The following is a 250,947-nucleotide window of genomic DNA, read 5'->3' as shown; positions in this document are numbered from 1 at the left end:
GTGTGTGTGTGTGTGTGTGTGTGTGTCTGTGTGTGCGTGTGTGTGTGTCTGTCTGTCTGTCTGTCTGTCTGTCTCTGTCTGTCTCTGTGTCTGTCTGTGTGTCTGTCTCTGTCTGTCTCTGTCTCTCTGTGTCTGTGTGTGTGTGTGTGCACGCGCGCGCATGTGTGTGTGTGTGTGTGTGTGTGTGTGTGTGTGTGTGTGTTCCAGGAAGATGGGGACGTAGAAAAGAACAACGAAAGGACTGTCCTGTGAGAGAAGGTGGGGTTATGGTCTGCCTCACCCCCAGAGGCTTTCAGCAGCTGTACCAGGGCAGTCGTGGTTGCCAGGAGGAAGTTTTCTCCTTGAGTGTGCCAAGCCCTATTTGTGAAGAATAACTTCTTCATGACTAGAAGCAATTCAGAGCAACAGATCCAGCGTGAGCCCTCACCTATACGTGACACAAACAGCCCTTGAAAGGCAGTGAACTAAATGATCTTGAGGGTGGATTCTTTCCAATTTAAAAAAGAAAAAAAGTCCACTTGTGGGTATTAATTTACAGAATGGCACTGATGCTCAAAGGGCAAACCTCTCATAGGGGCCAAGTGTAAACTGATAGCACAAAAGAATTCTTACGTCACCCAGCTGATAAGTCTCTTCGAGTTTTTTATTGGAGTTTTAAGTCTATCACGTTGTCTGTTTCTCCTTTCTGCTTTAGTGACTAACAAGTGGCTTCTGCCTATGAGTGGATGCGTTAAAAGACTGGCCTCCATCCAGTAAGATGTTCTCTTGTTACCAGCATATCCACAACTAACTTTGTGGGTAAAATGAAGTTTTGAGGTGTTGGGCTAGGAGACAAGTACAATGGACGAGTTTTTCAATAATACAAAGGGTACATTGTGGGACCGGGGGGCCTGTGCTACCACTCCTGTTGTTGCTGTGTGCTAGGCAAACACTCTACCAACTGAGCTATAGGCCCAGCTGTGGAGGAATTTTAATTCAGCAGCATGGCAACTCTGGCTGGAGTACAGACTCACCTTTAAGCCCAGGAGAGAGACGCAGATATGTGAGCTCAAGGCCAGCCTAGTATAAAGCAAGTTTCAGATAAAGAAAAGTTTAGATCCAGGCATGGTGATATGCACCTTTAATCCCAGCACTCCAGATCCAGAGACATGCCAATCTCTGAGTTCTAGTCAGTGCTGTTCAAGAAGTTCAGTTGAGTTGGTGAGTTGAGAGGCAGTATAGTTCAGTTGAGCTTGTGGCAGTTTAGTTCCTGGAACTCAGAGGCAGTTTTTACCAGGAGAGCTTTACAGAGAGGTTGAAGAGAGAACCAGCTAGACACAGGTGAGGACAGAATGCGCCAGAGAATGAGAATGAGCCAGAAGATTAGAACAGATTGCTAGAGCTAGTTTGAGGTCAAGCAGAGCAATTCAGTCAGACACTGAGAGAAGGCAGTTTGAATCAGTCAACTTGAAGAGGAGTTTGAGGCAGACATCTGAGTTGAACCAGCCAGCCAGAGTTCAGAAAGAAGAAGAAAGCTTATTTAAGGACTTCCTCAAGACCCAGCTATTCCACTCCTTGGAATATACCCAGAAGATCCTCCAGCACACAACAAGGACATATGCTCAACCATGTTCATAAGGGCCTTATTCATAATAGCCAGAACATGGAAACAGCCTAAGTGTCCCTCAGTAGAAGGATGGATAAAGAAACTGTGGTACATTTACACATTGGAATACTACTCAGCTATTAAAAACAAGAAATTCCCGAAATTTGTGGACAAATGGATTGAACTAGAAATGATCATAATGAGTGAGTTAACCCAGAAGCAGAAAGACTCAAATGGTGTATACTCACTTATATCTGGACACTAGCCCAAGGGGCATGTCCCATGAAAGTCTTCACCTACCAGGAAAGTGGGATAGATGTGAGGACATCCTTTTGGGATTCTAAGTGAGAGAAGTATGGGAGAATGGAGAAATAGAAGGATCCAGAGGGTCCTAGAAATCTGCAAGTAGAACATTATGATGGGCAGATCTGGGCCCGGGTGTTCTGCACAAACTATGGAACCAACCAAGGACAATAAATACAGTAAACATTGAACCCCTACCCAGATCTAGGCAAGGGGACAGGTCATTCTCTACAGATGAGTGAAGAGTGGGGACTGACTTTCACATGAACTCATTCTCTACAGATGAGTGAAGAGTGGGGACTGACTTTCACATGAACTCTGGTGCCCCATATATGACCACGTCCCCTTGATGGGGAGACCCGGTGGCACTCAAGGGAAGGACAGTAGGCTACCAAGAAGAGACTTGATACCCTATGAGCATATACAGGGGGAGGAGGCCCCCTTCAGTCACAGTCATAGGGGAGGGGAGTAAGGGGAAAATGGGAGGGAAGGAGGAGTGGGAGGATAGAACGGATGGGATAATAATTGAGATGTAATATGAATAAATTAATAAATAAATAATTTTTTTTAAAAAAAGAAAGAAAGCTTGTTTAGCAGTAAGTCTCAGAGGCTGAAAGCATTCTAGTAATAGATCAGATTGTATGGAGGCTAGAAGCTTCCAGGTCTAGATCTAGGTTAGCCTCAGAGACAACAATTAAATCAGGAAAATGAAAGATACATTAACATCCAGCCCATTTTTTCTTCATACCTCCCATTTTTGAATTTCCATCTTTGAAGCGTGTACATCTCCCTGTGGGAACACGAAAAATTCTAGTAGAGTAGTTCTCAATCTTCCTAATGCTGCAACCCGTTAATACGGGGCCTCATGTTGGGGTGACCCCCAACCATAAATTTATTTCTGTTGCTACTTTATAAATAGTATTCTTGCTATGGTTGTGAATTACAATGCAAATATTATTGGAGATAGAGGTTTGCCAAAAGATCAAGACCCGAAGGTTGTTGAGAACCCACTGCTCTAAGGGACAGTATATCTGGGTTACTTGCCATCCCTTCTCTCCCACTGAGCGACGGGAGTATTAACCAATAACACCTGCATGGAGAAGACCCATGGTGACCAGGTGGAACTTGAAATTAGAATTAGGAAATCCCCTGTCTCAAAAAACAAAACAAAACAAAACAAACAAACAAAAAAAAGATAGACAAGGTCATGAGCGTGTCTAAATAGAGGAAGAGACAAAGTCAGACTATTTATCCCTAATGGGTTAACTGCATGCACAGAGGTAGGCCATTCAAGTTCAAAGATTATTCAGGAACTTTTCTTCTCGGTGTGCTTTGCCAGAGCCCACCATGCAAAGCCGTGGCCTAGCGTGGCCTGCAGAGCCAGCATATAATTCGGGGGTGGCGGCGGGGGGTGGGGGTGGGGTGGGAATCTATGGGTCTGGAAGAGAAAGAAAGATAGTAAGAATGAAGCCTTACATAAGGGAATCTGTGAGCCAACTAAGTATGAATATATTATATGAATATGCTGTTACATTCACTGTTCAAGAAGGAAATTGCAAATATGAAGGGGGGAAACCAGACTGAACTGGTTGTTTGGGGCTAAAGTTGAGATATCAGTGTAAACTGCTGGTTTCTAGCATTGAAACAGGCAGATAGAAATAACGTTGCTGCCTTATCGACTGAGAGATCCTGGAAACAACATTCAAATGGCCGTAAGCAGAGCTAGAGCACTAAGCTTGACTTAGGTACTTTCTATCCCCTGATGTGGAACTAGTGCTCCTGATGCAAATGGCTGGTCCCCAGGCTGTGGAGGCAACAAGAAGGATGAGCTTGGAATATCTTCTTGTGCTTGGAATCCTGACAATGAGCATGTTCAAATAATGGAAGAAGTCCATATTAAGTCATCCCAGGTCCTGAGGCAGGAGATTGACATTTTACATAGTTCCACAGAGGAAGAAAGGCCTCTGTTGTCCTTACATAATGTTATAAATGTGTTCAATGTTTTAAAAGTAAAACATTGAGTACTAATTAATAAGGAAGGGGAAAATTCCTGCAACAAATTACATTGAAAGTAAAACTAGAGTTTATTAAAATGTTAACTTAATAATCTTCAATGGAGCTAATGTGATTCATATTTATTTTCTGCCCTTATATCATGCTCTATGCTCAGAGTGCAAGAGTGACCAGAGGCCCTTTGGGATGTAGCTCGTGCTCATCATGCAGTGCCCAGCATGCTTTCAGGCCACAGGATCTAATCCCAGTACCGTCGACAAACAAAAAGCATAACAACAACAACAAAAGCTATTCCCAATTTTACCTTTAGGACACTTGGTTACAGGTTAGAAAGAAAAGAAAGGTGTGCTCTTATGGAGACTACACAGGTTTCAGAGGAGCATTGCATGAGCAAATCCCCAGCACTACAAGAAGAAAAGAGAGAAAGAAAGAAAGAAAGAAAGAAAGAAAGAAAGAAAGAAAGAAAGAAAGAAAGAGAAGGAGAGGAGGGAAAGACAAAGGAAGGAAAGGAGGGAGAGAGGGGAAAAGGATGGGAGGGAGGGAGGAGGAAGGAAGGAAGGAAAGGTGGATTGCAGTGAAGAGAGATGGGGCACCTATGTCTGTAGGTGATTGTAAGCAAATAATTAACAAGGCAAGTAACCCTTGAGATTAAAGAACAGGTAAAACGTTGACAGAAGGGCAAGCAGTGGGTAAACATTTCAAGAAGTGGAAACTAAAAAGCCCCCAGAGGCTTCTGAGACCAAGAACTGTTAGAGCTTTCTTGTCTGGAGAATAGAGGTAAGATCCGATCCGATATTCAGGGGGCCTCCAACTTCCACTGGGTGGAAGATGATGCTTTACACCAAAGCATTCCTTTTGTGGCCTTCAGCTATAAATAAATAAATAAAATAACAAATCTTCACATTAGGGTGTAGTGGCAAGCACCTGCAGTCCTAGCACATGAGAGTGGAGGCAAGAGCATCAGATTTCAAGGCCAGCATATCTACATATAAACATTATTTCATAATACCAAGAATCAGTTTCTATTTGGGAAGAGGAGCAGGGTGCTGCAGAGACTGATGCACCAACCAAGGGCCATGCATGGTGTGGACCTAGACCCTCTGTTCAGATGTAGTAGGTAAGCAGCACAGTCTCCTTGTGGGTCCCTACTATGGGGAGTAAGGACTACTTCTGACACGGACTTTGGCTCTCACACGTTGATCACTTCCCTCTGGTGGGGCAGCCTTGCCAGGCCACATAGGAAAAGGATACAGTCAATCCAGATGAGACTTTATAGGCTGAGGTCAGATGTTAGGGGAGGAGGGCTCCCCCCCCCCCATTCTGAAGACTAGGGGAGGGACAGAGGAAGCATGAGTGAGGGAAGGTGGGACTAGGAGGTGTCGAGGGAGGAGGCTACAATTAGGATGTAAAGTAAACAAAATTCAAAATAATCCCCACTTCTAAAGAAGAAGAAGAAGAAGGAGAAGGAGAAGGAGAAGGAGAAGGAGAAGGAGAAGAAGAAGAAGAAGAAGAAGAAGAAGAAGAAGAAGAAGAAGAAGAAGAAGAAGAATCAGTTTCCTATTGTTAAAAATACACTATGCCCAAAATTATCAAGTAAGATACAGTGATGACTGCAGGTCATCCAGGCATGTATAATAGCCCATCAATGCCAGAGACAACACAAGCAGGAATCGGATTTCTTCAAAGCCTCTCTGAACTTAATTCTTCATTTATGAAACAGAGATTAACATAGTTGCCCAATTTCTGTCACTGAATAACTGTGAAAAACAGATGTGAAAAACAGATGTGATAAAGTATGAAAAGGCCCTTACCAGCTGCACAACTAAGTGAAGGCAAACTCCTTCACTGAACTAATGGTCTAATGTGATCTGTGTAACTATGTAGCAAACTACGGTGGGAAGGATATCTCAGCTCAAAGACCACTTTGTACCTAACAACATTCTTGAGGGTTTTTCCAGGAAATCATTGCACTAATCAGAGATAGATAGAACCACAGATAATATCAACTCTAATCTGGACATTTTATCAGCAAGAAACTGGAAGTTCAAGAGAGTTAAATGACTTGGTGAACTGTTGTAGAAAATTTGTTATCAATAGTTACTATTAATGCATATAATTATTACAGCAGTTGCTTATTTAACCTGCTACCATATGAATAATGGACACAGACACCTGTTAGATTTTTAATATGCCTTAAAGTCTGGGGCTGGACAGAAACTATGCCCCTAACATATCTTTTACCTCCCAGCCCCACATCCCATGCCAATTGCTCTAATAATTCTTAGCTGGGCTACTTCCCAGCCAAAATCCCATAAACATTTGCACATGGCCAGGTGGTAGTGGCACATGCTTTGAATCCCAGCACTTGAGAGGCAGAAGCAAGTGGCTCTCTGTGGGTTCGAGGCCAGCCTGGTCTAGAAATCGAGTCCTGGACAGCCAAGGCTATCACACAGAGAAACCCTGTCTTGGAAAGAAAAATGCACATGTTTCTCATCTAGGAACATTCTCTCCATTACCGATCCTCAGTGTAAACTCTCCCCAGTCATGTTGTTCTTCTTTATGCTAACCTCTGCTGTCTCCACTTCTTCCTCTCCTCTTCTGTCTTCTCTCCTCCTCTCTTCCTCTCCCATGATCCTCTTCCTCCAAGCCTGAGAACCTTCCCTTAGCCTGCCTCATGTCTGCTCTGCCCAAGTGTATAGGCAACTTTATTTAGCTAATCAGGGATTATTTAGAGGCAAGGTTACACACCATCACTTTGGTATACTTGAGGGTCTGCTCACAGAACAGTAAGAATCTGGAGGGGGTGGGGTGGCATTTTGCCTGGAACACAAGCCCAAAACAATCTTCTCCATTTTACCATCAGCACCACCACCACAACAACAACAGCAACAACGACAAAATTCATGCTTCAAAGACAATATTGGTTGAACATTCCTTATCCAAAATGTTTAACACCAGACATGTTTGATATTTTGTATCTGTTAGATTTTGAAATATGTATGTAGACTAATTGAAATTTCCAAATTCAACCCAAAATTCTCTTATATTTTATTGAAATCTAAAACCCAGGTCATTTTTTTATACAAGATTCTGAATTTTGGACATGAAACAAATTGACATGGCATGAAATTTTCCACCAATGGTGTCCTGCTGATGTTCGAGATATTTTAGCTTTTGGGGTATTTTGCCTTTCAGTTTGTCTGACTAGGGATATCTATCCATATCCTTGTGGCATAATCATAAATCAACTTGATTAAATAAATGAAATGGGAAACTATACTGACCTCCAGCAGCCCTGGCTACTTTTTACCCTTTTTCTTTAATTCTTTCAATACACCAATATCCCTTGTTTAGTTTCCTCAGTATTATCCCATCATAATCTGTGAGCTTCATCTATAAACTGTCTAGATGGTCTTATAATGTGTGCAAAATATGTACAGACATGGAAAAAGATTAGATGGATCAATGGAAAAATCAGGTAGAATATGATGCCGATTATAGTAACAATTCTGTGAAGCTGTGAGTGTACTTGCACTTATGTTATTAAAGGTCTAGGGGACTGTGTGACAAGTTATATACAATATTGTACTTACGTTGTTAGAGGTCTAGGGCAGCAGGTGCCAAGTTGTAGACAATGTTGCACTTACACTGTTAAGGGTGTAGGAGAACATATGCCAAGTTGATTACAATGTTTAAAGGTTTAGGGACAAGGAGCAAGTTATATATAATATTACATTTATGTTATCAAAGGTCTAGGAGAACATGTACCAAGTTATATACCATGTTGCACTTATATTGTTAAAAGTCTCGGTGAACATATACCAAGCTGTACGCTGTAGGACTCTACCGATGAAGCTAGAAGTCTGGCCTTCTCCCGATAACAAGTTCCACAGGTAGCGGGTTCCACACGGGGCCTAGGAAGAACAGACTCCTTTTGTCAGTAGGGCCCTCACCCCACCTAGATTTTTGTAAGGGGCATCACATAGCCCTAAAAGAAAACACAGACCTGGCCTTTCCTGGTTTAAAAAAAAAAAAAAAACAAAAAAAAAACACAGGAGTTCCAGGAAGTACCCTACCCGGAGCTGAGATCTTAGCCTCCAAAAATGTATCTCTAATTGTACCCCAGCACCATCGCCTCACACATAGAATAATTAAGTACTGTCTTCCTTCCTGCAATAAACAGTTACCGAGGCACTGTGTCATTGTATGTAGGTGAGGTATTCTGGCTCCTTTAGCCTAGCAAATCAGACACATTCGCCCTCACTTCCCAGGGTTTTATAAATCCCTAATTCACAAGTAAAGTTGGCTTGACTTCTCACTCCACCATGACGGTCTGAGGCTCCATTTACTCCAGGGGGAATCTATGCTGAATGCTCCCTATGATGATCAGCCAGCAATGGCAGCACTGCCTTTGTAGTCACTGGGGCCTGCCCTGGGAGGCACTTGGAAGCCTGCTGTGACACTCATTCACTGCCTTCCCCAGAGGCTGGGAACCTGGCTCTGTCCCTAAGCCACAAGCTGCTGGGGAAGCACTTGCTGGGCCTGCGGCAGCTGTGTCTGCCAGCGGGTTTTGGGCCCCCTGGACACAGTCCTGCCAACCTGCAAAGACCCAGACTTGTGGGACCCAAAGCAGAACGACAGTATACACTATTGAAAAGTCCAAGGAAACATGAATCAGGTTGTATACAATGTTATCTTACTACAAGTTGGGGTTTCTTTTTGTTTGGATGGTTGGTGGGATTTTTTTATTTTTTGTTTTGTTTGTTTTTGGTTTTTTTTGGTTTTAGGTTTTTCCAGACAGCTGTCTGTCTTTGAACTCGCTTTGTAGACCAGGCTGGCCTCGAACTCACAGAAATCTGCCTGCTTCTGTCTCCCAAGTGCTGGGATTAAAAGCATGGACCAACACTGCCCAGTAAGGATAGATTTGAAGAGGAAGAATCGTACCTTTCTGTGAAAGGGCTTGTTTCTTTAAATGAGTCTGCAGTATTTCTCCTACTGTATGAAAAGACAGATGTTGCTCAGTGGTGGAATGCTTGCTTAGCATGCACAAACCTTGGGTTCAGTATCCAGTACAAAAGGGTCAGTATATATGTCTCACTCTTATTTTTTTTTTAAGGCTAGGCTCACAACCAAAATATAAGTGTCTCACTCTTATAATTAAAGGAATAAAATGTTAGCAAACTGATGAGAGAGTTAAGAGTCAGTTAATGTGTCTATGTCTGGCCACAGTTCTGTAAGTAGCAAACAGGAAGTCCTCAGGCTCTGTAGCTTCTGCACGCACGGTGCCTGTCCAACAGGAGGAAGCGAGGAGCTGAAGTTCTCGGCTGATGCCTTACCTGGGTTGAATGGAGCTGCTTCAGACCCATCCTTAAGTTCTGATAAAGATGAGGATGGGCAAAAGAAAAGGTCAGGGAAATAGCTATCATTAAGATCATTAAGGAAGCCTGGTGTGGTGGTGCACAACTTTAATCCCAGCACTCGGGAGACAGAGCTAGGGGGATCTCTGTCAGTTCAAGGCCAGCCTGGTCTACAAAGCAAGTCTAGGACAACCAAGGCTACACAAAGAAACCCTGCCTCAAAAAACAGAAACAAAAACAAGGAATTGTCCTGAATGGACAATAAACATCCTAGTTTTTGTTTTGTTTTGTGTGGTTTTTTCCCACTCCTTTCCAAGCTCATTAGCAATTCTCTCAAGCCTTCTATAACTTGTCATGACCCTTTCTTTCCCATTTTGGAACTATAATCATTTTTAGAACACACTCACACAAATGCCTTACCCTTGAGTGTGTGTGTGTCTGTGTGTGTGTGTGTGTGTGTGTGTGTGTGTGTTTGTGCATGTGCGCGCACAAGTGTGTCTGTGCACAGATTTTTATTATGCAACCCAGGCTGGCCTCAAATTCCCCACCGTACTGACTCTGTCATCTGTGTGCTGGCATGTGGGCTACCATACCATTGACAGTTTGCCATCAGTTTCCCTCTAGACATTTCCATATACTCTAACTTCTCTTTTATATATGCATATGCCATCTTACTCATGGGCCAAGCTGTCTACTTCCTGTTTTCAGTTTTCTTTCTTTCTTTCTTTCTTTCTTTTTTTTTTTTTTTTTTTTTTTTTTGGTTTTCCGAGACAGGGTTTCTTTACGTAGCCTTGGCTGTCCTGGACTCACTTTGTAGACCAGGTTGGACTCGAACTCACATCAATCTGCCTGCCTCTGATGTTTAGCAGATGCAGCGGCAGACTACACAAGCAGAAAAAAAAAAAATTAAAGGGACATGGAAAGAGGAAAGAAATCTAGTTGGAGCCAACTGATCACCAAAAGTCACAGGACAACTGACAGTTCTGCCTTGAGGCTGCTGAGAGAGAGACAATATTCCTCTTCTACAGAGACATTTTCAGGTAAAATTACAGTAATAATACTCATTTGGGTGTGGTTTTATTTCATTATTTATTTTAAAATTTATTTATGCTAGGCAGTGGTGGCGCACACCTTTAATCCTACCACTTGGAAGCCAGAGCTAGGTGGGTCTCTATGAGTTCAAGTCCAGCCTGGTCTACAAATAGAGTCCAGGACAGCCAGGGCTGCCCAGAGAAACCCTGTCTCAAAAAAAAAAATAAATTATATATATATATATACATATATATATATATATATATATATATATATATATATATATATATACACTCATTTTAAATCCCAATCATAGACCCGTCCCTCTCTTCCTCCATCCCCCCTCCCCTACTCCTCAGAAAAAGGGAGCCCCACTACCACCAACCCACACCAGCACATCAAGTCCCATCAGGACTGAGCACAAACTCTTTACCTGTGGCCTGGCCAGGCTGCCCCGCCAGGAAGAAGTGATCAAAAAGCAAGCAACAGAGTCTATGTCAGAGACAGTCCCTGCTCCCCTTACTAGGGGACCCACATGAAGCCTGAGCTGCTCTGTGCGTGGTCCTTGGTTGGTGCTTCGGTCTCTGCAAGCACATCTGGGCCTTGGTTAGTTAGCCCTGTGGTCTTTTTGTAGAGATCCTGTCCCTTTCAGGTCTTTCTATCCTCCCCCGACCCCTCTCACTTTTACAGAAGACTCCTTGCGCTTTGCCCAATGTCTGCCTGTGAATCTCAGTATCCCTTTTGATCTGCTGCTGGGCGGAGCCTCTCAGAGGACAAGCTATGCTAGGTTCCTATCTGTAAGCAGAGCAGAGCATCATTCACAGTGTCAGGGGTTGGCTCTTTTCCATGGGGCGAGTCTCAGGTTGAGCCAGGTATTGGTTGGACATTCCCTCAATCTCTGCTCTATCTTTATCCCTGCATATATTGTGGGAAGGGTACACTTGGGGTCAGAGTTTTTATGGGTGGGTTGGTGTTCCCCTCCCTCCACTAAGAGTCCTGTCTAGTTAGATGGCAACCTCTTCAGTCTCCATGACCCCTGCTACTAGGAGTCTCAGCTAGAGTCATCTCCACATCTCCCCAGAAGCCTACCCTGACTTAGGTCTCCAGCTTGTCACAGAGATGCCCCTGCCCAGGGTTTCTCTTTCTCTGCAGCCCTCTGTCCACCCACCCTCACTCTCCACAGGTGTGATCTCCACCATCATCTCTCTCTGTGTTCCCTCCTCTATCTTGTTCTCACTCTTCAACCACTTCTGCTGTCTATTCTATTTCCCCTTCTGAATGAGATTTAAGCACCTTCCCTTGGGTCCTCCTTACTACTTATCTTCTTTGGGTTTGTGAATTGTACTATGTGTATCCTGTACTCTATGGCTAAAGTCTGTTTATAAGTGAGTACATACCATTTGTGTCTTTCTGGGTCTAGATTACCTCATTCAGGATGGCCTTTTCTAGTTCCATCCATTTGCCTGCAAATTCTATGATCTCCTTGTTGTAGTTTTGGTTTGGTCTGGTTTTGGGGTTTTTATAAGAGAGGATTTTCTCTGTGTAGCCTTGGTTGTCCTGGACTTGCTTTGTAGATCAAGCTGGCCTCCAACTCATAGCAATCCACCTGGCTCTGCCTCCTGAGTGCTGGAATTAAATGTGTGCAGCACCACAACCTTGTTTTTAATAGCTGAGTAGTATTCCATTATGTAAATGTACCTTTAAAGAAGAAATGACTAGGGCTGGACATGGTGGCACAAGCCTTTAATGCCAGCACTCAGGAGGCAGAAGCAGGCACACCTCTCTGAGTTCGAGGCCAGCCTGGTCTACAAAGTAAGTTCAGGACAGCCAGGACTATAACAGAAACCCTGTCTCGAAAAAACAAAATAAAACAAGGACAACAAAAAAAATCTTCCCCTGCCCTGCTTGTGAGCTATGGTGTTATCTCACAGGCTGTAATCACACCTTATTCATTTCAGGAACCACTCTATGATCTCATTTACAAAAAAAAAAAAAAATCCTTAACAGCCTTTGAGATGTAACTTCTGAGATAGCACTTACAGCTACTGCACAGGTCCTAGTCCTGGCTCTCCTTTGAGAAACCCACAACAATGCTCCCTAGAGTTTCTTACTCTTTCAAGATGCCTCTCTTTCTCTCAACTCCTGTGATTGTGATTAAACCTTTTTTTTATAACAGAGTCAAAGACCTGGCTTTACCCATGATACCAGGAAACCACAGGAGCCTGGGCGAGACAACTGTCCAGGTGGTGGACTGGCTGGTCATCTCTGTCATTTTAATGGATATATAGGTTCATCTAGGTTACAAGTTTTCCTTCTCAGGTCTCTGATCACATTGGCGGCTAAGTTAACGGTAGCTTGACAACTAGAGAACAATTAGAGCCACTGTTAGTTCATTAGTCAACTCGTTAGCTAGTTAAAACTACCAGGTATTAGGTATCTTCTCTTATTTAAAAAGTCAGACAAGCTTGCCTGGCTCACAGGCTTAATGTTAAAAGGTAAACAGATTCTAGCGTAACTTTTTACTAATCCTTCATTTGGATGACTGCTCCCAGTAACCAACTGCAGGTGTCTCTTTGTGAATAACTGGAGAAGTAAAAAAATAATGTAAAGTTTATGTAAAGTCTGAGGATATGAAAGTTTAAGTTAGGAGGATCTAAAATATTAGAAGGACTGAGAAAGTGGTTTATAAATACTAGAAGGGTCTAAGAAAGTATTTAAAAGTTGGTAATAAAGAAAGTATTGGAGGGTCTAGAAAATGTTTAAATGGTAAGGGCAAGCGATAAAAGTTAGGGGATGTTAAGAAAAGTTTTAAGGTACATAAATACAAAATAAAAAATGAGATCAATAGAATTCTGATAAGCTGGTGAAGAACCGACTACTTATTAATCAGTCACAAGCTCAAGATTTTAATTTCCCTTTAGTGGTCTTCTGAAGGGTACTTATTGTTATCCTAAAAACAAGTCTGTCCAATATGCATATCAAGGCTACTGGAACTGAGAAAAAAAATGTTCATGTTTTACCTGGGTCTCAAACATATGAGTCTACTGCTGCTGTCTTTTATAATTGTAATATTAATATGCTTCTTTTTCTAAGCTAAAATTCATATAAGCTTCAAGAGAATCAAAAAGTCATAAGAACTGGATCCACCTACCACAGAGCAAATGAACTCCAGATAAGCACACCTACCTGTTTCTGAAAATGGAGATTTTCCCTGGTCTTGGGATTCTTCACCTTCCCCAATTACTAAAAAAAAATTTAATTCTGTTCCAAGTTTATATTTGTCTCAGAAGATTTGTACTTGGCTAACAGACTCCATGCAGAGATCACCTGTAGACCTGCTGGAAGCTGATGTTAACCAGCCCCACAGATATGACTACTCCCTGTCTCTTCAACTAGATTGGCTAAGCAGATGCTTCTGATAAGTGCCCCATTACCTAGCAGTTGACTGGCTTTTCAGCCTTCCTGGGTCAGCTGATGTCAGCTTGAAGAAGCTACAGAAGAGACTGTAGAGTCCATTATCCCACCTAATAGGCTGAAATGCTACATAAAAACAGAAAGACTCTGGCATACGGGACAAATAGGCCCTTAGTTCTGTCTCTCCCAGTCATGCTTTGTGCCCCTTGTATGATAGAGTCTATGTTATGTTTGTCCAAAGCCACATTACTGATGGTTTGCATCATGGGTCAGTTCCTCTCCATGGCTGACCACTTTGATATTCATGATTTTATGTCCTTTGCTCGTTTTGTTTCTTCTTCTCACCTTTGGGCCTTGTATCCTAAGTGAGATAATATAATTCATAAAAGAAAGACTAGGTATCATCCATCTGATGGTTACCAGCCCCTACAAAATGTGGACCTAGTGAGTTACGAAACACAGAGCACACAGAAGGCCAGGATTGAGCTCTTCTAGTTACTAGGAGATGGGGAAATGAAAGGACCAGACAAACTCCGTTTTGAAAAAGAAGTTCCATTTAGTGTTAAACCTAGGCAAGGGCTGAACCCAGATTCCAGGAAAATCACAAACTAGTCTAAACAGAAAAATATTCCCTAGCAACACAATCAGCTCACCTTGGGAAAGTCCAAATATACACTCTGCTGATCAAGCTGCCAGCAGGTGGTCTGGCACACAGCAACAACCAATTAGGAGAAGCCAGGCTAAAGTTCCTAATACTCCATGACTGCTTCAACCAATCTTTTCTATAGCCCAACTGCTCCTACACCTATTACCCAACCACAGAACTCCAAGGCTTATAACTCCCTGCTTGCAGCTTTTCTGCCCAAATGTCATCCGATCATATACTGTAAAACCTGTTTCTTTGTCTAAAACCTATTAAAAAAAAAAAAAAAACAACTCTCTCTGCAACTCAAGGCCACTTCCCTGCATCTGCTGTGCCAGCACATGGGAGGGGTGGACCGGGTTTGAGCCTGCAATAAAGACTTCTTTGCCATTGCATTTGGACCAGGCTTTTGGGTGGTCTATTTGGGAAGTCTCCCAAAATTTGCGCATAGCAGGGTACTTTATGTAGCCCTGGCTGTCTAGACTCTCTTTTGTAGACTAGGCTGGCCTTGAACTCATGAAGATTAGCCTGCCTCTGCCTCCAGAGTACTGGGATTAAAGGTGTGTGCCATTACGCCCAGCTACAACACATTTTTTTTTTAAACTGGACTCTCACTCTATTTTCCAGGCTGGTCTTCAACTCCTTGGCCCAGGGGGCTTCCTTTGCCAAGTAATTCCCAGCATACTCACCAAGCCTGGCTCATAAAAAACATTTCAGTGTGGAAATGACTCCAAATAAATTTAACATGCTCACTTTATATCATATGCAAGCAAAAATGCCAAAGACAAACATATGTTTACTAAGTATTTTAACTGACTCAGAAATAACCTGGAGGCTAGAGGGATGGCTCAGTCTTAAGATGCCACACAAACATGAGGGCTTGAATTTGAATCCCTAGCACCTATGCAAAAGGGTGAGATGGCGATGCAAGCCTGTAATCTCTGTACAGAAGAGGAGGAGGAGGAGGAGGAGGAGGAGGAGGAGGAGGCTGCGGCCCCTGGGGCTTGCTGGTCAGCCATCCTAGTTAAATTGCTGAGTTCTAGAGTCTGGGAGAGACCTTATCTTAAAACTAAAGCAGAAGCTGGGCCGTGGTGGCATTCAACTGTAATCCCAGGACTTGGGAGGCAGAGGCAAGCGGATCTCTGTGGGAAAAATAATAAAAATATAGGCTGGAACTCACTCTTTAGAGTTTGTTTCATCCATCAAATGTATATATGCATGGGTGTGTGTGTGTGTGTGTGTGTGTGTGTGTGTGTGTGTGTGTGTGTGTGTACAGATGGGTTGGAGCGCGCTCTTCGGAGTTTGTTCCATCCATCAAGTATATGTATCTATGTATATATGTGTATCTGTACAGTAGCTGGAGAGGTTGGAATCCCTTTCCATCCACCCAGTGGTGTGTGTGTATATGTGTGTGTGTGTGTGTGTGTGTGTGAGAGAGAGAGAGAGAGAGAGAGAGAGAGAGAGAGAGAGAGAGAGAGAGAGAGATCTTTTTCTCTCATACTTTCCTTTTCTTTTTAGATTGTTTTGCCACAATTAGTAGAAACCTCCCACATCAAGAGGCAACAGCCCTACCTGCACCCCCATCCACACTTACATGGGAGCTGTAAGCCCCCTACAAGGAAGCTATCAGCACTGGCTGGCCACCAGCAATTTAATTTCTACAAGGTCGCCAGCCAGCATCCGGATCTCCGTCCTGCCTCAGTTTCCCTAGTTGATGTCCAAGCTGGCCTTCTATATGTGGATGGTCACATAAGTGAGATCTCTACCAAGTTAAATACACAGGGACTTTATCAATGAGCAGCTTTTGACTACAGCAACCTTGTTAAACAAAGCTTATCTACTTAAGATTTTTTACAAGTCATGTAAATATTGAAAAGCATTTGCTTCCTTAATTTATGGTCTGTGCTGCCCTGTTGATGTCCTTGGGCCATGCTTGAGGTGCCAAAGGCTACTTTGACACTTGATGACTGAAGACACAGAGTTGAGAAAGAAGTGCATGGAAGGCTCCAGTGACAGCTTCCTCTACCCCAAAGAAGAACCATAACAGCCTGAAAAGGAAGACACCAAAGAGAACTCTTATAAATTATTGTCAGGATACTGAAGTGTGGCTGTCCGTGGTTGGTGGCTTCTGGTAGGGGTGCAGTTGGAGAAAGACTCAGTTTTCTTTGAGGGGCTTGACACTGGGAGATTGACCATGTTCCAGTGGGTACATAGTCAATACAAACTGAGTTTGTTGTTGTTTAGAGGGTCACAGGGGCTGGGGCAGATATGGAGAGACTGAGAGATGGGTATGATCAGGGTGTATGGTGTAGAGTTCCCAGAGAATCATTGGAAATGTTGTTTTAAGGGGGGGGGGAAGTAAGTGTTCTTTTAATTCTAAAGTCAACTTGGTACCATGTAGATAACATGTAAACGTAAACACACATAATGCAAAAGCTACACACATACACAAGGACGCCTAAAGATAGGAAAGATTTTGTAGGTTTGGGGTTTTTTGTTGTTTGGTTTGGTTTGGTTTCATGTGGTTAGTTTTTTTGTTTTTGTTTTAATTTTTTCGGTTTGGTTTGGTTTTTTGTTTGGGGTTTTTTTTTGAGACATAGTTTCTCAAAAGGCTATAGGGTGTAGCCTTGGCTGTCCTAGAACTCACTCTGTAGACCAGGCTGGCTTCAAACTCACAGAGATCTGCCTGCCTCTGCCTCCTGTGCACTGGGATTAAAAGCGTATGCCACCACCACCCAGCTCAGTCGGCTTTCTTACAGAACCCAGGACCACTGCTTAGGGATGGCATCATCCACCATGAGCTTGGCCTTCCCACATCAATCACTAAGAACATGTCCTACATGCCTGCCTATGGCCTGATCTTATTTTTAATTTTTCAATTAAGGCTCCCTTCTCTCCAGTGACTCCGGCTTGTGTCAAGTTAACATAAAACTATCCAGCACACATAGCAAGATACACCCAGGAGTGTGATAGTGGCGTGAATGTTACAGTGTAACCAACCAGTTTCTGGTTAGATATAGAGGCTGTGCTACAGGAGAGAACTTGTTTTGTTTTAGTTTTTTGAGACAGGGTTTCTCTGTGTAGCCTTGGCTGTCCTAGACTTGCTTTATAGACCAGGCTGGCCTCAAACTCACAGTGATTCGCCTGCCTCTACCTCCCAGGTGCTGGGATTACTGGAAACCTGGCCAAGAACCCATGGCTAAGAAGGTCACAGGCCTTAAGGAAGAACCTATTGCTCTTATTTTGCTAAGTGGACATGACATCAAACTCCCTTCCAAATACATTAGTACAGCTCTCAGCACCTATAAGAAAATCTTCTTTCTATAGTGGATAACAGTTAATACAGAAACTCACAGTTGGTCATAGTGCAGAGAATACATGGTGGACATCTGTATTGTGTCCTCTGTTCCAGGCTCAGATGACAGGAGAGGTTGTGAGAAGCAGAGGTCAGAGAGGCAGGAAGGTTCGCCTTTAATCCAGATCTTTAGTCTAGCTCTAATCTGGGCCATCCATGCCTTCCTCTGGAAGTCTATATAAGGACATGGAAGACCGCAGCTGTTGGTCTTTGCCTGCTTGCTCTCACTTTCTCTGGCAAGTCCATTCCTTCACTAGCATTAGAGCTCACTTCTTTGGATTCCAAAATATACTGAAGACCAGATGAAACATCCAGTGTTGTATACTGAGCAATTTCTGCATTCTTGAACTTTCTGTTCATAACTAGCCATTGTTGAATTATTTGGGCCACAGCCTGTAAGTCATTCTAATAAAGGGAGAAAGAGAGAAGACGAAAGATTCTTTCTCTAAATTCTGTTGCTCTAGAGAACCTGACTAGGACATGCAGTTTCCTTGGGTGACTGGATTCGATCCTGCCGATAACTGTCTCCAGCACCCATTTTCAGCCTATTAATTTCCTGATTCCAAAGAACTCTAGGACCAGGCAATATTACATGGAAAAAGAGCTTATTTTTTTTTCTTTTCATTAATTCATAGCTGAAGGTAATCTGATGTTAAAGAATGCCACCCAACAGGCACTGTGTGGATACTGAATTGACAGTCCTACTCTTTCAAAATTACCCAAAAGGTTAGTTAATCTGGGTGTAAGTCAGATGTTCACTCTCACATGAGAAATGCTATAATGTATTTTAAATGGAAGATAAACTTGTTTACAATATAAGACAAAATTGAGGGGGTAAAAAGTCTTAAGCTGTCTTTGTCTCACACGTACATTGTTGCAGTGTGTAGAAAAAGCAAGACCAAAGGAGGAAGAAGAAGAAGAAGGAGGAGGAGGAGGAGGAGGAGGAGGAGGAGGAGGAGAGGAAGAACAAGAACAAGAACAAGAACAAGAAGAACAAGAAGAACAAGAAAAAAAGAAAAGGCAAGACAAAAACTCTAGCCTATGCACATAGAGTTAGATGTGCTCCCTGGCTGTCTCAGCTGAGGCATAGTCTTTCTTTTAGAAGTCTGTCTTTCTCCAAGCATAAGGGCTCTGGGGGTAGGTAGATCATTTTCGCTCACAGCTGTTCTCCTTGCAGGTACCTCAATTCTTAGGGCCCCCTCACAAAAGCATGCTGCTGCAGCTTCAGTTGAGCTCAGAATCCTCACAGGTAAAGCCAACACAGATCATATTACTTTTTAAATTTTTAATTGTCCAAGTGTTCTAGTTTATGTAAGAAATCCCAAGTTAGGGGCTAGTGATGTAGCTCAGTGGTGCAAAGCCCGGGGGTGGATCCCCAGGGCAAAAATGGGCATGATGGCACACACCTATAATCCCAGCACTCAGGAGGTAAAGGCAGAAGTGTCAGAGGTTCAAGATCATCTTTAGTATGCATAAAGTCCCAGGCTAGCCCATGGTGCATGGGACCCTGGAGAGAGAGGAAGGGGAGGAGAGAGAGCACACTTAGGGGTACCAAGGATACCATTGAGGAAGATGTAAAGCTGAGTCATCCATCCTTGACTTGATTTCTCCACTTTGCTAATTACAAAATAGAAAGCTAACAAGGGTGTCAAGTATTGCTTTCTCCCAAGGCAGTTCCTTCTGCTTAAAATTTCTGTTCCCTATTTTATCAAAGGCTCCAAATCTCCAACAACTAGCCCTTTCCTTCTTCTTTAACTAGTGGGCTTTTCCTCCATATGAGCTTAGGTGTCTCTTACAATGTAATTACTTTGGTCACACCTAACGTCATCTCCTTCTTCTGCACCTGAACTTATCCTACACATTTTGTGGAATGTCATGAGAATTTAGACAATGGCTTCAGACCCCATAAGTCTGAGCCCCCAGATAAGCCCATAAAGTTCCTCTGGCCCAGGAGAGAGGAATTCTGTGCTGGGGCTTTCCCTGTAAACTTGCTGTACGTTCTGTGGCATTCTCTCTGGCACCTCTAGGAGAGGCATGGCTACTTAGTTGTTCCCTTTCAGGATGAAGAGACTGAAAACCTTTCACCTTTGGTGGGCATCTTTCTGATGAAGCGTGTCTAAAATTTCTATAGTAGAAAGATAAGGTTAGGGCCAGGCATGGTGGTACACACCTTTAATACCAGCACACAGGAGCCAGAGGCAAGTGGATATCTCTAAGTGTGAGGTCAGCCTTTTCTACATAGTGAGTTCCAGGATAGCCAGAGCCGGAGGCGGCGGGGTAGAGGGTGGGTTGGGGGGGGGGGGGGAAAGGTGGTCAGGTAATAACAAGTAGGAGAGGAAAGAGTAGTGGGAGAATAAAACAACAAGAAGAAAAAGGGTTGTCCAAGTATAGCAACCAACTCAGGAAAAGTTAAAGAGCCATGAGCCAAAGCAGAGGGAGGGGCAGGGCCCAGGAAAAATTCCTGATGTTTATCTGGGGAGGCTTCATGCTTAGGGCAGAGAGGAAACTAGTCAGTACCTGGCACTGATCAAGGCGCGTCCTCCAGGGAAAACGGGTTGTCTGTGGAGACATACTCTAGATGCCAAAATGCTCTGAAGTAAAGTGTTAAGTTTAATCTAAGGCAAGTTTATTCTGAGCCACATGTGTACGATGATTACTGTGGAATGTACCACAGAGAGGATACTGGATGTTTGCTCCCAGGTCACAGCACCCATGTGCTTGCAATAGACAACATCTTTATCCCTTTGACGTAGGCCTGTTGTGTTAGGCCCACAGAGACGATGGAAGTTCTTTTCTCCTCTGGATTCTCAAGCCCCGGTACCTGGCACCCACAAGCCCTTTGCCCTTCCCGTTACCTTACCCTCCCTCTCTCCTTCCCTCCACATCTCCTAATCATGTTTTCCTTATTCACATGAAGTTACAAATATGAAGAACTAAAATTAATAAATAACTGACAGGCATTATTTATTCTTTGCCGCCCCCCACCCCACCTTCCATCCACTGGGATATCACTGGCTTATTCACAGATAATTTTCATCTTAGTTTATGTGAAGACTTAGAGATCAAACCTTCAGACAGCAACTGTTCTTTTTTAAGCACTAGCATCAGCTTGGATCTGCAAGAGAATCTTTTTCTTTTGTTTGTTTTTTAACTCCCCAATTCTTTTTTTTTTTTTTTAAGATTTATTTATTCATTATGTATACAGCATACCCGCCAGAAGAGGGTACCAGATCTCATTATAGATGGCTGTGAGCCACTATGTGGTTGCTGGGAATTGAACTCAGGACCTTCGGGAGAGCAGGCAGTGCCCTTAACCTCTGAGCCATCTCGAATCTTTATGACCTGTTTCACACCTGCTTATTTCCCGGATGGGAAAACCTTGAATCCTCATTCTGGAGTGGTTTCGGCAATGGTGGTGTTTGCTCTCCCAGCTACTAAATGTTCACCTAGAACTGGGGGTTAGGGTGGGGGAGGAGGCAATGGACCCTCCCCCTCATTTGAAAGATGCATTCTCTAGGGAATGTATCACAGACAGGTCTTCTGCATAGTACAGAGGAAAAGGCAAAGAACTAAGACTTGTACAACCTGAATCCTCATAACTACGTGAGGAGTTTCACAGCCTTTCAGTGGGACTGCCTTAGCTGCTCTGAGCACCTCAGTGCTTTGCTACAGGAGTGAGTTGTAATACAAGCAAATTAAGGCATTTTAATAAGCTACAACTGAAACTTCAAACTGGCCAGACCAGATCAAGAAGTGTTTTTGATCATAATTGTTGGAATTGCGACCTTATTTACCCATGTGTACACACATAATGACTTCAAAAAAGAGAAACAGTGTGTCTTCTGTAACCTGGAAAGTTGTCTTTGGGTGGGATTAGAAAGCTACTTCAGAAAGCCACCAGGTGTGGTGGCGCACACCTTTAATCCCAGCACTCGGGAGGCAGAGGCAGACAGATCGCTGTGAGTTCAAGGATAGCCTGGTCTACAAAGCAGTCCAGGACAGCCAAGGCTACACAGAGAAACCCTGTCTTAAAAACAAAAATAAAACAAACAAATAAATAAAACAGAAAGTGCTGTGCTCTCTTTTCCTGTTATGTCTGAGCAAACTTAGTCATTGTGTCATAAGAAATGCAATTCTTCCTAGCTTTACTTCTTATTAAATTTTTTTAATAAATTTTTTAAATTTATTATTAATTAATTTAATTATAAAATATAATTATAAATTATATAATTTATATATTATAAATTTATAATTTATATATATATAAATTATAAAATATAAAATAATTATAAAATAAATAATTAATTAATTTAATTAATAAAAATTAAAATATTTTAATAAATAATTAAATCCTGTCCTTTCCCTGATTCCTTATCCCTCCTCCAATCAATCCCATATCACCCTCCTCCCTCTTAAATTCATGATTTTTTCTTTAATTGGTATTGCTACATAATATATATATTTAAAGGTATATACATAAATCTACAAATGCAATATGCTGCATCAATTTAGTGTGGCTGGGATGGACATGATCTCAGGGCTGACCACCTGATACTGAATAACCAATTTTTCAATAATTGGGGTCATCCCTGGGGAAGACTATTTCCTTTCATCTCAGCATTCCTCAGTTGCCTGTGCTCTTCAGGAGTGAGATCCCATAAAAATTTTCTCTTCTGTGTTAGCGTGTCTTTTTTTTTAAATTAATTTATTCTTGTTACATCTCAATGGTTATCCCATCCCTTGTATCCTCCTATTCTTCCCTCCCTCCCATTTCCCCCTTATTCCCCTCCCCTCTGTCTGTTCCTGAGGGGGATTTCCTCCCCCTGTAATAGCGTGTCTTTTGATTTGCCTATTCGGGTATAATTTAGAGAGCCACACTGTTGAGGTGTCATGTGTGTACCTTTCCTGTCATTTTTAGAAGACACAATCTTACCATAGCTTGCCTGGTCTTCTGATTCATAACATCTTCCCACCCACCCCCATTGTCATCCGAGAGGCTCACATAGCTACTGCTGGAAGCAGATGGAGAGAGTCATACCCAAACATTAGGCAGCGCTCCAGGCACACCATGGAAGAGGGCAAGAAGGATTGTTGGAGCCAGATGAGTCGAGGACACGTGAGAACATGGCCAACAGAATCAACCAAGCAGGGCTTATAGGTGCTCGTCGAAACTGAAGTGGCAATCACGGAACCTGTATGAGTCTACCACAGGTGCTCCGCACATGGTACAGTTGTGTAGCTTAGTGTTCTTGTGGTACTCCTAACAGTGGAAGTGTTCAAGTCTGATGCCCTTGACTGTCTTCTAGAAACCCATGGTACAATTCTTCATTCAAGCCATCCCAAACACGTTGAATCTCTTTCTCAAAGTAAAAAAAAGTTAGTTAACACCGAGGTCTGGGAACTAAATAAGATACTTTTTTTTTATGTTAAAAAGAGGTCCAAATACTTGTTCAGAAAAAAACTTATAATTCTTAATTTTAGCAAAAATGAAGAAAAAGTGGCTGCTGTGTTCCAAAGCACCATTGCCTATGACCTGGACTTCTCTCAACTAAAGGCCAAAAGAGCTGCTACAGTGATATTTATTCCAGAAAATTATGGCGTTCAGATGCCCTCTATTTCAACGTCTCATTGTCTATCATTTGTAAATCGGAGTAAGAGAAAACAAAAAGAAAGGAGGGTGGTAAGAGCCTGAGAGTGTGCTTGATTCACCGAATTACATCCTTCTTTCCTTCAACATAGTCCTGTAAGTTAAAAAGTGTGATTATGCGCCAAATTACAATTTCCGAATTTTTGTTTTCGGACTAACTTAAGGATGAGCTGTCTATCTGAGCTTGTCCCTCAGCACAAGAACAAGAGTCTGTACGCCCTACATCTGTTAGGGCACAAGATTCCCTCAAGGCGAGAACTTTTATGCTCCATTAGACTTTCCTACTCTGACTGCATCCTCCCACCAGTGAAAAGGAAATCTAGACTAAAACACTAACAATCTGAGTGAGTTCAAGATAATGAAGAACTCAGCGAGAGCTGGGCAGCCACTGTTTTACAGAACAATACTCAGAAAGTATTGCTAGCTTAAACAGGTTTAATCTACAACATCACTATTTAAATAAATAATAAATATGTTATCAAAATAGTAAGCATTCAATCAAAAATAAAGTCATCCAAGATCTTCAGTCTGAAAGATCTGAAGTTGAAAGATCAGGACTGCCTCCAAGCAGTTTCTTTCTATTTAATTCATAAAAAGTGAATTATAAGGCAAACTTTTGCCAACATTATACCAAAGGTTTCAGTCTTTAGAATGTAAAATTATTCCTATTTTGTTCTTTGTATGTCATTCTAGGATGTGAATTTCTTTTTTAAGACAAGGTTTCTCTGTGTAGCCTTGGCTGTCTTGGAGTCACTTTATAGACTAGGCTGGCCTTGAACCCACAGAGATCCACCTGCCTCTGCCTCTGCCTCCTGAGTGTTGGGATTAAAGGCATGTGCCTCCAAGCCCAGCCAGATTTTAATTTCTTTAAAAGATAAATAAATAAATGATCTTAAAACAAACTGGAAGACAAAATTAATTTGTCATATACAGAGTTCCAAACAAATTTCAGTGCTGATAAATGTTTGCATCTTTTTAGCTTTTTTATCATTATGTGGATTTTTGGTTTTGGTTTTGGTTTTTTGGAAACAGTGTTTCTCTGTATAGCCTTGGCTATACTGGACTCACTTTATAGGTGAGGTTGGCCTCAAACTCAGAGACTTGTCTGCCTCTGCCTCCCTGAGTGTTGGGATTACAGGTGTGTGCCATCATGTCCAGCTCATTATAAAGATTTTAAGTTACTGATAATATAATTAGTTATATAGACATTGAATATCTTAACATAATAGTCCAATAATATATATTTAAGGTACTGATAATATAGTTAATTATGTATGTATTGAATATATTAACATAATAGTCCAATAATATAGTCGATACCATTACCTTAACCAAGGTTGGAAAGAAACTCCAGAAAAATGACAATGATTGGGAAAGAAAGAGAAGTGTGGGTATTCCAGCCCTCATGCATTGCACCTGGTCCTGAGGTCATCCTAGAACCAAAGGACGGAGCAGGATGACAACCAACAGGATCTGGGTTTTACAATAATGAGAGCCCCTGGATACCAGCATGGCTTTTACTCATCTGTTTTCCGCTAGCTCTAAAAGTCCATGTCTATGAAGATAAAACCAATGCCATGAACAAAAATAGTATCTGTAATTATTATCCTAGATCCACAGTGAGTAGAGTGACATCATAACTCTGGGGTAATTTGCCCTGTAGGTGGATGTTCTTCTGGTCAGAACCTACAGTAAACAATAGTCTCGCCATATCATTCAAACTAATGCAATCTTGGCCAACTGCCGCCAACTTCTGATACGTGATTCTCCTCAAACAGTCTTTATGTGAATTATTATCTGAAACTCCAATTCTAGTATGCAAACGTTTGGAAAATTATCTTATTGCTTTAACCAAACAAGAAGAGTTTACACAGAGTCTATATTCTTAAATTTTAGTAGTAAAATTAAGTCAGAAAAAAATTTTTTCTCAGTTTTGATTCATTTGAAACACAGGCTAAAATTTAATATCACAAACAATAGTGGGTTTGAGTTTGTAGTTCTTCCCTTTTGATATAAATATTGACATAGATGGTAAATCCCACTACCAACTGACAAACCAATCTATGTTTGAGAAACCAACAAACTGGAAGAGAGCCCATGCTGGCTGGGCTTGTTGCCAAAAAGCCTGGGTTAAAGTACAAAGAGCTGCAGTATTTGATCAGCCTCCGAAGCTTCTGTGGCAACCTCAGTGTGCTTTTTCACAGTCTTATTACCTTCGGTATTGTAAACCTGTTTCAATAGTTGTGGTTTTGGTTATCTTAACTGATACTTCATATCATTTAAAAAAATCTGTGTGTGTCTCTCTCTGTCTCTGTCTCTCTGTCTCTCTGTCTGTCTCTCTGTCTCTGTCTCTCTCTCTCTCTCTCTCTGTCTCTCTCTCTCTCTCTGTCTCTCTGTCTCTCTGTCTCTCTCTCTGTCTCTCTGTCTCTCTCTCTGTGTCTCTCTCTGTGTCTCTCTCTCTCTCTCTCTCTCTCTCTCTCTCTCTCTCTCTCGTGTGTGTGTGTGTGTGTGTGTGTGTGTGTGTGTGTGTGTGTGTGTGTGTGTTGAGAATCTCTCCTTCAGGGCCTCTAGTATTCACACGCTGAACTACACGCCCCCTTCCAGCCTCCTTGGAATTTGTCTTTCAGTTCTGAGGATGGAGCCCAGGGCCTTGCATGTATCAGGAAAGCACTTTACCACTGACCTACACATCCAGCTCTTTCATATGTTTATTTTTACACATGATCTCACTAGGTGTTAGAAAATCCTCTGGCTTGGAACTCTCTTGCCTTGGCCTTCCAAGTTGAGTTAGTTAGTAGGCATGTGCCAGCAAGCCCCCTTAAAATGTTAAAATTCTATTCTTAGTTTTATATTAACTACATTGTTTAAAAAAATACTTCAAAGGACGTCTGGACTATGATGTGAATATATTCAGTACCTTCATAGGTGCATAGCAACAGAGATTCTTTGACCAGGAAATACCATTGTGCTGAGTGGTTTTGTCAACTTGACACGAACCTAGACATGTCTGGGAGGTGTGAATTTAAATTGAGAAAATGGCCTGTAGGCAAACCTCTGAGGTGTTGTCTGGATTAATGATTATTGTGGGAGGGCCCAGTAGGTCATGCTACCCTGGACAGATGGTTTTGGGTGGTTAAAAAAAAAAAAAAAAAAGGAAGAAAGAAAGAAAAGAAACCTCAGCCGTAAGAAGCAAGCCAGTGAGCAGAGCCCTCCATGCCTTCTGCCTCCTGGTTCTTACATGTTTGAGGTCATGCCTTGACTTCCCTCAGTAGAAGAACGTAATGTAGAAGCTACAATAAACCCTCTCCTTCTCTCCATGTTTTTTGTTGTTGTTGTTGTTGTTGTTTTTTGTTTTTTGTTGTTTTTTTTTTTTTTGGTCATATGGTTTGATCACAACAACAGAAACTCTCACAAAGAGTTTATCATTGATAAAAATGTACATATTTAATATTTAAGTAGATTGTATATAAAATACTCAGTATAAAAAATACACTACACTGCATATGCTTAGTCAATGTACATCGTGTGTGTGTGTGTGTGCGTGCGTGAGTGCGTGCGTGCGCGCGCGAGAGAGAGTGCATCTCAAGCACTATACTGTACTTTCAGCTATCTTTCTTTTTCCAGGACCACAATACCATGAAAACAGTATCAGTGATGATTATGACATCATCTCTTTATGGTCCAGGCATGGTGGTACATACCTGTAATCCCTTCACTCAGAGAGTAAAGCAGGAAGATTGTTGTGAGATGAAGGTTACTCTGGATTCCATCATGAGATCCTGTCTAGAGCAAAAACAAAGAAAGAAAAAAGTTTTCTTTTCATTGAGAAAATAGTCACGTGTCCCTTTACCAACAAAGGTACATTCTAAGACAGGACTCATCAAGTGTTTTCCTATCATGTGAGGATCACATGGTGTACAAACGGAAATGGACACCATGTCGCCAGTTGATGATTCAAAAGGAAAAAAAACAGAACCCGTCTCACCTTTCTTGACCTCTTGATCCTCTTGCTTTCCCCTCACTAGTTCAGAGGTTGCAGACATGCCTCACCTTGCCATTTTGTAGTACTGGCAACTGAACCCAGCACTTCAGCATGTCAGGCAAGCATTCTACCGAGTTATATCCCCAGCCCGTTAGCGGAGATACTCTGATGATCCCTGTGTTAGTCACTGTTCGGTTGCTGGGAAGTGACATCATGATCAAGGCAACCCATAGAAGAAAGCAGTTAGCCGGGGAGGTGGGGGGCTTGTTTACAGCTTCAGAGGGCTGCTCCATTATTACGGTGGGGAGTGAGGCGGCAGGCACAGTGCTCAGTGCTGGAGCGAGGTAACTGAGCACCACATCCTGAGCTGCAGGCAGCAAGCAGAGAGAGGGACTAAGACTGGTGTGGGCTTTTGAAAACTTCAGAGCCTACCCCCAGTGACACACATTCCCCAACAGGGCCACACCCCCTAATCCTTCCCAAACAGGCCCACTCATTGACGACCAAACATTTAAACATGTGAGCCTATGAGTCCATCCTCATTCATATGTCATATATGTTGTCCATCACTGGCCACAGCTAATTTACGGCCTCAATTGCATATAGAATGAGAAAAGAAATATTCTCTTCCTATTAATGAGTCTACAGGCCACTCTCACCTGAGTTGCCGTTTTCCTCCTATACTAGTAAGTGAATTATCTGAGCTCTGGACTCCCAGTGTTGATACAATGGACTCTTCCCTCTCTTTTCTATTCAAGATCTTCTTATCACATTGTTCTCTTTCTTCTTACTACGTCTTCCATTTTCATCTATGCAGCAGATCATTCTCCAGAATGGAAAACACTCCTCACCTCTTACCATCTTTTACCCTTTAACTACCTCAAGCTACTATTCTGTTTGGTATAGGTTGAACTGCACTTGACCTCACTTGGAAATCGAGTCAATGTACACGGATTTAGTTAAGAAGAGGTCATAAAAAGCCAGGTGTGGTGGCCCACACTTTTACTCCCAGCACGCTGAGGCAGAGGCAGGTGGATCTCAGTGAGTTTGAGGCCAGCCTGGTCTACAAAGCAAGTCCAGGACAGCCAAGACTGCAAGAGAAACCCTGAGTTGAAAAACCAAAAAAATAAAAACTAATTAATTAATTAATTTAAAAAGAAGAGATCATAGTGGAAAAGGGTAGATCCTGACACAATATGATTGGTGTCATAAAAAGATGAGGGAAGAGCAGGGAACACAGAAGTGAAGATACATAAAGATGAAGGTGGAAATGGAAGGAGACCATAAGGGTTAGGGGTACCCTGAAATAAGCTAAGAAATCACAACCCAGGGTCCTCAGAAGCTTTCAGAGGGAGTAGGATCTTGGCAACCACTGTATTCGAGGCATCGGATCATGTATATAATAGTAACGTGGCCACTGTGCCAAACTACTCAGTTTTTGTCCCAGCGACCCTAGGAACTAATATATCACCAGCTGCTACTGAACAGCAGGCTGTTTCCATGAGCAGACAGTGCATTCTTTTAGCTCATAGAAGTCCCCTTGGCCTGACATTTCTCTTAAATTATCACTCTGGTTCCTTTTGAAAACAAATTTAGTGAAAGAGTGGCCTCAGGACTGTCGCCACGGCTTACGCCCACACTGTTCTCTCATGCTGCAGCCCGCCACAGATGCCCACTGCTCTTCCTTTTCCAAAAGCTCTTTTGTCACAGTGGCTCACTGTAGGTCAATTTTTTTAAAAAGATTTTATGTGTATAGGGTTTTCTTCCCTGTGTGTATCTGTGTGTCTATTTGCCTGTCTCTCTGTGTACTTGTGTATGTCTGCCTCTGTGTGTGTGTCTGTGTGTATGTATGTATGTATGTATGTATGTATGTGTGTGTGCACATGCATGCACACACAGTGTCCTCAGAGGCTATAAGAGGGTGTTGTATTTCTGTAACTAGACTTACAGATGATTATCTGCTGCCCTGTGGATACTGAGAACTGAAGCTGGGTTCTCTGCAAGAGCAGCAAATGCTGTCTAACCACTCATGGATGTCTCTACCTATTATGTCAGTTTTGTTTATGACCAAAAAAAAAAACCTTTATGTTTCATTCTTGATGTAGGTACTGCCTTTTTCTCAGCAGATACCAGGCTCCACAAAAGGCACCAGGACAGTGTGTTTTCCCACCGTATTCTGACACTCTAACACTCTGACACTCATTATGTGCTCTGTGAAAATTCACACACACACACACACACACACACACACACACACACACACACACAATGCACTTGCTTTTAGATTTCTAGTTACAGGCAGCAAATTTTATTTCCATTTGGACTTGAGCACACTCTGCCAAAAGATGCTAAAAGTCTTCCAAGGATTTTGCTACAGCTTTTTAAGTATTCGAGGGATGTGAAAGAAAAGGTTGCGTGCTTTGCTAGCATATCATCAACCATGTTCTGTTGTGATGTAAGCTGGGATGTCTTTAAACTTTAGCTAGTGATCTTATTATACATGCTACTTATTAAGAAACGGGGGTGCTTAACTTTCATCTTACAGATTTAGAAATTAAGGGGAAGGGGGAAGCCTAGCAGTGTTTCTGTAATGTTTAAGTGGCTAAAGCCATAGCCAGCTCTCAGCTGGGTAATTTACTGTCCTCCACTGATCTCCATGCCTTGCAAATGGCCCCTGACCATGTTGTTCTACACAGGAAAAGTATCATGTACTTTCTAAACAGACTGTCTGATCCTACTTACTCACTCATAAAAAGTCTTCCATTATTCCCTATTATCATTCGCATGATGTAGTGAGCATGACTGTCAAAGTCTTTCCTAAGATCAATTTGTCCTACTCTGGTCTCATCTCTTCTCTCATATCTACTTCTTACAGGATGAACTAATTGTTGGAGTCACTTTCAGGTCTTTGGCCAGCCATGTGGCCTCTACCTCAAAACCTCTGCATGTAACTTCCTTCCCTTGAGACACCCTTTCCTATTACCCATCACCACATCTCTCACTGTACTGTCTAGTTTAGATGGTACATACTCTTAAAAACCTTCATTGATGTTAATTTTTGCCTAGGTCTCTCCTTCTGTGTTCTTAAGGTATATTAAACTGTTTTAATTTTTTATATATGTGTAACCAATTGGTTGTAATTTAAGGCTCTGTTTCACATTGTATCTAAAATATTTCATATATTTTAAATATCCAAGAAATTCTAGAAGAAAGAAGCATAATTTTAAAATATTAAGTGTTATTAACTACTTTTAATGACAGAAACTGAAGGTTAGTGACAAAAACTGACAGTCTTTAAACCACAAGAAATTAAAACACACTATAACAAAGCTAATGTAAAAATGTAGGACAGCAACAACAAAAATCCATCTTAAGAAATCTTCCTGATCTTTGTCTCTGTAACCATGGATACACAGCTATTCAGGGTTTTAAAAATATGTTATTTCTTAGAAAGCAGTCTTCAAAGTTATGGCACAAAACAATTGTTTCCAAATAAAAGTGATAATAATTCAAGCCACACCCTGATGGATATTTATGACCTTTAAATTAAACTGTTATCATTTCTGACCTCATGGGATAACTCCACTCTCCTGAAAGTCCCACCAGCTCTCATATCATAATAGAGTCATTGTCATCACTACATGAGAAGTCCAGCATAGCGGTCATTCTCTTGGCCATAGCTGTTTTAACCCTCCAGTCAGCCAGCAGGTGCTTTGACCATAAGGAAGTTCTGGTTTGATTCCAAAAGCAGCTAATGAACTTGTACAGTTCCATAAATGTTATTCTCTCATTTATTTAACAAATATTTTTGGAATGCCAGTCATGCTCTCTTGTATATACTTAGGGGCTGCCTGTGAACATAAACAGACTGAAATTTTGCCTTTTTAGAGTCATGTTTTAGCAAGAGGAGAATGGAATATCACTCGTATCCCATCCTCAAAGCACTTACACAATGTGCCACTGTGTACTTACTTAATACCACATTCTCCAAAAAGCAAAATTTGAGCAATTGGAAATACGTAGATGTAATATGAAATGTGGAAAAGCTGGAAGACCAAATTATATAAACAGCATGATGCTTGAGTTTGAAAAAAGTAAATGTAGTAGAAGCATACACAGCTATAATCACAGCTAACAGTGGCAGCTGGGTAGATGGATGGATAGACAGATAATGTGAAGAAGAAAGAGCATCCAGATGAGATGTACACTAATGATTACCACTATTATCTTTAAGGTGAGATTACTAATAATATTTATTTCCTTTTTTATCATTTCTGTACTTCTAAAATTTTCATAATGAAAACAGTAGTAGAAGATGGATACCACATTGTATTCTTTAAATGCAAAACAAAATGGCTGGGGTGCAGCTTTATTCATAGTTGATGGAACCTTGAGGCAACCAAGACGTTCTTCAATAGATAAATAGAAAATAGCTATTAAATGGGATGTTATTTGGTGATGAAAAATTGTCAAGCCACAGAAAGGTCCTTGAGGAAACTTAAGGAATGCTAGCTAACAACTGAAAAGGCTACATACTGGGCTAGCAAGATGGCTGAGCAGCACGTCAACCAGCCACCAAGCCTGAGCTCCATTCTCTGGTCCCACATGATGGAAAAAGAAAACCAACTCCCACAAGTTGTCTTCTGACCTCCACACGTGCAGTGTAGTGCGCGCGCGCGCGCGCGCGCACACACACACACACACACACACACACACACACACACAAATGAAAGAAAAGAAAGGCTACATAGTTCTAACTAATGGATATTCTAACTATGGTATCTTAACTATTGCAAAATTCCCATCCTGGGAAAGATAAAACTAGATCAAGAAATCTAGAGAAGAGGGAAAAAGCAGGGTACAGTGGTGCACACCTGTAATCCCAGGACTCAGAGAGGCAGAGGCAGGCAGATATCTGAGTTCGAGGCCAGCCTGGTCTACAAAGTGTGTTTAGGACAGACAGGGCTACACATAGAAATCCTGTCTCAGAAGAGAGAAAGTGAAAGAGGAAGGGCAATTTTCATGGTAAACAGAGCACAGAGGCTTTGTGAAATCATTCAAGATGATACTGTATTGCTGAAGACCTGCCATTACAGATCATCCAAACCCTAACACCTAACTTGACACATGACCTTCAATGTAAACTACAGACTTGAATTAATAGCAATACGTCTAGCTGGCTGTGGTGACACAGACCTGAAACCCTAGTTCTTAGGAGGCTTAGGCAGGAAGGTTGGTGTCAGTTCAAAGCCAGGCTAGGAAATATAGACACTCTGTACTCATCGTTGTCGTCATCATCATCATCCAAAACTTAATACACAATATCGGCTCATAAGTAGTAACAAATATGTCAGAGCAATGAAACGTGGAGTAAAGCAGGTTCCTTACATCTTTGTACTTTCTGCCCTTTTCAAACCAACTTAAAGCTGCTGTAAAATGTTAATTTTGGGGAACTTTAAATAGATGGTTATTATTAAGTAATTTCCTAAAAATGACAGATGTCACAGGGTACACTTACTGTTTATTACGTAAGTAATTATACCAGTACGCAACACATTTTCAGAGGAGTAATCCTGTGCCATTTCATGGGTTTTGCATATTACACATATGGGTGATTGTGAGTCACACTTCCACACAGCTGAGGGAGATGCTGGGGTTACTGACAGTCACCTGAAGGCTCACTGGGGTAGAGGAAATGCCAACATAGCTTCCTCTCACAGATGGTAAGTTATTGCTGGCTTCTAGCAGGAACGAGAAGTTCTTTTATCATTGTCATTATTATTATTATTATTTCTTTTTAAATTTATAACATAATTACATATATTCTCCTCTTCCTTTTCCTCCCTCCGAGCCCTCCCACGTTCCATTCCTTCTTCTCTTTCAAATCCATGGCCTCTTTTTTCATTAGTTGTTGTTGTGTGTGTGTGTGTGTGTGTGTGTGTGTGTGTGTGTGTGTGTATTCCTAAATGCATAAATACAACTTGCTGAGTTTGTATAATGTTACTTGTAAGTACACTTAAGGACTGATCATTTGATACTGGATAAACAATTGATGTGCTCTCCCCCTAGGCAAAACTATTTCTCCCACTCTTAGCATTCCTTGGTTCCCTATAATTTTTTGCACTTTCCCTCACTCATATTAGCATGACTATTGTTTTTGTTTGGTTCATGTTTAGGAGTCATGTTGGTGAGACTTCATGGAGGTAGTTACTGATACTCCAGGAAACATCATCTCACAGGAAACCCCCTGGTCCTCTGGCTTGTACAATCTTTCCACACCCTCTCCTGCGATGATTCCTGGGCCTTAGGGGTGGGAGTGTTTTATAGGTGAGTAAATTGAGGCTGAGCTCCACAGCCAGCATTTTGATCATTGTGGGATTTTATAACATTTTTACCCATTGCAAATGGAAGTTCCTTGCTGCAGGGTAAGGACTATACTCACTTGTGAGCATAAGGACAAATATTTAGAATGTTCTCCCCCAAGATCCATGACTTCACTTCACTGGGTAATTGTCAAGGTTGCTACAGGACTGGTTAGTTTTAGAGAGGAAATACTGACTTGTTCACTTATAAAGTTTGTGTTTTTGTGAAGATACCTGGGCACATGGACTTCTTTTGTTAGCTCTGTACTAATATAGACAGATCAGGTTGATGTAGAAAAGAGGATGTCTGGGTGGGTTGGGCCTAGAGACTGGAAATATCTTATGTGAAGGGTAGTCAGGTGGACACACGGTATTAGGCTGGTGTGCTGGATGTGTGTCTTGGACCATGCCAAGAGTGTGGAGGTAAATCTGGAAATTGGGGGTGGCAGTCATGTGACAGGAGGATCAGACAGACTCACCAGGCTAGACCCTGGAGATGGGTGTACGGGATATGGCCGAGTGGAAAAAGTTCAATGTCAACATTAATTTTTTAAAAAGGACTAAGATTAGTTTTATTGCTTTAACACATAGGAGTCTAAATAATAGCAGACAAAAGCAGTGACAAGAACACTTTCATCTGCAAGCTGCATTTTGTATTACAAAGAAGACACGCTTGTCCTCCATATCACAAAGGAACCAGCACCAACATGTGATTACCAGCTGAGCACGCACACAGTGCTAACAGTTCATTTGTTCTGTGCTAGCCCCACCCCCTGCCTCAGTGTTCCTGATGAGTACAAGGTTCACACCAGCAAAAAGCACAACCTGACTCGGTGTTTCATAAAGTGTCTGGGCCCAAACATCCCAGAATGAGGGAAGAGCGCGAAGGATGATGCCAAGAAACGGCAGACATCTCAAGACACCCCAGAATGAGGAAAGAGCATAAGGGATGATGCCAAGAAACAGTAGACATGTCAAGTACTAAAAAATGTGGCGGGCCACTTGACCAGTGGTCAAGAGTAGGACTAACCTCCAGAATGACGGACGGCCTCTCTTCCCTCATATAGATCTCTCAGATATTAATCTACTGTCTCCTCAGTTTGCTGTCAGCTTTAAGCTGTTCTTGTTGTCTCTGTTCTTTGCCTTCTATAAATGACAGGTAACGTGACCTTGAATTCCAGCTTCAGAAACACTGTCCAAACACTGTTTCCCAGATCTCGTGATTTCAGAGACAGAAATTTTTCTCAAAATCGTTCCAAGGATGCTGTCCACTTTTTTATCTGTCAAGTAAGCAGGGAGAACAAGGCTGGGGGCTGGGGGACTGGGGGAGGGGCGAGGTTCAGAGTTCAAACTCTGAAAACTCTCAGGGCCTCTGCTGATCAAAAGAACAAGTCAGGGGGACTTGAACCTTGGACCTTCAGACTAAAAGTCTAATACTCTATGAACTGAGCTATCCATGCTTTTTTGTTCCCCTTCAGCCAGAGCTTCTTTCTCTGGCAAATGCCTCCTGCTGATTAGCAACAGGCTGCTGAGAAAAGAAAATTACCTAAACCTGCAGAAAAATTGCCCCCTCTTTAGCTCAGAGAGGGGTAGCCTAAATCTGCCAGGCTGCTAGGGGCTCTGCCTCTTTGTGAGGCAGCGAGAAAGAAGAAAGAAAAAAGAAAAAATGCACACACAAACACACAAACAATTGATGAAACAGAGAGGCTCCAACCAGCAAATTTCACACAAGCTTGTCTGTGATGCTGGTGTAGAGCTCAGCCAGCGTCAGCAGGGACTGCAGCACATGCAGGCTTCCTAGGAGAAAACTCTGTTCCTGGCTGGCTGCTTCTACTGGGTCAGCCTGTACATACACACAGACTGTCAGAGGCTGTGCAGAAGGTACAGCAAAACAGCTCTGGAACTCATGGAATGTGGCCCACCGGTTAGCACAATCACAGTGGGTATCTCAGAGAGGCATAACCCCGCAAACTACATCTCCTGAGGACTTAATGCTGCTATGGAGCACACACATCCCTCATAATAGATGAGTTGTATGAGAACTCTAAAAGGGGCTTCCAGCACCTCACTGGGCAGAATCACCGGCACTCACCATAACAATGCTTGATCTCTCTCAGGCATTGCTGCTGGAGCAGATTAATGAGTCAACCATCACCCGCAGATGTAGATTGCTAGCAGTGACTGCTACCGATAGAACTTTTGCACTGGTTGTGGTGGTGCATGCTGGTGGGATTGGCTGAAAAGGGCAGAGGCAGAAGGATCATGAGTTTGAAGTCAGCCTAGGCTACACATTTTTAAATTCCCAGCACTCAGGAGGCAGAGGCAAGTGGATCTCTGTGAGTTCAAGGCCAGCCTGGTCTACAAAGTGAATCTAGGACAGCCAGGGCTGTTACACAGAGAAACCATGTGTCCAAAAAAATTTAAAAAGAAAAGAAAAAAGATGGTTTTGCTAGTGGCTCTGACATAGAAATTCTTAAGAAAAATAGGGGTTTTTTTTAGCAAGGTTAGGTAAGGATGTTTTTGCTAGTGGCTCTGATGCAGGAAGTCTTAGGGAACAAATTGAAGTTGAGAAAAAGTACACTCTTAATAGTAAAGCTAGGGACTTTCTGAGGTTGGTGAGCAAAGACAATAGCCCAGAATAGCACTGGCTGACATGACACTCTGGCTCATGACTGAAACTACAATTAATTTTCTTATACTTGTTTTTGCCCTCAGCTTCCTGGTATGATTTAATAAAACACTATTAATGAGTCCATGCAAACTTTAAAGATTTAAAGTAGAAATGCCTGGCTCTTTTTATATAAAAGTTTAGATTTGTGATTCTTTAAAGAGTTTTACAACTTACCTTTTAAGATAATTGTCTCTTTCTTTGTAACCTCAAATTGCAGCCTGCCAGTAAAGAAAAGCTGGCTGAGAAATTACCTTGCTTGCTCATACTTTGTTAATACCTAACAAGTTGCTCAGTTACAAATGTATATGGGTTCTTGGGAATAACTTGTTTTTCATATTTGTTTCTCATCCATAATACATAAAACACTTGATCATGTGAGGGTATTGAGAAACATGATTTCCTTGTGTATACTTATTATAATCTTTCACTTAAAGAAAAATAGAATGTAACCACGTTGTGATTTTTGTCTTGCATGAAAGATTTTTCTATAATATATAAGCCATGGAAAAAGAGAATAAAACTATGGGTTGGAGTGCACTCTTCGGAGTTCATTCCATCCATTAAGTATATATATGTATATGTGTGTATCTGTACAGTAGCTAGAGAGGTTGGAATCCCTTTCCATCCACCTAGTGGTGTGTGTGTGTGTGTGTGTGTGTGTGTGTGTGTGTGTGTGTGTGTGTAGTTAAAGAAGCTTGTAAGAAGAAGCTTGTTGGAACAAACCTACCTGCTGGAGTCTGTCTTACTTCATCATCAAGTCTGTGTGTGTGTGTGTGTGTGTGTGTGAGAGAGAGAGAGAGAGAGAGAGAGAGAGAGAGAGAGAGAGAGAGAGATCTTTTTCTCTCCTCCTTTCCTTTTCTCCATAGATGATTGCCACAATCTGGCCCTGCTAGGAGCCAACAACCCTAGCCCCCACTTACATGGCAGCTATAAGCCCCCCACCAGGAAGCTCTCAGCATGGCCCACTGCCAGCAGTTTAATTCTGGCCCCTCAGTTCACCACTATCAGTTAAGCCATTGCTGATAACAATCAGTTCCGGTCTGAAAAGTTGCCCTCAGAGAAGTCTGCCAAATAACCAGCCAGACACTGGATCTACACCCTGACTAAGTTTACCCTGTTAATGTCAATGCTGGTCTTTAATAACAGACAATCAGACATGTAGACATATACTCAGTCATACATTCTGTGGGTAGAGCAAGGCAAGCTTCAAACATGCATACATACATACATATATATAGATGTACAGATATATACACACTTACACATATCTACTCACATGCAAACATATATACATATACAGAAAATCAAACAGATGGACAAATATTTGGTGGATGGTAGGTAGAACAAGCTGTCTCCAGCCAACACACACATATTTACATGCATCTATACATATATACACATCTTATGGATAGAGTAAGCTCTGAGCAGCTCCAACAACTTCAGACATACATTCTTACACACACACACACAAATATATATACATATATATATACACATATACACACACAGTGGTTGGATAAAGCAAGGTAAGCTCTAGCGTTTTATTTTTTGTTCTCATCCCTTTTTATACCATCTGAGATAAAGTCTTTACATCAGAGGCAAAATTACTTCACATCCATAAAAACAATTATCATAAGAACTTATTACAGGCTGGAGAGATGGCTCAGAGGTTAAAAGCACTAGCTGTTCTCCCAAAGGTCCTGACTCCAATTCCCAGCAAACACATGGTGGCTCACAACCATCTATAATGAGACCTGGTGCCATCTTCTGGTATGAAGGCATACACCTTGGAAGAATACTGTATATATAATAAATACATTAATTTTAAAAAGAATACTGTGTGTATCTGTACAGTAGCTAGAGAGGTTGGAATCCCTTTCCATCCACCCAGTGGTGTGTGTGTGTGTGTGTGTGTGTGTGTGTGTGTGTGTGTAGTTAAAGAAGCTTGTAAGAATACTGTATATATAATAAATACATTAATTTTAAAAAGAATGCCGTTGTTACACAGAGGGAGTTTCAACAGGAGTATTGTTTATTTATGCCTAACTAAACATTTTTTATCTATGTCTTCATTCCAACAGGTTATTGTAAGTTCAGAACAACAGTTTTTCATGAACTAGGTTGACAAGGTTTAAGGATAACAGGGTCCAAGGGGTTACAACAAGATAATTGTTTATATGTCTTTCCATTAAGACTCATACCTAAAGCATGGGAGAATGGGAAAATAGAAGGATCCAGAGGGTCCTGGAAACCTACAAGAACATTATGATGGGCGGATCTAGGTCCTGATGTCCTTCCTGCTCAAACTATGGCACCAGACAAGGAAAATATAGGCAGTAAACTTTGAACCCCTACCCAGACCTAGCCGATGGACAGGACATTCTCCACCATTGAGTGGTGAGTGAGGTCTGACTTTCATACAAACTCTGGGGCGCCATTTCTGACCATGTCTCCTTGATGGGGAGGCCTGGTGGCACTCAGAGGAAGGATAACAGGTCACCAAGAAGAGACTCGATACCCTATGAGCATATACAGGGGGAGGAGGTCCCCCTCAGTCACAGACATAGGGGAGGGGAGTAGGGGGTAAGCAGGAGGGAGAGAGGAATGGGAGGATACAAGGGATGAGCTAACAAATTAGATGTAATATGAATACATTAATAAAAAAGATTCACATCTAACTAAATATTCCTTAACTTAGCTCCATGAATTTCTTATAAGTTCATAGTAATATTTCTATGTTATAGCTTAACAAGAATTTTTACCAAGAAATAGGCCATCTATCTTATATCTTACTTTTGAAGTCTTGTATGGCTAATTATCTATTTTCTGTTTTATACTCATAATAGAATCACTCATACCTAGTTCATGACTCTCCTTAGCATGGTGCATACCGAGACCTGACCTCATGTCTGAACCTAAGCTAGAGTGAATAATTGCTTGGATTGTAAATCTCCCTCACGCCTATCTTCTCCCTAGTGCAAGTTATGTGACAAAAATATGTGAAGGTTCACAGACTCTATGTGCAGCTTTTGTTATTCTACATGAGGTGATTAAAGTTACTTGAATCAAATCAGTAATTCTATAAAAATCATTATCAGGAATTATGAAATCACCAATATTGGTTCTGCCAGAAACCTGCACAGCAGAGTGGGTGACTACCCAGGAACAATAGGCAGTGAGGGTCTCTGCCATGCCAGATACACGAGAAATACAGTAATGATAAGCATGGAAAAGCATATCAGCAACAGCAAATAATCTAGAGACGAAATTCCTGAGGTCTACGTCTCTTCAGGGTACACCCAGTAGTCAGTCAGCTGTACAAAAAACGGCGGGCTGCCTCCAGGAAGCTCACTGGCTTGCCTCAGCCATTCCTGCACGGCTCCTGGCAGCATACACACACACACACACACACACACACACACACACACACACACACACGCAAATGAACACACTCTCCGGCCTTTTCTTCTTTGTTTTAAGCTGGTAAGACAAGCTCACACGCTTCTTCTCAACGCTCAACAGAGATTAAAGACACAGTCTTTGAACAGTGTCTTGAGCTTCACCTCAAGCTCACTCTCTACATCTCCTATAAATAAGAGAAAGGATACTTTATTCTTTTTTAAAAATGTAATTGTTGAAAAGAAAAAAATTCTTTAAAACACAAACTTGATCTGAATCAATTCGGTGATGTTTCTTATGCCACCACTGTACCCCGGGATCTGTTGCTGGTCACCTAGCGCTTTTCCACTCCAGCCCAGGTATGGGAGGAGGGATGCTGTGGAAGGCTTCCTCAGTCTTGTCTCTCATTTTGTACATTAGAGCAGTTGGCTCACAGATTATTATTCCTATTACTGGCACTCACTGTGGCCGCGAAGCCCTGTGAAACATGCGCGTGAACTCAGTATAGAGTTTAGATGGTGAATCTGTTTTTTCCAAGGTGGTCATGTGATTTCCCTCTCCTTCCCCCCCCTTCAATTTCACCTCCATGTCCCTGGGAGGCAGGACTGGGGGGCCTGTGTTTGCAGACCAAACTGTCTGTGAGCCCTTTAGAAACTGTTCCACTGTGGGATCAGTCAAGTGAGGATGGAGCGCTTCCAGCGAAGACAGGTGCCTACGCACTGACGGCTCCAAACGGGTACTCAGTGCTCTTCCACCGAGGAGGTTCAGAACTACCAGATCCAGGCCCGTGGTCTGCTGCTTTCTCTGCAGGTGCGCATCCCTGCCCCAGGCCAACAGCATCCTCAGAACTGGATTCAATAGAACGTACCTGTATCTCTGTGGAGGGAGGTGGGGGGAGAGGGGGGATGTAGAACATTTGTCTGGATCCCCAAGGCCCCGGGCCCATCTGTGGATTATTCTACATGAAGACTGGAAACATTAAGAGAGGATTTCTGGGTTCCGCTCTGCTAAATTCTCCTCCTACCCATGGATAGCAAGTGGCAACTCCTGGGGCAAGGTAGGTTCTGTGAGTCAAGTCACCCGAAGTGAGGAGGTGGGTCACACTCTCCCACTCCTTTCTTTTCTGTTTCAAGCTGGTAAGACAAGTTCACATACTTCTCTCATGGTCTCGCCAGAGATTAAAGACTCAGACTTTGAACCGTGCCTTAGGCTTTGCCTCAAGCACAAGAGCAGCTATTACTGTGGGAAAAAAAAAAACCTGGAGGAGGGGCAGGGGGCTTCTCCTTTCATCTGGCTTTCTACCTCTATAAATCCAGGAAGAAAAAATAAGAGAGCTTGTCTGGCTATTCGGGTTCCACAAAGTTTCCTCTAAATTAATGAAATGTTTTAAGGGAATGATTTGATGGTTGGGTTGTACATATTTGAGCTCAACACTGCCACGTGTTAAATAAGGGAAATGTCTCTTTCTTCTACACATAGAGGTCTTTCAAGAACAGGACATCCCAATAAAATTAACAAGAGCTCAGAGCTACTATCAAATTTGACACTTATTGTACTGAATTTCCTTGACTCACCAACTCCCCATGCATGGTCTTAATAATACTTAGATCTGAGGATGAAATTGCTTGTTGTGCATACTAAGATGCGTACAAAATAACCCTACTATGCTCTTAAGGATCTCCTCCCAGCCAGATAAAATCAGGGAGAAGCAAGCCACATAGTGCCTTGGAAAATCATAACTGTCCAGGTGGTGGCGATGCACACCTTTCCTTTAATGCCAGGACTAGGGAGGCAGAGGCAGACAGATCTCTGTGAGTTCGAGGCCAGCCTGGTCTACAAAGAGAGTGTGAGACAGCTAGGACAACGAGAGAAAAACCCTGTCTCCCAAAACCAAAAGGGAAATTGTGGTCAAACAAGATTTTTTTTTTTAAATCCGTCTCTGCACACTACCATACATATGTCACACATGTGGACCACCATACTGACATACTACCACAGTGTCCCCTCAGGACAAAGTAGGACTATGTCCACATCTCACAGTCTCCTAGGAGCGTACTCTTCTCCATCACAACAATACCACCGATGACCTTGGAATTTTTTTTTTCCTAATTCTCCACAAATTGGCCAGTTTGAAGAGGTTATTCTAGCAGAATTTAGCTCTAGTGACAAAAGACAGAAGAATAATCCCACACACCTTGACACACCTGAAGGCTGGAGTCATGCCCACTGTGGCCTGTGGCCCCTTCTTTGCTTTGCCAGTCCCGGCACTTCCGGCTGCTCCTGTTGATAACCACGTTGCTCAGATGTGCCTTCTCTAGCCTGGCTTCACCTTCCCTGGCTTTTTATTCCTCACTCAGGGAATGAGCCGCTTGCCTTAGCAGTAAATGTTCATTTTCTCCTGTCCTTACTGTAATAGGCCCCCAGGTGACCTGGTGAAGGGGACCTTACTCTCCTTATAGCTACCTCAGACTGTGACCTGTCAGGCATTCTATGTAACTTGCCAGATCACCTCTACTCACCTTCCATTACAGCTTGCTTTCCAAAACAGAGACAATAAATCTCTCACTTAATGTAAAAAGTTCCCAACCCTAGTGTCGCAGAGAACATCAACATTTCCATTTCCAGTGCTTGAAGTGTAACACTAACGAAAGTCCTCAGAGAAATATAGCTTCGTGGTGTCCTTTAAGCTATATATAAATCTGTGAATAATCTAAAACACTGTGTTCAAATTAGGGTGGTGATCTACTCATGGATCTTAGCAGGTTAATGCCAATTTGTCTTTCAATAAATAAAATGAAACAAACTGAGCATGTTTCCTTGGATTTTCACTTGCTTTCTTTTTATGTACAACCACATAGACACATACGTACAGATGCTTTTTTGTTTTATTGAGTCGGGCTCTTGCCATATAACTTAGCTAACATGGAATTTACTACATAGGCCAGTCCAGCCTCAAACTTTTATACATATTCTTTTGCCTCCTGAGTGCTAGGATATAGGAACCAGGCCCGACTGGGCTGCCTGCCTGTCTTGCTGTTTCATGTCCTGTTTCTAGCAGCTTCCATGTCTGTGTTTATCTTGGTTAGCTAGTCATGTTTACTCCTCTGAGAATGTGCCCCTCCCTTCCTCGAGACTTGTCCTCCTGTGTGCAATCACCTCTTGAGGGATTTCACCTGGGAGGAGGATTCCTGTTTTGCTGCCTGTAAGAAGGCTCTTTGGAACTCTGAGGAAGGAGAATAATAAACCGCTGCCCCGGAGGCTGCTGCTGCGGCTGCTGCTCTCTTCACACGAAGGACCCGCTGTGTTAGTGTGTGTGTGTGTGCATGTGTGTGTGTGTGTGTGTGTGTGTGTGTGTGTGTGTGTGTGCATGAGTTAAATCCGCAGTCCCTTGCCCTCGACTCGGTACCGAGCCACACTAGGATTACAGGTGTATGCCATCTTGCTATGATCAGCATCTAAAAGCTTAGGGGCCATCTGTTCCAGCACCATGACCTGTTGGAATACGGTCTGGTACTTTGTATTTGTTAATTGCTTGGTGCCCCCCGCCCCAAGATTCTTACTACAGACTGTCATGCAACCCAAGTATTGCTGTTTAACCTTGCCTCCCTGCTTGACTAACAGAAAGCCTATACCTGGACAGGGCCAGTGGAAGGGGCGGAGCAAAAGTTCTGTGGCTTGTGGGACCCAGAGGCTCTTGGGAAGAAGGAAGGACAGGTACAGAAGGAGAGAATGGGTCCACCATGACAGAGCACATGGTCTGATCGGTATGGATGGAAAAACATTATCAAGTATTTATGGATTATGGATTGGGGGGGGGGGTTGGTTCACATAGGAATTATTAGAAGCAGAAGGCATGGGATAGAAATTGAGAGATATTGGATGGTAGTTTAGGGGGTTAATTTCTGCCCGACGCCAGATAAAATAAGGACAGAGGGTTAGATGTTACCGCTGTAATAATTATAAACCTAATAATAAACACTTACTAGGCCATATCATTAAATGAACCACAACAATGGCCCTTGGTTTCTCCTGTGTCGGCTCATTAACATCTAGCCCAACTCTCACCATTGTTACCCTAGGCCAGGCTTTTCTATTCTCAAGTTCTCAGACGATCACGAGCCGACTTAACTTCAGCCTGTGCTGTTATTCAGGTCCCTTATGGTTTCCAAAGGACACCCTTCCCTGCTCAAGATCCTTCTTTTCCTCCCAAACCTTTGTGAACCAAGCTGGTTTCCACCATGTGGTAGTGCAGCATCCTTCAGGTCCCTGTTTGCCTCCAGTCTCTTTCTTCTGCCCTTTTGGCCTCTGGCGGGCTCTCGCTTTCTGTTCCTTATGCCACAGTGTGAGGCAGCAACCCCCAGCCTACCCGTCATCAGGCATCCTAGCCGCCTTCTAAGTCACACTCCCGTCAAGGCACAGCACACTTCTTCCACTGTCCACCCCAGAGAACGCATGCGCAAGTGTCTGCCCTCTTCCTTTTGGAAAACCTTGGTATGGCATCATTTTTGTCTGTTTGGTTTTGTCTTTGTTTTGTTTTTGTGTCGGTTTTTTCCTAGACAGGGTTTCTCTGTGTAGCCTTGGCTGTCCTGGACTTGCTTTGTAGACCAGGCTGGCCTCGAGCTCACGGAGATCGGCCTGCCTCTGCTTCCCAAGTGCTGGGACCATAGGCATGCGCCATCACACCCAGTATGGTTTCTTTTATCTTCCACAGACCGAAATTGCTGCTGCCCTCATAGTTCACAATTCATTTTCTATATTTTTGTCTTACCGTTTCAAGGAGATCATGAGTTCTTTTTAAAAGATGTTTCAGTTTTTCTTGCCACCCACAGCATTGACAGTTGAGGACCTTTATCAGCTACCTTAATGATAAATTTCTCATGTAATACATAGGATGCTAAGGTCACAATGACCTAATAGTTTAGCATTTCATCATTGGTTTGGAGAAATACTATGCAATTTTTTTCCAACCAGTTTCACTTTCTAAAACGGAGATAGCTATTATTTATTTATGCACTTTATTTTTAATTATTTGCAGCGACGCTGCTGACATTTACATAGACCTGTGAATATGTGATCACAGCAACTTGTGACTCATGACCTCAGATTTTTGCCCTTTTTATATTTGGAAGACACTCAATCCTTGCTACTCATTATTTTGACATAGTTTTTGTCATTCACAGTTATTATAGAATGCTTTAAAAGACTTGTTTATTTATTTATTATATATACACACCTGCAGGCCAGAAGAGGGGACCAGATCTCATTATAGATGGTTGTGAGCCTAGGAATTGAACTCAGGACTTCTGGAAGAGCAGGCAGTGCTCTTAACCTCTGCGCCATCTCTCCATCCCTACAGAACTACCTAACTGCATTTGAAAGTGTAGATTTTCTGACATTTAAATTTTATCTCAATTTTAAAACAATAAATAGAAAACCAAGTCTTTTTATGTTATTAAAATATGGGCTGGAGAGATGGCTCAGTGGTTGGAATCACTGACTGTTCTTCCAGAGGACCCAAGTTCAATTCCCAGCACCCACATGGTAGCTCACAACTGTCTGTAACTCCAAAATCTGACACCCACAGACATACAATGTACATAAAATAAAAATAAATAAATTATTTTTTTTTAAAGAAAATATTCAAATCAGAGATTAGCTTTGAGGACAAGAGATAAGTTAAATACTTAAGGTTCACAATTGTACCTTTCGGTTACCTATAGCTACTTATAAACTAATTTTGACTAGTTTAATGTCTTTATGCTTTCTATTGTCCATGGGATAGAGTCAATGTTTCTAATTTTCCATCAGTCTAAAACAAAACTTTTTTTAATCAGTAAGTTTTTCTTTCACAGTTTCACATGTACACTATGTATCTCGGCTCCACCCCCTTTACCCTTCCCTCCTTCCCTCCCATTCTTCCTTCCCCTTTAACTGTTTGAGTTTTGTTTGGTATTCCACAGAGTTTAATCAGGACTGTCTGTGTGATCTTAAGTTCATAAGCAACCTTTGGAGCTTGGTGGGTTTACCAGTGGGTATTCAATTAGATACCATGCTTCCCCTTATCCCAGAATCTGTCACTTGCCAACAGATCAGAAGTATGATGTAGGGTCCCATGAGTCCTCGCCCTCCATTTTGACTGTTTGGATGGTCTGACTGCTGTGGAACCAGTGCCAGCATGCACAGTTGCCCTGTGTTCATGGTTGCAATATCTGTGTCCTGAATGGGAGATAACATTTATCAGCATCTCTCCCTGTCTTCTGTAAAGCCCCTTGGAATTTTTTTTGGGGGGGAGCAGTGTTCAAGACAAGGTTTTGCTATGTAGTCTTGGCAGTCTGTAGACCAGGCTGGCCTCAAACTCAGAGATCCACCTGCCTCTGCCTCCCTAGTGCAGGATTAAAGGCATGCACCACCATTGCCCAGCAAGCGCCCTGAGCTTTAAAGGGAATGACTTGTCAAGATCTAAGCACTCATCGGTTATTTATTTTTGGCATCTTGTGCAACAATTTTTTTAAAAGATTTATTTATTATATAAACAGTATTCTGTCTGCATATATGCCTGCACGCCAGAAGAGGGCACCAGATATCATTATAGATAGTTATGAGTCCCCATGTTGTTGCTGGGAATTGAACTCTGGACTTTGGTAGAACAGTTGGTGCTCTTAACCTCTGAGCCATCTCTCCAACCCAACAACCATAGGTTTTAAAAAATATATAAAAATAAGCTATTAGCAGATGAAATAAAGTTTCTCTATCAGTTGCTATTACCCTTTCAGAAAGCTTATTTTCAGTTGCCATACTTATTTAATTACGACTTGAATAAGAGACAGTTTGTGGATTGACACTTATTCACAGTTCACACTTGGATGACACTGTTTTCAACTACATGTCCCTCCAGAATGAGGACATGATTTTTTTTCTCATCAGACTAGAGCCGGTGTAGTCAACAAATTGATTTCTGGTTAAGCTTTATCAATTGTTTTACTCACCAATGGCAACTGCAGCACTAAATCATTCAACATATTGAAAATTCAGACCTTAGAAACTGGCCTAGGTCAATTTGATCTCTAATCATTAGCTTACAGTGGCCACAAGATCATAAAACAACATTTAGCATTATTCTACATTAAATATCAATTAAACTCCTAATGTGTTTATTCTTCAATTCCATTAACTAGAAGACATCACTTAGGAAATAATTAACATATAATTATAACAACGTCTAAAGTAGGGACAGGAATAATTTAATTCTAAAATCATAAAAAATTTCAGTGTTGAACTTTGATGCATGATTTATAGATTTACAAAAAGTACTACTTAAAATCATTAACATGAAACAGCTCTTCGGAGTCCTCTTCGGAGCTTGTTTTGTTTTGTTTTTCAGGAGAAGGTAAGGAAGGGATTTCTCACACCTCCCTTATCTGAAAGGCTAGCAATTATGCATGTCGCTACTAGATGACTTTATGAACAAGTACATGAAAGAGATTTGACAAAGTCCATTGGGCTGAGCACCATTATAGACGCCCTAACTACTCCTTTATTACTTAGAGAATAAAACCAAGTTGAGCAATTATTTTAAATCTCTATAAATCCCATGAGCTAGCCTAAAGAGACATTCTCCGCTGAAAAATTCCTAGTAACCAGATTGGGTTGTTGTTTTGTTTCGTTGGCTGATCTACTTATGGCTTGAAAAAAAGATAGTTTTATTTACTTGAGTCCTTTCTACATGAAAAGATGACCTCAAGTTCCTTAATCCAAGTGCTGTGTTAAGAGGTAAAACAGTATTAGGCTGGGGCCAAGGAGTTAGCCCACCTCGGTGGAGCTCATCCAAGAGTAGAGCTTTGATTGCTTGCCTCAGAGTAGAGGCATTGAAGGACAATGTCCTCATGGAAACCAGTTGCTTCTCTTATCGTTGGAAGAAGAGTTATTCTTCTTGAAGTGAAAGAAATAAAATGAGATTTTATACTCAACTGCAGAGCCTCACGGATGACTCTATATTAGGTAACTTATTTCTAGCTTTGATTTATCCTGTGGAACCATATTGCTACAGAATTTGTGAAATAAGGAAAAAGCTGGTTGAAATTTCTTATTTACATAAAAAGGCAGAAACTTTCATAAAGATGAAATCAACCAGTGGTGATGTGACTCATTGGTAGAGGTCTTGCTTACTCATGCAAGATTCTGGTTTTGAGTCCCAGCATGGAGACAAATTAAAAGTAAAGAAAATAATGATTTAATACAGGCGGTTATGTCATTGTACAGTCAAACGGCAGTAATTTGTCCCATTTACAAGAATATTACTTCATGAGAAATGAAGTAGCCACATCAACTGAAAAATCATTATTTGTTAGTGTTTTTATTGCATCAGTATGTTTCCCCTTTGGCATAGATGCACACACGTTTACATACTACATGTAACTTGGCAATACTTTCTTTTCTTTTCTTTTCTTTTTAACAGATTTTATTTATTTATTATCTATACAGTGTTCTGCCCACATGTGTGCCTGCACACCAGAAGAGGGCACCAGATCTCATTGTAGATGGTTGTAAGCCACTATGTGATTGCTAGGAATTGAACTCAGGACCTTTGGAAAAACAGACAGCACACTTAACTTCTAAGCCATCTCTCCAGCCCCAAGCCACTTTCTTTTGAATGTTAGTGTAACAATCACATAGATTGCTTTTGCTTAAATAGCATTGACTCCTCACTTGAGCCCAGCAAGTGAGTAAAAGCAGGCAAAACAGGTGGTGTCCAGCCATTGTCTTCGCTCTACACTCATTGTGGATTCTAAGAACAACAAGATTGATCAGTACACACCTTTATGATGAGGGATTATGCACACAAAGCTACATGTATGCAAGCTCAGAGACGATCTGCCAAAATGAGGGCAAGTTTCTATAATGATGGGGTTGGACTCTGAAACAGGAGTTTTGAGTAACCCGGTTGCTCCTTGGAACAAGGAGGACTTCTGCCCACTACCTACAGAACCAGAACCAAGACAATGGCCATCAATACTACACTTTAACCAGATCTTCTCAATTATGTGCACCTCCTGCGCTGCTACCCAATTCTTCCTCTATTTAAACCCATGACTCCTGCCAATTCCTTAAAGATAGTTTTGCAGCAGGCACTGAACCCCTTTACAATCCCGTTACTTCTCTTTTTACCACAAATTCTTTCTTTAAATGGTATGTTGGGGTGGGTGGTTGAGTCCAGCCTATTGAGACCCCCGAAACCTGATGACTAAATACAGCCTGTAGAGATCCCTAGAGCCTGGGCTTTTACTCCAAACTTTGACGTCAGTTGTGCACTTGCCAGCATTCCAGGCAAATTAGAGTATATTTTAAACTCCTTGCCACTTTTTTAAAAACCATAAACCTATGTGTGTATATATTCTCACTTACCTAAATTGCTTTACCTTGTAACTAATTGACGACAAGAACAAAAGGCTACAGTCAAATATCTATCTTGCTTTTCATATATATATATATTGTACTCCTAGGTAACTAATAGGTAAAACAAATAACTGTCCCCAGTCCTCATCCCCTTTTTGTGACACTATAAATAAATCACAGATTCTAGGCAAGTGCTGGACCACTGAACTCAATCCCAGTCTGAAGAGCTTTCTTTTAAGCAACATTCAACTAACAATAAAAAAAAAAAAATCAAATGATTACATCACAGCATCAGCACTTTGAAAGTCTGAGTGACTTAATGAACTGGGACAATGAACATCAACGTTTCCCTACAGCATAAAGAGACAAATAGTCAGACATTAAGGAAGAATGGAAACTGGTCAAGCCCTAGTTTTCAGAAAATCAGGAGTGTATTGATGAACTCCATAATAAAACTCCCCAAAAACACCCAAGCCTGTGGGATACCTTGTGTTAAATGGGCAGATCTGTCAACAGATGAACTATAAAGAATAAAGTGGAGGATAAATCCATATGCTATGACATAAAACACATAACCCCCCCAAAAAATATTTTTTTCTTGCTTCTTTGAGATAAGGTCTTACTCTATATCCTAGGCTAACCTGGGATTCATTAGCTAGCCCAGGCTGCCCTTCAGCTTTCAGCAGTACTACACTCAAGCCTCCATGGTACTGAGATTGTGTACATGAACCATTATTCCTCTACAGGGTGAGGCATGCAGGCATAAGTCATATGGGTCACTAGAAGGGGCTTCTAAAAGGATGGTGAGTCTTTATGTGTTAGCCTAAGATGTAGACAGTGTATGACTTATAGTAGTTCAAAGATATATCATTTGTTTTATGTAGCTTTTCTACATACACTTATAATAAAAACAATACAGCTCTTTCTTGATTTGCTCATCACCCACTTGGGAAACACCACCAAGGTCTAAGGGGTGTTTTTCCTGTGAGCTTTACTGTGAATACTTTTCTCCAAGGTGAAAGTTGCTTTCCTGTCAAGAGGACTTGTTAAATTCTTTTCATACCTCCAAAATACACCACTGTGGCTTATCTCATCCCAAGTCAGAGGTTGGCTTCCCAGCAATTACATTTTTTTTTCCTTTACCTATGATTTATTTGTTTAAAACATACCTAAGTTTTTACTAGATTAATAGTCCATGTATGACTTCAATAGAACTTTAAGCAATGCCTACAATTTCAGTTCATGCAGAATTAGCTCCTCTTTTCTTCTGGTTCTTGCAACAGTTTGACATTTTCTTTTAATTCCTTCTGATCTCTGGAATATTATTCAAATATTGACTGATAAATATACATTCCTCCAGCAACTCCAAGGACAGCAGCAAAAAGCAGTTGTGGAAGAGTCAATCTCCCAAGCATTGCTGTGGCAGGTAGCACCGAGTCTTGGGGGCCTGTGCTCCACGGGCAGCAAATTTCTTCAGATCAGAGGACACGGCAGTGGGATGAGCAAAATGGTCACCCAGAAGCAGGTTCTCAGCGCTACACTGGCTCCCTCTGATCTGTTACCTCCGAGCGCCTCCTCAACAGATGCTGAGTTGAGATGCCGGGCGCAGTAAAGCACACAAGTCTTAAGTTTAGTCTTTTCCAACACTGAACTGCAGTCCGGTAGGTGTGCTCAGGCGCCACTGGGAGACTCAGCTGCTTCCCCCCAACAATTAAAATTATTCAAGTATTCTACAGGAATTCTGCCTACAGCCTACATAGAGGTCTAAGCACAGGCGGAGAGTGTCCTGGTCTCCTGGCCTTTGTTGTTGCCCTAACGTCTTCTCCAATTTAAACAAAAATCATCCTTCTTTAACCTAATGGGAAAGGTGTGTAAACTTTAGAAATATCTCCTACACTTTATGCAGTACAAGCCTACTCTGGGACCCACTATCTCTAGCCCCATATATTCCCCAAGAGAAGAGATGGTATATGCTTACAAAAGAATTCTACAAGAATGTTCTTTGCAATTTTTTTAAGTTACAAACTGTTTTTTTAATTATGTTTCTTTTTGACATATACATTTATGTTATTACACATGAATAAAATAAACTACATACAGCAGGAAGAACCACGAGACAATCGGGAATTATATAAATGTTACATTCATAGTGATTTGGCTATTTGTATTTGGCAAACTTGAAGCAAACATCTTCCCTATTCCTGTTGGGTCTAAATGTCTGAATGAAGATCTTTGCAGCTTTATTTAAGTGCCTGGCCCCAGACTAGAGACCATACAATTGCCCATCAGTAGAGAAGAGAACATGTAATATATTTATGTAATTGGATGCTAATCCACAATTAAAAATGGGGAGAAATGACTAACACATGGGACAACAACAAAGAATTTCAGTAGTATCATTAACTGAAAAGCACTGAACTCAAAGGAGTATATATATCTTATGACCGTGTTTGTGAGGTGTTTACAACACAGTTCAATAGTCAACTAGAAAAACCAACCAGGGAGCTGCCTTTTGAGCAGTGTGGTACAGAGACTCACAGGAGCAAGTACTTTGTGTACTATACGTAGTTGGTATGAGGCCAAGTGAGGTTTTGGCGCAAGAGGTTGCTATTTGTTTATTTTTTTTTCTGCAGATACTAGGCAGGAGCTTTACCAGCAGTCGGTGCCCCGCCCCATCCTCATCCCTACGAGCATGCTGGCAATGGGCTATATTTTTTAAAGAAGCTTGGGTTACCCCAGAACAAGTATGTGTCAAAATATAAACTTACTGCATTGTATTTTACATAAAAATCGCATCAAATTAAAAAGATCCCACAGCTCTAGGTCATGACATACATATTAAATTATTCCTGAGTAAATATTAAGGGGTCTATGGACTGTTTGGAAACAATCTGACTACAAATCTAAAGGACTATTGGATGACTAGAGGTCTGGACCAATCAATAGAGATATGGTTTAAAAAAAAAAACATCAGGTAAAATGCAAACACTAAGATGGACAGCACACAGATTAGCCATGAACTTTCAACTTGATTATATGTTTAAATTTATTGTGGGACGAGGCGATGGGACTTGTTGACAAGCCTGGTGACTTGATCCCACCTGAGTGGGATCTCTGGAATCAGCAATGTAGAAAGAACCAACTGACTGACAAATGTTTCCCTCTGTCCTCCAGATCCAAACCATGACAAGTGCACGCACACCTCTCTCTCTCTCTCTCTCTCTCTCTCTCTCTCTCTCTCTCTCTCTCTCTCTCTCTCTCACACACACACACACACACACACACACACACACACACACACACACACACACACACACAAGTAAATGTGTGAAATAATAAAGAATAGAAATTAAATTACCACAATAAGAAATATGAGCAAGGGTAGGAAATGAGATCATCTCATTCCTTATTTGGAAATCTGTAGGATTCAACCAAAAATCAAAACATAAATTCCTGGTGCCCAGGCCTTGCAGGCCCTCCTAGCTTTTTGTTTATTTGTTTGGTTTTGGTTTTTTGAAACAGGATTTCTCTTATAGTCCTGGTTGTCCTGGACTCTCTTCATAGACCAGGTTGGCCTTAAACTCACAGAGATCTGCCTGCCTCTGCCTCCTGAGATCTGGGATTAAAGGCATGCACTACCATGCCAGGCCTGGTCTCTGCTTCTACCTCACATGAGTTTAGTTCAAGGAGATGCTGCCTTCTGTCTGCTCTCCAAATCTAAGCAAGGCAGTTTGTTAGCAGAGTTCGACTGCTTCTGTCTGGACTACTCTTCACCTGGATCTTCTTAGTATTTTTCTTTCTTCTCTTGGTCATTGTAATTACTGAGAGAGATGGTGACTTATCACTTAATAGATATCACTGTGCCCAGTTACCTCTATCCATACTGCCTTGCTTGCATACTACTACTGATCTACACTGAAATTCATTTTTGTGTGACCCTCTTGACCTCCACAGTCCCTCTCAGTATCTGCCTTTGACAAAGGTGCCTGATGGATACACACGTATAACCTGAGCACTAGGGAACTAATGCAGGAGGCTCGTGGCATTCAGAGTTTGAGGCCAGCCTGAGCTATATAGTGAGTTCAAGGCCTGGCAGTGCTACATAGCAAGACCTAGTATACAAGGCAAAAAACAGACAAGACATAAGGGCATATACCTGAAACCCCAACACTTGGGAAGCAGAGAAAGAGGAATCAAGGGTTTAGTGTCATTCTCAATGAGATAGTAAGTGTATCATAACCAGTACGGGCTACATGAGACTGTCATTCAACTATATATAGAGAGATGATATCTCCAAAGAAACAGTAAATATATGCCTACATGACAGAGTAGCCTAAGAAATAAAATCATCATGAAAGAAAGACGTGGAACTGAAAAGTATATACTAGAGGAAGAACTTAGAGGAAGATGACCTCAGTTTGCCCCACCTAGGGGACAGAGAACAGTGCCACCGACAGATGCCTAGCAAAACCTACTATAGCAGACGTAGAAAGACCCAGCTGGTGCATATATAGTAACAAAGCCAGTGGTTTTAAATTAAGCCACAGAGCTTAAGAAACTGTTGGATTTTTGTTTGTTAGTTTGCTTGCTCGCTTGCTTTGTTTCTAGTTTTCAGCTGGGTGTGGTAGCAAACGCCTACCTATAAGTAATCCCTGAACTCAGGAGGCAGATGGAGGATAATAGACAGTGGGAAAATAACCTGGAATACATAGAGAGTTTGAGGACAGCCTGAGCTACATGGGGAGACTATATCTCAGAAAAGAACAACAACAACAAAAAAAAAACTTTTAAAACAATGAGATTCAAGTCTATGGGACCATAGCACTTTTATAATTAAATTTATAATAAGAATAAGTGGATATGTAACATGTTCAAAGCCTAGGACAAGTATATAGATAGAGGTCTGCAAGTGTCTATGAATTTTAAATTTCTATTTGGCTGATATGTTAAATACAGCACACAATCCTGTTAATAAACAAAAATGTCTTAAGTATAACATTTAATAACACAAAAGATATAAAAGATATATATGTATATAAAAGATACATTTAGGTAGATCTGACTAAAGGATGGCCAAGTGTCAGAGACTAGACTTAACCATCATTTGTGTACCTCTGCATGTTTTGTTCATAAGCCGATGATGCTTATGAGTGCTTTAATGGTATAGGCTACTTCTCTGCTCTTTAAGCACCTTTTAAAAACAGTGTGATGATTCACTAATCCCTTTTGAGTTATAGTTGGCACACTAAGATGTGTGTTCATCCATCATCCCCACCATGAGGACTCTCTGGTCCTTCACACTATACCTTTTAGTGAAGTTCCTCTCTGGCTTCCAAAGGACCGCCTCACCTTCCCTTCAGAGCCCTGCCCAGCCATCTCTATTACATCATCCTGTTTCCTCTCGAAAAGCTCTTTCACCTCAGGGCCTGATCCTGCATGAGGACCTTTTTCCTAATAAACCTCATTTGTGAAGGACAGTTGTGTGTTGGCTCCTTCAGAACCAGGGCCCTGGCATTTCCTTTTCTTTTCTTTTTTTTTTTTTTTTTTTAGTTTTTCGAGGCAGGGTCTCTCTGTGTAGGCTTGTCTGTCCTGGACCCGCTTTGTAGACCAGGCTGGCCTCGAACTCACAGTGATCTGCCTGCCTCTGCCTCCCGAGTGCTGGGATTAAAGGTGTGAGCCACCACGCTCGGCTTGCATTTCCTTTTCTTAACAAAACAGAGAGGAGAAATGAGCCTATTCAGAATTCAAAGAAATATTGATGACCGGAAAAGTACCTCATTTAAGCAGAGCCCATAACATTTACACAAAGATTTGGCAAGGGCATTGGTCTTTTCTCCTACCTAGGATTTTCCACCACTCAGTTCCTTACTGAACAGCAGATTTGTCTGATATGGGATTGCCAAGCGTACAGTACACAGAACGTGTGCATTTGGACATAGATGACTCAGACAGGAGTGACTATGGTGCACTTTCCTAAGAAGGGAGTGGTATCAGGAAGCATCTTGAGTTCTGCAGGGAGTACTCTGCCAAGCCAGCACCCCCGTATTACAAGAAAATCTGGGAGATAATATGCACCGACAGACAAATAGGTGAACCTAAGAGAGAGGCCTGAGAGAGCTACCACAAACCAACCTTCAACCTCCTCTACCTTGGTGAAGCAGAAAGAGAGGATGAAAGGGGGAGGGAAAATGAAGCAAACAGTGTCTGAATTTTGAGTGTTTAATTGGTGGCACTCCTCCAACACAATGCGATGCCTTCACGTTTGATTTGCGTAGGCTGAGGTATAGCCTGTCCTTTTGCTGCTGCTTAACCCAGTCATCTGCAGCCCCTTGTTGATGTTCGAATGTTATGGCAAAATACCAACGAATCACAAAGTGAAATTTGAAATCTCATAAGAAATAGCATTGAATGCAGTTGTCGAAGTTCCCAACTTAAAAAAAAAAAATGTACAGCTAGCATAGTTAAACCAGTTAACAATGGACGATGGTGATAACCTACCCAGACAAGGAGTAACCAGAACTTCTAAAAAGTTGATTTCACTACAAAGGATTAAGACAGACATTTGGGGAAACAACGAAACGAAGATTACTTCTGTGGGCGGAAATTCCTTTGTTACAGGTATTCCTCCAGAGATGACCACTCAGAGGCAGTGTATAGCCAATTGCAAGTCTTTATTTCAGCCAGCTGGGACTATACTCAGGTACTTCAGACCCTAATGCAATACCAAGTGTTTAGAGTAAGGGCCTTTTAAAGGTAAAAACCACACTCAGGTCTCCCTATCAGCAGCAGCCAAGGGAGGTTGTACAAGCAAGCAGTTTAATGGAAGCTAAGATAAGCAGTGGGCTGGAAGGGGAAGTTTGCACAAGGAGGCAGTTTAAGAGAAGCTAAAATAAGTGAGCTGGGGCATCTGGACTTTGAGCTCCTAGAATAGAGTTGGTTAATTTTCCATGGAGCTTCCCATCAAAGAGATCAAATTCTAGTTGAACCTAAAATGGCCTCCACAAGAATTCAAGATGGAGGAACCTCTGCATGTTTTTCCTTGTCACATCTTGGCAAATATTTTCATGCTCTGACTCAAGATCACCTCCAAGGAGATAAGAGATAGTTTATTCTGGACAAGATATGAAAGACCATGATCTGGGAACACAGATTTAGGTTACCCTTAATTCTATTTTTTAATGTCGAAACACTATCATAAATATAACAGAGCAAAGGGAGTCATAAATCAAGACACTGAAGCTCATTAGCAGAAAACATTAGGTGGGTTAGAGTGAATCAGGAGAAATATCTGTTATAAACCTCAGATGCTGTCTCATTATACTCTTGATCTTTCGTTGACGGGGCTAAGTGTCGGTCTGTACTTCCCAAAGGATTTAACTAAAGGTCGCACAGCTAGTAAAGTCACATACAGAGGAGAATATATGGCTGTTAAGAGGCTAACGATGGCCCAAGATAATTTGGCTTTGGATCTGTGACATTCCAAGCTCTTCACCATCAGTGGACTTCTGACCAGTTATTTAGCCCTGTAGAAGGTTCTGTGGAAGGTGTAGCTTCTCTCCAGAAGCTTCTATTTACCTGTGCTATAAGGAATGTGTCTTCCTATTGCAAATTTGTTACTTTCCATTAATGAAAACTTGGGTAGCAAATGAGAGCTCCCTACATGGTAATGTCTACTTTAGGAGATGTTATCTTAGAAAAGGGTATTCAGTGTCACACAATAGCGCAGAACCAATGTGAAAGTTACTGAAGAGGTGATCTCTTTTTATAAAAAGGGTGTACCATATTCCCAGACCAGTACACTGAGTAGTGGCGTGAGTAAGATGACCTCTGTCTTTATCCCTAACCAACAGAGAGCTTGACTGTTGCTCTTTGGCTAAGGTTCAGCCTCACAATTAGGAAGCATCAACAACAGGGAGAGAAACGTTGAGAAACAACGTTTAGATGTTGAAGCATTTCAGGAATCCTACACCTGATCAAACAAGCTTATCTAACAGAGGCTTAACAAAGGTATGCTCCCTCAGGTAAGTGGGGCCAGGAGGAGAGGCAGACCCGCCTCCATTAAGACTGTGCATAAGGAAAGAAATGACTGGTTTTCTCACAGCTAGTAAAACCAATCGGCCCAGTTGACAGAATATTGGGCTGTGATTGTCCTTGAGCTATAAAAGCATTGATCATTAACACATGCGTCCTTTACAATCAAATGTTGCAGCTCTTCTAATATTGCTAAATCTGGCAGAGTTTTGGTATTTTAAATAAGATTGACATAGGTCATGAATTTGAAAGAGAACAAGATTGGGGAAGTACTTAAGAGGAAGGAAAGGGAGGGGAAATGATGTAATTATATTATTCTCTCAAGAACTAAAAGATATAATTCTTCTGAAAGGATTTCCATAGAGGCACTACAGGAAGAACGTACAAGGAAACAGCCTAGGAAAGTAGTTAGGTGTGGGAATTAAGCTGGAGAAAGGGGCCATGCTGAAGTCACGTAACCAAATCAGAAACCCGGCATCCAGAGTCAGGATATACTAGTGAGTGTGTCCAAATGAAAACAGGATTTCCCACCACAACTACAAAAAAATTAAGTGACCAAACAAACACAATGAGTGGTGTTTTACTTTTTTAAAAAATTCTTCTAATCTACATAACTTTTACAAAAGGATGGCAAGCATAATGCTTTGCCCTCTCTTGGTCTTATTCAAATCCTACTTTCCCATTTCATTTCACTAAAATATTTAGACACCACTAGTCCTATGAAATACTCAGACACTACTGGGCCTCTGGCACTGTCTTCTGAATATGGCACAGCTGATGTAGCCATGGACACCTAGAAGTTATGGCTGCCTGCAGGAAAAGGAAGTAATGACAGCAGGAAGGAGAGTAGTCAAAAAGGGGGAAATGGAAGGGGATCAAAGGGGATAAGTGGGGGCTGATTAAGTTCACAATTCATTCCACATATATTAAAATGTCGATAATTAAATTTCTGTGTGTTAATTTTTAAATAGCTGACTATACAAGTAGCTGGATTTTTTTCTTTCTTTCTTTCTTTCTTTCTTTCTTTCTTTCTTTCTTTTTTGGTTTTTTGAGACATGGTTTCTCTGTGTAGCCTAGGCTGTCCTGGACTTGCTTTGTAGGCCAGACATAGCTGTATTTTTTTTTTTAACTTCTTTGTCATTTTCTCTTACAGAAAATGTATTAAGTAATTCTTTCCTGAAGTTCTGAGGCATAGGAAGGAGTAGAAATATTAGCCATTCAAATAGAGGAAGTAAAAGTTTTACAAGAAAATAATTACTAGTATTTTCCCAAGAAACAGAAGCAAGATGATATATACAGGAAGAGTTAATTTAGGCTTTGAACTCACATTAGAAAGGCCCGTGCTTTCAAATTTTACAGATGAAGTTAGCAGGGTAGAAACCTAAAAGTGTCAGGTCTACAAGCTGTCCGCTCCTAGAATTCTCTCCTCCTCCCTCTCCTCCTCCCCCTCCCCCTCCTCCTTCTCCCCCCTCCCCCTCCTCCCCCCTCCTCCCCCTCCTCCTTCTCCCCCCTCCTCCCCCTCCTCCTTCTCCCCCCTCCTCCCCCTCCTCCTTCTCCCCCCTCCTCCCCCTCCTCCTTCTCCCCCCTCCTCCCCCTCCTCCTTCTCCCCCTTCCTCCTCCTCCCCCTTCTCCTCCCCCTCCTCCTTCTCCCCCTTCCTCCTCCTCCCCCTTCTCCTCCCCCTCCTCCTCCCCCTCCTCCCCCTCCTCCTCCCCCTCCTCCTCCCCCATCTTCCTCCTCCCCCTCCTCCTCCCCCATCTTCCTCTTCCCACTCCTCCTCCTCCTCCCCCTCCTCCTTCTCCCTCCTCCTCCCCCTTCTCCTCCCCCTCCTCCTCCCCCTCCTATTATTATTGTTGTTGTTGTTGTTTGTTTTTGCTTTTGTTTTTGTTTTTCAAGACAGGGTTTCTCTGTGTAGCCCTGGCTGTCCTAGAACTTACTCTGTAGACCAGGCTGGCTTCGAACTCTGAGATCCACCTGTCCCTGCCTCCTGCGTGTTGGGATTAAAGGCGTGCGCCACCACTGCCCAGCTCTCTCCTCTTCTAAGGGTACAGAGTTAGTTATCTGTCTGTTTCATTTAGACCTTCAGCTGACTGGATGAGGCCCATATACATCATAAAAAGGAAACTTCTACCATGTTTGACCAAATACCTCAGTACTGTGGACTTAGTTACATTGATGTATAAAATTATTTATCATGTGCAGAAAATTTATCATTATAGCTGTCACATGAAGTTCAGCAAAATTTAATCCTGTTAAAGGAACAAAGGCAGTTACCTCAGGTTTCAGATAAACTTCAGCAGGAATACAACTGCCATAGCTACATGACCTTGGACATGATATTGCTAATAATAAAATTTTCTTTGCTTCCTGGAATTCTTGTTACCATTAAGTTAATTAATTAATAGTATTTAATACACTGTAGATAGTCTATAAATAATACCTGATCATTATTTTACCTGAAATATATTGAATTTTCCTTGACTTCTTTGTTTTCTATAATTTATTTAATTTTATTTTATAGGTGGGAGGTTGTCAGATCCCCTGGAACTATAGGTACAAGCAGTTGTGAGCTGCCATACAGGTGCTGGGAATTGAACCCTGGTCCTCTGAAAAAGCAGTTGGTTTCTTAGCCACTGAGTCTTCTCTCCAGCACCAGACTTCTATATTTTTACCATTAGGATGCTATGGAATGAATTTTAGAGTAAATATATATTTTTCTCAAATAGTCTTAGTGTATTAACATACATTCTAAAATATTTTATTAAAAGAAATATCATAATGTGTTGAATTATTTTATAAGTCAACAGCTTGGTTTCTTTCAGAGATAGAACTTTCTCATTGCAAAGCAGAAGTATTATTTTAAGGATTTGATGAATTATAAAGAAGAAAATAATAATCACTATATATGTCCTGCCTCCATTCATACACACACATGCATATGCATACCATAATGTTCAACGAGAAGCTGCAATTAAATATTAAATATTCAAAAGATGCCAAATATAAAAATTAGTTCACCACACCTGTGAGGACCCCCACCTGGCTGCAATTGGCCCAGATGAAGAGCGAGCCCTGGTCTGGGCTGCTGCCTGGGGTCACGTTGCTGTCCGGGGTCTGTGCAGAACTGGCCCCACCCTTTGCCTGGGTATCCTGAGAGAGCTGGCCCTGTGAGCAGGAGAGCTTGGCCTACCCTATGAGAGCAAGGATGAGTTGGCCCACCTCAATGTCTAGTGCAACGATGATGAAGCTGATGAAGGGTCGGGTCTGGCAGATCCAAACCTACAGGGTCTCCATGATACAGGGCAACAACAGGATATCTGAGAGGAGTCCCAGTGACGTTCTGTACTGATAGTGTAGTAGAAACCAGAGACCTCACACCAGACCAATGGCTCGTTACAATGAATATGAACATTTGCAACTGAAGACCTGTGGACAAAAGGGACTACGATGGGACACACTGTGACATGCTACAGCTTCCACGACAAGATTTCTTTCTTTTTTGTTTTTCCGGGGGTGGGAGTTGCAAAGGCAAAGGGCAGGTACGAAGGGACAGGGAAATGGGTGGGATTAGGGTGCATGGTGTGAAATTCACAAAAAAACAATACAAAGTTTTTAAAAAATGATTGTAAGAGAAAGGTGGCAGACTCCAACACTGCCTTCCAGACACATCAGGACTGATGCACACACTAGCTCAGAGAGACTGTGACAGCCATGTACAGGAATTGTCAGCCAAGACAAAACAGACTCTAGTTTTAGGGAGGGGGCACATGAGCTTTTTGTTAGGTGTGGTTTGGTTTTTTTGTTGGTTGGTTGGTTGGTTGGTTGGTTGGTATTTTGTTTTTTCATTTGTCTGGTTTGACTTTTGGTTTTTGCTTTGGGTAGGGAGCATTTTTCAGAGAAAAACGAACATTAAGTTGGGTAAGGAGGAAGAAAGGAAAGATCTTGGAGGGGATAAAGGAAGGGAAAGAATGTGGTCAAAATATATGGCATGTAAAATTAATAAACATTTATTTTTAAAAAAAAAGAAAATATGGCAGGGCATGGTGGTGCATGCCTTTAATTCCAACATTTGGGGAGGCAGAGGCAGGTGGATTTCTGTGAGCTTGAGGCCAGCCTGGCCTACAAAGCAAGTCCAGGACAGGCAAGGCTACACAGAGAAACCCTGCCTTGAAAAACTAATAAATAATAATAATAATAATAATAATAATAATAATAATAATAATAAATAGTAATAGTAATAATCATAATGAGTGAGTTAACTCAGAAGCAGAAAGACTCAAATGGTATATACTCACTTATATCTGGACACTAGGCCAAGGGGCATTCCCATGAAAGTCTTCACTTATCAAGAAAGTGGGACAGAGGGGAAGACATCCTATTGGGACTCTAGGTGAGAGAAGCATGGGAGAATGGGGAAATAGAAGGATCTGGAGGGTCCTAGAAACCTATAAGAAGAACATTATGATGGGCGGATCTGGTCCCAGGTGTCCTGCTCAAACTATGGCACCAGCCAAGGACAATATGTGCAGTAAATTTCGAACCCCAACTCAGATCTACTCAATGGACAGGACATTCTTCACAGTTGAGTGGAGAGTGGGGTTTGACTTTCACACAAACTCTGGTGCCCCATATTTGACCACATCCCCTGGACAGGGAGGTCTGGTGTCACTCAGAGGAAGGATAGCAGGCTACCAAGAAGAAACTTGATACCCTATGAGCATATACAGGGGGAGGAGGTCCCCCTCAGTCACAGTCATAGGGGAGGGGAGTAAGGGGAAAATGGGAGGGAGGGAGGAATGGGAGGATACAAGGGATGGGCTAACAATTCAGATATAATATGACTAAATTAATAAAATGTATTTTAAAAAAGAAAAACCAATAATAATAAATAATGATGATGATGACTATTATTATTGTTGTTGTTGTTGTTGTTGTTGTTGTTGTTGTAATGTATCTCACAAAGTGGTATCAGCTTTTCCTATAGATGATCTGTATTTGTATGAACTCTGTACAGAGTTTTGTTGAAGCAAATAACTTTCAAGTAGTAAAAGATATATGAACGCAAAAAAAAATAGTTAAGAGGCCAATGGAACGAAAACATATATTTAAAGTGCTATTCAAGAACATCATGTGCACTTCCTGAAATAGAAAAGACTGGATATGCAGGGGACGATTCCTGGAAAAGAGCTCCTCAGACAAGAGTCCACAATAAGCCTTGAAGCTGAAGTTAATGTCCAAGCCCCTGTCCTGCACAGCTCACTCTGGCTTCAGGAATGCCTGAGCCAACAGAAGTGACTACGCTCCACAGCTGATTCTCTCAAAATCCCTGGATTTAGTACTTTCTTAAATTGAAGGGTATGTCTGGGCCACACTACAGGCAGCAGCCCCACCATCTTAGCTACTCAGACCAGCATTAGTCCCAGCTCAGCCTCTGCACCCAGTAATCCCCCGGAGGAAAATTGCTGGCTGACTGTGAGGTCTTGTTTTTGTTTCTTGTATTTTACTTGTTATTGTTTTTGTAGTGGTGAATCAAGGCTGGGAAGAAAGGGTGCTGTGAAACAAATTTCTCTTTCCTTGGTTACTAGGGCTGTCAGACGGGCAGAAAAATGTGGTCGCGCCAGGAATTAGCAGGCCCGAGTGCAAGGTAATTTGCGTAGCAGGAAACTTAGCTGTCCTTCTGGCCATTTCTGCTTGTGATTCACTTTTTTTCAGTTTGGTATAGTAGAAATAGATGTGATCTACTGTGCAAAGCACAAAATGAGGCAAAGGTCTTTAACAAAGCCTTTTGCAGGCAGCTTGGCTGCTTTTCATCCACTTTCTGCTGGGAGGTCTTGGCATACCTTTACCATACACTGGCCTACCCTAAAACCTGCCTTTCTTCTCTTTAACTGTTATTCACTTTTTTCTTTCTTCTTTCTAATTCAAAACTGCAGCTCAAAATTCTTCTAAATGGGAGTATCCGTCAAAATTCAACCTCAGAATTTTCAAAGTAGGATCATTAGCCAGATATGGTGGCAAGCCCTTCGGAGAATAAATTACCCCAGTGGCCTCTGCAATCTTATTTTCCAGTTCTCCAAAAGATGTCATTTTCTCCAACTAAAAATCTCACTATAACAAAAGATCCTGACATAGAAGCTTACAGTCCTCAAGATGGAATGCTTATCCCCCACAGCCCAATGACCTGGGAAGTCCTGCCCTGCAACACATAGTTTATTCTGAGCTTCCACAAAGAGCATCCCATGGGAGAAGCCCCTAATTGCCTTATGAGGTGCTGAGCAAAAGTGCACAGTTTTCAAGTAACTATCTTCCTGGACATGTCAATTTTCACTGCTCCCCTGTATCTATGCCTAATGTACAACAACATCAACAAAATAGAATCCCATCTCCATTAAATAAATGAAGTTTAAATGAGCCACAGCTGAACATCTGCTTCATTATAAATTACCAAAAAAAAAAAAACAGTACTACCACCAAAATATTAATATCACGCACACACACACACCACACGGTATTGATAAGGGCAAGACTGTGCACTTGAAGTAAGAGGCAGGAGAGCTAACATCTTCCTTGCCTCCTATGCATTAGCTTTCCAGTCTGTGCTTAGTCATCACTCCTCACAGTGTCCCCACCAGGCAGGAAACAGTAGTGAGACCTTGCGGTGTGCTGGAACAGAATAGGCTGTGGAGTCCAGTGACCCTGGTTCAGTACCAGCTCGGCCACTCAGAGGTTTGATGTGTGTTTATTATGCAACCTCTGTGTACTTTATTCCTTCCATAGCTCAGCATTTAGATCCTTTGAGGAGACCCATGTTGGTCTGATATATTTTGATGCTAATTAATAAAAGGCCATCACACCTGGGCAGGGAAAATGAGATAGGTGTGGCTAAGGTTCCCTGGGCATAGGGAGACAGAGAGAATCTTAGGAAGAAGAGAGACCAGAAGAGAAGGGAGGAGAAGAAGGGCGCCATGGGTTAGACGGAAGAGAAGCACGTGGCCGGTGTGGATGGAGATTTGGCCCAGATGAAGGACATTAGTAAGTATTTGGGATTATGGATGGGAGGTAGAAAATATTAGAAGCAGATGGCATGGGGTTGGGACAGGGATCCCATATCTGCCCCACTATGGGAAGTAGTTTATGGGATTAATATCTGCCCTGCCCCAGGTTAACTAAGACTATTTTCAAATACAACAGGTGTCTGTGTCTTGATTGATCGCAATCGGGTTACACTGCCATAATAATAATTATAGGCATGATAATAAAAATTATTAGGACATACTGATAATTTAAATACAACAGACTCAAGACATTGAACATGAGATCCTTGGCACATGCTCAGTAAGACGTTGGCTAATGAGACTGGGAAAAAAAATTAAGGCCCCCACAAATTTGATTTAAAAGTGTTCACTGTTCTGTCACCTTTTCATTAAGACAGTGTCCTCGATTAAGTTTACTCAGACAAGGTTCCTCAAACAAGATGTTTAAAGGGACAGGGTAGGCCATAAGCTGAGGGGGGAGGGGGCAATTTTGAATGCTTCCCCGCTTCCTAGCACTTTTCCTCATTCTTTTCTCTCCTAATTCCTAAATAAACTCCCAGATGCAAGACTCAACAGCTCAGCCACCCGTACAGGACTAGCTACTTGTCAATTTCCTCTTAAACAACTTTGCATTTGCCTATCTTAAATCTATCCTTAGGTGTAGATAAAGCTGTCCACAGAGGGAGAGGGGTCTCTCAGTAACGGCTCTATATCTCACAGTCTCTAGTAAGCACATCAGGTCACCTTTGAGCAAAATAGAGTTTATTCAACTTGTTGCTAAGAAGGATTTCCTATCTTTTCATAAGTTGGCTATCCCCTGCTCCCCGCCTCCACCTTTACTTTTTGGTCATCCCAGACTCGAGAAATATAATGCATGCTTACTGAAAATAGCTGGACCATATTCAAAACTTGTGCAAACACTTGGTCCATTTTGGTTCTAGGAACTTCCACTGTTTCCTCATTTCCACACCCTTTTCAAATTCCTTCAAGACCTGTAAACCAGAAACTATTTAGGGGTGGTTATTACATTCCGTCCCAGTGGCTTTTTTTTTTTCTCCCTTTCTGAGAACATGTAATTTCTTCCCAGTTGCCAGTCACTCTCTTTTGCCACCTTCCGTATGTCACCATCTGAGTCATAAAACCATAGCCAAATCCACATCTCGATAGTGAGAGGCCACTAAATTCCCATCGGTCCTTCTGCTTTGGGTTGACCAAGAAATCAGGTACAGGAGTATGCCTGGTCACACCAGCCCCACTGCACCGAGGGCTTGAGAAGCCGAGGAACTGAAGGCAACTGGGTAACTGAATCCGACCTTTGCTCTTGAGGACATGAAGTTCTGTTACAGGAATCACGGTCAGGCATGAGAAAGTATCAGGGGTGAGGTAGGTGATCACTCTTCTGAGGGTGTAACGTAGAATGTTAAGCACATCTGGCCACGTGGAGCAGAGCTGGAGACAAGGAAAGGAGCTAGGAAAAGCTTGAAGACTGAATGATACCTGTCCATCAGCTGTTGCACCTGTTAATAAAAATCAAAATATGACACATCTATATAGCTATATACCTCCCATCAGTCAAAACTATAGAAAGCAACAGGGGTAAATTGCAAACACAATGTGCTAAGTAAAGGACGCCACACAATCATTCATGTGATCCTTTAGAAAATCATGTGATAAAATTATTCCATCTAAGTGAAATTCTAAAAAAAGGCAAAATCATAATGACAGAAAGCAGGCCAGCAGTTGTCAGGAGATGGGCAAGGGATGGAGAATGCCCCAGGGAAGGGACAGACAGAGGATTGAAATGGAGGTAACATTTCCCATCACAATTGTGGTGATGATTTCATGCCTGCATAGATCTCCCCAAAGTTACTATATTTTAAATTGATAGTTTATTGTTTATTGACATTATGAATCAACACAACTTTGCCACGTGGGCATGAGGCGTGGAAGAGCAGGAAAAGGTTATGGCAATTACAAGTACAAACAACTAAGGCCAGTGAAGTGTAAGTCAGCATTGCTGAGAGGAGAGGAATAGAAATGATTCATTGGTTTGGGGGGCTGAAACACAAGTGTGGCCGAGGCTGTAGAAACTTTCCATAGCCACACCCACCTGCCTAAACACTAGCACTGGAGGAGAAAGAAGCAAACATGGGGTAGGGGTGGAGTCGGGGCACGTGCTCTCTCTATCTAGGCATCGAGATCCTGTTTAATGGGTTTGAATGTTGATTTGGGATTCATAAAATCGAAGCCCAGGTAGCATTTTCCCCCCAGCAACAGTGGTGCTTCCAAGAGCAAGCCAGGAAGTAAAGTGTTTCAAGCTGGGGGTAAATTTATCCCATCGGTATTTAGAAATGTCCCAATCACATCACCAGTCCCTCAGAGAGGTTCTTTGTCTCCTATGCAAACTTCATTAAAAGTTGGTGTGCCACGTAGAACCACAGGGACTGAAAATGGAATTTCACCACGTTGAATAAACCAAAATAAAACTCTACCTGACCTATCACAAAAATAGGCCTGCAAGAAGAGGGCCAAAGCAGAATAAGAAATTTAGAAACCAAAAGACAAAGTAAAAACTGGAAGTCGGCCTACAGGAGAATGAAATTAAATCTGCATCTCTTGCCCTACACACACACACACACACACACACACACAATCAATGCAAAGTAGATCAAAGAACTCAACCTCAAACCTGGAACTTTTTTTTTCAAACCTGAAACTCTTAAAGAAAAGCACAGGGAACATCCTCCAAGCTCCAGGTATAGGCAATGACTTTCTGCATAGCAGCTCTCAACAGCACAGGAAAAAGCCCGCCTGATTGGCAAATGGGATTACTTAAACATTAAAAGGCTTCTGTATGACAAAATAAGTTCTCAACGTAAAGATTCCACTACATACAGAACGGGGAGAAAACTTTGCCACCTGTATTCCAGACAAGGAGTAAATATCCAGACTTTATAAAGAATAGTAAAAAATTAAATCTGGATACCTGCCACCCAACAGACAGCTCTCAAAAGAAGAGATGCAAGTGAGCATTAAATATTGGGAGAACTAGTCAACATGCCTCAGGGAAATGCAAATTAAAACTAGAGAGTCACCAGGTGGTTGGGGGGCGGGGCACACCTTTAATCCCATCATTTGGGAGGCAGAGGTAGGTGGATCTTTGTGAGTTCAAAGCCAGCCTGATCTACAAAGGACAGCCAAGGCTACAGAGAGACACCCTCAAAAACAGCAACAACTAGAGGGTCTATGTCATCCCAGCCAGAATGATGATCAGGCATGACATGAATGAACCTTTGCACGCTCTTGGTGACAGTGTAAAATGGTGTGGACTGGTGCATCCACTATGGAAGTCATCAGAAGGCTTCTTAAGAAAAAAAAAAAAAACCAACAACTAAAATTAGAATTTCCATATGACCCAGTTGCACCACTCCACAGCATTCACTCAAAGAACTCTACGTCCTCCCACCACAGACACACTTGCGCGGCATTCAGGTTTATTTCTGCTCTGCTCACAATGGCAAGGAAATCGAAACAGCCTAGATGCTCATCAGCAGAGGAATGGCTGATCAAAATGCGCTGCGTTTCCACAATGAGATTTTTCATTCAGCCGTGAAGAGAGCTGAAATTTATGAAATTTGAAGGGCAACGGATGGAATTGAACTTTATGATGCTAAGTGAAGTAACGGGCTTAGGAAGACAAAAACCTGTCTCCTCTCATAGGTGGGTTCTGGTTTTTAGTCGTGATGTGTGTCTATTTATATGGAAATAATTGTGGGTAGGGGTCAGGAAACTTTCAAGAGGCCCACAAGGTGGGGAAAAGGAAACTTCAGTGGAAAGGGGCAGGGAGTACAACGGTGAAAGTGGGAATACTGGGGGGTGGAAGGCTAGAGAGAGACCCAGAAATGAGGAGGGGAAGAAGACTGGGGCGGAACCAAGCGAAACTAAATATGAATGGGAAAGGTCATAAGGGAACACGTTACTCTGTAAGTTAATTTTTTAAAAAAAAATTAAATTGAATTAAATTTTTAAAGAAGCAAGGAGATTAATTTTATTTAAAAAAAAACAAACAGGCAAACAAAACACCTGCAGGCCCAATTTAACTGTTCAAAGGTTACTTACTGCATGTCACCCTGCCTCCAAGTGTCCCTGTCCAGATAACACCTGGCTTTGTTCTCTCCTATAAGAGCTGACCCACAGAAATCCAGGGTCAGGGCTCTCCCGTACTCTGGGTCAGGCCAACACAATAATCCATCTCCTAACTCCGCACACACTTGACAGGTATCACTTGCCTGCCCAACATTCACAGTCTAGACGTCCTGCTTCCTTGTTTGACTGTGGAAAACTGTGTGCAAGCACTGGCCCCAAAACAAAGGTCATGCACAAAAGGCATTATAGAATCTTGATTTTGCTGTTAGAATTTGATATAATAGTTTATGGATTTTATAGATAAAGGCCAATTTAGGGCAAATGTAATAAAAAAAAATATGAAGTAGCACAAGTGTCCTTGACTTCTCCTTCCTCCATTTGCTCTTTCTTCTTTTGCAGGCTCCGCCCCTTTGCTTTATTTTGAGCTAACAAGATTGCCCAAACCAACAAAATAACTCTCTGAAAGATCGCTGGCCCAAGCCTATGTGGCTAGAGATTGCCTGATCATTGCTGCTGCAGAAATGAAAATGACATTAGTAATAACAACTGTCACGGTAATAGGCCCACGCTAAGCACTAAGCACTAAGCACCCTACAACGCTGGTCTTTCTCACTATGTGTGGGAGAGTCTGTGATTCTCAATTTCGAAAGGTAAAAAGGCTTTTCAAGTTGAAGTTCCAATGGTAGATATCTACAGACTCAAGACTGAAACCTTGCTCATCTAACTCTGAACCACATGTTTTCCAGATGCACTAAAGAGAAGTGTGGCTAGCATGAAGGAAGAAGAATGGCGTTCGGACTGAGGGATGGGTAACCCCAAATTAGGAAAGTACATGGTAACTATTACCTGTAAGGCATGAGGAAATTATCTAACCTCTTTTAACAGTCCATCCATTTGATCCTTGGTGGCTGGATGTAGAAAAACTCCACATATCTGCTAGCCAACAATTACGATAAGGGAAAACAATGGGGCCACCCAGGTGATACCTAGTTTAATCCTGAAAAAATGATTCAATACCAGGCAGCTAAGAGAAAGGACATCTCAGACACAGCACCTCCAAGTATTTTGGAATTTTCGGCATGTTCCTGCATTTGACACTCAGTTCTTTTTAAAGTAAGAAAAATGGGACTCTCATCAGTGTTCCCATTTTAAAATATTAAAAATTGAGGGTTAGGCAGTCTGAGTCAACATCTCAAGATCCTCATGATACAACTGGGTAGTGGATGCCACGGACTATACTAGAGAGTACAATTTGTAGGCACCAAGTTTTAAATTTTATCGTATTCTTTATCCTTTATAATAGCCCCCATTTTTAAGTTTGCTGGGTTAATATTTCTCTCTCCAAGTGCATGCAAGCTTGAATGTGACACACCCCGTCAGCATACGGCAGGAGCTCTATCTATAAATCACAGCATGAAAGTAACCTGTCACCTGTGTCTCATTCCAATACTTTAAAAAAAAAAAACTTAAAGAGGGTTGCTTGTCAGATGGGCTGAGCAAAAATATTTGAGCTGAGTTCCTAGATGTGTGGGAACAAGGCTAAGGAAGCAAAAACATTTTTAAAGCATAGAACAGGTTGTTCTACAGTCACTGCTAATTAAAAGGAGGGTCTCTGAGAACCATCACATTCACATGAGGCTGTGTCAGGCATCTAAGAAAACAACCAGACCCATCACTTGACACGGATTCAGCTATTTGGAATATTTTTTCTGGAGAGTCCAGAAATATGTGTGAGAGAAAGTGGCAGCATGCAGGCCAGGTAGACCTGAAATACCAAGTAAAGCTCAGGCACTGTTGAGAGTGAAGGAACCTTACAAAGCAGACCATTGGTATAGTGGGGAGGGGGGGGTTGTTAGGGTATTGTTAGGGTACTAGAGTCAGGCAGTGGTGGCACACACTTTTAGTCTCAGCACCTAGAAGCCAGAAGCAGGTGGATGTCTGTGAGTTCAAGGCTATCCTGGTCTGTAGAGCAAGTTCCAAAAATAAAAATAAGAATACCCTTCAAAGTTCTCTTTGGACTTAAAAACAAGTTTTGTTTTTTGTTCTAAACTGGATGTTATAAAGGATTAAGTAAAGCAAAATACATGACTATAGTTTCTTCTCTGCACCATGACAATTCATTTTAGCTGTTGTGGCTTGATTATTTTAAGACCTGATATAGCCAGGTATGATGGCACATGCCTGTCCTTAATCCCTGAACTCTAGAAACTGGCATAAGAAGATTTGAGTTCATTTCTAGCCTGGGCTCTATGGCAAAGCTTTGTATCAAAACACAAACAAACGAAGACTCCGTGTAGCATGGTTCTAACAGCCTAATTCAACTAATAACTCTTAGTTTGTTTGCCAATAGAAAAACCTTGAAAACTCTGAAACCATACTGCAGTGCCTAAGCCAGACTCCATCATGAAGAAGACAAAATTCCTAATGGAACAGGCCCCCCAAGTGCTTTTTACACACAGAATAGGTGGGACCCCTTCCCCTTACTGGGCTGAGACCCTGAGGGAAAGACTATGCCTTCTATCCCAAACCCATCAAAATGCCTAAAACATGGAGAGAATCTAGCACTCAAGGGACGGATGGATGGATGGATGGATGGATGGATGGATTGGTGGATGGGTAGATGGTGGGTGGATGAGTGGGTGGATGGGTGAGTGGGTGGGTGGGTGGATGGATGGATGGGTGGATAGGTGGATAGATGGATGGATGTGTGGGTAGGTGGGTGGGTGGATGGATGAATGAAAAGCTAGCATTTCCTGGCCTCAAGGTACTTATTATCAATTTCTTAAAATACAACGTGTAGACAGATGCATGATTCACACTATATTTCACAGCAGAGATTACAATCTGAAGGAAAGTCTATTTAAATGTCTAATAGGCACTTTAATGTATAAGCCAAACAGGAAAGGCTCCAATTAACCTGTTGATTAGCACTTAATTTTAGTCATCACAGAGATCTTATCATTTTGAAGAAATGAAAATGCTATTAATGAAGCAGTACAGAGATTGAATCTCAAGAGTGAATTTCAAGGCTCCCTTGGGCCCTTTCCAGTACCTTTTGTAGAGCAGACTGTGGGTTTGGTCAGGTTGGGGTTTACGGTGACTTTCCTCCTATCTCTATGTTTCCAGATCTCCTTACCACGCTGCTCCCTTTTAATCCGCAATCAGTGCTTTTATCCAGCTAACTAAGCCAGTCTTTGGATACTGATCTACCTGCGGCACCCAGCCAGCATCACTGTTACTTAATTCCACCACACCCCAATGTCACTCATCACCCAAACGAAGCCAAGAGAGACACTTTATACCGAACACTTCTAACAGGGAACTGTGCAAGTTAGGTAACTCGTCACAAGCAGCAGGACTTTCATAATTAATATTACCTTCTCTCATCAGTTAAATGAATACTAAAATTGTGGAAACTAACAAAAATCTTCTTTATAAGAGCATCTGTGTGTGTGTGTGTGTGTGTGTGTGTGTGTGTGTGTGTGTGTGTGTGTGTGTCCAATGAGGAAGGAGAACATTCTGATAACCTTTTTGGAGAAGAAACTATTAGAAATTTTTTTAAATGCTTTCCACCATAGAACTATATAATGTGTCTGATCAAACACATTGCTAACAGGATAGGAGCATCTTGTCAGAATCAAAAGTGACTCTCAGCCAAGCCAACCTACTGGGCAAATAGAATTTAAGCACAGAACTGAAAGACAGGTTAAAGCTAAACCTAATATTTTATTATCCTTCCCAAGATGCAAGAGTATGTGCTTCCCTTCTTCTTCTCCAGAGGAGGCTGACCTCAGTGACATCCTGACTCCATTCTTGCTCTAGGCTGCCCAGAGTCAGGAGGGCAGGCCTGAGACTGCACAAGGTATAATAACCCTTAGTGCCATGATCTCTGGTGCGTTTCCAAGCAACGGGGCTGACAGCCTGCCATCCTTAGATCTCAGCCTAATGTGTGCTAACATATGGCCTGAGCCTTCACAGAAATTGCATCCACAAGTGAGTAATACCCTCAGATATTTGACCTTTTCTCCTTTCCGAGAAGGAGCACCTTCTCTTCGTAGGTTGCGATTTCCACAGCTACTGGGACTCACCCTTTTTCTCATCTTTTTTGGGTAGGATTCTCTTGAAGACTCCAACTGTACTCTGGTGATGTTTACTTATGTGTCCAAATCTCTAAAACAAAATTCAGTGTCACCTTGTTTCTCCAAATGTCCCCTTTGGTCTTGCCCATCTCAGCTTCCTGGCCTTTCTGTGTCACAAGTCTCTCACCCTAATAGCTTTCCAAGTGTTCTTGGTCACCCTCAAAACTTGTCTGCATCCCCTCTTGCAGACTCCACACTCACACCCTCTCAGCTAATTTGAGAGCCTCCTAACAATCTCGCCCACTTCTTTTTGCCCCAGTCTCTCACTCATCCTCAGAGTGAGAGTAACAGAAGCAGGTGGTTCTCCAAAAAACAAAAAACAAAAACCTAAAGCTCATGTAGGTTTTCTGGAAGCCAACCACATAATTCCCAGAACTGAAAAGGTATCCTACCTAGAAAGTAAGCCACGGACATGAACTCTACCTGCCTGACTCCCCATGAAAGAGATGCTAACCTCTGCTTGTGCCACAGGGTAACTAGATACAGGATAACAGGCCAATAGATTGGTACCTTCCCTTTGCACCAGTCTCCTTCACTTTGCTTGAAGGCACATAGATCACAGGCTTAAATCTGCACTCACCTTGGGTTTCCCAGACCAATGAAACCTCCAAAGTCTTGAAGACAGAAGACAGAGTTTCCCTTTCATGAAGGCACCTTAAAGCCATGGTAATTACCTTATGATTGATACCCACAACCAATGACAGGAACCCCTGGAAGAACTGGATCAATGAGCAACCAGAATACACATTAATGGGGACTGTTTAATTTGAACACCTCTTGCCCTACTGTCCAAATCCTCTGTTTAAACCTAAAGTTCACCAGATGGTGGTGGTGGTGGTGGCTGCATGCCTTCAATCCCAGCAGTGGGGAGGCAGAGGCAGGTGGTTCTCTCAAAAACAAACAAACAAACAAACAAACAAAAAGCATAAAGCTCATGTAGGTACCTTGAAGATAGACTTGAGGGTCATTATTCCCTTAGCTGTTTTTCTTTCCAGTGTAGCCATGTTTAAAAATCACCTTTCTCTGCTTTTCTCATCACTGTCTCTTTCATTGGTATGTTGAAACAAGTGGCCAAGGCTAGCTTGCTGCAACTGCTGCATCCTTGTCTTTCACTCTAAAAGCGCTCTGATCCCATCCCTTATTATCAGCATCTGACATTTGCCCTATTATAGCAACATATTTTTATAAGGGAATTACTCACTCTCAAATTTCTTTGCAACGAAGCAACCTCAAGATCAAGATCGGATATCAGAGAGGTATTAAAGCAGGAGGCAAGTAGGAATTCCAGTTAGACAAATAAAAGAATTATGAGTCAGAATAATTGAGTTTGAAGTGTCAAAGAGCAATGCTGAAAGGCCAGGTAGAAGATAAGATTCAAAGGCTCAAGGGTGGCCAGGCAGCTGTGGTGGCAGGCATCTTTAATCCCAGCCCTGTGGGGGATAGGGGGAGGGAGGGCAGAGGCAGGCAGCCTGGTGTCAACAAAGCGAGTCTAGGGCAGTCAAGGCTACACAGAGAAACCCTGTCTTGAAAAAAATAGAAACAAACAAAAGGCTCAACGGAGAAGAACGGAAGTGATTAAAGATGCTAATCCAAGCTGAACCCTGGCTAGTAGATAAGATCGCCCCCCCACCTCCCCCATCACACACATCCTTTTAAAGTAAAACCTCACCTTAGAATTCACCTGCTTTTTTAAAGAATACTATCTTACCTTAGTTTGAATGTCCATGCCCCCGCCCCCTCACTCTACCCTCGCCCCCCCCCACTCCACCCCCCCATCCCCCCACCCCACCCCACCCCATCCCCGAACACAGCATCATGTGTTAGCTTGGAGTGTATGTAATGCACACAGGTAAATGCCTGTGCAGAAGGTGAGCCTCCAGTGCTGCTGGCTCCAGGGTCAAAGTTCATAGCATTGATGTGCTCGATGACGTGCTGGAGTTCAAATCACCCACAACTCCTAGGAAGTTTCCAACTGCTTTTCTCAGTTCTGTTTTTAGAACAATGAGCCAGAATCTCCTGACCCAGTTTGAGACTTTGAGACTTTGAGCACGATAAAGTTTTACCTTTAGAGGCTGAATAACTGCCTAATGAAAAAAGGCGATTCTAGTTTGTTTGTTTATTCAAGGTCTTTTCTAATGTTGATGGATTGCTGACACATGATTTCTCAGAGTGTGGTCTAATCTGGTCAGACTCAGAATATAGTCAGCCTCATTTTTAAAAGAACAACACTTACTCAAAAGTATGGACTGATATAGCATTTTAGCTTTTTGGAATTTCACTTTGGTAACAATGCAAATGTGAGCTTTTGAGATAAATATTTCCTATAAGGGTTCTCTGAAGAAACCATAAATTCAGTCACCCTCATAACAAAAATTCTCTCTCTCTCTCTCTCTCTCTCTCTCTCTCTCTCTCTCTCTCTCTCTCTCTCTCTCTCCCACTACCTCCAGCCTTCTTACCCCCTCACCTGGATGGGACAGTACAGAAGGGACAATACTACATGTATTTTCAGGTCATTATTACTTCTACGCTTTCTAAAAAGTACTACTTTATCATTTTATTTTATTTTTAATTACATATTAATGTCTTTATCTTGCGTACATATATATCTGTGCACTCATGTTAGAGTACTTGTTGAGAGATGGGGGCTGTAACTCACAAGAATCAGATCTCTTGAGCTGTCATGTGGGTCCTGGGTGTCAATCTCAAGTTGCCAGCCTTGATAGCAAGTGCCTTTACCCATTGAACTATTATGCCAGTCCTCTATTTTTTTTTTAAGTGCTTTCTTTTTCCTTCCCCATTCCTCCCACACTCTTATGGTGATGTTTTGGTGTCTGTCCCTTGTATTTTCCATGATGTAGCTCATGAGGTAGAGGTGGAAATTTCAACGAAGATGGTATGTGGCCATTGGAAAAGGAAAAGCACCCCATTTTCTAAGCGGCTGAGGCATGATTAAGTACATGTGTTCCATCCCTGAGAACGCCCTTTTCACACAGCGGCTTGGTTTCTACCTAGGAAGTAGGAGACTAGAAGACACAGGAGTCTGCATTTTAATTAAATCCACCTTTCTTGGGTGGCTGTATAAAAATTCATGTTTGGGGCATATTACCCCCTAAGTTGGCTTTTGGGGGGAAGTGGCGGTAGGGAGATTCGAGAGACAGGGTTTCTCTGTGTAGCCTTAGCTGTCCTGGACTCACTTTGTAGATCAGCTTGGCCTGGAACTCACAGAGATCTACCTGCCTCTGCCTCCCAGAGTTCTGAGAGTAAAGACGTGTACCAGCACACCTGGTTTAGCCCCCAAGTTTTAATTGGCTTATATCTAATGACTCTCTAAGTAGCATGCCACCATTTTTTTAATAGTCATGGATATATTTCACAGATAATTTCCCCCAAAAAAGTCACTGAGAGCTTCTCAATTCCTGATGTTTCACAAATGGTTATCAGAGATTTTTCTATGGATAATCCTGCTTCACAGTGTTTCCAAATTAAAGTTGTCAAAGCACGGGGCTGCAGCTTTGAACTTTGGAATCTTGGTGAGTAGTCTGTCCTCATTGTGGAGCTAATCCAGAATTGGTTTCTGAGAAAAATCTATAAACTGTCTGCAGTGCTCCTCAGGCCTCAAGGCAGAGGTGGCTTGGTACCTACTCAAGACAGCCTGGATTAGAAACCTTTATTTCTATAAGGAGATATTTGCTTTTTCTCTCTCTCTCTTTGCTCAGTTGAATTTTAAGAACGTTCTTTTTAAAACCTATGGGGGCTGTTTTGTTTCCATTTTCACTACATAGACTATCAAACAAAAAGACTGCTCCAATGCATCTGATAGATAACAAAAGAGGCATCAGCCTTTCCCTGATTTTTATCAAAAGTCAAAATATAAGAAGTGATATTCACATGGAACTAATTAAAGGGTACAAAGTCCACCCAGCCCTGTAAACAGGACATGTGGTGTGGCTTAAGGTCCCCACCCCTCTTTCAAGAAGGGAGACACTACTTTGGTTGCAAAATGGTGGGTAGGGTTAGGATTCTGAAAGTCTTCTGGCCCATTTGCCACTGTAAAGTACTACCTCATCAAAGAACTTTAGGTAAACACGTTGTTACATAAAGCCAGCTGGTAGGTGCTTAGTCCTTGATGTGAAATAGTGATTAATTGGGTTTAAATGAGATAATATTGACAATTGGCTAACGATAGAAGAGAAAAGCAAGTCATGTAATGGCACTCATGGCACAGGCCCTAAGCAAAGAATAAAGGAGAAATGGCCGGGAAAGAAATGAATGAGCTTATGTCACAAACATTGAGCTCAACAGCTCATGGGTCACCCGTAGAAAAAGCTTAGAGTTATTCATGAGTCTGGTGCTTGGGAAATATTAGCTGGAGTTACAAACTTAAGAGTCAGCATCAAATGAATAGGAATGAAAACTGTGATAACTCTACCGCTCCTCACGGCAGCTCCTTAGTTAAGTCATTGACTCATTTTCTCCCTGCGTAGAGATTATCAAACGGACTTCAGAGTCACTTGAAAGCATTATCCCTTCTGCATAGTAAGCGTTTGCTCAAATGACTAAATTATCACTAAGATTACTTTGGGAAGACAACGGCTAATAGTGGTTATTAACCTTTTAGAGAGAATTAAGTGACTGAAAATAATTGTGAGCTGTGGGCTTACTCACTGGAAAACACACATAACAAGCACCCAAGTTCTGTACACAACTTCAGGAGGTCTGTGGATCCCTAAAAACACCAGACTTTAAGCTCCTTTAAATTCTTTTCAACGCATCGTTTCATTTTATGTGCATGAGTGTTTTGCCATCATGTATGTGTACCATGTGAATGAAATGAAGACATGACCACTCCAAGGTATGGCTGTGGGGATGGTTTTTATTATAGATATGAGGGAGGATAAAACAGAGGCAGCTGGAAGGTCCAGAGTAGGGAGAGAAAGACCTATAGGACCTGGGGAAAACGGTTATGGCAATCTTGTTGTTGTTGTTGTTGTTGATGATGATGATGATGATGATGATGATGATTGGTTGGTTGGTTGGTTAATTCAGTTTTTGTTTTGTTTCTTAATGAGACAGACAAAAAAGAGCAAAGGCCCAAGTACTGTATGTGAGACACACAGAACAACAAGAAGAGATGGCCGAGTAGCAACCTTCTGGGGGTGGAGGCAGAGTGTGAAGGAAGAGAACCAGAGCTCCAGGCAGGAGTTTGGCTTTGAGGGTGAGAAGGAACAAGCGGTTCTCTACCACAGACCCGAGAGAGAGGTGGGGAAGTGCCTGCCGCATCGCAGGAAGTGTGGGGCAGACCTGTTCCAGTTAAGAAAGAAACTAGGTGCCCTGCTAAGGACACTGAGGGTTAAGAAGCAAGAATGGTGAGTATTTGAAGTGGAAACCAAAGAGTTGATAAGGAAGCAAGCTTAAAGCGTGCCAAAGTCTACAGACAGGCTGTGAGAATGCACTTCTCCCGAGAGCCACCAACATCACAGCAAAGAGCAGGGTGCTTTGGCAATGAGTCTTACTGTTTGCTTTAGCACAGTTCACTATTGCTGTGAAGAGACACCCAGACCACAGCAGCTCTTATAAGGGAAAAACCTTTAACTGGGACAGGCTTACAGGTCAAAGGTTTAGTCCCTTTTCGTCATGGTGTAAAGCATGGTGGTGAGCAAACAAACACAGTGCTGGAGAAAAGGCCACACTCACACCAACAAGGCCACACCTCCTAATGGTGCCACTCCCTGTGAGGCCTATGGGGGCCATTTTTATTCAAATCTCCACACTGTTCCAGTATCAATAGTAGCTAGACAGACTCACTATAACTATATCCTTACCAAAAAAAACGTATTAGACAAACAAAGTTTAGACACTATAGTAGGCAGCACAGGTAGGATATGTTTCATCCTAGAGATTAGTATATGGATAATATATAGCATGCTGATACTGACTCCCAAATTTCATGTGATGTTTGGATGTGCTTAGATGTACAATTTTGCTAAATTATTATTGCATTCATCTATTTATTTATATGTTTCTGTATGGATGAGTGGATAAGGTGTGTACACACATGGCACAGCAGGCAGGCACGTGCCAAAGTGGCCCCTTTCCTTCCACAGTGTGTGTGTGTGTGTGTGTGTGTGTGTGTGTGTGTGTGAGTCTTAAACTCAGATCAGGCTTGGTGGCTGTGTTTTTGAATATTGATTTTTTCTAATTCTTTTTTGTGTGTCGGAAACAGAGTTGATTACATCCGTTTCCTGTTCTTAGAGTAGACGGGATAAACTTCACTATCTCTGGCACAAACTTTGATGGTACTAGAATCAAAAGGAACCTAAAAAAAATCTCAGAATAAATCATACATTTTTCTATAAGTCAAGTTCCTTTTTATTGTTCTATTTTTAATGGGTAGGGGGAGACCCACCATTAGTCCCGTTGCCTTGAGTCTTCATCTCAGTCAAATGTCCTTGTGAGGTGGTAAATTTCCACACAAGATCTGGCACACAAAATGGAAGTTATAGACCACGGCACTTTCTAAGGACAGTGAAGCCCTGTTATAAACAACTAAAAACCAGTTTGGTCTAGCTGTTTTCCTTTCTTCTTTTGGATTGTGTGGGCAATGTGCTGAGTCTTTGTATTGAGCATCTGTACAAACTTTATAATTTTTTTTCCCCTCATGTTGTGATAGTGTGAATTATATGGGGAAGGGTGGAGATTGTGAAAGAAGCATCTACTCTAAACTATTTAAAACCTTAAAATTTCAAAACTTAGACGTATCAACGTGACTCACACAGGCTAAAAAGAACATGCTCTTTTCTTTTCTTTTGTTTGTTTGTTTGTTTGTTTGTTTGTTTTTCCAAACAGGGTGTCTCTTGTAGTCCTGGCTGTCCTGGACTTGCTTTGTAGGCCAAGATGGCCTCGAACTCACAGAGACACGCCTGCTTCTGCCTCCAGAGTGCTGAGATTAAAGGAGTGCACCACCACATCCATCTTAAAAAGAAAATCTTAACCTAGAAAGAAAAATAATGCCTTTGGCACATTTAACAAACCCTTATAAATCAAGAAGTTAACTGTTAACATTCTGAGCTGTGCTTTTAATGGACACGCGCACAGTGCCACCTAGTGGTTGGGCCAATCTTACAAATATCTCCAAGTAAAGTTAGCCAGTTTATTCTCGAAGTTGGACATGAGGTGGCGATAGAGTTCTTCTTAAATGGGCTCTCTAAATGAAAACTTGAATCCCGAATTCAAAGGCGTCTATTTCTTTAAAAAGAAAGAAACCTGGAAAGTCATAACCTTGCCCTAAAGTAGTGGAAATTTACTATGTTTAAAAAAAAAAACTTCGATCATGGTTTTGTTCTCAAATAGAGGCAAAATATTAAAGCAACCTCACGTTTCCTTTATTGGTGTACTGAGCCTAGCAATGGCTCTCCCAGAGTTTCTCTGCACCTATGAAAGTCCTGTGAGAAGCAAAGTCCGTTTGCATCGAATATATAAGTAATTATTAATTAGTAACTTTGCTAAGACTTGAGGAAGAAATAAAATGAGAAATGTGTACAAGGTTCATTTATATACTGCCTTCGATGACAAAAAGGGAGGTAGGGTGTGTATAGTATTTTTCCATCTCCTTTTTGTCACACTTCTGGGGCTAAAGATTTTTACTAATTTATCCTGTTGGTGAGTTAAAAAGCAGTCTTCTCTACCCTGAAATACAAATCCATGATGTATCATTTGGGAGGTGTCTCCGGTTCCAAACTGTTAGTGCTAAACATAGGTGGGAACGCAACTGCCATGGTGGGTGTGTGTGTGTGTGTGTGTGTGTGTGTGTGTGTGTGTGTGTGTGTGTCACGTGCATTGGGGAGGAAAGATGTCAATGCTGGCAATATCTTTCAATCACTATCCATCCTGTTTTCTGTTTTGTTTTGGGTTTTAGAGTTTTTGTTGTCGTTGTTGTTTTGTTTTGTTTTGTTTTGTTTTGTTTTGAGACAGGATTTCTCTATGTGTAGTTTTACCTTTCCTGGAACTCACTCTGTAGACCAGGCTGGCCTTGAACTCAGAGATCTGCCTGCCTCTGTCTCCTGAGTGGTGGGATTCTAGCTGTGTGCCACCACGCCAAGCTTTTTTGTTTTTGTTTTGTTTGTTTGTTTGTTTGTTTTCATCCACCTTATCTTCAAAGGAAGGATCTCTCAGTTAACCTACACCTAATTGATTGAACTACATGTAGGGTTCTGTGGACCCCCTCATCTGCCTCCATAGAGCTAGGACTATAGCCCTGCATAACCACCCCCAGCTTTTTATGTTAGGGGTCAAAGGCAGGTTCTTATGCTGTGTGGCAAGCACTTCGTCCACTAAGCTTTCTCTATATCCCATGGGTTTACTTTTGTAATAGAAATTTATCACTTTCATATCGACAAAAATCCAGCTTTTCAGGCCAGGTGTGGTGGCGCACGCCTTTAATCCCAGCACTCGGGAGGCAGAGGCAGGCAGATCGCTGTGAGTTCGAGGCCAGCCTGGTCTACAAAGTGAGTCCAGGATGGCCAAGGCTACATAGAGAAACCCTGTCTCGAAAAACCAATAAAAAAATAAAAAAATCCAGCTTTTCCAAATTTGTCAAAGAAGTGTAACAAAGAGCAGTTAGCAGGGGCATGCAGACTCTCTCACCTGCAGCTGACAAACTCATTTCTCCTTAGGGGTCTCATGACAGACACCAGCTGCCTCGGGGCTGGTTTACCAGGAGGAGTAGGGGAGTACCACCCACTCACCTTTAGACACAGCGGCCCTTTTCTTTGATAACCAGCACAGCCACACAGAACTAGCATGCTCAGCTGAGACTGCACTGCAGAGAAAGAACTACAAGGAGCTCAGTGTCAGGGATTGGGCTAGGTTCCTCCAGAACTATGCAAAGACATTTACCTAGATGCTCCTTTGGATTTTAATTACTTACCAAGAGAAAGTTAAGTCTATGGCGCTTAGAAAACCAGCTATAAATATGGGGCTTGGGGTGGGGTGAGGGAGAACAGACTTTTATTCTCTTACTATATTTAAAACAAACAACAACTCTCTCAGCTAGGGTTACTATTGGTGTGGTGGCACACCATGACCAAAGCAAGTTGGGAAGGAAGGGGTTTATTTCTCTCACAGTCCCATATAATAATTCATCATCAAAAGCAATGAGGACAGGAACTCACACGTGGCAGGATCCCGGAGGCAGGAGCCCATGCAGAGGCCATGGAGGGGAGCTGCTTACTGGGTTCTCACCTGGCTTGCTCAGCCTGCATTCTTAGAGAACCCCAGGACCACCTGCTCAGGGATGGCTCCACCTACCATGGATTTGAGGCCTCCTCCGTCAATCACTAATTAAGAAAATGCCCTACAGGCCTGCCTACAACTCGATTTTATGGAGGGATGTTCTTAATCAAGGCTTCCTCCCCTCAGATGACTGTAGCTTGGGTCAATTTGTGTTAAAAAAAAAAAAACCAACAACAACAATAACAACAACAACAACAAAACCACCCAGCACAATTGACCCCTTGTCACCATGACACACACATCATGGTTAAGCCATAACCTTTCCTTTCTCATTCACCCCCAAGATCTCACATTAAAAGTGTAATAAATTTTTAAAAATCTTTACAGATTCAAATACAGTAAAAGTCTGGGCTCTTTAAAATGGCCAGTTTCTTTCAAAATCCGAAGTCTTTAAAAATTCTAAGTCTCTTAACTATGGGCTCCTGTAAAATAAAAAATAAAAATTAAAAAAAAGTAAAGCCTTTCTTACTTTTGAGAAAGAAACAGGGCACAGTAACTATCAAAGTAAAGCAAAATCAAATTCCAAAAGTGTAAGTAACTCAGTGTTCCATGTCTGGGATTCACTCACAGTCTGGACTCCTCCAAGGGGTTTGGGTCACTTCTCCAGGGCCACCCTCTGTGACATGTACCGCTTGTCTTCTGGGCTCAAGCTGGCTCCACTCCACTGCCACCACCGCTGTTCCTGGGGGTCATCCCACAGTGGTCATCCCACAGTGGTCATCCCACAGTGCCAGCCTCTCCAAACTGCTGGGGTCTTCCACTGCAACCGGGCTACGCTTTCACCAAGAGCCTCTCCTAGGCTCTCTTCACGTGCCCATCCTCAACTTTTTTGTATGACCCCTTTAATCATGGGCCTTCAACTGCCACTGAGGCTGCACCATCACCAGCAGCCTCTCCTGGCCTCTCCCAGTTCCAAGCCTCAGCTGTTCTGTGAGCTGCTCATGCCTTTAAAACCAGTACTACCTGGGGGACTTTTCCACTACCACGTTCAGCTGCCACCTCACAAAACAACTTGACCACGTCTGGAACACAGCTTCTGTGTGCTCTCAGGAGACACGTCCCAGAAGATTCATCTCAAGGATGATGGTCTCTTAATCACTACTCATGTCTCAACTCTAGCTGACCAGCATCAAATAAATATCCCAGCAAAGCAAAGATTTCACTTTTTAATAGCTCAGGTATCTTGTTAATCACAGTTGATCCTTCAGCCCTTGTTAACCAGACAGAACCACTGTCTGCATCGCCCTCGACATTTTTATTTTCCAAGCTCCTACAGAACAGCTCACCAAGTATTAAACATGCAATGGCTTTTTTTGCACAAAGTTCCAAAACACTTCCACAACCTTCTCCAAAGCATGGTCAGGTCTGTTGCAGCAATACCCCACAATCCTGGTACCAAGTCATCTTAGGGTTGATATTGTTGTGAAGAACGCCACGACTAAAAGCGAGTTATGGAGTGATGAGTTTATTTCATTCACAGTTCCATAACAATTTATCATCAAATCAGTGCAAGCAGGAACTCATGCAGGGCAGGAACCTGGAGGCAGGAGCTGATGCAGAGGCCACGGAGAAGTGCTGGTTACTGGCTTGTTCAGAGTGCTTTCTTACAGAACCCAGGACTACGTGCCCAGGGATGGCACAATCCACAGTGGTCTGGGCCCTCCAATCACAATTTTAAAAAATGCACCGGCTTGCTTACAACTCAATGCTTTGGATATATTTTCTTAATTGGTGTTCCTTCCTTTTCGGATAACCTTAGGTTGTGTCAAGTTGACATAAAACTATTTACAAGAAGCTCTAAATTGATAGAGATTTATTTATAAGCTTAAAACAGAAAAGCTTCTAGAAGACAACTTAAGAAAAACACCAAGACATTAGTATAGGCAGCAATGTATATAGACCTCAAAGGCACAGAAGCCATGAAAAACAGATGGACGGGTTTATCAAATTAAGCTTGTGCACAGTAGAGGGGCAGGGTAGAAATCAGCAGAGTGAAGAGATGGCCAACAGAAGGGGAAAGCAAGGTCTGTAGGCCAACTCCTGTAGGAGGTCAGTTTCCAAAATATATAAAGACTGCTAACAGTAGCCAAAGTAAACAAGCCACCGATTCCAACATGGGCAGAGGCAGTGGTGATAGAGACATGTCAGCAGCTCAGAGCTCCTGTGGTTCTTACAGACCAGTTCCCAGCACCCACCCTAAACTCCAGCTCCAGGGACTCTGACACCTTCTTCCATACTGACAAGACATTTGTGGGGGTTGGGGGGCTGGCGGGGTATGTGCATGCTACTATACAGACACACACACAATTTTTAAAATAAAGTACCATATTTTTCAGACTATAAGACACACCCCAGCAATCAGACCATAGGCACACCCTAATTTCCCCCCACTTTTGGGGGAGGGGGGAGAGAAGTGTGTCTTATGGTCCAAAAACTAAAGTAAACCTTTTTTTAAACAGTCAAAGGACTTGAATAGACATTTTCCAAAGATATCCAGAGGGCGACAATATAAAAAGCTGTTCCTCATCACCGTTATCAAAGAATACAAATGACAGGGAGTTGTGGCACACACTTTTAATCCCAGCACTAGAGAGGCCAAAGCAGGCAGATCTCTGAGGTTGAGGCTAGCCTGGTCTACAAAGTGAGTTCCAGGGCAGCCAGGTCTACACAGAAAATCCCTGTCTCAGAAAAAAAAAAAAAGAAAGAAAAGTTACAAAAGTACAAACTAACACCATAAGCTAATGGCTCGTAGAATGGCTCATGAAAACATCCAACAGTAAGTGTTGGCAGAGATGAGGAGAAAATAAATGTCTGGTAGGCTATACTTACTAGGAATGCAAATTGATACAGCCATTACAGAAAACAGTACGGTGGGTCCATAAACAGTTAAAAATAGACCAACTGGCCTGGGGTGAAGTCAGCACCTCACAGGGCATCTGGGTGTTCATGCTCACTGCGGCACTATGCTCAACATGCAGGGTACAAACACAGCTTCACTATTCAACTTTTATCACTGACTGTATATCAATAAAGGAGGGAGAACCCAGAGGGTCAGAGCAGGGCAGCCTGGACCCTTCCTCTGGGAAGCTTACCCAGAAGTCCTTGTCACTGGATGACAAAAACAAGTATAAGCAGAGCCTAGACTTAGAGTCAGTTACAGAGCGGGACAAGGCACAGAAGAGTGACAGCAGTAACAGTGCAGATTGAAAGCTGGGAGTGTCTGCTCGTAATACTTGATGAGTAGAGCCCAGGTTTCTAAGGAAAAGCAAAGGGGAGAGTGTGTCCTGGTCACTGAGTAATGTTGTGCTGTTTGTCCACATAAAGGGATGGAGAAGTGGGCCAAATGAAAAGGAAGACAACGTGGCCTTTTAAATTACTAACGTAAGCAAATGATGCTAGTCCTTCCAGCTCACAGATGGTCATGGGTAGTTTTCAGAATCGGGCTTGAATGTGGCTCCAGTGCCCAACGGATACCTTCTTGGAGTGTCCAAGCACCGGCTGGTGTTGGGATTTATTTAGACAAGAAAGAAGAAAGGAAGGAAAAAAGGGAGGGAGGAAGGGAGGGAGGAAGGAAGAATTTCTTCTCATCAAGGCCATTCTAACTCCCACCATCCCAGATTGGCCTCATTGACTACCAAACCCTAAGAAGCAATTCTGTCCCCACGTCCAGCCCCCCAAAGCCTCCTCACTAAAACTGACAAGCCATTTTCAGGCACATAGAAAACACAATGCAAGTGTTCATTTTGCTCTATTCCAGAATCCAAATGTTTCTGTGAGACATTGGCACAATAATCATGAGCCACTTCTTCCTCCATTGATGCTAGGGGGTAGCTGGGGAGAGGAAATGGGCTTCTGTTTCCCAGCCTAGCACTGTTAAAGAGCTCGGTTTAGACACTTGTGGGTTGCCAGATCTGTGTTCTCAATAGCTTCACGCTGTTGACTTTCAGATCTTGGAGTTCATGCTCCTTGAGTTTAGCACACGAATATCTGTACATATCCTGAAATACAAATACCCCAGATGAGAGGATGCCATGGAGCTTCCTGGCAGAGAGCACCCCAAACATCCAGAGCGAAGGGCTTGGTTAGCATTTCCTGTGAATGGCTGGAGCATTTTAAGCATCTTAGCTGCCTGTCCCAAAGCCTTCTGGGTAACAAGGAATGATTATAACTTCTTCGAGTTCTGGCTGAATAATCAATAACAATTATTTTGCTCACCTATACAAAAATATCAGATGTCACCTATCTGCTTCACCGGCACGTCAGGACGTAAAAAACCATTGCCACCGTCAGAAACCCTGACTTGATGAAATGCCCTGGAGGCGTGCCTCAGCACTAATTAAAATAATAGACACTGTCACATGAGGCAATTATTTTCCAGAAAACAGCTGACGTGTTCCGCACTATGCTTGGCAAAATTCCTGGCTGGTTTCGCAAGAATGTTTATTCCAGGCTGAGATCATCTTCAGAAAGAAAAAAAAAAAAAAGAAAGGATGGAAGGAAGAAAGAAAGAAAGAAAGGGACTAAAAAAGAGAGGGGAGAAATCAGAGAAAAGGGGGGAGGGGAAGGCAGTAAAAAAGGAGGGAGGGAAGAAAGGAGGATTCTTAGGTAAATCCAAAGAGAGCGCCACATTGTCTTTCATCATTATCACCAGATACCCTCCCAATCCTGTAATGGACTTTCATTAATTACAGAGATGATATACTTTTACAAGCGATTACTAATTTAAAATATTTTAACCCCATTGTTAGAGAACAGCGTTACATTGGCCCAGGGAGTGGTATCAAACAGACTAATAATCTTCCCGGTTCACAGACATGATTGCAAAGAAAACTGAATCACGATGAAACTTTGTGTTCACAAAAACCTTACAGAGAGGAAAACACAGAGCAAATGTTTGAAAATAAAGAATACAGAATACAGAAATCCGGGGCGTGGTTTACAGGCTCCGTTCCTGCGGCATGTGAGACTGACCTGCAGCCTCTTTGCTGAGGCCTGGCACTGGATGCCCAGGCAAGCACAGCTGCTCACACACCCAGGGAGAGCTGGGCTTTGCCAAGCCAGGGCTGGCATGTGGTCCCCCATCTGGTAAGAAGATACCAGTGAGTTCTTCCTGTCACACAATTTGCTTCTGACTTCTGGGTCGCAGAAAAGACAGAGGGTGAATTCTTTGTCATGTCTTTATTTAGAGTTGAGCATGTTCGCTACGGAGAAAGGGAAAACTGTTTTCTTGCCATTAGTGTGCAGAGGCCTAATTAGGGATCAAGATTTGTTATCAACTAATGTTTCAGTGAAAATTTCAGGATGTTGAGCTCTGGAAAGAAATAAAGCAGTTTGGAGTTTGGTTCAAACTTACTGTAAGTCCCAGAGTACTATTAATTAAACCTCATTGTTGTTTAATATTCTTCTTCTTCTCCTCCTCCCCCTCCTCTTCCTCCTCTTTTCCCTCCTCCCTTCCTCCTCCTCCTCCTCCTTCTTCTTCTTCAAGACAGGCTTTTCTCTGTGTAGCTTTGACTGTCCTGGACTCAGTTCCTAGACCAGGCCAGCCTCAAACTCACAGAGATCTGCCTCTGCTTCCCTAAATGCTAGAATTACAGGTGTGCGCCAGCTTATATTTCTCTTGGTTTGTTTTTATGAATGTTCTACAGAAGTATATCTATATATTTATGTCTACAAGCCTTTTTTGTTTTTGTTTTTGAGACAGGATTTCTCTGTGTAGCCTTGGGTGTCCTGAACTCACTTTGTAAACCAGGCTGACCTCCAACTCACAGAGATCAGCCTGCCTCTGCCTCTCTGAATGCTGGGATTATAGGCATGCACCTGCAAGCTCCTTGACAAAGGTGCCTATCCCAGGAAGTTTGGAAGGATGTATATAATTTCAAGATCTCATACATTTGCTTTAAATTCTCATCCAACAAGCCACATGCAGGAAACGCTAGGAGGATGGTGAAAGCTTAGGTTAGTTAAAAGGGTGACTGTCCTGAATCTCCCACTTTAATCATGCTCTTTCAGAAGTTTCTCGATGAATGGGGGGGCGGGTAGGAAAGTCTTAACATGAGAGGATGAAGCTAGTTGTGGGATAAGTGGATCATCTGATAATCTCTAATCAATAGAGTTAAAATTGACCACCACTGTTCAACAGAATAGGGCAAAATATCAGTATACTGGCCTTTGTTCTTTTCTGTAATTTCAGTTTGTGTAGAGACTCTACTCTTGTGAATGAAAACCAGCAGAACCTGGTGAGACAGCTACAGCTGGTAGAGGTGCTTGCTGCCAAGCCTGACAGTGTGAGTTCAAACACCAGGACCCTATGGAGAGGAAACTGACTCCCTGTGAGTGAGGCAAGCCCTTCAAGGCTGAGCTACACCTAAACCCCATTTACATTCAAGAAATCATCCCTGAGGCTAGAAGGGATCCGTATCAGGGTGTTTTTATTAGTGACCTTTCCTATGGTTGTGGTAAAATTTTTCTCACAAAATCAACTTACTGTAGGAAGGGTTAGCTTGGCCTCACAGTTCGAGGGCACATACAGTGTATCACAGAGGCGAAGGCCTGACTGCAGGAGGCAGCTGGTTGTCGGCAGCTGTAGCCAGGGAGCAGAGAGAGATGAATGCTGGTGCCCAGATAGCTTCATCCTTTTTATATGGTCCAGAATCGCAGCACCACAGGCATGGTGCCTCCCACTTTCATAGTGTGCCTTCCCATCTCAACAAACTTAATTATGGTCATCCCTCAAAATCGTGGCCAGAGAGAAGTCTAATCAAGGTGATCCCTGAAGGCTTAGGTCCAGGGGGATTCTCAACACAAACCATCACAGACACCAACTAAATACTAGAAATCCAGTGTGTATTGAATTTCTCGGATGTGCCAGGCACTCTCTCAAGATGTTGGGGACAATCACTAGTAAGCTGTATGGCTCCTTATCTCAAGAAGGAAAAAACTTGCTACAGGGGACTCTTGGGATCAGAGATGAGGCAGTAGCAGTGCGGCAGTTAAATAAAATTCTTTGGCTGAAACAACTAAATGTGATTTAAACCGGCTGAGACAGTAAGTAACAAACTGGTTCGTTCAGCCAGGGTTGCAGAAGCAGGAACAGTGAGTTGGCACATGCCAACCCAGGGCTTTAAGTGTTGTCACTAGATTGGCCTGCCCTCTCTTCCCTTCTTGTCACCTGCACTGCACTTGTTCCCAGGCTGTAGTGAAGGACGCTGGCCAAGTCGGCTTATTTCTTACTGTGTTATTTGAGATTAACAATCTGTGTTATTTGAGATTAACATTACTTTTCTTATTTCCCACTGTTGACAGAAAGATAAGAGATTTGTAGGACTTAATTAAATGTGCTTATTTTGTTTTTCACTCCTCTGCTGTTGGGCTTCTGCTCCTAATTCCAATCTGATGGACTTCCTGTGCATAGAGCAGCTGGCTCATCTGTTTGCTGACCGATCTCCAGGCTCAGGGTGTAACTACGCTCAGCCTGTCAGTATCATTGCCACATGCTTTGCATTGGGAAGATCCAAACCAAGACCGGAGTGCCAACCCAGAATCCACTAACCCCTAATCTTCCTCTCTGGATTGTTACAGCAGACCCCCGGCTTTTACCAAGTAGCATGGTCCTTGCTCATAGCTGGTGAAACTAGAGACAGGACTCTGACAGAGTGACTGGGCCATGGGAGTTAGAAAAACAGAGGACCTTGTTCCTTCATGTGGCACTTCTCACATGAGGAGACTGGCTGGCTCCCTTCCTCTTCATGGTATACGGGAGCTCATGGTTATATGAGGAGCACTTATGTCAGTGAGCTGTTGTTAAAACACTAAGAACTGAGCTGGGCACAGTGGCACATGCCTATAATCCCAGCACTCAGCAAGAAAGGCAGGCCCGATTGCTGTGAGTTCGAGACTACCCTGGTCTACAAAGAGAGTCTGGGACAGCCAGGGCTACACAGAGAAACCATGTCTATAAAAAAGAAAAACATTAAGAGCTGAAAATAAGCTGTTGGCTACTGGAGAGAAGAAGAAGAAGAAGAAGAAGAAGAAGAAGAAGAAGAAGAAGAAGAAGAAGAAGAAGAAGAAGAAGAAGAAGAAGAAGAAGAAACTGGTATGGATTGCTCCTCCCTGAAAGAAGCTTATTGGAGTGGGGCTGCCTCCTTCCCTTTGTATTTTAAAACCTGTGAAATACTCATAAGGATCCAGCTGCAAAGTATGGACCAAGCCATAGATAAGGCAAACCCACATAGTCAATAGTAACTTATTCTGAGCAATAGGATTTTGGCTATGGTCTCCCTGCAAAGGAAAACTGCTTGGAATGAATGTCCCAGCCTGAGCTCGCAGACCTATTCATGTCCCAGCCCCCGAGCCTGGGAACTAGCTGCACTTGGCCTGCAGTGGCAATCTTTGGTCTGGTCTTGTTGCTCCCTGGAGACAAGAACAAATGACAGCACCAGTCCACAAGTCAGCAGGGGACAAGGAGGCCATGGACAGCACTCCCGCATTCTGAAAGCATGACATCACCGCAGCTTAACAAAGCTCAAGTGTACCAGCCATTGTCAGTGTCACTTGCAAGATAAACTTTCTTCATTAACATGCCACATAGATGTGTATGTGTGTGTGTGTGTGTGTGTATGTGTGTATGTGTGTATATGTGAAACTTTCCCCATCCATGTTGACATGTCAACTGGTACTGTCATTACACAAGCCATGTTTAGGCAACGGTATGTTGAGATTTCATGGGTGCAGCTCCTCAGTCATGTCTAGGAGACACTATCTAGCTGCAGATATCTAGGTCCTCTGGCTTTTATAATCCTTCCCATCCGTGTTCATGATTTTCTCTGAGCCTTGTTGCCATAATGTTCTTGTGGACTATGTGTAGTTTACTCTTGTTCATTTAAATGCTGATTTCAATCCAGACATCACATTGTGATGTTTATTCTAAGTATCTCCAGTCTCAAGTTAGTGTAAACATGTCACCATTTGTTCTCTGTATTGCCAATAAAACCCACCTAGCCAATGCTTAGCAATAACAGAGAATAGGGTGGGACATCCTGTTCCAGTGAGGGGAGGAAAAAGAACAGAAAGGACAGGGGGGATGCACTTAGAGAGAGCCAGGAAGCACCAGGAAGAATGAGTCAGACCTAGAATATGAGTAAAAACCAAGTATAAAATGGGAAGTCAGAATGGGAGGGAGCTATGCTAGCTTGGAGGTTTAGAATGGAGTGATTATTGCACAGCATTGTGCATAGGATAATTAAATAGATCCTAGTCTCTTTGTATAGTGATTTGCTTCTATACCTGGTTAAGGAGTAACCTCTGATTTGTTAAAATTATAAGTCAATATTAAATATTAAGCACTATTCAACAGAGCCTTACATGTAGATATTGTGTTATAGATGTATTTTGACATGTTGAGCTCTCTAATGTCTCTATCTGCTGCAAAAAGAAGCTCCTTGGGTGAGAGACGAGAGCTACAATTATCTGTAAATATAAGTATTTCTTTATAGTCAAATTTATATTGGCCTAGAAAAAATGGAAAGTCCTCCTTTAGAATCCATGACCACTCCAACGAGGGGTATTGGCTATGTTTACCATGCTAGGCATGGATTCCCTTCTATCAAGGAGGCCTTACATTCAATTAGATGACTACTGGTTACCACCAAGATAAAAGTGCCACTATTGCACCAGTGGAGATATCTTCTGGGTGACTGTTAGAGTTTATAGGCTTTTAAAGCCCAGTGAGATTATTGATTACTTCTCTCCATTTGCAGCTTGCAAAGCACTTTTGGACATTATGAGAGCTAGTCCTCAAGGAGGCTTCAAGGTTGGTGTTCACTTGATTCCTCAGAGCCCTGTATCTTAAGTGCATATATTCAGCAATAGGGACTTAGTCACAATCTCTAGAAGGCAGCCAAGAGCAGTGCCAATGGCCTATATTGTTTTGGGAGTCTGACCAACAGCTCAAAGGGACATTTCAATCCATGCCCGGCTTAGGGCTTTTGTTAAATAATGTGCGGTTCTTGAGGGGAGTGTTATCACCCCATGTGGCATATAAAATATTGTTTAAATAATATTTTTAAATAATGATTTTCTGTGACTTTTCAAACATCCTTATTGTTTATCATTCCATCCTCTCCTTCTTTATTAATTTCTTTTCCCTTCCTCACTTAAAGCCCCCCTCACTGTCCTAGTTCCCCCTTAATAACACCCATATCCTATTACTCTCCTCTCTAGAATTCTGTCCTCACTTCTTCTGTGGTCCTTCCTTCCTTTCTGGCTTCTGAGGTTACTATATATGCAGAGCTAAGATCAACAAAAAAAGGAGAAACATGGGGCATTTGCTTTTCTGGGACTGGGTCTGTGTAGGTCTGGCTAGCCTGGAACTTGTTATGTAGACCAGCTGGTCTTCAACTCACAGAGATCCACCTGCCTCTACCCATCGGCCCCCACTCCCAGTGCTGAGATTAAAGGCTTATGCTGCCACACCCCGCCAATTTCCTTTTCTAAATAAAACAGTAAAATGGTTTATGAGGTGCACTGTTGCAGTGCAGGGCAAGAGAGGCGTGCCAGTGGAATAAGGGTCACATGCTTTACCCCGGAACATTAGTTGTGTTAGCATCCCTGTGTAAGACAGTCCTCAGAAGCAGGAGGATTGTGTCTACGTAAGCAAGCAGTCTCCAACAATGGTATTGATTTTGCCAGAGAGTGAGAAGCACAGATCAGATCTCAGGGTGAAGGGCCCCTTCCCCAACCATCCATCTTCTTCTTTCTCCTCTTCTCTTCTTCCCACACCAGTCTCTCCTAAAAGATGGAAAAATTATCCCAACACTTGTTAAAACAGTTATAAAAAAAAAAAGCTTTTACTCAAGATTTACTGTGAAGAGATAGAGTAAGAGAGTGAATTAGACTCAGCTCCAAATGCAGCAAGGACAATGTACAGCCAAGAAGCAGGTAAGGGAGTCAATGGGGAGAGGATCAGTAAGGTAAAGGGATTCCTCCTAAAGTGAAACCAGGAACTCATACATAGAGGGGACACAGGGGAACCTGAGAAGAGTGACCCACTAGCAATGGAGGGAGAGTGTCCTACTGAACTTTCTAGCTCCTGGGGTTACTTCCGGCAGGACAGCACAGGCCAAGAAGGAACCCTCACTCAGAACTCAGAAGAGCTTGGGAAGGTTTGGTTACATATGTTCTAAAAAGAGAGAAAGAGAAAATTGTGTGATTAGAGTAGATGATGTCCCATAATGCAATGCGGTCCAGTCAAATGTCTGAACATTGTTTTGTGGTTGTTGTTTGGTTTGGTTGGTTTGGTTGGGTTTTTTTTTTTCCTATTTGCCTGTGTTTTGTTTGTTTGTTTGCTTGTTTGTTTTGTTCTGTGATTCAGGCTGGCTAGCTGCTTCTTCGATAGATGTAAACTTATAATACAAATACATGCCAAAAAAAAAAAAATAGGTTCCCTGACTTTTATATTTTCTTTTGACCAATTCCTGACATGTGAATGCCTAAAATTCATCAGTCTTTATGGGGTGGGGAGGGGAACTTGAGTACAATCTTCTAACTTTGTGCTTTATGAACAAAACCTGGAAAGCTTTTGGAGTGCTTGGGGCTGTGACCAGCAGCATCTCTAGAACACTGGTCAGTCAGTCTCCTTGTCTCGAGGCACACTGGAGTTTATTTTAGGTGCACTGGCTCCTACTTTCAAGCGGCATTAAAATCTAAACAGTGCTACAAGCAGCAAGAATTAACCCCTCAGCAGTGAATACTTGGCTGGACGTCTTTCTAACTGACTCACCTAGGAGCAGGGAACCGTCTCTCAGGCACAGCCCCTTGTTCGTGGGAGTTTTCTAACCAGGCATCTAGCCATTCATCATATATTTGCTTAGTCATTTTCTTCACTGAGTCTCTTTCCCTTTGTCTTAAGATGCAATAAAAAGCCAAACATCGTGGAAGACAAGGGGTGAATAAGAGCGTTCTTGTTAGCTTAGTCATGCGCAGCATTTTCAAATTTTCTCTCTAAGAAAATACAGGTAGTCGGGCAAAGTTACGGCACTGCAGTTCACAGCACACAGATGAATCTCATGTGTCATTAGAAAGTTCCACAGTAGAGCTGCTGTAGGGTAGGAGAACAGGTCTCTCTTCCTTGCTCAAATACCATGTGTACTCTCTCTTCTACATATAAGTCCTGACTTGGACAAAAAAGTCAGGCAGGCAGCTTGTGCTGTTCTGCCCTCTCCCACTGCAGTCTCTGTTTAAGTCCTTTTCCTGTGCCTTAAAAAAAAAAAAAAAAAGATTTAGTTATTCGTGTATTTGTGTATATAAGCACTCTATTTGCATATATGACCACATGACAGAAGAGACCATCACACAGAAGAGGGCACCAGATCTCTTTATAGATGGTTGCGAACCACCAAATGGTTTGCTGGGAATTGAACTCAGGACCTCTGGATGAGCAGCTCATGCTCTTAAATACTGAGCCATATTCCCAGCCCCCTTTTCCTGGCCTTAATTAAAATAATTCCATTCAAAGTTAATGTAATTGGTTCTTTCTTATATTTTTGGTTGTGAGCCTAGTCTTTAATGATTGAGTCATCTCTCCAGCCAACTGATTCTTTCCAGTGATGTACAGATAAAGAAAAAAGGCTAGGCGCGGTGGTACATGCCTTTAAATCTCAGCACCTGGGAGGCAGAGGCAGGCAGATCTCTGTGAGTTCGAGGCCAGCCTGGCCTACAAAGCAAATCCAGGACAGCCAGGACTATTACACAGAGAAACTCTGTCTCTAGAAAGAAAGAAACAAAGAAATGAAACAAAGAAAGAAAAAAGAAAATAAGAAAAAAATTCTGCTCAGGGTCACATAAAGAAGTAAGGGACAGAGCCGAAGTTCAGGATACCAAGCTGTTATGTCTCCACTTCAAGGATAAGAGGTATAAACACTGGACACGATTTTCTTAATGGCACACTAGTGTTGTGCATCCAGTGACTTATTGGAGCTCTTAAAATCACGCTCATATATTCATCCAATTGTTGTAGGAATTCTACTAATTTACAGTTCAATGTCTCTAATTTTATTTATTCTTAGCTCTAAAGCTTAAGTATGTAAATTTCAATGATAATTTGAGGCTAGTCTTGCTTTGATTTGTGTTGCTGTTATTGTTGGTTTTGGGGTGGGTTGGTTTTGGGTTTTGATTTTTTTTTTTTAAGGCAGAGTCTCACTATATATATATAGTTTTGTCTGTGCTGCAACTCACTATGTAAACCAGGCTGGCCTAGAACTCACAAAGAACCGTTTGTCTATTCCTTCCTCTGCTGGGATTTGGTGCATGTGTCACCACACCCAGCAATTTGGGGGTGTTTTACAAGTCAGAGCTACACTTTATAGTTATTAAAGGTCAGAGAAATTCATATTCATTGTCTCCCTAGACTGAGTCACACTCATTTGATAACACACCCTTTCTCTGACATCCCTTTTCCTTGTAATTGCTGGACTTCCCCAACATTTACACACATTTTTTAAAGATGTACTGACCAGAGCCATAGATGATCTTATAGGTTTGTACCCAGAAGGACTTTGTTGAAGCGAAGGGAGTTTTGTTTTTTCCTATGCCTCCAATGATTAATCTTTTTGACCTTTGGGACACTTGACACACTATTGGCTTTTCATGGAACTCTGTCTCTGGGGTCATAATGCTATATCTCAGAGCTGCCATACAGTGGAAAGAGCCCTAGCATGTAGATGAATGTCTCTGGCCCAGTTACATCCTTGCCTAGCTAATAAGCTGTGATTCTGGGAACTCCACTTACACCTTAAGTCCCTCATCCACTAAGTGGGGAAAATGATGAGCAATTCTACCATGGTGCTGACGAATCTACATATCGGGTTCAAAACCTAGCTTGCCTCTCTGTGAGCGTGCCTTGAACAGCTTTACCTTTAGGACCTTGGGTTCCTCATCTGTAGTTGAACATTCACACAATAGTATCTGTTTTCAAGCATCAAATGGTTGCTGGTGAAGCTGTGGGGAAAGAGGAATCCTCGTTCACGGTTGGTGGCAGTGTAGTCACTATGGAAGTCAGCATGGCAGTTTCTCAAACAATAACAGGATTACCACATGACCCTGCTATACCACTCACAGGTATATGCCCCAAAGACTCTAAGTCAACATACCACATGGATGTAAACACATCCCTGTCTACTTCTGTGCTACTCGCAGCAGCGAGGAAAGGAAGCAGCCTACACTAGAGGCCCATCCACAGACAACAAGCAGACAACAAGAAACGTGGTTCTTGTACACCATGCTACACTTTCTAGCCGTAAAAATGGAATAAAATTTGTAGAGAAATGGGTAGACCTGTAAAACATTATGTTAATCCAGGTAACAGAGCCAGGAAAGACAAATACTGCACGTTCTCTTTCAGATGTGGGTCCTAGTTTTATCTTTGGTATGCTGTGTATATATGTGTGTACGGGTGAAACTAGAAAGGGGACCATGAAAGGGGAAGAAGAGGTTTTAAGGAAGGGAAGGAGGGCGTTAAAACACATATGACATAAATCTGCAAAGGGACAACTTAGGGAGGTAGAAGGGTAAGAGTGAATGATGGCCAAAGTATCAACCAAAGATATAACAATGAAAATGGAGTGTATTGCTTTGTACGGTTATTAAAAGAGAAACAGAATAAAGGACTTGGGGACATGCCTTAGTCAATAAAGTTCTTGCTGTATTAACATGAGCCTCTAAGCTTGGATTCCCCAGATCCCACATTATAAAAACTTTAAAAAGCCAGGCATAGAGGTGCACACCTAGAACACAGTCAGGGATAAACTCATTGGCAAGCCATCCAAGCCACACTGATGAGCTCTGGATTCAGTGAGAGAGCCTGTCTCAAAAATAAGAGAGAAAAATGATGGAGGAAAACACTTGGCATCAACCTGTGTTACACACCACACACACACACACACACACACACACACACACACACACACACACACATACCCTGTGCGCACACCCATACAATCATACATACACACAAAACTAAGTGTTAGAATAAAAACAAAAATATGGTGGCGAGAACCATCAGATGAGTTTACAGATAAAAGCTGTGGCACAGAAACCGTTAGTTACTATTACATTACAAGGGTATTCATAGGATGAAATGAGAAACTAGAGAGAACATGGCATACCTGAGCTAGCGGCCGGACACCAGGCGATCGATCACCTGCACAGAACACTTACTACCTGCAAGTCTACATGCCAGGCACAGGCGTATAGATCAGTGGAAATACTGAGTCATCACCACACTAGGTACATTCTCATGAGAAAAGAAACAATAAAACAGTAAATAAGTAATCCAAGAGATAATAGGAGACATCTGTTGGATAGCTACTGTGTGCGGGCGCTCTCCCATGCCAGCCAAATGCACGCCCTCAAGATAAGTCTGTCCCTAGGGAGTTCTCAGACTAAGAAGTAGAACTGACTCTTTACTGAACTGCTACTGAAAACTGCCACTATTAATTTAGAAAAAAAAATAATTGAATGATATGTAGACACGATATCCAGCTACATCTGTGTAAATCCAAAGTCCAAACCTTTGCCGGCATTCATAACCTTCTAGCATTTTTTTTTTCTTTTCTTGGTTTTTCAAGACAGCATTTCTCTGTGTAGCCCTGGCCATCCTGGACTCACTCTGTAGACTCACAGAGGTCCACCTGCCTTTGCCTCCTGCGTGCTGGGATTAAATATGTGTGCCACCACTGCCGGGACTGCTAGCAATTTCTATAAACAGTGGTAAGTACCAATTAAGACCTACCCTGTGGTGCCAGTTTGGTTTCTTTTTCTTACCATCAACCTCAAGTCTCTGTAAAAGGCAGAGCTGACCCATCACGCAGGGTGGGGGTGGGGGTGGTACAGACTGATGGGAAGAAGATGTATTGTCAAAAGTGACTGTATGCTGAAGGTAACCTTGAAGCTTTGGTCAGCTGAAAAGTAGAATAATTACCTATTGTAAGTGTTTTCTTATAGCAGAAACAAACAAAACACACACACACACACACACACACACACACATACACACACACACACACACACACACACACACACACAGACACACACACCAACTTAACTTTTAATAAGTTAAAAAAAATAGCCTGTGTGCCAAGTGGCACATGCCTTTAATCCTAGCAGAAGCAAGCAGGTCAATGTGAGCTCGAGGCAGCCAGAGAGAGTTCCAGGACAGCCAAGGCTACACAGAGAAACCTTGTCTCAAAAAACCAAAACCAAACCAAAACAACAATAGCAAAAACAAAACCCAGCCTGTGTGTTTTTTTTTTTTAATGATAAAATAAAATTTTAAAGAGGTAGGAATTGAAAAGCAAATAAAAGTCAAATGGGCCTGAGATTGTAGCTGTGTTGGTAGAGCATTTGCCTCGCATACATGTAGCCCTGGATTCAGTCCCAGCACCACACAAATCTCAGCCTGCTGGTCACACACCTGGATCCCAGCACTTGAACAAGGGAGGGAGGAAGATCAGAAATGAATTGCCATCCTTGTCTACCTAGGGTATGCAGCCATTCTGCTAGGGCTATATAAGACTCTCCCAAAGATAGACAATAGATGGATATAGATAGATAGATAGACAGACAGACAGACAGACAGACAAGGGAGCAGTCCCAGTCTTTTCCATAAATTTACACTCGACTGGTCTCAAACATTTTTTTTTTCTTGCGTTTGTTTTTTGTTTTGTTTTAAGACAAAACAGACTGACTTGAAATAACTACTTTCTCTTTCAGGAGTGACTACGAAGGGGGCAGGAAGTCTTCATTAAAGGTAGGATGAGTGTGCACACCAACTAGCATTCTTTTCAACAAGAAAGCAGAATGTGCAACATTCGACTAGGCAACGAATAGTTCAATCGTTTTTCTAAACCCCCAATCAAATGGTCTTCAAGGGGACTTTCCCTTACCAAAAGCCCCCTGATTCACATCTCAGGACTAGGAATTAGAACACAGGTTCTAAGCATGAGCAATGCTTAGAATAGAAAGAAGGAAACAGAGATGTGAAAAACTCTGTTTTTGCACAGGCTCAATCAGAAAATAGGACCAAGTGTGGTCGGCCATGGAATAACTTGACTTGGTGACATAAGTCTCAGGCAGCGGGCCCTATGGCTATGTGAAAATGACAATGGTAGCTAAGCCATCTCAAGACTGCCTCCCAGTCACTGACATACACACAAGAGAGCCAGCTAAAGTATGGGTCCTGACTGAGTGGAGCTGCGCGGAGCCTAAGATTCAGCATTTTTTTTCCCTTTCTTTCTTTAATTAGTGTATTTTGTTCTTTGATAACGTCATACATGTGTGTAATGAATTCTGGTTATTCTTCCCCCATACTCTTTTCCACCCCACCACTGCCAGATTCCTTTCTTCCTTACAAATCTCTTTTTCTTGTTTACTAGTTTTTGTTTTGTTTAACAGCCTAAAGAGGTTAACTATGGCCATCTGCATGACCCCGAGGTTGGAGTCTTGTGGCCTGTACAGCAGGAAGAGGTGTGGCCCACAAGCCCCTTCCCCATCCATAGCTGACTGTTGAGTGGTCCCAACTTGTATGGGCCCAGGGTGAGGAGACACAGCTTCTGAGTTCCTGAAGGCCACATCCACGTCAGGGTTAGTAGACGGCATTTTGTAAACATTCTCCCTGTCTTCCAGCTCTTAGATTCATCCCACTTCCTCTTCCATAATGCTTTCTGAACTCTAGGGGATGGTGTACTGAGCACGCCACTGTCCTTGATTCTCAGGATCATGTGCAGCCATGTGTCTGTGCATTCACCTCTGTTCAGTGCAAGGTAAAATTTTTCTGATTAAAACTGATAGTAGCCTTCATCAGTATACATATAAACGTAGGTATTTAGAAGGAAGTTTGAATGTATAGCAGCTCAGCTAAGCAGCAGATTCCTCTCTAGAGAATAATATAATTATATATGTCTATATTAATATATTTCACCATTGTTAAATTTCACCATTAATATATATTCACCATTGTTCATTGCAAAGAGAAGTGTCTCCGATTAAGGTTAACAATAGCCTTTGTCTATGGGATGAGCATAAATATTTAAGGAGTGTTCGGCGCCTTATCGATTTAGCTAAACAACAACGGGCACTTCAACTTTCTTCGCACACTCCTTGCTGATGCCACAAAAACTAGTCTCTGATCCACACGTTGTTCAGTTCCAAGTACAAAGTACACACGTACTTGCAGCAATGTGTGTATCCATGCGTAAGTCTGAACACCATTTACATGTTAAACTGGAGAATCATACATTAAGTAAGGCTAGAAACCAACCATCCTTACTATTGACATATGAAGTGTATTGTATGCTAGGCCTTATGGTGGGTACTAAACATTCAGTAATACCTAAAGCACAAAGTACCCAACTGTCCTCCCTCCCAAGAGAGCAGCAGATATAAGGATGAAAAGGAATTTCCCTCATTTACAATTCAAAACAAATCAACCTCGGTCCCCTCCCCCCCCACCCCCCAATGTACTTTCCTAGGAGTTCTGCAGTTCAGATCTTTACATTTTGAAAACAACTGGCAATGTCACCCAATTTGGTAACGTTGGTTTATTTTGTGTAAGCTAGTAAGAAAGTTTTAAAGGTGTTCATGTGCAATGGTAGAGTTGATGGGCGGCCACCCTACTACAAATGGATAGGATTGTTTTAATTAGAATTAAAACAAGTATGCATAGTAATGAATCGGTAAACTTGTCACCAAATTTTGTCAAAGCATGTCCAGGGGTTCCACGAATGCCAGGGCTCTTGACTCAAACTGGTATACACCGAAGAGTAGACCTTTTTCTCACAAGTATGCATCAACTTGTGTCATGCTGCCTAGTAAACGCCAAGACAAAATCACCAGTAAGTTTCAAATTTCATCGGATTGGACTTTCCGCTCCCCCTCACCTGGATGGCTACAAGCAGGAACAGAGAGTAGATTGCTGAAAAGCCGACTCACAAACAGCATCTGAACCATTTTCACTAACCACATCTCCCCTCCTCAAATGACACCAGGAGGTGGCAGCATCTATCGTGGCTTGCAGAATTGCATCAAAGCCCAGGTTCTTAGGGAAAAAAAAAAATTCAGACTCAGGCTGGTGACACAGGGAAGGCATCAGAAGTCTGGCCCAAAAGGCACAGAGACAATAATACAATTCTGTTCCTGAAAGTGAAATATCTCCGATGCTATTGATGTTCTTTTAAATTTTAGCATATTGGCTTACAGGGATAGACAGCTATCACTGCCATTTGCAGAGAGAAAGAGTCACAAAAGGAAACCTAGGCTTTGGTTGAGGTACAGATGACTAAAGTATAACCATGGAAATGTGTCCACAAACAATTTGCTTCACATGTTTCTGTCAGAGGTTTGGTGTGGTGCCATCTGTAGAGCGGGAGCACTTAGTAAATATTACTTCCTTTTCTTAACTCTTTATCCTAATTAGAAATCTATGTCCAGACACAACTGTCTCCTGGCCATCCCCAAAGAGTTTGTTTTTATTACCTTACTTTTCTCATAGTAAAATAAAAATTAAAGACACTTCCCATAAATCCCTGGGAAGTGATGGCAGACAAACCTGGCAGAGAAATGATCAAGACTGTAGTTCCTGCTCCAGAGACAACTCTTCAATTCAGCAGTTAAGAGCAGATGTTGCTCTTACAGAAGATCCTAGTTGGATTCCCAGTACCACATGGCAGCTCACAACCATCTGTAACTCCAGTTCAAGTGGATTTGATATCCTCTTCTGACCTACTCAGGCACCACACACGTACGTGGTGGGCATACATACATGTAGACAAAACACTCACACACATAAAATAATAAAACACAGAAATCTTTTTTTTTTTTAAGGGTGGGGGTGGTGTTGGTTGTAAAGTGGTTTCCCCTCCACCCTGCGGGCATGGTATCATAGGAACAGCATTGCCTTGGCTGGTTGTGTGTCAATTTGACACAGGCTAGAGTCATCAGAGATGAGGAAACTTCAATTGAAAAAAAAAACGCCTCCACAAAATAGGACTGTAGGCAAGTCTATAGAGCGTTTTGTAAATTAATGATTGACGGGAGAGGCCCAGCCCATGGTGGGTGGTTCCATCCCTGGGCTAGTGGTCCTGGGTTCTGTAAGAAAGCAAGCTGAGCAAGCCATGGGGAGCAAGTCAGTAAGCAGCACCCCTTCATGGCCTCCACATCAGCTCCTGCCTCCAGGTTCCTGCCCTGCTTGAGTTCCTGCCTTCACCGCTTTTGATAATGAACTGTTACATGAAAGTATGAGTGAAATAAACCTTTGTTTCCCCAGGTGGCTTTGGTCATGGCCTTTCATCACAACAACAGCAACCCTAACCATGACAAACACGGTACAGAATAAATATAGGGAATGTGATGACTGACTCGCACTAGCCCCAGGTCAATGCTCATCATGAAACCTTTTGTCTTATAACTAATTCGTCTTTTATACCTTCTATGCAGTAAAATAGTCACATTTCACTGTTTAAGATTATGAACAGTTAAGAACAATTTTTTTTAAGTTTAAAAAAGCTTAAATGCTCAAAGCTTGCAGATATGTAGAATAAAGGTCCACTGCTCTTCTTTTCCTACAAAAGTAATATTATTATTATTAATATTGGAAACATTCTCAGAACCTTAGAAACCAAAACCTATTCTAAGGTAATGCCTCCTTTTGTTGCACCTTGCCAATTCTTCCCCTAAAGTGAACTAAAAATGAGCAAATCATGAATCATGCATGGCTCAGAATGACTCAAGATTCTAAAGAACAGATGTCCTATTATATATTTTTCCCAGAAAATAACACAAGTTTTCGGCCCTAGTGGCTTAAAAAAAATCCACCAAATTCTATTTATACTAAGGTTTCAAGAGCAAAATGTAGACCTTAAATGGGGGGCACCAAGAGATAAATCAACATTTTTACTTGACAGATGGTAAGATATTAATAATCTAACCAGTTATTTAGACTCTAAAGTTTAAGAATGTTATATCCACACATCAATTATTATTATATATGAAAGTTTTAAATATTTGGTATCTTCCTCTGTTCTTTCAGAAAAAGATACTATATTGCTGAAACCAATGATCATTTATGACATGCACAAGGCCATGTGCTTCCTAGCTTGATATAGCTATGGCTGTTTCCTGAGACTGTATTCAGCTCTGGCACATTTAGGACAAAATTAAGCAATGATTCCAGTATCCAAACACATGAACTGCTTGAAAAGAGGAGAAAATGCTATGATGGTATAAATGCTTGGAAGAGCAAGATGAGAAAACATTGAAATGAAGGAATACATTTTCATGGAAACACAAAGCACACTTTTAAGGGGGTGAAGAGTGTTTGTAACAATAAGGAAATTACAGAGAGATCCCCCTGGGGTGAGGGAGCTTTAGGAAGCAGGTTAGACCCGCCTAATGTATTTCTCCACAATTCGTCATTGGCATGTTATGAATATAGATACATTATTAAACTGGCACTTGTTCAGTAAACTTCTAAGCTTTTTGCCAAATTTGAGGTCAAATTTTCACTAAACATATGTCAAGGAGATGGATGGGCTATTTACCAAATTCTCCCAGACTCTCTACCAGAACCAAATCGACAATACCAAAGGAGATCGGAAAACAGGTCAATTCACCTTCCACTTAGAGGTTGGCCACCTTCATCTGTGTTGAGAACACAGGAACATGTGCGCCTCTCTCAAACCCATAGAAATAGGGTATGACCCCCTACCCCACCACACCCCAGCCAAGAGTACAAGAGAAGTCTGAGATGCTTTATATGAAAGCACACATGTTTTAGAAATGTTCATATTCAGTAAGTACTTTCTGAGAAAGGACATTTAACTTTGTTTGAATCATCAAGGAATTTTCCTTTTTTTTTTTTTTCTCTTGAGATGGATGACTTTGACTTAGTAACTATTTGCCTAGTTTACCAAAGAAATAAAATGTTTTTAAAAAATGAAAATATCCAAAGGTTCATTGTTGGTTTCATCCACAAATAAAACTGTGGCACTGTAATAAAGAGTCTCATAAGCTGATTAGAGCACAGCATTATCCACAAGCATAGGAAAGTTCTTTCAGGCTTTCACAGGAAAACACGCAGAGCAAAAGGAGTGACAGTGTGGTAAAGACATCAATGTCCTGTCAGAGTGAGTTGAATGAAAAATCCCAAAACCTGGATATTGAAATATTTCTGAAAGTGCATAAATTAACATTCAACAAGTTCCATGAACTTCCATTACAGAGAAAAAGATTGAATTTAGGGCTAGGGAGGTGGAGTTGAAAAAGCAAAGTTGTAGGTCCTGAAGCTTTTTCAAGAATATCCCATAGTGACTGACTTTCACACGAACCCTGGTGCCCCATTTTTGACCACGTCCCCTGGATAGGGAGACCTGGTGTCACTCAGAGGAAGGATAGCAGGCTACCAAGAAGAGACTTGATACCCTATGAACATATAAAGGGGGAGGAGGTCCCCCTCAGTCACAGTCATACAGGAGAGGAGGAGTAAGGGGAAAATGGGAGGGAGGGAGGAATGGGAGGATACAAGGGATGGGCTAACAATTGAGATGTAATATGAATACATTAATAAAATATTTTTTAAAAGAAACTGAACAGGTTCAGTAAGGCAAAGGACATTGTCAACAGAATAAAAAAAAAGAATATCCCATAGTGTTAATAAAATGCAAAATAAATCTGAATTTCAGTCACAAATTCAAATATAGCATATATACAGCCTGCTTTGCTTTTCTATAAATCAACTAAATATCCATTTCAAGTCCCCACTAAATTTGAGGCGCCCCCCCCCATTTTAAACAATGCTATTCATGGAGTACCATGGTGAGAAGCTACATGTCTGTCAGCTACTCCTGTGGGCACCTGCTAAGACGTCTGTCCACGAATCTAGTCTTCAGGCCTTGAACATCCCACCACCCAGAGACACAGGCTCACGGGGCACTTTCTAGAATATTATTAGTCCAAGCTCCTTATTCTTTTCTTTTCTAGGCAGAGACCATTCTGCAGAACTGTGTTTATGGGTCAGGGCCCAAGGGCTGTTCCCAGAACACCAGGGGTAATATCTCCCCACCTTCCCATCCCACACCTCACTTCTAATATGAGAAGTATTTGTCTGTTCTAAGTGGACTAGGAGAACATCATCATCATCATCATCATTATTATATAAGGTCTCAGATATCATAGGATGGTCTTGAACTTGCTATAGAGTTTAGGATGACCTTGGACTTCTGATACTCCTGCTTGCACTTCCTAAGTGCTGGAATCTCACTCGTCAGGCTTGGCACCAAGTACCTTCACTTGTGCAGCCAGCTTTCTAGCCCATTGCCCTCCAAAGAGTTGCACAATTGGCACGTTATGAATTACAACTGTCCCTGGGTAACCTCACGAAGTTGTTTTGGGATCCCACAGATAGCAAGATACCCAGGTACTTAAGACTCTATAAAGTAAATCAGTAGCCATGCAAAACATCTATGAGTCTTCCTATATCCATCTTTCCTTCCTCCCTTTCATATTCTATCTATCTGTCTGTCTGTCTGTCTGTCTGTCTCTATCTATCTATCTATATTTCTTTCCTTTAGTCCTCACTTCCTTCTATTAGATTCTCATGTACCCCAGGTTGGCTTGGGAGTGATTACGTCATCAAGGATACTGCTGTACTTCTGGTCCTCCTGTCTTTGCTTCCCTAGTGCTGAGTCAGCCCTACTTTGCATATGTCAGGGCTTTGTGCATGCTAGGTAGGCAGTTCATCAACTGAGCCACCCCCCACCAGCCCATCACATGTATAATCTCCAAAGTACTTGCAAAACCTAACAGAATGTAGACTCTATATAAATATTTGTTATTCCATGTTGTTTAGGAAGTGATGACAAGGGAAAAATACCTATGTTCAGTATTGATGCCATTTTTACAAAATAATTTTATCTCTAGTTGGTTAATTCCATAGATGTAGAAACTGGGGACAAAGAGGAACAACTGTATGTCATTAAAATTCCCAAGGAGAATTTTTATTTTTACTTGATAAGTTACTAGATTATCAGAAAAATTTGAAAACATTTTTAAAAAATATTTTTATAGTTGGATATGGTGGTGCATGCTTTTAATGCCAGCACTCAGAGGCAGAGGCACATGGATCTCCATAAGTTCAAGGCTAACCTGGGCTACAAAGCAAATCCAGGACAGACACAATATTGTTTTTTTGAGACAGGGTTTGTGTCAGTTATTTGTGTTATATTGTAAACAACACAAACCAAATTCTAACTAATATAGTACATTAAATGAACTAGCTAACTAGAGCCAGTGCTAACTGAACTGTGATCCCAGCCAGGTTAGATATACGGATTCAAATGATGCCAACAATTGTTGTTGGCATATTTTTTAAATCTATTTTTATTTTAGGTTCTTTAAATCTCTTTCGTCCTTCTCCACCCAAATCCCTCCCAACACCAGGTAGGGAAGAAAGAAGGCTAGTGGGAAGAAGGGATGTAGTTTTTCTTAGCTACTTCCTGCTGTTTGGGGTCTTCAGGCTCCTTAGGACAGGTCCAATCCTCATTTCAGGATATCTCTGACTTTTTCTCATCAAACTGCATCAACAGCAACCAGGAGCCTTCCTCTTTCTGGGAGCCACCAGTCTCTCTCCTCCCTCCCTCTCTCCCTCTCTCCCTCTCCCTCTCTCTCCCTCTCTCCCTCTCTCTCTCTCTCTCTCTCTCTCTCTCTCTCTCTCTCTCTCTCTCTCTCTCTCTCTCTCTCTCTCTCTCTCTCCTCTCTCTCTCTCTCTCTCTCTCTCTCTCTCTCTCCCCTCCCCTCCTCCGTTCTCTCTCCTCTCATCACCTGTCCTCTCAGGAGGCTGTCAGCTGTGTACAAACTGGAGCAGCCCCCATAGCCCACACTGGGATTAAACAAAACCATGTTTACATATAAACCAAGCCTTCCACAGCAAATAATGATCCTGGCCTTGCTTGTTTCTGTCTTCTTCCTCAGGAGGCCTCCTATCCCTGGGACAAGAAAACTCTAGGAAGTCCAGACTTGAACTCCTTCTCATCATAGAAACTGAGAGACACTCTTTATTCTCCCAACACTCGAGACAGGGAGGAGTTGGAGTAACCTTGCTCTTTTGTTCACCTCTGGCCAATACCAGGGTCAGCAGGATAAGCCATTCTGACCAATCAGTCCAGGTCCTGTTGGGTTTTATGGGTTCAAATTGTTAAGTCAAGGCTTCCAGGAATATCATAAGGCATTTCAGGAAGGTAAGAGAGCCTGGCCAATTCCACAGCCTATGTGGGGCATAAATGACACTCTCAAGCATGTGGGTCCTCAGATGAAAGAGCCCAAGGTTTAGAGAGTCTAGAGGACCAGAAAGTTCTCAGGTACATTTAATTTAACTTTTAGACAAGGCAGACAGATGCAGGCCTCTTTAACTGCTCAAAGTCCTGGTGACAAGGAATCTAGGCTGTCTATTCCATGTCTGCTCTGCTTCCTGGGGCCGGCGGTAAGAAGGTGCAGGCTCTTGATCAGCAGCAACAAAACACTGGTGGATTAGAGGTGGGCTGGTCCAATCAAGAGGACGCAGAAACTAAACAGCAAGTGGATGCTTCTCTGCCAAGCCAGTTCTTAAAGCTGTGGTACTTCCTAAGCAATCACTTTGAAGACCAGGCTGGCCTCGAACTCATAGTGATCTGCCTGCCTCTGCCTGTCTCTGCCTCCCCAGTGCTGGAACTAAAGGCATGTGCTACCACACCTGGCCTCCCCACTCCCCACCAGAGATAGGGTTTCTCTGTGTAGCCTTGGCTGACCTGGACTCCCTTTGTAGACCAGGCTGGCCTCGAACTCACAGAGATCCGCCTACCTCAGCCTCGCCAAGTGCTGGGATACCAGGCGTGCGCCACCACACCCGGTTCTTCCTTTCTTTCCTAAGTCTCTATGCTACTTTCTCAGTTTTCTGTTTTCTCTCCTTGGGAGAGACGTATGACGCTTGCTTTTATTTTTATGGCCAAATTTACAAGAATTATTTAAGCCAAATGTGACAGTTAATTTCATGTGTCCATTGGACTGGACCAGAAAATGTCCAATATTTAGTATGTCTGGAAAAGTAGTCATTAAGTTAGGGTTTGGATCCATACACCAAAAGAAGCACATGGCCATTTGTAGGTGGGGCCTCGTCCAGCCCACTGAAGGCCAAAAATAACCAGTCCTGGGTAAAAGGGAGCTACTCCCTCGCCTACATGAGTCTGCCTAATCTTCCTGCATTAGGATTCAGCTGTACACTGGATGGTACCAAGGCTTCCTGCGCAGCTTGTCCAATTGCAGCTGCTGTGAAGACTCAGCCTTCATAGTAGCTTCACAACTAATACAAGACAAATCTTTGTAACAATATAATGAATGGCATGGCAGACTTACTGAAGGAGAGGAGGGCATTATAGAATTGGAAGCCTTCAGGAGAGAAAGCAGAAAAAAAAAAAAACAAGTCCAAAAGTAATGCCGATTAAAACAGGCAAAAAACTTGAGTAGAGAAAGGAAACTCTAAGAATATTAGTTTAAAAGACTTACTATGTTACTAACAAAACTAGGGCAGAGAGAATCATACTTTAGCCAAATTCTTCAATTTTAAAAATAAAGAAGAGGAAGATTATTATTGTCTTTTTAAAGTAATGCACACAGAGAGTGCATAAATACACACAGAATACCATCTGACACGTTTGCTTATCTAGAGAATCCTCGGCCACCTTGGTTCATGCTTGAAGAAGATCAATGACTACTACAAGTTCTGTAACAAGATAACGTCTATTTTAAGATTCAGATTGACTTCAGAGTCATCTGAAAGATGTCTTGAAGGGAAATTACTTTTCTTTACACAAAGCATGTGGATGTTTGTTCTGGATGCATTTGTGTGTGTGTGTGTGTGTGTGTGTGTGTGTGTGTGTATGTGTGTGTGTGTGTAGGTCAGAGGTCAAGCCTAAGTGTCAACCCCCCACCTTTCACCTTGTTTTCACACAGGATCTCTTCATTGTGGTCTGCCATTTGCAACAGGCTAGCTGGCCCTTGGGCTTTGCTTATGCTTTCCTTCCCACCTTAGTAGCACTGGGATGATGTACCCATTCAGCTGTCAGGGTCCTAACTTGTATGTCTAGTATCATAAACCCAATAACAAACTCATGGGTGGGAGAGTTAGAGGCCTTAAGTGAGAATTTGCCACTGTTGTTTAAATAAATTGAGGTACTGCCAAACTTCTTTCTAAGCATCTATGCATATACATCCATAACCAAATATTACCATTTGCCTTAATCAGAGAAGTACTTCTCTGCGGTGAAGAACTATGCATGCAGAGACTCACAGTTGCTTGAGGTGTTGACAATAAGTGACAGTTGAGCACACACTCAGCCCTAAACAGGACATTTATAGCAACTACAGTAAAGCTCTGAAATATTTCAGAGGAGGAAGTAGAAAGAATGTAAAAGCCAGAATTCTCTGTTTAGCTCTGAACCCCATTTCTTAGTTGGGTTGTTTGGTTTAGTGGTGTTCAATTTCTTGAGTTCTTTATATATTTTGATATTAGACCTTTGTCATATGTTGGTGAAGATCTTTTCCCAGTCTGTAGGCTGTCACTTTGTTCTGTTGACAGTGTCTTCTGCCTTCTTACAGAACCTTCTCAGTCTCATGAAGTCCCATTTATTAATTGTTGACCTTAAGGCCTGGGTTGTTGGAGTTCTGTTCAGGAAGTTGTCTCCTATGCCAATGAGTTCCAGGCTCTTCCCCAGTTTTTCTTCTAACAGATTTAGTGTCTCTGGTTTTATGTTGAGATCTTTAATCCACTTGGACTTGAGTTTTGTGAGTGGTGATAAATATGAGCCTACTTGCATTTTTCTACATGTAGACATCCAGTTAGACCAGCACCATTTGTTGAAGATGTTTTCTTTTTCGATTGAATAGATTTGGCTCCTTTGTCAAAAATCAAGTGTCCATATGTGTGCAGATTTATTTTTGGTTCTTCAATTCGATTCCATTGATCAACCATCCTATTGCTATGCCAGTACCGTGCTGTTTTAATTGCTGTTGCTCTATAGTACAGCTTGAGATCAGGTATGGAGATTCCTCCAGAGGATCTTTTATTGTACAGGATTGTTTTAGCTATTCTGGGAGCTCAGAATTAAACAGAAAATTCTCAACAGAGGAATATCGAATGGCTGAGAAACACTTAAAGAAATGCTCAACATTCTTAGTCATCAGAGAAATGCAAATCAAAACGACTCTGAGATTCCATCTTACACCCATCAGAATGCCTAAGATCAAAACCTCAAGTGACAGCACATGCTGGAGAGGATGTGGAGAAAGGGGAACACTCCTTCATTGCTGGTGAGAATGCAAACTGGTACAACCACTTTGGAAATCAATCTGGTACTTTCTCAGAAAACTGGTAATAGGACTATCTCAATACCCAGCTATTCCATTCCTTAGAATATATCCAAAAAATGCTCCACCACACAAGGACATTTGCTCAACTATGTTCATAGCAGCCTTATTCGTAATAGCCAGAATCTGGAAACAACCTAAATGGAATACTATTCAGCAACTAAAAAGAAGGAAATCCTGAAATTTGCAGGCAAATGGATGGAACTAGAAATTATCATCCTGAGTAAGTTAACCCAGGTCCAGAAAGACTCACATGATATACACTCACTTATAATTGGACACTAGTCCAAAGGTATGTCCCATGAAAGTCTTTGCTTACCAGGAGATTGGGATAGATGCTGGGACTTCCTACTGGGACTCTAGATGAGAGAAGTATGGGAGATGGGGAAATAGAAGGATTCAGAGGGTCCTAGAAACGTACAAGAAGGACATCATGACAGGTAGATCTGGATCTAGGAGGTTTTGCTCAAACTACCACACTAACCAAGGACAATACATGCAGTAAAGATTGAACCCCTTCTCAGATCTAGCCAATGGACAGGACATTCTCCACAGTTGTATGGAGAGTGGGGACTGACTCTGACATGAACTCTGATGCCCCATATTTGACCACTTCCCCTTGGTGGGGAGGCCTGGTGGCACGCAGAGTAAGAATAAGCAGGCTACCAAGACCTAGGGGATGGGAATAGGGTGAAAGTGGGAGGGAGGGAGGAATGGAAGGATACATGTGAGAGTTGTAATCTAAATAAATTATTTAAAATTTTAAAATGTAAAAGCCAGAAGGTAAGAAGGAGGACTTCAAAATTCTGGGCAGGATACAGCTGATTCAGTCATGGATTCAATGCAGCTGAGTTTGCCTGCATTGAGCCTGCACAAGCCTGGCCCTGTCAGTAATCAGTCCTGGAGGGGGGGGCCTTATGAAGCAGTACTGGTCCCCACCGAGTTATTGGCCTATCAACAGAGTCTAGGGGGGACGGGAGTCATTGTCTTCATTTGTGTACCCACTGGGAGCCACCAATCTCTAGTGGATAATTCCAAACCCATCTCCACACAGATGGCCCCAGCTAAACTCAATGCACCACAAAACACAATAAAACAAAAAGACATAAATACGGGAAATGGATTTGTTGTGTGGGTAGGGAACGTGACAAGATCCAGAGGGAGCTACTAGAAGGTGGAGGTGAGAGTAATTAGAATGCATTATATACATGTATGAAACTGTCAAAGGACAAATTTAATTAACATGAAAGTTACATTAGAAAAAAAGGTAAGCATGCAACTACCATACAAGCTAGCAATTACACTCCTGGCAATCATCCCAGAGAAATGAAATTTTATGTTCACAAATACCTGTACAAGAATGTTTATAGAAGAATGTTTGTAAATGCTAGAAAGCAATAACCAGATGTCTTTCAGATTGTGAATGGGAAAACAAACTGTAAAGCAGTCAGCACATGGAACATTACTCAGAGACAGCAACACACTTACAGTGGGCTGGGGAGGTGGCTCGGTTCATAAAGTGCCTACTGTGCAAGCCTGAGGATCAGGGTTCATTTCCCCAGAACATGTGAAGAGCTAGGTACAGTTCTGTGTGCCTGTCATCTCAGCACTGGCTGGAGGTGGGGAACAGAGACTAGCAGATCTTTGAAAGCAAAATAACCAGCCAGTCTGGCTGAATTGATAAGTTGTAGGTTCAGTGAAAAGTGCACCTGACTTCTGCCTCTGACCTCCACTGCATGTATATGTGCCCAATGTGTATGTACACCTGCACACACCTACACTAACAAGTACACACGCCACATACAACAACAGCACACATACATGAAATAAGTAAACAGACAAATTGTTGATGTGCACAACCACTTGGATGAATGTCAGAATGTATGTTCCATCCCAGGTGGATGGCGAGTGTGAGAAGTGGGCACAGCCGTGAAAGAGCAGCAGGAGGCATCTTGGTGGTGGTAGAAATGCTCTTCACCTTAACTGTATCAATGTAGAAACCCTGGTTGTAATTCCATACCATAGTTTTGTAACATATTATTACATTATGGGAAAACTAGGTAAAAGGCATGTAGAATCTCTCTGCACTCTTTTTTTCACAACTGCATGGGAAACTACGGTTACGTCCATACCCAAGGTCTGATTTTTAAAATAGATAATATGGAAATATTATGAAGAATTGTATGACTAGAAATTTAACAACTTAGACAAAAACAGCAAATTCTTTGAACGATATTAACTGCTAAAATACCTGACAGAAAGCAACTTAAGGAAAAAAATGGCTTCTTTTGGCTCACAGTTCAAAGGGACACAGTTGGCCATGGCTTTGAAGAGGCACCACAGCAGGAGCAGGGCGCAGCTGATCACATTGCATCTACAACCAGGAAGCAGGGAGAGGAAGGGGGGAGGGAGGGAGGGAGGGAAGAAGGGAGGGAGGGAGATAGAGAGAGATAAGAGAGACAGAGAGAGAGACAGAGAGGAATGCTGGCATGAAGTTTGCTCTCTCTCTTTTATGCAGTTTATGACCCCAGCCTATGGGATGGGCCCTTTCCCCTTTGGTAAAAACCTTTCTGGAACTACTCCCTGAAATGTGCTTCCATGGTGATCCTAAGTCTGTCAAACTGACAATGAAGAAGAACGTTCATCGAAACATTTCACTCCCTAGTCTAAGATGCTGACCTCACTGCCAACTGCAAACCAGGCACAGATGTCATGAGTGAGTATGCCTCACAAACACAGACACAAAATTTTGTAAGGTAGAGTCGCACAAAATTTTAGCAAGTTGAATACAACAGCATGTAAAAAGGCAAGACTCACCATAGAAAGGTGGGAATGATGCAAAATTGGAAAAAAAAAACCCAATATACTTTGATATGTAGATACATTAAATGTGAAAAGCTCTATAACCATTTCAACTGACAGGGAAAACACATTGACAAATTGTGAATTTTAAGAGCATTTTAAACATTCTCAGCAAAGTTAAAAATAGAAAGTATCCACCTTGAGCTGGCACAAACCATCTACGAAAGTATATAAAATATTTCACCGAATGGTATAATTTGATGACTTTCCATTAACACCAAGATCAAAATAAATATGTCTCCACACAGCACTCATATTCAGCACTGTGGCAGTGATTTTAACCAGAGCAACAAAGCAAGAAATGAAAAAAAGGCATATAGATTTAAAAATAAGTAAAATTCATAATTCACAGATGCTATGAACATATGTTGAAAATCTAATGTAACAGTTTTTAAACTATTAGAACTAATGAATGAACTTGTTGAAATAGTGCCATACAAGACCAATGAAATCTGTTTATTTCTCTGTAGTCACTGGCTTACAATTTATTTTATTATACCACTAGTCTGGTGCCTGCTTAGAGGAAACTGATTCCTGTTTACTGTGTTGTGTTGTGTCTGAGAAAAAGTCTTATTATATAGCCTGGGGTGCCCTGGAACTTGCCATGATCTTCCTGCCTCGCTCTCTCAAGTAGAAACCACTTTCTGATTTTTTAAGTTTCTGTTGTTCCGTCGTTGTAAGATGAAGCACGGGCAGCAGCAGGCTGCATCTCACGGTCATGAGACCTGGATGGCAGTGGCTCAGTGACACACTGGCTTGCTGAGCTGCAATGTTTGGTACTCTGAATGTATCAGTGCACTTTAACATGATACGCCCAACTCATGTCGATTGGTTAACATGAAATGCGCTTGACTATAAGTCACGGAATTTAGGTATTGCTGATGAAATATTGAAATAAAACTTCTAAAATTTTAAATATTTAAAAAAAATATGTAATATAAATACCTAGGGATAAACCTGACCAAAATGCAAAAATTTTAAACACCAAAACTAATAAACATTGCTAAGATTGAGAATGCATAAATAAGTAGAGACAGATAACTTGCTCATGAGGCAGTGCTTATATTTAAGATGTTAATTCCTTCAAAACTGACGTATAAATTTTAATACAACCCAAATGAAACCCCTAATACACTTATAAAAGTTAACGAGCTGGTTTTAAAACTTATAAGGAAGGGCAAAGGACTTGGAATGGTCAAACCAACTTTTATCTCGGCACATAATAAAGTTTTAGTAATTTTAAAAATTGGGTATTACTACATAAATAGGAATCCGATCAGTAGAGCAGAAGAGCCCAGACATGCAGAGACAACTGATGTGGGGATGGGTTGATAACTGATACCTGATGCTAAAACAATCACATGGCAAATCATTTTAAAAAGAGCTTCACCCAGTATTGCCAATTGCTACATGTGGAACTCCTGCCCTAATTCTTCAAGCTATAAACATTCTAAAAGAAAGTGTAGACAAAAGGTTCAGCAAGATGCCTCAGTGGGTAAGTGCTGAGGACCTGAGTTCTATTCCTAGAATCCATGTAAAAGTGGAGAGAATCCACCAAGCTGTCCTCCGGATTCTACATGCACACTGTAACACACATGTAGCACTCACTCAGCCAATAAAAATTAAGGTATGTTTTTTTTTTAAATAAAAGATGGAAAAATAATCTTTTGTGGGTGAATCTGAGTCAGGCAGAACTCTCAGACTCGCTGAAGAAGCCACAGTGCATTCTACTTCACCAAAATGGAAACTTGTCTTCGAAAAAAGGGGGGAAAAAAAAAGGACAAAGTGAAAGAAAATTCAACACATACCATATGACTGCACTTATATGAAACTAGAAAAATGCAAATGAGTCTAAAGTGAAAAGAAGCTGACCAGTGATGCTCGGAGGTGTAGGAGCAGGAATGAGTGGCCACAGGAAACCAGTAGGAAACTTGTCTTTATTGCAGTGATGGTTTCATGGGTGTATGTATGTCAAAACCAAGTGCACTCTTAAGATACCGCAGTGTGTCAATTATAATGCAGTAGAAGCACTTTAAAAAGAATGTGCGCATGATGCATCCCTGGCCAATAGGAACAAAAAGACTTGTGGGAAAGTCCTTTCATCTCACAAGCTGCCCGTGGTGTCTGTCTTTTTCTCCTCTCCTCCATGTTCCTCTCTGAGGAGAACGTTGCTCACAGCAGTACAGCTGCAAGTTATCTTCTGACCAAGGAGAAAGCCGGCGTGAAGAAACTGGTTAACAGAGACAGACAAGCAGACACAAAATCCACAAAGCCTTGCTCGCGCTGAATCAGGAATTCTCCTTATCTAAGGATGTAATAATATTCTATAGCTGCTATGTCATTTTGAATAGATTCTATACTTTACAAAAAATAAAAGTATCTGGGCCAGGACGGAACATTTCCCTCTGAGAATGGCATCAATGGTTTGCAATATATCATCAGAAAAAACATTTTAAAAACCTCTTTATGCAGTAAAAAAAAAAAAGGGGGGGGGGTATATTTATCTACTGGCAATGATACTACATCAATAGTGTTGACGTGTGTTTCTGTGACTGTCTACAATATGAGATGTGTATGTGCTAATGCTGGCACATGAGAGGTTTATAATCTTCACTCATCCGTTGCTTTTCCCACAGCCCTCCTAAAGTTTCCTCTGAGCAATCCTGCTAACCTGGGACTCTTAACTCATGCATTTCACATGAGGAAGACCTCTGCAACCAAGAATCCATGTGACTGAAAGGATGTTGTGCGAATATCCAGATCCAGCAACATTCCCAGAAAAACTCTCTCAACAACTTCCCCATGTAGGAAAAAAAGGTAAAGGAGGTAAGCAAGGGCACAGTCACAGAGTGGCACTTAGGTAGCAGGCCTCAGGGTCTTTATTTCAGATGGACTAGTGCATCCTACCATAGAGAGGTCTACCACAAAGGCCTCAGCGCCACAAGTCCCAGGAAAAGCTACTTGGAGGAAGCCGTGCACTTACTATAGGAAGAACTCTCCCAACTGCTGCGTGCTTAGGAAGGTTGGCCTAATGCAGCCAAGACAGATAATATGGAGGGAGCTACACTGGCCTATTCCTACCCCACCCCCAACCCCGAGGCTAGGCACCAGTCCCCACTTGCACCCAAGAAGAGCTAAGAGAAGAGACACTTCCAAAGCAAAGCCTCAGCTGAGTATTGACTGGCTGCCAGCTGGTTGAGCGCCAGCCCACAGGAGCAGAAACGTTCCCCAGGCCCGTTTGTTACCACCTAGTCGTCCCTAAGTACTTGGTCTGTAATTACAGGTCAGTGTATACAAGGCAGGAAATGGAAAATAACACCTTGCCCTGTAGCACCAGCAAGCCAGAGAGGAAAACCGAGACAAACTCTTCAAACAGGCGTTTCACTGAAATGCAACCATTGGACGGAGTAGATAAAAGCCTTTAAAAAAAATAATGAATTCGCTTAAGAAGAGATAATTAAAGATTAAGAGGTTAACAGCTAAATAGATGATGGGTTCTGGAACTGTAAAAAACAGTTGAAGAAGTACGCACAGAGATTCCAAGTCCCTGACAGTAAGCTTCCCCAGTGGGATGAACTGAGATGAACTAATATCTGGAAAACACAGACCCACTAGAAAACAAAACTGGCACACTGCTGAGTTGGTACATCAAGAGTTCATCTAGTTCCCAGAGTGGGAAGTTGAGGGAGCAGCCAATGAATGGCCCGCCAAGTCCTTGTCACTGGGTTGAAATGGAAGTCTCACTTGTGCCTTCCCACCATTTTCACGAGAAATGGGGAAATGGAGAGCAGAAAAAGTCCAAGGAAAGACCTGAAATTATTCCCAAGTCGATAGTGTGCCAAGAGAACATCCTGTATAGTATTCCATTTCAACACAGGCTTTAAAGAATTTCCAAGGTTCAATTTCGATTTTCAAACACAGTATCTTTTCAATAGCTCATTTATCAGTTAAGCAGCAGACAAAGCGTATCTGAAAAACAAGTAGATATACAAAGGAAATGGCCCAGAATGCAATGCAATGAGATAAGATGTAGGAGGGATATAAAAATCATCCTGGAAATCTAGCACATACTCATTTAAACTCCAAAAGGAATGAATATTTTAAAAGGCAGTAATTTCAGGGGGTGGGGGAGTGGACTAGCAGTTTTTTTTCAGAACTTGTTGAAAGATACCAACTCTTGAGTTCCAGGGAGCCATTTAAGGCCCAATAAAATCTAAATAGGGATATAAAAGTAGAACATGCCTGGATTCATCATGAGGAAGCTATAAATAAAAATCAGGAGGGCAGCAATTAAGCTGATCCAGACTGCATTGGAGGGAGGTGTCCAGGAACTGAACCTCGGGACTACCAGGTGCATGTGCCGCCAGTGAGTGACGGCCCCATCCTGCAAACGGGTTTTGGTTTGCTTTGGTGTTGTTTGTTTGTTTGTAGAAAAGGTCTCACTGTGAGGCCCTGGATGGTCTGAAATCTGCTATGTAGTCCAGGCTATCCTCAAACTCACAGTGATTCACTGGCCTCAGCCTCTGGAGTGCTGGGATTAAAGGGCTGCACCACCACAGCATATGGTTGCCCAAACTGGCAACCTAGAGTCTTGAGGTCCAAGACTACAGCTCAGCAGTGGAGCACTTGATTTTGTAGGTGAGACCATGGATTTAACCACATCCCCCTTGGGGGGGGGGGGACAACAACAACAAACGCCATTAACAACAAAAAAACTAAAGTCTAATTTGGGGGTACTAAGTAACAATCTAGAATTGCAGATGAATAAAAGTCATTGGAGAATATTACAGCACATGGGGCTGAAGACAAGGCTGGGTCATGTGCTTGCCAGGCAAGCATCAGAGCATCAAAGTGTCTGACCAGCAGTCAAGCCCCAGGCATCCAGAGGTGATTCTTCCCCAGAGTAAATGGTGAAGCTCAGACAGTCGCGGTGGAGGAATACAGAGCAAGCCAGCAAGACCTTTATTTGTGAATTAGGGATTTATAAACCAGTGGGGAGTGGTTTCCAGGGTGAATGTGTTTGATTTGCTGGGGCTAGGAGTGCTAGGGATACCTAATCAACATGTAACCAAACAGTCCTATCATAAGAGGAAAAGGCAATACTTAATTATTCTATGGCTAAGACATCTTATTAGTGTAGGGTTGGTATCTCCAGGAATCCCCAGGTGCTTGCTGAACAGGTTTCCTATCAGGAAAGGATCTGGCCTATAATCTTCCCTGAGGGCTAAGCGACACTCCTTCCAGGGTCTAGGGCTCCCCAGATCAGGCAAAGTTGGGGAACCCTGCTGAGAAAGGGAGTCCATTGGTTCTGTACCGAGCTCAGAGGCTACCCACAAACGTCTGCATCTTGTTCATTTTGTCTTTATCTCTTGTCCATAATGCCAACATCCACTAACTGTTAGCCTTGCTAACCCAGTTTTTCCTCTGAGAAACCACAATACAATGAATAACAGTGAATATAAAAGAAAGGCTTCAGAGACTCGGAGCCTTAGTCAGGACTTTGTGTACTTGGTCTATTTGACTGCATCAGGCAGACATTATCAGCAGCTCACCTCTCAGAGGAATAAAAGGAATCCCGGGATGGTAAGACAGCTGGATAGGGGCCACACGGACACCTAGTGCAGAACAGGAATGGAGTCTTTCCTTAAGGTATAATCAAGCACTCGGTTCCCATCTGAAGGTAACGCTGGACTTCACAGCCTAAGGGCTTAACTACAGGGCTCTCCTCCCGGTGCTGTGGTATCTCCTCCTAAGCACGTAATTAAAATTTCATGGAAGATTGGCTGTCCTCTGTTTTCGTGTGACACCACGCACTCCTTTGGCTTTTGTGACCTCTTAGAGGACAGTGACAGGAGTGTACACTTCGTTTAAACTGTCAAAGGAGATGCCAACATCTGTGAAATCAGTGATAGTTTCCTCTCGAGCTTACCGATGTCTTCCTCAGTTTGGTGTCTCTTCCTCGGCAAGGAAAGAATATTTGGACTTTTTCTGGATCAGAAAGGCACGGTTGCTCTCTTTTGTTGAGGTCACTCTTAGTGATGATATCTAATACAAATCACTTTTGTCTTGGCTCTTAGATAAGGGATCATTCTTCCAAGCATTATGTTAGGAGCAGAAATTGTACCTTCTTTCTATTTGGAGGTGCTAATTGAGAGCTTGCTCAATAAGGTCTGCTTAGTACCAAGTGCAATAGAGAATATGGCTAGCATTGTCACACGGGAGAAATAAAATACTTCACCAATATGTCATACAATGAGTACATGTTGCAGTGGTTAACAGTGCAAGCACTTACAGCCCCTAGGACTATGGGGACATTGATTTATTTTAATTTTGAATTCCCATAACAACTGTTTATACCTGTAAACATCCATTGGTTTTTTTTCTAGTTCCCTTTAGTATATAAAACTACGAGTAAGCTTATTGCATAGGTGAAAAAACTGGGGTTCAGCTGTTACTTGAAAGATGACACAGTTAATTCAAAACAAACCCAGGGCTCCAGTTCAAGACTGATTTCAAGTCAAGCGAAGTCCTTCTGTTTGTTTAATCTTGGCTTTTATATCTAAGACTTATGGCCCATTCTAAGCAAGTGGGGGCAAGCACCATGCTCAACAACACATTGGATCCTTTCTAGAAATACAAATAGAACACTCCTGTTCCATTTTCAGCACATGTTTTAGAGTTGTCAATGCCCTGAATATGAATCTATTTTGTGACTCCTCTTCAAAGCGTCTAATTTCTTCCCGTTTGTGTGCTACATGAATTTCAACCTCTGAGCTCACTCTATACAGTGTTACCCACACACAGCTTCATGATAAGGGAAACACATGTCATTCCGTGGACTTAGCAACAGATACTACCCGCCTTCACAGCACTGGTGCTGGAATTTCCACATATCAGCCTTTTTTATTTTTTCCTTTGTAGCCTAGTTATGATGAATACCCTTTGATACCTTAGAGTGGATGACATGGTTAGATACACCCCTGAGAGCAGGTCTCTAGAATACAGAAAAGCGCTGGGTATCAGAGCAGGAGAACCAAAAGGATGTAATTGGCTTTGCCTGCTTCATGACGATGGATTCAGCCCAGAAAAGAAAGTTACAGTTCTAACCAAAGATGCCCATTACAAACGGATCTTTCCAGACCTACCTGAGCATAATGGTTGCTTTCTTAGGAAGAGAAAGGGGTACAGACTAGGGACGGCTCGGAAGTTCCGAAAACCTACTACTCCTGCGGAGGACTCGTGTTGTGTTTCTAGCATCCATGCTGGGTGTCTCACAACCACGCGGAATCCTAGCTCCAGGCGATCTGATGCTTTGTCTGGACTCCGCAGACCCCTGCACTCCCATGTGCACATACCCACACACATACCCACAGATTTTAAAAATAAATCTTCTAAATAAAAGCGAGTCTCCTCTTTGGATCTGGATGGACTAGAGGACGCACAGGGAAGGAGCTGACATGATCATGAAGTTCAGACGGGTATGCTGCAGCCAAGGCTAAGAGCCCAGGCAGTGCCGCAGCCTCCAGAGGCTGGCGCCAGGCAAAGGATTTCTAGAGAGTGTGGCCTTGACAGCCACACATTATTGTCAGACCTCTAGCCTCAAGGGGTGCTAAGGAACAAATCCCTGACCGAGTGGGGTTCTGGTGCCACACTCGGAGCCTACTCGGCCTTCTTCCCACACTACCTTCTGTTTTAAGTATATCCCATGGCATCATGCGAGCTTCAAATTTAGCTTGAGAACATTATGCTGACGGACACAAGTCTTCAGCTTGTGTTCTCGTCGTATACCCTACTGCCTCTACCTTTGTAACAGTCAGGTCTATATGCCTTTGACAATGGGATGGCCACACCTTGCATGCAGACTTTAGAGTTTTCCCATCCCCACCTAGTCCACAAAGGAAAGAAAAACACCTTACGCTTGATTGCTTCATGAAAGTTTGCAGTCTTTGTATTCATGTCATCAGGGCAAAAACAGTTGTTTTATATACACTCTATCAATGTGCTAAATCATAATAGGGACACAGTTCTTGCTGTCTCTGTGTGTGTGTGTGTGTGTGTGTGTGAGAGAGAGAGAGAGAGAGAGAGAGAGAGAGAGAGAGAGAGAGAGAGAGAGAGAGAGAGAGAGAGATCTGTGTGTGTGTCACTTTATATCACTGAACCTGGAGCTCAGTGACTGGCTATGTTGGCTGGCAAATGAATTTCAGGGATCCAACTGTTGCTGTCACTGCTGGGGTTACAGATGCCTCCCCACCTACAGTGGCTTTTCCATGCAAGAATGCGAAGGACTCCAATGACCACCATACTGACTTCCCAAGTCCCTAGGGTCATTCTAACAATCTCCCACACATAATAACAACGCGTTCAAGAAAAAAAAAAGTGTTTGTCTTCCGTAGGTAAGAAGCTTCCAAACTCTAGATAATAAACAGTGTCTGGGATCTAAATGAAAAGGCTTTAATGGAGATTATTGTGCTCTTAAGGTTACTTAAAGACTCAATAGCCAATGGGAGGAAATCTGTGCTCCCTCAATAACATCTCTAAGAAGGTTTTTATAACCCCATGGGCTGTGGGATGGAAAGCTACGAGGAGGGCTAAGTATGAGGGCAATACTGCCTGCTGACCTCTTGATTGATCCGTGCTGTTTCAAAGTTCTATTTCCACTTGAGCTCAATAGTGAGACCCCGAACTCTAAAATGTTTCAGCTCAAAACTCACTTGAGAGCCACCTTGCCCCAGGCTGTCATCCCAAACCCATGAAGGCACTGTGCCCAAAGAATAAAGAAGCTCAAATATTCCCAAGGGGTCATCACTGGAAGGCCTCTCCAGAAAAATAACCAACCTCCCTTGAGCCACAGGAGGTCCCACTGTTAATTCCATCCACAGCGGTGATCGCAAAGGCCGGACAATGCTCTGTGGATGGAGTAACTGAACAGACCGAAAACTTCACCCAACCCCTGTATGAGTTCATAGTTGTCTGGAGGGGCACCAGCAACGATCTCAAAATTCCGTTTCAGTCTGTGAAGAGATCTGAGTGTACCCGAGACCCCCCCAGAGGAGGGGACATGCAGATGAGTTGGCTTCTGTGCCCCGCGCTTGGAGACCAAGCCGGTCTCCCGTGGCCTCCAGCTGTTCGGGCCTGCCCTTGGGCTGCGGACGCCTCCCGGGGGCGTCGCGGGGTTTGGGGTTCGGGGCGCCGGGTCGGGGCGCTCGGGCTTCCCCCACCCCCGGCGGCGACCCCACCTCCCGCCCCCGCTGCGCGCGCGCGCGTGGGTCCGTCCGTCTGTCTGCTCTCTCTCGACGTCAGTGGGAATTTCCAGCCAGGAAGTGAGAGAGTGAGCGAGTGAGGACGAGAGAGAAGTACCGAGGCGAGCCGGGCAGGAAGAGGAGGTTTCGCCACTAGAGCGGCCCGGCTGCGCGCTGACGGCTTCCCGTGCCCTGCGCGCCCCCGACCTCCCGCCGCTGCCGCCGCCGCCGCCCTCGGCCTGCTTGCCGCCGGCCGGCTCCAGCAGCCCAGGCCGGAGCTCAGGGCCCCGGCGCGTCCGGCCCACCCCGCGCTTCTCTGCTCGCGCCGCAGCCATGGCGCGCCACTGAGCCGCCGTCCCGCGCCGCCACCCGGCTCGGGCTCCCGCCGGCCCGCCCCGCCCCGCCCCGCAGCGGGAGCCCGCAGGCGCGGAGAGGCCGCGCCGCACCTCCAGGGTAAGCCCCCCGCCCCCGCCCCCCCGGGAGTCGGGAGGGATAGGGGATCCGAACCGCCACCTCTCCGCAGCACCCGTGCAGCGGGTCCCGCCCGCTCGCTGCTGCTCCAAGCTCCGGGCGGGTCCACCAGGGAGCCCCCGGGCAGGGGTTGCGGGACGCGCGGCCCCGGCTGCAGGGGACAGGGCATGTCCGCACTGGGCGGCCCCGGGCCTCACCCGCCGGTGGGACTCTCCGGGTCTCCGCCGGCGGGAACGGGAATCGGAGGGGAACTCTTGCAAAGTTTTAGAAATATCTACCCAAGCCCCTGCCGCGGGGGAGGTGACGGCCAGGCTGAGGTCCGCCGCGGCGGAGGCGAGATAGAAGGTGCTTGGTGCAGTGCACAGCCAGATTTCACCAAAGGGCGATCGGTGAAATGAAAGCAGAAGTGCCGTGCCTGTCAGTCCTTCTGGCTGGCAAAGCCCTTCCCAGCTCCTCAGAATCCAGCAGGAGAGCCTGGGGCCCACTTTCCGATCTGTGAAAGACACCCCCCCCACACACACACCCGGCCACACACACATAATGCATTCAGCTGCCAAATCTCAACATTGATTTTCAAAATATAAAAGGAGGGCCTCGCACCGATTCTCCAGGCCCGGTATTTGAGAGAAATTCCCTAATAGCACCTTTTAGACTCTTGATTACAGGACACTCTAGGATAATGGCACCACGTATTGTGCGTGACCTCTAAAACAGAAAATGATACAAACGGTGCCTCTCCTGCATGTGAGCTTTCTTCTGAGCTAGACACGGATCTTGGCTGTTTATTGGCCTATTCTAAAACTCAAATGGGACTAAAGATAAAACATCAGTGTCTATGTCTAACCCGGTGTTATGGACTTTTTAAGTAAAGGTTGGCATTGCAGCTTTCTGAGTAACCATATTTTAACTAAGGTGTGTTGTTGTAGAGCTCGTAACTGAGAAATGGTTGTGGTATTTATTAACATTTGATAGTTGATAGTCGTGGTATCAAATACTGGGGTTCAGACTGATGTTCCTTGGTAAATACTAAAAGATGGAGATCGAGATGGAGTCTGGTAGCTTTCTGGTGCAACCGTCAACTGAGTATTCTTGGGTAGCATAAAAATGTATTAATGCTTGTGAGACCTTAAAATGGGAAACTTGATTAAAGTAAGGCCCTAATTGAAGTGTGTTTCTCCCCCTGATTTTAATATTGTGCTTTCTAGAGATGAAGCCTCTTGCTGTTTAATGCACTAAAAATTATGTAAATTATTTACAGTAAAGTCCCTTGCTTAGCATATGAACTTGAGAAGACTGGCAGTAAGAAGCTCTGCTTCCTAGTCATCCAGTTGGATGACTAAAAAACACACATCATGATGGGAATGTTTAAGCTGGAGCGCTTGTCCACGTTGGTACATCTGGGAGTCTCTTGCTAGCCTAGGGAAAATGTCTTCTTGGCTTAGCATACTGAACAAACTTGGACAGAAAAGGCCTGTGCTTAGACTTAATGGCACTAAAATACGGTACTTGCTGTGAAACGCTAACCACTTCAAAACCAAAGGGCTTTTAAAGAAAGTTGTCTAATCTTCTGAAAGGTTGGTGGCAGCCTGACTATCTCGTATGTTTGTCCAGAAATTCAGCCGCAGATCTACACATGGCGGCGACTTGGTCCGTGGTGTGGGTAGTAAACGTCCCTGGGTCTCAAAGCCAGTTAGTAAATACTGGAGTATACATACAAAAATAGTCCTTCCCCCTTGTAAGCGCTGCTTTGATCTTTGTGCTTCCTTTTTTTTTTTTTCTTTTCCTTTTTTTTTTTTTTTTTTTACTTCTGCCTCTAAAACTAGCTCAGCCAGGCTGACTGAGTTGCAGTGGGTTAAAGCCCCGGATAGTTGGAAGCGGGAAGCGTCAGGGTTAACGATTGTGATTGTGTTCCTTGTCACGGTCCCTTCAAATGAAGCAAAGCGGAGGAGCTAGTTATGTCTGCGGGCTTTTTTTCACTACTGCTTGTAGACTTCCAGATAACTGATGAAGTAAGCCACTGCCTTGACGTTCAGGGATTGCTCATTGTGGTAGCTAGGTGTAGATAAAGACTTGGCAGCTGAATGGATTGCGGATTATCTTTCAATCAGCAAGCCCATAGTTTTACCTAATTTATTTATGAGGTATTCCCCTGCTCAGAGGAGGGGAAAGTTCTGGCTTTTAGAAGAGAGGTGGCCATTTATAACCTTCAATTAATTTGAGCTTGGGAAAAGAAAGAAAAGTAGCTGGCTTTTTTTTTTTTTTTAACAATAAGCTAAACTAATAGTTCCTGAGTTGCTATGTGGATTCATTGCTTGTCCAGACTAGAGATCAAACCCAGGGCCACATGGGCGCCCTACTTTGAAACTATACCTCCACATACCTGCAGCCAACTGTGCCATCAGGAATTTTGGATAATGTGGTGAAAATATCTTCCAGAAGTAACTGATAGACGTCATGTTTTGCTCCGAGGGATGCAGTGTTAGGAAGTGTACCTGGAACGAACTAGTGGGATCAAAGGAGTAAATCCTTGTGTTGTGTTCTTCTTGTGTGGCAGTTTGAGCAGGAATCCCATCCAGGAGATTGAATGTATGTGAAGCAGTATCTGTGCAAAAGTTCCCATGGATTTGTCCTCTGGTAGGAAGGTGTTTTGTTTGGATGGCTTACCAGCTTTCTGCTTAGAACATGAACTGTATAATGTATTGTGTTGTGTTAGGAGAACAGAGCCAGGAGAAGGTGGAATAGGATTTTTAGTGCTAAAAGACTCTTATCATGCCTTGCACCTGCATTTCTGTCTGATGAAGGCCGACTGGCGGCTGGAGCGCTTTATTGTGCTTCTGGCAATTGTGATGTGTGCTTTTGCGCCTCTCGTTGGTACTGAACCTGGTTTTTGAATTAGACGTGAGCAAGGAGAAGAGAAAGGGCGTGTGCATCTAACTGCAGGCACTCAGCCTCAGGGAAGAATGCTCGGGAGAAGGGCATAGTCCTGTGAGCAGAATCTGGGGGAGGTTTGAAAACCACATAGTTTGGTAGTTAATAGTTCTTATCTTTGTGTTGTTGCCTTAATGAGTATGTATTGTCTTGTTGGGAAGAAATAAGGGGAGGGAGGGAGGAAAGGAGGAGGGCATTTTTTCCTGCTGATGACATTGCTTTGCTCCTCTTGCTTCTGTACTGTCTTAGAGGATGCTTCCCGATGCTGTTTAATATTTTCAGATGAGATTGGAAGATCAGCAAATAGTTTAGAGAATAAGAAAGGCTACTTCAAAGCCTAATATAGGATTGGATTTGGTAAAGATTGTGAAGTCAAAGAGGAGAGAATATAGATAAGACATTTGTTGGAGTATTGATCCTAAGCACTATATATTAAATGTTTTAAAAGATCTGTTATTAGCTGGGTGTGGTGGCACACGCCGTTAATCCCAGCATTTGGGAGGCAGAGGCATGTGGATATTGTGAGTTCGAGGTCATCCTAGTCTACAAAGTACATCTAGGATAGCCAGGGCTGTTACAAAGAGAAACACTGTCTCGAGAAACAAAACCAAAATACAAAAAACATACAAAACAAAAGAAGATCTATTATTATGAAGTTATTATACTTTGCGTAGTAATGAACACAGATTTAATTATCACTAATGCAAGTTTGATAAGCTTTAATTTGTTGTTTGTTTTTTAAAACTTGAGTAATGATATATATGTTTTAATTATCTAGTACAAATTACTTTCCGACTTTTTACTTTTTACTGTTAGGCCCCAAACTACCTAGCCAACTTTTAGTCTGACCTCTACTTCTCACAGATTTAAAGTATCTACAATCCTTCTTTAGCTGTGAAAAAAAATCCAAAAAAAAAAAAAAAAACTGAGCTTTCAAGAAAGATGTAATTATTCCATAAGGCATAGTCTTTAGAAGAACCTAAAATTATTTTTAAAAGAATAAAAGGCTCTTTGAAAGGGTCAAATCCTGTAGTTCTAGGTAAAAAGCAAATAATATCTAATCAATACTGACAAGAAGTCTCTAACCCTTACATTGGCTTTGTTGGTACTTAGACAATACCTGATAAATGACTGAGTCACATTAAATTGTTTTCGTTAACTTGCTTTGACAGGCAGCCTTTTCCTGTAGTGATAAAAGGCATACTGTTGTTCTGGTAAGAAGGAAGCCCCCAACACAGTTTTTACTCCCTAGATACCATATTTTACGTAAAGTACATTTATGGCTTATTAGAGTGAATAAATTATTTAAAATTACCTACTCCAATCTCTTAAGAAAAAAGGAAGATTTTCATTCTAAAGGGGGATTTTATGAAATAGAAAAGTATCTTTTTAATTTTAAGGTTTTAGAGACACTAGCCAAGCAAGTTAATAAAGTTAAAAAAAATGATGAAATTGCACTTACACAGGTAAAGTGTGTCTGTAAAACTTTTTTGCAAAGTTAGAACTACTTTAAATTCATTGAAACTGTGATTTCAGTGCTAGCCTCCCCACAAAAAGGAAGCAGTGCTAACACAAAGATTACTAACACACATCTAAATCCATCAAGGAAAATGTCTAAATAAAACATGGCTTCCAGAAGTAAGTGCTTGTCACTCTTGAGTCTGTGCCAGTTCCAAGGAACTAGATGGAAAACCCAGGGTGGGGGTGGGGGCAAGGGGGCGGGGGGTTTACTGTGTTTCCACTTTCACCTTGTGATGACTTTGCAACACTGTAAAGCCCAGGGGCTCCTACAAGTAAGCTCTGTTCACCCTTAGTTGTAGCACTTTCAGGAAGCTGAGCTTGAAACTATGCATCTGACCACTTGCTTTTGACAGACTCAGTTTATTCAATGAACTAAGTGACTAGACTAGACCAGACCAGACTAGAAAGGAAAAAGATGCCAGTCTCCATCCTGATGTCAGTTGTGTCCAGGAAGCCTTAGGACAGCCTTCTTTCCTGCCTTTCATTCTTGTTCTGGTCCTTACCTCGTTTCACAATGCTCATAAGCATACATCCACATTGAGAAAAATTAGTGTGTATATATGTGTGTGTATGTGTGTATGTATGTATGTATATATGTATGTGTGTATATGCACTTAATTATATATTTATTATATATATATTTTTTTAATATTTAATATACACACATAGTATCACTATATGAACAACCCAAGCAAACTGCCTGTGTCTTCCCCATAACACTGCCACCTCAAAGCAGTATATTTAGCTGGGCCTCACTGCATGATGAACATGTCCTGCAGCTTCTGGATAGATCTGGAACAAGCAAAGCTGAAACTTGTCCTAGCCACTGTACTAGTTAGTCAAAGATGTGTAGACACGCATACATTTCATATTTGACTTAATACTTACTGGGTTTTCTCCTTCAATGTAAACCTTCTGATAAATGAGGCTCAGTAGAGCCTGTTATGCTATACATCAGTGTGAGCGCACATCCCCCCCTCACCATATCCCTGCCACTCACATCTCTCAGTGTGCAGAGAAGACAAGTGAAAAGTGATGGCAGTCTCTACATATGTACCAGCTCTCTGTCAAGCCCGCCATTCATTTTAAAAGAAAAATAAATTACTGAATTGTCTTAGAAAATATGCCTTCAAAGGCAAGAATTTTAAGAATGAGATAGTGACTATTTTGGGTGTTTTAGCACAAATTTCTACCACATGTTTTAATGACTCTTCAAGATGTTTCCTAGCTATTGATTCTTAAATATAGGTTTCTTTGTAGGGTTAACTATTTATTGGTGCTTGACTATGAAGGCTTACTTAAAGGCTTTAGTGTCATACAGAATATACAGAAGACAACAGCATCTAGTATAAAGCTCCATATATGGTACACTTTAAAAAAAATTACATTTATTTAGCTTGTGGAAGTCAAGGACAGCATGCAGGAGTCAGTTCTCTGCTTTCACCATGTGGGTCTTAGGGCTTGAACTCAGGTTGCAAGGCTTGCCAGCAAGTGCCTTTACCTGCTGAGCCATCTCACCGGCTCCTATAATGTACTTCTATGGCTTAGACATTTTAAAGGAAGACAATATGGGAGGATGGAAGAAATATGAATGACCATTCATATGGGGGGAAATGCAGAGAGGAAGAAACACACACAGATGAGAATGAGAATAAAAGTTAAGTTAGTCGTAAGCTTGCCCTGTTGGATGTTTATAAATGTACTTATGAGAATATGTAACACCGGTGGTTTGTATAAAATCAAAACCGAAGACAAATATGAAATATAGGAAGTTGGAGTGGTTTTTTTGTTTTTGTTTTTGTTTCGTTTTGTTTTGAACTCAAACTGCTTCTTCCAAACCAGGTAGGAAACCTGGGAGAGACTTCTAGAGGAGATGGATTAAAGGGAACCTAAAATACAGCCAGCCGAGTGCTTTATTTACTTAAACAATTCATTTCTAATGCTTTGGATCCACAGAGCATTGTAACCAGTCTGTGCAGGTATCATTAAACCTGAGAGCCTTGAGAGAGTTGGCCAAAACAATGACAATAAAAACATAAATAGAGGCACAGAGAGAGTTCTCTGTAACTGTCCAATCTTGAGTGTAGAAATAAGATAATCTAGAAAATAAATCAAACTTCCAGAAAAATTGGTAGGTTATAAACTTCATGGTTGAAAAGGGAAGAGGTCATGAAAGAAGAGTTGTTGCCTATGAATGGGTTTTAGGCATTTTATGTCAGTCATCCTGTTTAGAAGGTGAAAACAGTGGAGCTGGGGGCTGCAGCTTGCCCACTGGCCAGGTATTTGCCTGTTATGCACAAGACTGTTGTGTGCACTACGCTATACAAAAGTCACGTGCCTTGTTTTAAGAAACGTTCCGAGTAAGCATTGCAGCACTTGGGAAATGAAAATCAAAAGCATATCTAACAGTAGCTAAATAGATTCCTTTGTTCTCATGCTAATTATGGCACTCATTTGGTATAATATAGTTTCTCTCCATGTATTTACCCAATTTCCCATTGAAGACTTTTTTTGAAGACATTTTTTTTTTAAAGAAATTTAGCTCAATTTCAACAAGGACACAGAACCATTAAAATCCTGATTATTTAAGAGATATGGTCAGCCATTTACCCTGAAATTATGGTTGTTGTTGTTCTCTTCCTCCCCCCTCCCTCCTCCTCCCCCTCCCTCCTCCTCCCCCTCCCTCCCCCTCCCTCCCCCTCCCCCTCCCTCTCCTCCCCCTTCCCCTCCCCTCCCTCCCCTTCCCCTTCCCCTGCTTCCCCCCCCCCCCGCCTCACCCCACCCCTTCTCCCTCCCTCTCCTCCTCCGTCCTCTCCCGCTCCCTCCCCCTTCCCCCTCCCCCTCCCCCCTTCCCCCCTCCTCCTTCCTCCCCTTCTTTCTCCTCCTTCTCATGGGTGGGGGAAACACCCTGTTTCTCTTAGAAAGTCTACTGTGATAGCCAAATAGGAGCTAGTCCACGTTGTTGCTAAGGTCGTTTAATCCTGTGCTGCAATGGATGGACGGTGTTTTAGGCAGTGTCTCTGTGCTTGCATACCTGCTGAACAGAAGTGGGCTACCCAAGTGGGCTTCCACACATAAAGGGGATGCCACTGCTAGGTCTCTATGCCATTTTGTAGGCTTCTGGCAGCCTAACAGCCCTTCCTTCCGAACCCTCACTTTCACCTTCCGTTGTTCCTATAGTCTCTTGAGCTGCCTTCAGCTGGATTTCTGGCTCTTGCTTCTCCTGCCTCCCAAGCCAGTGGGCCCTGGCACCAGAGCTCCTTTCTTGTTCTTTCCTATTCTAAAGTGAATCACACCTGTCTTTACAGCACCTCCCTACAGCCTCACTCACCTCCTCTCAAGTCGCCCATTCATTTCTCTGTTGTGCTGGCCTCCCTGTAAGGACTGGTGTTGCCCATTCTGTGCTCTCTTGACTTCCTACATAGTTTGTAATGACACATCATCAGGCAGGGGTTATTTGATTTCGCTTTTATTTGCATAGCACTCTCTATGTTTGCTGAAGGAACAGGTAACTAAGGAAATGGACTAGGAAGTCATGTTCCTCATTAAGCTGTGTGGCTCTCAAAACTAAACTAACCTCTTTGGGTCCTGTTTTGCCTTTGAGCATCTACCTCCAAAATAATTAGGTTTTGTTTATATCATTGCCTTAATTAGAAGACCTCAGATTTTCTTGCCATCTTGGTGGATCAGTAAACAGAAAGGGCGTGAGTGTGTACATGAAGCCAGTTCTTGATTTTCAATGGTTATATGATGGATCCACTATATCTGGCCGGACAAAAGATGCTTTGGGGATTTTTATTATCATGCAGTTATTAGTCCTGTTGGAGGTTAGTCTGGTGCTATGTATTCTAATCTGGTTGCCGCCCAGATGAGAGTGCACCTTCACGTACATTGTTTTGTAAACCTTGCTCTACTGAATTTAAAGTTGATTGGTTAATAAAGTTGCTAAAGCCTGTAACTGGGCAGAAGAGAAGTGGATGGAGCTTAGGTTCCCAGGGCCTTGAGGGATTGGAGAAGAGGAGAGGAAGCAGAAGATGTAGCAGGAGGAGAAGGAGCCAGAGAGAAGGAAATTCTCCATGGGGCGGTATGGACCATGAGCACAGGGCCATGAGGGCTGGCCTGATGAACAGAAGCAGCCCAGGGCAGGAACAGTTAGGGCAGGTAACTTGGAGTGTATAGCTGGGAAATAGCAAAATAGCTTAGAGGGTTGATACCATTTAAAGCTTTTATAAAGCCAAAAGGTCTCTGTCTCCATAGAGGTATCCTTGAACAACCAAAATGAAGACTTTCCAGACACACAGACACACACACACAGACACACGCACAGACACACACACACACACACACACACACACACACACACACACACACACACAGTAGTACAATAATTTGCCAGCAGCAAATTCAGGCTTCACACAGCTCTTTCAGTCCTTGATTCTAATTTAGAGCCCTGTCAGTACTGGGCACTGGGTAGGGAAGCCCTGTAGTGTCTTGTATCATCCTTCTATGACGTAGTCTCTTACATTTAAATTATGCAAAGAAAACTATGGCAAAAAAAAAAATAAGTAGGCATTGAGTATATTCAATATTTGAATCTAAGTCAACTCCAGTTTGGAAGAAGAAAAAACCGAGAAAGTGGTGATGGAGTAAGCTGAACCCTCATCTGTCATGGAAGGAATACAGCTCTAAACGTGGTGTCACTGACAAAATATAAGGTCACCACCGGGCATATGAACAGAAGGTAAATAAGAGTCTCAGAGTTAGGATTAGAGAAGGGAGGAAAGAGGGAAGCCAGCCCTTGCTTATCTTAGCCATCATTTTAAAGTTATTTATCTCCCTCCCAGCTTTTGTATAGCAGAATTGACAACTGGTGTACCAAGTAATCCTGTGTGCACTTCAGGAAATGATTAAATGCGGCTGACATATGTAGAGTTTTAATTTTACAGTAGCAGTTCATTTGAGGAGCCATCAAGGCCTTCTTGTGTGTCCAGGTACTTAGAGAGGCAAGGCTGACCAAAACAGAAGTACAGACCTAAATAGAGTTTAGTTTATAGAGGGTTTTTAATTTTGTATTTCCCTTTGGATATTAGTCTTTCTAAAGCTTCAAGAACCAAGTAACTAAGAACGCATATGGATGATGGAGGGGCATCATTAGTGACTTCTCCTAGGATGAGCATACTTAGCCTTGGTAGAAGTAAAAAAAAAGTAGAGTTTTGCTGGCCCCTCAAATTCCTACTGCCCCTCTGAGGACACCTGCCCACGACTTTCATCTAAACGACTCAACTAACAGCTCTTGGGTTGTATAAATATTGATCCTGTCACTCATGTTCATCCTCGCCAGACAACTAATTAGGGCATGGCAGCACAAGCCAGAAATCCCAGCATTCTGGAGGAGCTGGTTTGTGACATCAAGGTTAGCCTGGGCTACATGATAAAATCATGTCAAAAGCAACAGCAATAGCTATAGCTAAACCAGACCAACCCCCAAATCCCCACAAAACAATGAGTTACTATCCTTGAGTAGCTGATAGCTTTAATGTCAGCTTATTTCAGATTTTTTCTCACTAAAAAAAAAATGTGTGTGTTTTTTAACTTAAGATGTGGGTAAAGCTACAAGACAAATCCCATACTCGTAATATCTCATTGTTTATGAGTTAGAGAAATATTATGCTTATTGAAGCAGGGTAATCGAGGCCACAAAAGAAGGGGGTCCTCACTTGTGACATCAGCTGTGATAGGCTAAGGGCAGCCTCTTCCTCCTTGGCCAGGCGTTGCTGACAGGGATCTAAGTTAGACTCAAGGACTGAAAGAGCTCTCTGAAGCCTGGCTTTGTTGCTGGCAAATCATTGTGCTTTTGTGTGTCTGCCTGGAAAGTCTTCACTTCGGTTGTTCCCTCAAGGATACCATTTCTCACCCGAGCCTGGCTGTGCCTATATCTGCAGAACCAAATTTGCTGGTTCACACAGTAAATTCTTTTCTTCTGAAACATCTTAAGGGTTGGGGATGTAGCTCATTGTTAGAACACTTGTCTAGTATGCTCCAGGATGTGGATTCAGCCTCCAACAGCATAAAATGAGACCAAAATAAAATTCAGAAAAATCATGTTTTATCTGTTTTTGAGGATACATAAAATGAAAATCCAGGGTATGTCAGCTCATTCAGAATGAATACAACTGGCTTAGTTTCTAATTGATAACCCATGAAGTCACTGTCTCCCTCAGTCTGGATGTAGTCATTCTAATAGGGTACCCAACAGGAAACCAGACATCAAAATGAAATCCTGTTGTGCATGTTTTTAGAATTCTGTGAATCTAGGAATGGGAAGCAGACCACCAGAACACAGTCTAATAGACAGACAGATGAGCAGAGGCCTTGATTTGGTACTTAATAGAAGAACCAGGCAGGCCTGGCATTAATTATAAGATGTGATTTTTTTATCTGGTTTACTACAATCCTTAGAGACCATCCATTGCTCTACAAACTTATCCCAGCAGGTTTGAGCCCTCTATGATACTACTAAAAATAAATTTTACCGAGACCGGAATCTGCCATTTGGTAGACATGCCACTTAATTACAGTATAATTTAAAAGTGTTCCAAACATCGTTTTGATCCCATGGATGTTAGTCGGCTATGATTAAAAGAAAGCCACCAGCAAAGATTTGTTTCTTATGGACTGTGTTGGCATGTACTCTAATCATTGTGCTATGGCATCCCTGTGCCCCTTGGTGAACCCAAAGTTGGTACAGAAAGACTTCAGATGTTTCTCTCAGACAGGAGAATGATGTTGTGTTTATGTACTTATTTTTATTCTGAGCCATCCCCTCTCCTACTACCATGCTGGCTTAAGTTATTACATATAGTTAAGCACTTTGATGCTATCATTCTGTTCTTAGTGTTTTAATGTGTATCATGTTTAGGTTATTTGAGTATTCCCTACCTTCCTGTCCCTATAGTGTAATACCATAGCTAATTAACATATAGAGGAAACATTTTTCGTTGATGGGTTTTGGAGGTTCCCGTCTACTACCAGGTTGCCCCTTACTGTAGATGGCCAGTTGTGGTTAGAGCACGTGGCAAAGCATACCTACCTGCTCATCAGCCAAGAAGCAAGATGGAAAAGAGCACTAGTTGAGGTCCCACAGCATCCTTCAAGGACGTGTCCTAGTAGAACACCACTTCCCAGTAGCAGCATCCTCTTGGCCATACCTCTAACACACGAACTGTTTGGGGACTCTATCCAAGTAACTACTTATTCTGCATACTTTCCTCTTTCAGCTCTGCCACTTTTTGCTTCATGTATTTTGGAGAAGTATTAATAAGTGCATACAAATTTAGGTCATTATTTTTAGACAGCCCTGGTAGTGCGTACCTACATAGCTCTACCACTCAAGACCTAGAGGCAGGAAGGTCACTGTGAGTTTGAGGCCAGCCAGGACTATATAGAGACCCTGTCACAAAACAACAAAGCAAAATTATTGTTGCTCATTGCTTGTGTGTGTGTGTGTGTGTGTGTGTGTGTGTGTGTGTGTGTGTGTGTGTGTGTGTCCTTTATTGCCTTTGGTAATATTTCATCCCCTTCTTCACTGGTGATTTTGTATGTGCGTGCTAGTAACACAGCATCCTAGACTTATGCTTTAAAGCACTTTGTGTCTTTCATAATAAAGTGTAATTCTTAGAAAAAATGTTTTCTTGGGTCTGGCTTTTTCTGTAGTTCGACATCTCTGCTTTTTGTAGGTGAGTTTATTCCACTGGCAGTTAATCTTGTGCCACTTCCTCTTTATCCACATTGTCGTGTTTCATTGTCACCCTTTAAGTGAAGCAAGTGTAGGGCTTCAAAAGTTCCACTTTTTTTCTCCTTTCTGGAAGCTCTGTGTAAAATGGTGACTTTCTGCGTCAGGACACGCATCCTGAGTCTCCAGCGAGTGAAGCGCTGCAGACCCAATGTGGAAGCTTTGATTTGTTCTCTCCTCCGTCCTAGTGTTGTTAGGCCTCTTACCTCCAAACTACTGTAGACTCCAGAGTATATTGTATTGTTTGGTTTTGAATATATTGTACTGAGATACAGTGATGTATTTTAAAAACCAGGAAGCAAAAAGCAAAAGTGTGGTGTACCCACACTTTTATCATTATTAGTGTTTTCATTTGCTTCCTGTGGGTTCAGGTCATTTCTCTCCCAACACAAAGATCTGTTTTGACCGTGTCTTTTGCTAGTTCTATTAGTTTATGAATTTCACCAGCTCTTCTTTATTGGAAAATGTTGGTTACCTTTATTGTCAAGGAACATATGCAATTAAGGCACGCTCTGCACCAGGGCCTTTTCCTTTAGCACCCTGGTCCTTTCATGTTGTCCTTTTTACAGCTTCTGCTGTTGGAAGCTAACGCAGCCACAGGCCCACTACCCCTTTCTTCTGCTCTCCCATACATATGAATGTAAGCGGATATAGATATCATGACCTTCCCCCTTGACCTTTGGGGAGTCCTTAATTTAGGGTTACTTCTTAACACTCTGTGGTTCTGTATGATCGTTTGTTTGTGGAGACAGGATCTTTCTACCTTGCCAACAATGTGTGCTTTTCTCCTGATCCAACATGGATATTTAAATTCCTGGATCTATGTGTAGAGTTATATAAGCCAGCTTTTGAAAACTTTCACATTTATTTCTACAAATATTTTCTCTTTTCCTTTTTTTTTCTAGTACTTTAAGTTACAAATACAGAAACTACTTGATATTGTCCCCAAAATCACTGAGGTAGTGTTCACTTCTTTTCTGCCTTTCCTCTGTGTTTTACTTTGTATAGTTTTTTTTTCCAGAGATGGTCTTAGAATTACCATTTAATTTATCATATCATATTGATTACACACAAACACCTTAGAATCTTCAAATGTGAGTTCTAGACCATCAAAATTAGCTTAATGGGAAGGTTATATCGAGGGCATTACAAAAGAAAGATGCATTTCATATTTCTTTTTTAAAAAATAATTTATTCAGATTTCATCCCAAGTATTATCCCCCCCTTACTTGTATCTTCCTGTTCCCCCTCACTCCCTCTTTCACCCTATTCCCCTTCCCCAGACCTGTGACAGAAGGGGCCCTGCTCCCCACCATATGGTCACAACCTGTCAGGTCTCATCTGGATAGCCTGCTTCCCCTTCCTCTGAGTACCAACAGGCCTCCCCACCAAGGGGAAGTGGTTAAATAGTGGGCACCAGAGTTCATGTCAGAGTCAATCCCCGCTCTCCCCACAACCGTGGAGAATGTGCTGTCCATTGGCTATATCTGAATAGGGGGTCTAGGTTTACTGCATGCATTGTCCTTGGTTGGTACAACAAAAACTGAAGTGACAACACATGCTGGTAAGGATGTGGAGAAAGCAAAGCACTCCTTCATTGCTGGTGGGCGTGTAAACTTGTACGGCCACATTGGAAATCAATCTGGCGTTTTCTTAGAAAACTGGGAATAAGGCTACCTCAAGACCCAGCTATTCCACTCCTTGGCATATACCCAAAAGGCGTTCCACTACTTTGTATAGTTTTTATTGATCTTTGTTTCAGTTTATTGATCCTTCCTTCTAGAATCTCCAACATACTGGTAAGTCCATCTGGTGAAATTTCATTTCAGTTCTAGGATGGATTTCTGTTTGTTGAAAGGTCTTTGTATTTTGCTACCGATATTCTCTATCCATTCATTATGTCTATCTTTTCCTTTATATTATCGAACATACTTTTGTTAGCTATTTTAAACTCACTAGACACAGTGTCATCATTGTGTCTTCTGGGACACAGGTACCTGCTTCTTAGTAGGTGTCAGTGTTTTGTTCATTATCGATATCATGATGTGAAGAATTTGCACGTTTCTCTTTTATGCAAGGTTCAGTTTTGTCACACTAGGCAATAAGATAACTGTTGGATTTCTGGCTTTATTAAGATGGATTTAGAGTTGCCCTTACTTTAAGATGTGTTCCTGACTCTCATAACATGGTTTTTCCATAGATTGCTATACCCACATGTGTAGAACATTTTCTGGTGTCTTCTCAACTCAGATGGTTGCACCTACACTTTCTTTCAGCTCTGTTTGACCTCTGTAATCTTATCAGAGCTTTTGTAGCCCAACAGCTCCTTCCCATTGAGCTTTTTGGGATCTTTGTTAGCATTTCACCAGTGAGCAGAGGTGGCCTGATTGCAGACTTTTCTTCTATTTCATTTCTCTGACACCCTGACCAATGAGATTGCTGCTCTTTATTTGGGCTCCACTTCCTGTGGCCTGGATTAGAAATTGCCTTCATTATGAAGGTGAACTCGGAGCTCACTGTAACCATGAAGCCTGCATCTCTTGTTCAGTGTCTTAGACTATTGCTATACCTCATAAGTACTCATGAATATGGCAAGATCTAATAGTGGTTAACCTATAGTGGCTGAAATTTGATTTGTAGTGATTATTAAAGAATTTTTAATTGATGCGCAAGACCTGTAAGATGCTATCAATCATTTTAAAATACAGTGTTCCAGGGCATTTGTGTATTTTACATGTTGGCTAGCCAGCATTTCTCTACAGCTTTACTTTGAAACTTTCTCATCTTCCCAGAAGAATGCTCTGAATCTGGTAAATAACCACCCCTTCCCTAGTTCATTCCCTTGCCTAGCCTCAGGCAAACACCAAGGTGTTCCCCTTTCTGAGAATTTGCCTGTGGTTCGTTTTTAATGTGAAGAGAATCATGTTACTGGTGAGTAACCCTTTCTGTCTGGTTGCAATAGAAATTATTTAGTTTACCCGTTTTGAAATACAAAAATCAAAACTCTCATTGATGATTTTAAGGCATCCATACATTTAAGTAGACGATAAACATTTTTGTAAAATTTAGTTGCAATAGAACAGTGGACTATATTGCAAAACCACCAGGATATGTGTTATAGGCCTTATATGGAATATAGAGATGACATTGAAAAAGAAAATATAGGTTTTATGGTAGAAGTTGATTTTAAGTACCACTTTGCAGGATATGTAATATTTAAACAGGATGGTATCTCAGGATGTGAATAGATATATAAGATTAAAATAGCAAGGCATTGTTACATTAATGTGTGTGTGTGTGTGTGTGTGTGTGTGTGTGTGTGTGTGTGTGTGTGTGTAATAAGCATTCACATGCTTTGGAAGTTGGTTTTTTCCTTCTCGCATGTAGTTCTAGGGATTAAACTCAGGTCGTTAGGCTTAATAGCAAAAAAATTTTGCCTGCAGAGCAACCTTGCTGGCAGAGCAAGACATAACTTCTCTATAGTAAAGTGTTTGGGTTGGAACATGCTGATAGTTGTGATGCTTATGGACATGGTATGGTATGATATGATATAGTATGATATGATATAGTATGATATAATATGATATAGTATGATATGATATGATATGATATGATATAGTATGATATAGGGTATGATATGATATGATATGATATGGTATGATATGGTATGGTATGATATGGTACCATCATGTGCTGAGTACCTGGCCTTTGGTCTTTATTGCATGAACCACCTAGCAACGATCTGAAAGACACTGAAGCAAAAGAGACTTTGCCATGGAGGAGAAGCGGTAGGAAGTCTGTTTCTGTCAGAGTGAGACAGTAAGGTCTGACCCAGGGTGCGGCCATGGAAACAGAAAGGAAGGCCATATACAAGAAGAAGCGTGAAGAAAGAACTGAGCAACAACAGAATCCTTAGCTGGATTTGTCTGAGGGTGATGAATTTGCAGAAATTAAGGAGGCAGGAACTGGGCTTATTGTCAAGTAGTAAACTAACTGTGGACGTTAGGAGTTGACGGGATTTAATGTATCATTAACCTGCTCTATAATGATGTCATTACATAAAGTTCAGGGTGCCTCTACTGCTTCCCCCTTGACAGTTTTGACAGTTCCAGTCTTGTGTTTATGTCGCAGGCTTTGGGGCGCATATCTTGTTTTGTTTGGTTGATTTTGCTTTTTGTTCAGTTGGAAATTCAGTAGCCAACCAAGTAAAAGCCAGTGCAAAGTACAGTGCTGTGACTAAGAGTGTAATTAAAGTTACGGTACGGAGTTGCCGAGATAATTAACCCATGCCCCACATGCCCTCTGTTCCCACAATGCTTACCAGGAGGCATTGTTTAGCCTGTTGTTTTTCTACCTACCAAGTGTTTGGATTGGTTTGCCTTTGCTCTAAGAGAAACAGAGCAAAGAGAAGCACAGACGTGCAGCATTTCTTGTCGGCCTGTGACTGTGTGTGGTGGCTTGCCTGGCTGATCTGTGAAGTTCTTCAGCTGCCCTGCTGCTGTGGCCTCAGCCTGGGGAGTCTCACCTTCTCCTGCTTCTCCTCCTGTGGGTTCTCACCCTCCGCTGGGTTGGCCCAGGCCTTCCCCTTCCCTCATCGCATGGCTAATTGAAACCCATTCATGGCTCACTTTTGCATCCTCCTGTTGGCCAGCGCCTTCCGTGGGCCTGACAGGATTCAAGGAGCAGAGATGTCAACCTGACTCTCTCCATGTTGGAAGTGGCCTGAAGCCATTGTGGTCATTGTTTTCAGTCTACCACAGCTCTACACTCTGAGTTCAGACTACGTCGTCGCTCTTGAGCAGTTTTGTTTCTTTGGAAACTGACCTAGTAGGAGAGTTGCTTTCTGATAAGTTAATGAAGGTTAGAAAACACCCAGGTAACACTTGAAATCTGGTTTCCCTGTGACACAGGACACGCCATGCACTTGTACCATGGGTTCCCTGTGACACAGAGCACGCCATGCACTTGTACCATGGGTTCCCTGTGACACAGAGCACGCCATGCACTTGTACCATGGGTTCCCTGTGACACAGAGCACGCCATACACTTGTACCATGGGTTCCCTGTGACACAGAGCACGCCATGCACTTGTACCATGGGTTCCCTGTGACACAGAGCACGCCATGCACTTGGACCATGGATCTGCTCCAGGCAGCATTATAGATAAAGCTCAAACATGTTTTAAGTTTTAGTTGAGTAACTGGTTTCGGAGAGAATCTCTTTTATTTTTCCTGTCCTTTGAAACTTACCATAGAATTTTTTTTTTAAAGCACTTGGCTTAGTATCAGTATTTTACCTTTTCATTTGAATTGCCTTGTAAATAGCTCATTTGAAATTCATGCCTTGTCAGGGACCTACTCTGTTCTTAGGCTTAGTGTAACTCTGCAGACAGATGGGTCCACCTGGTCATAAAGGTAGGAACAGAAAGAGCACTCAAGAGATCAGAGCGGAAGAAGATGCATTGCAACAAGGAAAGAAAACATTTGGAAGACTCCTCATGTGTGTCTCCCCAAGGGAGGCAATGGGATTTGGCTGGAAATGTGTGCATGAAGGCTGGAGAGACTCCTTAGTGGATGCAGAGGGAGCCTTTTCCTGCTCCTGTCACTGTGACAGCGTGCTGCTTCGTGTGTTAGCATGCTGGAAATTGGCTGACTGGCAGAATGCCTTTACTGTGGAGAATTTAGCATTTATAACAAGATTATAAGAAGCAAAGATCACGCTAGGTCACTTAGAAGAGGGACTTGGCAAATGCGGCTGGTTTAAACCAGCTCCTTGCCATCTTCTCTGGAGAGTCTTATCTGAAAAACAAATATAAAAACAACCAGTCAGAGCAGGAATGTTAGCAGTTATCCCGGCAGACAGCCCTCACCCCCCACCCCTGCCCAGCCACCAGCCCAGGAGCTTAACCCTTTAAGATCCTACTTAACATGGCTGCAGAAATGGCTTAGCTGTTAGGAGTGCTTACTGCTCTTGAAGAGGGCCACATGGTGGCCTGCAGCCTCCTGTCACTCTAGTTCCAGGGTTACACTCCTCTTACCTCTGCCAGCACGCATGGTGCACGTCCTCACACGCATGGTGCACGTACATGCTTGTAGGCAAAACACTCAAGCCATATAAAATAAAAATAAAATAAAGGAAAGAAAATCCTATCTAGCAGACAACATTATGAATAGACTCATTCCAGCCAGAACATTTGAAAAGCTTGGAGTGAAGATACTTTAAAATGAATAACACTTAATGTCAATGGGAAAATCACACTGCCCATTACACTAGTCCAAGGGCCGTAGGCTGGGCAGTCAGGGAAGCCGGCTGTATCTGTCAGCTTGAGCAAATGACTCATTCCCTCAAATGCTCAGTTCTTCACATGGACTATATTTTCTGGGCTCAGTATAACAAGTGACATATGTGAACATTACCTACGGTTCCTTGGTGATGGGAAGCAGCCCTATCACGCTTAGGTCTTTCTTTCTCCGTGCGAACCAAAGCACCTCCTGATGCCAGAGCACTCGTGTGGTTTCTCCTCCTTAGCATAACTGGCACCTGGGCTCGGATAATTTGTTGTTGGGGCAATCCTGAGCCTTCCAGCATGCTTGGGTCACTTCTAGAAGCTGGTAGGACCAACCATCCAGTTGTGTCAGCACAGAATACTTCAGAGAATAACTTCCAAATCTCCCCGCCCGCCGCCCCCAGGAAAAACACAAACGTTTTCAGTGGTGTACAACCACTTCAGATTCAAATATGGTAGACTGTCCGTGAATGTAGCTGTGAAATGTATCTGCCTTGGTCACTGTTCTATTGTTGCAAAAAGACATCATGACCAAGGCAGCTCTTATAAAAGAAAGCTTACTTACAGTTGCAAACATTTAGCCCATTGTCATCCCTACAGAGCAGGGCCCCCCTCCACCACCCCCCACCCCCAGCAGGCAGGCATTGGAGCAGTAGCTGAGAGTTCTACATCATGATCTGTAGGCGGAGAGAGACTGGGGGGGGGGGGAGGGGGGTCTTGGGATAGGCTGTTGAAAACTCAAAGCCCACTCCCCATCCCCCCCCACCCCCTCTACCCCTGTGACACATTTCCTCCAACAAGGCCACACCTCCTAATCCTTTTAATCCCTTCAAATAACGCTGCTGACTGGTGACTAAGCATTCAAATAGATGAGCCTATGGGGGCCACTCTTATTCACACCACCGTGAAACATTTACTGTTTGCATAGCTCTGTAATTTATCATATTTGTTAGGCTGTTTGACGAGTTGACATGTGTTGTATCTCCAACTCACTAACAAGTTTTGCATGAATTAACTAGCTGAATGTTTTCTGTGGGTAGCTATCCTGTTGTATTGGCACTCCGTCATGAATGGGTGCCAGCTCTCAGTACACCTGTTCGAATTCACCAAGTGGCTGTTCTGTGTAATCGGCGTGATGCTCCCAATGAAATAATAATGAAAATAGAAGAAGTGGAAAGCTAGTTTATGCAGATCTCAATGTGGTAGTGTACACACAAACATTAATTCTTTAAAAAAAAAATACTTTCAGAAATCAGCATCTCTGATAAAAGTAATTGCACTGCCAACGTTCTTCATTAGTGCAGCACACTGTCAGGAGGGGGGCACACTGTCTTCTAGCGCGTGCCTTCTGAAGAGGGATCAGGTAATTAGACATTTTAACTCAGTCACACTTCGTACTTTATTTGCCAGTGTCAGGACATTTGAAATTCCAGACAGCCTCTTTTTCTATTACAATATTATCTCTAATATATATTAGATAAAATTCCATATCATTGTACATATCTCTCTGAGTTATTGCAGCAATCCTCTAATATTTAACTTATAATTGTAGAATAATAATGTGCAGTTATGCCAGAGCATTTTACAGACTTCCTGAGAGTGGTTTGCAGAAACAGAAGTTGCTGCCTCTGAGTGTTTACATGGTGTGCACTGTGCGTGGTCATAGCCCTCAAAAAATGTTTTCTCCAAAAAATTCCCTATGGAAAAGCAGCATCAACATTTTATAATTTTATCTTTAGCAATTTATTATCCATACAGAGTATAAAACAAAAGTGCTGTGGAAAGCCCCCTTTTCCTGTAAGTCTACCCTTGGTGCTAAAAAAAAAATGGTACATCAAAATTACCCCCAAGTGACACCAGTTATGGATACTACAGTGTTGAACCACCACCCCACCCCACCCCTGACTCCCAAGTGTGTCTTCTAGCAGGTTCCTGATGGTCTACTTTTCAAGAAACAAAGTGTGGTTTTCTGTGGGTTAAGATCATTTTAATGGGTTTGGAAAGTTAGAGGTGGTTTTTTTTTTTTGAGGGGGTTGCTTTTTTTCCCAGTGAAATCTAATAGCACAGGAAGAGTTTTGTTATGTTTTTGTTTTGTTTTTGTTTTTGTTTTGTTTTGTTTTGTTTTACGGCAAGTCAGCATCCTATATCTCTGAGCCTAGATGCTATACATTTACTGACAGGAGTGCTCCTGACTGTCCTTGACGGCTCACGCCCACCCACCCCCCACCCCCCGCAGCCCCCTTCCCCACCTCATGGCTTTAGGGTTTCTCTACTTAATCCAGCTGCTTCACCAAGATGCCCCAGAGTCAGATTTAGTTACTAGGAAGATTGCCACAGGAATGCAGGAAACAGTCCACTCAGCATTCATAGACTGTGTCACATACTCAGGACGTGGTGGTTTCATACATTATGCCTTGTGTAAAAAACACAACTCCCTGGATGTCTGTTGAGACCTAGCCACATTTTCTGCATCTCTTTACCTGGTGTAAAGATCCTCCTAAAGCCTCGAGGTTGGGGAAGACAGATGAAGAAATGAGACCTGGGCTTGTCTCCCATTGTGACTTAAGGTCCTTCCTCAAAAGCACAGGAGTGGGCAAAAGGAAAGTCGGGGGAAGGCTGAGGAAGCAGGGGTACACAAGGGACTTTCCCCACTGCTTTTCTAATCCCCAGTTCCAAAGGCTTAGTCGATATTTCAACATTTTAGATATAAAACTTGCTTTTGCAATCAATGCAAATATTGCTCAGTGATTCATCATTTCCAAGTGACTCTTGGATTCTTTTGACATTTTAATTTATAATTATGAATTAGCACTTACATCACCCTAGAGTTGCTGTTGTCTCTATAATTACTAAGGCTCTCTAAGTCAAGATTCTAAGTTACCCCAGTGTTCCTAGCACTTCTTTAGTGACTTACAGATCTACAGTATTAGACACACATAGTCTAGAAACCTTGGGGAAGGGATGTTACTGTGACAAACTGCTCAGTTTAGTAGTTTGTCAAGTGTTTAAAGTGCAGCAATCTTCATTAGGGCTATGACTAGAGTGTGGACCAGGAGGATGCCCTTCCATCTGTTAAGTCAGGTTGCTGCAATCGAGTCTTGTTTATGTTGAGTCCCCACACTCAAATGCCTACAGAGCCATCCAATTTTAAAAAATAATTTTTATAATTTTAAGATTATAGTATAATTACATCATTCCCCCTTCACTTTCTCTAAGTTCTTCCATGTACCTCCTTTGCTCTATTTCAAATTTTCATGGCCTCTTTGTGTATGTGTGTGTGTGTACGTCTGTGTGTGTGATACACACACACACACACACACACACACACACACACACATATATATATATATTCCTCAGTACAAAAGGTCAATCTGCTCCATCCGTGCAACGTTGCTTGTATGAATGTTTCCATTGGCGTTGAATATTCAGCAGTCATTGTGTACTTCTCTGGGGAAGACTGTTTCTCCTGCTCTCTGCATTCCTTCTGTGCCTATAGTTCTCAGGCTAGGGTTGAGGCCTCCTGAGCTATCTCTCTTTCATATTAGCATGTCTGTTGGGGTCATCCTTGTTCAAGTGTGCACATAATCAATGACATAAAGGTACTGAGTGGGTTTTGATAGTTTAATAAGGCAGTAGTGCCAGCTCAGCCTTAGAAGATTGTTTTCTGATCATTAGGAAAGAAAAATGCCACCCAGAGTCAGAAGGATGGTGTAAAATACTGTGGAAATTAATTAGTGTCCAAAGTCACATACCCAGCAGTGGCAGAACCCTGGTATTTTGAATGACTTTATACCCTTTATTACATCAAGTCGATATTCCCATTTTAACTACTTGTCTATATGTGTGTGTATATATATATATATATATATATATATATATATATATATATATATATATATATATATATATATATATTTAGTTACAGCTGTTTGGATTTTTTTTTTAAAGAGAGAGTCTTACTGTATGGCCCTGGAACTCACCGTGTAGACCAGGCTAGCCTCTACCACACAGAGATCTGCTTGCCTCTGCCTCCCAAATGCTGAGATTAAAGGCATGTTCATCGTATACCCAGCAAATATTTTCTTTTTAAATATGTGTGTATATTTAAATTATGTATTTGTGTGTGCCTGCATAAGTTACATATGCTATATGTGTGCAGGTGCCCTCAGAGGCCAGAAGACGGTGTCAGATCCCTTGTAACTGGAGTTTGACATCCGTGAGCTGCCCCACGTAAGTACTGGGAACTGAATCTGGGTCTTCTGCAAGAAGTGTCGAGCACTCTTTAACTGTTGAGCTGTCCCTCCACCTTGTGTTTGAATATGTTCAGCCCCTCATCCCTCCCTACCCCTCGCAAATCTGTGCTCCCTAGAGCTTACAGCTACTGCTTCCACTTTAGTTGCTCCTGTGCCACTGGGACTGCTCAGGAGGTCCCCTTGCATTCTAGCCGGCACTGTCGCTCAGTGCTACAGCCCAAGAACGTTCCACTGGAAATGAAGCCTTGTGCTATGAGATGTTTTCATTGATGTCAGGTTGAAAGTTTTGACTGAGACTAGACAGTACACTGGGTTGAAAAAGAACAAAGAGACTCTTCTTATATTGGCACAGGTACAAGCTACAGGGTGGGCACAGCAGCCCTGCTCCGTGTTGCCATGGGTCCAGAGTCCATCTGCTCATGTGATAGAAGCCAAGGTTTCTCTATATTTGGTTTTAGCCTACATGAAATGTGATTTTGAGGTACAATCATGTGGTTCTTTGTGTTTATCAGGGCCTCAGGGGGACTGGAGATAGCTGGGGCTGGTCATACTAGTCGCTGGACAGAATTCAGTGAATTTGAGGGTTACGGGTTTGATATTCTCACTGCTGCTTTTCTGTTGCACTTTTTGGAGTTACAGAATTCCCACTGCACTTTGACAATGGCAGAATGACTTTCACTGGTCCTCACAAGAGAGCAGAGGGTGGCATTCTGTGGCTGTCTTCTGCCTCCCACCCCAATGTAATGCAAAACAGTATCAGGACCTCCTTTGCTTCTCAAACAAGTCTAGACAGTTCTAAGACCATCTCAGAGTTCATGAGAAAAAAAAAATGCTCAAAAGGGATAAGACTGTAACCTGTTGATAGTTAGACCATTGTGAGTAGAAATGGCCACAAGACTGTATCTGCACATGATTTGTACATAGAGGTAAGACCAGCTGTATCAAGCTGAGGACATGGTAGTCTTAGCAAGGGGGTTTGGATCCTGTGATCCCTGCTGTGAGAATCCTATGCCCAGGAGGAACTGCATACACCATGCCCTCCTTCTGAGGTCTTCTGAAGACATTTGTGTTGGTGATATATGCAGCCTAGCCCTGTATGAATGCCAGGGCTATGGGATTTTTATGGTTCCTTCCTGTATTACAGTTTTGACTTCTTTTGTTTTTGTGTACAGTTTCAACATGGCAGACGACGATCCCTATGGAACTGGACAAGTAAGTCCTCATCTCACTAACAACTTTGTTTAAATACATTCATGTTCTAAAATACACAGAGGCAACACTAATAACTCAGTGTCAGGCAAAGCCTAACTTGGTAACTCCATATATTTTTTTCAATTTTTCTGTTCTTCCAGAGTTTGAGAGGGTCCTTTCATATGTTTTGTTTGTTTGTTTGTTTTGTTTTCCATAACATTGTAAACACTATAGGCCAGAAAATAGCCACTGAGCCAGTTGTGGTGGTGCATGTCTGATCCACCTATTCCATATGATGACCTGGTGTGTAGTGTGTGTGTGTGTGTGTGTGTGTGTGTGTGTGTGTGTGTGTGTGTAAAGATAGCTAGTGAAGGAGGTTTCTAGGGCTACTATTCACATCGCTACAAACCTGGTGACTTGAGACAATAGAAATGCATCCTCCTTTCGTAGGTCTGGAGGCAAAAACTCAAAATGGTGGGCTGGCAGGGGTGCTTGCTGCCTCAGACAGCTTCTGGGCATGTTCAGACAGAGATCCTTGGCATCCCTTGGCATCCAGCCAGTGCATCACACCAGTCACAGAGTCCACTGCTGTATGACTTTCCTCCCTGCCTTATAAACACATCGCTCTTCGGATTGAGCGCCCATCTCTGTTTAGTGTGAATTCATCTTAACTTACAAAGGGAAAGGCTGCATTTCCAAACAGGCACACATGAAGGAGGAGAAGCACTTATGAATTCAAAATATTTTTTTTCAAGGGGACTATAGTTAAGCCACCGTAGTCCATGGGAATGAGTGTGTTTTGAGAGCAGAGCACCGTTTTATTGTCACATCATCGTTGTTGTGACCACTGATGTGTTAGCACTTGTGGCACAGCTAATAGTAGGATCTCTGTGTCTTCTTTTTCCTCCTAGCCTTTATGCTTAAAAAATTCAAAGCCCATGGAAGCATTAAGCAGTGTGATGAGTCCATGTTGGTTATTGATACTTTTGTTTTTCTAGTCTCCCCATAGAGAATGTTTGAAACACAGAACTATCTTCTTGAAAGCAGTTTCTAGATGCTAGCGTGATTACAGTGGCAATATAAAAAATGGACTATAATGATCTTCTCAATTATCGAAAATTCTCGTGTCCATTTGCTCCTTAGTTAATTCTTGAGACTATGTTATGTACAGAACATTAGCATCCTAAAGATGGAGAGACAGGTGATATGCAGACTGATCACAGGGCTGCATTCTAACTGGAGGAAGAGGGCCACACGGTCCATTTTCCGTGGAGGTTGCTATGGTTCAGTGAGGGAAAGGAGCACTGAGAAGGGGTCACTGTGTGCTCCTTTGGGGGGATGAGCAGGTAGGATCACTTTCCACAGGAAATCTAAGCTGAGCTTTTAAAGCTACAACCACTACAGAGACCCTGCTTACCAAGGTAACCCGCATACAACATGGGTACTCCTTCACTTTTAAATTCTGGTGGTAAACATCTGAGCCTATCATGTCCGAAATTTATGCATACAAAGAATCAGCCAAAAATAAAACTGAAATTGAAGTACTTTTAGGGATCTGCTGTTTCTATTGTCAAACAGCCCATAGCAGCAGTGAGAGCTGCAGTGGCCATCTTGTCCTCACCGGGCAACATGGATTGCACATCACACCACCAGTCTCTCTCCTGATTCTGTTGTAAAAATGGTGATATTGGGTAAATCTAAGAACATTTACTTTTATTGCAGCATAAAAGAGACCTGGCAACTTAAATTATCAAGACCCTTTGTTTTACCTTTCACTTTTAATGTGCTTCTTCTACAAAGGCCAACTCTCACCAACGTGAGGGCTGTTTCTGCTTGGTTTTAAACCATGCTTTCCTGCCTCTACACAGGAAATCCCATCAACCAGAGATGGTCTTTTATGCCTCAAAAGTGTAAAACCTGCCGTGGAAAGTCATTTTGAAAGTTTCTTGTGTGTGCAGTCTGGGCAGATGAGTAGCAGCGGTGGGCATGCTCTGATATTTCAAATTTGGGGAGAGCCGAGGTCCTGGAAGGTTTTTGGGGTTTTTTTCCCCCCTGTCTTGAGCCTTAAGTTTGTCTTTTCTAAAGTTTGCATTCTTCAGGGAAGCTTCCTCAGTGTTTTAGCACATACTGGAGCGTGTTCTCCACTTCTCACCAAGTAAGCAGCACAGTGTCTGCCTTCTCTGGACTTTTCCCTCACCCAAGTTCTCGCAGGCACCTGCAGGGCCACAGTGAAGGATTTCTTTTTGAGGCCATGCTTTCTGCTTAGAGATAGAGGACACACTGTGTGGCCTGGAACTCACTGACGCAGGATATAATTTGCCATTCTGTGTTTCTTTGTTGGCGCACGGTGAATGGTATGGGTGAGCTTTGCTGTTAAGTATGACGTGTAGCACACTGTTTGCTTCTCAAGTGAAAATTTAGCATCCTTCAAAACTGGATTGAAGTGACTTTCATTTGAACCTCACATCTTAGGGGCCAGTGAGATTTTCAGAGAGGAAAGTGCTTATTGACAACCTGAATTTTACCTCCCCCATTACACAAACACACACTCACACTACAGACACACTACACACACACACTTACACTACAAACACACACACTCACACTACAAACACACACACATTATACACACTCACACACACATAAATGAAATGAAATGTAAGCATTACTCTTTCTCTTGATTTAACTAGACATATTAGGATTTGGGTACCCACGAATATCCATTGGTTTACTAATAAGGAAAAACTAACAACAACAACAACAACAACAAAAACAAAACCTCAGTTCCAGCTTACAAGCTGAGCAGAGAAAGTAAATAAATACATTTGGATTTCATGTTGCCCACAAACATTTCAATAAGCAGCTTCTTACGAGTGAGACAAATTGTAAGCTTATAACTATGCATGTGAATTTCTAGATGAACTGAAAAAAATGGAGTAATTATTAATACTAACATATCAAGTAGAGCTTAATTTTACCAAAACATATTACATGTCCACTCTTTCAATTGTGTTAGTTGCATGTTGTTCCTGTAACAAACTCCCACAATCTTATGACTCGAAACAACACAAATGTCTTCTGTAGGGTAGAATAACAATTCCAAAGTCAGGGTGCCGGCAGGGCTACACTCCTAACAGCTTTTATCTCTTGCCTTTTGAGCCCCTAGAGGCTGCCTGTAGTTCCTAGACACCTGCCATTCCAGACTCCTGCCTCACTCTGATCTCTAACTCCCCTAAGTAGGACACCTGGATATTCCAGGATAATCTGTCATTTAATAGTCTGACATCAATGGCACATGCAATGTGTCTTTTGCCATGTAAAACATAGATTCTGGGAAGAATGTAGGTTCTGGGCAGCAGCATGTTGACATCTTTGGAGCCAGTGTTGAGTGTATCACTCTCTACTAAAATTCCAGGTATTTTATGTTGTAGTTGAAAAATGGGGAGGCACTGGGCAAGGTGATGGTGGTGTAAGCTCTGTGTTCCATTTGTTCAGTTGCATTGTCAGGTATTTTGTAAGTTGTATAAGCACTGTCTGTAAGTATGTATTTATTTTTGTTTTTCAAGACAGGGTTTCTCTGTGTAGCCTTGGCTGTCCTAGACTCGCTGGCCTCGAACTCACAGATATCCACTTGCCTCTGCCTCCCTAGTGCTGAGATTAAAGGCGTGCACCACCACACCTGGCTTGCCAACCCAGTTTTTTGTTTGTTTGTTTGTTTGTTTTGATTTTGGTTTTTCCAGACAGGGTCTCTCTGTGTTAGCTTTGGCTGTCTTGGACTTGTTTAGACCAGGCTGGCTTTGAACTCACAGTGATCCGCCTGCCTCCGCCTCCCGAGTGCTGGGACTAAAGGCATGCGCCACCACATCCAGCACCAACCCAGTTTTTCACATGGGTACTGGGGCTCTGACCTCAGGTCCTCATGCACGTGGAACAAGCCTTTTATCCAGTGTGCCATCTCCCCACGCCCTGGGATTATATACTCCTATTCCTAAGAGGGTGCAAGGTTCAAATGGCTCGTTCAGCAAATATTTCTGAAGTGTCCACCATGCCTGAAGCTCACTTGGCTCTGAAGATGAACAGCTAGTGAAATCCACCAGGTCCTTGCCTTTGGGAACAAACCCCGTAGCTATTACTCTCCTCAAATTCTTTTGTTCCCTAAATTCCACACACAGCAGCCTAACTGGGTCTCACTCTAAAAATCCTGATTTCTGGAATCCTATTTTTAGGTTTTCATTTCCGGTTTTCATTCTTTTAATTAGTTTCTGGCTTGATGTAGTAATAAAATGTTAGAAAAGGAATTAAAGTATTTGTACTTTCTTCTTTACAGATGTTCCATTTGAATACTGCGTTGTCTCATCCAATATTTAATACGGAATTATATCCACCAGAAATGCCACTGCAACCAGGTAAAAAACAAAAAACAAAAAACCAGACCCCCTTTTCCTGTTTTGCTTTCCCTTAAAAATAATATTTGGGGTTAGGAGCTAGGGAGATGTGGTCCAACTCAAAGTACGTATGTGTGAAGTTACTTTAAGGGGGCCTGTTACTCTGTGGGTGCTTGGGACCAAACCCAGGTCCTCTGGAAGAGCCACAAGCGCTCTTAACCACCAAGCCATCTCTCCAGCCACAACAGCCTCTTAAAACTCAAGGATGTTCGTAGGAAGGAAGTGGTGATTCGAGTTTTAAAACCATCCTTTCAGTATGCTTTCTGGAAATGTGTTTCACAAAAATGCCTCAGCTTACTCACACATTGTTTTAGCAAGTGTGGTTTCTGGTCTCTGTACGAACACTCCAGCACGTTGTCCTCACTGAGTGTGAGGGCTTTCCCTTTCTCCACATTTTATTACCTTTTTGTGCCCCTCTTGGCTTCACTGCAGCTTAGACAGAGCCAGTCACAACCGCTCAGTTCTGTATCTGGGGCTGATGTTGTGTCAGCCAGGTTGCTAGGCCCTGGAGAAACGGTATAAACGTCACTTTTACGTTCCGATCAGATGACACGTACAGAGCTAATCTTCCTAACGTGTCATGTCTTAATTAATGAATCCACAAGTTGTTTAAGGTCTTATGTGCAGTAGCACCGGACCTCACTAGACTCTTTATCGCTTGTCTTCTATGTGTAGCCTTGGTGTGATGGCTCTTCTTACTACTTTGTTTCTACGCTCACATCAGCTGTTGGCGCTGACCCATCTCTGGCAGCACTGCGCTGGCCAACAGAGATTGTACATAAAAGCGCTTGTTGATTACTGAAGTGGACAACAGGTGCTCTGTATATTCTGGATTTCCATGTTTCATGTGAACTTTATTATCCATGTTTCAGGTGAACTTTATTCTTTTTTTTTTTTTTTCATTCTTGTTAAAATGACTATGGTTGCCTTTTATCGCTTAAGTCAGAAAGTTGTCTGCTTTTCCCTCTTCAGACAGACATGGGAGGAAGGAGAGTTAATGTGCTACACCCTCCTCACCATCACCAGCAGAAGTTATATCACTGAGGCCTGTCAACCTTTACCCAAAAAAACGTATTTCCTAAGCCACTGCCACTTATCTGCGATCTTGAGCTGTCCAGTGTGCGCGCTAGGTCAGCTTCCTGTGAGCACATAAATGCAGCAAGAGGCATCTGTGTTTCCTGTGAACTTCTAAACCCTGCCTTCTGAAGTGTTTTCTTAGTATTGCTGCTTTATTGAGAATGTTCCCCACGTGGCTCTACCTTCAGGAGAGGCACACATTTCTATAAAATGCCTCCTGAATATTAGACAGAATTCTGAGACAGATGATTTTTCAAGTGTGCTTTCCTTTTCCTTAGGTTTATGGGTTTAGAAATAAAATTATCAAAAGAATCATCCCAGAAAATAGTCTCTGTTCATATCATGGTGTTTGAAAATCCTACTGTATTTTCCTATTGTTACTAACCCTTCATTTTTACTGGCATTTCTTCCTCTGTTTCAGTGTGTTGTCCAGTTTTATAGTCCAACATGGGCGGAGCATTTTGTTCACATTTTAAGGGAGTAGGAAGGTTAGCTGAGCTAATATTGGTTTGTAATTTTCGTGTAGTTTTTCTTCAATCTCCTCAAATTCTTAACATCTCAAACTATTGGTATTTCCAACCATGTGTTGGGCACTCTGTAACAAGGGACAGCTGTCAGGTCTGTGTCATTTTGCTACGATTTAATTTTCTCTATACAATGGAAGTTCATTTTCCTGGCCCAGAAATGTGGCCAACAGAAAGTTAGCCTTAGAGACGCTATCTGCGTGTCACGATGTCTAGTGTTCTGCTTGGCTTTATCTTGAGTATGCTGTTCTAAGTGTAAACGTGCCCACCTCACCCGGGTTTCACACAGGTAAGGAAAGTGCAGAACACAATCCCATAAGTGTTTTTGGGAGAGCTGGTAAGAAGAAACGTACTTGGAGCCTAACGTCAGAGTGATTCCCACACCTTCATAATTTAGCAACATCTTGTCCAAACACTGCTTTTCCCCCTGGCCTGGCTTCATGATGGGCACGTTAGGATGCCTGGAGGAAGTGTGTATTTGTAATGTCATCATAGAACCTGTATGACATTCGTAGCGTTTCCTCAGAGAAAGTTAAGTTCTAGCCATTTTCTTTTTGGAGTTTAAAATTACAGCTACTTTTCCAAAAGTCCAAGACGTCAAGGGATGAATCTCATGAGACAGAAGATGTAATTTGCTACTTTACTGCGCTGACCAGTGATAACCAACTACTTGCCTTCTTGTTTAGCTTCAAATGGGCTCCCCAGCTGTCTGCCATGTACAGTTTTAGTCTTTAGTATGACCTGATCAGTCATAACATTGAGAAAATAAGATATATTCTCTTTGATGTTACAGTTTAGTTAGAATTACAACCTGAAGTTTTATCTCTTCTCAAATGTATTTATGCAAAATAAGGCTTAAGCTTCAGCTAATAGAGTGAGTTTTCAAATGAGCATAGAAGCATTCCTCTAGAAATATTGTCAGTTTCAAGTCTTAACTTGAATTCAAACAAATACAAGATATCTAATATGTTTGTGTATTACACAGCGATTGGTTATCATACTGTGACATAAAAGCCAGCCAAAGTCCTTAGGGGAATTTTTATTATAACATTTATATTTATGTTCTCAGAAGTTGTGGTTTTTCTTTGAAATTTCAAGTCAGATGTTACTGGGAAATAAATTAAGTCTTTAGGTCTTTTTCATAGTAATTAATCGGCATGCATTTATCTTCAGTTACATTATTTTTGGTATTTTATCATATGCCTGGGCTGTTTTAGAATAGAGTCCATATGATGGCACACGTATAAAATGTTAAGCATTTTATATCAGCATCCAAACCTATGGGTACAATGTCAGGGTAACGGTGCATGCTTTTAATGCCAGAATATGACAGGAAGAGCTCTGTGAGTGTAAGGCCAGCTTGGTCTACATAGTGAGCTCCCGGCCAGCCAAGGCAACAAACAAAACAAAACAAGCCATGGATAAGAAAGAAAAGTTCCTCCAGGTCTCACAGAGGTCGAGGAACAAGCCAGTTCCTCGGGCCTCAGGTAAGGGAGAGAATGCAGAGTCGGTGGTAGTGTTAGGAGAGGCAGGCGCCCAGAATCACCCTTGCTCCCTCCTGTGGGTTTCTGTCTTCAGTTCTTCATTTCACATTGAGCAGTTCTCTTTGAGAAAGGAAGGTCCTTGTCTACTGATGAGGGCCACCTGACATACCCTAGCACCCAGAGGTGCTCACTGTCTTTAACTGTATTAGTGTTCTAAAAAGCCCGCTGAGAGAGGAGAGCCAAGGCTGCCAACATTGTACTCTTTGCCAGCCTCAGACCTTTTGTTCAGTCCAGCAGTGTATTCTCACCATTCAAAAAAAATTTTTTTTTAAAGCCATGTATTTATTGTTATTCACTTAAACTATAAAACTACTGTTACAAATCAGTGGAACTCGGGGCTGGAGCAATTAGTCAGCAGTTTCCTGTGCTCACTGCTCTCCCTGAGGCCCCAAATCTGGTTCCCAGCACCATGTGGCTGCTCACTAGCACCTCTAGCTCCAGTTCCAGGGCATTAGATGTCCCTTCTGGCTTCCTTGGGCACCAAGCAAAACAGTCATAAAAAAAATAAAATAAATATTAAAAGTATATATATTTAATATTTCAAATAAGAACACATGATATCTGTAGAATCTCACCTATAAAATTGATTTGAAACCTCTACTTAAAATGTTATTTCAGCTGGGCGCGGTGACACACACCTGTAATCCCAACCCTCAGGGAGGCAGAGGCAGGCGGATCACTGTGAGTTTGAAGCCAGCCTGCTCTACAGTCCGACAGCCAAGGCTAGATAGATAAACCCTGTCTTCATAAAACAAAACAAAACGTAATTTCGGCTTTTGACTCTTTTGTATTTCATAGCAGATTCTAGAAGTCTCACGGTTTTTGGTTTTTCCTGTGTTGTGTTTGTTTTTAACAGATGGCCCATACCTTCAAATATTAGAGCAGCCAAAACAGGTAAGAATAAAGGGGCGGGTGTTTGGTCATGCTGGATCTCTACGCCTAATATGAAAGCTCAGGCATTGAGTAACAGTAGTTAAATCTCATGACGGAGGTGGTTTATCTGGACAATCAACAGGCTGCGGTGTTATGCAATGACTTCCTGTGACTACTTTACATTTTTCTTAAGCATTCTTCAGATGGCTTTGAAACGTCAGTTAATTATAAATCCCTGGTGCTCTCGTCCAGGCCTCTTCCAGGGAAAGCGCTGGTGATTTTCATTTCTAAAGGGATCCTCAAGCACAGGGTTCACAGCTGCTGCTACTCTCACTTCCATGCCCACAGGCGCTTCCCCTCCCCTTTCTCTGCGTGGAATGTGCAGCCTAAGGCATGAAAAGCACTAGTAGGCAATAATTAGACCGGACTATGGGGCCCCCTCCCCCACACCCCTGCTGCCTTTAAGCCCAGCCTCCTCGGAGCAAGGAGAGGACCATTTTGTTTTGTTTTTGTCTGACTCTTACCTTTCCTACTAAATATTGTACAAAATAGCTCTAGATTGAAATGGCCTCAAAACCCTGTGTATATATTCATTAGACGTTGTGTAGCTCTAGCGCTGTAAGAGAGAAGAGAATCTTTAATATCTGCTGATATTTCAGTTATTATGAAATGTAAGTTATGGTATAATCTCCCACAGAATCATCTCATCCATGTGACGCTGAGGGACTGTACACCTGGCCTACTGATTTATGTTTCTAGGGAGTTAGGAGAGTGCATGTGTCATATGTGTGTTGTGTGACATATTGAGAGCACACAGGGCTGCGCTGTAGAACTCTGATGTGGCCAGCTGTTAAATAGTAGAAACATCTTAGTGGTGGCCATGCTGGTCTTGTAAACTGAACTCACATGGAAGTGTTTACTTAAAGACAGGAATGCCGCATGGAACTTTCTGGCATTGTTCTGGTTGCTGACAGGTGGCCTCCCGACTCCCCAGACTGCACATAACCCTTGTCCGTGCTCCGTTGCTGTGTCCATCTTTGTAGGGGTGACTCCTCACATGCAACCACCAGCTCTTTCAAAGCTCTCTGCGTAAAGTTGCATTCCCTGAGATTCTGCCCTCTAATCTGGCATCTTGGTTAATGTGTTAGCCCGTAATATTTGGTTAGTTCATAAAACTGATGAGTCTAAACTGTACCTACACATCAAAATATTTTTTCAGATCCTTTTTAAAATCACATCCATTAATTATTTTTTAATGTGGGGTGTGATGTGTGTGTTTATGTGTACAAGCATGTCTGTGGAGGTCAGATGACAACCTTTGGGAGTTGGTGCCCTCCTACTCTGTGGGTCACAGCAGGCTTTGTGGCAAGCATCCTACCCACTGAACAGTGTTGCCAGCCCCAGAACCTTATTTCTCTAAACATAACACTATGATACGCCTTTTAATGGCAGTTTGTTATCACAAACCCTAAAGTCATAGTTATTTATGATTTATTTGAACATCTAATATAGTTCCAGAATTCAAATTTTAATTCATTACGTGTGAATCTATAACACCTTATGTGCATAAAACATTGTGTTTATTTGCCAGTCTGATTTCATTTTGATATCTGGCTTCAGGGAAAGTAAAAAGGTTGTCTGTAAGTCAGACTTTTTGACTGGAGAGACGTAGCCTATCTGAAGTTAATGACTCATTTTAAGGAAATCGAGTTCCTGAGATGAATATAGGATAGGTGGTAAACATTAATTTCAAAATAGAAAAAGTGTGCTCAGAGTATGTATTTTAAGGCATCTTATTTTTACATTTTTATTTAATTTTAAAATTTAATTTATTTCTGAGACATAAATCTCTGTAGTCATTGCCGACTTTATACTGGTGTCAACTGTTAAGATGACAGGTGTAACCTACCGTGCTCAGTTCAAAAGCTTCTCACCAGCCCAACAGAACAATAGAAATTTCATCTTCAGAGTAAATGCTGCTTTGTACAGGGCTTTAGATACTCTAGGCAACCAAGAATAATACATAGTATCACATGCTATACAATGAAATCATGTTGGCTACAGTGTCAGACATCCCCCTCCATAAGGTGTGAAGGTATATATTTTTCCAATGCTGCAAAGGAATTTTTTGATTAAAGATAAGGAACTGCTATGTTAATTTTGGGGGTTAGAAATGTTCTCTTTTTTTTTTTGTGGGTGGGGGTGGGGTGGGGGGGTGGAAGAGGGGGACATTTGGACACAGATTTTTTTCTAGGTCTGAATCAGCATAGATTACTTATCTTTACACTATCCAGTTCCACTTCATAATTCTCTCTCTCACCTATCTGATTTTGTTGTGTTGTGCTGTGTCTTGTTTTGTTTGGAGTCAAGATCTCACTGTCTAGCCTTGGCTGCCCTCAAACTCACAGAGCTCCATCCACAGGCCTCTGTCTCCCAAGCACTGGGGTTAACGGTATATGCCACCTCATAGAGCTTTAAACTGATGGTGTGTTTGAATTTTCTCAGTTAGGTAGCTCGCCATCCTTACGGTGAGCCATTTTGTGGAGCCAGCTGTGACACATGCTGTTGTCTGGCTTTGGAGTTATTAAGTTCAAGTATTGTCCAGACCGGATCCCAATTACATGAATATTGACAAAATTAGTGATCTTCTTCTTCTTCTAAGTGCCAAGAAGACTGCCAAATTCACAGCGATGCAGCATGCGGGCACACCAGTCACACAGATCACTGTACTTTAAAAGACAAATCTCTGGGCTGCTCAAGCCTAGCTGTCTGTGACAGAGCAAACAAAGGAGCTCCTTTAAATACTTAGCATAACTCTTACTGATGAGAAATGGAGAGCTCAGGGGGCAGCCACTGGAAGTGCAAGTCCTGTTGAGACAAACTGTAGCACACTGTGTCCAGAGGCCTAGCGCCTTCATCAGTCCTACTCAGCATATGAAGAGCTGGCAAGGGGCTGAAGATGGGTGCCTGGCTTCTCTGCCACAGCTCCGATGCCAGCTAGCATCATTTCCATAATAACTTCTAGGAGGTGTTGCTTGTCCATCCGCACAGCGGTCTTCCACAGTGTTGTATGTTTAGGAGCCTGTAAGTTTGTCATTCTTGCCTTTGGTAATTACTGCTGTGTTTTTTTGGTAATTACCTCTGCAGAGGGGATTTCGATTCCGCTATGTGTGTGAAGGTCCATCCCATGGAGGGCTTCCAGGGGCCTCGAGTGAGAAGAACAAGAAGTCCTATCCCCAGGTCAAAGTAAGTCTGACGTCTACTGCTCTGACTGGCCAACAGCAAAGCAGGGAGAATTTCCAATGAATATGAATGTGATGCTTCTTTGCCCATAAGCAGAGTGTTTACATGGCTATGACAGTTTTTAAATATAAATTCATCCCATGGAAATGACAAATCTTCAAACACCATTAACATCTCCATTTAATTAAAATGGTTCCAGCATCAAATAAGAGAAGTTTACTACGTCTCCAGTGATCTTAAAGCCGTCTTGTAACCTTAAGGTTTTAAAAGTGTATATTCTCTGGTATTTCAGTAAAACTTTGAGCCATGTGTCATGGTGCATACCTCGAATCCTTGGACTTAGGGGTATATGGGCTAGGGTATCAGGCGTTCAGAGCTAGCCTCAGCTAGATAGCAAGTTTGAGGTCAGCCTGCTCTAAGAAAACCAAGCAAATAAAGGGTGTCTTTGAGACAAATCCCAAACACTGGGTTTACAGAGATTTCATGACCAAACAGTTGACAGAATATGTAGGCTATAGAGTATTATCATTTAAGATCATAAATTCACACCCAAAGTGATGAACTGAGCAGGCTTTGAACAGGCTTATTCAACTGCCCAAATGTAAAGACACAAATACCATTAGTGTGTATTGCACACAGCGTTTCAGCGTTTGAAAGGAGATATGCTTAAACACCCCACAGAGAGCCTGGCAGGGCCCACCCCCCCCCCACCCCTACCCCCCCCCATCCCCCCCCCACCCCCGTGCAGCCACTGAGAATGCATTCCATAGCACAGTAACGGGGATGGGGGTGGTGGGGAAGATGCAAGGGTGGGGGGATGGGGGGGTGAGCTTGGGTGCACTTCCACCTCCTTTAGCTTCTTATACTGTTGATTTGAGAATATCTTTCCCTAGTTCAGCGTTTTTATTTTCTTAATCCAGTGCCACGTTTCAAAGACTGACAATGATTTTTTTTTTCAGGGAAACAATAACAACTTGCAATTTGTTCATTTGCAAGTTTTTACTTATTCGGTACTTAAAGCTTAAGACTAAATGCCACCGGCAGTAAAAGTTAACCTGACTTTTGCCTCTGTCTTTCCGCTGGCTTGTTGTAAACTCACTTGCCCTCAGCAAAATTATAACATTGGAAAATTTCTCTTTGGTTTTGCCGGCCTTTTCATGGTTCCGTTGTAGTTGATTTTTTTTTCCCCGCTTTTCATACCCTACTTCCAGGCTCAGGCCTCTCTAGTTTCTTGCCCTCTGTCCAAAACAACAGAGACATGCCGTTCTTTGTCTTTCCGGTGATGCTCAATTCCTGGCCAGGACCCTGTGAGTCGTGTTTTCACTGTAAGACTCCCTAGCTCTGGTTGTGAAGTTAAAGGTATTTTCTTAGTAAAGATCATTGGATGTAGAAGTGCAGCGGCTCTAGTTCGTAGAAGGCCACCGTGATATTAGACAGCGCTTTTCTGAGAACTAATAGAATGGAGATGGGGTGAAGAGATGATTGATAGGGAGGGAGGCGAAAAGAATCAGCATCAGCTGTCATGATTATGAGAGACAAGAAGTCCTAGTCTGAGATGTCTGTTAAGTGTACCCGGGGGATGCTACTAGTATTCCCGGCACAGAAGCCTGAGCACCAGGCAACTGATGGGGTCTGGAACCAGTGGCCCAAGAATCTAGGATTGGCAGGGCTAGTGTATGTGCTGGGGTAGCTGAAAGCAGGAGAGCCTGGAGTTCTGATGCCCAGGGAGGAAAGGGCAAGAAATGAAGAGTGCCCCAGGCTATGCTGGGACAGAGGAAGGAGGAGGGAGCGAAGGAGAGGATTCTTTGTGGTGTTTTGTTCTCGCAGGCGTCTGTCTGACTAGATACCTCCGTCCACACTGAGGGGAGGCCTTCTACCGGTCCACACTGGCCAATCCCCTCTGGCAGTTCGCGCACACAGTTCGCTTTCTGTGTCTGTCCACTGAGGTTGGCCGCACACGTATTATTCATCAGGACAGTCAGTGGCTTCCAGGCCTTAGAACCTAGGAGAGAAATGCAGAGCAGAGCACCAGTAAAAAACCAAACAGTTTATTCCACATCACTGATTTGCCACGTTTTCCGTCTATTACCTCTTGTAACATTTACCAGCCCTGAGGAGCTGAGGTGTGGAGTTACCTGGCTCTCCCAGTGTGTGTAGCTGAGGGACCAGGGCCCAGGAGCTTAGGAATAAGACGGGAAGAACTGTGGTAAATCAAGGCAAGGAGGATGAGAATTCTGGACAGCAAGGAAGAAATGGTAGCAGAGGGCATCAGGGGTCAGATCTAAAACTTTGTACCTGTGTGTGTGTGTGTGTGTGTGTGTGTGTGTGTGTGTGTGTGTGTGTGTGTGTGTTGTGTATAATATTGTGTGCATTTATGTGTCTGTATCTGTGACAGGGTAACTTGTCAGCACTTGTCAGCATTGATACTGACTGTAACTACCAAAGAGCTGATGTTAGGAAGACAAGGAGGGTTTCTCTGTGTCACCTTCTACAAAAAAAAAATATAAGCTGTGTTCTATTCATGAGCGCCTTACTTCTGTGGCACTAGAATTCCATGGTCCAGTGTGCAGGAAAGATGAGAGTGTCTGTAGAATTATGTTTCCGGTGGTATCATGAAATTACTGCACATCCACCCATAGTCTGTCTGAGAGGCGGACACATGCACTTCCTGAGATGTGACACTTCCGTAGCCTTGCACATGCAAGGCTGTCATCTGTAGTGCAGGCTCTACACTATCACAGGTAAGATATTTAGGCTTCCTTTTTATCATCACTGACAGCCTCTGTCTCTCTGAACTCAGTCTCTGTTTCCCTGCTCTGCCTCTTTAAGCACCCCAACACTGCTGTGCCTGGGGATCCACCCTAGAAGGTTAGTGGGTGATGTGCCACCATGTGAAGGTGGCAGTGAGGGTGTCAGGGATGTTGAAAGCTTTCGGAACTGGTCGTGACTTGGGGCTACAGAAACCACGCTGTACTTTACAGAGCTTGTAAGCTTATATCTTGTTTGGGTGTCTTCACATGAGCTCCAGGAATCTCCCAAACCCAGCATTTCCTAGTAGAAGTACTCCCATGCACAAAACTCCATGGCAGATAACTGGGACGCAAGTTCTGCTTGGACACCCTTGCACTGCGGTACCACCTTTTCTGGACCTCAGACCACTGCACCCTGTGGTACTGCACATGTTCCTTTCAGGAAGTTGAGAAGGAAGAACCCGTTTTGCTCTCTGCTGTCTTCCCGTCCAAGTTGTCACATTCTTTTTATTTCCTCTCTTTAGTTAATTTCTCTGGGATTACTATTGCTCTCTCATGCGTGTAGTCAACCTTTTCCTGGGACTCAAGCATTTGCTGCACAGCCTTTGGTAGCACTGGATTGTAACTAGTCTCTTTTAAACTAACCACTTCATAAGACAGAATATTTTAAGCATGCAAAATTTAAAATTCTGTGTAACAAGCGCCATGTAGCAAAATGGAAATTTAATAGATAGTAATAGTTTACCTATTTGCTGTCTGTCTGTGTCCTTCTCTGTCTGTCTGTCCCTGACTATTACACAGGTACAGTGGAACCCCCCGCTCAGCCACTGCTCTGTCTTCTTTCCTTGCCCATAGAAAAACCGTTGTTCGGAACAGTTCTTCTCTGAGATGTTTTCATATCTTTCTGCATAAGTATACATACGGTCACAACTAAAATCCCTTTCAAGGCAGTTCCTTTCTATTAGCTTTAACCTCAAGTTTTTATTGTATACGATGGCTCCTTTTCAAACCAAAAAAAGGGTTAAAACTGGGTCCTGTGAAGATTAGACACTGATTTATTTGATCCTGTCTGTTCCTTTTTATTGTCTGAGTAAAAATGTCTTCAGACAGAGTACAGAATTTGCACCAACCCTTAAAGAAAAAAAATTATATTCAAGGGGTAAGTTAGGGAAAATAAATGTGCAGAATTTAAGGAAGTTTCCTCTTTTTAAAAATGAGTAATCCATTGTCTGTCCTATAAGCTCCCTCTTCGGTGTTTGCTGGGGTTCTGATTTCCAGAGGCTCCTAGGAAGCACCAGAGCAGAAATGACAGCAGAGAGCCTCCTCTGGGTCAAGCCTGTCTCTGCCTGTTCTTGACTCAGCAAGGAGTGCCAGGGAAGGCTCACTGCCCTTCTTTTCCCGAAAGTGGTGCAGAAAAATCTTAAATCAAAGTGCTTTCCTCAAGCAAATGGAGCAGAGCCAAGAGGAGAAGCCACGCAGCTTTAGGAATGCCTCTGCAGCCCGTCCTCAGGTGCTGTGAATCCTTCTGCACCGGCAGCTTGTGAAGGCTACACGTCGGCATCCGTGACTTTCATTTCTAAAATACGGTTTATCTATAATCGTCACACACCAGGAGCTTGGGACTCAGTGATGCTAATGTAACTGTTGCAATCAGCTTTGCCGGGAGCTGCTTCGCTGCCCTTCCTCCTGCGGTTTTACGTTCAGTGAAATGCTGCACTGGAATGTTCAGATGAACAGGAGCCTCCCGCGCTCCTAAGTGCCTCTCACTTAAGAATCCTTAATGCTAAGTTTCTGTCAAGGTTAGTAAAGCCTTGGCTGATCTGCTGTGGGCTTGAGGATGTCACATGTCTTTGCATAAGCTCCCTTTCCTTTGCACAGACTTGTCTGAGTTCGGAGGCTTGCCATCCTAAAGATCTGTTGGAATACTAATTTTGAATAATTTAGCCTGATACAGTTACCTAACATGCCAGGGGGAGAATCACCGTAACCAATCGAGCATGCATTCAGAACCTAGCTCACAGCGTTTATTAGAATGCTCTTTGATTCTCCTAACTTGATTACTATGCTCAAATAAAAGAAAATAGCTACATTCCCTAAAGATACTATGCCCTGTGCTTTATAACACACCAGTGCGTGCACGTGCACACACACACACACACACGCACACACACACACACACACACACACACACACACACACACACTCATATGTGCATGCTTATTAAAATAAGGGCTTTGTAACTCAAGACCCATGGATCCTTTCATGGTTTCAGAAAGGTTTGGGACTTCTGAGTTTATGTATTTTCATATGCATTTTTCCATATACTTTTTAAAGCAGATTTTTAAAGACTTGTACATGTATAAAAATAATGCTGGAAGCCTGGTGTGATGGCACACAGCTGTAATCCCAGCACCTGGAGAGGCAGAGGCAAGTGGATCTCTGTGAGTTCGAGGCCAGCCTGGTCTCCACAGTGAATCCAGGACAGCCAAGGTTATACAGAGAGACCCTGTCTCAAAAACAAAACAAAACAAAACAAAACAAAAACAAAATAAAAATAAAAATAAGAATGCTGAAAGGTATTGGCTTTTTGATAGCAGCTGATTAAACTGATCTCTATGATTTTTTTTTTTTTTAAATGGGGACTGGGTCTTGTGTAGCTTGAACTCACTACTCTACCTCTGCCTCCAGAGTACTGAGGAATTCCAGGCATGCAATTGTCTTGAATATTTTCCTTCTTTCTTTTTTCATTTCTAAACTTTACATTGGCATTTTTTAGCCCATCTTAGGTAAATTGAAGCACTTCATAGTTCTCAACATGTAACTGGAGGTAGTTGCCCTTCAGTTTCCCAGGCAGTGGGGAAAGATGTGAGATTTTAGTGCTGACAGCCAGCAAAGGGGAAAGCTCTGTCTCCCTCTCTCTGTCTCAGTCTGGCTTCCCGTCTTCCTGCCCCTCCCTCCTTCCCCCTCCCCCTGCTGCCACTCCCACCTCTCTTTGGTACTGATTAAATACAAAGCCATTCATGATTAAAACCAAAAGAGAAAATATCGTTATCTCTCTAATACTCACTCAGCACAGGGCCAGGTCCCGCACTCTGAGCAGGTAGCACCCTCTGTGTAAGCACAATCTAGGCTTCTACATTATTTTTCTTTTAAGTAGCCCAGAAGTTTTTTAATTGTCTCCTCAAATAGAATGCCTACTTAGAGGATTTTTTTTTTTAAATACCCCTTTAAATCAGTGTTCCCATTAGCAGTTGGAGAAAAAGCTTCTGCTTGAAGGAAACTTGACACAAATCAGGGCCCTGAGAATTGTGAGAATCAGACTCCTTAGATCGTTGCCGTCTGGATGTCCAGGCCTGGCACAGGGGCCTGCCTCTGCTGGTGTTTCCTCTTCCCCTCCCATATTCCTCTGCGTGCATGATTGCTCTTAGGGTGCTTCTTCCTAGGGTCAGCATTCAGTCTGCAGCCACCTCTGATGGAAGTGGTGTCTGTCTGAAGAGCATCAGTGCAGCCAACATTCAGTTCAGCCATCCTGCTTTCAAAAAGCCACATATAGAAAGGGAGGAACCAGAGTCTCATGGTCCACAAACATCTCCAATCACCTTTTCCATAGGTGGGGACTTCTCAGTCTTTGGCAGGTCCGGGGCTGCTGCTGCTGCTGCTGCTGCTGCTGCTGCTGCTGGCTCTTCTACAGTCTCCCTCTGCCTCCCCTAGGTCAGGCGGCTTTTGCTTTCTTGAGGTCTAAAGGAGGATACCTGCAGACTTTTGCTGTCACCTGTCGGCCCTGTGCACCCAACAGAGGGACGTAAGGATAGCTGGCTGTCTCCTTCAGCCATCACAGCACTGTACAGGAGCAGATTCTCTGACTCTTGTTCCACCCACGAGGAAGTAGAAGTGTAGAAAAAGCTGAGACTCTGTGCTCACGTCTCACTGCCCGTTCAGGGGTGAGGCCCAAGTGGTGTGATAGGAGATCTCATCAGAGGTCCCTTATTAAATTCACCGCCCAAGCCAGGACTGAACCCAGCCTAACTGGCCTTTTGTACAGATCTGAAAAAAAAACAAAAACAAAAACAAAAACAAAAAAAACAAACCTGTCAATTCCTCTGGTTTAAATGGTTGTGTTACTGTTTACTTCTCAAGAATAGCAGTTACTAAAGCAGTTACTGTGTACATTATACAGGTAAATGATCCATTTTAAAACAATGGAAAAAATTCTTTTAATGATTCTCTCATTATTAAGGGTTCAAAAATCACTCAGATATCATAACTTGAATCTAGCACACAGATGGGTAGAACCCACACCCTTCCACACACAGAGTAGTATTAATTATGACACTAAGTATTTGTCTCCACTCACAGCATCCTTTAGATCTGTAGTTCTGTGCGTAAGAATTATTCAAAACTGTCCAACCACAGTGATTCTCGGGGCCCACTTCACGTATGGGAAGCACATCATGTCATCTAGTGGGCAAGGTTTCTGAGGTTGTTTTTGAGAATGTCTGTTATCTTATAGTGATAATGTATACTAGCGTGATTGAAAAGAAGCAGTCACAGCATCAAGGGATAGCACTGTATTCTTCAAATGATGAGAATTCTCTGACCTGAAAAAACTGCTTAGACTCTAGTATTAAGCCAGGCAGGCTTGCGGGCCCTGTGAGATGGCTCCACAGGCGAAGGCATTTGCCACTGAGACTAATGACCTGAGTTTTACCCACAGATCCACATGGTGAAGGAGAGAATGGATTCTGAAAGTTGCCCTCAGATCTCCACACGTGTAGCATACACTGCCCTCAGACCTCCACATGTGTAGCATGTACTACCCCCAAGAAGTAAAAAGATGGAATTTTTAAAAAGACAAATAGAATTATAAATTATTCCTTTCTAATAATTCAGATATTAGCCTCTGTGCCGTGTAGGCGGGAGCAAGTATGTGCACTTTAGCTTTATTTGGCCACTGATTAAACTAAATTGCTTGAGTCCAGACTCCTGCTTAAGTAGCCGGACTTTGGACTGAAAGGAAAACACCATGAGCCAGGCTTGCTTAGCCCAGGCAGTTTCCTAGTATGTTTTAGCTGCAGGCAAGAGATATAAAGACACAAAACTACATAAACTGATTTCCAGCCCCATGGGAGACAATGGAGCATGGTTTCCAAGCTTTACTGGGCAGAAAGTTTTCCTCTAAACTTATTTAAAGTGTTGGCTTGTGTCAAATTTCCAAAGCCTCATTAGTGGAGCAGGTGATCCTTCCAGTGTGTGTCTGCTACAGAGGTGCAGCCCCTGTACCAAAGACACAGCAAACCTTTCCTATAATGCGTAATTAAGGTTCTAGAAAAGTATGAAAGTATAGGTTACTTAAGGGAGGTAGAGGTAGGGGAGAAACATCAGCAGAAAGTAAATATTGAATATGTCATAATGAACCTTATGTCTTTGTATGCTACTTTAAAGCACACACAGATACACATCCAGAGAGAGAGAGAGACTGACAGGCAGGCAGGCAGACAGACAGACAGACAGACAGACAGACAGAAATCAGATGCCAATAAAACAATGGAGGAATTTAGAAAGCTCTGGTATATTTGTAGATGATTCTGGGGGTCCTTCCTACCCTAGAACGAATTAGTTTCTAACTGTCCCACAGAAATAAAAGCTAAGGTTTGGGCCTTTCCTGTCTGGGGTATTGAAAATAATTCCTTCACTGAAGTCAGGCATCTCATCAGGCCACAGTTTCCGTTGGTGGGATGACCTTCAGAGTGACAGTGAAGGGGCAGGTCCCAGCCTAGACCCTGAGGAATTCCAGGACAGAGAGTCAGGCCTGGCTCTGACAGACACAGAGGTCAAGGTTATACACCCTGCATAATCGAGGAAACCCCAAGTCTAGAAATGAATAGAGTGGGCCCAAGGTGAGGAATACACTGCATTCCTGGCAGGAAGGAACGAGTACAGTCTGCTCAGATATGAACTCCTGACCACAAATAAAACACATGTGTGAAACAAACCAGTATGGCTGCCTGCAGACCGGTGAGAAGCAGGAAATGGTCCCCAGAGTCTTTAGGTAACTGAGTTATCAGTTGCTTGATCAATAAGTACCAAGTAAGTTTGCTTGTGTTTGCGAAGACTTGGCAACTGAAAACACACCAGAGGGACTTAAGGCCAAATATGTGTTTGGTTGTTTGTTTTGTTTCAAATCGTATCTCATTAAAATGGTATAGACATTGGAGAAATAATCATCAGATGGGAAAGTGGAGAATGAGGTTTCTCAGGGTGGAACAGAAACGTGGAGACTGGAAGGAAGGGTGAGCCAGAGTGTGAAGGGCAGCAGGTGTCAAGCTGAACGGCTGGGGGGCGGTGACACAGCCGCACACGCGTGCTTCCCCACTCACAGCTCCCGAGGTGGCTCTGTGCTCCACTTGCTGACACCGTCCGTGTTCATAGGTTTTTTGGGGTTTTTTTGTTTTTGTTTTTGTTTGTTTTTGGTTTTTTGAGACAGGGTCTCTCTGTGTTAACCTTGGCTGTCCTGGACTCTCTTTGTAGACCAGGCTGGCCTCGAACTCACAGTGATCCACCTGCCTCTGCCTCCCGAGTGCTGGGACTAAAGGCGAGTGCTACCACGCCCAGCCTCCATGTTCATAGTTTTAAGCAGTGGCTGTGAAATCACCTCTCGCACGGGGTGTAATGTTGCTTCCTAGCTTTTCATTGATTAGCAGTGCTATTTAAGCTTGATTAAACCTCAGCTTCCTCATCGGTAAGATTTGCATAGAATATGTGGGTAAATTCAGTTGTTCGATGCTGGTACACAGCACGGAAACATAACCACTTCTGTTTCCATATAGAATTTTATGAAATTGAATCCTGTTCTAAAAGCCTGTATTCAGAGATAACACATGATGTGGAAGGAAGCTCACAGAAAATAGGAAAGCAGAAAGAAACGTTCAGTTTTGTTAGGTCCCTTCATTGTATCCTGGTGGGCTCTGTGCACCTAATTTACACAAGTACTGTATTCATTTCTTGGGTTGCCACACCAAATAACTGCAGTCTGGGTCATTTTAAACAACAGAAGTTTATTCTTCCAAAGTTCTGGAGGCTCAGAGTCCACAGTGAAGTTGCCAGTGGGGTCTTGCGCCCCCTCTCCCCCGGAGTCTTCAAGGAAGGATCAACGCCTGCCTCTTCTCGCTTCCGTGGTTGCTGGCAGCTCTCGGCATGCTCCAGCTTGTAGCTACCTCTCTGATTTCTGCTTCTGTCCTCACACGCAGGGCGTTCTTCCTGACTTTGTTATCCGAATCTCTCCCCTGTTTCTCTGACAAAGACACTAGTCAATTTGGGACTACCACATTGTGTAGCAGGACATCTCCTGGACCAATTGCATCTGTAGACCGGCTGGATGTAGGTGACGTCATGTTCTGAGCTTCGGTGTGGGTGTGAGTTCTGGGAGGTCCTCCTCTACTCACTCTGTAAGCACAATGAGCGCTGCTTAAGGCGTATTTCCTGAGGATGTACTGTGCGGCCACGTCACCTCCATGCGTGCTCTCTTATGCACCTTCGTTCTAGGCGCGGGTAGTGGAAGGAAATCGTTCAGGTTTAAGGGATTTGCTGTACTGGTGTTTTGAATGTTATGTTCTGGAAAGAAATTCTTAATGGTGTGCTAGGGAATGCTTGACGTGGGGCTACTGTCTGGCACTCTTAATTGTAGCACCTGACAGTTTCCTTCCCCGGACAAATTTCAAGCTACTAATGTGAAGTCAAACTGGCTTGCAAAAAAAAAAAAAAAAAAAAAAGTGAGAGTTTAACCATTATTGAGTTAAATTAACTCCATAAACTAGTCAATCCACTTCTCACATACTACTTCAAGATTGAACATTAATAATTAATAAAAATAATAATAATAAAATCATATCCTAGGTACTAACCCAGGAATTGCTTCCCATGGGAAATAGGTTCTATACACATATGTTACAGGATATAATTACCAAAGATTTACAGGCTATGAGCAAACCCGTTATGTGCTGTAGTGGAGACGTCATCTTACGATAGTTAAAGAGAGCTGAAGTTTAGTGAGAGGAACACTGAAAGCAAAGCCTGGATCTCATTCCCGATTATGCCACTTGCATTCTTTACTGCACGCCCCCCCCACCCCCCCCCCCCCCCCCCCCGCCCCAAGATCTCTCAAAAAGTGAGATCGTGCAGATTAACAGCTTGCAAAGCCAGATTCAAATCCAGCTCTTTCCCTTTGGTAACTGTAACCTTGAGCTGGCTGACCACCTTCTCTGTGCCCCTATAAAACTAGATAAGAGCAACCTCATAGTGTGGCTGGGAGGATTGGATGGGTTAGTGTTGTAGAGAGCAGTGTCCGGCCCAGGGAAGTGTTCTGGGGTGGGGTTTCATATCTGTCTACTCTGTAAAGCCTGCACAACTTTCCCTTGCTCAAGGCAGCCCCTCCCAGATGTTTCAGGCCGTGCTCTTTCCAGTCTCTCAGGCTGTCTTCTGTTAGAGGCCAACCTTAGTAATCCTGCTTGACTGTAATCGCTTCCTTATCCTGAGGTCTTTGTAGCTTTGGAATGTTTTGTTATTGAGATAGCTTGTTTGTTTGTTTTTCAAGAACGAGGGTTTCTCTGTGCCTTGCCCTGGCTGTCCCAGAATTCACTCTATAGACCGGGCTGGCCTGGAACTCAGAGATCTTCTGCCTGCCTCTGCCTCCCAAAGGCTGGGATTAAAGGCTTGCGCCATCATACCTGGCTTCAACTCTTTCTTAATGTAATATTTTTATTCTTTGAGGAGTTATAAAATCTACTTTGATAATATTCACTCCACAGTATTTTCCATAACTGTCTTCCAGGTCCACCTTCTACTTTCTTTCCTCCTCCCAATCTTTCTTTCTTATTTTCTTTCTTTCTTTCTTTCTTTCTTTTTTACTCACCAAGCCCAATTTGAGCTTCCCATGTACTCATGAATGTGAGACCTTCCACTGCCCATGGCCATTCATAGAAATCACATTTACTTTTCATAAGTGCCACTCTGCACACGTGGAGGCCAGAGCACAGCTTTCTGGGGCCAGGTCTCTCCTTCCGCCTCCTCTCTTGCTTACCCCTGCCATGCATACTCCAGACTTGCTGGCCCTCGAGCCTCCAGCTGATTCTCCTGTCTCCGCCTCCCATCTTTCCATGGGGGCGTTGGGGTTACAGATGTGCACCACCTCGCAGGGCTTTGTACCTGGTTCTGGGGATCAGACTCAGGTTACCAGGTGGACACAGCAGGTGCTTTTACCCATGAGCCTCTCCGTGGCTCTGAATTCTGAATTTTCTTTTTAATCATAGCTGTATTTTCACTCTTTGTTGTCTCCTTTATTTCCTACATGTTTAATGATTTGCTTTTTCAGTGTGATGACCCCTTCGGAAAGTCTGTCCTGATTTCTTCCCATTCACTAGCTCACTTGGGGGAGTTCTTGGGAGCCCTTCCTCTTGGGCCCCTGCTGCCCTTGCGTGTCTGTCTTCCATGTCTCACGTGTTCATCTCCATCTCTAGACCTTGTATCTTGAGGACAAGAACTGTGTCTTATTAAATTCCCTTAAACCATGCTGAGTTCAATTCCATCTCATTCTTTGGGTGCTTAGTAACCCGATTAGTAATAGAAATACTCAGTTAGTAATAGACATTAGAAGAAACGTGTCACCCCCATTAGTCTTTACCGAGCTCTTACCGTGTCTTGTTGCAGGATCTTATGCAGCTCTGCCAGGGAGGCATTTGATGAGCACTTGACCAAAACCAGCTTGCCTTTCTACCTTCCTACCCCCGCGCCCCTGGCTGTATGTGCATGCACTCACATATCTCTTGCTTACTTTCTCCAGCCCAGGCCTCTCTGAAATCCAGCCTTTAGGTCCAGCTACGTGGTCGACTTCATCATTTGGATGTCTGGTAGGCTTACCAAGTTCAAAGCTGACTTTTTCATTCCCTACTTGAAGTTGTCCATTCTTAGAAAATGGAAACGCGTTCCCCAGTTTCTCAGGCTGAAAGGTCTCAGAGTTATTCTTGACTCTTCTCCTCTTGAGCTCCATCTATCCTACTGGCTGTACCTTCAAACTGCTTAGACTCTAATTGCTTGTTGCCCCCTCCACCCCTTGAGTGCTGGTGCGAACCACCATCTGCCTCCTAATGGTGGCTGTACGCACGGGCGATGCTTTTCTCAACCGAGTATTACAAACTTGTGATTTTTCTGTTTCTATCAGTGTTCGTCAGTTCGCACTTAACGTTTTGTGCTTTTCAAAGTAGTCTTCTTTGTCCTCATTAAAAATATTTTAGTATAGTTTAAAATATTCCTAATCTGAAATTATAAAATCAAAATTGCTCTGAAACGCGCAGTGGGGGGTTGGGGGTAAGGGAGATAAATGGCTCAGTGGGGTGAAGCAGTTGTCACACAAGCATGAAGACCTGAGTTTGAATCCCCAGAACCCACATTACAGTAGTGTAAGGCGCTGTAAGCCCAGTATGCCTACAGAGGGAGCAGAGGTGGGCACAGGACACTCCCTGGAAATTCATGGGCCAGCTAGCTTGTATGCAGTAGGGTTTGGGAGGAGAGAAAGAGAGAGATCAAGAGAGATAGACAGATCTCGTCTCAAATAAGGTGAGAATTTAGGTTTTTAGAAGTGGCCAGACTTTAAAGTTTATACAGATTGAAAATCTGTGGTATCTGAAATGTGCTTGGTCCTGAGTACAATAAATGGGTGCAGTTTGGTTCCTTGAGCCGTTCTGGCTACTGTACCATTCCTGCCATTGTTTACTGTGACTTTGGAATTGTGCTAGTCACCGACCAGTTGAAGTCTTGCGTGCCAGCTCTCATGTCCTTTAGACACAGCTCCCCCCGACTGATAACACTCCTGGCATATTCTGGGTTCATCCCCTGCCCTCCTGCCCCTGTCCTGAAATGGCTCATCTATCCAAGAAGCCCAATTGCTCTTAGTAGAGTTGCTTTTTCTACACTCTCATTAGGCTGGATGATTGTCTTTTCTTTTTTTAGTTCAGAGCCTATTTCACACTCTAATTGTAGCCCAGCATCACAGGCTCTTCCTCCCTCCCCTCCATCCCATGTATCTCCTTTCCCCCAATAAAATACAAACCTTTATTGCCAATAATGTAGAAATACCTACTCAGGTGGTTCGTCCAGCAATCCTTCCAAATGCACAGAGATAGTTTGGTTATGCCAATATCAAGCCCTAGCAACTTAACAAATAGAGTTGAATTTTTCTCTGCATTTGTTTTTTTTTTTTAATTTTTTATTTTATGTACATTGGTGTTTTGCCTGCAAGTATGTCTGTGTGAGGGTGTCAGATCTCAGAGTTAACAGACAGCTGTAAGCTGCCATGTGGGTGCTGGGAATTGAAACGCTGGTCCTCTGGAAGAGCACTTGGTGCTCTTAATGGCTGAGCCATCTCTCCAGTCCCTTTCTTTGCATTTCTTTAACCAAAATTCAGCAGGGAATAGTCAACCAGAATAGTAGTTTGGGGGATTACATTTCTCCTTCTAGGGAACTACATTACCATTAAGCTATCGGGCTAGGCTGTGTTGTTCATGTTGAGTTGTAAGAATTTTCCTATTCCTGCTACTTTTTGTTTTATGTTTGAATGGTGGTACTTATCAGCTTCGCAGAACCTTTCTTTCGTGTGAGATAAACTGGACCCTTTAGAAATTAATGTACAGTCCGTTTGGTTTTGTTTGTTTGTTTGTTTGTTTTTGGTTTTTTTGTTTTTTGGTTGGTTTTTTTTTGTTTGTTTGTTTGTTTGTTTGTTTGTTTTTTGTCTTTTAACCAGAGTCTTGACAGAGCAGGGCAGAATCCTAGAATGCTTATTCTAGAGCCTAAGCCCATCAAATGCTCATTATGGCCTGCGGCACACTCCACTTGTGCTTTGGAGCCCTGGCGGCCTTCCTCACCTTCATGAAGCACATACATTTGTAGTGTGCTCTTGCTGGGCGTGCCACTGGCTCTGTGGTCACACACGTGAATTAGGTGGATGGCATTGGCGTGTTCCCTAGGAGATTACTGGAGGGTGCTCTGCAGTGGGATTGCATATGTGCATGTGTGTGTGTGCCCCTGACTGGGTGGAGGCCCTCTTTACTCGAAGGCGCTGCTACCTATAGAGTCATCCTCAAGTCTGGTGATGGCATGGCAGTGAATGGGTGTCAGAGAGGTGGGACCCATCACACTGCAGGTGCCTCACAGACCTTCTGGAATAGTGAGATGATGGCGAGAGCCTGGAGATGCCTGCTTTGGCTCTTCAGAGATTAACAGACTCTTCCAAGCTGGTGATGTCATCCAACAGAGACAGAGCCAATGAGCAGCCCCAGGGATCGTTCCTAGCCACATCAGTATGTTTTAGCCTTAACATCTTTAAGGTTCTTATCAGTTTTTTGGCAAGACGAGATAGACAACAAATACTTTTAAATTCAAATTAATCTCAAAACCGAAAACAAAGTGCCAAATTCCTAAGCCTTGATGTCAAACAGACCACGCACATCCAGAAAACTAATGAATTAGCACAGGCACGGGGCAGAGGGGTGAGTCAGCAGCAGCGTGCGCAGAGAGGGTGTGATTGATATGCCCAGCACATGTGGGCAAGGCCTGCAGCTGCCAAAGAAGTCACTCCTCACCTGGCGACATTAGTGGGAATATGGTATATAAAACCCGAGAGGTGATGCTTTCATGGCTACCTTGTTGAAAGGTCAGAAATGTGTGCAGCCGGCTGGGCAGAGAATAGAAATCAGCTGTGAGTGGGGGTGCGGGGGGTCAGATCAGAATGGTGTCGTAACGACACTCAAGCCTTCCTCACATGGGAGTATTTACAGCTTACAGGATGAGCACGGTTGTCCCCAGCTATTTGAATAGCTATGATACAAAAAGATAAACTGTGCCCTGTTACCACCAGAGGGTGAAATAAGGAGCAATGAGTTGAAGTCCCAGAGGACAACAGGCTCCACGGGAATCCCAGCTGCCACAGAGTGAATTTGCTGTTGCTAACCCAGAACTAACCCGGAAGACCGCAGAGAAAGCAAGGGCAGCTGAGAGAGTCTGATCTTTACAGTTTAGGAAGTGATAGCTCTCGCTCCCTTTTTAAATATGGCTTTAGAAAGATTAATGCTTAATAAATCCTAACTTTGTAACAAGGGCTAACTAAGACTTGGTTGCAAGGAAGTTATAATTTTCTAATAGATAAGAAAAAAACAGTCCATGATAGTGGCTTGCTGGCCATTTTCACCAAGGCTCAAAGTGCATGACTTATTTCTTACACCTGTGTGTCAGGTTACTGACACAAGCCAAACAATGTAGTCACAATTTGAAAGGGTTTGGTCTGGCTTGCCCTTGGAAGACCAGATATGAAGTGATACCATTTTTTTCAAATCACTTGCTGACATTATCCTAGAAATCAGTTGAAGTTTTGGGGTTCCTCCTTCTCACTCTTGTTTATATCGTGCTGTGCAGACGGCACACTGTTTTGGTTAACCTCAGTCTGACACTCAGATTGTGATTTCTCTTTTGCTGTGCTCCTGTCTGGGGGCGTATGACCAATGAAGTGTCATCAAGCAGACAAAATTTCCCAGGTCTACTCACTTGTAATCTCCTCATTCAGTTGGGGTTTTCCACAGGAAATTGCAGGAGACGAGCTGAAGTACTCTCTGCCTTGTGTACTTTCCTCCTTGCCAGAGTGGCCCAGTGTCCCTTGTAAGCAGCTGTGTTTACCATGGTACATGTTACATTACATTCACAATGGGTTCTGCCAGTCAGTGAAAGCCTGATTGCTTCTCTACAGTGGATTTCTAAGGTGATAGAATCAGTTTTCCAAACATGAAAACACCCAACAAGGGCTGGACATACGGTTCAGCAGTTAAGAGCACATACTGTGTTTGTAGAAGACCCAGGTTCAGTTCTAAGCACCTACCTCAGATAGCTCACAGCTGCCTACAATGGCAACTCCAGGGGATCCAGCGCCCTCTTCTGGATGCTATGAGTAGCCACACTGAGGTGCACATATACATAGTCACACATATACATAAATTAAAATAAAAAATCCTAAAACTTTAAGAAATGTATGTAAAGAGAGTAATTGTGTGCCTCTTAGAAGAAATAAACCAGGTGTATTGATACCAAATAAATTTGGACATCACAGAGTCAAAACTATTTCTGATTATTCCAAATTAAGTTAAGATCAAAATCGTTTTAAGGAAAGTCTGTAGAGATGGCTCATTGGCTAAGAGCTCTTTGCTGCTCTTGCAGAAGACCCAGGTTCAATTCCCAGCACCCATATGACACCTCACAACCATCTGGGACTCCAGTTCCAGGAGATCTGAACCCTTTTCTGGCCTTGGCAAGCACCAGGCACACATGGGGTACACATATATTCAGGAAAAACAATTAAATAAAGATAAGATTAAGATAAATTTTAAACTATCATTTTAAGATTATGCTAGAAACTTTTTATGAATCTTGTCTGCTTCAGGTCATGAATTTAAATTTTTATTCTGGACTTTCTTAGGCTAGCATTCATTTTAGACTGCTTAATTCTTAAGTTTCTACAAACTTTTAAAACTTTATTTAAAATGGCTGCTTATCTCTTTGTTTGCCTGTTCTGTTCCCTACCCCCATGATCAAGGCCTTCCTCACATCCCCAGAACAAATAGTTCCTCTGTTGTAAGTACTGAGCTGCCCTCCTCAAAGCCTTTATTAGTGCCACTGAAAATCAGCACGTGAATACTCAGTCTCACCTTGATGGGAAAAAGTTGAAATCATTGCCTAACATAAAGGTTTTTCTTTGTCTCTAAATTTTGATTTTCCATGCTATCAGAGGTCCCTTGCAACAGGTAATTTGAGTGTTGATTGTATGTTTCCTCAGTTTGTAATTGTGGTTAAATGTATTTTAAATGCTCACAATTTTAAAGCTAATTTATTTGATAAGGTTCTTTCCAGCTCAAATTCTGTGATGTCAGATTTTTTTCTTTTGTTTTGGATTTGTGATGTTAACCATTGTCCTATATGTTTTACATACATAGTGTAGGGAGGCCTGGCATTTTAGAGCTGGAAGCTGTGTTAGCTGTGAGCTAGGGCTAGGAATTTTACAAAGGAGGCATTAGGAGACCAGAGTGGCAGTGAGTCAAACAAAACTATAGCATTTACTAGGAACTAAAACACTGACCATCTACAGGTTACTAAGAAGTAATCCAAACGTTCCTATCTGAAAACTTATAGACTCCAAGCCAGTCTTTAAAATAGTATATTTTATTTATATAATATATAATACTATATATATTCTATATACTATATTTAATAGTAAATAAAAATATGTAATAATGCTATAATTTATTTACATATGTATATATAATTTTTACCCCAAACAAGGTAAAGCTTCCTATAATTTTTTACGTGTGTGTGTATGTGTGGTGTGTGTGTGTGTGTGTGTGTGTGTGTGTGTGTGTGTGTGTGTGTGTAGAGGGTGGGGGGAGTTAAAATTTTTGAAAAAGGTAAGTGTTAGTAAGATCTGCCTAACACGAAATAGAAAATGTATTGTCCCTTTATACCAAAATAGAAATTTCTTAGCATTCTTTATGCTTGCAAATGACAAGTTAGGCTTCTATAGATATCTGTTATTTCCCTCAAACATGAAATCATAGCTGGAAATGAGATGAAGCTTCCTGACTTTGTGCTCCTTGACTCAGAGACATAAGGGAAGGCTGTGAGACTGGGGTGGTCTCCGTGGGAGAATGGTGCCTGGTCTCTGCAATGTGGGAAGCCTGCCTCCTGTGCTGCCCTGACAGGGTTTGTAAGATACATCCCAATGAAAGGCCTGTAGCCCAGAAGAGCTTGCCCTCTGCCCAGGCTCACTTCTGTTTCTGGATCATGTCCCATCCAGCCTGCCACTTTGGCCAGGCCCTAGCACAATCAATCAGGATTCTGTTTTCCAGGGTTGGATTTGTGATAGTTAAAGATGCTTGAGCATTTCTGTTGCTAGGGTCTCCATAAATGAGTAGTTCGGTGGAACAGCCTAAAGGAATGCAAGGATATCAAAAGAAGAAGAAGGAGAAGAGAAAAGAGGAGGAGGAGGAGGAGGAAGAGGAGGAGGAGGAGGAAGAGGAGGAGGAGGAAGAAGAATCATCATCATCATCATCATCATCATCATCATCATCATCATCATCATCTTAGGAACTCCAGTGAGGAGTTCATGGTCCTAACTTCAGTTTCCAGCCAAGGAGATCGTACAGTTTCGCAGCTGACTAGACTTGTGTGCTCACCTTGGCTAGGGCTTTCCAGATCCCTAGAATCAGGTTAATGAGATGAGCCTGCCTAGCAGAGACCCTTCCAGCAGTTCTTGGTCAGAGACACAGGGACCTGTGGTCCACATCCTTTCCTCGGGCTGCCAGGAGCTGGTCACCAGCATCTGCTCCCTCCTCCTTCAGATCTTCTAACAAAACATATTCAGGAGGTACCAGTTCTCCATCTAAACGCACTGAGGTCCTTGTGGGTGCTGTACTTGCTGTTCTGTGCCAGCTACAGACTGTATAGGAATAGCCTCAATACAACCGTTGTTTTTTTGTTTTGTTTTGTTTTGCTTTGTTTTTTGTTTTTTGGGTTTTTTGTTTGTTTGTTTGTTTGTTTTTATTGAAAGCATACATGATCTTATGGCTCTAAAGTAAGATAGGTTTACGTGAGTCTGCCACTCAGAGTGGCTATGGGAGAACTCCTGTCCAGCACTGGGCTGGTATCTTAAAGAAAGGTTGACAGCATCCATCTAGCTGGAGAAAACAGCACCTGCAGAAAAATCAACAGGCCCCAAAATAGAAACCTCACTGGTTTGATGGGGATAGTGAGTAATTCAGCTGCAGCAGAGTGGCCTTAAAAGGGACCAAGTGAAAACACTGTTAGAAAGAAGAAAATAGGAACAAGTTGTGGAAAAAGTTAGACTGTACTTTTTTAAGAAGGTGGGTCACCAATCTATCAAGCCTTGTGTTTCAGGAGCAAAAGCCTAGCAGCTGCCTGCAAAAGGGCCTAGGGATGGAAAGGCCCAGGGGCAGCAGCCAGAGGACTTCTGTGATTCCTCATGAGTTAGCCTTAGAGTTTAAGCTGAGAAGGGTAAACTAAGGCAGTGAGGACAGAGGAAAGGGATGAGCGCGAGGGGGGGTGGGGGGGAGGTGCCATTGCGCTGAACTTCAGCAGTTTAGTGTTGAGACAAGAAGCAGAGGCGTCTACGCAACTGGGAGGTTTTCATAAAGTTGCTCTGTCACATAGGCGGCAGTCAGGTTTGAGAAGGAAGGCAACTAGTCCAGCCTTGGGCACATCGACTGGTAAACATGTTGTGAACAGAAAGGTTTTCCGCTTAGGGCTAGAAATGTCACACATGCTCAAGAGGAATGGGGGGAGGCGGGTAGAACATCATTTTTTTTGTTGTTTGCTTATTGTTTTTTTTAAGTGTGCCTGTGTATGCATGCATGCCTCTGTGTGTGTGTGTGTGTGTGTGTGTGTGTGTGTGTCTGCACACGTGTGCATGATTCCAGGTGTTCAAGGAGACCAGAGGTATCAGACCACACTGGTGCTGGAATTACAGGTAGTTGTAAGCCTCGCAAACCAACGTGGCCACCAAAACGCAAATTCAGATTCTCTGCAAGAGCAGTCTGAGCTCTTAACAGATAAGCCATCTCTCCAGCTGGAAGATGGAGTCAATAATTCATCCCCGTAGTGGATGAACACCAGAAAGAGACCAGAGACTAAGAGTCAAGGACCTTGCTTGTTGGGACTGGTCCTTGGGAAGGGGAACCTAGCCAAGCAGCCAGTGATATGGGAGAAGGGAGGGCTGAAGAGGAAACGTGCCTCAGGGGTTGTCAACAGGGTAAACAGTAGGTGACTGACTAGTGGGTTTGAAAACATGATGTCAGTCACAACGTTTAAGCACTTTTTATTGGAAGACTGGTGGCATTAGTTGATTTTCAGAAGGCTTCAATATCTTGAACAGTTGGTGTAGAGAAAGAGACTGGCAGTCAAGCAAGTAGAGTCTTTTAAGAACCTTTCTCATTAGGTGGTAGCAACCACAAAATGGAAAAAAAAAATGGTTCTGTTTTCCCACAGTAGCCCTGGACGCCATGTGTGTGAATAAATGATAGCCTTGTACTTATCTTCATCCAGAAAGGGCTGCTGCTGTGAGAATTAGGAAGAAAAGGAGTATGTCTGTAACTAAAGGAAAGGGTCCCTGAAATCCTCTGTAGGAGTGGAGAGTAATTCAGGGAGTCTAGAGTAAACATTGAGTGTGAAATAAGATCATTGTTCCTGGGGGGAAAAAACACACAGTTCTCTGAATTCGTGACAAGAGTCTTGAGCTTGTGACAGAAAGGAGAAAGCCATTTGTGGAAGAGCTTGCATTCAGAGGCTTCTCATTAAATCGCAGGAAATCCCAGCAACAGATACCTGTGAGAGTAAGAAGTAAAGGAGAATTACTTTGCATCAAGAACTGTGCTAAACAATTTAAGTTATCTCCTCTTAGTTCTTGTGAGAACACAGAGATTATGTTTTCATGTTCATGCTTTGCATATGGAAAGAAGTAAAAAGTTAAGTAAGACTCTTGGGGCTGATGGCCTCTGGTAATGGAGTGGCTAGGACTCAGAGCCAGTCTGTCTGACCCCAGAGCCTGTGTTCCTACTGTGAGAACATCCATTAGTTTGAGGTATTGGAGGTACAGCCTGTATCACATCAGCATGAGGTCACAACTGTTCACCAGAGAAGGACACCCTAGCACAGTGGCTTCCTAATGCTGTGACCTTTTAATACAGCTCCTCATGTTGTAGTGACCCCAACCATAAAATTATTTTTGTTGCTACCTCCTAACTGTAATTTTGCTACTGTTATGAATTGCAATGTAAACATCTGATCTTCAGGGTGGCCTTGGGTGAACCCTGTGAAAAGGTCTTTGACCCCAAAGGGTCATGACCCCAGGTTGAGAACCACTGTTCTGGTTTGAGGAATTGTGAGGGTAAGAAATTGAGCTGGAAAAAAAAATGTGGTCCCTACATATCTGAGGGAAGTAAGACGATAAGTGGGCAAGAAACATGAGAGGCAAGTGCAAGAGAGAGGAGGCCTCTGGTAGCAGCGGACTGGTGACAAGAGGTCTCCTGACCTGATTTTCTGGTGCTGGTGATTGAAGAGTCAGGCTTCCCCGCTGCTGGGGTTCCTACCTCATATAATAACACACTCTAACTCAGCTTGCTGAGAGGCTGCGCTAGGATCCAGTCGTCCTTAAAGGCAAAAGAAAAAATATGTCCTTGAATTTCTTCCCACCTGATGCAGCTCTTTATATTTTAGTAATTTGTCTTCACTCACTAACACGTTAGTCTGGTCTTAAGTGTTCGGTATGCACACGGTACAAGGTAACAGGGCACTAGGGAACAGAAAGAACGAATGAAAGAAAGGTTTCTATTCCTATAGTTTTTCCATTCTAGTGGAGAAGATAGGATACTTTTAATACGGGGAGCATGTTGCATGTTTAATGGTTGTTAACATACAGAGGAAAGATGAAGCAGGAAGAACGGCCAGTGGATGCTAAGAGTTTAGGTAGATGACGACTCAGGGGCACTTGCCTGCCAAGGGAGTTAGTTATGCAGAGCCTGGTGCTAGACAGAAGATAGCAGACCCCCTGGGACAGAGTGTCCCAGCAGAGCACACAAGCCCAAAAGCTCTCTGGTGGGAACTCGCCTAGCAAGCTCCAGAACAGTAGAGTCTGGTGTGGCTGTGTCAGAAATAGAAGAAACAAAGTCCAAGAGGAAATGGTGGTCAGATCACCCCAACCCCTGGGTCCTCCTTAGCTGCCATAAAGGCTTTTAAGAGTAGAGAGACATTAACACCTTTTGTTTACTTTGATAATGTATTCACAGAGTTGTGTGACGTGCCACTTGTGCTAAGCTCTGAGCTTCAACCATTTTCACTTTTGGGGGTTTGAGCAGAAGAATGTGAGACTTGGCATGACCTGACTTAAACAAACCCCTCAGAGCAGGTCCTGAGGGGGCAAGCAGGGTCCTGAGGGGGCAGGTGGGGTCCTGAGGGGACAGGTGGGAAGCCTGGAGCAGCCCTGGGATGCCGAGACCTGGTTACTCGGGGCTTTGAAACATGGATTAACCTTACTTATTTTCTAATCTCTTCAAAAGAAACATTGAGAAAGCATATAGTATAGCAAGAAGAGTAAAATGATAAAAAGAAATGGCACCAGAGAGCACTATTTTACACTTCGTTTTTCTATTTAAAATGTACCCAACTGCCAAAAGGCTACCCTAAGTGAATATTTCTCACCCCATCCATCTACAAATTAGAAGCTGCATTCCTATGTTCTTTTGCAGTCATGGATTATTAAGCCACACAAAGGTGAGGATTTGTCACATGGTAACCAAGCACTGGGACTTCCGTGCATGTGAGGAACTGAGGGAATCCTGACCGCTAGACACTCAGGACTTACACGACAAACTTGATAATTAAAAGAAAACCAAAAAGAAAAAAGGAAGCCCTGGGTAAATGTGTGATGAGATGAAAGTTTCAGCGCTGGGGTGTACGCAGGTAGAGGTGTTATTCGCCTGCTCTGCCTAAGACCGTCCTACCTGGCTGGTGGTTTGCCATGACAGTCCCAGCCTGACTCCTGAGCTACATGTGCTGTTGATCGCTCTAGTGTCAGGAATAATGCAAACCCATGGACCTTGCTGGAGCCACAAGTGTGAGTGAATCAAAGAGGTTTGCATGTGTTCAGCTTGTTCCCTGCTTTGCAACACCACCACAGTATCCAGAGGGCTCAGAGTGAGCTCCACGGTGTTCTGCATCTTGGCTGTCTCTCGGGTTACATCACTTGTTGCTCAGTTGTCTGAACTTGCCTTTTTATCTGCAAGGTGGGGGTAGTAGTGCCAAGCCTGCCTATCTCAGGGTCATCAGAAGGCCCAGGTGATCTCCACAGATAAGCAGAATGGAAAGAAAAGGCTTTTTGGTGCCAGATGCTGTGCAGGACTCACAGCAGGCTGCCAGCTAACATAGACATGAAGCATGAGGTTCAGAAGTTATTGGGTCATGTAGGACCGAAGAGCTGGGGTTTGATCCTGAATTAGGTCAACCCAACACCCCCTGTCTTAGTGAGAAGAGGCCAACTTAGTGAGCACCTTCCATGCCGGGAGCTGTACTCTGACCTAGCATCCTTTGGTCTGTGCTTCCTGGTTGCACAAACAAAACAGAGAACAGTAAACTGACTACCTGTCATCCTTAAGAGGACATATTTTATTAAAACAATTTCCTCTCTCCCTCCTTTTCACTCTCCCTCTTTTCCTCCCTTCCTCCCTTTCTTTCTTCCTCCCCTTCCTCTGTCCCTTCCTTTCCTCCCTCCTTCCCTACCTCTTTATAATATGGCTTTGCATGGAGAAGAGTAACTGCCATGGTTTGATGATAGCTGTAGCATTTTTTTTTTAAATCTCTTTAAATGGAAGAGACTTTCAGGAAAACAAGGGAACTTTTCTGCTGCTTCTCACACCTGGCTCTGAGGCCTTTCTCACAATACACCTCAGCAGTGCCAGCAGGCAGGCGGCTCTAACCACCATGTACCTGTGCTCAGACAAGCAAAGTAGAGGCACGGAGCACTGAAGCAAATTAGACAGAGAAAAAGGACTGAGCCAAGTAGTGACAGGGTGCAGTGGAAACATGACTGGGCTTCAGTGGGAGTGGGCAGGTCTGAGTTCAGAGAACTGCCAAGTTACAGCAGTCATAGGAACCCGGCAGTGCACTTCAGCTTGCCCAGGCCTGGTTTTATTCCCCAGTGGAACGGGGTACCATTGCTGACCCTACATGGCCACTGAAGCACTTGCTCCCTCCCCTTCCATAGAAGAAGAGTATACACCTGAAAGTAGATATGCACATGCTCTGAGAAATTAACAAGCAAGAGAAGACATTGTTAACCATTACTAGCCAGTTACATATCCTTTTCCTATCCTGTGTCCTCCAGTCATTCTCAAAACAGGGACAGCAGTGGAGCCTTAATAGGCTAACATGGTCCTGAAGATGTCGTGGAAGATTAGATTTAGGCCCTCTGGTTAAAGAACAGATACTGTTCTCATTCCCAGTGGGAAAGGGAAGAGACACTGGTTATTGGCGGGGCTGCTTGGTGATTAGTATCTGTCCCCTGACAGTAGGGGATCGAGCTTGTTCTGAGAGATGCAGCCTGCGCGCCCCTACCTTCTACAGCGTGGAAGGGGCTTACCAGATGCACACAGAATAAACTGGAGAGGTTTAGTTCTCAGTGAACAATGGACTAGATAGGCAGGTTTATCTCTGGGCTTGTTGATACCATCGGGCACCACGTGTTGTGTGACCTCATTTCATCTTAAAGCAGGCCTGTGGTGGTGTGCCACAGGCTTGATCTTAAAGGCGGAGAAGCTGACACACACGGAGATATCACTCCCTGACAGCTGGCAGGATCTGAGCCTGACTCTGAGAGCTCTTAACCCAACCGCGTACTGCTGCTTTGAGTGGTAGAGAGCAAAGTCCAGTTCACAAGCAGAGCCAGGCCCAGGTTTTGCCAGCACCTTGAGGATGCTCGAAGGAAAATCTAAGCCGAAGAGAAAGATTTCGCGTGTGATCTCTTACAGTTACGCTGCTTCCACTCTCTGCCAAAGTACTGTAGCCAAATTTACCCAGAGAGCAAACTGACTTTTGAAACCCTGATTCTGAGAAAGTTCTAGAACACGTACTTCATCTAACCCTTTGAAGAAGCAGCATGTGCTTTTCCACAGTAGGCCAGGGCTACTGAGGTAAAAGTACATGGTTGGCTAAGAGGAACATACCTGAGGCCATGACTTGTACTTCTTATTCCAAAAGCAACTCTGATCCGGGGATACTGAACTTCTAGAAGAGTCTTAGGTTTTACCTGAGAGGCCAAGGAAGTCTGGTCGTTCCCAAGAATGGCAGCTGCCACTAGAATAACAGTATTTTCTAGAAAAAAATAAAACAGTATTTTTCTAGAAAGAGAGAATGTATGTATTTATATATACATATACATATTTATATATACATATGTATATACTCATAAATATATATAAAGGAAACAAATGTATTTATATAAAACACAGCAGTGTAGAAAAAGACTTACCCTAGGAATTGAAGTGGGCCAAGTATTTTCCAGCCACTCGCTTCAAATGGATGTTTAAGCAAATCTTGGGCAGCTATATTATTCAGAGCCCCGTAAATGGAGGAGTGTATGACAGTGATGACTAAGGAAACCCTTGAGGTTTGGTCTCTCCTTTGCTATGAAGACTTTGTGAGCTTTAATGTATGTATTCTTCATCACAACTCTGAGCATTATGGCTCCATTTAAGAGATAGGAGACTAAGCAAGGTCACACAGTGTGCAACTGTCCCGCACCCAGCCAGCCTGTCCCCGAACGAAGTCCATGCTCTTACTTTTCTGAGCAGGTGACCATTGCAGGGTATCACCTTTGTCTTCTTACCTGTGCTTGAATGCTTGCCGTGTTATTTAAGAGTCTGTGTTCAGACTCTATTCTCAGGGAGACCTTTCTAATGGACACAGTTGCCCTCTATAATCTCTATTCTCAAGAGACTATTATTTGGAGAAGTAATATTTTCATTGTCTTCATAGAGTACATTTCTAAATTGGTAGCAAACACCTCCTGGTCGCTATGACATCAAAGATGATGTCCCCCACAAGCAATGATGTCAAGGTTGGCCTGTGCCATACAGCTGTCCCCACACGTCAGGGTTTTCCTCCCTCTCAGACAGTATCTTGGAAAGTACAGAAAGCCCAGGGACCTCCCTGTTTTTACTCTGTGGTCTATGTAAAAACCAAACGATGCAATCCTGACTTGGACTCTTTCAGATGGATCAGACAGCACATTAGTCACCGACATGTCTTTCAGGTCCCTTACCTCACAGTCTTCCCAGTTCCCCACTCTTGCCACCCTTCAACCGTGAAGTTAGTGGTAAAAAAAACAAGCGAGTGCTTCTTCAACACACCTCCCACCTCTTTCCGTCAGTACCAGTGACTAACCGCCCCGCCACGGTAGCGGGAGCGTCAGAAGGTTCAGATTCCAAATGGGCTGTCCTTCCTGGCCAGAGCTCCTGCCAGACTTCACCCAAGTGAAGCGCTCCCTCCTCGCCTTACTCTACTGCGTTCCTGTGTGCACTGTCAGTTCAAAGTGAAATCCCGTGTTTGACTCCTGTGTTGTTCATTAGGAGCCGGATTTCAGCTGTGATCATCCAGACCCGGCAGCGGCCATTCAGAGACTGTGTAGAAATAACAGTCAGCCTCGAAACAGAGCCGGCACTTTTTTTTTTTTTTTTTTTTTTTTTTTTTTTTTTTTTTGGTCTTTTGAGACAGGGTTTCTCTGTGTAGCCTTGGCTGTCCTGGACTCGCTCTGTAGACCAGGCTGGCCTTGAACTCACAGTGATCTGCCTGCCTCTGCCTCCCGAGTGCTGGGATTAAAGGCGTGCGCCACCACGCCCAGCTGAGCCGGCACTTTTTAATTCCTCACCTTACTCTTACGTGGGAAGGTATTTGGGCCGCTAGGAGAAACTTCTTGCTAAATTCACTTCATTTTCATACCAGAGAGAGTTTTAAGTTCTGTGCCTAAGAAAGTGGTTCATGCTTTGGGATGGGCAAGGTTAAAGCTAGTGCAAACCTTTCCTTTGAGTTAGCTTGCTCTATAGCTATGGGAAGGACCCTCAGGAAGGAGTATGTATGGCCCGGTCCATTTTCTGTTGCAATAGCTGACAAGTAATTTACACAGAATTAAAGTTTGTTTGGGCTGTGGTTTGAAGGCTGAGGGCTTCGGGCTGGGCAGCCACATCTGCTGGGAACCCTGCAGCTCAGGACAAGAAAGGAAATTACATAACAAGATAGGCCATGCAGGCTTAAGTATCTCTTCCTCTTTGTATAAGTCACAGTTCCGTGGATGAGGGGCTGGCCCTTATGGTGTGTTTGACTTTACCTCCTAAAGATCCACTTCCAAGATGGGCACAGTGGTGCACACCTTCAGTCCCAGCACTCAGGGAGTCAGAGGCAGGCGGATCACTGTGAGTTCAAGGCCAGCCTGGTCTATTAAGTGAGTCCAGGACAGTCAAGGCTACACAGAGAAACCCTGTCTCTGAAAAAAAACAAAACAAAACACACACACACACACACACACACACACACACACACACACACACACACACCGCCCCAGAAAAGATCCACTTCTAGACAGCATAACTGGATTAAGTTTATAGGCCCAAAACATCTCATGAGTTTCTGGGTGGGTTTGAAAGAAACCAGTGATAATGTTCATCAGTCAGGGGGACTTTGAGGAGTCTAGAGCAGATGCTGCACTGACCTGAGGGAAGACCATTGTTTGGGGCTATGGTGCCTCCTTTTCATACCCTCTGGGCAATAACACCAGCCATGATCAGCTTCTCAGCTCTGACAATCAAAGGTTACATTGGGGAAAATCCGCATTGAGAAAAAACCCTACAGAGCCTTGCCTCAGTGGAGTCTGGACCCAGTTGATGGTGATGCTCGTAGTAGCCAGCTGGCTGCGGAAGGCTGTCTTTACAAAAGCTCTCAGCGGATGCAGGCTCTTCACATTGATGTGGGAAGGGCTTCCAGAGAACCAATGAGTTTCCAGCGCCAGGCAGGATTTGTGGCAGGTTTTGACTTAATAGAATTCCGAGGGAGAAATGATGCCTCTGTGCTTTTGTGTTGCGTGATCTTCATGTTGGGCCTTCTCCAGGCAAGGATCTCTGCTGTGGAAGTCAGATGGCCAGCCAGACAAGACTGTCATTTCCTCTTTATTGCTGTTCTCTTTGTGGTAAAGAGACACAAGTAAAACAATCACCTTATGTGGAAAACTTAGCTTTATAAAAGAAAAGCTAAATGATCAGATGTGAAACCCAAGAATTTTCAATCAGGAAGTTTGCTTCTTTTTCTTTAAGAAGCTTACAGAGGCCTGAACATATACGGCCTAAGTGTCAGTGCCCAGGACTGAGAAAACTACTGAGGACTGACTAGTCGAGTGTCCTGTTAGGTGACTATGGGCCAAGTCACAGGCTTAAGTAGTTAAAACAGCCTTGAGAGCCAAGTCCCTGCACAAGACCAACTTTCTGGCCTAACCACATGGCAAGGAGTTAGGATACACTCTTATTTATCCCTCTCTCTTCAGCAGCCATCCGCTCCCTCTCATGCATGGTATACCTAGTTTTTGTCTCCAAAATAGTGACAGCGTTACAGAGAAAAAGCAATGTAGGTTAGTAAGGAGGGCCTCCTTACAGACCCATGTGCCGGTTAGCCCAATCTAATGATGCATACCGTGTTTTCAATGGCTTGTTTCCTGGATACATAGTCTCACCACATAAAGCAACCCCACTAACATTTTGATTTACTTTCATCCTGTCATGTGTTCATCATACATTATTTTTTAAGTTGAGCTATAGTCACAGATGTATACATTTGCGAAGTTTTGTATTATATTTATGCTCACTGGTTCCGTGTTACAATAGGTCTGATATACTAACTGTTAAAAATGTGCTTCTCGTATAGATTTGCAACTATGTGGGACCTGCAAAGGTTATTGTTCAGTTGGTCACAAATGGAAAAAATATCCACCTGCATGCCCACAGCCTGGTGGGCAAACACTGTGAGGACGGGATCTGCACTGTATCAGCAGGACCCAAGGACATGGTGGTTGGGTAAGTGGGGGCACGTGGTGCTGAGGGAGATGGGGAGTATAAAGCGCAAAACACATGGATGTGAGGTCAGTAAAGCCCTTTTCATTGTGGACCTGTGCAAGGCCTGAGAGGGTCCCAGAACTCGTACGTACAGAGCCAGGTAACGTGTGTGCACTGCCTGAGGCAATCCTTGCATCTGTAGTCTTAACCTCTCAAGGATGGGTGGCTCGGGTTGGATAATGTTATAATTATAGGCATTTGACCTAAGAGGCATTTGTGCTACTTTCAATAATATTTTCCTTCTCCAAGAAATGAAGATAAAGAAAACAAAACAAAACAAAACCCATCACTATAACTATACAGAAATGATTAACTTACAGGTGCTTTTTGCTTTTTTGAAATAGGATCCCTATAATCTAAGCTTACCTTGAACTCACAAATACCCTGTCTTCTCTACCTCCCACATGTTTAGGGGCTGGGACTAGAGACATGTGCCACCACCCTTGGCTCTGGTTTTTACCTGCTTGTGAGTCCCTTAATAGATTCCTAGTGGGGACATTTGAAGCATGAAGCAGATAAATAAATATTGTTTCAACTCTGTGCTATTTAAAATGTATGTGCCGATTTAAGTAACCAAGAAATGTGTATTAGTTTGAACATTCATTAGATTTGGAATATAAATAGAAATTAGTGTATTCATTCAAGGCCAGTCAAATAAAATGATTCTTAATGAATGAAATTTTATAGAAATAATTTCATTTCAAAAGAATCAAGAAATATTTAATAACACATAATTATGGGCCGAGGGAAAAAGAGCTTGTTATGCAAGTATGATGATGCAAGATCAAATCCCCTGACCTCACATAAAAGCCCTCTGCAGAGCATGAGCATTTACCCTCCCAGCCCTTGGAGGGTAGTGAGAGGCAAAGGCGGGAGAATTTCTGGAATCCTAGCTGCCAGCTTGCCTGGTGCAGTGGACAAACGCCAAACAGACAAGGTCTCCAACCGGAAACTGTTCTCCGACTTTTCCACGCACACCGTGTCTACATTCACACACACACATGTATGCACACATAATATAAGGACATTTATTATGCTAAGGTTTTATGTTTCATTATCCCAAGACACTAAAATAGCAATGTAGTAACTTAGCCCACAGTAAAAACTGATGTAAGCAGTCAGTCATCTCACAAACAGGTAACCCCAACTTTGGGGATTCTTAAAAATCAAAGATCAGGGCTCAGTAGATATACTTTCTCCCAAGCCTGACAACCTGAATTTAACTCCTGTAGCCCATGTGGTGGGAGAGAAGCCATTTCCACAAATTATCCTCCGACTTCCGCATGGAGCAAAGGTATATGCATGCAACACACTTACACACACACACACACACACACACACACACACACACACACACACACACAGAGAGGGGGGGGAGTAATAAATTTTCTAAATAAAATCGTATTTAATTAAAATAACGTTTTATATATTATTTTTGTTTTGTTTTGTTTTTTTAGACAGGGTTTCTCTGTGTAGCCTTGGCTGTCCTGGACTCACTTTGTAGACCAGCCTGGCCTCAAACTCACATCAATCCACATGCCTCTGCCTCCCAAGTGCTAGGATTAAAGGCGTGCACCACCATGCCCGGCTTTAAAAAAAAAAAAAGTTTTGTTTTTTTTTTTAATGAGACCTGGGGAAATGGGTCAGTGTGTAAAGTATTTGCAATGCAAACTTCAGGACCTGAGTTCACATCTCCAGCAACCACGTAAAAATTCAGGTGTACAAAACTAAATAAATAAAAATAGGAAAAGGCCAGGCATGGTGGTACATACCATTAGTCCCAGCAATCAGGAGGTAGGCAAGTGGGTCTTTTGAGTTTGAGGCCAGCCTGGTCTGCAGAGTGAGTTCCAGAACAGCCAAGGCTGTTCTCACTGTCTCACTGTCCCCCTCCCTCACTAAAGCCAGGTACAGTGATGCACCTGGAACCCCAGTGCCGGAATGGTAGGCAGCCATGCAGATCCTCGGGACTCACAAGGCAGCTGGTCTAGCCAGTCAGTAATCACCAAGTCCAGTGACTGACCCCGTCTCAAAAAATGAGGTGGAGAAGTAATTGCAGAAAATGTATAGCCATCACCCTGTGGCCTCCGTGCTTGCGTGCAGATACATTTTTGTTGTGGTGGTTGTTAATTTTGATTAATTAGGTACATCACTCAGAGTTGTCTAATCTTAGATCAAGTAGGGTCTGCTAAGATCCCAGCTAGTGTGCACTTTTTGTGCACAGAAGGGGATTGCTTAACCACCTGTGATGAAGTTTGAATTCTGTTGCTCCGAGTCACGTGCCCTTGGGTGGTTCAGCTTTCATGTTCCTGGCCGTTTCCTTGTTTGACTCTGAAGATGTTCAAGTGTGAAAAAACCTAGAGAGCCGGAGCTCTCCTTTAAGTCACTGAACTCTGGTGTCTTTTGATGTTGGGGAGCAAAGTATCTCACCTGAAGGACGCCTGAGCTGCCTCTTGTGTACTGTAACTTGTCTCAGCATCTCCTGGAAGGACTGTCCCGCATCTTGCTCTGTCACGCTTGGTCCCCTTCCAGCTCCCACCTGGCCTATGAGAGTTGGAATGCAGGGTAATCGTTAGCTTCAGACAATTGCTCGGCTAGTGCCTCTGTGGGTTTGCCACAGCACTGCCTATCCCTTTGAAGCACTTACGCTCTGTTCTTTTGCCCTTATTTGAGCCATCTTATGCATGCATGTTTTTGAGGAAGCTATACGTGAAATTCTCTACTAGTAACATTTATTATTATGAGATTCCCAGTGTGTCCTCTGCATCCTGTTGTTTCTCTGTTCTAGCATGCACAGGGCCCTGGGTTGGCCCCGAGCAAAACCGCCACCAGTACGTAGAACCAACAGCTAGTTCGCTGGAGCCTAGGCTGCAGCAATGGAAATGGCTCCCGCGTCTGTAAGCAGAGTGGAAGAGCCTTCCGTGGCCCGTCTCATTCAGCAAACGTTGCCAGCATCCAGTTCCTGTGGCTGGATTTAGTTGTAGCTGGGTGGGAAAACTTCTCAGAGACACGTTGTCAGGGAGATGCTGCCACCTGAGTGATGACAGATAGCCACAGTGGTTTTCCCATTGAAGGTCCTGTGGTACCTGCACTCGCTTTCGCATTTGCTATTTAGCTGAGAGAATTCTGCTCACAGTATTTCCCAAAAGACACCATTTCCCTCGTGATTCATTCATCTCTGTGTCTCTGAGTTTCTACTGCCAGTACTTTCTTCTTCTTCTTCTTCTTCTTCTTCTTCTTCTTCTTCTGCTGCTGCTGCTGCTGCTGCTGCTGCTGCTGCTGCTGCTGCTTCTTCTTCTTCTTCTTCTTCTTCTTCTTCTTCTTCTTCTTCTTCTTCTTCTTCTTCTTCTTCTTCTTCTTCTTCTTTTTTGTGGCTGTAAAAGCAGCACGCTGGCAGCCTGGAAGTCAGGACTCCTCCTCCACTTCTCCCACTGTGCACAAAAGAAGTGGGGGCAAGTTGCACAACTTTTTGAAGACTTGGATTCCTTTTCTTACAAAGTCGGAAAGAGATAGACTGACTCTCTCTCTCTCTCTCTCTCTCTCTCTCTCTCTCTCTCTCTCTCTCTCTCTCTCTCTCTCCAGGCACATGGTGTGTCTAGTGCTGTAGACCAAGCCAGCATTAGCTACTGGTATAAAATAGCATGCGTAGACTTGCCACTATCTTTCTGTGGTTTGACATCGATTATTTTATTTAGTTCTGACTTGTAGGCAAGAAGTTTAGGAAGGCAGCCAAAATTATTTCTTAGGCTTGTCAATACTAGAAATAGAACCAAGATAATCTGTTTCCAATAGTACAGATTAGGCCGAGTGTAGATTCACAAGCAAGGCACCGATCCAGAGCATTGAGATATGTGAAAACGACACCAAGAAGACACACAGCTTTGAACACATCAAAACCAAAAGAATCTCCTTTATTTACAGTGCCTTTCATATCTTCTTCTTGGTTTGAATTCTCAATAATATAAGGTTATTTTTTTTTATTTATTTATTCACTTAACATCCTGATCGCAGCCCCCTCACTCATCTCCTCCCAGCCCTACCCCCTCCCTACGGTTGTTTTGGTTTTTTTTTTTTTTTTTTTTTTTTGGTTTTTTTCTTTTTGTTGTTGTTGTTGTTGTTTTTACTTTTAGTTAGCTTTTATTGGTCCTCTTGTTTCTTATTCACTTAGACGTCCCTGCCTTTCTTGATTTAAAAAAAAAATCCTGTTTGGTATTTTATTTGACCTAGAGTGTTAATTTTTTTTTTAAGCAACATTCTAGTTCTTTGAAATTTTTCATTTGGTGGAAAATGTCTGTGCTTTTCTACTTTGCTGTAGGCCACGTCCACCAAGAGTCACCACACCCTGTTTATTTCCTGGCAACCTGGGTTGAAAGAGATACACAGTTCTTTATTTTCCCTCTCAACTAATTTATGAAGCATATAGCAGTTGATAGGCACTTAACGCAGGGGTTCTCAACCTGTGGCTCAAGGTCCTTTTGGGGGTTGAGTGGCCTTTTCACAGGGGTCGCCTAAGACCATAGAAAAACACAGAAAATCACATTATGATTCATAACAGTGGCAAAGTTACAGTTATGACATAGGTGCGAAGATAATTTGATACTTGGGGATACCACAACATGAGGAACTGTACTACCGGGTTGCAGCTCTAGGAAGGTTGAGGACCAGTGATCTAGAGGATGTACAGATACAAAAACACAAAGGTGAATCTCTGGGCTCCCTCCGTAGAACTGCTACATTGTATTACTGTTGTACAGACTCAAACTAATTGAGATTGGCCATTTCCTGTAGCTAAACATTAGCCCGCAGAAGAGGTGCTGACTGGAGAGGATTGGCCAAATATGGGCTTCGGTAAAGGGGTACCATTCCAAGTTGGGGTGTGCACTCTGAGTCAGGGGCTGCTTTTGAACCCTGTGAAATCAAGATCCAAGTCTTGAAACAACGAAGTCCAAAAAGAGGGGTCACTTGTGATTCCCCAACCCAGGGTCAGGGACTCAGACACATTAAAACTTCAGCGACACTGACAGCTTCCAGATGGTGGCCACATCTGGCCTATTGCAGCGTGTCACCTTATGTGAGGCTGATGCCAGCCTCCATCCCACAGAGTTTGGTTTTGCAGAGCAGTGCAGAGTCAGGCTCTCCGGCCTCCGCATTCCTCAGCACTAACGGAAGGGTTTGTTGAAACAAGAGTTCTGATTCCCTCGGTTTGGATCAAGCCTCCAAAATTTTAGTAAGTTCTAAGCTAATGTCGATGTTGCTGATCTAAAGACTCCCACGTTGTAGTGTGAGAGTAACAAGCAAGGCTGTGGTCCCAGCCCTTTACCAGCGGGTGCGGCCCTTCTGTTTTAAAAATGTTGTTGCTACAGTATTCATCCTCTCAAATTTTCATGTCTGTGAATTTTGATAATCATATGGCTGCTGCCATTAAGTATGCAATGGTTCAGAGCCCCCGAATCTGCCTCTTTATAGTCACTTCTTACCTTCCACTCCACTAAAGGTCCTCACGTAGTATATTGATGAATTTCCCGTAAATATAGTTTTGCCTTTTCAGAGTTTTATAGAATCACACAACCTCTAGCCTTTTAAAGCCTGCCTCCTCCCGCTCAGCAGCATGCACGTAAACGCTGCGTGTCGCTGCTGCAGGTGCCTGCTCTTGCTTCCCACCAGGTACTCTGTGTGTGCACTGCTCTGATGCCCACCGCCTGTCATCCACTCATCTAGTCAAGGGCACTTTGTTTCTTTCCAGGTGTTGAAGATAATAAGGTGCTTTGTATATGAGCTTAACTGTTGAGGAACAGAAGAACAAGGACACAGGCTGCTAAAATGATATTTACAAGAAAGTGCCAAGTCATTCTCTAAAGTGGCTAAAGCATTGCATATGCCCTATGTACTCATATCTGTAGTACTACTAATAATCTGCTCTCATCTTCTTTGATATTTTATTCTAAATTTTCAAACGTATTTGAAATACAAGAATATCATAACGAGCTGCTATTGTGCCCATAACCCAGTATCAACAACTAAGTATTACCTCTCCAAACTTGATTAAACACATTCTTACTTAAATATTTTTTTGGCTATTAATATCTAATTCCATTGTGGTAGGAAGATATTTTATATAATTTTGTATCATTTTCAATTTATTGATGCCTATTTTATGGCTAGAAACAGCCACTGTTACTTTAACAGCATGCTTACTCCTGTCTGGTGGAGTAGACCATGTGTGAGTGTCAGGTGGGTCCAGGAGTTCGAGTACTGTGCTAGTCTTATGTCCTTACAACTTTTTGTTCTGTCGATTACCAAGAGAGGGATGTTAAAAATCACTGGTACATTTATAGGTATGTCTGTTTTTTTCCTTTCATTGTTTTAAGATTTTTACTTCCTATAATGTAGAATTTTCTTATACCAGTTGCATAAATATTTAGGATTCTTTTGGGGGGAGGTTGTTTTTTTTGTTGTTGTTGTTGTTTGGGGGGGTTGTTTTGTTTTGTTTTTTGAGACAGAGTTTCTTTGTGTAGTGTTGGCTGTCCTGGACTTGCTTTGTAGACCAGGCTGGCCTCGAACTCACAGAGCTCTGCCTGCCTCTCTGAGTACTGGGATTATAGGTATAATATTTAGGGTTCTTAAGCTCTCTTGATGAGTTGATATTAGTCTTCTTTCATGCTTGGTAATATTATTTTCTCTAAAAATCTACCTCAGCTGATAATAATACAGTTAGGATGGTGCCACTATACGTAAGATGTTATGTGAACCTAAGGATGGCACACTTTCTCTTCCCTGCTCCAGGCCTGTGCTGTCATGTCATGGACTTTACATCTACTTACATTATAAAATCCACAATACATTTGTTTTGTGAGGCTTTTATTTCCCTAGACAAAACAAACAAACAAAAAACTTTTTAAGTAACTTGTATAAATTAGGGACATGACTCTTATATTTGCACACATTAGAATTTGCACTGCTCTTCACCCTGCTGTATAGGTCAAGATTTCTATCTGGTATGGCCGCCTCCGGCCTGCGTCACTTCCTTTAACTTTCCTTGTATTGCTGATCTGATGCTGATGGGGTCTTCTCATTTTTGTGTTTGAAAAGTCTTTCCTTCATCTTTTCTGTTCAAAGGTGTTTTTTGAAGGGCCAAGGATTCTAAGTTGACAGTGTGTTCTTTTGTGTCCTGGTTTTATGTCGATTTACTGTCTTGGGACTTGACCTATTTCCAGCAAGAGCTCACTGTGTGTCTTGCTGGGTTCTGCTGTGTGTAACATTTCTCTAGCAGTGTTTCTGACTTGTCTTCATCAGTACTTGTTAAGCAGTGTGAGTTGTTATAGAACTGACTGTAGTTATGATCTTCTTAAGTCTGAGCTTCTTAGTATTCTCTGGAGTTACATATTTATTAAATCTTAGAACTTTCAACTGTTAATTTCTGTCCACTACCTTTTTGTCTGCTCTCCCCTTCTCTTCCTCTGTGTGTGTGTGTGTGTGTGTGTGTGTGTGTGTGTGTGTGTGTCTGTCTGTCTGTCTGTCTGTCTGTCTCTCTCTCTCTCTCTCTCTCTCTCTCTCTCTCTCTGTCTCTCTCTCTCTCTCTTTCTCTGTGTGTGTCCGTGTGTGTCCCCCTCTCTCTCTTTCTCTCTGTCTCTGTCTCTCTTTCTCTCTCAAACTTGGGTTGAATTGGCCCCATCACTAAGGAAATACCCTCTGAATATTCAATCTGATGCTTCATGTATTTTGAGGCTCCTTGGTCAAGCCCTGTATGGTCTATGAAAACAGTAGCTTTTTTTCCTCAACCTTAATGGGCTTCCTCACAAACGTCAGTGACCAGCTGATGTTCCTGTGGCTTTTTGAGTATCCCTGGTCCCTTGGCTATAAATCCTAGTCTCTTTAACCTCGAATCTTTACCTGTCTCTGCAGCTGCAGGACCCTGGCTGGCTTCCCGCCCTGCAACCTGGGCATTAAGCCAGGTAATTGTAAGAGTCACTTTACTTCTCTTTTCTTAAGGATCACTGTTCTGTGTCACCTGTTCCCCGGAGCCTGACAACCATTTTCTCATGTGTTTTGGTTATTTGATTCTGGAGGGTCAGTCTAGGTCTGCACTACTGCACTGTGGCCTGTGGCGGACACTAATGTGTGTATTGTTTACTAGGGCAAGTCCTTCCTTCATGACTCACATAGTAAATAAGCATGATGATGACTTACTCCACATCTCCACATATGAAATTAGGCTGCCATAGGAATGCGCCGTGGAGAGAGTGTGGCGTGCAGCTGACGTGTTGGTCACTGATGTTCCCAGGAGATGGCCCTGTTCTCCTCATGGGGGACGGTGTGCACAAGAGTGAGGCCCCAAAAGGCAGACTCGAGAGCTGTTGTTCTTGGAGGCCTGCGTGGACCTCGGAGCACATTGGCAGGCTGGGGTGCACAGCTGTCTGTGCTGCTCCCTCAGGCACTCACTGAGGACCCGCGTGTCAGCCTATGTTCAAGAGCTGGAAATCTCTGTCCTGAAGGAGCTGTGGAAATACAGCATACTTACTTCTCGGTGTGTCCACGTGACTCACTCCACATCTGGGCTTCTGTATATGTGTCTACAGCCTTCAGCTCTTCTCTTTTCTTTCTCCAGCTTATATAACCTTGGCACAGTAGCTTGTTCTTATTTATGCAGGCAAGTTGTCCTATCTCCTGTATTGTAATTTTGTATTATATTTAGTAAACGTGTTTGTGCGTGTGCATGCATGTGCGTGTTTCTGTCTACCTATATCTTTCTGTCTATGTGATTGTTCAGGGAGGAGGCTATCTGTCTTTGTGTGTATCTGTGTGTGTGTCAGCATCAGAGGCCAGAGAACAACTTGTGGGAGTTACTTCCTTCCTCCTACTGTGTGGGTCTGTGTATTGAACTCATGTCACTGAGCTTGGCAATAAAGTGACCTTACTAACTTAGCCATCTTACTTACCCACATCTTTTCTTCCTTCTACTAATATCTATTTTCCTTTCATAGTAAAAGTCCTTACAAACATCTGTATGGCTTTGAGAGACCTGAGCCCTGAACTCTTCCCTTTGAATCCATTTGCCACCTATGACTCTGCTCCTTTCCCTCAGCCCTCATGCTGCCACTGTTGAAAACACCAGAGAGGTCCTGCCTTGGGGTCTTCACACTCACCAGAGAGGTCCTGCCTTGGGGTCTTCACACTCACCAGAGGGGTCCTGCCTTGGGGTCTTCACACTCACCAGAGAGGTCCTGCCTTGGGGTCTTCACACTCACCAGAGGGGTCCTGCCTTGGGGTCTTCACACTCACCAGAGGGGTCCTGCCTTGGAGTCTTCACACTCACCAGAGGGGTCCTGCCTTGGGGTCTTCACACTCACCAGAGGGGTCCTGCCTTGGGGTCTTCACACTCACCAGAGGGGTCCTGCCTTGGGGTCTTCACACTCACCATTTCTGCAGCTGTGCTATTCACCATTCAAAATCCACTTCCTCCTCTTGCCTCCCTCAGGGCTGGTTCAGCTGTGATCTTTTCAGCATCCTGTCTGGGTCCTCTCTGTTCAGCCTCCCCTACCATCTCACCTACCCCATTCCTGGCTCTTTTCCTTTGGTTACATGAAGTTCTATGTAAGCTACACTGTGAAAAGTACTTGCTTGCTGTCTGTCATCATGATAGCATGCACATTATGTGAAAGCAGAGTAAAGCCACATGAACCTTCCCTAGTAACACATATATGCAAATGCACCCCATACACTTATGATTTGGCATCGAACATGCTCTGAGACCCAAGGGGCTTCCAGTTCACCACCATCTAATTTAGTCACCCAGTTTAACCTGGCCTGACCCACGTGTGGCGAGTCTCAATATAGGGCTCTCTGCAGAAATGCTAATGAGCTGAGTACACTGGGCACCCCGGCCCTGCCAACAGTGCTGTGTGATATACAGCATATGCCATATATCACCTACGTAACACAAAATCCCAGATACTGATACACATCTAACTGGGGTTTGTGTAAGATGCTGAGTGCGTGTGTATTTTTTTCAAAGTGCTCTTTTCTGAACTGAAGCCCACTCGCCAGTGACGGCCGCCTAACTTTTTGCTCTTTTTGCTGCTACTCCTTACTGCTTTCCTCCAGCTTTGCAAACCTGGGAATACTTCATGTGACTAAGAAAAAGGTATTCGAAACCCTGGAAGCACGAATGACGGAGGCGTGTATACGGGGCTACAACCCTGGACTTCTGGTGCATTCTGACCTTGCCTATCTACAAGCAGAAGGTGGAGGAGACCGGCAGCTCACAGGTGAGCAACCTTACCAGCCTCGCTTACGGCCTTCTCTCTTACAAGGGATGGCTGCAACCGGCAGCACACCAGCCTGCCGGCGGGAAGGAGCTCGGTGCGACTGAGTCAGTCCTTTCTTACCCGGCTCCCTGGAAGAAGAACAGCCTCGCCACAAAGACTTGGCCCACTTCGTTCTCACCTTTCTCCACACAGCGATGGTGTATTGTAGGCATATCCACTCTGCTCCCTTGTGTCCTGTGTGTGCTCATGCTCTGTGTGTAATCACACTCTGTGTGTGCTCACACTCGGTGTGTGCCTTAAACGTAACAAAAGTAGGCGAGTAGAATGGGGAGAGGTTAAGAGAAGATGGTGTTACAATGCTCCAGAGAAAATGCAGGTTTCCACTCTTGGCCTTAATTAGACGATGTAATGGGACTGTTATACAAAATTTTTACCAACAGCTTGAAGAATTTCAGGCTAAAATAACCACAAGGAAAAAGAAAAGCCAAATTATTAAAATTGAAGATGAAAATCGGGGAAACGTTTCCAGAGGTGCTGGTAAAATTCAGAGATTCATTAGGGCATGGTTTGAAAACATATTCCAATAAATTAGAAAATCTTACAGAAATTCACAGATACATTTGACCTGCCAACACTAAATTTTAAAGATATAAACAACTTATACAGACCTAAAACAAGCAATAAAATGGAAGCAGTAACAAAATGTCTCCAAACTAGAAAAAGCTCAGTCTTAAATGGAACCACAGCTGAATTCTACCAGATCTTTGAGGAATTAACATGAATTCCCCTTAAACAGGTCCATATACTAGGAAGGAAAGGAACATTACCAAACTTATCTCCTGAAGCCAGCGTTACCTTTTATACCAAACTCGATGAACGTGCAACAGAGAAAGAGAAAAGAACGCGCCAATATTTCTTATGAATGTGGAATCATCAGTTCCCACTAAAATGATATAAACCAAATTCATCAACACATTAAATTATTGACAGTTATCAAGTTGGCTTCATTTTCAGAATAAAGCGTGGTTCAGCGTATGAAAACCAATAAATATAAGGCATAAATAGTCTTGAGAACAGAAATTACATGTCATCCAAATAAATGCAAAGGCTTTGGACAAAGCAAACATTCCTTTGTGATTTAAAAAAATTAGCAATAAGAGAATTATACCTTAATATACTAAAGGCTATATACAATAGACTATAGCCAGTATTACACAAAAGGGGGAAAGCTGAAAATATTCCCTTTGAAAGGAATATTTGAAAGTGGAGTAAGACAAGGTATCCCTTTCTTCACTCTAATCAACATGGTGCTTAAAAACTTAGCTAAAGTGATAAGACAAGAGAATGAAATAAAAATCACACAAATAGGAAATGAAGAGGTCAAAATGTCCCTATTTGCAGACAATATACTTCTATATGTGAGACCCTCAAAACTCCACTGGAAAAGGCTTAGCCCTGATAAAGTATCGGGGATACTTAATCAGTATACAAAACTCCGTATTTTCCTGTATCGACAGTGAATGTCCTGAGAAGGAAATCAGCAAAGGTAACAACCAAGCATAGTCCCAGCCGTTCTCAACAGTGTCGAAATAAGTAAATGAAATCCCTGGCACTAAACTAGCCAGGTGAAAAGACCTTCACAATGAAAAATTTAAGACACTGAAAAAAAAAAAAACAGAAGAAGATACATGGTGGAACAGTCTCCCGTGCTCCTGAGTCGACAGAATTAATATCTCAAAAAATATTACCAAGTGTGGTCTATAAGTGGAATGCAGTCCACATCAAATCCCAATGGTGTTCTCCATGGAAATAGAGAAAAAGTTTCCTAACATTCATATAGGAGCACAAAAGGCCTCAGGTAGCCAAAGCTATAGGATAATAAAAAGTATTATTAGAAGTATCGCAAGTGCAGAGCCATGGTACCAAACCAGCATGGAACTGGCATCGGACAGACGTGCGAATTGGTGGAGTGGGAGACTTGGGAGTAATCACAGCTATCGCCACCTGATACTTGAGAAAGGTGCCAAAATATGCATTAGAGAAAAGGCAGGCTGTTCAACAAGTGATGCCAGGAAACTGGATAGCCACAAATAAAGAAGGAAACCAGAGCCCCGTCCCATCCTGCACAAAATCAATTCAACATGGACCAAAGATCTTACTGTAAGAGTCAGTGGTCTGAAACTGTCAGAGGAAAACATGCAGAAAACACGTCATGGTGTAGGCGAGGGCTTTCCGAAAAGGGTTCCAGCAACTCCGGAAATAAAATCAAGAACTAGCAAATAAAATTAAAACGCTTCTGTTCAGCAAAGGAGACAAAGTACGAGAAAGAGTGTAGCTGTGTAGCTGACAGATTAATATCTAGGTTATAATTTAAAAACAAAAAAAAAAAAGCTCAGAGTTAAATTCTAGGAAACTGAACAACCCAGTGAATAATAAATGGGCTAAGGAACAAAGGCGGGTTCTCAAACAGCCAATAAACATGAAGAAATGTTTTATGCCCTTGGTCATTAAAACTGCTTTGAGATCCCATCTCCCTCCAGTCAGAGTGGCAGCCATTAAGAAAACAAGCAGTGGGAACTTGGCATACAGTTCAGGTGGTATAGTTCTAGCCTATTGCACAGAAGTCCAGGGTTTGATTCCCAGCACTCCTTAAAAGGAGATAGTGTACCTCACAGCTCACACCTGTGGTGCCAGCACTTGGAGTTCAAGGTCATCCTCAGCTGGGTATAGTAGATGTCTCAGCAGGTAGTTCACACAGAGCCTGCTGGCCTGAACTCAGCCCCCAGGACCCACATAGTGAAAGGAGAGAACACCTCCCCAGGGTGCCCTCTGACCTACACACATGTGTTGTGGCAAACAAATGCAAAAAAATAAGAAAATCAAAATGGAGATGCCGGGGGCGGGGGGGGGGGTAGGGAGGGGGGCAGGGGAGCACATGGGACAGAGGGGAACCAAACTAGAAGTAGAACTGCCACATGGCAGAACTCTAAAGTCAGCATACTACACATACATGTTTACCTGCACATACATGTTTATTGCAGCTATATTCACATTAAAGAATCGCCCTAGCTCTCCATCAACGGATAATGGATAAAGAAAATATGATATAGATTCATCATGGAGTTTTATCCAGCCATTGAAAAGAAAAAGAAACAGCATTTGCCGGGGCAGTGTGTGCAACTGGAGATCACTGTGTCAAGTGAAATAAGCCAGACCAAAAAGGACAAACATCACATACTGTCTCTCTCATTTCTAGATCCTAGATCTTATTTAGATACGTACGATGATTTGTGTATGAGTGTATAGTACATGAAAGTAATTTGTTGGTAGGGAGGGGACTAGTGGGTGTGGGGGAGGGGAGAAAGGAGGCTTTGGGGCAGAGTATTGTCAGAATTTGTGGTTTACTAGGATGAAAATGTCTTTATGGAACCTATCACTCTGTATACCGAGTATATGCTAATTAAAAAAAAAAACTTTAAGGAAATATTTCTGAAGGAAAAGAATAGGCTTTGAGGCCATGTTCTTTGTTTGGGCTTCCTGAAAGTGCGCGGTGTTAGGTGTTCACACTGCCCTACCCGGGTGTGAACACACTGTCCTGTGTGGCCCTAGACAGGGAGAAGGAGCTCATCCGCCAGGCAGCTCTGCAGCAGACGAAGGAGATGGACCTGAGTGTGGTGCGCCTCATGTTCACAGCCTTCCTTCCCGACAGCACCGGCAGCTTCACTCGGAGACTCGAGCCCGTGGTGTCAGACGCCATCTACGACAGCAGTAAGTCCCCAGTCCCGCCTCATCACTCACGACCCAGTGTCAAGGCCTGCACACAGTGGCTTAACCACCTTGAACTTCCAGTTTATTGTCTACCAAGTGTGAATACTGCAGTCTAGGGCAAAGGGTTGGTGTCCAGGAAACATCTTAAGACATGTCAGCCAAGGTGACACCATTTCCTCCGAGGGTGCTGTTATATTCTTTACACATAGCACCAATATCTTACTTACAACACATGACTGCAAGGATAGATTGCTGGTACTTAAAAACGACCTTAATGTTTGCCTCTGGCAGGACTGAAGAGAAATTAATAAAAAGACAAATATTATTCTTATGTGTCTTTATTCCTACTTGGTAATAGATCTATTAAAAGAGGAACTTGAAGGTAACTAAATTAGTAAATAGTATGTCAAAATTCTCTTTCCGTCTGTAGATAGATGAATGTGAAAGGTTTTCAGTAGCCTGTAGCATTTACTGTGTAACTCTTTTGTTTGGTATACCCTGGGCTTAATAAACAGTTGATTCAGAAACCTCTCAAGTACAGTACATTGAACAGTTATAGAATATGATGCGCTAGGAAACCCCATGTTCCACATCCATCTTCTGGTTGATTTGTCTGATTTAAGCAAGTGTGAAGGGAAGTGAAAAGTGTATTGAATGAGAAAGAGTCTTACCCAACAGAGAGCCTTGAACTGCAGCTGTTGGAGTTTTTAAAGGGGGAAGCTTTGCCCTCCTCACTGGTACAGGCAGCTCTGCCCCGACCACACAGAATGCTAATTTAGTCTGCGGAAAGGAAACAGAGCATCTTCATTTTTCTTTGCAGAATTAAAAAAGAAAGCAGCTTTAAGAACGTGCTTTTCTGAACTTTTTAAAGCATTCTGTAAGTGGCATAAAGTTAGCATGAAACCAGCCGCTGATCTGGCAATTCTGGAAGCAAAGGAAGCTTTCTCTTTCCATGCCACCCTGAGTTAGAGGGGAGCTATCCCCTCCTCACCTGCTCCCTTCCGCCTCACCTATTTGGGGGACGATGAGTGGCCCAGACCCAAGAAGTGCTCCAAGGACCCTGGAGGCCTTTCTTGCTCTGTCTGTGTCTTTGTGAAAACAGTAGGAGTGAGCTCACCCATCCAAACCGCGCGAAGTTGACCCTAACGAGGATGTGCGTTGCTTTCTCCCCTTGATCAGAGGCCCCCAATGCGTCCAACCTGAAAATCGTGAGAATGGACAGAACAGCAGGATGTGTGACCGGAGGGGAGGAAATTTATCTTCTCTGTGACAAGGTTCAGAAAGGTACGGGCACACCCTGTCTCCAGATGCGGGGTGTACTTGTCAGGGTCATCTCTGAGTTGCTCACGGTGGACCAGGAGGGTTCTCCTTTTGTTGTGGGACGTCTTAAAAAACATTCCCGAGTGTAAAACGTGTTATTTCTGTAAAGGCCGCCTATGCAGTTCACTCCCCCGCAGAAGTAAAGAGCTGTTCAGCATGTGATACTTACTAAGCTTTGTTCCCTGCACTCAGTTAAAGCAGCTGTTATGATCTGAGTTTTATATGACATAAAATTACAGATTGTTTTTGCGGTGCTGTGTTGTAACGTGGCGCGAGCTTCCCCGGTCCCTTTCTCGTGTCACTGTGACGCCAAGTAGAAAAGGGAAGGATGGCACACATGGGGTGCTCGGCAAATTTCCCCCATTTTGTGCTTTGAGAAGTTCTCAACTTTTACCGTCACCCCATACTGCAAGATTGGGAAATTTGTAAAGGCTGAAGGAGTAGTTACTTTCCCAATCTTTGTTTTAAATAAAACTATAAATAAATATTGTTTAGTTTTAAACAAGTTTGCTTAGACTGGTGTCGTCGGGTTTCTGTCACTATGATAAACATCAGGATCAGAAGTCACCTGGCGAGGAGAGGGCTCAGCTCTCAGTTTATCGTCATAATCCAGGGAAGTCTGCTCAGAACAAGAAGCTGGAGGCAGGATCTGATGCAGAGGCCATGGAGGAGTACTGCCTACTGGCTTGCTCCTCACAGCTTGCTCTGCCTTGCCTTAACACCCAGGACCACCCACCCAGGGGTGGCTCTGCCCATAGTTAGGTGGGCCTTATCAAAAAAATGCACTGTGGGCCAGTCTGCTAGGGACATTTTTCTCATTTGAAGTTCCCTTTTCCCAAATGACTCTGGCTTGTGTCAAGTTGACATAAAAAAATGAATACCAGCATAATTTGTATCAGTCTACCACCAACCCACTGAGGTTGGAGCCTGCACATGCCATGGGCAAAATTATTTGTATTTAATTTTTAATATTTATCCTTACACTGAAATGTCTTAACATTGGAGCCCTTAGGAGACTGGCTGTTTCATTCTGCTACAGTGGCTTGACCATACTGTGCTCTCACTACTGTCCCTAATAAACCTGGGAGTCAGGGTACCTGAGGGCCTAGAGGCCCATGCTAGTATGGCCTGGTTAAGAAAGTGTAGTCAAAACCCACCATTGGGTGGCAATCCATGCTCTACAGACTCTACCCTGGGAGAAACAACCAGAAATAACAGACCACACTTCAGAGAGATGTGGTGCGACTGTCCTAGGACCAATTCTTACTGTCAGGAGGCTGTATCCAGAATGTCACACTGGCCCTAAACTTGAGTGCTCTGGACCTCCTCATGCCCTCCCCTGAATTGGAAGACTTCCTAGCAAAATATGCCACCAGAAAGTGAATATAACCTGTCATCAAGCCATGGTCTCCTGGCTCTGAGGTTTCAGATGCTCTTAGCCTCCTCTGGGAACCATGGTGTTGGTGGTCATGCAGAGGTGCCTGCAAAGGGCAGAAGACCTTGTGAGAAGAGCTAGCAAATGATCCACATGTGTAGTGACTTGGAATTTCCTCCACAGTGCACTACTAAAATAAAAACATGATAAATTAAATGTTAGTATCATAATACAGCTGCAGTTCCCTGTCACACAAGTAAGTAAAATAAAAAGACTGGAGGTGGGAGACAGACGGACAGACAAGGAAAATGACAGGTGTCCTGTTCTACTGAGTCTGAGCTAGACCTACCCATAGGCAAAGGACTGGACCAGAAAACAATGAAATGGTCTATTCAATCCAACGTGTCTAAAATTATATCCAAATAGAAGTATCAGCTTCTACTAGTCAGCAGGGTGGCCCCTGATATGCACTGAGTAAAGTCCAGGAAACGCTGTCCTGGACTCCATGTCACGGTTCTGCAGAGCTAGGGCCTATGACTAGAGAGTGGAAAACAATGTCATCTAGTTCCATCACAAGAGGACACGGCCACCAAGGTGTTCAACCCAGATGCTTACTGGGGAGTCCTGACATAGTCTATGGAGGTAGTACAGTAGAGCATGCAGGAGCTAGGATGCTGTATCTGTGGTGTTTACATCCTGGTTCCCTCCTGTATCAGCTACTCCACCTCGGATAAGCTACTTAAGATACTCTCAGGGACTGACAAGATGGCTCAGGAAGTAGAGGCGCTTACTGCCAAGCCTGACAACCTGAGTTCAATCCCCAGTAACCACATGATGGAAGGAGAGGACCAATGACCTCTTCTGTATGCACTTAGCGTACACATGTACGCCCACGCACGTGCATGGGCACACACCAGTAGACTCCAGATTCTCCACTGCAAAGTGAGGGCAGCATGAGTATACCTACATCCCAGATCTGGCCTGAGGAATAGACGAGCTAATATTTTTGCATAAAGCACTTAGGAGAGCATCTGCTGTGTGGCAAGCACCATTTTTGTCAAGGGTTATGGTGTACCTCTCCACATTGGGCTGAGTCACACCTACGGGATCTGATCTTCCATCAGCCTTCCTGTTCGCGAGAAGGTGGATGGCTTAAGGGTGGAGAAGCAGGAAGTTCATGTGTTGACTAGAACAAAGCTTATTTGAGTGGGTAAATCTAATACTTCGCCACTATGAATAAATAGTAGCTCTCATTCCTGGGGCAAACAGCGTGTAAAGAGTTGGTGATCTGTGAAAACTTTAAATGGTGCAAATCTCCTGGTATTAATTGTTTTTGAAACATTTACACTTATACGAGGTAGAGCTGTGTGCTAACTGTGCTTGCTGGCATGCTCAGCAGCATTGTTGCACCCAGTGCAATCACATGCCTGAACATGACTGTAGATGGCATGCTCAGCAGCATTGTTGCACCCAGTGCAATCACATGCCTGAACATGACTGTAGATGGCATGCTCAGCAGCATTGTTGCACCCAGTGCAATCGCATGCCTGAACATGACTGTAGATGGCATGCTCAGCAGCATTGTTGCACCCAGTGCAATCACATGCCTGAACAGGACTGTTTGTAGATGCCATGCTCAGCTGCATTGTTGCACCCAGTGCAATCACATGCCTGAACATGACTGTTTGTAGATGCCATGCTCAGCAGCATTGTTGCACTCACTGCAATCACATGCCTGAATGTGACTGTTTCTAGATGACATCCAGATTCGGTTTTATGAAGAGGAAGAAAACGGTGGCATTTGGGAAGGATTTGGGGACTTCTCCCCCACAGATGTTCATAGACAGGTAGGTGTGTTATTATTGCGGATTATTTTAGTATTTGTTCTGCCTTGGTGAAGTTCCATGCTTAAGTTCCACATATTAAGAAAAGAAACCATCGTAAGGCTCTTTAACACCCATACAGCGATGCTATTTTTATGGCTCTTCCAGAGAAGTGCCCTCACATAGAGCTGCCGGCAAGGTGCCGCCAGAACCCTGACTCTGAGAGCCTGGCATGGTGCCTCAGGTCCTCCCAAGAAAATATTTTAGGTATTGAACACATGGCAAAGCCTGTTAAAAAGGAACTGTGCAGAAAAGTGCGAAGGGCTGAGGCTGATGCCATCCTGATGAGCCTGGGTCCCCCGGCTGATTATAAGACCAGGGATGATATGATTATATGAAGATGCTGAGCCACCACAGTAACCGTCACTCTTTGATAGTGACTGAGAAATGGCATTCTCAAAAAGTTGTTACCAACCCAAATATTAACCAGTAAGTTTCTAATTACATAATGGGTGTACCTACGCGATGGAATATCATGCAGTAACTGGAAAAGGAGGCTCTGAATGAACAGAGACCTCAAAATAGAATGCTAAGATAGTATATGTAAAAACAATTCTGTGCTCACATGCACAGGAAGCCCGAGAAAATAACAGCAGATCCCGCTAGGAATCCACACAAAAGAAGTGCATGAGCGAATAGGAGATACAGAGGAAAGGAGAATTGTCAGTGTACGCTGTTGCAGGATATTTGATCACACTGTGATCCCTGAGATTGTGAACTGGAAAAACCTGTTTCTGGTTGTGGTGTAGCTCAGTACTAGTACATACCTTTAAGGATTAAATAAAGTCAACCCTGGGTCAAGAGGCAGGGCAAGCAACCAGTTGACAGGAAGTGAACATGGGAAATACCATAGAGAGTGAGAGGAAGTCCAGAGGATGGATAGATGTGCAGGAAGTAGTAAGGAGGGACATTGAGTTGAGAGTATTTAAGACAGCGTGGAGAAGGAGAAAGGCCTTTTTCCTTCTGGGATGTCGGCTGAGTAGGAAGGTCAGCTGGGTACTTTCTCTGCCTCTCTGCCTCTCTGAGCTAGCAGGCTTTCACCCAACATCCAGCTCCTGAGTCTTTATTAGTAAAATCAGATGTTTGGGATTTTGCTTAAAAACAACCGTGCGCCACTGTGTGTTTCTCCTATAGTTTATGAAATCTTGATCCTTATGAATATACACATAGAAAATGAATCTGAGTATGTCCAGTTCCTAGCTATGCCAGCACTACTCCCAAATCAGCATAGAACGCCTCCTGCACAGCACTACTTTCCTGTTGGCGTTGATGGCTGCAGGATGACAATGGTGCCCTGGGTCCATCAGCTTTCATGCCCAGTCCTTCTTGGGCTGCTCTGAATGAGGCTTGTAGGGCTGATTTGAAAGAGAAATAATGGAAGCAATATCGTAAGTATGGGAATAACATTCTGATTGGAACTTTCTCCAGCTGCTGGGTTTTAGCACACTCCATTTAAGCTTAGAATATGAATGTCTGCATTCAGGATGTGCCTGGTGCTCACCGCCACGTCCTACACCAACGCTTGGGTCTTTTGTACTCTGCAGTTTGCCATTGTCTTCAAAACGCCAAAGTATAAGGATGTCAACATTACAAAACCAGCTTCCGTATTTGTTCAGCTTCGGAGGAAATCGGATTTGGAAACTAGTGAACCGAAACCCTTCCTCTACTATCCTGAAATCAAAGGTACCAGGGCTGTTTAGACTCTTGTGGTTGTTCTGAGCGATCGGTAGGTTGCCTCCTTCACACAGCCTCCTAGAAGGGGCCTGGGCGTGTGGTGCTTATTTTTAGAGACAGGGAAGGTAATATATTGAGATCATGGAATTAGTCGTTTATGAGACTGTTATTGCTGCCAAACCTGTGTGAGAGTCAGACATTTGACAACTTATCTTGGAATATTAAAATCTAGTATCGAGCCAGCAAGATGGCTCAGTGGGCAAAAGCACTTGCTGCCACCCCCTGATGACCTGACTCTGATCCCCAAGCCTGTGTGGTGAAAGGAGAGACCTAACTGCCAAAAGATGTCCTTGGACCTCCACAGGCATGCTGCAGGATGTGCAGAGCGAGGGAGGGAGGAAGGGAAGGAAATGTGGAAGGAGGGAGGGAGGAAAGGGGGGGGAGGGAAGGAGGGAGGAAGAAGACAAAACTAATGTTTCTTTTAGCTACTCAGCAGCCCTCAAGATTAAACAGAAAACTCAGCAACCATACAGCACAGAACTATAAAATGAGATAATCACTATACGTTCCTCACAAAGGACACATCAGGGAAGGTAGACTGTAGCTAAAGTGCAAATTAAGATGTTTTCTGAAGTGCTAGCCATCCTATTCTCTGGGCCTTGAAGATGTTAGGCAGATGTTCTACCATTGAGCGGAAACTCCAGTTCTCAAATTATAATACGTACCCACAGCGAAGCATCCACAAACTGTATGAAACTGTGGTAGAGACAGCCCTGCATCCTTTGTGCTAAAAAGGCCTCTGAAAAAGTCCTCCTCAGTGAGAAGCCATTTGGGATGTTATTGAAGATGAATAGAAGTCAAGGCTCTCTCTGTTTACAAAAGGGCAGAGGTGTGACAGCTGGCATTTGTCCTGGGAGAAATGGTTACTGTGAGTGCTGTATGAACTGAGGGAGGCTTGAGGAGGCGAGGGAGGCCAGGCCCAGGCAGGGGTAGAGTGTTTGGGTGACAGCTGAAGGATTTCGCATCGACTACACCTGCCTGAGTACTGTCTGGAATGACACTGTCAGAACGATGCAAGAGTCGGGGGTGGGCTGGGGGTGGGAGGGAGGTTTGGGGGGGGGGGGTAGGGTTAGAAAAGGTTCCAGTGCCTGGGAGTGAGCAGCCAGCAGACACTGCCACGGTGGAGCTGTGCAGACCTGAGCCTTGGGGGAGGGGAAGGGAGGAGAGTTCCAGCCTGGAAGTTTATGGTGCAGTTAGGTGGATAAGAGTGTCAGGGGAGAAAAGTCTGAGGGTGAAAGAGAAGCTCAGTGTAAACCTGTTTCAGATGGGGTCAAGTGCAGGGAGGAGGCCAATCAGAGGCATGACTCAAGCAGGAGGAGGCTCTGAAAAGAGGCAGCATGGCGCTCGGTACCCCTGTTCTGTGAGCTCTGTCACCTTGGAGGCTACACAAAGGACTAGGCCCCGATAAAGTCAGAGATGTCTGCGTCAGAGGGAGTGAGGCTGGGGAGGAGGCCAGCAGCAGGACTGCCACCAGCTGCAGGGTCCTAGCTAAAGGTGGGAACCACAGAGGTACAGGTGCACCGGGCCCACAGTGCGCACACAGTGACGATGACCAAGGACCTGTTGTGGTGGAACCATTTGGAAAGAATTTCTGAGTGAGTGTCCATGTTTCTTTCTGAGGTATGACCTCCCCTGCTGCTGGGTCAGCTGAGTTCCGTGGCTGGCCTACTTCCTTCCTCCCCATCCTGAGGTTTTTTTCTAGATCCTTCTGTCCACACAAGGCAATGTGAAATCACTGCCTTACCTGAAGCCCCTGCCCTCTGAAAATAGGACGGAAAATGGAGTCCATCTCTTGAAATATACCTTTAAAATAGTGTTGTCTTTGCTGGTACAGAATCCTGAGAAAAAGAACATGCAGGATACCTATGACAGGATGTGAGCCTAGAAACAAACTTTGGTTCCCAGGGGGCCTCTCCTGAATCAGACAAGTTCAATAAGAAAGGCCCAGCTTCCTCAGTACTCCATCCCAGCAGAGGAGGAGCTTGCTAATACCTGGGTGAGAGGATGGAGCTCAGTGAAGTCCTCATTTCATCGTACACAAACTTTAAGCACACACCCTCAAGGTCACCATGAATACAAAGCAAACAAAGCTCCATAGAAAGCAAAAACTGTAAGAGTTAGACGTGGCCACTGAGCTCCAAGGAAACAGTGCCCATCATGCATATATTGCAATCCAGTTGTTATATTAGATCTCTTAATTGTGGGTAATCTTGTTTTATTAACTTTCTGGATTTTTTTTTTCTTTTTGGTTTTTCGAGGCAGGGTTTCTCTGTGTAGCCTTGGCTGTCCTGGACTCACTTTGTAGAACAGGCTGGCCCCGAACTCACAGTGATCCACCTGCCTCTGCCTCCCTAGTGCTGGGATTAAAGGCGTGCGCCACCACGCCCGGCTCAATTTTTTTTTTAATCTTTTATTTTTCTAATGTGTAGGCACCAGTGTTTTGCCTGTGTGTATGTCTGTAAACACATGCATGCCAAGGCCTGAAGAGGCTTGGGGGAAGGGGGTGAGATCCCTGAAACTGAGGTTTCAGAGTTATAAGTTGCCACGGGGGCGCCAACATAACCAAAAAGGATAACGATACATTAGGTCCCATCAAGTGCAGCATTAGACTGATTCAAAGCATTGCCCTCTCATTACCAGCATCAGCCACCCTGAACTCTACCCCTCTAGAGTCCTTCACTGACCACATCTTACAAGCACTTCTTGGGGACCAGGGAGGTCAGGGGCGACAGTTAAAATAACCAAGTGAGGGATGGTTGTGCACTAACACAAAGGAAGGCCACAGTGAGTTTTCAGTCAGAAAAGCTGGAGGTCAGGACGGAGAAGAACAGTTGCGTTTGAAGTTACAAAGGACATGATCAGGCTAAATGTGGGCAGTTTCCAGAGAACCCAGAAATCAAGAATGAGGCGTTTTCAAGGCATGGCACAGAAAAGATCGGCAGAGGCTGGGCAGACGTCTCTCTGTGCTGCAAAATCCCCAGCTGTTATCCGTGTCACTATTGATGCAGTGTTCATGGGCAACACTGCTTTTGGACCGTTTTCCCAAAAAGTAGTGGTTGCTGTGATAAAATGTCACTAGACTCTGGGTCTGACCTTTACTTGGCCCAGAGATGACAAAGTCACTTCACCACCTCAGGTTCAGCTTCCCCTTCCATGAAAGGAGAATCCGTAGAAGTGGCCACAAGCTTCCTTCTAGCACACCTATTCGTAGCCCACCCTGTGGGACTGCTGGGAAAAGCAGATGGCGAGGCCGAACAAACCGACTGGGGAAATCTCTGCCTTCAGTTCTGTGGAACTGAGACTTGCAAGTTCCTTTACAAGGGCTCTTCTGTGGCATTTTCTGAATTAGTTTCATGTCCTTGAAGGAATCCTGCCAATGGTATACCTAATGTTTTTGAAATGCTCTCTTAAAACTCTGGATTTGGAGACTGTGGTTGAGCAGTGAACAGTGCTGATGGCTTTCTCAGAGGACCTGAATTCTATTTCCAGCGCCTACCTATGCTAATTGTCAGCAGTTTGTCACTAGCTCTTGGAGATACTGCTCCTTCTGGTTTCCACGGGCCCTGCTTACATGCGGCACACCCGCACACAGGCACAGACACAGAAATAAAAAGAAACTTTACAGTGAACAGTAGGCATCTCTAAAAGGTAAAGGGAATACGCAGGAAAATATGAGGCTTCTTTGCTAGAAACCATGTCAGCAAATAGCATTTGGGCTGGGAAGGCAGCTCCATGGGTAAAGTACTTGCCACACAAGCATCGGGACCTGAGTTCAGATCCCCAAAGCCCACACAGAAGCTAGACATGTGGCCTGAGCAACTGTAACCCCAGTGTTCCCACCCAGATGGGGGTGGAGGCAGGGGAGTCTTCAGAAGCTCGGGAGCCAGCTAGCCGCGATACACAACAGCGAAGAGCTGGTCTCAAATGAGGTGGAAGTCAAGGACCAACACCAAGGTTGTCCTCTGCCCTCCTCACGCAGGCTGGGCAAACCTCATGCCCCCCTACACATGGAATGGGCCATCTCCTCTACAGACGCCTGTTGTGTTTCATGTTTCTACAGTGGAATCCTACTCTGTGTGAGATCAGCAGTTCGTAGGCTGCCAGATGAATATCGCTGTTAGTTTAGGGATAACTGGTGGGGATGCTTTATATTTCTACAGGTCTTTAGTTATGGGGTAGCCAGAGCCTCTTCATCCCAAGTTCACTCCTTTTCTTCCTAATCATCCTGGCATGCCCAGGCTTGGGTTTTTTGAGACAGAGTTTCTCGGTGTAGCTTTGGCTGTCCTGGGCTCGCTTTGTAGACCAGGCTGGCCTCGAACTCACAGCGATCCACCTGCCTCTGCCTCCCGAGTACTGGGATTAAAAGCATGCTCCACCACCACCCGGCCAGGCTTGGTTTTAAAGGGACTGGCATGGTCCATCCACCATGCTAGTCTCCTTTCCTCTTTCAGATGCAGGCAGTGATCCAGGATAGTCCATAACCAGCAGCCTTCTGTATCACCATGAGTTGACAGAGCATCCACAGAACTAGAAAAGTGGGTATCTTTCTGAACATAAACAATGGTGAGAGCTGCCATTGAAAAGTCACACACAGGGCAGTTGCTAAGTATTGGCCTGTTCACTGCGTAGAGAATACCACATAGATTGTTTAATGTAAACAAAATGCCACCTTCACTTCTCAACCCCAAAGACAAAGAGAACAAAACAAAATGTCTGCTAGGATACACAGACCACAAAGGGAACCGGAACAAAGGAACAGGAACACCGGGGCAGATCTCCACACAGGGACAGGACCGAGCGCATAATGGCTACTGGTCACAGGCCACGATGGAGCTGAGGACGTCGTGACTGGTGATCTCAGGGCAGTAACAGAATTAAGGAGGACATCCGGGCTAGCGACAGTGGGAAACAAAAGAAATACAGACTCCTAGGAGAAACAGCAGACGGAAGTCTCAAAGCGCCTGCATCTGGACAGGCCCCTGTTCCAGAGGCAGTCTCTATGTTCGAGTCTGAGCCTCTGGGGGCCAAACCCTCAGTGGCAGGACCTGGAGGCCTGCTGCGTTTCTCTTGTCACAGTAACCAGTAAGGAGTGGGTGTCCGTTGCCCCACGTCTGCCCTGCCTTCCTTAGAGCTTGATGCTAGATGCCCTATGTACCGCGACTGGTGGTGCTTCCTAAAATACACATCAGTCTCCAAGAGCGCCAGTAACTCTCCTCCAAGCAAGTCCCTTGGGCTCATATTCCTGAGCTCCCCAACGTAGGTGATCCCAGTCCACCCTGCTTCTCAAGAATTTCTTAGACTAACTTTTCACTCCAGCCAAAATATCTGCCTTTATTATCAAAAAAAAAAAAAAAAAAAAGCAACCCATGTTATTCCTTTGAGAAATCCCGACACGCCGTCCCAGAATAGCCCTGTCCTTCTAACATAGGGTCTTTAGCCTTCGCGGAGGCTTGTCACACCATGAATCTGCACCAATAAGCTTTCCCATGCGTACAGACCGTCAGAGTGCTTCCCACTAAATCTCTCTGCGCCTTGAAATTGAGGGTCCTCAACAGCAAAGATACCACGGCATGCTTCTCTCATCGCCAGCACCTAGTTCAGTGTTATAAATGTTAACTGGCTGATTGTAGCTGTCTTAGGTGAGCAAGGCAACTGTTCAGAATGTTATCTGGGTGTGAGGGTACATGCCTCTAATCCTAGCACCCACAAGGCAGTAGGATCTGTGTGTGATGAAAGCCACTCTGGTCTACACAGGGAGTTCCAGGCAGACAGGACTATATGGCGAGACCCTATCCCAAAATAAATAAATAAAAGTGCTTTTTAGAATATTGTGTCTGGCGGGCGTGGTGGCGCATTGCCTATAATCTCAGCACTCAGGGAAGCCGAGGCAGGTGGATCACTGTGAGTTCTAGGCCAGCCTGGTTTACAAAACCAGTCCGGGACAGCCAAGGCTACACAGAGAAACTCTGTCTCGAAAAAACAAAAACTGTGTGTCTTTGGGTTACCCAGATCTTCAGAAGCAGGCAGATCTCTCTCACCGCCTTGTTAACCCTGGGAACTCAGAAGATGTTGCCCAGTGGAGCTGGGCGTGTGCCCCACTGTGGTCTCCGATGGTCTTCATGCCCACTGGGATAAATACCATGCTTCCTCCTTGGGCACCCTCTATTTCCCTTTAAGGCATTTAAAAATATCTTGAGAATCAATGGTCTCTCTGTGGCTGATGGTGGAACCCAATCAGTCTCTCCCCTCTGGTTTCCCTTCCCGTAAATACAGACAAAGAGGAAGTACAGAGGAAACGCCAGAAGCTCATGCCCAACTTCTCGGACAGTTTCGGTGGCGGCAGTGGAGCCGGAGCTGGTGGCGGAGGAATGTTCGGCAGTGGCGGTGGTGGAGGGAGTACCGGAAGTCCGGGCCCAGGTACAGAAAGATCTCTTCTGTCTAAAGCCTTTTCATGGTGATGGGCGGGGGAGGAGGGGTGGGGGAGGGGGGGCAGCAGTCTTCCTTTCCCGGGTTTCCTAGCATGTCTGCTGGTTGAGAAGCAGTGGCGTTGCTAATTACGAGATTTCAAATTAATTGAAAATGTCCTACAAACGTAAAGCTTTTTCAACGAACTGTGTGTTCGTCTTGCAGTACAGTCGCTCCTCCCCCGTGCAGTTTCACTTTTTGTGGTTTCGGTTGCCCGCGGTCAGCTTCAGTCTAAAAATACTACCATTGTCTTGACGGGGGAACCACATGCACAAAACTCTTTATAGTCTATTGTTACAGCTGCCCTGTTACTGTGAGTTAGTGTTGTTTGCCTCCTGTCTTTCTATTGTGAACTTTATCCTGGCTCTGTATGAACTGCAGTTTCAGGGATACGCTGGGCATCTTGAACTGTATCTCTCAGGATATGTGGATAGTCCCCAAAACTTTAAGAAGAAAAGGTCATCTGAAGCATTTATCGAGAAGATACCTTTCTCAATAATTTTTTAGTATTTCCCCTTTCCCTTTTTTTCCCCTTGAGGAGTAACTATTATATTATTCTGGGAAAACATTAAAACAAGTATTATACCTGATACGTGGTAGATATGTATTATATACCAATACGCCATCCACAGATTACAGACACGACATTATTTTTTAAAATAAAAAAAAAAAAAACTTGAGTCACAGAAAATTCTTCCACTGAAGACTTCCCAGGGAAGCATGGTACATGGATGAACTACTAATTTTGCCGTGCATATGTTACCGTATTTATGAGCTCCTCGGCACAGCTGTGATCCCCCTGCATGGGTTTTCAACCATTTCTGTGTGTTAGGTTTTTATTATCTTTGTACCATGATTGGGGATGAAGAGTGATGGCTGCTGCTTTTGCCTCAGGCGTTAGCTCAAGCATTTCCTCATAACAATTCAGTTCTTAAAGAAGCGTAATTAAGTGCCTAATGAGTCATACTTACAGCCTAACTGACTTGAATGCTGTTTCCTGTTTTTGGTATAATACGCTGTGCTGAGCATGGCTTTCCTTTATTGCAGATAACTTGTACGTTTTTTAACGCGTATGTCAGAGGGTGTGCTGTTAAGTACTGGCTGCTCCTCTGAAGAACTTTATCAGTTGATTCTTCCACCAAAAATAATGAAAATGAACTGAACGTGGTGGCCATTTTTCCACTAAGGCATCAGTATATTATTGTACGTGGGCTTTTCTTACCAGCAGTCATCTTATTTACCTATTTTACTGTAGGTCTAAGTCTTGGTGTAACTACTTACGACTAGTTCCCCTATCCCCACCCCCGTTCCCCACCCCCACCCCCCCAGTCCTCCAGCCCCCCACCCGGGAGGAAAGGCTCTCAGCAGTGACTCCTCCGTGCTGCCATTCCAGGCACTGCCTGTGTTTCTGCAGTGGAATTCAGCTGTCAGTTTCCCACAGTGGATCCTGATAACTCTCCAGCCAAGCCCACGTAGGCCAGCACCACCGACACCAAGGCCTGCCCCCCTGCGTGTGTACCCACTCTGTTAAAAATCTCCCTGATGTTGCCTTTGTCTCATTGCTGGTTCAGGCTATGGCTTCTCGCACTATGGATTTCCCGCTTACAGCGGAATCACATTCCATCCTGGGGCCACGAAGTCCAATGCTGGGATCACTCACGGTAAGTCAGACCTGAACGCCAAGGAAGGAAAACCGCACAGGCAGCAGAATCATGCTTAAAAGGGTTAGAAAATAGCTTTCCAGTAAGTTAGTACTTTTGGGTTATTCTAGAAAAGCATAGGGAATATTCCTGACACTTATATGTTTACTTATTACACTGCATGAATGGAAGTTGGATAGAGGCACAATGCAAAAAGATAGAGACTTGATTGACCCAAACATGAAAACATCACCTTTTCTATCTGTCTTTTCACCTCAAGTACTATCATTTGAAGCCACGCTTCACTTTTAGGGTTTTCCTTTCCCACTCACAGGCACCCTTTAAGTCTGCTCCTTTTGTACGGAGGTATGGAATTTATCCTATAGTCTGTTCATATATGGAATTTATCCTATAGTCTGTTCATATACACTGCCTGTTCATACCAGCTGTATATGTCACTGCAGTCTTTCTGAAGAGTTCAGTTGACATTGTAGTTTACCCCCTAAAACAGAACTATTGTTCCTGTTAACCGTCACATTGTGACCTCTGTGCAATGAGAATATTAGTCTCAACACTGTCCGGACAGAAATAAGGTTCAGAGACTTGGTTTACTTTCTGAAGATACAGTACCGGTGGTGGCAGAAATGGGCTTTTGCACCAGGTCTGCCCAGGAGTACCCTCGCCGCACTGTTCACACAACATGGTTCCAAACAACAGCATGGCCAGGCACGAAGCACTAGAGACCTCCCTGGCCAGACTGAATGGAAAGAGCTCTGCACAGTCTCCCTTGGGACTTAGCTTTAGGGAAAGAAATGACTGCTTTTAAGAACTTTACATTTTCAACTTCCAGCATGCACAACTTTATTTCGTTTTCCTTCTTCTAGATAAACAAAATGTGACGCATGTATTGTTTTTGTTTGAGGGAGAGCGTCACTGTGTACCCTTAGCCTTGGGGTGCTTCTCCTGCTTCTGCCCCCCCTCCCAAGTGCAAGTGAGGACATTGTGGGTGGGAGACACCACACCTGGCTACAAAATGAGATGTGAGTTTTTGGACGACAGGCTTTAAAATATTTCCAAAACATTGTTGTGTTGGGGTACATGCCTTTAGTGTCAGCACTCAGGAGGCAGAGACAGGCAGAGCTCTGTGAGTTCAAGGCCAACCAGAGCTGCAAAGCAAGACCTATCTCCAAAAATAAGTACATAAATAAATCCAGAACATATTACTTATGTTATAGACATTTATGTTTTTCTATTTTCAGCAAACCTGCCTTCTTTTTTTTTTCTTTCTTTCTTTTCTGCTCTATGTTGAGACAGTGAATTGTAATTTGATTAATAGATTTTACTAAGAAAAAGATGTTTTTGAATTTATCCCAGGAACCATAAACACTGAATCTAAAAATGACCCTAAAGATTGTGGCAAGATTGACGACAGAGAGAATCTAAATCTCTCTGAGAAGGAAACAGAACAAGATGAAGATCCTGACGTGTCCGTGTCCAATACCAAGACTGAAACAGTTGCCCTGGCGTCCACCGAGGAAGACAAGGAACAGGGTGTTGGCTTTCAGGGTAGGTGAGCATGCCCATGAGGTTTCCACAGGCAGCTGGGGAGGGTACAGGTCTAGGCACGGGACGCTGTCTCCAGAAGACAGGTTTCCTTCCTGTTAAGCTAAAGGTGATGATGGGTCAGCAACTCCTTGGAGTGTTCTGCAAGGCGCCATGTGCCTTCCAAGAGGCATCTTGTCAGAGTTGCCACGTCTTTCACTTACCCTTCCCAGCAACCAGCTCAGCTGCCGTATGGAAAAAGTCAGCCTGAAAAATGGGACTTTTCTTTGTGTTCTCTTGCCCTCCTTGAAGAAGTATAATTAAAAGAAAATGTTTCCATTGATCAGGCCTCCGTAACGTATGAGTCAGGATTCTAGGCCAGCATCACCTGGAAAGAGGTAGTAACTACTTAGACACAGGCCATACATGGTTACCACTGTGTCTTATCCTTTTTTCTGTTTTTTTTTTTTAATACCTCTTTTGAGATGTACAGTGTATGTCTGTAGAGCCATACATATCAAAGCAATGTGCCCTTTCGTATTGAGGTCACAATTTGCCATCCCTTGACGTTAAGAGAATAAATTTTCCAAAACCAATGGGGCTTTCTGAGATTATGTCTGGGGCCAGAGGGCATGTTTCTTCACTTTGACTCAGACAGGAGCCCTAAAGAGAATTCATTTATAAAATGATTGGTTATTTAAGATCACGGCAAAAACCAATTGCCCTGAGATGGATTACTCTCTTCATAGACACTGATTTTTCTCCTTAAAATAGCAGATATTTCTAAATTGCTCCCCACGGCCCAGAGACACTTTTAAATCAATCTCCTAGGCATATTACCTGTCAGTGAGACAATGCCCAACTGTGCTTTTTCCAGTCAACACAATCCGGAAGCAGGAAAAGGGGTGTTCTCAACTAAAATGGTGCGCAGTGCCACATGCGTGCACAGGGCGAGCGAGCGAGCGAACGAGACTCAGCTTGTGGCCGTTTTCTTGCAGACCACCTCTTTCTTGAGAAGGCCCTGCAGCTTGCCAAGCGGCATGCCAACGCCCTTTTCGACTACGCGGTGACCGGAGATGTGAAGATGCTGCTGGCTGTGCAGCGCCATCTCACCGCGGTGCAGGATGAGAATGGGGACAGGTGAGTCAAGGCAGGACCGCTGCACGGCAGGCAGGCAGGCAGGTGCTGTTCCAGCGCAGGGCAAAGCAAGGGCCGTGGTCGGTGCACACTGGCTAGGCAGCACGCATTCTTGGGAGCTGTAGGTAAAAAACAGTGCTGCTCTCATCTCGCAAGACCTCAAGTAATGGTGTCTCTGTACGCAGGAAGGCTCGGATGTGTATGTGGCTGTTCATTTTAAACCCTTGCTTTATGTATTCCGATCATAATTGAATTATTGACAGCCCTAGCAAGGTCCCTGAAGCATCATTGTCGTAGAGTACCCAAGAAAGCACCCAGTAAAGATTAGCACTGGTACAGAAATAGCCGCTGCCTCCTTCTCTGTGGCCTCCGTTGAAGGGTCACTAGTATGTGAGTGAATCTGGCTCTGCCTCAGCTCCAGGCCAGGCGGCGTGTGACATTCCAGACGCCACGCCGGCTGTCTATTCCTGAGATTCTGTTTACAAAGCCACCTGGCTCCTTTCTAAAACAGTTCTTAGTCCTTTCATTGAGACTTCTGAAATGATCTAAAAGCCTGTAAAAATAACCAGTGACAGCAGACTTGGGATTCAAGGGCTGTATCTAAATGATGCTAACATGGCTTTCTGCGGACACATTCTGGAGTGCTGGGTGTTAAGTCTCAGCTTAAAAACAAAAAGCTTTAGGAGAGTGCCGACCTCAGCAGTTTCATACAGAGACCTTTGTCCTTGTCGCTTGCAGTTGTAACCAAGGATGTGGTATACCCACTGGCCTTGCCCTACCAACAGGAACCCAGACAGCCTTCTCCGTGTAAAACCCTGAATAGCAGAAGGCATCTTTAGCTGGGAGCCATCCAAATAACCACAAAACAGGAGCGAACCAAGGCAGGGCACTGGCACTTCAAGTGGTATCTTTAAGAACTGGCTGGACTGAGGAGCTCAAAGAGAGAGCAAGCGTGTTAGGAAGTGGGATGCTGGTGTCTGAAGGATTGTGGCAAGGGATGCCAGGCACATGCCATGCAGCAAGTGTGTGGAGAGGAGTGGAAGGATGTGTGTAAGGACCCTGGCTGCTCATGAGGCAGCTGAGGCAGTAGCCTTCCCTGCCCAAGCAGGATACAAATATGTAGAGTCTCCTCCAAGACTTAAACAAGCAGGCTCCCTTGTGAGGCCAGGGGGCGGGTGAGACCTGGGAGACACAGAGGAAGGAGCCCCTCAGGAGTGTGGACAAGGGAACACTCTGGCCTCTCATCTTCATTCAGCTTGTCACAGTTGTCTTATAATCTGGACCCTGTGACCGTTAGTCATCATATTTCTATGATTTCTACAATGAAACAATATAGAACCCTGGGGTATGAGGATGGATCCCCACAAGGGTATGAGGAGCTGACTGGGAAGGGATATGTTTCTCCTGTGAGATGCTGAGCTGCGCTTGGGAATTTTTAGGCAGCCTTGGAAGCACACCCTTTACTCGATGTATGAACATCGTGTCTCCATCACTTCTCAAACGCCTTCTGCCAGCATTCCATCCAGAGCAACAGGGAAGCCCTGGGGTGTAGGCTGGGATGCTTCTCCTCAAGGCATGCGTGACTTACAGGGGTTCCTATTACCATAGGGCTGTGTAAGAAGCACGTGTGGGCTTACCCTGAGAAGTATTTCTAAAGGAAAACTGTCGGGGCTAAATAACAAAACCTTGTTTAAAAATAAAAGTCACTTCCCATTGTTTTGGAGGAAGAGAGCTAGGCAACTGAGTTTGCTGGAGCTGTTCCTAAGCCTGGGCATGGACTTCTGTTTGCTGTCTGTACATCAGGGAGAGATAGGGAAGAGCTGCCTGAGGCAGAGGCATGGAGGCAGAGCTGTCTTAGAGCTTAGGGCCATTTTATCTCCAACCAGGGTAGGTGCCTGTATGCGTCATGTGTCTGGTCAGACGTAAACACTCCCAGAGGCAGGCGGGTGCCATCAGTGAACCTGTGGGAGAGGAAGTCCTCCAGAGAAGCGTGTCACTTCAGATCAGTACGTTTGGCAGAATCAAAGCATGGTAGGGGCCAAAGAAAGCTATGCCTAACAGCTAGATTCAGTCTTCAGCTCTAATCGCTGCTTGAAACTTTTTGTTACTGTCTTTTGTTAACTCCCTAATTAATTGTTGCCACTGTGTTTCGTTCCAGTGTCTTACATTTAGCCATCATCCACCTTCATGCTCAGCTCGTGAGGGATCTGCTAGAAGTCACATCTGGTTTGATCTCTGATGACATCATCAACATGAGAAATGACCTGTATCAGGTAAGCAAAAATCTCTAGGAAGTCACTGAAGGAAAAGCACTACTCTATAATACGTGTGTGTGTGTGTGTGTGTGTGTGTGTGTGTTGTTTGTCATAACAGGAAAACAAAAAAGAAAACAAGCCTGTTTTGTATCTTAAAAGTGTCTTTAGTTGGGAATGTTATTTATAAGGAGACACTTTGGATCTTGGGTTTGATGTTAGTCACTGCACACTGAAACTCAGCGCCCCTCTAGAAAAGTCTAGGAGTCAGAGCTGATACAGTTTTGAGGGAGAACCTATGGGGGAAAAGTCTCAGCTGTCAAGAAAATCAAGTTTGAAAAACCAGTACTTTATAAGAGTTTTGAGGTCTGGGGGAGCAGCCTGGACCCCAGCTGGTTTGAGCATGTGGCAAGCAGAGGTTCTGAGGTCAGAGCGTGGCGAGGTGAAGGGCTGCAAGAGCAGGAAGACCGGCCTCAGTAAGGAAATCTGTAAGCAGTATTCCAGTCCAGCTCAGTTCTGAGACGTTAGGAGGGCTGAAATCTCCAGTAGCCTTTAGGATAAAGCAAAAAATGAAAGTCCTCTGGCAGAAACAAAGTCTGGGTGCAGAGGCTGGCTGAGCCAAGATGGTGCCTGCTTTTGACGACTCCTTCGACTCCTCCCCTCTGCTCTCCTTTCATCCTCTCAGTCCACAGGTCACCCTGCCCTTCCTTCCTCTCTCTGGATCTGCTGGCCTTGCTCTTGTTAGCTTTTATGTCTGTGGCACTCACTCCACCACGGCCAGGATGGTGCCGGGACCTCTGCTTCCGGCTCACGTTCCTCTTATTGCTAAACCGTGGCCAGCAGCCATGTATAATTTGTGCTTAGAAGAGACAAAAACTGTTCAAGTTCTCATTTGATTGTATTGGTCTGTTGCTGTTGGGTTTTTTTTTTGGGGGGGGTTGTTTTATTTTTTGTTTAGGTGCTTGGGACTGTACCCAGAGCTGCACGCATACCCTTCTGCCATGTTACAATCACGTCACTCGTGTTTTTAAAACAAATTATTCTAATTGTTTTCACTTTTTCATGTCCCCGGCTCTGTCTCTGGCTATCTCTTCCCCTCCCTCCCCCCACCCCATGTGGCCCAGGATAGCATTGAACTATCAGTGTCCTGTCTCTGCATACTGAATGCTAGGACTGACAGGCATGTGTCGTGTTTTTTTGGCATGTGATCTCATTTCAAAAAATAAGTAAATAAAAACATATTATTTTAAAAGAAATTGAAAAGACTGGGGAGGTGGCTCTGTGGATGCAGTGTTATACAGATGTACAGACCAGTCCTCAGATCCCTAGAGCATCAGAGAGCCAGAGTCGGTGACACTGACCTGTCACTGTAGGAGGGGAGCTCCTGCCTCAAAACAAGGTAGAAGGCGAGGACCCATTCCCACAGTTGTCCTTTGCCTTCTACATGTACACTGTGCACACATGTGCCTATACCCACACACCTGAAAAAAGAGAAGGAGGGAGGGAGGAAATTAAGTGCACATACACTAAAACAAAAGATCTAAAACCTCAATTTATTTTAAAGAAAATCATTAAATTACTTCTTATTTTTAATTCAGCATTCTAAAATTACTTTGAAAATCATAAACTGGAGGCTGGGAGTGGATCACATATGTCAGGCTTTGGGGTTCAGTCCCCCACACCAAAGAAAATGCCATCGCTGGCCTGTGGCTCTGAGGAGGCTTTCGTCAGAGCAGTCTCTCCTCCTAGAGGAGCACATGAGCAGCTGCTGTCCACGCCGCATTCCACACTTCTCTGTGGGCAGTGATTGGCATCCAGGGAAAGCCTGGGGCTTTTGCTGAATCGTGAAATACCTAGGATAGAGCGCTGTTTTACACGTGCACGTCAAGATTGGCTTCCTCAGGCTTCCGTGCCATCTTGGGGTATTGTTGGTATTTGAAAAGTCATTCCAAACTTTGAGTCAGGTTGCATGTTTAACCATCACAAGAACAAGAATAAACGGAGGAAGAGGAAACTGTTGCTTCCCAGTCCTCCTTTCACAGACTGCTTCCCTCGTCTGCCTGAGGCTGGATTCAGGAAGCCCTGCTGGCTGTCGGTGATAGGATCTGCAGAAGCTCTCTGTCATGTGAGAGCCAGGGTTCCGGTCCATGCGCTTGAGCAGAGCCTCTCTAATTTGGAGCCCCTCAGGCCCCCCACCCCTATTTTACTGCCCTTGGCACCACTTAGTTCCATGGCATGCCCTTGGCTTCTTAGCCTTAAGCACATACTAATAGGCAACTTTTTTTTTCCTGGTAGCGGTTGGGTTTCATTGTTGGCTCTATGGAGTTGTTGTAGTGTTTTGTTTGGTTGGTTGGTTTTGTTGAGAGAGGGTCTTCCTGTGCTCTGGCTGGCCCGGAGCTTGCTGTGTACCCCAAGTTGTCATGGAGCTGACAATCCTCCTGTGTCTCCTTGGGTGCTGGGATTACAAATGTGTACCCCACACCCAGATGGATAGCTTTTTTTATTTTGAGTTTTTTGTCTGTTTGCTTAGACAAGATCCTCTAATATAACCCAGACAAGACTGGAACTCACAGTCTAGTCCCCAAACCCATGGCAATCCTCCTGCCTCGGACTCCCCAAAGCTGTAACGACAGATGTACACCATCACATATAACTTAATAGCTATTCTTGATGGAAAGCTATAGAGTTCTCGAAGTGATCTGGATTATTTGTAAATTATCTTAAACATTCTCCCTAAATAGCTGTCACTAATCATCGTGCATTGCTGTGACCATCTGTACTGCTCTAATCTCTGCCCACACCTGTTCTCTAGAGACGCATTCAGAAGAGCCCAAGGGTAGCACAGAAAGGAATTTTACGCCTTGATTCCTTAAACTACATTCTCTTTTTGCATTCTCGCACTGTTTGACATGTGTTGTTCTATTTATATAATTTCCCATAAAATATTATGGAGTGTTTTCCATGCACTCATTTTGACGTATGTTTTTATTTATTGTCCTATATTTTTATTTTTTGTAAATTCAATATAAACATAATTTTTAAATAGCATAAAAGGATATAATTTTGGGAACTCAAACATTACCTTGCCTAGAATCTGACAGGCCCCTGACAGGCCCCATAACTGTTTTGGGATGAGTAATTTCCAGATGTTGGCAACATACATGTGCCCTCAAATGACATGTGTTCCTTAATATACTAATATACAGTCCACATTGTTTTATACATATATTTCCTGTTTTGCATTAGCCTTTTCCTTTCATTTTCAATTTAAAATAATTTATAGATTCATAGTTGTTGCAAAATTAATCTGAGAGGGCCTGTATATTTCCTGAGAGTAGACTCGAAGTTCAGTTACATAGTTTGCCCTGGCAGTTACGTTCTGCTTAACACAGTATTACAAGTGCAACACGTGCAATCCACAGAGCCTAATCAGATTTCACTAATTTTACATGCATGTATCCATCAATAGCTCTGTGGGGTTTTTTTCCCCAAGACAAGCACGGTGGTATATGCTTGAGGCTCCTGTTCTTCTGAAGGCTGAGGCAGGAAGAGTCCTTGAACACAGATGTTCAAAATGCAGCCTGCTAACAAAGCAAGACTCTGTCTCTAAGATGAACAAACAGTCAGCTCTTGTACTTGTTTTTTTGTTGGTTGGTTGGTTGGTTGGTTGGTTTTTCACGATAGGGTTTCTCTGTGTAGCCTTGGCTATCCTGGGCTCACTTTCTAGCCCAGGCTGGCCTCGAACTTACAGCGATCCACCTGCCTCTGTTTCCCCAGTGCTAGGACTATAGGCATGCACGATCGAGTCTAGCTCAGTTCTTGTAAATGTGAAAGTAGCATTGTACTGTATCCCTGTTTGGGATCTTTACAGCGTTTATCCGTGCAGTTCCATGTACACACATCTGGCTTGTTATCGTTGCTCTCAAAGAGAATACTGTAGTGCCCCAGCCAGCTGCTCACTGTCCACCTGGATACACGGCACTACAGTGAGCGTCTGCACCATGTCCACCTGTCTATCTGTGTCAGAAGTGGACTACTAGGGCAGTTTGATTACTAACCCCCCAATAGATCCTAAGGGTTGCTTGAGCCCCCCACACTTTACAGTTAAGATATAATCCTAGTGGTTAAGATCCCTAAAATAGGCTGGGTGGTGGTGGCGCACGCCTTTAAATCTCAGCACTCGGGAGGCAGAGGCAGGTGGATCGCTGTGAGTTCGAGGCCAACCTGGTCTACAAAGTGAGTCCAAGACAGCCAAGGCTACAGAGAGAAATCCTGTCTCGAAAAACAAAAAAAAAAAAAAATATCTCCTCTAAAATATCTCCATGGCAACTTGGATATTTGTGGCCCCTGCCACTGCTTCTCCAGCAGGGACTATTCCCTGAATGGAAGGTCAGGCAAGTCCTCACGACACAGGCTAGACTTCACTGTGAAGCTCCTACAGAACAGACTGGCTTGCACCAAAGGAAGGTGATCTCAGTTCTCTGACGGGCGCGTTCATGATTGCGTGAGCCTTGCTCATTTCTGAAAACAGTTTTCTATGCATCCCACTTTGGGTGCAGGACTTCATGGTCACTGGAGTCAGAAAGACCTTTCAGTACCTATTGTGCACAGTAACTGGGATTGTTTTCTGCATGAGATTTCTTAGGGAGACGGTCATATCGCCCTAACTGCACCAATGAGAATGCAGGAGCTTGGTGACATTAGGGTGTAGCTTGTAATAATGGACCTCTGGAAGCTAGTGGGCAGCAGCATGTTCTGGTTTAACATGTATGTATGTATGTATGTATGTATGTATGTATGTATGTATGTGTGTGTGTATATGTGCATGCCTTTGTAGAAGAATGTTGATTGCTTTAATTCTCTATTTACATTTCTTTGTTAAAACCATGACATTGGTTGGATTTACTACTGTACAGAATTACCAGCTATAGATAGATTCCTATCAAAAACACACACACACACACACACACACACACACACACACACACACACACAAAACAAAAACAAAAACAAAAACTAAATTTGCTTCTAGGTGAGTTAAAATATCACCAGTTGAACTGTGACAAAAGCAGAACCACTCAGGGTTTGCAGTGTACCCTCTAACCCTGACTGCTGAATGGGCCCTTGAGCCTACCACAGGAACCAGAAAGCTCCTTGACAAGTGGCAGGAATGGCTCCACGCTGCAGCGGTAGCTCTGGAGCCAGGGGCTGCAGATCTTCACAACCACCCAATGACTCTCTGGCCCTTCTCTGCCTAGACGCCTTTGCACTTGGCTGTAATCACCAAGCAGGAAGACGTGGTAGAGGACTTGCTGAGGGTCGGGGCTGACCTGAGCCTTCTGGACCGCTGGGGTAACTCTGCCCTGCACCTAGCCGCCAAAGAAGGGCACGCAAAAATCCTCAGTGTCCTCCTCAAGAGCAGAAAAGCAGCCCTCCTCATTGACCACCCCAACGGGGAAGGTAAGGGGCGGTCGCATTGCTGTGTAAGCTTCCCCACTTAGCTTCTGCATAATTGCTTGGCACTTGACCTTCACCCACAAACGCTCTCCTTGGCCAGCTGGAATTCATCGTATCTTGTGGTTATTTCTGCTGTTTGCCACAGCAAAGCCCTTTGAAGATGATTTGGGAGAGTCACTTAGTAAGTGGAAAAGCAGGCCCAAGCAAACACTGGTCTTGTACAAAGCATCATTTGTGTGGAGGATGTTTATTTAGTAGCTTGGTGTGTCCTGTGAGCATAATGGGAGCTTGTGGCATCTAAAAGCAGAACAGTGGACCTTCTGAGCCTTTGAAGCATGCTCGGAACAGAAGCCGGAAGTGCTGCAACCTGGTGGTGTCCCCCCTTTTCCCACAGTCCATCTGTGTCTCTGCTTGGCCTTAGGTCTAAATGCCATTCACATAGCTGTGATGAGCAACAGCCTGCCTTGTCTGCTGCTTCTTGTGGCTGCTGGGGCGGAAGTCAACGCGCAGGAACAGAAGTCTGGGCGCACGGCGCTGCACCTGGCTGTGGAGTACGACAACATCTCGCTGGCCGGCTGCCTGCTTCTGGAGGTAAAGGACACACTTGTGATCTCAAACCAAATCCCCAAGGGACTCTTAGGGAAGTCTTTTCAAAGAGTGACGCCAGGACCAGCTGCACTGTCAGTATTCAGCTCTGCTCAGCATCCGTGCAGGAGTTCAGAGAGGCCACTTCCCGCATCTCCAGCGCCAGCCCAGCAAAGCAGTTGGGCAAATGATATATCCCGGAGGGTCAGTGGAGCTGGTGAGATAGACAAGGGGAAAGGAGAGCCTTCTGCTAACGCTGTCTTTGTGGGCGGGTTTAGGGTGATGCTCACGTGGACAGTACCACCTATGATGGGACTACGCCACTACATATAGCCGCTGGAAGAGGGTCCACCAGACTGGCAGCCCTTCTCAAAGCAGCAGGTAAGATGGCCTGCCGGTCACTGATGGACACTGGCATCAGCAGTGTAAATTCTGCCTGAGAGTGCAACGCTCCCTTCTAAAGCTGCAGTTCTGCTCTTGGACAGTGTGGATAAATGGAAACTATGTGGCCGGTCACGCCTCTGCTGCAGCAAAGGCTGTGTGGCCTGATGGTCCTGGGCTTACCTGATGGTCATGTCAATTTCCACCCTGTGATTCGTGTGTCTGTGTTGCATTTGGGTTGTTCAGGCTGACTCGGTGACTATAAAAATCTTGTGCTCTATCAGCTTCTGGTTATTTTATAAGTCCCCCCAGAAGAAAATATTTATAAAGATTTCCTTCTGCAACTGAAGTCTCTGAGAAGCTGAAGACATAGGAAAAGCAAATGAGCCATGTCCTGGTATTATTGTGCACGGGCACTGAAGCTTCCTGGCATTCACTGTCTCTCCTACGTTCCAGGCACCATGTTGACATCCCATATTTAATGCTCAGTAACTCTTTGAGATAAGTCCTGTTGACATGGAACCCACTTTAGCACCAAGAAGACAGACTAGAAAGAAAATCAGGCCCCAGTCCAGTGTCCTGGAGAGCTGTGAGTCATGCTGCTGCAGCCTGAAGCTGCACACTTGTGTCCTGCTCTCCAGTCCTTTAACACGTAGGGAAATATTCCTGTTCACCCCGTGTCTCCAGCACCTGGTGCGTTTCGTTGTGCTAACTCACGGTTGGTGACATTGGCACTCCCAGCCTGTTGCGACACACCTGGTTTACTTCAAAGGTCGTTGTAGAAAGATTTGTGGAAGGCACATCCTTCATAGATTCAAGAGACCTGGATTATAGATGTCGCGCCATGGTGAAGGTAGAGCACACAGAAAAGCAAGCAGTAGCCTTTGTGGCCTCCTTAGTGTGCCCAAGAGGCCCCAGTTGGATGGCTGAGAGTCATTTCAGAAGTCACTGATTATATTGAAAAAAGAAAATTGTTGTCTCTTCACCATACATAGTGATGCATACCATTAATCTCAACACTCAGGAGGCTGAGGCAGGACAATTGCCTCAAGCTTAGGTCACCTTGGTCTGTATAGCTCCAGGCCAACCAAAGGCACATAGTGAGATACTGTCCCAACAGTAAATACAGAAATAGAAATGTAAAAGCTTTTATTTGAATTTGCCATGAAAATAGAGCAGATAGTTGCTTATGTTAAAAAAGAAAACCAGACAAAAAGCCTAGCCCTGACTCCCTCAGAGTCATGAAGGGACGTGTGGAGCCCTTAGGTCTTCACACCCAGTCCTCTGCCATGCTATGGGCCCTGTTACTGCTGCTTACATTCTAAAAGAGCAGGCCAGGCTGCAGAGGGCGACAAGATGGCACAGTGTTGGCCCAAGTCAGATGTCCTGCCAACAGAACTGAAACAGATTCTTCATCCCAAAGGCCTGCTCTCAGCCTGCCACTTTTCACTAGGCACCGAACTGGGCACGTATAGAATAGCCAGGAAGGCCCTAAGAGGTCACTCGCACTAACATTTGAATTGCTTTTTCTGTTTTCTGGCTGGAAGCTGAAGAACAGGCTAGATTCCCAAGATTTGTTAGCACATCCCCCCACCCCCACCCCCGTAACAGCATATCCTACTTAGCACAGGGTTCTTTTGGTGTTTATTTCCCTGAAAGTGTGGAACCCAGTGGTAGAACTGACCAAGCAGATCTGCTGTTTTGAGCAAGCAAGAGAAGGTACAAAATGTGCACTGGCAGATGTAAGTTTGAAGAGTCAGGATGTTGCCCTTGTGAGTGCATCCCTATAAATTGCCACCCACTAGTCCTTAGATTAAAGTGCATCGTTCAATTAAAAACATTCTGCAGGGTTGCAAGTCAGAATATTTGAAGTCTTTTTTTTTTGTGGGTGTGTGATAGTGTCCTTGGCTATAGAGGTCGCCCTATAGTACTCTTTCAGTAAAAGTAAATTAAAATTTTAAAAGTTGTTTTAAATTTTCACTAAAAATGAAGTTATCCTGTAGTTGCCTCTATGAGGTAGAGGTAAATTGTCCTTAGAAATGTGACCCCTGTGTGCAGTCGGGAGCTGACAAGCGTTGCCTTTTACATAACACTGTATTGCCTGGCTCCATAGGAGCGGACCCCCTGGTGGAGAACTTTGAGCCTCTCTATGACCCAGATGACTCTTGGGAGAAGACTGGAGAAGACGAGGGTGTAGTGCCAGGCACCACACCCCTGGACATGGCTGCCAACTGGCAGGTGAGCCCTGCCCCGCCCATCTCATGTGTATTGTGCGCGGAGCCAGTGGCTCAGGAATGTAAAAACAGATGGTCTTTTTGGCACTCTTTTCCCTTGAGAACATGCCTTTGTTTTTATGAAGTGTGCTGATGAAGAGGCACATTTATCTTGAAGTGCCTATCCATGAAAGATCTAGGTCAGCTGAGCCTGCATGTGCAACTATTTGCTTAATCAGATCAGAGTTGAGATGTGAGCGGTAAGAAAAGCACAAAGCTCACGGAAGAGCTACTGCTCCTGAGCATATAATCAGAGGCCTCGCCATCTCAGTCAGAAGCCAGTTTCCTCAGAACTTGGGTGAGGGGTTTCTGAACATTAAAATAAACTAGGAATTCTCTTGTGGAAATATTCATTTTTTAAAAACCTTCCTTAAAATTCACTGGAGCTTAGACTTGAAGGAGAAAGCATTCCCTAGCATTTGGGCCAAGAGAAAAGAGGCAGAGGGCAAAGTAGGCAGTGTGCAAGTCTGAGACAGTCAGGTGGGTAAGAATGAATGCAGCTCCTCCTGGGAGCCTATGTGCTAGACTGGGTGCCCTGCAGGGACCTGACCCACTGCAGTGACCCCTGTGTGCCATCAGCAGAGACACTTCAGAGAGCACCAGGAAAACATCTGTAGTTGTGAATTTTAAAAAATCATTTCTGTGAATATTTTCTAATGTGTTTCTGTCCAACAGGTATTTGACATACTGAATGGGAAACCATATGAGCCAGTGTTCACATCTGATGACATCCTACCACAAGGTGAGTTGTGGCCGAGCAGCTCCTCCCGGCCAGTGTTGCCCCACGCTCTGGTTTATGAGAGGAGAGGGAAAAGCAGCCTGGTCCAGGGTGTGTGAAAGACCCGTTCTTATTGCAGAATCAAAGAGCTGGGAGGGAACAAAGGGCAAAGCTTGGTCCTGAGCTGGTGTGAGCACAGGCTGCTGCCGCTGCTCAGCTGGAGCTCGGGACTGTCTGCACGCCATCAGAAGCTGGGCGATGACGTGTCCTCTCAGATGGCCTGTCCCTGGAAAGTTGAAACACTCTGCTTCTTCCTCAGGAGACATGAAGCAGCTGACAGAAGAGACGAGGCTGCAGCTTTACAAGCTGCTGGAAATCCCTGATCCGGACAAAAACTGGGCCACGCTGGCGCAGAAGTTAGGTCTGGGCATACTGAATAATGCCTTCCGGCTGAGTCCTGCTCCTTCTAAAACTCTTATGGACAACTATGAGGTAACGAGCCACCTTGCCATTTGTGGTTGAGTATGTAACTATTGTGGTTGTCTGTGTTAAGACCACTGACCAGCACCGTCCCCTCCCCTATGTAGTAATTTTGGAGAAGGAAAGCAGCCATTGCCTGGGCCATGGAAAGGCACAGGAACCCAGGCCAGGATGAAGCCTTCCTTCCTGAGAAGAAGGCCTACCTGCCTCTAGGCATTCCCTGTTTTAAAGTCTCAGAGCCTTCCTGAGAAAAATGCTCCTGTCCGCAAAACAGGGATCCCTGTAAGCTACGATCCGTGTGCACATCCCGTTTCCAAAAGGGTGACCCAGGGCCACGGGTTCATGTTCTGTGAGGTGACTCCTGTCGGAGCACCAAAATGTAGAAAAACATGGGTGAGATCATTCTGCACGAGGCTGTCACTGTTAGCTGCTGTCTTCCGTGGACTTCTGAGCATAGATGTCACTGTAGGCGGTCTCCCGCCTTGGTGAACTCACAAGCTTTTTCTCCTCCCTTCCCCTCATTTTTCCTTCTCTCCTTTCCCCCCCCCTCCTCTTCTCCACCTCCTTTATCTTCCCCATCTCCATCTCACCTGTGATTTCCTCTTCCTGTGATCCCTACCCCTACCCCCGGCTCTCTGGGACAGACCCAGGGAGGAAGGGATGATGGATGTTGATGTCTGCAGCCTGCAAGGTGGGCTGGAACCCACGCACATACTCTCCATTTTCCTCCCAGGTCTCTGGGGGCACCATCAAAGAGCTGATGGAGGCTTTGCGACAGATGGGCTACACAGAGGCCATTGAAGTGATCCAGGCAGCCTTCTGCACCCCGGAAGCCACAGCCTCCAGCCCCGTGACCACTGCTCAGGCCCATTTGCTGTCTCTCTCATCTTCCTCCACAAGGCAGCACATAGGTAAAGAGACCGAGAGATTTCCTTTTGCTCTTGGCCAGGGTCTTTGTGCTCTGTGACATGGCACTACAGTTCTCTTTCCTGGACATATCTTCCTATGTGCCATGCCACCCGCTTCCCACCATGCTCTCATGCACATGACAGTTCCCACAGAGACTCACATTGGCACGTGGGTCACTTAGATTCCCAGTAAACACTGGCTATGGGGGAGGGGTTAAAGAAACACTATTTCTCATATTTGTTCAATGTAAAGATGGAGTCCTTGCCCTGGGTTCACAAGGCAAGGCCACAGACAGTAGGCATGCTGTTAGAGCCTTCCTTCCACGGCACGGCACCCGTCCTCACGTCCTCCCCCTGCCTCCCACCAGCGAGCCCCTTCCTTCAGTTCCCGTCCCTGCTCGTGGTCCTGACTCGTCTCCCCACAGTAGCAGTTCCACCTGTCACCACCCCCAAAACACACATTTGTTGTAGGAAAGGATCTTGGTGCGGAGCATGAATTTGTGTTATTCTACTTGGCTTGAACCATCTCATGCTTTCTCTAAACCTCAGCACCCCTTTCTTCTTGCCCATCTTGTACCGTAGCCGTAAAACTCCAGTGAAACCAGGCACAAGCAGCAGCCTCCCATCTTTGTACCAGTGCCCGTGTGGGAGGTCTGCCATCTGCGCTCACTGGGTTGGAGTCTTCCCCTGGGCGCCACCCTTTTACCTTCGGCAAGTCCTGCTTACCTGACCCTTGCCTCTTTGTCCTGTACCATCCGATCCGTTCCTTCCCCCACCTGCTGTGGGTAACCCAGTTGTCAGGCTTTAAAATCAGAAATGTAGAGAAAAAGAAAACATCACTTCCTTCTTACACCCTGTTAGCTTCTCAGAAGAACATTTCACGTTGCCGCCCACTGCTCAGCCCTGTCCGTTTCCTGACCCCTTGCACCTAGCTCTGTCCCCACGGCTCCTAGGCCCTCTCTCCTCACATATTGCCAGATTGGCCGTCGTCCTGCTCATCATCTTGTTGATGGGTTGGCCGTGGCTGACAGCCCCCTTGCTCGGTAGTGTCCACTCAGGGCTCTGTCACAGCACACCGCCTTGCTTCCTCTTCCTCACTCTTTTCTGAGGGCAGGCCCAGGCCTAAGCTTTGTTCTCTGCAGAGAAGTTTGTCCATTTATGTATGCGGGAGGCTCGTATGTTCATGTGTGTGTGCACTGGTTTCCTTGTGGCATTTCTGTACATACTCCTCACCACCGCCTCCCCCCCCCCCCCCCCCCGTCTCCCAGCTCTGCCCCCATCCCGTGCCCTCACTGCACCTGTCCCCCCCCCCCATGCCCTGCTTCCACTTTCACATGTGTTCTATTACCCTCCCGACCCTTTTACTTCCTTTTAAAGCCTCATTCTCCACCCACACACCTCAAAGGCCCCTTTCTTAGTTTCCTGGCCTCTACCCACACTCACCTAAATATGCCTATGTGACTGTTGGGAGCTGGGATCCACACACGAAAGAGAGCATGCGCTATTTATCTCTCTAGGTTACCTTGATTAGTGTTTCCCAGTTCCACCCGTTTCCCTAGAAATTGCATCTTTCTTTAAGGCCAAATAAGTTTTCATCATCCGCACAACTCTTTGCTTTTACACAGACTCACCATTGGCCACATCTGCCAGAAGTATAACCATCTCCAGCCTAAGACAACACTCAGAACATTCTCTGACACTCAACCCAGCAGGTTTTCCTTCTCTTCGTGGCAGCTGTGCAGGCCAGCCCATCCTCACTTCTTGCCTGAAGTCCAACAGTGGCTTCCCAGCCAGACTCTTTGTTTCTTTGCTGAGCCCTCTATCTGTCCTCTGCACCGCGGTGATGTGACATGATGGGGCTGCTATTATAATTAAAAAGTAAATACTTGGCAGCTAGGAAGATGGCAAGTGTGAGAACCTAACTTTGCCATGTAGGGTGACAGATATTTATAATTCTAGCAGCCCAAGCATGGAGGAAGAAGGGACACCAAGAGGAGGGATGGACTCACGGCACTTGTTGACCAGTCTGAAAACATAAGATGGAGAATAATCAAGGAAGTCCCCCAGTGTCAACCTCCACACACGTGCACATGTGCACACACCCCACAAACACAAAGCGACCAGCTTATAAGGAGGAAAGATTTGGTGTGGATTACAGCTTATAGGTCTCATGGTCCATTGCCTTCAGGGTGTGGCAAAGCCCTTCAAGGAGAAGAAGCACATGGTGGAGGAATCCTGCTCACCTCATGGTGCTGGAAATTACACAGAGATGAGGAGGATCCAGACTCCCAGTGTCTCTTTTAAAGCCACACCCCCAATGACCTAACTTCCTTCTTTGAGGCCCTACCTTCAAAGAGTTGTACTGCCTCCAAATAATGTTGCAGGCTGGAAACCAGGCCTTTACTTAACACTCAGCCTTAAGAGGACATTTTGAGATCCAAGCCACTAATACGCATTAAACCTTTAAAGTACTCTGCAGTCCCTGCTACACAATAGAGAGCCAAGAAAGACTGTTGATCAGATGAGTTAGCAGCAGGACAGCGCCGAGGTACTGTCCCTGAGTCTCATGTTCTCACATTGAGATTCAGTGATGAGAATCAACCATTTTGCTTAGTAAGTGTTAGGCTTCTGTATCCTTAGTATTCTATTAAAAAAAAAAATCAGCAGCTCCGGTCAGATTCTCCAATGGTGCTTTTCAATAAATAGAATTTAACTTACACTTTTAGTATAGACACATTTTTTTTTAAGTCCTCATTTTCTTATTCCAAAAGAAAATGTTTAGGCAGTGTGTATTATTTAATAGTTCATACAGCCCAGAGAGCCCGCAGTTTTAGTTCCTACTTCTGCTATGAATTTATTTTGTCTTGTGTTCAGCAGTTCTCCAAGCTGTAAGAGGAGTAATCGAATAGTTAGAAAAACATGCCTCAGTCCTAAGGGGAAAACACGGATATTCTGAAGCAAGAGAATTCAGACAGGGTTCTGAAAAACAGAAGGTGGGGTTTTAAAAGCAAGATGTGCTCGTGGACAGCGCCAACGATGCAGCAGTTTTTAATGCCGTTTGCTATCTCCTGCCCTTCCCGGCACTGCAAGCAGCGCTGATGCACGTGGGTGGCGAGGTGGGATGTGGGAGCGAGCAAGCACAGCCCTCCCACAGTGGTCCGCAGCAGAGCCGGGGAGGGAGCCCATCGCTCTCAGGTGTTCTAGTTTTCTCATGGTGCCGTGACAAAGCTCTCTGACCAGAAGCGACTTGAGGAAGAAAGGCTTTATTTCAGCCTCCAGGTTACTATCAGTCATTGAAGGAAGACGGGGCAGGAAGTCAGGGAAGAATCGGAATCAGAAGCTGTTGACAACTACTGCTTGCTGCCTCGCAAGCTCACGCTTATTTAGCTCTCACACAGTGCAGGACTCTCTCAGGAGTGTGCTGTCTGTAGGAAGTGATGTTGTCTGTAGGAGATGATGTTGTCTGTAGGAAGTGATGTCATCTGTAGGAAGTGATGTCATCTGTAGCAGGCTGGGTCCTCCTACATCAGTTAACTTGTCAAGACAATGCCCCCTCAGACACACACACACAGACCCACAGACCAGTCTCATCTGGCCAGCTCCTCATGAAAGACCCCCTTCTCAGGTGATTCTTTGTGAGGTTGACAGTTGGCGATAACTAGGGCAGCAGGGCCTTGCCTTGGTCTAGCTGAGCCCCTGATGAACTTGTGCTTTCTCCACAGATGAGCTCCGGGACAGCGACAGTGTCTGTGACAGTGGTGTGGAGACTTCCTTCCGCAAACTCAGCTTCACAGAGTCTTTGACTGGAGACGGCTCACTGCTATCTCTGAACAAATTGCCCCACAGTTATGGACAGGAAGGACCTATAGAAGGCAAGATTTAGCCTGCTGCCAGTTTCCCACACCGTGCAAACCAAAGCCCTGAAATTCCATTGCATCGTTCCAAAGGAGGAAGACAAAGTGCGTCTAAAAGTCCTGGAGGATCACTGGCCTGCTGTGTCATTCCCGGTGGCGGTCAAGGCCTTCTGAATTTGGCTTCCTTTCTTGGGTCTGAAATGAGTTTTAGGGTCACATACAGATGGTGTCCAGCAGCCACAGCACTGGGCTGCGCTGGAGAGTGGCTTGGGGTATGGTGGCTTAAGCTTGTCCAGATGCTGCTGGATTACACTTGCTTTGTGTTGTTGCTGCTGTCCCTCTGCTGGGTCCCTGCTGTCATTCAAAGGTGTCCCCACCTGGTGTTCTTTCTAGCCATTTACAGTACAGTTGTGCGTTCAAATTAAGATTATGAAAACAGATATTTTTAAATGAGTAACTTGATGCACAATAAAAAAAAATATTGCTTTTTCTAATGTGGTTTATCTGTGACTTTAAAAAAGAAAACATGAACTTAACAATATTTAAAATATGCTATAATCATTGCTGAAAATAGTATTTTCCCCCTTTTCTGCATTTTACTATTGTAAATATGTTTTCTAAATCAAATACTTTAAAAGAAAAAATGTTGGATTTATAAATGCTATTTTTTATTTTACTTTTATAATAAAAGGACAAGCACCTTGTGAACTCATCTTGTCTAATCTCTGCCAATACTTTTTCAGGAGTCCCTGTAACTGGGACCCGTGCATGTTCTCCTTTAGATGCATCTCTTCAAAGCTAGAAATGCTCAAAAGACAAATATGGAAAGAAAAGTGTCCTGACTCAAGACTGAAGTTGGGTTTAGCCAATTCTGGCCCAGGCCATTTCATCTGGACACGTGGCAGATGTGTCCACATTTTCCATTCTACACGTGATTCCTCTCCAGTGTATTCTTTCATCTCTATGATGTATAACATATTGAACCTTCAGCATATCGACTTCTCGGTATGGCATGGCCACTGCATTCATGAACACACGGTAACCAGGGCTGACTACATAAAACCTGTATAAGATGTGGCCCTTCACCGTTTATGGAGAGAGACTCATGAGCCACATACACAAACACACACACACACATGCACGCATGCATGCATGCACGCACACACACACACACACACACACACACACACACACGCGCGCGCGCGCGCGCGCGCGCAGGGCATTACCTCTTGTTAGGAAAGTGAGGAGTCATTTCTTCAATGATGTAGCCACAGGGACACTGCCCATGAGTAGGAGCAGGAGGAGGAAAATGAGGACCATGTGCATATGATCACAATACATTGTACACGTTTGAGATTGTGAGACAATATGATTTTAGGACTAAAAACTAAATTTCAGCACACACAAAAAGCCTTCCAGCACAAAGTTTAGTCAGTCTTCACACAGAGTTGGAACTAGAAAGAGGAAACGTTAATGGCTCTGAAGAGGCCATCTGATAGACTGTGATATGCAACCAAGGTCATTTGGGTTTTATAGTGTAGAAACCAAACCCAAGGCCTTTGGGCTAGAGAAGTGGCTTGGCAGTTAAGAGCCCTAGCTGATCTTCCAAAGGACCAGACAGTGGGTTCAATTCCCAGAACCCACATCACAGCTCACAACCATCTGTAACTCCAGTCCCAGGGGATCTGATGCCCTCTTGTGGCTTCGGTGGGCACCAGGCATGCATGTGAGGCGTGCATGTGATAATGTTATGAAATAGAATGTGGCAAGGGGGCACCATGGCAGGCCCATGCCAAGGTGTGCCACTGAGAAATGACATCATTCAACAGATCTGGTATAAAAGGGGTTTTATTTGGGGAAAGGGAGAGGGGCAAGGGCCCGGAGAAGGGGTAGAGGCAGACAAGTGGACATGTAGACAGACAAACTGGAGCAGAGCCATGAGGGTGGGGGCACAGAGAAAAATGGGGGAGAGAGAGAGAGAAAGACCACCACCAGCCACAGAGAGAGCTGGGATGTCAGGTTGTCCTTTTGGGCCGCATATACCTGGCACACCTGGTGGCAGCAGGTGATGATGTAAGCAATTGCTAGGTCCCTGAGGGCAGGCCAGCAGGATCGCCTGTATGCTAACAGGTACACAGATAAACGTGCAGGCAAAACACCCATACACATGAATAAATTAGAGGAAAAAAAGAGAAAACAAAAACCCAAGGCCTTGCCCAGTTCATGTGATCTACCACTGTCCTCAGCCAAGGTACTGGAAGCCCACCAGCTATTATCTTTGGGAATGGCTTTCACTATAAAGATCTATGACCTCCAAGGCCATAGTGGGCATATGGAAAGCCTGGCTCTCTGTCACCATCTGGGAGATGATTCTGGGCTCATATCCCTCTCACAGTTCTCAATCTTGAGATACCCCAAAGAGATATCTTTTTTTAAAGATTTATTTATTTATTATGTATATAGCAGCTGGTTTGTCTGCATGTGCTCCTGCAGGCCAGAAGAGGGCACCAGATCTCAGTATAGATGGTTGTGAGCTTCCATGTGTTGCTGAGAATTGAACTCAGGACCTCTGGAAGAGCAGCCAGTGCTCTTAACCTCTGATCCATCTCTCCAGCTCCCCCCCAAAAAGATATCTTCTATGTCAATGTCCACATCAGGGTTGGTATCCCAGAGAACTCCAGCTGTGCAGGTGTTGGGAACCTATTGTGGGGCGTTTGGGGATCCCGCTTGAGGTTTAATAAGTAAGGCAAGGAGACAGCTGTGTAAGTTAAGGCTGTTGGCTTTTGCTGGAGCAGTCTCTCAGCTGACCTCTAACGTAACCCAACTTCTTGGCCATCAATGTCTCTCCATGTGGTTCTCATTGCCTACTTCCCAGCTTGGTCTGGCTCCCTGCTGTCCTCCAGGTCTTCTGCCCTACCTCAGTTGCCAGCTCTTGATTATGCAAAAGCCGCACTCCTTACTCATACCCTTGCTATTGAGGACTTTGTGACCTTTGGGCAGATGAGGAAGTGACAAGCATTTACATATCCTGGAAATCTCTGGCGAAGTAGCTAACATCTGAAAATACAGGGACACACTTTTATAACCAGTAATACAATCTCTGTGGCTCATCCCAACAGGAACCAAACAGGATGCTAAGTCACGTGGTCTTAAAAGTAGGCCAAATCTGGGATGATTTGGCAAAACACTCCCAATGTACAGAGAGAAAAACTAAGGTTTAGGGAACTCACTCAGTTGCAGCTGAGGTGCTTCTGAGTTGACAGCCAGATGTTTAGCTCCCAGGCTCCTGAGTTAATAGGGCAGGACTGCACTGGGACCTGACAATCCACCAGTAGGGATTTGGTATAAGATTAAGTAAAATGTCAGCAATGAAGAGATGCTTATGTAATTATTTAAATAATGTCCTTATATTATTTATACATAATAATAATACTTAACTTATTTAATAAAATAATGTTCCAAGTGCCTAATCACCAATTCATCTGAATCCTTCCCTATGGAAATTTCCGTTAAGTATGAAAGCACAAACCATAAGAAATTAGACACACTATCAATTGTGATTAAATAACCTCAGGATCAAGAAAGTCCTTCTAAAGCAAGACTTCATTCTGTGGTGTAAAAACAGACATTTTAGAATGCATCACCACTGAGCAGAATCTTGTTACAAAGAAAATTCTATTTTCTATTATATAACCATTTCTCCACCACCCCGACACACCCAAGTTATTCTGAGTTTTTGAAAACTTTAAAACAAAAAGTTCTGCTCTGGAGTTCCTTAGTACTTCCTGGAGCAGCTGTGCCTCTTTCTTCAGCCAGCTCCTTCCCATGGCTGTTAGCTGCTGTGTCTTGCAAGGTGATGCCAACGCCCCTTGCACTGAGAGAGACGCCATCTTTTCCTCTGTTTAGGTCCTGAGTCTAGGGCAGGAACAATGCCAAGTGACTTCCAAATTTAGTTTCCAACTTCTTCCAACCCACCTGGAACTCCATTCTTCTGGAACTCGGCTGCCATGTTCGGAGGGAGCCAAGCAGCCACAAAGAGAAGCCTGGTACAGACAGGTGTTCGGGGCAACAGTCTTAACCAAGCTCCTAGCACTACCAGCCAAGCCAGTCTATCAGCTGCCATGCCCCTGCTTGGCCTTTAGGCTACCTCAGCAGATGCCACCCATAATAGACAGGCTGTTTTGTACTTCTCCTCAAATGACAGCTTTGAAAGCAAATTAAATACTAGTGAAGGGTTTCAAGCCCTCGGTGTAGAACGGATGTCACCATTTCCCAGGTTTCTGATGAGACAGTTCCCCTACCAGGAGTTCAGCATAAAAAGATGCTGACTTGAGGGACACCAGAGTGCCCATGCCAATATTTAAAAATGGCATTGCTCTTCTTTAATAAGCAATTCTGGCTCTCTTTTGTTCCAGAAACTTCCCCCTTCTTACCCTGGTCTCTAGGCTACTCCACATGAAGGCAGCCTGCCCCGCCTGCCTCTCAATGGAAGGAGAGCCCACCTTCGCACCAGCAGATGGGGATAAATACCAGAGCCAGTGCAGGCGCTCAGGTGGGAAGCTACAATGGGCCTGAAATAAGCTTGCCCTGAGAGCTCGTCTCACAGCAGGCCACCACTCAAAAATAGCTTCCTCAGAACTTCAGTCATCTTTTGAGGTTTTTGTACTCCGCAGGCATAACCCAGACCTTTTCAGGATCCGCAGCCTTTCTTCTTCTTCAGCAGAAGGAAGCCCTGCTGTTGTTCATTTGCCCACCTGGGTCCCCTACGGCAGCTCTCCGAGACACAGACATTGCGGTCACGGCACAGAGTATAGACCCTAAGCCTGCTAAGCCTTAACTGAGAGAAGCGAAGGGCAAAAGCCAGCCAGAGTGTCTTCATACACCAGCCCCTCTCAAGCAAGGATTACTAATTCTCCAGACAGTGCTGGGTGGGTACTCAACCCCGGTTTCCAACACAGAAACACAGCTCAAATTTGGCCCATCCCAGATTCAAATCCAGATCCACCCAACTCCAAAGACTATCTTTGAGGATGCTTGGAAGTCTTTGATGAAAAACTGCCTTGTTTTATAAAAATGTGAACAGCTCTGTGCAAAGATGGAGTCATGTTGTATGGGCCCAGATGCAAAAGTAAGTCCAGAATATCACTAGAAGGACATAGTGCTTGACTAAACCAATTTCTAACAGGCAAGAATGGGTATGCATGAATTACTCATGGGCTAGACTGAACCTTCCTTCTTCCTATTTTCTGCTTTTTAGGAAAGTGCTCTTTCTGATTTATACTTCCCCTGGCCATAGATGTGGAGAGACACAAGAGTCAAAACAGGGTGAAACAAAAATATTGTTTATTTCCTTCCGTATCGGAGAACTTAAGGTTGGGAAAGATCTTAAAGATTACCTGATGTGTGGTAGAGTTTAGAGCTCTTCCTCCCATGCTGTATGAGAGGTGTCAGGCTGGCAGGCCTTCTAGATTAACTTCTGCAGGAGGCTATAGCCCACTGGGATCCCACCCAAAGGAAAAGGGAAAGTTGGTTGGTCACATGGTGATCAGGAGAGAGCTGGCACGACCTCGAAGGCCATTTTTTTTTTCTCCAGAAGAGTGGAGAAGCAAAGCAGATGCTGCCTCTCAGAGATTCTGTATATTCTGTCCAGGCCAGAAGCATAGCAAAGCAAGGAGCTAGAAAGCCCTTCCCCAGTATTCCACTCAGCACCAGGGAGTAGAGTTGGCGCTGAAAGCAAGAAGCCTGGAAGAGTAAGAATAAAACATCTCCAACTGGGGAAGCTTCGACCTTGGTGCTGGATACCAAGCAACCAGATTCTTGGGTCTAGTCTGTGAGGAAAGAGACATTTTCTGTACTTCAAAACTGTTTTGTAAGGCCAGGCTTGTGGCACATGTCTGTAATCCCAGTGCTCAGGAGGCTGAGGCAGGGAGATCACCATCTGTCTGAGGCCAACTTAGACTACATAATGAGACCTGCCTCAGAAGAAAATAACGATGGATAATGATGATGATGATGATGATGATGATGCTGTTGATGATGATTTTGAAGCAACAGCGTATAACATCAGAGGCAGTATCACTCAAAGCCTTGAACTGGAAGCTTCATAGTATGGGTGATTTTGCTCTGCAGCACACCTGTTTATCTCCTGGCCAAATGCAAATGTTCCTTATGCATTTGAAATAAATTTCTTTCTGTGATTTGGAAACAACCATCTTACAAATTAAACAAACAAGTATCTTTAAGCATGAGTGCTTCAACTTGAAAATATTTCCCCATATTTATTTCCATAATACTCAGGTAGAGGTTACACTCCTTGCCACATTCTGCAGGACACATATGCTAGGGCCTGGTCCTCCATGAAGAGAGAGGCAGGACCAAAACTCAGTCAACCTTCACAATTCACATCTCTACTTTAGTCTGCAGCTAGTCACAGAGTGTATGGCTGCCATGAAGGAACAAATCACACAGTTGTGCCAACAGGAGCAGCTTGCTAGTCAGGGGCATTGAAGGACATTATTCACAGCTGGCCAAACATCTGGAAGACAGCATCCCACCAAACCAACTTGGCTACGAACACTAAAACTAGACAGAGCTCCCCAGGACAGGACAGGAGGGCCTTTAAAAGTGTATGGCAATCTTCTTTCACTCACCCACTCTCCTTCCAAACCACTCCCTGTAGCTCTGGAGCCTGCAGATGTTTCTTAACACTGCCTGGCCTTATTTCCTGGGGTGAACCCCCTTCCCTCAACAAATACCTAACCCCCAAAAGCCCACCCATGCACCCACTGGTGGCAGCACACACCTTTAATCCCAGCATCCAAGAGGCAGAGACAGGTGGATTTCTGAGTTCTCAGCCAGCCTGGTCTACAGAGCAAGTCCTAGGGCAGCCAAGGTTACATAGAGAAATGCTGTCTTGAAAACACCAAAACAAAACAAAACAAAAACAAAAAACCCCTAAAACAACAACAACAACAACAACAACCCCACCCCTGCTCCACTTACATTAAAGCAGAATCCAGCCTACCAACAGAACACAGGCCGATCCAGAGAGGCCAAAAGGACTACACAGGACACCTCAATAAAGTCCTACTGCAGCCTCCCAGGCAGGCCTCGTGACCAGTAACCACCCTTCCTCCTCTCTTTTTGGGGCTCCACAGCCCCTGCACCTGGCCTTCAATCAATCCCTGAGACACAGAAAAGCCACTGTCTCCCCAGGTGTGAGCACAGTGTGGGCTCACAAAGCATTTGTGTGAACCACTCAAGATCTATGCAAAAGCAATACTACAATTCTTCCCCTCTAGTGTGGATCCCTGGAAGGTCACAGGCATTTGGCTCTGTCTTCCCCGCCATCTATAGTGAGTGACTGGGGAGCAGCATATGCACGCAGCATGTGGGCCAGCTGCCATTGTGGCTCTGAAAGGCACAAGGACTCCTTAAAGCTTCAGAGAGGAGCAGAGTGTCATCCCTTCCCACAGGCCACGCCGCATGCTGCTGTGCAGCAGCTGATGGCCACATCTTTCCTTTTGTTACTGAGGCTCCAGAGATTGGTGTCAAGTTTCCACAGAGTCACAAGAACTAAATTTCAGTTAGAAATCACTCAGGGAGGCAGAGGCAGGCGAATCGCTGAGAGTTCGAGGTCAGCCTGGTCTACAAAGCGAGTCTAGGTCAGCCAAGGCTACAGAGAAACCCTATCTTGAAAAACAAATAAATAAATAAATAAATAAATAAATAAATAAATAAATACAAGCGAAAAACAAAAAGAAATCACTCAGGGCCAGCAAGTAGACTCAGACTGTAAAGATGCCTGCTTCAAAAGCCTGGCCACCTGAGTTGGATCCCCAGAACCCACAAAAAGATGGAAGATGAAAACCGACTCCACAAAGTTGTCCTCTAAACACACACACACACACACACACACACACACACACACACACTTTTTGTTTTGGTTTTTGGGGGGAGTTGGGTTTTTGTTGCTGTTGTTTTTGTTGTTTTGGTTTTTTAAGACAGGTTTCTCTGTGTAGCACTGGCTGTCCTACAGCTTGATCTGTAGACCAGGCTAGCCTTGTACTCAATAAGATCCACCTGCGTCTGCCTCCCAAATTCTGGGATTAACAGTGTGCTCCACCAGGGCCTCAGACACACACTTTAAAAATCACTTAGCTGCTGCCTTTTTGCCAGGGTAGCAGGATGTGTAGAAATGAAGTAAACTAAAAAGCAGAACAGGAAGTAGTTCTGCTTATTGGAACCTTGTGAGCCAGCGTTGCTGTTGCCCATCTCTGTCTGCGAGGAGCCTGGACAGAAGCCAGAGCTCAGCTAAGAGAGCAGCAGTCTCCTTTGTTTCTCTCTCCCCTCCCTCCATCTTCTCTGCCTTCCTCTATCTCGTTCTTTCTTCCTTTCTCTCCTTTTCCTGTCTCTCACTTTCTCTTTCTCTTTCTCTTTCCTTTTCCTTTTCTCTCTCCCTCTCTGCTCTCTCTCATACTCTTCCTCTTTCCCGTCCTATCAATTATTCTTTTTCCCCTCTTTTCCCCTCCATCTTTTACTCAGCAACCCTCATGGCTTCCTTTCCTTCTTTAGAGCATGTAGTTGCCCATGCGTGCACTCCAGGGCACTGGCAGCCAGCTCGCACAGGCTCTCCCTCACTGTCCCCTCCCACCTTAGAGGGAAAGAGTGCAGATCCCCCAGGAAGCTTGCTGAAAGCCAGACTTGGCTCAGGCATTGGCCAGCCACCTCCCAGCAGCCTCGTTTCCTTTGCTTAGGAGATAGGTAGCCTCTGTAGGACGACTCGGAGCCCCGCACAGCCACCCAGCAGGGACCCTGTCTCTAGCAGCTCTTTTGTTTTTCCTTTGATAAAACTGGACAGAGTGATACCAAAATAAAAGGATGAGAATAGGTTTGAAATATATTCATCTTTCTGCTTCTTCAACTTAGGCCATGGAGCCTGGATTCACCCTCACCCCCAACTCCTCGTAGAGAGCTTTTAATGCCTCTTTCACTTTGAACCAGAGACTCTCCAGGTCTGATGGCTCCCACCATCTTTTGTGGAATAATAACCATAGGCAGCATTTACCATGAGCTTATGCATGCTGGCACTGGACAGGCTGATCCAATCAAATTTTTACAATGATGCTGTGAAATACCCATGATTATTAACCATGTCTGTAAGATAAGGAAATTAAAGCTTGGATGTTATATATATTGGGGTTAAATGAAGTGCATCCATACACGGGAAGTGGGTAACCCAGCATCCCATGGTTGAACAGAAGCCCAAGTGTCCACCGTGCCCTCCTCATGGTCTAGCTGTGTGTGAGAGCTCAAAGCCCAGAGTTCTAATATGAAGGTGATTTGACTGACTATGAGATTACCTTACTATGAGTGAATTCAGCAAACACGGGCTTCATTTTTTTGTTTGTTTGTTTTTGGTTTTTTGGGGGTTTTTTTGTTGTTGTTGTTGTTCTTGTTTTTTGTTTTTCCTGTAGCATGAAGATCCATTGTTTTGCAGGAAATCTCACTTATTAAACATTACCAGGTCACTTGATTTTCTAGAGATTTTTTTTGGCTCCCATCTGCTAACCACATGACCTCTGTGACCTTTACCCAAGCTTCCTATAAGTGTGTCTTCAGGACAGCCTGTCAGGGTAGGATGCTGGAGTGCTCCCTGGATCCCTGGGTGACACTGTTCATAGCCACCATCCAGTGCTTGCCGAGTCTCAGATATATTCACTTCTCCAGATCCATCTTGTTGCCTTCATGCGGAAGCAGCAATAGTAATAATACTATTAATTATAATAATAATTAATCATAATAACAATTACTTATAATGGATCACATTTTCAGTATTCATGGCATCATTATCTATCCATTATCTCATTTAGTTATATATATATATATATATATATATATATATATATATATATATATATATATATATAAATTGATATATATATCAATCAGAGAAGGGCTGGGAAGATGCTCAGTTGGTAAAGTGCCTGGTCCTCAGCATGATGATCTGCATTTGGACCTCCATTACCCTCATGAAAACTAAGCATGGTAGCATATGCCTTTCACCTCAGAGCAGTAAGAGTGGAGGCAGGCAGACGTTCAGACCTCATTGGCCTTGGTAGAGCTGGCTAGCCTTGCAGGATCAGTGAGCTTCACGTTCAGAGAGAGACACTGTCTTTAAGAAAGAAAGAAAGAAAGAAAGGATGGAAAGAGATCAGGGAAGACATCTAATATTGACCCTTGGCCTTCACACACAAGCACATATACCACACACACAAATAGAAAATATAGAAATTATGGCACATAAAACCTCAAAACCTGCTAGGATTAGCCAGGTATTCAAACACAAGCACCAAGTATGTCTGATATTAAACATCATTCCTTTAATTGCCTCAATTAGGATGGTTGTGGTTGTCAAATCAGAAGACCTGACCACAAGTGGTTTAAACAAATGAGACTTTCCTGGCTGTAATCTAAGAAGACCTGAGTTAGAGGGCAGAGGGTTAATTTAGCAGTCCTAACATCACTGCTGTCCCTGTCGACACTGTTTCACCAACAGCTCTTAAGTGTCAAGGCCTCAAATAGATGCTTCTCAGTTACACCCAGTAGCAGGATTCACTTCCAGTATCTCTCTTTAAAAAAAAAAGTATGTGTATGAATGTTTTGCCTGCCTGTATGACTGTGCACCGCCTGCATGCCCAGTTCCCAAGGTCAGAAGAGGGTGTCTGATCCTTTGCAGTTAGAATCACAGATAACTGTGAGCCACCACGTGGGTGGTGGGAGTCAAAACCCAGGTCCTCTGGAAGAGCAGAAAGTGTTCTCAATCAACTGAACCATCTCTCCAGTCTCTTCAGCCAGGAAAACTTCTATCAAGGTATCAACTTACGTCACTGCTCCACTGTGCACCACGCCCCTGACACAGGGGAATATGTTTGGTGTAACAAAGCATAATTCACTCCCTGGAGCTGGACACAGCCTCCTCTCAGAGCAGACACCCAGCCAGCTGCTTCAGCTGGTAGGGATGTATGCATTGTCTCTCAGGACCCAATACATGCCAAGGCCATAAGAAGTAATAACAACAGAATAATGAGAGAGGATGCTCTCAAATGTGCTCAAGGCAAAAAAAAAAGGTCTCCCAAGGGTGCTGGGTGATGTGTGTAGTATCACTTGGACTCTGGCTCACTGCACAGCATGGGATGGCACAGGGAGCATGCTAGATCTTGTCAAAGAGCTAAGGATTCAAACTGCATTGTTATTGCAAGGTTTCCCTTTATGGTAACCCTTGGCTACAAACACAAGGAAGGAGATATATCAAACATGAGACAATGACACGATGTCCTTATTTCTGCAGGGCCCATTATTATCTGGCTCCTGCTCAAGGGCTCACAAATGCTTTGGCAGGTTAACTGATTCTCGGCTCACACATCAGAGGCCGGCCTCGCTGACCAGCTCATCTTGTGTTCCCCCTGATGTATGAATTACAGAGAAAGCCTTTAGGGAACCGTTTGAAGTGTTTTTACTTCATCATAAGTTTTCTTCTCTTTTCTAAATATCTTTTCTAAAAGGCTGGATTAGATGGCCTTACTGAAAGATATCAGGAATGAGGTTCAAGGGGGACACTGGAGCAGATTGTCCTTTGGGGTACGAAGCCTGTTAGAATAATGCTTAGTGCCGTGGGCAGACAGCTGGGTGCGTGGCTAGGCTCAGAGGAGCCTCAGGCACACAAAGCAGTGTGTGAAGGGACTCTTTTTACAGTGCTCAGAGAAAGTGTGTGTGTGTGTGTGTGTGTGTGTGTGTGGTATGTTAGGAGGAGACCCTTGGGTTATTATGGCCACAAGACTAAGACTAAAGAGATAGCTTGGAAGTTAAGAGAACTCTCTGCTCTTTCAGAGTCAGACTGTCAGCACCCATGGTAGACATCTCTCAGCTGCCTATGACTCCAGGTCAAAGGGATGCAATATCCTCTTCTGGCCGAAAACAGCTGTGACACCACGCTATTGCAGAGAACGTCTTCCACTCCTGCATGCTTCTCTGAGAGCTGTAACACGTATTGCAGAGAAAAATCTTTCCCCACACTTCTGGCTGGACTGCAAATCTGTGGCATGGACCTGGTTCTGTGCCCCACCCTTCCCTGTCCAGATCCCAACATTCCTGAGGGAAGCAGAACTCGGGATACTCACTTCGTCCTCTTCTGCCAGGAAGACTGATTGCACTCAGACCTTCTGGTGGAGAACTTCACACTTCCTGCTTCATGCCTGGCCACCTCTCCCAGGAATGTGGAACTGCAACTGTATGACTCTGACTCGGTGCAAACAAGGACTAAAATGTACCCATTTTATGGACAGTGGGATATGTCCACTACCTGCCACCTGTAGAGGTCTGTAAGCTTCCTTGGGGAAAGGAACCTAGGGCCTGTTACTCTCAGACCCCAGACCCACCTGGGGCATCTATTTAAGATTCACTGGCAGGCTCTCAGGACTCCATCTCTCCCTGTAGCAGCAGGAATTTTGAAATTCACTGGGTGCACAATGGCAGCCAGGGCTGACTGCAGATGGGAGCAACTTGGGTACTGTCTGGTGAGCTGGGATTCTTTTTTTTTTTTTTAAGATTTATTATTTTTATTTTTGCATCTGCTTGTGAGTCATGTGCACACATGTGCCCGTGAAAGCTAGAAGGCCACTGATGGCTCCAGGTACGCATGAGGTTCATATAGATACCTGTAGACAGAACATTCGTACACATAAAACAAAAGTAAATAAATCTTTCTTTTAAAGACTTATTTATTTATTATGTAAGCATGCCAGAAGAGGCCATCATATCCCAGAAGAGATGGTTGTGAGCCACCATGTAGTTGCTGGGAGTTGAACTCAGGACCTCTGGAAGAGCAGCCAATGCTCTTAACCTCTGAGCCATCTTTCTAGTCCAAAAGTAAATAAATCTTAAAATATGCTTTCTGCCTAAAAGCTTTTGTTTCCCATGTAGATAAGATTACATTCCATAAAAGAACACTCATATTGTGTCAAATGCTCTGACTTTCCCACATAAACAATGCTAATTTGTTTTTCTCCCGAAATCTCCCTAAACTGAGAGCATGCCTCGCATACTTAGGTAGCCCCGGGGAATAACTGTCCTGTTTAAGAATTTGGTGAACATATCTATTTCTCCAGTTCACCTTCATTCCTCCAGAGAACAGCATCATCCTGCTTAGTTCCCGGGTATGACCATGTCTCATAATAAAAAGTCAAGTAGACTCAGAGGAAGGATAGCAAGTTACCAAGAAGAGACTCAATACTCTAAGAGCATATATACGGGGAGGAGGTCTCCCTCAATCACAGACATAGGGGAGGGGAGAAGGGGGGAAGTGGCAGGGAGGGAGGAATAGGAGGAAACAAGGGAAGGGCTAACAATCGAGATGTAATATGAATAAATTAATTTTTTAAAAAAGTCAAGTAGAGAAGGTCGAGTGTGGTAGTGCACGCCTTTAATCCCAGCACTTGGGAGGCAAAGGCTGGTGAATCTCTGTGAGTGTAAGGCTAGTCTAGTCTACAAGCTACACAGAGAAACTCTGTCTCAAAAAAGAAAAAAAAAACATTAGTAAGAAGGAAGAGAGAAAACGAATTATAGTGAAAGAAAAGGAAAAAATGACTTGTGTTATTGTATGGGAAGATCCACCCCTGTGAAGTGGGATGTGGCCACACACACTCCCTGGAACGCACTTCGCAAGGTTGTATCGAGGAGACCTGGTCCTGCTCTTTCTCCTTGTCAACTGTTTCCACAAAGAGAAAGGACAGCAACAGACCAAGAGTAAGCACATCAGACTGTACATCAGTAAACGTGGCAAAAAACATCTCTCAAATGGCACACGGGCTCTCTAAAGAACAGCTGGCTCCAGCCATTCCCTAACAGTAATACTGTGTTCAGCCAAAGAAAACTGAGCTTCAGCCCATGGCCCCGCAGTTAAGAAGCCTCAGAGTGTGGGCTTGAATCGTGAGAAGTGTGGCTAGCAGCTCCGATATCTCTCCAGCCACATCTTTGAGTTAAATTGCGCCATTCACTCTACAAAAATAAACAAGAGGGGTTAGCGATCCCATCTTAGCATGAGATGAGAGAATGCAGAGTTAAGTCATTCGGGTTGCAGAATTAATTTGGGTGTAAACACAATGTAAATGTTACAAGTGTGGCCAACACTGTGACACGACGGTATCATCTGCAAAACTCACACTGGAGAACCATGCGATGATGAATTCCCCTTTTAAAAAAAAGTCTCGTAATTTTTAAAACTATGTGCATGTGGTGTGTGCATGCACACATGTGGGTACACATGCTGTGTGAATGCAGGTACCCACAGAGGCCAGAAGAGGGTATTGCATCCCTTTGACCTGGAGTCGTAGGCAGTTGAGAGGTGTCTAGCACAGGTGCTAGCAACCTGACTCTGGAAGAGCAGCAGGTTCTCTTGACTTCCAAGCATTTCTCTAGTCCTAGTCCTGTGCCCACAATAACCACACACTTCACCTTCAGGAGGTAGCATTTCACAGGGCTATTTGCTCAGAACCTCCACATTTGGGTCCACACATTTAAAATGAAGTAACTTTACACTTTTGTGTTGGGTGCATACCTCCCACAGGATGCAGGTCATATATGGCTGCTAGTCCATCAACTTCAAAGCCCACTTTCCAGATTTCTCACATGGAAACTGCCCAGTTAATGAAGAGCAAGGTCCTCTCTGGCCCTCACCACCTTTCAAAGTGCAATCCTTAAGCTGTAGTGTGTGAGAGAGTCTGTAGTGTAGTGTAGTATGTGTGTGTGTGTATACACGTGTGTGCACGTGCATGTGTCTGTGTGTGCATGCATGTGTGTCTCTCTGTGTGTGTGTGCATGTGTCTCTGTGTCTCAGTGTGTGTGTGTGTGCGCACACGTGTGTGTAAAATGAGGAGAC

At 43.5% G+C, this 250,947-nt stretch overlaps 1 protein-coding gene, 1 long non-coding RNA gene and 1 pseudogene across 3 annotated transcripts; 1 reads left to right on the top strand and 2 right to left on the bottom strand.

Annotated features, from left to right (window-relative positions):
- Nucleotides 1-50,283: 50,283 nt before the first annotated feature.
- LOC311582608 (protein PIGBOS1-like) lies at nt 50,284-50,832 on the bottom strand (annotated as a pseudogene). Its single transcript has one exon. The product of its transcript is annotated as a protein PIGBOS1-like (transcript).
- A 71,631-nt stretch (nt 50,833-122,463) lies between these two features.
- Nucleotides 122,464-236,724, top strand: NFKB1 (nuclear factor kappa B subunit 1). Its single transcript, XM_084755909.1, has 25 exons — nt 122,464-122,789; nt 145,494-145,564; nt 146,760-146,799; nt 151,106-151,184; nt 155,225-155,262; nt 158,389-158,487; nt 187,791-187,939; nt 198,077-198,240; nt 201,850-202,008; nt 203,188-203,292; nt 206,459-206,550; nt 208,131-208,269; nt 214,594-214,737; nt 216,357-216,446; nt 217,800-217,991; nt 218,966-219,107; nt 221,263-221,377; nt 226,615-226,816; nt 227,235-227,404; nt 227,677-227,779; nt 229,893-230,017; nt 230,728-230,794; nt 231,090-231,262; nt 231,984-232,161; nt 235,881-236,724. The coding sequence occupies exons 3-25, from the start codon at nt 146,767-146,769 to the stop codon at nt 236,039-236,041; spliced, it is 2,919 nt and encodes a 972-aa protein (XP_084612035.1). The 5' UTR covers nt 122,464-122,789; nt 145,494-145,564; nt 146,760-146,766; the 3' UTR covers nt 236,042-236,724.
- On the bottom strand, nt 177,404-185,369 carry LOC311582378. The gene is made up of 3 exons (XR_014774111.1): nt 185,146-185,369; nt 184,049-184,196; nt 177,404-179,657 (listed from the first exon to the last, which is right to left on the bottom strand). It is a non-coding gene; the product is annotated as an uncharacterized lncRNA (long non-coding RNA).
- Nucleotides 236,725-250,947: the final 14,223 nt, after the last annotated feature.

This window comes from Acomys minous, assembly GCF_964271855.1.
Source record: "Acomys minous genome assembly, chromosome: 14".
NCBI lineage: Eukaryota > Metazoa > Chordata > Mammalia > Rodentia > Muridae > Acomys > Acomys minous.
Note: the sequence above shows the minus strand (reverse complement) of the source record. Positions and strands in the feature narration are given on the sequence as shown.

Excerpts from the sequence above, each read along its gene's own strand:
- NFKB1 (XM_084755909.1), top strand. The coding sequence starts at position 146,767 with ATGGCAGACGACGATCCCTATGGAACTGGACAA. Across the intron at positions 187,940-198,076 it reads CCCAAGGACATGGTGGTTGG|CTTTGCAAACCTGGGAATAC; the intron begins GTAAGTGGGGGC and ends GCTTTCCTCCAG. Across the intron at positions 216,447-217,799 it reads CAATGCTGGGATCACTCACG|GAACCATAAACACTGAATCT; the intron begins GTAAGTCAGACC and ends AATTTATCCCAG.